Source organism: Vanessa tameamea, chromosome 9 (genome assembly GCF_037043105.1).
Source record: "Vanessa tameamea isolate UH-Manoa-2023 chromosome 9, ilVanTame1 primary haplotype, whole genome shotgun sequence".
In the NCBI taxonomy this organism is placed as follows: domain Eukaryota; kingdom Metazoa; phylum Arthropoda; class Insecta; order Lepidoptera; family Nymphalidae; genus Vanessa; species Vanessa tameamea.
Genome location: NC_087317.1, coordinates 7,327,181 through 7,588,587, shown reverse-complemented (window position 1 = coordinate 7,588,587; position 261,407 = coordinate 7,327,181). Strand labels below are relative to the sequence as shown.

The window sequence follows — 261,407 nt, the reverse complement described above, 5'->3', positions numbered from 1 at the left end:
AAATGTATGATTTACTGAATCAATTATATTCAGTGCTTTCTTTTGTTAAAAAATATTACAATATAACACATGCATCAATATATTCTTGGAACGAAATTCTTTTACGCTTCAAGGAAAGAGCGTTACACCCCCCCCCCTCCAGGTAAACTAACCCTCTTTTTCTTCCTATTCGTATGTAATAGAAAGAAAGAGCTCTTTCTATTACATACGGTTTTTCATAACATTATTTAAATTAATTTTGTTATTGTTTTAATTCACGTGAGATTTTTAATAAAACAATTATTTCTTATCATTTATATATTATTTAATACATAATATATAGCGATAGCAACTTCGTTCCAACCGGGTGTCCCACGACATTATTCTTTTTTATTAATGAAATGCCTATATCAGGTAAAACGGTAAGTGAGAAACGTGACGAAAGCTGTTAAAGCGAGTTGAAGATAGGCAAATTCTTTATTAATCATCAGCTTGGCCTGATGCCATCCAGTCACATGTGCTGCTATGTGTTCTACGTATGTGTATTATTGATAGACGTAAAATAGGTGTATTCGGGAAATTATATCATACAATAAATTTACAGTTATAGTTTAACATGCAAAATCTTTGTTTTAAAATTAATATAAAAATATGTACCTCTTATTGAAGTAATTAAAGCATGTTTAATTAAAATAATGTGTTAATAAACGTTATAGAAATATTGATTGTATTTTTTTTTCTGTATAGCAAAGTCGATAAGACCGCATGTTCAATTTTTTATACTCTTGGCGGTATTCCAGTTCTTCGCGTAACATTATTTTTGGTATGTGAGTATATAAGGTAATTTTCTATATGGATTTTAGCCAGAACTCAGGCTTGATCAATATTTATAACTTTTTTGGTTTGAATGTTGGAACGATTGAAGTGTGAAATAAAAGTTGTTGTTTTGTTTAAATATTTAATAGTTTGTGGCGGTTCATATGTACGAGTGAGGTGAGTCATGAATCAGATAGGCTGTAATGTCTCTACCGCGAGCGCAGTGTAGCGCTCCGTCGACCGAGCGATGAATTTCACTTGCTACTACTGTTGAATAATGAATGTAGCTAACCCGAAAACTACCACGGCCTTAGCGAGGTTGTATTTAAAACTTTACATCCGAAATATCGAACACCGGAAAGGATTATTAATAGATTATTTGTAACACGAGATGTAATACTTTATTTATGAAATTTTAATTGAAATCTATTTGTTATTTTAATTTTAATTATTATTTTCTTTATTAATAATTATAATGTTACTTAGTTGCTGATCTATGATATAGGTATACTTTATTCATTGTGGAAATGAAATAACGAAATGGTTTATTACTTGTCATATTAATAATCTAATGTATTTTTACAAGTTTTGCTTCATCCATTTAAACTTTTACGATAGTGCTTATAATAGTTAGATGAACTTTTAATAGTGTTGGAAGTTTCCGAACGAGTGTTACGTGACATTCTTTCGCTGCTATAAAAGGTTCCCTCGGTCACTATATTTATAGCTTATCGATTTATTCCATTTTTATAGCTGGCTTAGAATATACCGATATAGATCCTTTACCTTTCATCATGGCTAAATTAATAGTGAGTAGGAGCTTGTAAATATTTCAAAGCTTGTAAACCGCCTTTACGCGGTGAATAAAAAAAATAAGGGCCCCATTGCGCGTCTATGCATTCCTTAGAGTTTCTTTAGACGCAGATTTAACTTTTTTTTTCGCCGTGTCCGGCAGGTATTGTAAATATTGTTAAATAGATATATAATAAAAAACACACGCACTAGCTTCTATGACTATTTAAATTTTTTATAATTAAGGAACTGAATCAAGTAAAATTTCAACTATGAAGGATAAAATCAAGTGGTTCTAATTCAGTTTGCAAGATTTTACTAAACTAACTAATTAACATTGATAGTTTAAAAAAAATGTAACAATTTGTTATGATACCGCTTTGATATAATGAGGTAGCAGCATATTATATTGGCATTGTATTATCGTACATTTATAAAAAAAAGTAATTCTATTCGATTATTTATTTATTACAGCAACGTTAAAAATCGCTTACTTACCGCTCTACGCTCTCTATTCATCCGTCCTTAGAAAATTGCATTCGTAAATAAATTAATTCAGCTTTATATGCATCTTTGAGGGCGCTGTGTATCATTCAAAGCACCTGACTTCCATTGTTTTATACAGCCATGCAAACAATGGTTTTATACGCAAACGTGATATGAACTAACGACATAAGCGCAAGGAAATTCATTTGAATTCATAATATTAAAATAGATTTTTGTGGTGATGTAATTATTATTATATTTCTAAGCAAAGGAACATGTAATCTGATCTTCATTATGAAACAATGTTTTCTTAATGAAAGAATTTCTTGAAAAAAGCCAAACTAAAATCCTTTAAAACAAAAGAAAAAATCTGTTTCGGAATTGTGGTTGTGAACTCAACCCTGGTGTAAATTTGATAGCATTCATCAAGATTCATTTTCAAGATCATTATAATTGTTACGATTTTATTTTTAAAAGTTATATAATGTAAATTAGATTTATTTCGATGAGATGCAATCTACAAAATCTCTTATTAATTATTAATGACGCTAAGTATATTTTTATATTCAAGTGTATTTTCCCTAATTTATTTTACTTTGACTATAAAATGCTGTTACAAATTGCGTGGAGCTAAAAGGGTAAAAAAAAAATATGCGACGTATCACAGTATTTTTCTATTCAAACATTTGAATCGTCCATTCATTCAAATAAACATTGATATTTAATTCATATAGTGCTGCATAACAACGTTTATAAACGTCCAACTGTGATGATTCAGGATCAGTTACAGTTTTCCCACGAATTTTGCCACTAAAACGCCTGGATCAAAGGATTTAAATCAACTAACTACGTTTACTTACCTATACGTTATTATTACTAACGTTATAAATGTGAATGTTCTTCTGTTTGTGAAAATAAAATGTATGCGAAGATATATTATGTCATACAACAATATAATAAATATTATAAAAAAGAGACGTGTCTTGGGATGCATGGTTGGAATGAAGTCGTTTTCGCTCAATTATGTATTAAATAATAATAAAATAAATCATTACTAAGTAATCGGCAAGAACTGTTTGTTCTTAAAATCCCGTATGTTTTCAAACAATAAAAAAAATTGTTTAAATAATGTTATATAAATCCGTATATAATTGAAAAAAGACACAGATTGAGAGAGAGAAAGAAAGAGGGAAAGGTCGCCTGGAGGGAACATATTTTTTTCTTACGTGGCGATTTCTGCTAGATCACTCTACTATATGCCGCCTAAAAGAACTTCTTTCCAAAAGTGACGATGGTAATTTACACCTAATAAAGCAGACAAGTTATAGGTAGTAAAACTAAATCTTGTGAAATATATTGTATTAATACTAATATATAAAGCTGACATTTATTTTTTGTTTGAACACGCTAATCTCAGAGCTTATCAGTCCGATTTGAAAAGACAAATTTGCGTAAGATAGCCTAGATAGGGTGGAGCGGTAGCGCTTAGGGCGAGTAAGACCGCGTAGAGCAGCTAGTATTAACATATTGTAGAACTTAGATCGATATAAGCTACATTGGGTTTTACAACGAAACGACGCAACTGGAGTAAATATATAATAATAATAGATACACGTGTACAGATAAAATTCGTCGTTTAGATTTTAAAATACATTTTTCTAATAGATGTACTTAACGTATTTTTTTATTTTTGATATATATTTTAATTATAAACTAGATACATTTACGGTCTTAATGAAAATATCGAGCTTAGGTAACTTTTAATAAAAGTAATGCTACAATATTATCATATCACCTAAAATTGTGATATAAGTTAGACGATTCATAAATTAATTTATGATGTTGACCACACCTGATATATTGCTATGTTTGCAACTATAAAAAGTCCCGTATATCGTAAAATACGGCCTAAGCTATAAATGTTGTCACTGAAATACGTATAATTTTATATAAAATCATCATTTTATTAGTGGCTTCTTCAATTCGTCGCTTACATAAAATTGTTACATAATTTGCTAGTAAAAGTTTATTACAGTTCATTTTTCAGATAAAGCCGAGTGAATTTGAACCCATCAGCTTTTTGCTTTATCTGACACTTGAGGTTACCTTAAAATGTTTCAATGGAGCATCCGATTATGAACGGAATTGGAAAGGATATACCGAAATGAAACTAGTAGTAACATTTGGAATCTACCTATTCTATATACTATACAGGAAATTAGAAATACCACAGGCATATTTTAACGGTTATAGGTACATTAAAATGGCCGTAAAAGATTCTCCATGAATTTTGAAGATAACTCGATTGACATTCACGTATATAGAAGATACGGTCAGCAACGCTAGCGGCAATTTCCACAAAACTTAATTCAATGCTATTCGATTCTGTTTCCTATAGAGATTAGTGTTTCTCGTTACAAGCAATCTGCTTTTAAAGCAAAATGTTTCCCGTTACGGAAACCGAAATCACTAATTTCAATTGTGCAACGAATGAAAATTAAGGCGAACCAAAAGGAAATGATGTTGTTGTTGTAGTTTAGTCTAATCATTTGTTGTGATTGTTATGCAGAAACAGATTTTTCTAAGCACTTAGTAAAGCTAATCGAATATTAATTAACACTAATATTATAAATGCGAATATGAGTTTTTTTACTTGTTTGTTATTACGCTGTCACGCCTTAACTGCCCAATATCCCTAAATTCGGGCGAAGCCTTGGCCGGATACTTTATAGGATTCGGGATACAGAAACCGCTATAATTAATTATCTTTGCAACGTCTTTTTTAAATCGATTTTTTGATAAATTATCAATTTTTATTTAACTTCATAGAAACAACACAGCTACCGTTGCCGTTGATGCTAGGTATTTATTTTGATATAACTTGCATCCTATATCGGTATATATTTTACCTTTACAACGCACTGGGCCTGCTTTCGTCTTGGGCGCTTGTAAATGGCCCCTAAGGACCCAACGGAAGGATATACCAGAACCCGCTTAAAAAGATGTTACCATATATTTTAGTACAACAAAACTTAACAAATATTTACTTTAGAAAATCAAACTAGCCATTAGAAAATAAATTAATTTGAATAATAATTATATTTTTTTTTATTTCAACTTTAAGCACAATCAAACTGTAATTCATTTTTTTTACAATTTGTTTAATCTTACACAGCATTTCTTGAACATTTTCTATATTTTTTAAACTCTCTGTGCTTGCGAACTTAACTGTCAACGATCAGTCACTCGCTGATAGGGACGACAGTTCCATTCTGATCGACTGTAAATAACTAGCTTTTCTCAATCCATCGATAAGCATCTCAGCTCAGTACGTTCTAGATTTTTTAACATCTATGTTGAAGTAAATTATTGCTAATTTCAAAGTAATTAATGTACAAATGATGAAAAATGATAATAGATGGCAATAATGGCAACAATTTTACCACGTTAAATTGCAATTCCTATTCTGTGGTCATAAATAAATGAAAATAAGTTAAATTATTCAATATTTTCAAGTAGAATAAAACATATTATGTAAATAAGCGCATAGTTAAAATTCTTCAATTCGTGAAATTATTTCTGTGACTTGTTGGATCTCATCCAATTTGAAGATTTTCTAAGATCAATTTTTATTAGATACCGATTTCTTGTTTCAAGTCATATAAATTGAAAATATGTAAATATATATTTTTTAATGAATATGTTGAAATTCAATTCGTATAAAATATTCGGTTATTAAAATTTATTATATTTGCACTTCTCTTTTTTATTCTAGAATATTAAAAACGAATAATAAACAAGGTAAATGTTAAAATGTTTATGGAATGGTTAGTCGCTTTCTTTTATTTTAAATTCTCATTGACGCGTATTATATAGTCAGCAAAATTGAGGAACCATTTCTCTCAAATTATAATGGAATTATAATGGATCGATCAATGACACTCGAGTTATCAAAAAGAGTCTTAAGCTAAGCTTCTACCTAAGTTTCCTTAGAAGTTTAAAATGCAGACAAGGAAGTTCATAAATGTGTTAAGTTTGGATATATAAAATTTTAATAAACTCTCGATTTTACATTCGTACGAGTGTGTGTTTCGCGCAAAGAATCAGGGCGCTTAAATATTTATCGTTTACTGTGAGCTCGAGGGAAAAACAAACCTGCAGGTGTGTTGGAACGAAACGAGAGAAGATATCTCGGTAATGAGAAACGCAAAATCCCATTATATTTTTCAGTGGGACCGAAAATAGAAAATGTCAATATTGCGTGCGGACAGACAATTTGGCAAGACTAGTAGTGGACAAAAGAGTATTAGGTTTCCGAATTTGTTGCTAGTAAATAAATCCAATTTTAAATTCTTAGCTTTTGATAAATAAAAACAAAACAATAAATATAAAATTATTTACATTATTATTTGGGGCAATACTATAATGACACAAATGTAACACATAGAAAAAGAGTTTTTTATAGATACATTTCTTATTTTCCAACTTTAAACTTTGTATAAAAAACCTAGGTACATATTTTTTGTTCTTAGTCTTTGAATAAAACAGTAATTGTAATCCAATTTAAAAAAGATTGACATAGATTTTACTACAAAACCAATACTTACTTACCGAGACCTCAAACTGAATAAAGAATTTGCACTTTTTCCGTCTCTCTTGCAAATCTTGGCATCTTTCCAGCCAGACGTTACTTACACCGTGAGCTGTCAATAGGCATCCACAGCTTTATGAATTTTAGCTAAAAGATTTCCGCGGAGTTTTATTAAGTGCCTTATGCTAGCAATTATATATATGTACAGAGATGAAACAAAAGGTGTTTTAATGTATGTGCGAAACATTAATCTCTGGAACACTTGCTGTGTTCACTGATAGCGTTAATGTACTTGACATTTTCGAATAAAGTGTAATTTATATTTTCAGATGCTAACATTTTTAAGTTTCCCTTTTTCTCATTAATCTATTGCAGAGTATATATATCAAGTTATGTTCTGTGATAAAATTGAAATGTATTTTAATTAAAACTTTAAGCTTCAAATTATAAATAAATAATATTATTCTAAAAAAGGTTATATAATCCATACTTCCATACTAATATTATAAATGCGAAAGTAACTCTGTCTGTCTGTCTCGCTTTCACGCCAAAACTACTGGACCGATTTAAATTAAATTTGGTATACATATAGTCTAGAGCCTGAGAAAGGACATAGGCTACTTTTTATTTGGAAAAAAGTATTGTAAAGGGTTGAAAAGGGGGAAAGGTTGTAAGTAGTTCAAAGTGTTGTTATTTTTCGAACGAGAAGCATAAAACTTATATGTTAGGCTGTACATTTATAAACTAGCATATTATGACACCCACTAAGGAGCGAATTTTGGAGATTCTACCCCTAAATTTGTGTAGAAGTACGTAATTTTTTAAGTTAGAAACATGATACTTTATTTTTGGGATACTGATTAAAAAGGAGTAGATACTTATTTAAGTGTTTCTGCATATTATACCCCTACGGGGGTGAAATAAGGGATTAAAGATTTTTTGGAAGTCCATCATTTTTTAAATTAAAAACATGTTTTTTTTAGATACTGTTTAAAAATGAGTAGATATGTATTTAAGCGTTTCTGGATATTTTACGCCTAAGGGGAGAAATAGAGTTTGACATTTAGTATACAGGTTAGTCTGGAAGTCCGTTAATTTTGAAGTTAGAAGTATGAAACTTTATTTATGGGCTACCGATTAAAAATTAGTTGATTCGCATTTAAGCGTTTCTGGATATTCTACCCTAAGGACTGAAATACACATCAATGTGGTATACAAAGAGGTTTTATATTAACGTAATATTTGAAGTTAATTTGTAAATATATTCATATTCTACGCGAGCAAAGCCGCGGGTAATAGCTAGTAGATAATAATACAGGTAAGTACCATTAATAGGTATTCGTTGATGCTCATGCTGGATATATAAATTTAACTATGAATGATTACTTACCCCACTAGGCCTACTTTTCTTTTCAGGAGAAGGTTTGGAGTTATTTCACCACGCTGCTGCTATGCTGGTAAACAAGTGGCAAATTGCCAGCCGACACATGCAGGTTTCCGTTTTCATCAAGTTCAAGATCAATTATAAAAACGAATTAAGCACGTGATTATTCAGTAGTACTTGCCGACGTTTGAGTCCGCTTTTTCAGTTTGTATTCAATGCTATAACCACTGGACCCTCTCAATATTAGTATTATATATTAATTGGTAATATTTAGTATATACTTATTAATTGGTAAATGAAAAGTATTTACAAGATTTTATTAAGGAGTAGAATCTCTTGTCCCTGAAAGGAATGATTTTGCGAAATTAGTGTCTTGGTGATATATATATTTTTTTTTATCTTTATTTTTATGTGCATGGAATCTTTATTACTATTTCTAATAAAACAATTTCGTTAAGGTTATACATATACATATTTTTATAAGTACACTGTGACGTTTAACAATTAAAAATATCCTGAACAGTTAATTTATGAATGAATATAGTTTTTTTATCTGTAGCGTCACTCTAAAGAATTATACGGCAAGCATTTTCAGTTAATTGTATTTGTGACCGCGTATTTAACAGAACTGAGTCTACGGAGAAGAAATGAGAATTGCATAGAAGTATTTAAAGTATTTTCTAAAAATAATCATTTATCATTCTCCTAGTTACCGTCCAGAAGTCCGCCAGCAGATGATAGGCACCTTTTCTGGACACCTGACGAGTAGAAATTTCGTAATGAATGGTTGAGAAGTTTCGTTCCTTTCGCATTTATAATATTAGTTGATATGCTGAGAGATTTATTGTCTATCATACGCTCAAAATGTTTTTTTTTAACATTGGATAATGTACAAACAATGCATTTTTAAAATGAAATTAATGATTAATTATAAGCCAATGTACCTACGATAATATATCTCTGAAATCGTCATAATTAGTAATTTTCCTGTTATCTCAAAAAAGTAATGATGTACCCGGAGCAAATAATACAGTACCTATAACAAATACCGTTAACATAGAAAGGAAGATCAATTATTTGTATGGAAAATAGAAAAGGGTCCACTAATCCTTGTGTAATGGCAATTATGAGTTTTTTGTTTATGGTATAGTTAGGCAGTCGAGCAAATGGGCCACCTAATGGTAAGTGGTCATCAACGCTCATAGACAATAGCGTCGTAAGAGATCATTCCTTACGTCGCCAATGCGCCACCAACCTCGGGAAGATATTATATTCCTTGTGTATGTAGTTACACTGGCTCACTCATCCTTTAAACCGGAACACAACAATACTGTTTGGCGGCAGAATATTTGATGAGTACCCACGCAGACGACCTTGCACAAAGCCCTATAACCAGGTACAGTAATAGTTGGGAGCAAGTCTAGTGATAGATTTTATAGATTTATTGTGCAATAATAATTAGAGGAGTCGGATAGAATCTGTGCATTTACAGACACATAACGCCAATGTAATAAATTAAAGAAAGATAATAGAATAGAGGTAGTAGGTGTTTAATTCAGTTAAATATGAATATTCATCATTCCAACTTCGACTTCATATCTATGGGAATTTTATGAGGCGTGAATAAAAACTAGGTCACTTAGCAAAATATTTCGTATCATATGAAATTTTATTAAAGTAGAGACGGATACGTGATCCTCGTTATCATTTTCCTCTAAAAGCTTACGTTATTTTTACGACAAAAAAACAGTATAAAGTGACATATTTATATTTCAGATCAATAACATATTAAGTATAATACAAAAACTCTGATATAATATTGCGTAGGCTAAGAAATATTTAACCTAATATTTTTTCAATATGTTAAATCATAAAATCTTCTAGTATAAATTAACGTAACTATTTAAATATACGATGTTATTACACACATACTCAAAAAGGATGTATCTAAAAGAAGACGTGTTATATTTATGAGGGACCCTTTTAAATTTAGTGGCGTTTTTTTACATATTAAAGTAGGGGGAACTTGACTACCTTTAAAGAATTAAAGAATTTATTTTGAAGGTAGAGCTACAGTTCTAAATATGTACTTAAGCATGGCATAGAAATGACAGCACAAATTTGTGATACTGACAAATTTCCTACTTACATTTTTTTAATGTTACGTGAACGGACAAAAGGTAATAAGGGGTCACCTCGTATTCATAAATGTATTGGGACTGCGAGAGGCATTAGTTATATCATAAATTACTAATGCGCTGCTAACCATGAGATCTGTTGTTATGTCCCTCGTGCCTCTAATTACACTGACTCAGTCACCCTTCATATTAGACACATAATACGAAGCGATTTTGCTACTTGGCGATAAAATAACTAGTGATTAGGTGCCGTAGATAGTACGCACGTATTATAAAGCCACCTTTAGGACAGTATGAGATATTACAAAAACTTATTTTAGAAAAAGAGTATGAAATTTTATTTAAAAACTACTAGAAATCTAATTTTATAAATGATGTAGATATATACTCACTAAAAAAAATTAAGCACAAGCTTTGCCTCTGTTGCCGTTCAATAAAGTTCGGAAATTTAGTTGTATTCAAACGAGTAAATAATTATTATTCAAAAAAATGTTCCATCACAAAAAAGTATTGAATGTGTATTGCATATTTTTTAACTGTATGCTTCATTTAAGTTGACTTCATCAAAGTTAAATCATAAGGGTATAAATCACAATCACTTGGAATTATGGAAAAAGCTAAAATAATTTCCCTGTTGAATTGCAATTATCCTATCCCTACCCCAGGACGAAAGCCATTACTGGAAGCACAAAACGGTGGGTAAAATCGTTTAGAAAATTTGTTTGCAATTATACCAATATTCAAATATTTTTTATTCTTATGTTCATATATACATTCCGATTTTGTAATAAAGGGATAAAAGTTTTTTTAAAAGGATAAGTTGCTCAAGATGTGATAATAAACTTAATTGTTCTCGGACGAAGGTAATATTAATTAATTATATAATATTAAACGAAAACAGTCATGAGGAAATGATCCATGGCAGGCATTCTCAAAGAAGCATAGCTATCTGTGCACTGTGTGCACAGTCTATTATCTCACTCACATAATCCAATGAGACGGGACTGGAGAGAGTTCAAGAGTAGGGCAAACGGTTTTGCGTATTTTCCGAGGCACGGGAATGTAAGGACTACTAATTTCGAGACTCCGGGCAACTACAGAGATTTACTCGAAAGTTTAAACTTCGCATTATTTTAATTGGCCCGGTCTGAGACTCGAACAGGAAACCTCGAAGCCTATGGCCAGTCAAAAGCACCCTAGTAACATATTAATCATTTTATTTCACCAATTAATAGTGTTGACAATATTTTGACCAGATGAACTTTTGGAAATATGAAGCTACTAAAGAATCATGAATATTTATTGTTTTCTGAAAAGTCAAGAGAAGACCGTATTAGGAGCTTTGAACATGCTAAGCAAGAAGATAAGCGATAAACGATTTTTTTATATTCATAACATTATAAGATAGGAACGTCTATATGTAGTTTTCGGAAATGTTTCTAATTTGCTTAATTCCGTCGACGGCGAGCGCTTCAAGGGATTTTGTGTCGTCAATTACCCTTACCTTACGTCAAAGGCTAAACTTTTATAATTTTGTCAAATATCTGATAATACCAGGTTCAAATATCTGAGTTTACTTTTAAAAGTTTTTTTTTTTCATTTATACTTATTATAGGAATAAATTGGCTAAGAATGCTTGTATATCGGAACTAAAGCATTAACCTGAGGTGGTTGCGGTTAGCTTTTGAATGTTGTACAAATGACCAATAACTATGAACTGTTATATTTTTATCATTCATAGTTAATAATATCCTTAAGCGAGAATAACATAATATTTTAAGTCCAAAAAAATTATCACTCGTTCCTCGTTCCGTCTATTATAGTGCATCCAATGAATTATTTACTAAAAAATACTTAGTTTCCGCTTGGGGCTTCGCCCACGTGTGAGGGGGCGGCAGACAAAATATAAGATATATCAATACAATTCACTCAATTCCATCAGCCAATTCAACATGACCGATGTTATAAGTATGTTCATACATTTCAGCATTAGCTTGAAATAAAGACAAATAGAGAAGCCAAAGTTTTAATCTCAAACTGGGTTTAATTTCTATGAACGTTTCATCAATATTCATTTGCTGGTATTTGTACAAAATTCGAATCCACGATAACTTACAATTCAATGCTTAACTAAATAACAAATAGATTTTCTACGTAATAGAAGAATCACTATATTTTCGCAATGTTGCAAGTTCCGATCTAAATTAGGTCATTGATAATTAGTTTTATAAGGTTACATGTTCTCTTTAATTAGCTGATTCATCCACTTGATTATTGGAACAAAATCCAGGTCTATTAAGTTATATTGTCCTTCCTGTTTGAAGTAAAATATCTCATACGTTTATTAGCTGTATTTTATGTAAAAAAGCAGTTTATCTCATGTTAAATGATCGTTAGATCTTAATGTTACGGGTGCTACTGTATTTTAAAATACCTTCCTTAAGCTCGAGGGGCATTTCCATTTACCGACTTATAAGGAAAGACTTACGTCTGCTATTTACACATTTAGGTACTCGTTACTACGAGGTACATAACTATGTAAGATTGATATTGCTCGATTACCTTGATTACTTTTATAATACTCCTTCGGGGTAGCGCTCTGAATATTAAGACTCTATTTATTCTACAAAATGTGTTTGTGCTATTATATGTATATTTTATTTTAAATACAGACATGGTTTAATATACGTGTATTCCTCAGTTCATTTTGTAAATAATAAGTTTAAATGTTAATAAGCGATGAACCAAAACGAAAGAATAAGTATTTATAGACATAATCAATAAATTAGACGACCATGTCTTAAACGGCGAAGTACATTGTAGAAGGTTGCGTTGTGTCTCGTTGGTCAGGCGATGAATTCCACAAGTATCTCCACTGAATAATAAATGTACCCAGACCTTAAACTTACTCGATTCCAGTGATGTTTAACGTTTGTTTTATTCTTCGGTGCACATTTATGTATATGATAGCGTCAGGTATTTTAGTCTACTGAAGAACTTTCTTTATAAAATATTCCTTGATTAAAATTTGTAATGGGTAAGAATATATTAATGAACATTTACAGCATGTAACTAAAAGCTAAAAAAAATTAATAAGCCGTAAAGGAACTACATAATTATGTGAATTGGTATTCGTTGGATTTAGTCTAACGTACAAATGTATCAATTTTTATCTCAATCAGAATATTAAATTGTATGTGACAAATATTTTTATTAAGAGATATTGTTTGTTTGATGTTGAATATTGATCTACAGCCGACAGCACGAAATACCGAGAGAAGTAACGCAATGGTTATTCCCGAAGGAAATACGTGTTTTACCGTGATGAAAATCTACGCGAAAATATACGTTAATTCTATAATATACGTTAAGTACTACTATCAGATATCCTTATATTTTCATTTTTATTAATTTAGCAGAAGTTAAATAAAATAATATTTATATATTTTTTCCGAGATATCTTTCTAATTGATATTATAGTATTATAAATTATCTCTAAATATTATGGCTTTTACTAGTACTAGTCATATAGTATTAGTTTGAACAGTGTATGTAGCTATTTTTTGTGACCATCGACTATAGATTTCTGATATCGATACAATCATAAGTAGCTTTTATCGGTTTATCGTATCGGCAAGGGCTTTGTAGTGGATGATCTGGGTGAGTAGCACCCAATCAGATGTTCTACACAACAATAATTAGTTTTGCTTTCCGGCTTGCAACGTGAGTTATAAGCAAGGAATTAATTCCTTTGTCAGCTTAGATCTGATGGCTTGTGGCGAACTGACGGTATAAGGACAGGCTTAATTATTTCTTGCAGTGCCGGGTCAATGGTCCTTAAAAAAAAATTATTATGAAATTGTTTCTGTATTATTTATAATAAATACTACATATTGTGCAGTAGTGCATGTTACTATTTGTCAATATCATGAATTCATAAACATATTTGTTTTATCCTAACAGGTAAAAAGCAAATAAAAAGTGGTTTTATTAACTTATATTACGGCTTTCTAGTTTCGATGTTATTATTTATTGAGTTTTATATGGTAACGAAATTTTATAATAAAACTCACTTACTAACTACTAACCAACAGTCCGACAAATTTATTTTATTGTTTATTTTTGTAACATAACATTAATCTTATTCACAATAAATAATAATTTATTAATTCTAAACGTTTTCTACTCACAAAAGCCGTTGCACTATATAATTTGGACTAACTTTTAAAATTTGTCAAGCGTTTGGCACCGACTTCAAACAGTTTATACATATAACCTTAACCTAGCTTTTCATTAAAACCCAATTGTGCTATTTTTCAGTTCTTAGTGAATTTTCCGTTATTTCCGAAATGGTTTTATTTTTTATATTTATAATACCAACATGAAATCATTTTTATATTTAATACATGCTACATGTGATGTCATTGGAAATATTATTACAGGATCTATTTACAATTTAATAAAGATGATTTGAAGTTTATCATTTATGTTCAAATTAGTCAATGGGTCAATTGAATCATCTTATCTGCTGTCTAAAATAATGTTTCGTGCTCCTTCTAGATCCTTCAGAGCATCTACCACCTTTTGTCGAAGGTTTTGCTCATTCACGTTATGGTCGTCTATCCCCAATGAACAGATTAATTATTAACTACAACAGCATATATAAAATAGCAAATTCCTTACATTATAATAATAAGAACGAAAATAATTCAACGGTTTATCCAGACATTGACATTTTTAATGATAATATACGTTGTTTTAAGAAAAAAACAATAGTGTTTATAAATTATAATTAATAGCCTATAATAATCCAGTAACTCCAAATGGTTATCCTGGTTTTAAGATGTTACATACAAACTGATAATTAATATTCCTATGTATAATTCAAACTTTATATTTTCATTATGACATTTTACAAATTCTAACATTGTATTTAAACTCACAATCGATCATTTTGCTTAATTTAATTTATTTAATTTATTTTTAACATTTTGACATAAAACCGTATTTAGACTGTTTTCCTATTGTCTCTTTATTTTTATTAATTTTATAATGTTTTATTTTATCAATTAGCTTTTTACAATGTTGACGTATATTTCAATTTCCAAGTAATCTTAGAACACCTGTAAAAAAGTAGGCAATTACCCATTTACTTATTATGACTTTTGGTTTAACTGTGTATTTTTGTTGTACTACTTGTTGGTGTTGTCGAATAAATAAATAAAAAAAAATATATACTACTATCTCGACATGAAATCGTCGGTGCGTCTGGTATTGATTATGCATCTTCAATAATAAACTTCTAATAATATCAGTTTTCCGCTGTTGGAACAAATGTTACGTGACATTCAACTCAAGTTATAAAAGGCTCTATCATGTTAATAGTTCATCGGTTCAGGTCGTTTTATTGAGTAGCTACGAGCTAGATTAGATCTTCGACTTACCCCTTTCACCTTTCATAGTGAGTAGGAGTGAATGGCACGTTATATTTGTTATCGTGTTAGGGCACGCATCAAAAGGTGCTTTGCTTAAATATGTATCGTGAGCATGTTTCGCATATTTTTATCACGCACAGTAATGTATCAAGCTTTTCTTGGAATTTACTTTACAACGATAATTCTACCAGTAAGTAATGATTCAAGCCAAAAAATTACACAAACAAACTCTTATACATATACTCGTATACAAGCAAGTGGTAAAATCTCGCTGATTTTCAACACAAATTGGTTAATGCGAATGAAAAGTAAGCGGTACTTGCCCAAGGTTTTTTATTATTACAAATTTGTGTACGGTTTATATATGGTCTCTTAATGTTTACTTCGAATTTCAAACTATAAAACTAAACGATAATTATAACGTACACATTTACGTCGGCGAGCAGTACCGCTTCACCGAGCCGGGTGAAAACGCATAGGCTTCGGTTAAGATGTATGTGGTCCAACCGGGGCACTACAACTCTCTATCTCAATAAACATAGGAACTACATGAATATAGTTGTTTTATGTTTGTTTTTATTACACTTTTTTATGTATTGCATTTATATGACGACAGTATTATTTTGGAATACTGTCGTCATAACATAGCAATTAATATTTCAATAACTCCATATTGAACTCATTCGAAAAATGTCAAGCCTGTCAAGTATTTTTTTATATCCAATTAGGGCGCAAGCTTGGCTTTTGAGAGCGCTCGTTTATTCTGGTGCGCTGTTTCTATGCTGTCCTTTTATATGACAAGAGTGTCCTGCTAATGAGACGGTGTTTGCTTAACTTTCCTTTTACGCTTTAAGACCCGTAAATAAATCTGGTTGCCAAACGCATTATGTAAATTATTATTGCCATGCGTGTATGTGTGAGTGACGCATGTGCTCACAATGTCTTCGATTATGTAAATATTATATATTGTTAAGATTATTTTATTAAAAGAGAATTAGTTTACCATGAAAGGGCGCGAATTCATGCGTATAGATCTATTATGTATCTATAGTTGATTATATTTATTTTACTATAAAATAGACAACCTTTTCGACTAATTAAAGTTTAATTTATTTAAAGGCCTATAAATTTATGTAAAGTAATTTTCGGATATAATATTATTCAATGATGAATCATCCTCATCTTATGTATCTATTTTTTATTTTTGAAGTCATACTTTAATTAACTTATTTTGTTTCCAAAGTCCATACTTTATGTCTTTTGTAGATTGAATTCATTTGTTTTTTTAATATAGGCGAAATAAAGTTGAATAAACATATAATTAATAATGCAGTTACATCTTTGTATAACTAGTTTAAAATTTAAAGTGTAAACTAATTGATTGTATATGACAGTTCAGATTTCTGTGCAATATTTGTAAGATATTTATCAGCTACAAATAAATGTTATTTAGAGAGCTGTAATTGCAACTTACGAGCACTGTACCACAACAAAAAGGAAAATAAAGAGCAACATCTCAACGTCAAGGAGTTTGCCCCTTGATGGCCTAAGCCCGTAGGAGGGCCACCAAAGCTTTGACATCAAAATTAATGAGTTTTTGAAACAACAAGCACTTGAAAATGGCACGTTCTTCAGTGGTTTACAAAGACCTTTTGACATTGTTTTTAGGCAAAAAAAATTGGTTAAGCGTGAGTCCGACTTGAACACCAAACTATACATACTACATACATATATACTACATACATATGTCATACTAGAGATACGAATGTTTAAAAAACCGTATAGATTTTTCTATCTTTCTTTTATTGTTTGGAATTAAAGTAAAACACTTACTATGTAAAATAACAACCTGTAAATAATGACCTACTGCAGGACTCTAGTCTTAAGGAGATAGGGCTTAATCTACCACGCTGCTCTGCGTGCGGGTGAGTCAATATATACACATGTGTCAGAATTTCATGCAGTCTTTATGTGCATCTTACGAAGTTTCCTTCACTACCGAGCACGAGATAAATTAAAAAATACCAACTAAGCACATGGAAACTCAGTGGTGCTTATCCGAATTTGAACTAGTGACCTAAGGTTATATCAATGTGCTCTATCTACTGAAACATCACGGTTTATTCTGCAGAATGTTTTTTAATTGTCGATATATAATAATTTTACAGAATATTTAAAGTTACACTTACGTCGGTACATTTATGTCACGACAATAAAGCTTCATTGTTTTCAGCTCTGCGGCGAGCCTTTATTAAATGCAGTCGAGTATAGAAAATCTATTATGTAGGTATACACGAGTCAAATGGAAAGCCTTTCTGTGTCACCTTTCCACAGCGGAGCGCACCACGGCCTATTTCTTTCTATAGCAACAGTTTACTTTCTGAAGTCCCATTCAGCTTTTCATAGGAACCCATTTGTTAGCAAATGAAAAGTAAATACACTCATTTTAAAGTATTACATTTATTCGAATTATTCGTGACAAATGACATAGTATTAATCAATAACGTTACGTCATGTACACTAAGTATTATCTTGAGCTTAATTCTCTCAATTCCTAATTCAGGCAAGCTAGCCAATCGCCAGACATGATCAAACACGCTGGAAGTGGTTCATCAAATATTTACAATATTCACACAACACGATCGTATCTTGTTTCAGTGCACCACAAATTCATACATATATAACATAGACGTTTATTAAATACATACATAGTACATTATTCTATTATTTAAATTTTCTGATAATTAATCAAAGAGAACAAATGCATATTATTTATGTAAAAAAATGCTTAAAATTACAACATCCATCCGGTTCTATAAAATAAATGTATTCATCGAGTCTTAAATTAGATTCCTAAACCTTAAATGTAAACCATCGATTGATACACTATATGTTAGTACATACAAGATGTGAATTAATATAATTTTGACTATGTACTAGATCTATAAAACAAATAGAGTGTAGTTATGAGCAGGCACAGATAATAAAATGTTTATCTTAAATCACTAATCGACGAGTAAATTGTCTTCCTAAAGATACAATTATCTACTGCCTAACTTATCTATACAATTCATAAAAAATGTTGACTATTCAGTCGGTTTTCTTACATACTACATGAATATTCGACATACAACGTCAAACATACTGACATACGTGGACACCCAGTATTAATTTAATGTACTAATTATGTAATGGATAATACAACCGTGATTAATAGTTCTATCTCTCTCTCTCTCTCATTAATTCAATTTCTTGGGTAGTTTCGTAGTGACACTTGTGAAGGCTTCAAAACAAAGATGGTTTGAATTATTAATGATTGCTAGTATTGGTCCTCATTGAGAACTTATACTTACTGTCTTCCAAGTGTTAGCCACCCGTGCCCGGAGTGCAGGCGAGTCGTTCTAGCCGGTCGCCCAAATGACAAAATTGATCAAAAAACGTATTAATTAGTGTTAAATAAATTACATTTTTTAAAAGAAAATCAACTGTTAATATTATATTGACATGAGGACTATGTAAAGGTAAACAAAATGTTCTATTTATATGTATGTGTTCGATTTTATTTAAGAGCCATTATAGTTTTTTATACAATATAATTCGGTTTAAAACTTTACACGAAAAAATAACTATAAATTTAGTATCAACATCATGTTTGGCTTTCTCGTAACTCAGGGTGATAGATAGATAACTTAAGTAATGTATTTAACAATATTATATCTACCGAAGAAATTGATTATGTTTACAATATAAGGATAAAATAAAGATAAAAAATATGAAGCAAATTATCTCAAAAATCGGTATTTATGTAAATTGTATGCTTATACAATACGATATACTAAAATATATAAATATGATCATCTGACTTATATCAAAAGGCATAACAAAACTTATATTACAGACGTAGAATTGTAAAGCAATGCATATTTGTTTGTATCATATAAAACTATAAAAAAATATTTTTTTTAAAAGATTCGTAAAGTCGATTTTCTAGAAAGTTTTATTCGATTAATGTTGTTTAGAACTCATTGAACTGTAACGGTTGTCATAACTCGTATGCTTCGCTTTCAAACTATCTCAACTACCATCAGCATTGGATTAATGTCTAGGAACATACAGTTTAACAGCAGGTGTGCACATTCACATCACTATAAAGCAAGCGGTTTTCATTTCCCGTATTTGCACTGCAAATACGTGAATGTAAACGAATCATTATGGCGACGTTTGTATCCGGAGACACTTAACGTTTTTTTACATCAATTATTGTTCAATAAAATCGGCAAATACAGCTTGCTTTCATTTTATTGAACGTTAAAATGTAATACCTATTTGGTATTAAGCGTAAAACAATACATTGTTAGGTTTTATTAAACTGAATTCACACATACATAGAATTTAAACTTTATGTACATCTGGCTTAACAAATTAAGTTTTTTTTTTTAATATATCTATGGTAAATGTACACAATAACGGAATAATATGTTAGTAAAGATTTTATTTCAATTACAAAACAAGATAATTCAATATAATTTAAAATGTTAAATTTAAGCACCACTATAACTAGAACTAATTTAATAATAAAAAACGAGACTACATAATAAACCGAACGCTTTTATAAGTTGTGAAGCTTCGAAACAATTCGGTCATTCCGCTTCTGTCCGATTACTTCAAGTCTTTTACTTCGACCCAATAAAAAATTCTTCGCATGTTTTAACTCGTATCTTGCATATAACGTATCAACTTAAAGGAACGATTTTAACGGATCAATGCTGATCCGGTACTGGTGGACAAAAACGATTGCTTAAATGTAGGAAGCGGGCATTCATGCATATTATGTAGAGTTAGTGAACCTGAGATAACGAATCAGTATTTTATTTCTTAAACATTTCTTATTTTTAAATTGAGAAACTTTTAGATTATAGAAGAATTAGAGAAATAACAATTAACTGTTATGTATGTGTAATTAGAGCTGATAATAATTAATGAATTTAAATAAATAGAGAAAAAAGAAAAATGGATAAAGTAATTTTAAACTTTTACTTTAAATTTGGGTAAAAGATATTCAAGAAGTTTTGAAGAACTATCAATTATAGTGACCTAGTACAGGATACTTATTTATTTTGATTGTGTTTAATTATTTACAAACAGTACGAACATTTTTGTTTGAAAATGGTCAATGCATTCAGAATTAGCTATTCGTATCGACGTTCATTCAAATTCGTTTTTATTTGAAATTTGCTTCCATTGTTTATTTATATTATCTTCGAAAATCTATTTTATTTAAATTCTGAAATATTATCTAAAAATAAAATTCTTGCTTGTAGAAAGCTTAAACACATAAATTAAGTTGATTGATTAATAATTATAATTTTGATTTCCTATAATAATAATAACAATATTTAAAAAAAAAAATTAAATGAACTTCAATTTCAATAACAATTAATATTCCGTAATACGGTACATTTACCTTATACATGTATATGTATGTTATGAATATCATAATTTTTATAGTTTATTAGGTTTAATTAGGAACTAGTTTTTGACATCACTAGTCTGCTAACACCATTGACTATTATTTAGGTCTCATTCCTATGCCATTTCGCAGCTTGCAAAGTACCGCTATTGGCGCAGACTCGCTTAAACTTTTAAGTTAAACTTCTGGTAGTTTTAGTCTAGCATAGGATAGGAACATATATTAAAAAAAATAATAACACAATGACAAATAAATTTAAGTAATTAACTAAGTGACAATATTATTATACATATATGTACATATATAATATGAAGGCAGAAGTGATAATCCTATTGTTAAATGCTCACTTTTGCCCAGAAATATTGGCACTGTGATACACTGCCATTGCATTGCCAACTAAGATGTTGCGTCTCTTGTGCTTGTATTAATAACTGAATACAGTTGTGATGTGTTGTTGCTGGTTGGTCTCGTGTCATTACCAGATGGATTAAATTAAACTAATAACAAGATGAAATTAATATAAAATTTGTTAGTCCATCACTACTCCGATAAGAAACTTTCCATTAAGAAAATTTGTGAACGATGACTGCATAAAGAAAAATAATACTTTTGTTGGATCAAATATTAAAACGAGTTATTATATTAGCAGAGCCTAGAGCTTCTTTCGTGTTTTCTTATTAAATTGAAAACAAGGTGATAGACTACCAAGTAATCATATATTTCATTTTTCTTTTTAGCTTAATTATTCACCTGGCACGGAAGCAATAATTTATTCATTGACAATGAATATAAATTAAAAAATAACATGTCAAAAACAAATGCAGAGTATATTTGCAACAAGAGCTGAGAATTAAATGAAAACTATTAAGACCTGCACTAAAATTAACCGTATAACTTTTCTTCGTCTTTTATATCAACTTTTAAATGAAATGATTTTATTGTTACCGACAAAATAAATAAAGATTAACTACACATTCGATCTTTCAATCCCCTTTACTATCTCAAATCCATCATAAGTTATCGAATTGATGGTATTATTTAAATCGTAATACGGATTTTACAATGCATGTTTACAATTCCTTTGTAAAGGTAGGTATTTACAAACAGCCAAAAATTTATCAAAATTCTATATTAAGTGTAACCATGTCGTTGTTTCACAATTTTAATACTATACTATTACGATGATTTATTCATTAAATTTTAACCAATTGACGCTCATTTGAGAAAGACTTTGGTCCTAACTCACTTCCTTCTTCTTACTACGAGGAAATTATAATTGCGTCTTAATTTTATACGAATTAATAAACAAGGATATTTAAAAATTATTAAAATAATAATTGGGATGGTATGGCCTTCCTTTTGAGAATGCATATTTTTAAACCTATTGTTAATTACGTCCCTTACAAAGTCTATAGAACGGTAAAGGCACGGTAATGATGTGTATTGCACTTATCATACGGGAACTTCCATACAAACAGAGAGAAGAAATTCCATCTAAAGGGTTCAAAAACGCTCTATACTACAAGTCGAATCGAGGAAAGCATTTCAAGGCACATCCATTTAGAAGTAATAGTAAAGTGGTAAACGTTTAGTGATTAAAATCAGAGCGACCGCTAGAAGCGTAATCTACGACGAGAGAGATCTGTCATGAGATCCACAATGACACAAGAATATGTTAAATTCACAAATCCTCGCTAATCTTATTTATCTTTGCATGCTGATACACTTTTAACACACGTGGCTACCTACGTAGTTACGTACACAGTATGAATATATTGAAATATTAAACGAAGCTCATATGGTTCATCGAAAGTTAATTCGCACCTTGTCATTATTCTGTACCCAGAAAAATCTCCACTCGTGTAACAAATTGTATTTAAACGTCCGTAGCGCCTACTCAATATAGCACACTCCGCCGTTAGCTATGGTTGGAATATGGTTCCCATTAATTTTTTCATGCCGGCAAGAGTTTCGTGAAGGCTGCGGTCAAAAGGGAGGTGGCCGCCTTGTGTCACAGGGTAGGCGCAAACAGGCGCCGCGGCAGAGGTGTCGCGCGGCGTGCAAGAACGCGGGGCCACGCGCGGCGGGCGGCGCTGGTGGCGGCAGCACCGGCGACAGCGAACCCGCACCGGACGGGCTCTCGCGGTCCGCCGCGGAAGGCGGGCGCTACACGTGCGTGCAAGCGCCCGCCGCTACGGGTCAGCCGCCCGCCAGCACGTCTTCCGGCTCCGGCGACCAGCAGTTGTCGGATAGCCAACACCCTACCACTACTGTCACCACTCCTATCAGCAATGCTAGTACTATGTACACCTCCGCGTTTCCTGTGTCATGAGAGGATAAGTAATGTACAAAACGTTTATAAAATAAGCGTGTTAATAAATTTAGTTATATGATTAATTTTGAACTGAAAGGACTTTACGTATTAATTTGTGAATAACATAGTAGCCTGATATTGTATCTTAATTTTTTTAATGATTTATGGCCATTAGTCCAAACGAACATATGGGCCTTTTGAGGCGAAGTGGTCAACTTATATTGTTACTATTTCTATTTAAATTTCTGCTTAACAAATAATAAGTTCAATATTATTATATGTAAAAATATATATCATATAATCTCAACGGAAAACTTTGCTTGTACAAAAGTACTTATGCCATAGAATGTAGGATGGACATGGTCGTAATTAGGAAAGAAACAGTAATATTCATATATTTTTAGCGAACATTCTTATTAAAGTTTTATTAAGTTGAAAGTTGTATCGAAATACTTTAGTCGATAAGACGAATATAGCCTTAAGCCATACCGAGCTGTTTCCGAATGCCTAATGGTTGCCGGCTGCGCCAGAGTGAATTGATGAGCGTGGGATCGCCTCGGGTGCGCCAGTCGCGATAGCCTCGCCCTCTGGAATACTGACTGAATCTGCGTACAAATACATATATATTCAAGCACATGTACTCAAACGTAACGGAATATATAAAGGTATCGCCTCAAGTGATCTTTATCTGTAACAAACTTTAATCTGTATGGTACGTACGACAAATTCGCAATAATCTCTGGTAATTACACAATAAAACTGCCAGCCATTGGCGGCTGGAGTAATGCCAAATACTTCAACGCCGAAGCTATCAGACCATACAAATTGGAGTTTTTACTGATAGAAGCAAAAAAAGCGAAATTGAATTGTTAGCATTCCCGTTTTTAAGGATATTTCAATTGCGATTCGTGCAGGATGCCTAGCGTATGTAAACATGTGTTTCATGCGAATGCTATAAACTACCGTGAACTTTGCGAATATCTAAAGCTAACTTTCTGTTACGTTAAATTAATGCGCGAAACATTTGGAATCATATACAAGCTTCATTAAAGGAATAGAATAAAATGCAGTTTAGTTTAACAAAATATTTTTACGAGTATATACAAACATAGTTTCGATATTATATTACAAATAAAGTTAAACAAACAATTCAATTTCGCAGGACTTAAAATTTTATCTTCCACTTCCTAAAAAGTGTTTCTTACAATTTACGAATTGAAGTTGTAATGCTAAATACTATTAAAGTCATGGGGCGCCTTAAGTTTGATATACAAGTAAATATATTTAAGTAATTCTGTATGTATGTAGTATGCACTGACTGCTTCATACCTACTTGCGTTAAACTACAAATCAAACGTGCAGTTACGTATGTTGTTACCATGCAGTGGATCTATGCTTACATCAACCATCGGTAACAATCGATGATTTACAAGAGTTCTTCTAGAACTCTTATCTGCATTCTGGTACTCATTATTACAGAGGTTATGGTAAATGTATTTGTCAATGTAATAAATTACTTACATTATCTCGTCGGAGCCGTTTCGTTGCGGATGATAACATATAATATAAAACATAACTTACATATTTACGTCCACAATGAACTTTTAATGTTTCAACTCGTAATCATTTGAGTGATGTGCAACAAAAAGTTTATTGTGACTTTGTTTTGTTTATTCTGTGAACTTATAAAAATCGTCAAAATGTAATCTATTTTTTTGGATTTAAATCAATAGGGTTAAACTTTGTTAGTACTCATAATGACACTAACTTACGTCACTCTGAATCGACACACAGTTAACTAGACAGAAAACACACATTACTTAGCGTTATCGATATGAGAACTTGAACGTCAGAGAAAGTGTTTCCGTTATTACAGCATTATATTGAGCATTCAAAATCAAAATGTTCTATATTCCAGTAAACTCTAATGAGCCCTTTCGAATCACCAAGTTACAGTATTAAATTAAATGTAAAACAACCACCGTTTCGTAATGAAGATTTTGCCGAAGTTACTTTTTTCCACCAATTTACATAGCTTAATTAAATTATTATAAGATCTGGAATCACCCAATACTAATTCCAAGCTATTTCATAATCTATGTAGTGTTTAAACGATTAATAAAACCTTTTTATTTGTGTTTTTGCTGAGATTTATACTGTTTGATATATTAAGTTAAAAATTACATATTTAGTTTAAGCCTTATCTATAAATTAATTAAAATAACATTGTATCATAGCGTTATATTGAACATAGTTCTTATTTATTGTTCTCCCGCGAGTTTCGGTTGTAAGTCATTCTATAGTCTAGTCATTAAATAGAGCTATATTATAGAAACCTCCTTCAGCTTACCCCATAAATTCTCAGGCCCCTAAGTAATTTGTATGGATTATAGTGGACATTGTGATACGATGTAATTATATATTAAGTAAAAACTCTTGAGTAGGAGTGGAGTTAGGTAGGTTGAGTATTTAGAGTTTGTAATTTATTTGATATAATATTACATCATTGGGACGTTTTATTTTATTAGATAACAAATAAAATAAAATTGTATAGTTCGAAAATATTCCTTAGTCAAAGGAAACAAATAGCTTTGCTAATCTTTCATTATTACCGACTTTTATATTAAGTGAATGTGTTACACATAAATTTATCGGTCTCTAATATTTTGAGAGTAGCAAGTTCAAAAGATATATAAACTTTGTCGTAAACAGAGGAGTGTTGAGATTAGCAGCGTCTATACACTATACCTGCTGCACTTTGTAACATAGCGGAAACACGTCCTCAAGTTCGTGGAGAGATTCTATTTGTGCGGTGTACACACAGAGGGTAGTAAGTGTTGGTGGTGAGCGTACCTGCGGACGCCGCCGACGCCGGCGGGCGGCGCGGTGGAGTGCGACACAGCCGGCACCTGCGCGCCGCCCTGCACGCTGCCTTGCGGCGCGCACACACAACACCCTGCGGTCCCACAATAAAACTGCTTAAATATTTTTTATTATGTCGATGCTTGTTCTGTAACGAATTATGTGCTTTTTTATTTGACTAGTTTTCTTTAACATTCATAACATTTAAGCCAAAATTCTATTAACTTCAATAGATATATATTTATATAAAATGAGATAAGTAACAATTATATTGATAAAACAAGCAATAAGGATATTAGAAATACTGAATCATTTTTCAACAATATGTCACAACAAAAGAATGATTAAAGTACAAAATGGTAGGGAATATCACAATTTTTCTTAAAATTAATATAGAAAATATTTGACGGGTATAGCATGATATTACATTACATTTCATTTAAAGCATTAAGCCTCTGAATAGGTACCTTAATTGTTTTTATACTTCAATAGCTATTACTCAAAGCATAAAAAAATCCCTCACTATTTCTCGGGAAAGTTAATTAAGCGAAATTTCATCCCTTACACGCTGGCTTTGACGTTGGCGTTATTTGTTGCTATTATGACATGAACGAAATTAAACGAATTTTTAAGAGAGGCGATTTCTTTACTGTAGAAATAGGACAAGGAAATCTTCTGTGTCGACAAAGCTTTGTTGCATTGGATTACGTAGTATGCTAGAAAATGTTTTGCGCAAATGTTCAATCGTTTTTCACATAACTTTATGCGAACTAAACTGTTGAATAAAATAAATATTTATTTACGAAAACATTTTTACCATTAATTAATTTGTGGAACATTTGAAATAAAAATGCTGTCTGCATTTCGCTATCGGAATAAAGTACGCTTTTAAACGCATAAAAGCATATATTTCATATTTAATATAAACCTGTACCTACATTTTCACCGTTATTAAATGACTTGTAACAACAAATTAATTATTAATCGGTCAATACATAAGGATTAAACGAATAGAAAATTTAAAAAGAATTTGTGTATGTATTACTAGTATTTTTAACATATTATTAGTCAACCCACGCGCTTTGCTTGGCGTAAATTATAACTTATTAATTGCCGAGTTTACATTTAACAGAAATTAACTACTAGATGGGTTTTAATTAAAAATATTTTGAAACCCTTCTAGTAATTAATTAAATTACTTCTACGACCTTGAAATATAAATTTACTTTAAATATACCGCATTCTATAGCAAATAGATTATTTTTAAAACTCACCATTAAATGTGGGAATTACATATTATGTTGTATAGTTATCTCTTAAGAGTGGAGAATATGTCTAGTTAATAAAAAAACGTCCAATGTCTAATGTCAAAATTTACTTCGTAAAGTATTAAGTATGTAGCAGTAACTACAGAAAATGCTACAGACTAACTCCAATCGCCACTTTTCGGTATAGAAATTAGTCTCCGGTCCACCAACTACCTTTATGCAAAGAAAGATATGTCAAACAGTTGCTTTCAAGCTGTGAAGAGAATGGGAAATCAAGAAATCAACAAAGACTCTTTCGTTTTTTAAATATTTCTATCTGCTTTCCCAACTTCGTACGGGGGATTTTTTTCTTTTATTTCTTTTGGTACAAATAATGTTGGAATCCAATGGCACCGGCTACCGGGTCCAACCTAAAAATACATAATAAAGTCCTCAACAATGATACAGCCGTTTGGGAGGAGTTCAGTTTTATACATACGTAAAGAAAAATTATATATTTGACATTGGAGACCATCGTATCCAAATATTGTATGGAGGACAAAAGTTCAGCATGTATTGGAAAGATATTGTTATAATTTGGTTGTTTTGTGTCGCTGAATATTCAATTGAGTTTGGTATTCGTATTTAAATAGATACAAAATGTGGCTTCGTGATTATTCATTGTCGATTCTCTTTGTTGATTTATATTCGCACAATTAAGGAAAATCAAATAAAATTTCGATTCATTTTGATATACAAATAGCTACTAACCAAAAGCGTAAAAATATGTATCTTTGAAAGCCAAGATATCGACAGATAGATTTATATATCTTCAGAACACAGGTAGTATTCTTTCCTGTAATCTCACAAAATTTGTTGATAAAACTCTGGAATTCTTGTACTAAACATATCCTTTACTAAAACCAGCAGCTGTATTTTCAATTCAGGACATATTTTAAAGATAAGAACACTGATGCCGCTATCACGTCATTTTCAAGCGTTGCTGCTAGCCGCATAGTAAGTATCTCAACACAATATCTGCCTCGTTCATCAAATGAATCAAATGAAATGTTTAAAAATGTGCACCTTTATTATAATAAAGCAGAAGGTAAGCCGCTAATGGAAATATTAAAATAATTCTCATATAGACATTATCATTGTATTTGTCGCAGGTTAGAGTTAAAGGGTAAATAGAGTCGGCTTATTTGACCCAATTTAATAAAGAAACAAATGAGAGTTGAACCAGCCTTTTCTATGAACGATGAATTGGCTGACTAAACAATTCAGATACGCCATTGATTCTTAATAAATTAAATCAATTGAAGAACCTGATTCTTTAATAAATATTGTCGGAGGTAGCACACGATACCCTTTAAATCTTGGGACATTTAGATAACGAAAGTTTTCGCATAACAATAGATCTCTGGCTGGAATCACCGATTTGAACACAGGTGTCCGTATGGAAAGTAAGATGGACTCGTTTTGACTTTTGTCTTTCTTCCTCAAGGAGTTTCGGTTGTATTTTCCGTCACTTTTCCGTGATCCTAAATATTATTATAAATGTGAAAGTGAGTTTTGTTTATTTGTTTCTAACGTTCTAACTATTTACCAAATTTTTTATACCTATAGTCACTGGTACCCCCACTCCTCTTACACGCGGACGAAGTCATGAGAGGACACTAATGGTACAATAAAAGACTTCTGCGACTATCGACATTTTTGCTCTTATTATAATTATTGAACCGTGTAGTGATAGTGAGATACATAATGGCGTGACGTTGGTATCCCTGGGAACGGAGACTCCCGCTATTGTGAGAGTACACGTGACACGTCTCATGTCAGAGAAAAAGCATTAATCGGTTGAAAAATGCTAAAGCGAGCAAGCTTTGCAATTATTCATCATTAACTCCAAATTTTTTTTTTCAGCTGCATAATTAAAACACCTCGGGCCAATTAGACCTTAGTACAAAAAACTATACAACTTCGTCACTTCGTCGTAATTTTCTAAATTCTTTTAATTCTTTTAAATTACTTAAGAAAATATATCTTCAGCATCTACAGGTGAAAGGAGGGCCGGGTCATTTGTCGCCGAGGGAATTGAAAATGCAATTCAACGGGAAAATGCTACGAGTATTCTTACCTCCATTCCTCGTGGTCATGTTTTATACAGTCGTTATTTTTAGGTTTAATTATAATTCATTTGTATTAAAATAAATAATTCTTAAATAAATACTATTCCTATTTTTTTTCTTATCAATATCGTATTTAATATTCCGAAATAGTGAGTATGTATAATATATATAACAGTAATACATTGGTATCACAAGCAATATTAAAATTATACAACTTTAAAAAATCACTTGAAGCTGTTTTGACTTTCAAATTAATGTCTGTACTAAGTTGTAGACTAAAAATTGTAATAAAAAAGAACACGAAAATGGTGTTATAACATTATTATAATTCGGTAATTTATTGTTACTTTAAAATATAAAGTATGTACATTTTTAGCCGAGATGGCTCAGTGGCTAAAACGCACTTATCCGATGATTGCGGCTTCAAACCTAGGCAAGCATCACTGAATCTCGTGCTCGGCGCTGAAGGAAAATGTGTGTCTAATTTTAATGAAATTCTGCCAATTTTTTATATATTAACCTGCTTTAGAAGCGCGTGGTAAAATAAGTTCAAGTGTTTCTCCTCAAAAGGGAGCGGAGGCCTTAGAACAGCAGTCATTTTTTTTTTATTTCATTGGTTGGCGGACGAGCATATGGGCCACCTGATGGTAAGTGGTCACCACTGCTCATAATAGACAAAGGCGCTGTAAGAAATATTAACCATTCCTTACATCACCTATGCGCCACCAACCTTGAGAACTAAGATGTTATGTCCCTTGTGCCTGTACACTGGCTCACTCACCCTTCCAACCGGAACACAACAATACAGAGTACTGTTATTTGGCGGTAGAATATCTGATGAGTGGCTGGTACCTACCCAGACGGGCTTGCACAAAGCCCTACCACCAAGTAAAATTTGTTATTATTTGTTAAATAAAATAACGTTTCATAGGTATTGATTGACTCCAACGGTAATAAATTAAATATTTTTCTATGATACGGAAATAAAAAATAAATTCAGTCTTTTTTATTATAAAATTTTCAGCTTTTCTCTTAAAAGCGTTTGTAAAATTCAGCACTTTTAAGCTTTCGGATTTTAGTGCATGGTTTGAAACAAAACGATGGGAGGGTCGGCCACTGCGCTTCCCACCTCTCGACTACTTCGACGCTTTAGACAACCACTTTACTTTTATTCACTGAAGAATTTAAATTTTAAAACAGATGTTGACCATAGACGGACGGAATAAGCGGACGGAATAGTATTATGACATTTGCCTGTCTTCTCAATTCTTTCTCTAATATTATACGTTCTTCAGATTAGTAAATACATTATTTATCGTGGGATTAAAGAAATCCCGTTGGTTTGTGAAAAGAAAACAACGAAATAAATCGAATAACATTAATTAGGATAAGTGATGAAATTATATTTTAAGAATACGATACGTGAGACTTTTATTGGAAAAAATATTTTAAAATGTTTATCTTGAGGTCATACCTCAATTGCATAAGTAACATTTGTTAATATATGATTAAGATATATGTTTTAGCTAATTTAAATATACAAAATGTTTTCGCTTCGTAAAAAACTTTAATAGTGCCAAAATGTAAATTTAAAAAATACCGATTCCAAGAACGGAACACAGCACAAATTTCCAAAAGCAAATTTGTGTTGTCGCAGATTAAACGAGGGGCACTCACTTCTGAAACCGCGTAATATGATCACGTTTGTGATATGCTGAATGTAACTACTAGAGTGTAATCCTTTAATAATACTAGCTTTTACTGTAATGTTTATAATAAAAGCACGAACTTACAAGCACTTTTGAACATATCTAATGTTTTGCAAATATTAGTTTGGAATCTAAATTTAACTACGAAGATCCGACAAGATACCGAATCCTTCCTTTTTTCAATATTATTGTGTAATAATTATATGCAATTAAAATATATATCTTTTTTGAGGATATTATTATACGAACTCCAAAGTTTTATCACCTACATAATCTTATGCAGAATAATAATGCTTTATTTTTTAATTAAGTTTTTAACATGAGTTTGAAATTTAGTTATTGTTATATGTAGCATTTGTATAAAAATATTTTTGTGAGTTGGTAGTAAGTGACTCGTTAAAATTCTTAACTAGTTCAAACTTGAGGGGCTTATAACAAATAATTGTATCGCTAGCAACCCGCCCGGGTTCGCACATGCAATGTATTAATAAAAAAAAATGAAAAGTGCGTTTAGTTTATTTATTTATAAGTGTATAGTAAGTCTGTAGGTAAGTAAGGATATGAATAATCTAAAATTGGTATCAGTCGTAATTTTATTGTGACACATAGATCGAAATTGGTTTGGCTTGTAGATACAAATTTGGGTAATTTAAATAACAGATTTCCGACCACCCGTTTTGCGCCGATTTTTTCGTAGCCGATAAATTTGGAAACGGTTTTATCATTTAACGTATCCATTCAAATGTTTATGTGTATAAGACAACTTTAGTCTTTAAAAGTAAATGTCCAATGTCACTCACGTTGTTATCGCGTACCAAAATTTTTCTATTACATTGCTTAGATGTATCTCCTAAGCTTTAGGGTTGGGTTAGCCATGTAAGCGTACGAACAATTTCATTTTTATAAACTACCGTCATATAGCCATATTGATCAAAATAATTTAAAATAAGCTATACAAACATTTCTCGTTTATCGCTCTATCTTTTAATGAAAACCGTTTCAAAATCCGTTGAGTTGTTTAGATAAGCGACTTTGGTTTATAATATTTAGATCCGCATCCACATCCAAAATCCGCATTGTATATGTAATTAATGCTTTTTTATGTAATAGGTAGGCGGATTGGCAAATGGACCACCCGATGGTAAAATGTCATCACCGCGCATTGACACTAAGAAATAAAAACCATTCCTTCACTCCACACCAATGCGCCACCAACCCCGTGAGCTAAGATGTTATGTCCCTTGTGCATGTAGTTACATTAACTAACTCATTATAGTAATTATATATATATGTATAAATTTTTAATTTCACTTTATGAATGCTATTAATTAAGTTGACTCATTAGAACTTCGTAAAACAGTAAGCGGCAATTCGCATGTAAACTTATTAATTTCAATTACTTTTTTTTTATAAAACAAAACTTTTCAACTTGAAATCTTTTGCGGGTAAATTATATTGGTCAATAATAAAAATGAGACCAATTAAATATCAGCGTATATCCCTACGAACAAATAAAAGTGAAATCAATTGGAGTAAAATTGCAAATCGGTTCGTCATTGAATATCCATTAATTTCGAATGTTAGTTTTCGGTGACAATTTACAAAATCCGGTTGGTAATATCCAATGCTTCGTTAGTTTCTGAAGTGGCCTAGGCTATTTGTATGGTAGGTACATCGTTTGTCGCTTATGTAAATGGAATGCAATCAAAACTCACCATCGATATTGGTTCGCAAGCGACATTTGAGTCTTAATAAAATAGCTCTACGCTCAATATTTCTGCAATGAAGCAGATTTTCCTTCATAAAATCATATTGATTGTGGACTTCGAGTCTTCAGTATGTACGATGTTTACGTTCATACTTTGTGCACTGCATCTTCAATTTTAAACGTCGTATTGTGAAATAAAAGCGAAGCTATTTTCTACATTTTCATAGTGTAACTAATTATTATTGGGATAGGAACTGCGTTTTTGGTGACGTCATCTGAGTTGGTACACTTTTTTATTACTATTTTATCTTGGAACTCTTTTGTTTTGAAGATATATCTATAAAAAAAAAAAAATCTACTTTTTGTTAAATTGTCTACTTTTAATTCACTCGACCACATTCTTTGAAAATGTTAATAGATATCCATCCATAAAATCACACACTGCCATCTCATAAATGCAGGTGTACCTTATATCTTAACAATCAAACGAATTACAATAATAAACATTATTTTTATATTATGAAAGGATTGCAAAGAAATAAATGTGGTAATTGATTCTGTTCGCAGCGGCAATTAATAACGGAGAATTTCTGCTTGCGTAGGAGATATTATAGTACTCAAGTTTGTATACAAACACAGGTGCACTCTCTAATCCCTCACTTTCATAATTCGATGAGGCGATCTGACATCAACTGGAGACCTCAGGCGCCAGCCAACGGGTTTACGTGGTTTTCGAGGTACGATACATATTGATACAGCGAATGAGCTAATTTCTAAACTCGATTTTCTACTGGGAATTACTCGATAGAAAAATCTAATGCTTTTTTTATAGGAACGGATTTTTTTAACTAACATTAGTTAAAAAAAATAAAATAATAAAAACTTTCAATTTAAACATTCTAATAAAATAACATTCAATTCTGGTTTGTAAGAAAATAAATATTAAAATTCTGTTAAAGTTAAAATTTACTTTTAGATGTTTTGTTTTAATTTGTACTTTTAATTAGCCGAGTGGTCGTCTTCGCTCATTGACTCAATGGTATGGAGTGGACCAAAATTAAAAACAAAACAGGCTTTATACGAGTAGGCCCTTAAAACACGTTGCCTGTATTAAGTTAATCGGATTAATATTTTAAAAGGTTTTTTTATTGTTAGTTCTTTATTTGTCTCAATTATCACAGAGCGACAGCATATAGTTTCAGGCATAGACTGTAGATATATAATTTATTATGTCAATGTTCCGTATTTGAAAAGAAAATTGTTCACCCCGTCGAGTCTCTGGCGAACGCTGGCAAACTCTAACAGATAAAACATATTTCTGTACGTAAGATTTGTAGATCTTTAAACCGTCTTCAGAAAAGTTACGTCACAGTCGTAATAAATCGTATCTTTGGCTCCTTGAGCTCTTTTTCCATGATTTTTTTTATTTAAATAAATGATCTAGTTATTTTAAACATTTCTCGTAATACAAATTGCCGTTTACTTTTTGTAATTTGGATTATCACCCTGGATATATAAAAGTCGTTTGTGAAAACGCCTAAAAGAGGCGCTAAGCGTGCTTACGGACACCAAATACGGGCGGAGAGATCGCTTAGCGTGTTACCGACTGTATAAATAATACTTGTTTCTTCGTCATTGCTTGGTAAAATCTCGGTAATAAAACCTTCATTGTAGCGAGACTGCGATCATCTTACCGTATACGCGACATGATCTTGAACATTACAAATACACACATAAAAAACCTGATCAAAACAACGGTTTAATTGCCTTAATACGGCACGATAGAATATCATAATTCATTGCTTTCGGTGTAAATGTATTTCTGCCTTTCATATTAAATATTAATAACCTCTGAACCGACGGTAATAAAATGCTTTTTTACCGTCTGGATTTTACCAGACGCAAACTAAATAGGGTGGGTTCAGTAAATAGGGGTAAAAAGAAGCCTAGTTAAGATGCGTTGTTTACCTAAAAAATGTTTTAATGACATAGTATGATATACCGATACATTATAATATATAACAAAGTAATTAGAAAAAATTAAAATATCGATACATAAAAAATATATTACATGTCCGAATAAATTTCAAATAAATAGGACTCGTTTTGATGTTGACCGACACCAAGAACAAGTATCAACCTAGTTTTTACCAGGAAAGAAATTTACAGACCAGATTTACAGCCCATTTTATACCTTTTAAAGATACCAAGTTTACCCCTTTTCCCGAATTCTCCCTACCATTTTGGCATAATGTATGCTTTGTGGATTTTTAAACTAAGTGTGTGAAATCTTGTTGTTTGTCACATACATCAGGCGTGACAGGACTGTAGAAAAGGTTCTACGAGGTTGGCTTTCAATAATATTACAGGCTTAACGTGAAAAGGGTGAGCAACCACCCTGGGTGGTGTTTTATCTTGTGCGTTAAGTTTTGTCGGAAGATTTTTCGTTAAGGGTGCTAAAAACTACTGCTGCTAAAGTCGCACACAAATACAGATAAGTCGACTTATAACGTTGCAGATTGATGTTCAGTATTCTCTTCGACAAATGAAGCTAAGGCGTTTATGGATTGGCGTAATCGTGTTTTCTGTGATCCCCTTCCAATCAGGTTTGTTGCACCTACTACCGTATATACCACAAACTTTGTGTTTGGATGATTTTACGTGGCGTCAACTTAGGATATTGTATTAATTTTTAATGATTACAATATTATAATTATGATATTAATGAAACCTAGCAAAATGATTTAATCGTACCTTATATAAGCTGTATTTAGAATTATACAAAGTAATAAATTCACTTGTCTGTCTATTACAAACAAATTGTCATTTTCAAAGCTGTATAATCTCTTTCATTATTATTATTTCTAATCTGGTTCGAACATTTGTCATAACGGCTATTACACTTGAGACTATGATGAACTAATATTTACTCGTCCTTATAAGAATTCAGCAAGATTTTCTGAGTTTTATGAGCGCAGAGTCGTTTTAAAATAATATCTGCACACGAATGACCCAATCCAGTGAAGCGCATCTTAGCTCGCTTCGTAGTACTTATATTTGTGTAAGTATATAAATATTATTATGAGCTAGTTTGTTTTAAAATGTGTGCAGTTGCAATCAGTTAATCTTATATGCATTAACATTATGACTTCGTGGTCCTTCTATATCTTCTTTTACGATATGGATGTTTGATATAAATTATACTTTTAGTTGATTTCACTACGAAATGAGCACTTGATGCGTTTATGCAAAATAGTTCCATTACATTGTAATTCATAAAATTATTACGTATAATAAGGTTTCTTATTTTGGACAGAATTTGTAAACCAACCAAAGGTATTTTCTAAGGTAAGTGAATTGTCAGATTTCGGATAGGACAGGAAAGTGATTGATAAATTACTGGCAATTTTTCTCGCTGTCGGTATTTCATGCTGAAAATGCAAAAATCGAAGAGCAGGCTTTAAACAGTGGCCGGATTTGTTCAAAAATGTATTATTCACCGAATTGAATTGAAAAAAAATGCTTTTCAGAATGTAACCTAGTATATAAGCAAAATATGAATAATATCAGTTTGGAATTATTTGTAGTATTAAATGTAATGATTATAATACATATACATATCATATTTTGTACGGTAAGTTGTCTATAATGTCTGTAGAGGTCATTTTATATTCAGTTATTTTGAATATCGTTGAAAAAAAATAGGACATTTTTTAAGGTATAGTATATAATGTGACGTATCCAATGACCTGATTATATTAATAATAGAAAATGTGTGTAAAAAAATCGTAACATTATTAAAAAAGTAAAAGTATAAACATGTATAGATAAGAGCTTCTATTTTATTTTCCAATATGGCATAGCAACGTTATTAGTTAGAAGTCAACTGTTATTTGTTAAAGCCAATCCAAACATTACCCTATAAAACACATTGTGGTAATTGTGGCGAAAAGCTGCCAGAGTAATTAGCGTGGAACGGCTTGTTTTATGACAATGCGTGCTGCAACGTTATTGCAAACCCACATACTGCCTACACTGCTATACTAAAATATCCTTGCCGTAGAATTGTATAGGTTAATTATAAAAAAAATCGGTACCGGCGAGTGCTGTGAGAGCTGCCAGCGTAAGGAGGGCGGAGCGGCTGGGTGCCATGTCAGCAGGGCATGCCGCGCGCTGCACGCCGCGTCATCGCCGCCACATGCTGCAGACCCCACACCTGATGAATCCTTGCTACCGCAACCTACAACAATGATACAATAATGTTATTTTCATAATATTTATAATAGTAACCAAACGTAACCAATAGTAACAAGATTGAAACAATAAATTATTTCACTCACATTGTTAGGAAAAAATATCAAATGCATAATACAGTTATTGTATATCATACTTGGAGCCATATCTCCGATGTAATCGTTGTATCGTGAAACATAGTTAACCCACTCGCACCTTAGCACACATACAATAATTATATTCATTACGTTTCAGTGGATGTGTACGAGGCGCGTGTTAACATAAACCAATAAATGTCAAAATTTATAATTATATAAAAACATGATTATTATATTTATTAACTATGCTAAATTTGATTCATATTATAAATGTATGTCTTATATATTTATATGTCTCCAACAAACAATAATAAAATCAGTGAAGCCTTTACTTTAAATAGTAAAGGGAAGCACTTATAGTACAACCACCACCTATTGCTTTTAACAATTATTGTTAAACTATTTAAAAATAGAGCTCATGTCTAAGCACTACTAGTGTGAATTAATGATGTATAGAGCACAATTATACTGAGTAATCAGCCTTCACTCAGTTTAATTTACGCCAAACCGAGTACTCTACCGGTTACTCTACACATACTGGTTTAAACGCATGTTTGAGCGACGAAAACACATCAATATGTTTAAATTTATGAATGTAATACCACATCCTTGTTTTGTTTCCAAATACCTATTTATATTTTAATAAAAATCAAAACAAGAAGTTCTTCAAGTCGCCTTAAACATCATAAACATGAAATAAAAGCATTTTTTATGTAATTATTGTGTAACAAAAGTATAAAATATAAATGGGATGCATCGCAAAATAAAGTTTAAAGATACAGATAGTCAAAAAAACAGACGGACCGAGTATGGACAGTCTTTACTGCTATTATCACCCATCACTTATATATACGTATATGTATAACTGTTTCTTGTCAATCACTTCGAACATTATACATTTAATTTTGATAAGGAAACTGTCGCTTCCGATTTAATGGTACATCTATTGTCTTTTCTCGCCAAATATTATAAACATTATATTCCAAATCAAAGTTACGCAACACATTAACACGTTAAACCCAATATTTTACTAAGGACTGACATTCAAATGGGTATATTATGTACAAGAACGTGAACTTCACGCTTGTCACGTCAAAATTTTAAATTTAAAGCGGGTGAAACTGCAAAGTGCAGCTACTTATATAATAATATTACGTACTAAAACATTTTCCAAAACGCGCGGCATCTTCTGCTATAATTTTTATTTACGACGATGATTTTTCAGCTACAAAAACCGACTCCTCATATATTAGGTCATAAGATGTAAGATAGAGTCGTTTTAGGATGTTCTAGGTTGTTTTAATCTATAATAGTATAGATTGAAATCTATATCATTTTATATCGTATCATGTGATTTCTCTTCCTGTATCCATTCAACCTGGCATTCATTGCTAAAACAATTATATTCATTTTATTTTATTTTGTGTATCGTTTGTGCAAAAATAATTATAAATAGATATTTTAGCGATAATGTTATTGCGAGAGATAAATAAAGTAATTAATTTAAGCCTTTCATTAATTTGTGTCTTACATCAACGTAATGGTATTGCAGTTTGAAGTTCTCATTGGATTGAAACCTTGATTCAAAGAGACTGAAGGCAAAGCATCGAGATGCAAAACATACATTTGATGGAGAGATTACAGCTAAAAGATTGTTCATGCTTAGACGTAGAAATGTGGTGTGTAAACATGACTTTCCATGTTTTTTTTTAATTTTGATGGATACCGTTATTTATATTTTTAATATAATGTAGCTTAAAAAAGTAAGTTTTTGTTTTGTGATAATAAATACGAGTGAATTAAATACATTATTTTATAATTGATTCGTACTTTTTAATCCATATATTACAATTTTGAATATAGTTTTACTTAAATGGAAGATTAGTAGCAAATTAATTCGATTTCTTTATTTAATGTTAAACAAGAAGTAAACACTATCAAAAATATTTGATTTCATTCAATATATTAAAAAACTAAAGTGTGTTAGGTATAAAAAGTATCCTTCCTTCGAGTTCAAGCTTGTTTCATACCAAATTTGATAAAATTCGGTCAGTGGTTTGGCCGTGAAAGAGCAACAGACCGAGATGCAGAGTTACTTTCGCATTTTAAATATAAGTAAATAATAATAATACATTACATTTCAGAGAACAATATATTTCTATGTATAGGATTAAATCGAAGGAGTAGCTTTTAACCTAAAGCCATTCACAGAAGTTAATACAAACACAAACATCGATGTGAAGAGAATTTTTATTTCTTTAACGGGATGTTAAGAATTTTGTAATTTAACGCTTTGACGAGTAAGGGAAACTTAATAATTGGATCCCTGGATAATTTTACTCATAGGTATAGTATTTTTTATTGAGACAGTGAAAGCTAGTCTGTCACCTATCTGACTGTAGATGTCCCATTGTTGGGCTAAGGGTTTTTGAAGAGAAAGCTTAGAGCTTACTCCACCACACTAATAGAGTAAGGTATGATAGATAAACATGTAGAAGATTTACATCAGATACATGCAGGCTGAGCTAAATAAACAAAATTTTAGTTCTTCTGTAATAAATTGTTGCCACCTCCGATCTCTCTTGATATGTACTCAAGTAAATGTTATGTAGTAAAAAAGAAATGATATATGCAATGTAAAGCATATTTAAAAAAAAATGCATATTATACTTAGAAATGATACCGACAACGTTAAAAGAAAATTATTAATTTATTTAAGTCAATGATTTGTTTAGCGAAAACACCTCAGTTTGCAGGTCAAATCAAGACTCGTGGTAAGTACTCGTAATTTAATTTAATGAGCTCGTTAATCTAATTTAATAGTTCAGTATCCTGTTATAACTTGCGTAGATGATGTAATTCTTTGCCTTACATATCTGTCTCACGGATTTTATTTTGTTTCCAGAAAGATTTTGACCATCAAATCATCATAATCAAACAAGCAAACAATTTACTGCTTACCCTTTTTTTTACAATTCATATTGATCTTAGTTAGTCTTTAACCGAATTTCTAATAAGAAGCATATATATGAACGTGTTCCGTGAAATAAATTTACCTTTTTAGCTTTTCTAGAGGTTTTCCATAGGTTTTATCACTTTAATTTGTTTCAGATTCTCATTTAATGCTGAAGGTAGCACATCTTTAAAAATAACGGATGAAAAAATGGTATTGCGACATCATTATACTTTATGTCAAGCAAGCAACCTTGTTGAAAGCAAGCAACCCGTATTCAGCCTAAGTATTTTTTAAGGAATCGTACGTATCGACGGTACCACGACTAACGATTGTAAATTGTAAGACAAGAGAAGGTAAAAAAGACAGCAAGACAGTGTTGTTTTCCGTAGCTTTGGTAACTACTCCAACATTTAAAACCTAGTTGTGGTTGGCTTGTAGTAAAACGAGGCTTTCTTAAGTTCCATGGTCGGAGACTGAAACTGTCGGAAGAGAACTATAAATTAAACAAGCGTACAACTTCATCTGGCAAATATCTCAGTCTAAGAAAAACAAACATGAGCGGAAAGAGATTGCCTTATGCATTAATAGCGGAAGCTAGCGTCATGACAGAACTTACTCACATCTAGGTACAGTGTAATTCTTATCGATATTTGCCGTTTTCATTTATATTGTAAGTTCACTATAGCGAACATTGATATGAATGGAGCAACTCTTTAAAAAAGTTAGTCGTGCTAAATTACAAAGGTCGGCACAAAAATATTGCTTCTGCATATGCAAGTCTTCGATTCCACTTCGTAAAACTTTTGAACTAACTGGGTCCTGTTATATTATTTTCATGTCATGAGGGAGGTATATTTTGCGTCAATTTTAACAGCACATTGATATGCGAACATTTTGTTTTCTACTGGCTGCTTTCCAAAATGTTTGCAAATGTCAATAAGTATGAATATAACTTCTCTTCCGCTTTCTCTGTAAATACCATTCTAGGTTCTACATAGTCAACGGATGAGATTTCATTGTTCTTCTATATTTTATTTATCAAATGAAGCATGACACAAACAAAACGTGTTAGCTACCTCTCTAATAGTGATCTTATTTTCTATAACTTTTATGGCGGTTAACTCGTAAACTCTTTACATTACATTGCCCGTTGAAACTTTCTTTGGTAACTTTTTACTCTGAAAAGAGAGCTTCTTTTGCTCTTCTTGTAGAAACATAAATTTATATAGACTCGGCAAAAGGTCTTCCACAAGGCCTCGACTTGTATGCCTTTTGTCAAGTCAATATATTAGTGTTGATGTGCGGTAATTTGTGTCAAAAATTTAATTTAAACTTTATTTTAATAAAAATAAAATTTTAATGAATTACGACACCAGTTTTTTTATTACTTTTTTGTTCTTTTGTACACGTTAAATTTAATATATGTATACGTTAAAATATATGTATATTGTACAAATGATAGCAAGGAAATAGTACTTCTTTAAAAAGTAGTAGCAAAAGTAGATTGTAATATCTTCTTGCCCTTCTGCTATAAGGTCCATATGCGTATAAAATATTTAAAACAATATTTTTAAATCATATAACTTTTTTCTTTAAGATCTGACTGAAAATATAATTTATATATAGATAGGATTTATTAACAGGAAGACCGCAGCATACGCGGTTGGAAAAGTTAGACAACTAACTGATATTGATACCGCTTGTTTAGTATGTTTTTGGTTATTTTCATAGTATTATGTCATATGGCATATTACTTTGAAGTAATCCTGTAGATATTTAATCTGTTTTTATTTTACAAAAGAGAGTAGTCCGGTCTTTTTATAATCTTGGAGAGACTCCCTTCGGGATGTTTTTGACAAAGTTGAAATACTTACGCAACGGTAAGTATTCCAACTTTTCCACATTATATTTACAACAATATTATGTATATTCACAGTAACATTGATCACATTGATAGTATCAGCGAGAGTCATTGTATGAACACGAATAAGGATAAGCTTATAACGCCAAGTTTCCGACTCCGCAAAATCAATAAATTCTTTTTTGGGCAAGGTATTCTATAATAAAATTAAGCAGATATTTTTAACATTGTCAATGTATAAATTCGATTCGTTTCAAAAAAAGAAACATTATTAAATATGGCTTGCTATTCAACACAAGATTATATAGATGATAAAAAAGCGTTGAGCTAATACTAGTTGACTTTGAGACAGGATATATTATACATAAATGTATTTAACTGGCATAACTATGTATTTAATTTTTTTTTAAATAATAACTAAGTTTCTTGCCAGTTATTCTCGGTACAATTCTGTAAAAGGACGATTCAAAAGTGTTTGTGGAAGCCTACTTGAATAAAGTATATTTTATAGCAAATGTAGTGCCTAGCCTGTCACCCTTAAGGCCCCAACGTATTTAACGACGTCCAGTGCAATTCGTCCTTGACACTTTCCCCCCGCGTTAGTTCCTCATAATTTTAAAATATAGATCTGTGCGTCGCGGGAACTAAAAGGGAAAGGTCAACGTTGTTTGCTACCTCCACTCTTGCGCTCGTGGAGTGTAACGTTTTGTATTTTAGCTTTCCCTTTCTTGTATGTTTAAATTCCGTGTTTATTAGTTATGAATAAAAGTATGTTGAATAAGTAAAGTATTTAATTAAAACAATTGGCGCCCAACGTGGGGCCGAATCAAAGTGTCTTTGTAACAAGTACTTAGTGGATTAGTTTGTGAAAATAATAATTAATTAGTGTAAATATATAGTGAATTAACTTTTTAGTGTATAGTTTTGAGAATAATATGTACTGTTGCAATAATAGAATGGCTGTAGGTACCATGACTATGAACATTTTGCATGCCGCCATTTTGTACCCACGCCGAATTCCGTTACAGGCGTCGTGTTGCAAGAATTACGCGCCGAGTATAAAGTGAACTATGCGTGTTGTAAATATAAATTATTTTCTTAACTTCATGTGAACATTACGTATATTGTGCAGTGTACTTAGTATAAATAGTCGTTACGAACCTGATATCCAGATTTCGCGAAGTGTTTGATACTAGTTTTTTTTGTCAAAAGAAGTTGGCGTAACTAGAACATTCGGGTATCAGTTCGAACTATTTAATATTTTGTTTCGTAAGTTAGTTTTACTGCAACGTATAAGACCAATAAACACGTAGTTCGTACAGTATCATATAGTTTTAGGAATATACTGTATTATTTTGAACTATTTTTGCAGTGTTTTTCAAACTTTTAGTGTGTAAAAAAGAAATGTATAATAATAGACAATACTTTTTATTTAGTGGTTACATATTCGTTTTGGTACTTATATGACTTTTGAACTTTTTTCTTGTACGTTTGCGAGTTCAAATTTTGACTTTTTTGTGTATTTCGTGTTGATAATTCGGTATGGTGAATACGCGTTCATACCGTTCGTTTACAATAAGTGCTACTAGCGAGTCTGTGACGCCGCCCCAGGACGGGCAGGCCACAGGATTTGTATCTCCAGCTAGCGCCGAGCTTGGCGCGCTTACGAGCGCTGACGCAGCTGTATCTAACTTCACACGTGCCGTTCGCGTATGGTACGGATGCGCCCAATCACGGTGCGCCGAGAGTGATACCTACGACACCTACTCCTGTTATTATGACGGACCAACAGCTAAGTGCTATTTTACACTCTATACGTATGCCGCCGATGTCGTATATGCCGCCGCCTGTATACGGTACCTATGTGTCATCAAATTTTGCAAACTGCACAGCACGTTTTGACGGCTCAGGTGACGTCGAGCCGTTTATTGATGCAAATGTTATTTATAAAGATTGTGTTAGTATAGACGACGATATAGCTTTAAAGGGTCTACCTATGCTATTGACTGGGTTCGCTTCAACCTGGTACCTAGGAGTAAAACATAGCATTCTATTGTTATGGCAGACTTTTGGCATATGGATTGCGCCACATCAAATATATCGGAAGATATTTGAACACGAACAAGGTGATGAAACGGTAGACGTCTTCGTGTGCAAAATTCGAGCTTTGTTTGCACAATTACCCGCTAACAGGCTAAGTGACACTGTTCAACTCGATATGCTATATGGTTTGCTCCACAAAAGAGTTAGAGAAAAGCTTCCAAGGAATGCCTTTTCCACTTTTGCTCAGCTTTTGAGTGAGGCACGCCGGTTAGAGGAGCTATTTGAAGAGGGACGTGGTCACCGCAGAGCGCCGGCTGCAGCCGCGCTTTCTTTTTCGGAGACGTCCCGAGCTTCTGGCGTCGTATCAACAGCATCAAAACCAGTTAACTATAGGCCTCAATGTGTGTATTGCAAGCAATATGGACACACGAAAGATGATTGTAAGAGATTAAAGATAAAGGAGGACAAGACCAAGGAAGAGAAAGCTGAACTGCGTACCAACCGAGCTACGATTACATGTTTTGAATGCGGAGCACCTGGAGTGATCAGGTCGCGCTGCCCGACGTGCACGCGAAAGGCTACATCATCTTCTGAGTTTTTATCAGTGACCGCGAGCAGTGTTAATGTGAATCCGATTAGTAGACCAATTATTGATATATATGTGTACGGTAAACATGGTTGTACTATAATTGACACTAGTGCAAAACAATCATTAGCTAGTTATAGTTTTAAGAATTATTTAGTTAAGTGTGGTTTTAATATAATGAATATAGAGTTAAGTTTTGCCGACGGTTCAGAACGGACTGAGCCCGTGGAAACGGCGCTTGTTAAAATCGGCGTGAAAAGAGTCACCATCCCTACTTCATATTGCCAAACGCGAAACGAACTCTTTTAGGAATGGATTTTATTAATGACTCAGGCATGGTACTTAATATTAGAAATAGGTGCAGGTCGATTTCACAGCAACCAGGCAACTTTCCGCTAGAGTTTGAGGCGTCTGAAGGGAGTATACAATGCTCTGCGGTACAGCTCCAGCTGCGCGATGAGGAAGGTGGTAAATTAAGCCCACAGCAACGAGATGCGCTTGTACCCCTCTACACAAAAGCCAAGACATTTTCCAGCCAGGTCCTCCTGGCTGGCACCACCCAAGTTTGCGGTACATCGAATCGAGACAGGTGAGTCTGCTCCTATATCTATATAAGAAGGAAATTTTGCGAAAGGAGATTGATAAAATGCTGGAAGAAGGAGTAATAGAAGAAGCTGAGTCCAAATGGACTTCACCCGTAGTCCTGGTGCCCAAGAAAAATGGTGAGATCAGGTTCTGTGTAGACTACAGAGCCTTAAATTCTGTAAGACGGACAGACAAGTATCCTTTGCCGGTAATTGATGAACTTCTGCAGTCCACGACTTTAAATAGTGTAATGAGCACTATAGATTTAAAGTCTGGGTACTGGCAAATCGAAGTTGCTCCGCAAGACAGAGACAATACTTCTTTTGTCTCCCCTTTTGGAACTTTTAGATTTCGGCAGATGCCGTTTGGTCTGAAGAATTCGCCAGCCACCTTTCAGCGACTTATCGACCGTTTCCGCGCGGGCTTAAAAGACATCAAGGTAATAGCTTACCTAGATGATATACTTGTCATCTCAGATAGTTTCGACGCTAATATGGACGACCTGCAGATAGTCTTTGATCGTCTGAAATTGTTTGGGTTACGAGCAAATCGAAACAAATGTGTTTTCACGCGAGAAAAGGTAAATTATTTAGGTCACGTGATATCCGAAAAACGAATAGAGCCATATCCAGGCAAGGTGCAAGCGGTATTTGAAATGCGAGTTCCGATTAATCTCAAGGAACTGAGGACGTTCCTGCAAACTTGTTCTTGGTTTAGGAAATTTATTCCTCAATTCTCCGAGGTCGCAAGGCCACTTACTGACCTTACAAAAAAGAATCGACGTTGGCACTGGGGGAGAACGAAGCAAATGCTTTTCAGCTATTAAAGGTAAGGCTTACTTCTAATCCAATTCTGTGGCAGATTTCAATGACGAAATTTATTTTACGTACGGATGCAAGTGCTTATGCTCTCGGGGCGGTGTTAATGCAAGGTCTTAATCCTAAAGACGAACGCCCTATTGAATATGCCAGTAGGTTGATAACTGCTGCTGAAGGGAACTATCACACCACTGAGCGAGAAGCATTAGCAGTTGTGTGAGCATTGGAAAAGTTCCGTTGTTACTTGGAAGGTTCCCAAGTACGAGTGGCAACTGAACATCAACCCCTACGATGATTGTTATCAGTTAAAACGCCTAGTGGACGGTTGGCTCGATGGGCCATGAAAATTCAGGCATTTAACTTGGAAGTAGAGTATACGCCAGGTAAAGTGAACGTGGTTGCAGACACGTTAAGTCGACCTACCGGGTCTGATTCTCCGTGTGATATTTGTCCAGTGTTTGTGAATTTGCTTCAAAAGTCAAAGAAAGAGCTTCGTGCTGCCCAAGTAAACGATCTAGAGGTAAGCTGAATTATCAAAGATTTTGAAGAAGGAGATCCAAGTGCAGCAAAACAATGGACGAATCGTGTGTTTTAAATGGACCAAGGTATAGTATATAGAGAGAATATCTCAGACGAGATAGAGGAGCCTAAGTTAGTCGTGCCAGTATCCATGCGGGAAGGATACTTGGTGCACTACATGATGCACCGACGGCGGGACATCTAGGAATCGAGAGGACTTATTGTCGTGTTAACGAACGCTTTTATTTTCCTAGGATGAAGCGTTTCGTGGAGGAATATATAAAGATGTGTGAGATATGCCAAAGGTATAAGCCTCACAACCAAAAGCCTCCAGGGTTTCTGCAGGTTCCGGCTTTACACCAACGGTTCGAGGTAATAGCTATAGACTTATTCGGTCCTCTGCCACAGGGAGAACAAGATCGCGTACGACAGCAGCAGGAACGACGGAAGGTAGCAGCTGACAAACATCGCCGTGAAGGTCATCCGTACCAGGTAGGTGACCCGGTATTATTAGAGACCCATCGATTGAGTAGCAGTACCCAAGGGTACACCTCTAAATTTGGGCCTCGGCGAGATGGTCCGTATAGAATCAGGACAGTAATTAGTCCCAACTCTTTCGAGATTGAGGATAAGGACGGGGTATTGTTAGGGAAGTACCATGCCAGTGCTTTGACACCGTATCGCGCTAAAGGGGAACTCCTTTCAAGTCGTGCGAGGGGAAGACCAGCCAAGTCACGTCCGAGGCGTAGTCGTGACTTGGAGGGGGAGGCTATAGCAAATGTAGTGCCTAGCCTGCCACCCTTAAGGCCCCAACGTATTCGACGACGTTCAGTGCGATTCCTCCTTGACACTTTCCCACCGCGTTAGTTCCTCATCATTTTAAAATATAGATCAGTGCGTCGCGGGAATTAAAAGGGAAAGGTCAACGTTGTTTGCTACCTCCACTCCTGCGCTCGTGGAGTGTAACATTTTGTATTTTAACTTTACCTTCCTTGTATGTTTAAATTCCGTATTTATTAGTTATGAATAAAAGTATGTTGAATAAGTAAAGTATTTAATTGCAACAATTTTGAGTTTATGGCATTCGTTTTGTCATATTGTAAATAATCCACGGCTGGACTAATTCATCCTGTCCTTTTGAGAAAAAAGTTTGAAGCATATTCTAGGCTTCTAGCAAAATAAATTAATCTACACAAACTTAATTTATTCAATTTCGTCCCCTATTTTACGCCCATTGGTCCTTAATCTAAAAAACCTTGAAATCACTGTTAGTTATTTGTACCGTTCACATTTCTAACTTAAACGACGACAACCCCCATTTTCATCCTTTATTTCTGCTATTACTATAATGGTCAGAATCTCTAAAAACTATTTATAGTCATGTTTAGTGGTTTATCCATGAAAGCGTAACGCACAGTCAAACAGAGTGACTTTTGCATTTATAACATCAGTAAAGGCTGCTTAAAGTCTTTGTAGTATTACTTTCTCTTTTTGTTTATTTCAGTAAAACCGTATTTACAAAACTCAATGTCGTGCCGTAGGGGTAAGGCAGACTCGTCTGCCGTGACTTCTTAGATAACTATTATTATAATAACAAGAAAAATATTAATGATATGATTATATCTTCGTATTTATTCTACTCCATATTATTTATTGGTTCTCTATAATTATAATTATTTAAATAACCAAAGATTCTGATGTTTCATGGTGGTCAGATTGTTTTTTACCATGTCATTCTTTCAATCGTCAACATGTTTAAAAATTCATTTACGTTAATGCAATGCATATTAAATGAGGCTGGCAAGTTCATCTGGAATTTATTGCTCATTATATTTAAATTAAGATGAAATACGTTTCAGGGATTAAACAAATGAGATAGCTTTAGTTGTGCATTAGTAGTTGAGAGTCTACAAGCTTTGGATGAATCAGCTAATGATTTATAAATAATAGATATAGATATATGACCATCAAGTTATAGTGTTGCGACTTAAAAAAAAAGTAGGTCCATTTGTTGTTTGATCTGTATGTATGTTATTGAATACATTATAAATTATAATCATAAAGAATATTATTTGAATCGGCGTTAGCAAGGATGTTTCGATGTAAATATCGAGCAAAACGAAAACAAAGCTAACTGATTATGTAATGTTATTTTTAAGTGAAGGCAAATATTTGAAGTTACGGTTTTTGATGTGCTTTTGTTATTTATTTATTAACCTAAAAAATCTATTGTAATTTATTAATGCAAGCAATGTTGTATTAGTATTCGGCTTAAGAATACATAATACATTTGTTAGGCGATACATTTGGTTAGGTCAATTATATATATACTGAATGTGGTCTTCCCTAATTGATTAACGACCACAATTGTATATTGGTATAGAATATTACTAAGTGGAATAGGGATTAGATTTGAATGCATAAACATTCTCCCTAGAAATTACGAATTTGTATGTTTGTAATTACAGATTTTTTACACAAGTAAAATTACTTAAGTGGTAGGCTATTAGACTACAGATCCTAAGGTTCTGTGATCAAAACTCGACTCAGGTTAAAAAAAAACATTTAGTTCATTCTTTTAAGAAATTCTCAGTAGCGACCTTGAGTTAGAAATGACAGAGATACGCTCACCTCCGATTTAATATAATATTTAATAATTTTTTATTTTTGATTTCTGACTTTTTTTTTCTTTACCAAACAATGCCAATACTTAAAATATGGCTATCTAATACATAAGAAAAGAAAGCCTATGTGACCAAGAAAATAATAATAATAATAATATCACTACTCGTGACACGAGTCAGTTCATTATTTATCAAGCCACCATTTCAACACAAATTTTAATTTTGGTTCGTATTTGAAATCCAATTTATTAACGTAATTGAATAGTAATTAACGAGTGATTTTGAAATATTAGCTAATTCAGAATGCTTTGTAGAACTATGATGAAATTATTGAAATGCAAATTTTATTATACGCACTTCAACTTTGTATAAATTTATTTCAACTTTGAAAATATTTACCCGTAAAAAATTTTTTATTTCATTTGTAAGCACGCGTTTAATGAAAATAGTGCTTGGAAAACAAAGCATAACAGGTGGTCCATATTTAATGATCGTTGCTGAACAATTAAACTATCTATGTGAGATGGCTTTCGTAGAATGTATGTAAGTCGTTGAAGTATAGCAGAGCCAAGGATTAATGACGAGGGTCATGTTTACATATATTATAACTTGGTAGATTCCTGTTGTGACGTAGGGAAAATCGGCAAAGTTAATCAATGTTTGAACATTTATGTATCGTTTTATATTCAAATTAAGCAAATATAATTACTAGTAATTTTTGTCTGTTTTTCCAAACATCAATTTTTTTTGTTTAAAATGTGATATTATCGAGAATATTCTTACCTATGATCAAGAAAAAATCCGTCAAAGTGTTTAAAAAGGTCAGCTCTTTTCTGAGAAACTACTAATGATTTAAACGATTCAAATGTTATATACCGGTGACTTTAATGATATTGCAATAACAAGGTAACCCTGACCTGACACTGCAGCATCATGTGGAATCAGCAGGATATACAACTCCTCGTCAACTAACACCAGAGGTTTCTCATTCGAATTGTTGTAATGAATAAATCATAGATATATAATTGTATATACTTTTAGGAGGTTTATTGAGATGGGATAAATTACAGTAGGTATACTGTAATTTTATAGAATATTAACTTTATAAAGTCAGTATACATAATTATTGATTGATATAAAAAACGTTTTTAGAAAGGCTTAAAGAAACGTGTGTTTAAATGTACATTTATTGTAGATAGGTTCCAAGAAATTTTATCCTTAAAAAGATCATTTGCTCAGGAAGAGTAAGTGAGAGAGAAATAAAAAGTAAATTACAATAACATTATACCTTTTACGAATCACGTTAAAAGATTCTGTGCATAAATCAGACCCTCGATCGTGATTTCCGTTCAACCAGACATCGTTATAGCGACGACAAATAACATTAGAGCGTCGTCGTTAATCAACATTAGCATAATGGAGTCTACATTGAAGGCGATTGTGTGATGAACCGCTTTTGTTTTGCAAAAAAAAAAAACTAATAAAACTTAAGAATAAGAAATAGAATCGCGACGGTATGATGAACATCCGAGAGTGAAAATGAACAATAGATGTCACGCACTCGCTACCTCATAACCGTTGACTCCAATTTATAGACGACATATTCACAATCCCAAGAGATAAATAAACAGTAGTTATAGAACAAATAGTTTCTTACTCTAACATAAAACAGGAAAATAAATCTGAGTAAAAAGTTTCTATTTCAGATACGTTGTAAATGTATTAAACTTGTCCATTTCTGATTTTACATAATACAGTTTTTGTTGTCGTTCAATAAAGTATCTTTTCAATACTAATGACAGTCTACTCTTGACCTGAAAAAGTACTCAACGGATTTTGTATAGGTTTTTTGTTTTATGATTTTCTGGAACAATTTTTATTTCGAAGTGAAGCGAACTATTCCAACTATATGTCTAAGAGACTGACTTTTTTGTTAAAAACATTTTACAATATATAGATGACTGGAATGATACTTTTATGTTCAGAAGCTGTGCCGTGTGAAAATTAAAAAAAAGAAATTAAAATATTTTAGTATAAAATACTTTTATTTTATATTGGTCAATCGTATCAAAATTATCACATATTTTTCTACATATAAATGTCATAGTAAATACGGAAAATGTAAAATAAATTTATAATACATGATATAATACAATTAGTTAAAAAGAAATATAAATTACTCGCAATATTAAACAATGAAACGGTTGCTCATACCACTCATAGGATTTTTTATCTATTATATTTTTATATATTATCTATTATTCGTCCACAAGTAATAAATCACCGGGTCTTCTCAGGTCTGAGTTGATTTTTTCCGATAAGTAGGTAAGTGTAATGCTTTTATATTGAATAAAGAATTTTGACGTTGACTTTTAACTTTTTCATATATTTTTTATTGAAAGTTATAGAATATTAAATTATCGTTTTGTAACTTGAAACTTGAATGTTGATGGTAAGTGGTTACGTTCCCGGCATTGTACGTAATACAAACTAATTCTAAGATCCTTTGTTCCTATAATTCATAAAACAACACTGTATAAGTCATCTGAACGATGACCACAACATAGTAATAAAAAGTATTGATGTTGACGGTGGAATAACTTTTCAGTGAGTGTGTTGGCTCAAAGACCAACTTCCGGTAACACCATCCGATGCTACCAGCTGTTTCAGTTGCATAGATTAGGCATTTTCGCTGCATTTCTCCCATCGAAACTATTTATGTTCGTGTCATTTCGAAATTAAATGTCGCGAGTATATTATATAAGTACTAGATGAAAACCCGGCTTCGCTTGGATAAAATAAATAAATTTTATCCTTTACTTTTCTCTTTTTTGAAATTATTGTTTGGAACTTTTTTGAGATTATGGTTTGGTCTTTCTAAACGAACCCGTAAACGTCAAAATGGCCGCCCGTTGAACTATCATGTCATTGATTTTTATGGAATTACTATCGAAATATCTCGATTATACGAATTTTGCGGATATGTTGTCGACTAAAATATAATAATTTTTTAACGATCTCTAATTGTTAATTCTAATTTAGTTTCGATCGGGCCTATCGTAGAACTGCACAAAATTATTAAAATAGATTTGACAGGTATCTATTCTGTAGCAAGAAACTCGAATTTCACCGGAGAACACGAGTGTGAAATGTCAGAACGCGATTCTGACATTGCTTATAATAATTATAAAATTTATAGGATACACATATAAAAATGGCGTATTCTGTAAGTCGAGCGAATTCTTACAGAATCGCATTTAAAAACGCTTAAATAAATTCTTCACTTTCTGAATTGAATATTTAAAAAGATAATTAGAAAACAAATGTTCTGTAATATTATCTTTTTAAATATCAGTTACATAAATTGATATTGTATTTTTTTTTCTTGATTTATATATTCCCTCTACATTATTCGTATGCGAAAGGTTTGAGCAAGTAGCAAAAGACCAAAAGCCGAGTGTATTAGACCCAGGCAATTATAATTAAACAAGAATAATTATTAATTCAAAATAGTAATTATTATTATTTATAGTAGAATATAATTATTGGTCAAGTTAGGTTTATTAGTTAATCTTTCGAAAATTAGGAAATATAATTTGCTTTTTTCTTTGTAATTTGCTTTTTCGTGATAGTCTTTATAATATTTAGTTAATTCATTGTCATTTAACTTTACGTGAAATAGAGACAATAGAAAAATCTCAATGTACAAAAATAAAAACGGTAAAAAAACTAGACACTACTACTATAAAGAGTATGTCACTGTCATAATTTTCTACTATTTTCAGTGGGAAGCTAATTATTATTTTAAACATAGATCAAATGGTTAGCATCGGATTGCTTAGATCTCTTAAAACCAGATTGGAGAGCAAGCGAACGTTTCGTTTAGTATACTTATACACAACGATAGTAAGTAAAGCTTAAATCAATACGAAATTAATTTGGTAACTCATGACCTCTTTTGCATCTTGTTGTTGAGTTGGCTTCCTACCCACGAATAAATATTAGCAGAATTATTGATCACTTATTTGACTTTTTTCAATTCATGGATGTAAATGTATATAATTTAATTGATTCATTGATTTTTTCTCACAAAGTATTAAAATTATCTGCTTCTGGAATATCCATAAACTTGTCTTGTTTCTTCGATTTTTTAACATTTAACATCAATTTTAGTACCAGACATGAGCAAAGTCTATCTATGAATTGAACGTAGCGCAACCACGAAAAACGCCGTCCTTTTTCTATAGGTCTTATAGTTATTTTACTATAGCTAATAATAAGGTCATCCACATGAACAAATCATATAGAAAATTTATTAAGTTGCTTTTTCATCATAGCGGAGAGATTTAGGTTATGCATCTCGACAAAACGGTCACAATTATCAGTACAAATTATTATTTTTAAACACGCATATTATATATTTTGATACAATAACAATCTTGATATCAAACTTCTTTAATAAAATAAATTTTATAGAAATATACCACAATATTTCCTAAGTGTATCTTTAGTTTTTTTATTTCATAATTATGCTTTGAACATATCTCAACCGTAAACTGTTGCGTACGTTTATTTTATTTAAATAAGAAAAAATCTAAATGTAAAACAGCATAGCTAGATCATATTCAATTTAAGTATATTACGATGCTTTGAATTATTTATAATGAGGCCTGGAAATGGGTCGCTAGTTCACAATAAAATAAATAAATCATCATTAATTACATGCTTAGATTAAGACATTTTAATGTTTTTGATTATTTCAAATTATGTCATAACACATTGACATTATATAAGGTTAGGTAAGGTTTTAAATATTAAGATAACAATTAATTAAAAATTAAAACTTCTTAACAAGGCGTAGTATCAACAACAGCAACCAGCGTGTTGTTGCTGGATAAGAGCCTCTTTGGAGCTTTTCTTATGACGCTTTTTCACAAGGGATTGTTGGATTAGTAACAAATAAAACGTAGATATATATTGTACCTACAGAGAGCGATCCATAAAATCTTTATCGTACTTTATGAGCTTAATGTATAAAGGAAATAAAGCTTCGAAACGATGCGTTAAGACCGTTGCTTTTCTTAATACTTAGGAGCTTGGCCAATAATAACATTCATTGTCAGTGCCTTTAAAGTTATGTATATGAATTCCGTAGAAATAGAAATGTAGTTTTAGTTCTATACAATTCGTTTTCACACTTATTTAATTTAATCGAAACTTTTGATATTATTTAATTTCGAGCATCTTAACTTGCTTGTTTTATTTTTGTAAAACTGCAAAAGTTGCTTTTGTTGTGGCGATGTTTTATATTTATTAGGCCTTAAATATTGTATGCGCTTTCCACCATTGTTCGCCTCTCAATTTCCTTTCATTAGGTTTTCACAAGAACAAATTGCTCTCTGCCACTTGGGAACCTATTTACAGTTTTGTTTTGTATAATTTAAATTGATTTAAAATAGAAATGTTTACTCAGGTGTTGTATTATATTAAATGCAACGAGTAATAATAATCAAATTGATATGATTGATCGATGATTAAAAACGGAATATTTTTTCTGCCGCAATAGGGCTTTTTTTCGAAAGCTTGCTCACAATTACTGAACTGTGTTCGTTTTTTGTAATTCATTTCCCGTTTTTAGAAAGTATTGCATATTTTAATAATCTATATTTTATGTTAAATTGCTGAATTTCATGAAAATGAAGCATGCATACAAAATCGGACTGATATATTATAAATATTGTTATTGTATCAATAGCCAGTTTAAAATAATTAAACTTTAAATATATATATATAAATTATATCATGTTTCATCTTTATGCAGGCATATTATAAGAGAAAAAGGTACAAAATTATTTTAATAAGTCTTGTTTTTCTTTTCTTTGAGATGTTTTTGGAGCTAGCTCCACTTTGATCCAAAGTGGGTCACACGTGGCAGATTTTCATCCGCCACATAGTTTTGCAGTATGAGATGAAATATAATATACCCATGTTAAGCACAAGAAGATTTTGTAATCCTTACCCGGTTTGAGCTAAAAATCATCGGTTAAGATTCACGTCTTCTAACCACTGGGCAATCAGGTCACTTTTCTTTGATGGAATTTGGAAAAAAAATATTTAATTATTATATATGTATGTAAAATTAATGTTATGTTATTTTATTGATCATTATATTGTTTACAGATTACATTAGTGAGTAATAGCTCTACTTATTGTTCATCAAAATCTGTCTAATATTCGATCAATAGATATTAATACAGCCAGAGTGCTCCGACCATTATTACACCATATTATAATACTGAATACTCTATTCCAACCATAACAGGAAAAAAGCTAAATAAACAACATTTGACAGCAAATTGATTTCTTAGCACAACATAATTGAGTTATTAGCAAATCGCATGAAATACGTAATCTAAAAGTTTCTTTATATTTCTTCCTACGTCCATTCGAATAGGCTATAGATTATATAATTTAACGTGATAAAATAGGCGTAATAATAATAATGCTTTAGATGTTTTTTCATATATGTTGATCTATTGATCGTAAAAAGCTGAACCAATTTTGATGATTCAAACTGTATTACGGATAGATTCCTATGTTATCCCATGTTCATAGAATCAAGATCAACTGATTATTTAAGAAATAGTACTGGAAAACTGCTAAAGTTGGTGCCAAGCCTTAAATGTGAATCAGGTGCATCAAAATCGAACAACGTATTTGAAAGATATTGCGCTTTAAAATTTTAAATATATATAATTTTACAACCTCCGTGGTCGAGTTGTGTGTACACCGGTTTTCATGGGTACACCACTCCGAGGTCCCGGGTTCGATTCCCGGCCGAGTCGATGTAGAAAAAGTTCATTGTCTTGGGTCTGGGTGTTTGTGGTACCGTCGTTACTTCTGATTTTCCATAACACAAGTGCTTTAGCTACTTACATTGGGATCAGAGTAATGTATGTGATGTTGTCCAATATTTATATTTATTTATATTTATAATTATATATGTATCTGTTTTTCAAATAACTTGAAAATGTTGGCCTGATATTTTTGATATAATATTTTTTTTCAATTTCGAAAAATATAAACTGCTTCATTTATTAATAACGGAATATAAATATACTGTCAATATCGGAATACAAATCATATTGTTGAATAATGTGTATAAATGATACATAGCGTTCGTTTTCATGACTTTAAAGTTTGGAGACTTAACTGCCAACTTTGAGCAATAATAAAATAAATCTTTTTATAGAAGTTAAAGTACTTCAAGTGAATTAAATAAAAATAAATGTATTAACATAGAAGTGAATCAGTGCACACTGGATATAAAGAAACATTTCGCGAAAACTTTCAAGGGATGCTGACTGCATGCGGAGCTTACGGACGTAGGAATTTAAAAAGTTTCTTCAGGCATACGAGTAAACTGAATATTTAGGCGTACATGATGAATGAAACAGCAGATCTTGAGCCGGACTCGAGAGCTTGGAATATATTATTACGACGAGAATCGTGACCCATTGTGTGGTGTGTTTTGTCAACAGTACGCCCTGTTGCAACACAATCGACGAAACAAATGCAGCTCTACTCAACATTGTTCTATTTACATCTGCCTCGCTGCTTGGAACTAATTTAGAAGATGCTACAGTAATCTAAAAAAAATCAGACGATTCGTTTAAAAACAGTCAAGTGCATATTGAGTGTACGAACATGTCATTAATTAAACTATAAATATATCTTCTCATGCTTTTTCAAGTTCAAGAAACTTGTAATAATCACGAGTATTACCTACTCTCTTTTTGGTTGTACATATTTTATATATATTATATGTAATATGAAATAAAATAAACGTTTTTCGAACGTTACTGTTTCTGTGTAGATGTACCCGATGATTGCTTCGTTGATTTAGTGATTCGGTTATGAGCTTGTAAACATAAACGTCATCTCCGACGAGTTAGATAGTCTGATATAGTCTCATAAATTTTAAATGATGCTACGACACCGTATCAGTTCTAGTACGCTTAACCGTGGATATAGAAACGGGGTATGTGAGCAGGCTCACGTCCTCCGTCAGCATGGTGAAAGCGCTGTGGTAGCCTCATGTGTCTCCATATAGCCCTGAGATAGATGACAGCAAGGATGTCGTCGTGCTAATGTGCCCACTAGTGAGGAGCGACTGGGAAAGTGACATCACTGTCGCCCCATGTGAAGAATCAAAGTCGGATAAAAAGGCTAGGGGTTTCGAAGTTTGTAGTGTTTACACTCTTTGGAAAGACCAGGCACGGACTGCCGTGTTATCGATGACGAGTGGTTAAGAAAGTTAAAGAATAGCGATAAAAATAAATAATATATATATAAATATTAAGATTAATGGACCTTTGTTTTCACACTGACTTTTTGCATAACATTTCTTAGGCAGTTGGCTATTCTCTATTAAAATGGCTTGTCAATTGAGTTACTTTCCACCTAACACTCACTTGTGAAAAATTATTAAAGATTATAACAGAAAAATAGTAATCATAGTTTCAATCAAATACAATGACTTAATATATTCAAACCATGAACTAACCTATTTTACCAATTTGATATATTCATTTTTGTTACTAACAATTTTTTTTTCTGAAAAACTTATGTACGTTTTACGCGACTAAGCTGCGCATTTTCGTTCGCGCGAATAACAGGAAATGGGACTAGGTTGAATAAATCCTTTATTTAAGTACTATTTTTAAAGTTTTTTTTTTAATTTACATACATAAATATACAAGGGTTAAATATATTGTTGGAATAACATCTTAGCCGAGCGACATCTGCGTCATGTCAAACAAATACACTTTAAAAAAAAAAAAAAGGCGGGAGTTGTTTTTTGGCGGCAGACAGATTGGAGGGCAATTATCATATTGACTGTGTAGTGTTGATGGTTATTTGTCTTGTAGATTAAATGTTTTTTTTTCTTTTGTGGTAGATTGATTGTTATTGTAAATTAAAGGTCATTGTTGTAAAGGTTAGCCTATTTGTTTATTTTTTTCTTTTAGTGATTCCTATTTCTGGTTCTAAAATCAGAAGTGGGATTCGCCTGTGCCCACTTGGTACCAATATTAGCAAATAACCATCAATATATTTTGCTATGTCTAATACGTCGCGTTCGCGTAGTAATTCGGTCGAAGTACCTCGCGGTAGGTCGAAACGAGGGTCGCGTCGGCATCGTTCTCGTTCTCGGTCTCGTCATCATCGCTCTCGCCGTATTGAACGTGATAGTTCGGTGAAACAGGCGTTAAGTACAATCATAGCTAGGCTAAATGCGGTTGAGGAAAACACAACGAATATCTCGCAAACGCCTCCTCCGCGTAACGTGCCCAACACATCTCAGAATGATAGCGAATTACTTTCATCAGCGCATACTTTCGCTGACGCTTTGTTCTCGATTACCCGCAATAAGCAACGTGATTATTATGTGTCTAGTTTTGATCCGACTATCCATAATTTTGAGGTGTGGTGTGACGAAGTGGAACGTGCTAAATCTGCGAATTACTGGGGTGAGTCAGAATGTTTATCTCGAGTTGCGGGTTGCTTGAAGGGGGACGCGAGGGTTTGGCTTGACGAGTGGACAACAAATGATCGGTCGTGGTCGAACTTCAAGAGGGAGTTTAAGTCTCTTTGCCCACAAAGGATCAACAGGGCAAATATTCTCTTTGAGGTTATGACCACTACCTCTGATCAGTTTCCCACGTATGCCGAATACGCACGCCGCTCCTTGTTGCGACTGCGCATAGTTAATGGGTTGAGTGAGGACCTAAGGGTTGAAATCGTAATTCGTGGTATTACTGACGCACAAATTAGGGCGGCCGCCATGAACGCTAATCTGACGGTAGATACTTTAGTTTCATTCCTTGCTATTTATGTAAAACAATCGAATCACAACGTTAAAATAGATAGCCGTGGAGTTAGGCCTAGTGAGGTTAGGAAGCGTGACTCGAAGAATTCTAACATTAGGTGTTACATCTGTAACAACACGGGTCACACGCGGCATACCTGCCCTAAAAAGCGAAAACCGTCTGACGGTTACTCTAAAGTAACATGTACTTTTTGCAAGAAAGTCGGTCATGAAGAAAATAAGTGTTTCGCGAAGTCTAGGACCGAGAATAATAGCCAGAGGAAAGTTAATCTATGTAAGGAACTGTCTGTCGCTTCTCGTTGTAGCGACATTAGTGCCGCGGTTATACAGGGCATACCGGTTGATGTACTGATAGACAGCGGCGCCTTAAACGTGTCGCTTATATCGTCAGACGCCGTTAAGCATTTCGCGTGCAGACGTAAGCCGACTCACTGTATCTTGAAGGGTATCAGTAGCGATCAAATTATCGCACGCGAATTCGTTACGCTTACCTTAGAGTTTAGTCACATTTCGCTTGAGGTAGATTTAATCATCGTTCCGTCATCATGTATGAATACGCCGGTTATTATCGGAACCGATGTATTAAATAGGGATGGGGTCACGTTTGTCCGCACCAAAGATAAGCAGTTCCTGACTCGGTCTTTAGATCAGGCAGTACTAGGGGTCAATAAGGTAACGCGAAATTCCCTTGATGATATAAGCACACCACTGGCCGGTGAGGATTTTGACTCCCTTATAAGCGTACTAAAAGATTTCTTGCCGTTTTTAATTTCGGGTACTGCTACTACTACTGTAAAAACGGGTGAAATGAAAATACGCCTTACCAGTGAAATACCAGTCACTTACCATCCTTATCGGCTGTCTTATCCAGAAAAACTAAAAGTTAGAGAAATGATTGCGGACTTATTGCACAAGGGAATAATAAGGGAGTCAACATCTGAATACGCGAGTCCCATTATTCTAGTAAAAAAGAAAGACGGTACGGACAGAATGTGTGTGGACTTTCGCGCCCTTAATAGAATTACCATTAAAGACAGATACCCCCTACCGTTGATTGAAGATCACATAGACCGTCTTGGGAGCTCTAAATTCTTCTCGAGCCTCGATATGGCATCAGGGTTCCACCAGATTCTGATTAGCAAGGAGTCAAGGCACCTAACAGGGTTTGTTACACCCGAAGGGCACTACGAATATCGTAAAATGCCCTTTGGGTTGTGTAATGCTCCAACCGTGTACCAGAGAATCATCACAAAGACCCTCAAAAAGTTTATCGAAGCTGGTGATACCCTTATTTACATTGATGACGTGCTTTTTATGAGTTTAACGGTTCAGGACGGTATTAACTTACTAAAGGAAGTTTTGCAAACTCTCACTGAAGCGGGATTTTCGATAAACCTGAAAAAGTGTTCTTTTTTAACATCTGAGGTTGAGTACCTGGGGCGAATTATAGCACACGGTCAGGTTAGGCCGAGCCCCCGAAAGATTGAGGCACTGGTAAACACTTCGGTTCCAAGTAATGTTAAACAGGTTCGCCAGTTCCTCGGTCTAGCGGGATATTTTCGGCGGTACATTGAAGGGTATGCGACTAAGACGGCTAGTATCTCACGCTTAACAAAAAAAGACACTAAATTTAATTGGGGCCCCGAGCAGGAAGCGGCTCGCCAATATGTTATCAAAGCATTAACTAGTGAACCGATACTCGCAATATTTGATCCTCGTTTAGAGACTGAACTTCACACGGATGCCAGTAGCGCAGGCTACGGGGCCGTGCTGATGCAGGTCCAGGATGATGGCAGTAAGAGAGTCGTAGCTTATTTTAGTAAGGTGACACAGGGCGCTGAAAGCAGGTATCACTCGTATGAGCTAGAGACGCTGGCGGTCGTCAGGGCGTTGCAAAATTTTAGGCACCATTTAATTGGAATCCCGTTTAAAATTGTCACCGACTGCAACGCTCTGAAGGCCACCGAGCGAAAGAAGGACCTGCTTCCGCGCGTTGCTCGTTGGTGGATTTTTATGCAAGATTTTAACTTTACGATCCAGTATAGAAAAGGTGCAATGATGACGCACGCTGATTATTTAAGCAGGAATCCACCAGCAGTGCACATTAATCACATCGATAAACCAGCCAACTGGGCTCAGATGGCCCAGGCGGCTGATGACGAAACCCGTGACCTTCTTAGGAAGCTTAGCGAAGGTGAATTAGATTCACGACGCTATGAAAGCCGTAACGGTCTTCTTTACTATCGGTACTCACCACTCGGCGAGGAATCTCGACTTTTGTGCTACATTCCCAAAGGTCACCGGCTAAGTCTTTTACGCGTGTTCCATGACGAACATGGGCATATTGGCACTGATAAGACTCTAGACCTTATCAGGAAGCACTTTTGGTTCCCTGGCCTTAAGCAGTTTGTCGCGAAATATACCTCGCATTGTCTCATATGCATTTCCAAGAAACGGGTTCCTAGGGCCCCCAGACAACCTATCACATCGTGGCGTAAGCCCGATGTTCCTTTTGATACAATCCACGTTGACGTCCTGGGCCCGTTGCCTGAATCTAACGGGTATAAATTTGTGTTCGTTCTGGTGGACTCTTTTACAAAATTCTGCTTGCTTTATCCCATTTATCGCCAGGACACCAGTGAACTTAAACGCGTGCTCGACAATGCGATATCTCTGTTCGGAGTTCCGAAACTGGTTGTGTGTGACCGCGGACGTATGTTCGAAGCCGCTGACTTCACCGATTGGATATCTGCACTCGGGTGTGACATACATTATGTGACGCCCGGGATGCATCATTCGAATGGTCAAGCTGAGAGATACGTCCGTACAGTCCTGAACTTGATACGCGTCGGTAGTAGTACTAGTGATAAGTCTTGGTCAGAGTCTCTATCTAAAATTCAACTTGTGCTAAATATAACCAGGCAGAAATCTACACAATTGTCAGCCCTAAATCTGTTAGTTGGCATCGAAGCTACCACGCCCGTGATTAGAAGCTTGATTCGAGACGTCGCAATTGAAAACACATCCACTTCTCGGGAAGCTTGGCGAGAGATGCGCAGAAGCCGAGCTGGCGAACTGCTAGAGAAGAATCGAAATGATCAAGATTCTTACGTTAACAAAGACCGGCGACCTCCGAAGACGTTTAACGTCGGTGACTGTGCATTCGTCATAAAATATTCGCAGTCAACCGGAAAACTCGACGCGGGGATGCGAGGCCCATACCGTGTTATCAAAGTTTTACCAGGTGGCCGCTATGAATTAAAACTGCTAAGTGGTGCTCGTGGCAAGACCACTCAAGCGGCGGCCCAATACATGGTACCTTGGAAGGGTGAATGGTGCCCTGAAAGTTGCGCATCGTTCTTCGAGGGTGAGTTCAATCGCTTTTATTTACAGCTATGAGTTTATGTGTAATGCAAACGATGGCGAATCATGAAAGTCTGACTGGTAAAACAGTAATGTAAAGCGAAGTTCTCAAGTAAGCGACCTGATTGAAAGTGTGCCAAACGTTATCTCATCATGTCAAAATATGAGCACTGCGTAAACTGCCTCTGCTCGATGGATCTATATCGTGGGCATCGCGTAATACTGCCTCTGCCCAAAGGTAAAGTAAAGTGGGCATCGCGTAATACTGCCTCTGCCCAAAGGTAAAGTAAAGTGGGCATCGCGTAATACTGCCTCTGCCCAAAGGTAAAGTAAAATGGGCATCGCGTAATACTGCCTCTGCCCAAAGGTAAAGTAAAATGGGCATCGCGTAATACTGCCTCTGCCCAGGACTTGCATTTCTGTCCAATAAGTTTTATATTTGTGTGTTTACCACGTGCTTAATTAGTGTGATTGACGAAATAGATAATGGCTGAGTGAAAGAGGGCCGCATAAGTGTGATGAATGAAAGATTCGGCAAATATTTTTCTATTTCGTTTATTTTTAATAAATTCTTTTTGACAGATGCCTATGATGACGATGAGATCGTGGATGTCGCTATAGCCGGGCCTTCTGCGAATCTCATCAGCAATCAAGAGACAGTGTGGGTGCCCGAGGACGGCGCACCGTCAGGAAAGGCCGTGTTGGAATAACATCTTAGCCGAGCGACATCTGCGTCATGTCAAACAAATACACTTTAAAAAAAAAAAAAAGGCGGGAGTTGTTTTTTGGCGGCAGACAGATTGGAGGGCAATTATCATATTGACTGTGTAGTGTTGATGGTTATTTGTCTTGTAGATTAAATGTTTTTTTTTCTTTTGTGGTAGATTGATTGTTATTGTAAATTAAAGGTCATTGTTGTAAAGGTTAGCCTATTTGTTTATTTTTTTCTTTTAGTGATTCCTATTTCTGGTTCTAAAAATATATTTATGATGATTGATTCCTATCATTATTATGATTATATTCATAAGATGATTGTCTTTGCCAAAAACAAGTAAAAGTAAATAAAAAAATTAAAGGATAGGGTTTAAGTAAATCAATTAGAGGGTTAATTTATTTTTGCAGGCAATTTTTAATATTATATTTTTTGTTTATGGTTATAGACAAAAAAAAATTATGGATAAATCCATAGACAATAATTATTTTTAATTTAATTTATTATTATATTTAATTAATTGTAATAAATTCCATAAAATAACATAATCTTTATTGGATTATATAGACACGTTTTAGTTGTTTGTTTTAACGAACATTATGGTGATATTCCTTGGTCCACTCCTGAAGAGTCGTTTGTATTCATTAACTGTTACTGAAGTTATTAATTATTCAACGTTTTCGTAGTAAATTAGGTCTCAAATTGAATTAAATTACCTTATGTTTGTATCTGTTGTTGGTTAAAATGTTGATTTTGTTTTGACAGAAAACCTTTTCCATATAATTACATGAGAAGTTATGTTAATTAATTAATTATTTTTTAACTAATGTGCAGTATTCGTACGTTTTCCTTTTTGATTTCTAATTTGACTGAACAAGATAAAAATTATAAAACACAAGGACTTTGGAGTGTTTTGAAACTCTTTAATACTGGCTTCATGATAAAACAATGGGGAAATTGTGGCTTATTACAAAACGTGCAAACTAACTCGGTAGTTTTTATGCTTTTTTATAATTATCTCGGAAAGATGCTGCGCTCGACTCCATTTTCTCATAAACATTTATGATTTACTTAAAACATGCTTTGCTGCATGCGAGATTAGATGATTTACTTTAGTAAACTAGTTTAGCATCACGTGAAAAACTTGTAGTAATATAACTTTTATACAAACACATGTAAACAGACATACAATTAAATGAAGATATATAAGCAGGTAATGGCGTAAAACTAAATTCCCTAATATTATTCTAATAGCTAAGATTGTTGAACTTGAGGTTGATTCCGGAGCTAGTTGATTAAAATATATTGGATTTTTAATTAAAGAAAATCTCTTTCGCAGTAAGAAAATTGAAAGATGACTGTGTTTCACTTCCGTGTCTTGGAAAGCACGTTAAACTTGACGTTGTGTCAGATTGCCACTGTATTGGACTATTAAAGTCTCCCATCCTCGTAAATAGAGAGATGCCAGAAGAATATTATTTTATTTATATAAAAAAAAAATATAACATATCTGTAATATAACTATAATACAGGTTTTATACGTGTTGTTTTTCTCATTTGCCTTGTTAAAATTATATTAATCATTTTAAGTAATACTATTCACAATCTTATGTAACACAAGATAGCTTGTTAATTTTCCTCATAAAGTAAAATCGACAGTTTGCCAAAAATACTTTCACAACAAAAGCTTTACACCATGTTTCGCATCATCATGGTAAGTTTCCGGGCACAAATGTTTGGTCATGTTCGTCGCAGCGATGGGCAGACAGCCAATGATAGAAATATGTTATTCATAGTAAAAAAGTATTCGAATTTTAATTTATTTTCAAACTGCCTTTAAATTGCTTTTAAAAATGATACAGTGTAAATATATGCAAAAATGAAAGTGTTTTATTTTTAGTTGTTTTATTTTCAAAACTGTAATCTGTTTGCTGTGAAATCGTTTTAAAAAGTGACCCGACTTTTTATTTAGATCAGTTTTGACAATGAAATATTCCACCGATTTTTTTTCATCCTAATATTCATTTTACACAATGTTTGTTATATTTCTGATTTTTTATTTTTAGTAGAAAAACAGATAAAATTAGGGCACGAAGTGGTACCCTTAGTTTAGGGCACCTTTTACATTAACGTTGACATAGTAAGAATTATAAACAATTCCTGATATTATCAAATCGCTGCGCTCCGTCTGTTATTACACTGAATCACTCACCCTTCACAGTGGAACACACTAATACATAGAACAGATATTTAACAGTAGAATAATTGATAAATGGTTTGTAGCTCTCCTGACAAGTTTGCACAAGTCCCGTCTATGGTTAATAGATATTACAAAGTCATCGAAAGTAATCTTCCAATTACAAGTAATAAGTACGCAATGTTATTTTGAACTAATCTTTATCCTACATCAGTTGTACAACCGATAGTTTTTGATTTACAAAGAACGCAAAAAAGTAAAGAAAGTGTTTTTTTAAGTTACATACATGTGAATTCAATACATACGAATATTTTTAACAGTGAGGCTTTTTAATTACGCATCGTAAACAATCATACCATTCGTGGACAAAACGAATCATTTCTTGAATACAAAAACCGAGTATTATCGAGGAGTGTTCATTATAAATAAAAAAACAGGGTGCGATGCTGTTTGATATTAAATAATTATTTTAATGTTGATTCGTGGATAGTTTTTAAATATAATAATGCAGTTATGTGATAGCATTGAAATCTTTATCGTAACATCAAAGCTCTAGAAAAAATAATCGACCCATAATAGACTTGAAGATCCGTGTGATAGAGATAAGACCATGTCGTGAGAGGAAATCTTGATTGTCGTTTATGCTATTAACATATCAGAATTCTTATTAATAAGTATTAACTCAGTAATGCACTAAGCAAATATTGCCTTAATAACCTTTTTATTTATTTTTACTAATAATTTTATAATTGCTTTATCTATGTTTTACCTTATTAACAACAATATGACAAACAGATGTCACCTGTATGTTTGGTCATTGCACCTCAACAGGTTAAAAATGTTCATCGCCAAATTCGTACAGGCACTGAAAATTATGTTGTGTGTGAAATAGTTGCCAGTTGTTTGTGACAAATAGTTAGTTATTACAAGCTTATAGAGCTAATATGGCCGAATAGTTAGAACGCGTGTATCTTAACCGATAATCGCGTGTTCAAACCCAGGCAGGCACCATTTCATTTTGATGTGCTTATTTGTATTTGCAATTCCTGTGTCCAGTACATGTGTGTCCACCAACCCGCATCGGAGTAGCGTTATATTGTGGGACATTTACTGTCTGTTACTTTTTATAATGTCAGGACAATATATAGACAATAGGTAGAATTTTAATACGCATAGGTCATACACCTTTCACAATTGCTAAACACTATATTTGTTCAAAATTGTTAAACACTATATGTAATTGTATAAAATGTTAATATTATATTGAACGTGAAAAAAATACTATTTATCAAAAATATTTCAGTGTTATATTGAAAAAAAATATCTCTCATTTCACATGAAAACCCTCTTCCGTATAAAACTATGAAGCAACCACATGCCTTAGGCGATTTCATGTTTTTATCATACTGAAATGATAAAAAGCGTTGAAAATCAAAATAATATGCAAAAAAATGAGCACAACGTTCATTTTGTTGGAATGTAGATGATGATGATGGTGCGTCACTTAACGAGGCCGCACAATTTAATCAAATGAAAAACGAAAAATATAGAGGAAAAATTGTTGGAATGTATAAGTCCTTTTAAAAATGGCTGCACATTTAGATTATTAATTGCGTTAATTTATTTCGCGAACTAATGATGTTAGGGTTTGAAGAACAAAATGAGAACGATGTTCGCTCTTATATTTTATCTTTGGCTATGATCATGAATTGCTAATGACTTCGATTCTGTTGTGTGCGTCGAGCAAATCTTTTGGTTTGATTCATATTTTTTGTATTTTTATTATACGTTCGAGTAGAGTAGCAATCACTTGTTCTAGTTATTTTATTTTTTCTTTCTATTATAACGTTAAGATAGTTCAAGTTCTTCACAAATATTGTTATATTTGAAAAAATTTAGAGAACAAAAATGACAAGTTTTGCCTCCCAATTATATTAAAGAAATAAACTGTAACACACATTTAAAATCTTAATAATACTATTATTACTGTTTTACTAATAACAGTAATAAAAGTATTTTTACTGTTATACTAATAACAGTAATAAAAGTATTATTACTGTTATACATCTCTTCGAGTATCCGAGAATAAAGATCGCCTAAAACCAATGGCAGAGAAATGAAAATTGCATGACTTGTAATTATTTGGACTTTATCACAATCATTTCTACTGAAGCTTTGTGAATTTTAATATTTGCTCTTACAACGAGTTTCCACATCAAAAACGTTTATACAAAATATGAGAATTAAATGTGTGTTAATAGTTATTAAATAATTAACAAAATTCACAAAATAAAATACAAGATATAAATATTAGATTATATCATTTCAACTACGTTTATACTATTTTAGTTTTATGTATTAAATATTATGTATCTATTTAAAATTTAATTTTTTTTTCCGATATTTCAGCTTGTGCTTTAATTTTCTTTAGTAAATTATTGAACAAAATAATGAATATCACCTTGAAATAATAAAATGTCAATGACCAAATCAATTAATGATTAAAGTAATGAGTATTCATTTATTCGCATTACACTTTAAAGTTCTATTAAATAAAGTAGAGGTAAAACAGACCCGACGCTCCTTTAAACTGTTCGTTAAGTTTAATGAATACACATTTCTTTAGAAATAAAGTGAAAAAAACTGTACTTGAATACTTACAGTATTAAAGCGGATGTAATATTTTCAAATCCTTCAAATGTACGGTACCATTTTCAAATTTAACCAACCAGCAACATGCACTCATAAACTCTTAATTATAGTAAAATACAACTTGAAACAAATGTGTCACTGCACGGTAATTCCTAAACAAACCCAGTATTAAAGTTTCATGCAAGAGCCGGGCGTATAGACTGGGCCGGAGCGAGCTGAGCGCGCAGGCGACGGGCGTCGGCGCCGCTGTGCGCCACCTGTCGCGTTCGGTGCGGTGGGCAGCTGGCGGCTTGCGGAGACGCGGCCGGGAGCAGCTCTTTGGCGACGGCTCGCGAGCGACTGAGGCTGAGCGGAGGCTGGAGCGCTGCCGGCCCGGGCACGTGGGCTGCCGGGCGCCGCCCAGGTGCACCTGCACCCGCGCGCCCCCACACCGCTCGCTCGCGCCGCCGCCTCCGCTCCCGACGCACCCCGTTTGTACCCTCTTGCACTCTGTCTGCACGTTTCGTTAATACTCTAATTAAAATTGCACCCAATAAAAGCGTCATAACGCGTATTGTACCTCTCAGCTCTGTTAACTAATGATTAATTGTAATTAATTATATTGTGCAATATAGAAGTTTACAATGTTTCTAATATAAATCGAGATCAAGACATCGTATCTTAAATTAGTCCGACTATAAAAATACGTTTCTAGAAAGAAACTGATATTCAAATATTATTGCAGGTTCCAGGATTGGGCCACTCTTCAATTATATTAATATACGGACTACGGTACGAAAGTCTTGATTCCTATAGGAGCTGTACATAAATGCTGATAAAAAAATGTTTGAAGCTAGCTGTTGCAATCCATTCTTAAAACGCCGTTTCAAATCATAAATATTTATACATAATTTATAAGGAGTATAAGTAGACCTACATATATATGTACATTTTTGACTAAACTGTTAATATATGTATACTGTACAACGTGTTCAACATATGCCACAACCTAATAAAAGTTCGAAGTCTATTCAAACAATAACGAGCTGATATAAATTAACAAACTGCCTAATGTACTGAAATGTAATGTTGAATAGTTAGTACAGGCTTCGTCAAACATGACCGCTGTGGCGGCTCGCTGGATAGTTCATCATAATGAATGCGTTTGAATCATATAGAGCCACAAAAGGTCTCGTGAAAAATACCGTCTGAGTTCCTGTTTTGACAACGATAATTTAGCCGTCGTTGGAATCACGCCAAGCTCTTTCAGCTATTCAACGGCTCATAATATAAATAAGATCATGTTTAGATGGGTGACATGACAATAATTAAATTATGTATTGTATACATTCACTACTTATGTTGTATTTACAAATGTTCGTCATGTTAAATATTTATATTATCAATGGTTAATATTTATCTCTTATATTATTATATATATCTATATTACAAATGGTTGGTGAATTATATGTTTGAGATTAAAAGACTTCGACCGTTTAATTGATTATCATGTAAGTTGGCACAAATGTATATGGAGAATGTTTATACTATTAACTCTGTATGTGTGTTTATAATTTGATACTAGACGGCACTGCAGTATATCAACTTCATTACCACTCAACTGATTGCCATGACAATTGGTATATTATACACGAAGGCAGTTGTTATCCTCGTTTGCAAAGAAAACTGATTCCTTAAATTGAATTGAATTAATCTTCACTTCAGGAAATATAATCCGAAAATTCAGGAAATGTAATAAACTGTCAAATCATCATCACGCAAGCCTAAAAGGGATTTTGTAAGATGTGAAATATTGAATAGTTGTTTATACTTCCAAATCAGAGGCAGAGAATATATTATCACATCTAAAGAAAGTATGAAAATCAATATCACTTCTGTTCCTTTTTATACGTCAGCGAATCTTGATTGAGCATTGTTACTCATTGTTAACGGATCAAATTGTATTAATATATATTATTGTATTTATTAATTGTAACTTTAGAAAATCAAGATAGTGTACTCGACGAGCAATTTGATCACAAGTTTTTATATCTTTTATAACTAGAAAGACATAAAAACTAAAGTTGTGGCAACTTTTATGTTTACTCGACTTATACTTAAATGTTTGCTGTCGACGAAGACGGAGAGAAAATCGTTGGTCCGGCTGTTTTTTAGCCAACATTTAAGGCAAAGTTATATAGATGTACAAAAACTCAGCTACTAAGATATGTGGTATGTATCTCAAGGATGTCTATGGAAATATACATTGTACGTTTTTCTTACCTTATCGTATTTTATATTATTTATAAGATGGTGTCCGTGTCTCGGAAAGCATGTAAGGCTGTTGGCCAGAACTTTTGTCGGTCGTGTCAGATTATCGTCTCATCGGATTGTGAGACATCGGATGATGTACCGGTGTTTGTCCAAACACTTTTGCACTGTAGCATCTGGCTAGGCTCAATCGAAAATGGCAAGTAGACGCAATAGCGCATCAAATATTTTAAAAATACACATAGAAATTAAATCGAAGTAAGTTAGCTAAAATTAAATAAAAACAAATATTGTAATGAACGAATAATATTTGTATGAAAGAAAAATAATTTACAAAAACCTTTTTAAATAAATTTGTTCAACTAAAAACAGCCTTTTCTACACTATCAAGTGAAGCCGTTTTTTATGACTTCGTGGTTTCAGTAGGACAGCTTTATTGGACGACACGAAACGAATGGAACGAGAGAGATCGACAGGATTGTTTGAATCCCCTTATCTACGAACTTCTTTATTAAGTAAGAAGTTGCAAAAGTATCTTACAAATAAATGTAGATTTCAGATAGTTTTTTTTTCTATTTTATCTTGTCTGTATGCATAATACTATGAGAGCGGTTGTGTTAATTCAACAAGCAATGGAAACTATAGATTATATAGGATAAAAACTTATTTATTTGAGTTACAGAATTTCCAATTTATAAGAAATATTATGTTAAATGTTATAGAAAAATTTTAGTTATAAAATCTGTCCGACCGATTTCTATAACTTTTATGATAAAATTAATTTATATTTATTAAAAATACTTTCTAATTTTAAAATTTTGAAAGTAGACTTACTCGGATAGCTTGCCCATCTGCTAATCTGACTCTGAAAAAAAGCTAGCTTATTATGATTAACATTATATTTAACTAAGATTTAAAAAAGTTTTTATTTTATAATGCTTGCTACTCGATAGCACTCCAAAGTAAGAACGTATTGTAATAAAATTTATATTCGATTGTGTCATGAAATACGATATTGGGTACTTTTTAATTTATTCATAAATAAAGTTATTGCTTACTTATTATTACTAAACATTACTATATCAATTAGTTTTTATTGAAATCAATTTCGATACTAAAATACTATCATAATAAATGATTTATAATAACGAAATACGTACGCCATGTGCAAGTGTAGTATTTTACTCTCATATGTTGTGCAACCGATACTATAATTGCAGCGTTTTATATCATTTAATAATATATGAAGTTCTCTATTCATGTAACATGCATTCAGGCGCCCGCGAGCGTAATATCTAGCGCACTGCCTTATTTAACGACTAAAGGGGGAGCTTTTCTCGCCAGTAACGATCAAATATTCAGGGCGTTAATTAGACCCCTAATACTCATTGAGGAGCCGAATACCTAGTTGATTTCTTATTTGAAACTTAGACTACGGCGTCTTTAAACAAGCTATTGTCTAAAGACGCCGTCGAAGTTTCAAGCTATAGGTAAAATATCTAGTGACAAAATCGTTAGCAGTTACGTGCATTTAAATTTGTCGCTATTGTTGCTTACTGTAATCATAATAATGTTATACATGGTTCTTAGTCGTTAGGTACTCGTATTTCTGATGAATGTGTATTCGATTTATATAATATATAAAATATCTAAAATGTATATATGTAGTTTACTAAATGAATAACTTATAATAATATCAATCTTGCTTGACTAAACTAACAAGAAAGCTTTACACCGAATCTAAAGATACACATAAAAAGGATACGATTAAGAATCTTCATAACTCCAGTAGATTACATTTTTCAATTGAACATTTATGTATATTATACTAGTAGATGAACCTGGGGCTTTACCCGCACGAAATTTTTAAAATACGAACTTTCAAGCCCCGTTTTACCCTCTTAGGGGTGGATATTCGTAAAATCCGTTCTAAGAGGATGTCTACACCCTATAAGAAAACTACCTGCCAAATTTTAAGTTTATAGGTGTTATAGTTTCTGAGATTTCGTGATTAATCAGTGAGTGGTATCTCGGTTCTATATATAATAAACATAGAAGGTTAGAAGGATAAATAAAAAAAATACTGTATTAATAAGAATATGTTAAGTGGATAATGTTAAATGTAAAGTTAATTGCAATGTGAAATATGATTTTATTATTTTCACGTTATCTTATAACTTCCGATAAAATCGACATCACGCTTCGTAACTTTTACATCGTCGAGTATCAAATGAAAACCTTGAATATTATTTATTATTACTCGGAGACACGAGTCGATACAGACGAGAAACAACGACAACACAAAAGGAATGTTTTCAATACAATAAGCTCTTACAATATCTGACCTGATTCGCTGTTAGATATTTTTGTTCATTATGTTCCATTAATGAAAGATGTGGATTTATATTATATTATACAAGTATATATCACTCATTGATAAAATTAATAGTTTAGTCATGAAAATCGTAGGCTAAAATCTCGGAATATAAAATTAGAGATTCAAAAACTGAAAATTCTTGAATAAAAAATAACAAAATGACAACTTTAAACGGCTGAACTATAATAAAAACCAATGTATTGTTTATTTTTATATGATAAAGTTAATTTTTTTTTTAAGTCCCGTATAAGTTTTTCTTGGGTTGGCATACAATTAAATAGAACAATCAATTAATGTAGCGACATGTGAACAGCCGTATTAATTAAAATCTAGTTGTTAAAGTAGTAGTAGACTATTTAGTTCAAACTGCTTTAATGAGGATTGCCAGAATGATGGAGCGGCGCGGCTCGTTCAGAGTTCGCTAATTATCTTCCACGAGACGCTCTGTTACCGTCGGCATTTCTTATTACTACGGCTTAAAAATCATACTTTTGTTCTTAAACAAAGTTAAAATTTTAAATTAAAAATGTAATTAAGCTTTTTGGTGTTTTAATTTAAAGTAAATAGAACAAAAATATAATCTTTGTTGCTTGCAACACTTGCGTTTTGGAAAACGCAATCGGATTAATTATATAAGTAATTATTATTTTAATAAATACGAATCGTACATGGCAAAAATTTAATAATAATAAACTATAACAATAAATGTAATAAAAATTATGTAAAAATTATCGTGTTTTTTTTAAATTATTTATGATGAATCCCGTCATACCTCGGAAATTAAAACTAGAACAAAAAAAAGCAACTTATATACCATTCAAACATAAATAAAAATAAGATACATTACGCAACAATTTTCTTATATGACTTTTGTACAACGACTGTGCTTTTGAACCACAGCTAGTTGAAAATTGCCTCGAGGACCAGACAGTCAAAGTTCCAATCCCGACAATAAAGTTACACCCGGCCGGGATCCGTGCCAAGTCGTTCAACGGCTAGTAATATAAATGTGGTCAAACTCGACTGATTTTACGAATGGTGAATAACGTACTTACTAATTAACTTTAACCGTATATAAACCGCATGTTTATCAGATCAAAATAAAAAAACAAGTAACGGTCCGTAATTGTCTAACTGCTGGTTGGTGGATATAAGTAAACCTGATTCTCTTCCGACAGATGCTAGGTTTCCTCACGTCAATTTATTTTACCGCTGAATTGAATTATAAATACAAATTTAATGCATTTTAATTCAGCGTTGATTGGCCGCATTTGAATCGACGCTCTTCGGCATTTTAAGCCACGATTTATATCCAATGAGCTATGGCAGCTTTCAATTAAGAGCAGTACTATAATGCAATTATACCAAAGCTATAATAATAATAATTTTATAATGTGTAAATTTATCAATAAAGTAAACATCAATTTAACTGGTAATAATTAGTTCTAAATTTATGCAGTAACACATACTCATTTATAGTTATTTGAGCGTTAAGTATTAATAGGTATTTTATAATTCAATCAGTCGGTTCAATTACAGTTATAAGGGACATTTTAGATAATGGTGTAAGGAATACGTTTCCAACTTCTTTCCTTATCCCTTTTCGTGTCTCTGGGAAATCATTAAGATTAACATTTTAGCATTATATTCGAGTATGGGTATCATAAAGATTCAATAATGGTTGTTTTACTTTCAACCCGCCCCCTAATTGACAAATTCAAACCGCTTGGCAATCTTAGGCCAAGAGACCACAATCAATAAATATTAAAATAAATAGTGACATTTCTGATAGTTAAACTCATAAATGTTACGACAAAATATATTCACAAACAACCCGATACAATGCTTTTTTCTACGACGTAGCGATACGCTACGGAAACTTGGAGTTACAAAATATTTTATACCGATTTTGTGTAACAGTCGTGTATATGATCGAGATACATAATATGTTCAGATATTAAGTTAAAAACCAATATCTTGGGCAAAGAGGCCACCTGATGGTAAATAGTTACCACCATTTATACAACGATTATTAATTTCTGACAACACAATGAGCTTTCAACCTTGGAAGCTAAGATGTTAAGTGCTTGTAGTTAAGCTGGCTCACTCACCCTTAAACTTCAAACTGGAACACAGCAATACTGAGTATTACTGTTTGGCGGTAGAAAATGTGATTAGTGGTGTGTAGTGCCTACCCAGAAGAGCTTACACAAAACCCTACCGACAAGTGCAGTTATATAAAAAAAATATGAACAAAGGAAATATAGTTTATAAAAGTGTACATTATCGAGATTATTTTTAAATTAATTTATGTAGCTTTAATGCCGTGATATAATTGTTAACAGAGCGTATCTTTTCAAATCAAATGACCTCTTGTAATAATGCAACAACGTATCAAGCTCATTTCTAAAATATATTTTCTGTATATAACCTACCAAGACAGATTAGTAAACCGAAACATTATAATTTATATCAAACATAGCCTCGTGCCTTAAAGCCTCGTATATTTTGTGTGTGAACCGAGTTGCTCACTAATGATTACCTAAAAAATATATCTAACTTTCAACGATTTTATATTTTTACTTGCAACATTGGTTAATTAAATTGGAGCTATTTAAATATTGGAGATCAAACATTTGACGGGTTAATTAGTCCATGAATATAAACTCTGTCGAGAATTTTTTTTGCTTATTTAAACACTTTTATAAAAAATAACGAAAAAAATACTTCCTTTTCCATTTTTGAATAAGTTTTTTATTTATTAGGTTCTGAATCCAAGAAGACATACTTACTTAATCTTAACGTATACGCGAAGCAGTAATTTAATTAAATCTCATAATTAAAAGAAAAAATTAGGCTGTTTTCAATGAAGGATTTTTAGGTGAAATATATTCCGGCAAAGTCCGACGAGTGGAGTGTCATTGAAAGTGAAGTTTGAAAATGCAATCAACATGCCTTCAAAACGCAAAACTCTCCCTTTAATTTTCCAACCGTACATTAAAAAAAGTTCTCAACAAGTAGCAAAATTAAAAGCGATATATGTTCATAGGTTTATGACTTAAAATTCAAAGACCGGCTTACAGCTTCAATAAAAAGTAGGTTTCAATGTGCCAGATTTCGTTAGTACAAGTAAACATAACACATGTATGTAATTATGTATTAAACCTAGAGTTGTATCGAGAAATTAGTAGTTGGATTCGTTGAAATAAATGAACATTCTTAATCAAAGATACTTCTTTGGGCTTATACTTTTATGGGCTTTTAATATAAGCCCATAAAAGTCTAACAACTAAAACATTTAGGACTTCAATGTATTTTTTTAAATATTAATTGTTAAATTAAGTAAAAAAGCAACAACCTGTATATATTAACCTGTTGGGCTAAAGCGTCCTCAACTTTTATAGTGAATACTCAGTGCTTATTCAAAACACAAGCAGGTTTTCAATAAGGATACATATATTATGTATACTCGGGAATAAGTCCGTTATATTTAGTCGGAATTGCAAATTTTTAAGCAAATTCGATAGAATTATTATGAATGCCATAATATGGGAATTTAAATGGGAAGATCTGGTGATGAGTCCGGAGACAAACAGCGGAACTCTTGAATAATTACCAGCAAATCAAACGCTTTTAGTTTAACACTTATATAGTTATATTATATTATTGCTATTATATGCTATTGAGGGCGGTTTGTTTTGTTTAAACTCTTATCGTGTTCTTTTTCTTTATCACAGAGCTGATTTAAAAACAAAAATTAAATACATGAAAATGTAGTGGTGCTTGCTCAGATTTGAACTTGCACTCACCGCTAAATATCGATGTGTTCTATCCATTAGCTAGCTCAAAAAAATTCATTGAATAAGATTATTGCTCCCTTAAAAAAACGATGGATAAAATCCGCAATATATCGCATCTTAAATAATTAAATTGAAGCATAGTTTAAAGTCTAACTTTTAGTTAAAATATTAACGTATTTTGTTCTATAGCTATATTAAAATATCGTCAGCATGTATTGGCAACTTTGGCATAGCCTTAGGCAAAATAACGTTGACAAACAACGATATAATAACCTAACCTACAAGTATTATTTATGGTTCTTTATAACTAGCTTTTGATACCAGCTTCGTTCGCATGGATTTCGGTTTGAGGAAATCTTCATCTTGTTAACGTAAGTTTGTTGTCGCATGTGGATTAAAGATTAATGTTCAAAGTGTTTATAAGCAGTTTCCCTAGAAAACCAAATGACATTATATGTTTAGTAAGATCAACGTTTCTAAGTTTTACATCCAGCTAACAGAGACGTGTGACGTCGTATTATATAAAATAATATTATTTTCTTAAGCATTATGTACATGCTTAAGAATTATAAAAGTATCTAATTTACAGAAACTCTAACTGTTAAATTAAAGAACAGATTGGAATATAATATATATATATATATGTATATATAGATACTATTTATTACAATTTTGTTATATAATTTGTAAATTAATCTTTCTTCTAAATTAATTTTGTTTTAATACTGATAAGAAACTCCTTAAGTCTCTTTTAATTAAAGTAGGTATATCCCTCTCTTAATCCCCTAAAAGTAAATAAACTAGACTTTGCCAGAATTTTGTTGCTCGAACGTCAATACCTATACGTATACTATGTTGACACATATATAATTGTGATCGTATGTATGCTAATACATACCTGAAAGTTTCGAGTACCTTTAAAAAAATATCTCAAATACATAGCAAGGTCGGAAAAAAAAATAGTTAAATTTGTATTACTTAATAGTCATGCTATATACAATTTAAAATAATCTTTAATTGTATAAATCAAATTAAGATAAAACATTAAAATTGCTGACATTAGAACATGCTTAGCTAAAATTAGGAAGCTTAAGTTTTTGTTTGTTTATTTAAATGATAAAGAATAAAGAATTTACGAGTACGAGTTCTACTGAGGCACCAGTGCTGCAGAAACAGCTCAAAGGATTAATGATGTGTACAGCGCTGGTGTCGCAAAAGAAAGTTTTTGGTTTCAACGTTTTCGTTCTGGAAATTTCGACTTTCAGAACCAACTCCGTGGACGGCCGGAGACCAAAGTGGAAAATGAAGAACTAGTCAAATTATTCCGCATTGTATTTGAAGCGTTCATAATTCTTATTTTGATTTCTTGTCATAAACTAGGGATTTCATGTGACCCCAAATATAAATATAAATCAACCGGCGTTAATCAGGTTTTATCCGGTTTAAACCGGTGTATAATCGTTTTTATAGATCAGAAGAAAAAAATAGATTTTAATTGATCTTTTTTTTTAATAAATTTTAGAAATTGCATTTTTGACTTATTTTGACGTATATAACTCTCATATATTATTATTTAATTTATAACATTTTTTAATATAGAAGAGAAGTTTTAAAAAATCAAAGAGTCTAAGTGTCAAAATCGTTCTCTTATTACAGACTTACAACAAGATTCAACGAGCATGGTTTTTTTTTAATATACCTTTACATGGACTTTGTGCTTCAGTAATATTGACCTACAGCTATTCTGTAGGTCAATACGGTTCAAGCGCAGAGAAGCCTCGGGTGGACAGACAGACAAAGTTTCTCTCTCACCATCATAGTCACTGTCTTGGAACCATGCCAAATATTTCAGCCTATAAGCATGTTATACAAAATAAAAATATTTGTGACTTTTTCAAGGCTAGGTATGTAAACAGCAACGATTTAAATATAATATTCGCGATTACTTAATATTATTTTCAATACAAATATTCCAAAGTTAATAATAACTAACTACGCAACAAAAAAGGTTTTAATTTCGTTTTAGCAGCAGATATTACGACAGAATTTATTCGTATATTATTTATATTATTACAGAATAATAAGAGGACAACTAAATGTGATAACGGATCGTGTGGAAGCTCGCTGGAAACTAAATCACACAAAGTTTTTAATCATGAAAAGTAACACGAATCGAAAACTGTTAGAACTTTTTCAAATTTCGAAACCTATGACAGATTTTTTTTTATTTAATTTAATTGTAAACTGACGACGTTTGATCGCACGATTTACATTTGGCTTTTTTTATACAGTCAGAGCGCCGCTCTCTACGTGGCCAGTAATTTCTTCTGCTCTCTAAAATGAATGTTATGTTAAATCATAACAATTAATAAATTGCAATCAAGAATCCTCTTTATTTTTCTGCACATTACTGGAGCTCTTCAAAGTGAGACTATAACCGATTTTTTATGTGCGGCTATCGTCCCATAATCACTGGGACAAAAATCGGCTTACGCTATCAATAATATATTTAAGTAAATTTATATTCATGTACACAAACTTAATTAAAATGAATATTTTAATTACAAAATTCGTTAATGTTTATTTGAACGCCTACTGTACGTATGCATTATCTAATATTAAGCTTCGACTTAAGCGTTTCATAGAAGTTACCTAGATAGTTTATAAGCTAGAGACCAATTAAGGCAGCTTATTTATCGTGCCAAGTTTTATCGTTACATAAATAATGAACAAAATTATATTGTTAAATAGATTAATAATTTATTAAAACTTCTACATAGATTCTTTTTGAAAGCCATTTTCATTTTCATATTTAAAAATTTCGTATGCAATGTATTACGCCTCACCATCTTATTTTGGACCGTGACAGTGACACAGAGAAAGGTTAATCTCCTGTTATTACCAAATATTGGTAATAGAAAATGATTACTTTTATTATTTACATATATATAAACCGGGTAGTCATAATACTTTACTCCGCCCTATGGTAAGTGGTAGTGGAGTCCAAACGCGAAGACGGTCAGTATACTGGAGACAGCTCCGATGCAAACTTCTTCAAACCTATTGCTGGTATTTTATCAGTATAGCTTTCTGTACGTCGTGTGATTGTAGTTCTACACGCACATCACACTGCCTGATTTCAATGTCAGGCATTGTGTAGACATATGAAGGTATTATAATAATCATTGTAATATGTGTAAGCATATTACACAGCTGATCTGCCGAACGGAAGGTCCCCAAATAACCCTTGGAACCCCACCTTCCAGTCATCAACCGGCACAACGATCCACACCAAGATTATGCGTGGCATGTTGAGACAGCCTCGCAAGGTGGTTAGGCACGCTCCGGGCCTTATACTTTATCACTGGTGGCCAGCGGAAAAACCGTTTCTTTGGGTCTCAGGGATATTGACCTGCTGAACAAGGGTTCGCGACATATCTCGCTCAGGTACTAGCTATACGCTGGCTGAAATCGAAACCCGGCTGCATGCAGCCACTTCACGAGTTTTTCATCATGCGGTGGCAATAAGCCAGGCAGATGATTAACAGCCTACCAGTAAATAATTAATTAATTGTTTTAGGTATCAGCCAACTAATGATCTATTATTTTGTACTTCAATATAGAGTTTATTTTTTATTTGAATAATTTCGCACGATAGTTATATGTGTGTATATAATTTTAGAACTTATTTATCCACTGCTGATTATAGGGCCCCCTCTATGATGCTCCAGTTGTTACGGCAATGGCCTATTCATATCCATTGAGTATGGTTTGGTGAGTTTTATATTATAGATACATGTGTTTTGTTATACAAATTAATTCTCAACTATTCCGTCACTCGTTCGCACAATTAATAAACAATAAAATATCTTAATATCAAAGTAAACTAAAGTAGTTCAGAATATTATTAAGATGTCTTTTTTTCTTTTCTTTTTTTGTTATAGTTAGAATTCGTACTATTAACCTACTAAATAGTAGCTTTTAATATTATGTCTTGAAGTTAGAGACTTGTTTGACTTCTTCATTTAGTAGATTATATAGTATAAATATACTTATTATAATATTCGAAAAGTTTATTTTGGGGTATATTAGGTTCAAGTAATACCAATTGCCACTTGTTCTTTGTATAATACTCGATATCTGTATCTACCGGATTTTAAATGATTATTATTTTATTGAATAGAGTATTGCTTAAGAATTTAAAAGAAAGTTACCATATTTTATATAAAACTTGTTTTAACACAAAAAGTAAAAAAAAAACAATTAAATTTATTAAAAACGTGAATAAGTAACGGCAAAATTTTCTAGTAAATACTCTGATTTGAATTAAAAATACAATTATAAATATTCATTTTTAATGTTTTAACCGAGTTTTTATTATTAAAATTAAATATATCTTGTAAATAATATTTTAAACATAATAATATATAATTTATAGTTATTAGGTTAATTAAATTTAATTAGGTATATCTACGCATTATCCCTTATTAGACTCAAGCAGTGTTATTGTACAAAAATGCCTTACCTTACCTTCATTAAAAGTATGCCTTATACTATACTTGCCTTATTGCGTCCACTGGTGATAGGAGGGCTGGTTCATTTTTTGATCAGAGGGTCGAAATTGCGATTCAACAGAGAAATGCTGCTAGCATTTTTGCCACCATTCCACATGGTCATTAATTATTTTATTTTTAACTATTTTTTGCTCTTATTTTTATATAGTTGAGCCCTATATATGTACATATATATATGATACTATTAAATATATTGAACCAGTTTTATTAATAACGTTAATAAATGCGCTGAGATGTAAAATAAATTAAATACAAAATGCCTTAACGTATGACATTGTGCATTATGACACGATTTTATATCATGAGATGTTCACGCATATGAGAGGCCATTAGTTGAATTTCTAGTGTAGTGCTACGTCGACATCGTTCTTAAGTAAAATTTTAATTGACAGAAGATGGCAGACAAGTCATAAAAAAACACAATTTATATATTTTTTTATTCAAATGTTTACTTTGGATTATACGAAAATACAAGCAGCAAACCTCCTTTTCCTTTTTTGCTGTGTACAGAATATAATATAGTATAATTATTCAAAAATATGTTAAACTAATATTTTCGCTACACTAAGTTTGCAAAAAGATTACCCACGTCTTATTATTCTTCTTAATGATGCATGTTCTTTTTACATCATCGTCATTTGCTTGCCCTTTTTCCATTTATCTGGGTTCGTGTAGTTTTTTATAAATTATAACACTATATGAAAAGGGTCGTATCATTGTTTTTGTTTCACATAACATTTCATATAAAATATGTAGTAAATTTAAATTGAAAAGACAGTACGCAATAATAATATCTGACGCTACTAGACCTCGAAATTGTAAATATAAAATAGTATCGCCTTAGTAGTAGAACTTGGTCCTTACTCAGATATAAAACGATTTTTTGGATTTATTATATAATTTTATAATAATATACAAAAGCGAATCAAATGTCCCGTCAGAACGAGTATATGTTCATGTTGCCAGAATAAAAAGATAATGCTATAATGTTTAATTGAATATATATTTAGTGACAGATACTCGTCAGCGATATATACCTACATAAAAAAACGTACATTATTTACTATTAAGTATTACATTATACTTGTGTCTGCCAGTAGGTAAGACTCACTCATCAATTATTCGACCGCCAAAAAGGGATATTCTGTTTCTCGTGTTCCGGTTTGAAAGGTGTGCGAACCAGTCTTATTATAACCAAATTGAACATGATATTCTACTCGAAGATCTCCTGGTTGGCAACGCTTTGACAATGGAATGAAAGAAACCGGACTTAAGTTGATATATTTACAGTTCAAATATTAATACAAAGAGTGGCCACGAAAATATTTTTTCTTTGGTGACTGAGATCAAGAAAACTTTACAGTTGCGCCGAATTTCGAATAGAAACCACGCAAAATAGATAAACCAAAGCAAAAGTTCCTCTTTACCACGTTTCATATGGTTTAAAACGAATAAAAACAGAAATTGGCAGCTGTTACACTATCTAGCACTGTACGGAAATGTTTTTAAAGAGACAATTTATATGGGCATACATTAAGAAGCCTGATACATTTTATTACATTTAGATACGCCAAATGGCCATTTGTTTTAATCAAATATTATAAATACTTTCAGAACAGAGTAATGTTTATATATAAGATTTTATTTTATATTTTCGCTTCAAATTCACTTATAAAAGGCCGATAAATGAGCCATCTGCTAGTAAGTGGTCAGTAACGTCCACAAACATATGATCTGTGAGAAATAATACCAAATATTTCTTTATACGCCTAATTCCCCACCAACCTTGGGAGCTAAGATGTGATGTCCTTTGTGTCTCTAGTTACTCCTTTTCATGTATGAAATTCAATGAAATAACAAATATTGATATGTTATACTTTTCAATAATAAAAAAGAAACTTAATAATGTCTATTTATGTTTCTGCTGAGTATAATTTGTTTATTTGGAATATCTCTTTTCACTAATAAATAATTTAATGTTTTAATTAACATGAGGCTTTAATCCTTAAATAAACTGTTAATTATTCAGCGTGTTTAGATCTTGTAGCTACTCTGATTTTATGTAATCAATATATAATATTTAAAAATACCGTTTTTTTTTGCCATTGCGGTTTGATGGGCCTTAAAAATATTTGTTTTGCTTACAAATATGTTTCCATCTATCTATTGGTTTTTAAATGACCGATGTTGGACATACATTTAATTAATTTATATTATATATTTAATGGGATAGATACCTACATAATAACGTGACGCAAACTCTGAAATACTACACTCTCTGTATGACGAGAGGAATTCTTTGCCTAGCTATGAGGAATTAACGGCCTTACTGGTGCCATATTTTACTATAAGTATTCTGTATTCAACGGTACAACTTATCGTTAAAGTATTTGCGTCCAGGGCGTCAACTACCTTTTACATTCAAAGTTTAAACATTTGTTACTACACTATTTGACATTTTCGCCACGTTATGCTATTCAATATTTTTTAATCGCCGATTAAATATTATCAAATAGTAGAAAAAGAAATCAGACATGTGCCAGGATTTTAGAATATTTGCGCCGTCTTTTAGTACGTATTTTAAATGCACAAAATTTCACGATAGCTCGACGGTGCCATATCTGCAAAACGCAAATTTTATACAAGAGCAATTTTAAAATGAAAATGTTAATGTTACGTTTTGTTCAATTATACAGTAATAATTTAGAAGTATACTTAATAAATTAGCTCACTGTGTAACACACACGTCAGTCGGATCCAGTAGACATGAATTAGCACTGACGTCTGGCTTATGGAGTGATATCGACATTTGACAATTCCTAGTGACCGTCAGGCACTAGTAATATTTTACAAAGCATAGGTATGTACACGTTTTGTGTGGGATGAAATAGAAATTAGTAAGAGAAAATTTAGGACATTAAATGCGATATTGAGCACAAACAGTATTCAAAAAAAGTATTGAAAAGATAAAAGATACGTGGAACTCGCAAGAGATAGTTTAATTGATTTATGATTTTTTTCACATTTCGTGTACTTTGATATCGTTTTAATTTATAAGTAAGTAGCATAATACTTAAGTACTTACAGAAGTTGGGTCACAAAAAAATCCAATTATACAAATATATTTCAATCAATTTTATGCAAACACATCTAATCCCATGATATTCGGCTATTCGGCAGTCGTAATATCCTAATATATAACGGCTATAAATCTAAAACCCGCTATAGCAAAATGCTGTAATTTAAATGCAGATTTACTTTTTATACTATAAGCATTAAAAAGTAAATACATGTATTACACTATATATATATACCATATACATATGTAGTATATACATATATAATGTACTAACTAACCTAGACCTACACCCTAGACCTAACTTATCAAAAAAAAAATGTGATAAAATATAACTGAATTTAAAATAAGCATCAATAATTTAGGAAGCATTATTTATAAAATATACTTTGATACTGATATAGTTCGAGACCCGAGGAAAGACTTTGTTTTAATCCTTGAGAGGTCCAAGGGGGTAAAATGGAGATTTGTGTGGTATAGGTTTTATTAAACCACAGGTTCATCTAGTATTTAATAAAAACCAATATTTTGTGAAATTTACGCAATAACAGACGATTCTGACTTTTGATTCAGTAGACAGCATGTCGAAAGTGAAACAGTGTAAAAATACTATGTGATTCTTAACGTCAAAAGTGTAAAAGTGGCATAAAGGCAAGTATAAGAAACAAAATAGATCCGAGTTTGAATTTATTTAAGAAGCACCATAGTTTTGTTGCGAAATTACTTTATGATTTCAAAAGGGATTAAATAAAAGTCAATAAAATACCTCTTGCAAATCATTTTACTACCTAAAACAATATTTCACTTCTCTAGTCTTCTTCTTTAACCACATATATTTCAGTCAGTAAATAAAAAATATAGGACATCAGTCCTATATTTTTTATTTACGTAGTCTGATCACATAGACTATAAAGCAGGTCGTTAGGCAGCAGACGTTAAGGCGGGTTATGCATGACGGTTTTGACTGAGCATCAAACCAATGAAACATAATTATTGCGAATGACATTACGATAAACTGTCGATTGTCTTGGGCAATAATTATTTTCCTGTTACTCGTAATAAAAATAGAACAAAGAAAATATCTCTCTTAGCTAGATATCGATTTTATAAGAACTATTTAAAGATTGATGAAGGAACTTTTTTGAAACTTTTATCAGCCATGCGCGCTCGACCATACGTGAAACCGAACCGTGCAGGCGGGAACTGCAAGCAAATATATAAATGTCTCAACCTACAAATAGTTTGAGTTTTTTTTACCTAGAAGATTTTCGAATGTATAATATTTTATGAAATATAAGTGCCACATTATTTCTTGGAAATCGATAAACAGTGGGTTCCTACGCAAGCATTAGAAAGCAATTTTAAATGCTTTTACGGACTTACATTTTATATTTTTTACTATTAGTTTTGCTTGTATTCTAATTTAAAAACTACAGAAGTATGATAAATAATCAGGCAACGAAAAAAATTTGCTTTTAATATTGTATTCGCTTCTGTTACTTCACTATAATGTTGCGCGCGCTGCATCCACCTTTTTTATAATCTGAGATTGTTGTGTTGGTTTGAAGAATGAGTGAGCCGGGTAATAACAGACACAAGAACTGTTCGGAATTTGTGTAACTATTTAAAATGTTCATATGATCATCTTAATGTTTTTGATTAGATTGTTTGACAGTACGCCAGAACGAGTATAAAAACTATTAGGAGATATACAAGACTATAAGTCTTACTTACTAGTACTTAGTTCCCAAGGTTGGTGGAACATTGACGATTTAAGCTATAGTTACTATTTCTTACAGCGCCACAACGGACGGAGTTGATCGTTTTTTAACTCAAAAATATTTCTTTATCTTATTTTTTGAGCTTTCTAAGGTCAAAGCATAAAATTTTAATCGTTATTAAAAAGACGTGTAGTTAGATCATTTTTATTGATAAAAATGCATTATTATAATATTTATGAGCATAATTATTGTCGAATGGAATAATGAAAAAATAATGAATTACTGTAGATAGATTTGGATTTTTTTTTAAAAGGCTTAAAATTGTGTAGTTTTTATATAAAAAATTCATAGCATTTTACATAATTTTTATTTAATTTTTGGCGGTGATCTTTACATAATTTGCGAGTGTAATATTATATTATTATATATTATTGGAGTTTAAAAAAGATCTCAAAGTAAAAAAAAACTCAAAGTTACAAACACTTATTTGAAAATTTTCAAAGTGTGTAATTTTTTTAACCTATTTAATTTGATCCGGTGCTTCAAGCATACAATGTTGTTTTTTAAGTTGAAAAAAACAATTAATTACAAAATCAATCAGACCGAATATTTGAACTTATATGAAATAAACCTATTTTGTTTTTCGTTGTGCTTCCCAAACGGTCGAGCGATTGACTCCAAAATCTAAACAATTCTAAGTCTCGATGAATCGTACCGAATGCCGTTAACGTGGATTCCAATTTGTTCGTTCTTGATATAATATTGTTCAACAAAATTTTATTTAAATATTTATATACCCACGCCCCGACATCAAGCTATAAATAGTCAACTGCTTTAGGACCTCAAAACGTAGAAATCCAAAGAGAACTCGAGTTTTAAAAATCGATCTGACAACATTAACTACCCAATTTTCATTTTGAGTTTCAACGGTAATTAATATAGTAATCGTTGAAAGTAAATCAAAAAAATATAACAAGTGTAAAATTATTAATTTTGGCATAGATTATTAATAGTCATAGCTTTTCTCTTAATGGGAAAAACTGCGTTTGTAAAGCCGGAAAAATTTGCAGTTCAGTTGAGATTAATTTTCCCTGGCGGCTTGCCATAGGGAGAAAATTGAAAAGTTCCGATACGAACGCAATTTCTGACTCATCGCCCTCAAATAGAACGATTTCCTTGATTGGTTTGATTATCGAATCTTTAAGCTGTAAACCTACCAGTTACATTAATTACAACTAAGTACCTACTATAGTTTTTGTTGTTAATTTAAAAAATAGCTTTACTCATGTGAATTTTTCACAATTAATTGTGAATGTTTCAATTTAGCGTGAGCGGCCAAATCCTAAAGTATGATAAATAGCAAAAATCTCAGAACGAATTTCGATAAAAATAAAACTGCCTAATAGAATTTTTGAAAATTCAATATTCCTAACCAGAAATAGAACCAACGTGTGGATAACCAACTGATTTAGAAAAAAAAAACAAAAAAACATGTATATGATTAAAACGTTCTATAATGTCACTAATAAGGATCACATTCTGAGAAATAATTAATCTTAAAGTACCTAATATGTATTTATAATTTATAAACTACCCGTAACTTGTTCGAAATGATTCTCAATTTCATTCATTTCTACACATCCCTGCCGCGCAATAGTTTTCATAACAATATGTTTTAATTTAAAAAATTAAACTCCTTAATAATTTTGAAATTCTGAAAGAATTCACATCGTATCTCATTTGTAAAATTGTGCCAACCAGTTGTCAGTGATACGCTATTTTGATACGTGTATCCTATAAATTTTATAATTGTTATAGTCAATGTCGCATATCAATGAAGGGAAGATTGACTTTCATAGAATTATCAACATGATAAGCATGGCAATATTCATAATAACGACTCAGCTGTGGTTCGCGACCTATAATTTGGAAAATTTAACCCTGCAATTTCATTATACTAAAAACCTATTTAAATTCACAAAAAATGTTTTAAATTTTCATCATCAATAATAATAAAAAAGTATTTTACTTTTCTACAAAAGATCTACAGCCTTTTACTATCAAATAACAAAATATTGGAAAAGGTTCTCCTTTTATCAATTTCAGCTGGAAAACGGCGAGATTAACGATTTTCAGGCTACGTTCTCACTACGAAATATTTTTAATAAAATATATAAAATATACTCTATACGTAGCTTATTAAAATACTCTATATATAATTATATGGCTTATACATCTTGAAACCATAAGCATCATCACCATGTAAAAGTTCCATGTCAATCAACTGTTTAAATTATGTGTCATTTATCAAATACAAAATATTTTTTACTCAAGTAGGCTCTTAAAAAGTATTAATAGATTTATATTTTTTATTTTTTATTCCAGTATATTTTTCATTTATAATTTTAGCTACTTAAAGGAGCTCAAACACTGATTGACTGATTAGCAGACAAAGCGTATATAACTTGAAATTTTGCATACGAGCTTCTAAAGATGAATTCTGAAACTATGTCGATCGCGGAGAATAGCCAATTGCGCAGGAAATATTATAGTGTTTGTGTGCAAACGCAGGTGAACTTTCTATTCCTTTAATCTCATAAACTGATGCGATACGATCGAAAAGTCTAGACACAAGTCCAACGTCTTTTTCATTTTATTAATTCTTTAAGAAATAAATATTATTAATGAAAGAAAAAATACCGAATGTGGCGTTATTTTTTTATTTAAGAAACATGAAAGTACCGTGGTCTTAAGTCTTTATTTATTTACGCGAAGCTTTTTTCTAGCCGCGACTTTAGGAGAAGAAAAGAGAGCAGATGGCTCTACTAGAAACCTACAGTACTGAAAGTCTAAACAGTGCAATGTTTTATTTCGTTAACCACTAGACATAAAGATATATTTGCCAAACACAATAATATTACATGCATGGAAAATAAAAAAAATTAAATCCCAAAAATCATTTCCTGTTATCTTTTTAATAAAAATATTACGAGATAATAATGTCAATAAATAAAATTACTGATATCATAGGTCAAAGAACTAGGTATCTTGGCTTTTGGCAAATAATAAAAAATCCAATTTACTCGTTAACCTCTTTTGGAAAATGTCCAATGCAATGCGGTACTTGGTCGTGACCAGGAATAGAGTCTATTCAAATTAATTGAACGTATATTATTTATCATATTATTCAAAGTATTATACAATATTCAAGTAAGCGTAAAAAGAAGTGGATAGGTGACTATATAGGTCGTCCTAGTCTGCAGAGCTTTTTCAATAATTTAAATATTACAAAAATTCACTCTTTAGATATCTTGATGTAATATTTTTTTAACATTATGCCCCATGTGTGTTCCACTAACCTGCTTTGGAGCAGCGTGATGGATTAAGCTCCATACCTTCTCCTTAAAAAATTGTTAAACGACGGAGAAAAGTTTTTGTTTTTTTTTATATACATATAATAAAATATATGTAAAGACTATATATATAAGTAGCTATATGTAACGAATAATGTGCCGAAACGTTTCGTGGGACCCATCGACATAAATATCATATCAGGTATAATAATAATAATTTTACGAAAGATACAATTGTTTCAGCAAAATAAAGTTACACACCTTTACTACTATTTTAAAGGATCTTTAGAAAGCATAGAATCACGACATTTAAACAAAGTATAGGTATATGCTGTAAAGCTCTTCAAACAATAATTTACTCCCATTTTTATAACTTTAAAATTCTTTGCTACTGATGAAGATCTTATAAAACGTGAATGTAACCGGTGAAAACGTTATTATTTTATTGTATTTTATCGAATTACTATATAATATTTATTAATAAAACCTTTTTTATTATAAGATGTAATCAATACCTCAAGTAAAAGTATATTAAGTAGTTAGTTACTTAGCTGCGGCCAATGACCAACTATCTACGCATACAGGGCCGGATCTATCAAATGGCTTTTTGGGCTTCAGCCCAGGTCCCCGTGGATTCAAAGGGGCCTCAGCTAAGTCAAGTCAAAATTAAAATATGACGATAATGCAAATTAATCCATAACTTTATTAAATTAAGTAGATCGTATGGTTTACAGCCCTGCGAGTCCAGCAATTAATCAAACCCATTCAATTAATTTAATTCAAGTCTACGTTCAGATATGTCTTAGGTAAGCCCCCAAGTAGTGTTAACCCAGGGCCCCCTAAACTTACGGTCCGGCCCTGTACGCATAGATATTATAGTGCACAAATGTGTGTATAAACACAAGTGCACTTTCTATTCGCTTGCTCGTATAATCCGATAGGATGGTAATCCAACACTTTTGAAGAGACCCTTTTCTTAAGTGCTTTCCGAGGTCGATATAGTAACATTCATATATTATATATTACAGTCCAGTCAAAACAGACATTTCCAGAAACAATAATAATAATAATACATACACCTGTCTTATCATAAAAATATGTTAGAGTTTTTTTTTCATTTTTATTATAAACTGAGATATCACTAACTAAAAATTTCGAACATTGAACCATAATATGCTACCACATCCAATAGATAGCCGTATATACAGGTGACCTGTAAAAAAATGGTTTGTTTTGAATCTATGGTGTGTACTTGAAAAGAGGTCCTCAAATTAAACAGATTCTACAAATAAGTCTGGGTACATCACTTTAAAAAATATTACATTTGTTTCATATGCTCACATTATTGGGCACTATTACCGCTGCTTGAGAAAAAGTCAAAGGCTTATTTTTTTCAAACATCCTAAAAGGCATACCTATGACGCAATATGAATCCTGACTAGCTAAATTTGTTTTTTTTTTTAAGTTTACCTAAATATAAAAATCTAATATTCTGGTTTTTTTTTAAAAGTTAGCACCTCTGGTTAAAAATCAGTTCTTCACTTGTTGGCACTATAATTAACAAAATAATATGCGGAACTTTTTAACTTTATAACCGAGATTATATTCAAAATTCTTTAAAAGTTATATTTGTTTTATGATTTATAATAATAAAGCTATAACCGTAACTTAATTTAAAATAAATAACTTTGGTAAAGTGAAGTGAGTTATTGATTCTATCGACGTTATATTCATAAACTTAATGCGATTATTATTAAATCATTAAGTCCGTCACCGTACGTCTATATTCTATACTAGCTGTTACCCGCGGCTTTGCCCGCGTAGAATATGAATATATTTACAAATTAACTTAAAATATTACGTTAATGTAATATCTCTTTGTATACCGAATTGGTGTGTTTTTCAGCCCTTAGCGTAGAATATTCAGAAACGCTTAAATGCGAATCAACTCATTTTTAATCGGTAGCCCAAAAATAAAATTTCGAGCTATTAACTTCAAAATGACAGACTTCCAGACTAACCTGAATACGAAATGTTAACACCACTTTTTACCTTTAGGCCTAAAATATCAAGAAACGCTTAAATACTTAAAACGCTTAAAAATCTACTCATTTTTAATCAGTAGCCCAAAAATAAAATTTCATTCTTCTAACTTCTAAAATGACGGACTTCCAGACTAACCTATATCAGAAATATCAATCCCTATTAAACCCCTTAGAGATAGAATATCTAGAAACACTTAAATACGTATTTCCTCATTTAAAATCAGTTTCACAAAATTAAGCTTCATGTTTTTAACTTAAAACATGACTGACTCCCATAAAAACTTTCAACCCTTATTTCACCCCTTTAGTGGTAGATTATCTAGAAACGCTTAAATACGTATCTACTCATTTTTAATCAGTAGCTCAAAAATAAAGTTTCATGCTTCTAACTTAAAAAAATATGGACTTCCAGACTAATCTATATAAGAAATGTAAACCCCTATTAAACCACTTAGAGGTAGAATATCTAGAAACACTTAAATACGTATATAATAATTTTTAATCCGTTTCACAAAAATAAAGTTTCATGTTTTTATCTTAAAACATGACTGACTCCCATAAAAACTTTTTACCCTTATTTCAACCCCTTAGGGGTAGAATATGCAGAATCACTTAAATAAGTATGTACTCCTTTTTAATCAGTAGCCCAAAAATAAAATTTCATGTTTCTAACTTAAAAAATTACGGACTGCCATACAAACATTCAACCCCTTTTTAACCCATTTTGGGGTAGAATTTCAAAAACGCTCTTCAAGTGGGTGTCATGATATGTTAGTTTACAGCCTAAAATATAAGTTTTATGCTTCTAGTTCTAAAAATGACAATACTTTCAACAACTTACAACCTTTCATCGCCCTTTTTCAACCCTATACAGCACTTTTTTCAAAATAAAAAGTAGCCTATGTCCTTTCTCAGGCTTTAGACTATTTGTGTATCAAATTTCATTTAAATCGGTCCAGTAGTTTTGGCGTAAAAGCGAGAGAGACAGACAGACAGAGTTACTTTCGCATTTATAATATTAAGTATGGAAGTATGGATTATATTGACATTGACATATTTATTTGTGTTGAATTTTCAATTGTTGACATTTGTCATTTGACATCCCGATGATAAGTGATAACTTATTGTGATAACAATTTAGAAATGTAATATATTTAAAAAAAACACGTGTAGTTATACCTAATCAATATTACATAATAAGACAAGAAAATACATTTTACATTAAAGTTTATTTTATTTAAAGAACAATACATACTCTTTTCAGAAGCTTTCCTATTTATTTACAATTTTCATAAATTGCTTAGTGTTTTACCACATAAGAGTAGAATAATTTCCTTCTTGAAACATATTTCAGTGTGCAAAAAAAAATAAAAATGTCATCCAAAACATTCCAAGGTGTTGTGGATAGATATAATGGGGTAACCGTGGACTCTCACGAAGAACCATGTGATCCAAATCAATTTTTAAATCAGTTGTTAGGTGACTTTATTTACAATTTTATATACAAATAAAAGTAACACATTTAAATATATTTTATTTTATTCTTTTATTTTAGCTTCTATAAAGGAATGGGAAGAAGAAAATAGAAGATGCATTTGGTTTAAGATTTACATCAATGATGCAGCCCTAATACCAATTCTTGCAAATGTAAATATTTGTTATTCGACAAACGTAATATGTAAAAGGAAGTAGATTTATTTTAAAAAGCTAATGGAAATAATGTCTATTGATTTTTGTTCACTAGACAATGTATTTTAATCTTGTCGAATTAAACTTCCTTGGAAGCAGTTATATAAGATAAAGCAAGCAGAAACTAATACGTTTTTTATAATGATATAATTAAATATTTTCAGGAGGGCTTCAACTTCCATCACTCAAGAAATGATTTTGTTATGATGTACAAGTGGTTACCAAAAAACAGTACAGCTAACTTACCACCAGCTTGTCATACAAATCTAGGAGTTGGAGGTTTAGTTTTGAATGACAAGAACGAAATGCTTGTAGTGACAGAAAAGCATTTTGAATATCCCCATTGGAAACTCCCTGGAGGATATGTTGAAAGAGGTAATCTTTTTCTTATATAATATTTGCAATCCTTAGCATACTAATAATACAAGAATAAGTTAGATCTGTTATTAAATTCCTTTCCAAACACATATAATATATATTTTTCTTGCCATTATTATGTTGCTCGCACAAGGTATAATTTGTAGAACCTTACTATAGGTTATTTCAAATGATACCCACATATATGTGTATGTATTGACATGGTTTTTTAACTAATTTGAAAAATTGGTGTGTTAGGAAATGATGTGGAAAGTGCCCAGTGCTAGGATCTATATATACTTATGTAGATTAGATAGAATCTATATATATTTTAAACAGAATCATATTTATTTATTAAACTTAAATTATAATAACAAATGTCTCTTTATTATTTTCAGGTGAAGACATCAAGGATGCAGCCATACGAGAGGTGAAGGAAGAAACTGGTATTGATGCCATTTTTGAATCAATGGTCACCTTGAGACACACCCACAATGCAATGTTTGGCAATTCAGATATTTATGTTGTAGTTTTATTAACAGCTACCTCAACAACAATAACAAAATCAGAGTTGGAAATAAAAGATTGTAAATGGATGAGTGTAGATGAGTTTTTAAATCATCCACATGCTCATGAATTTAATAAATTTATTGTTAACCAAGCACTTGATTTAAAGGAAAGAGGAATTAAATTCAATCTTCAAAAGAGTAATATTACTGTTGGGACGTGGTCAAGAGCTATCACCTCACTTACCATAGAAAATATTTCAAAAATTTAAAACATTTTACAATTTTTATTAAACATACTAAGAAGAGTAATTTAAAATTTTAAGTAATTTGCTACCTCAATAAAAATATTCGCAATTATATTATATGAAATGTAAATGGTTACAAATATACAGTAATTTACTTTTATTTAAAATGTAAGTGTTGTAAATATCGTAAAATGTTAGAGGTGATTCTAATTATATAGTATCTTATTTAATAAAAATTAACAATTTGTTGGCTTCTAAAAGAATCGACAATGAACTGTGATCATATATTTGTAATAACTCCTGCTTGTTAATACTAGATGACTATAAAAATTAAAATATTTAATTGTCTTTTTTTTGTGACAACTATATCATTAGATAAAGCAAGAACTTAATAATCAGCAAAAAAATTGTTAATGTTGACATGTTATTAATTATTTATTTACAAAATGTACAATTCTAACACAGGACACATACCTATATTATTATTTTGTACTTTTGTAATTACTTAATACCAAATATGGGTAATTCTGTTTTTATGATGAAAAACAAAGTGAAATTTTAACATTTATTATAAAGGCAGCTATCAACCTGTAACTAGGCTATCTGATAGTAAATGGGCTGCTTATAGACATTGACATTGTAAGAATTGTTAAAAATTCCTTATATCACTAATGCACCAGTAACTTTGGAAACTAAGATATCATGTCTCTTGTGTCTGTAGTTACACTGGTTTACTCACCCTTCAAACTGGAACACAACCATACTAAGTATCTATTGTGTAGGTGGTATCTACTCAGACAGGCTTGCAAAATTCTACCTTTATTTATTACTTTTTTTAATGTATTTCTATTATTAAAACAATTAGTCGTTTTTTGCAATTAATGTGTTCTTGCAGAACTAAGATATACCTTTCAATGTTACAGTAATTTATTAAAAATAAGACATTTTGTCTAGGTTTTTAGATAGATGGTAGGAGCACATATACAGAAAAAATATTTAATATTGCCATTTAATAAATAAAAATTCAAATAGAACAAGTATAATAATAATGTTAATAATCTATATAATACAAATACAGTTTTAAACAGATGATTTCATTAAAACAATCCAGTATTATAAAAAGTGCTTTATAAGACTATAAGCTCTCTTTCTAACTAAATGGTTTCACTTAAAAAAAAATTTTAGAAGATGCAATTGGTTTAAAAATTAATAAATTTACTTGTCTGTTTTGAGACAGCAAATATTCTATATATTTTGCATCACATAAACCATTTCCTACTAAACAACTTTCACCCAATATACACATTGAATCAGCATATGCAGGTATGCAGATGTTTGTGATTAAAATTTATAAATAGCAAATTTTGCTTTAACCCTTCACAGCTAGTCTAAGTCAGGGATTGGTGCACTTTTTCTCAAACCATCCCCTTCTTCATCTGAAGTATCAACATCAACATCTCCTATAATAGATTTAAGAAGGCCACCAAATATAGAATTAGGATTTTTATCTTGCGGGATCTCAATACCAAACCAAATTCGTCCAATGGTATCTAAGTACACTGAATAATTTGGATCACGCTTTATACTAATAGCATAACAGCTTCTTAGGATTTTAAATTGAATGACATGTTTCCTGAAAATAAAAAAATAAATAAAATGTATAAGCATCTAATTAGTCAGTAAATATATTTTAAATACACAGAGAAATTATTGGTTTACTTACTGTTCAATAGCACGTAATAGAAACCATAGAAAATTTAATAATGGGAATAAGTATGGTGGGCCTTTGTCATTTTTTATAGTAGGGTGTGATCCTGTGTATTTGTTAAATGCTTCTGTAGCCATTTGAATATTACGCAAACAAAGACACTGTAGAACAGCTTGGGCAATAAACAAATCTATTTCTGATTTGAGTCCATTTGTTGTATGAAGCTCAATCAACATATTAGCATAAGCCGCTCCATCACTTGAGTGTAGAAAGTGTCTATGTGCCGATGTAAACTTCTTCTCCTGCCAATATATTTCAGCAATTTTCTATAAACAGAAAAAAAAATTGGTGAATTTGAAAAAATGAGTAATTAACACAACACCAATTCCAAAAAATACATACTATGTTGAGCTAATTTAGTAAAACTTTATTTGTATGATTTTAAAATTTTCATAGCAAATTAGAAAAGCTGGTTTATCATCAATATATAATTATACAATTATTTTGTTGTAAAAATTTAAGGTATTAATTACCTTAAATTACTATATATTCAAATGAAAGTATGAGATTTAACTTATATATTATATACACAGCATAGTCTGAGGTAGTTCAATAAAGTTATATATTAATTCTTATTTCCTTGTTTGTACAATTATTATGCCAAAATATATGTGTAATTGGATTTAGACAGTGCACTTGTATTTGCGCATAAATCTGAATATTGTATCACAAGGAGTTGGGCGGCTCTTCTTTGAGAATTGTTGTTGTTGCCAAAATCATCCAGGAGTTCATCGTCATATTCACATTGCAATAGTTCTTTTTAAATGGGTAATGATTTTGTATGAGGTAAAAAAAATATAAATTTTATTTCATTCCCAACATCTACCCATAATTATTATGACTATATTGTATTCAATACAAATTAGTTGCAACATAATCTGAACTGTTTAACTCACAAATAAATTTAATAAGCTTAATAAAAGAACAATGTTTACGCTAAATAATTTTAATTACTCTTATAATTGTATAATGAAACTGTTAATTTAGCAAAATATGATAATTTTGGGTAAATTAATAAGTCATACTCGAAGAGTAAGATTATCTGAGCAAAAAAGATTGATAATCTATTGTACTACAATTTATAGGCCAAGATTACTATTAACATTTTATAGGTTATGATGTTATGTCTTATTAGAGTTGTGGCATAGTAAATTTTATAAAATTACTTTATCCTTACCTTGTGAAGTAAAGGATGTCCTTTTTTATTATTATCCATGGACCATTTCACAGCATTTGTTAGAAAGGTTTCCCTTTCGGGAATACTTGAATTCATCTTTTCAAACAATTTTGATATTTTATCTATCCATTCGTGGCAAGGTTTTGTTTCTGATTTTGTTAAAACTTCGATTAACAGAATTGCCAGATCTGCTCCACTGCCTTGTTGATCGCGTTGTAGTAAAAGACTTGAACCTTTATACAATAATTGAAGCAAATCGGTATACTTCTTTTGACTTAGATACCTGAAAATATGTAAATTTAAATTGGTCAGATAGTGTTCAATTATATTAAAAATATGTTCTTATTTTATAGATTTACCTGAAATAAAGAGTCCTGTACATTTGATGTGCTTCATAATATTGACCCGAATTCACAGATGCTTCGAGCTTATCTAGAACTCGCGATACACCTCTTTCTCCTCTTCCAGCCATAATTTGTTTTCGAGATAATATTATTCCTGAGAAAATCTTTCACATCACTTATTTTAATTTACGTCTTCACAAAAAGTCACTTTACCACATGAAACTTATTCTTTCTAAAATTTATTTCATTGGTTAATAACCAAATAATTTTAAAATATCTATGTTTTATGAAAAAGCTACATCATATAAATGTCAAAAGTATTTAAATTTGTCTAGAGTAAAGGAGAAAGTAAACTGTTACAAAAGACACCTTGATAAGGCCGGTTAATACTCGTTTAGTAATAGATGAAATAATATATTTTTGTACATTACAATAATTTAATTCTAATATAATAAAACTAAAAATAATGTTCAGTTCAAATTATAACTTATTATTAATTAATTTAGAAATATAATATAAGTTCATTTAAAAAAGGACAGTAATTAATAATTGTATCATAAGTTTAATTATTATTTAATATTATGATTTATGACTAGATCTGTAATATTGTGTCCTTTTATTTAGAAGCACAGAATCATTATATTCTGTGATACAGAAGTGACACATCTAACTCAAATAGCTAATTTCCAAATTTCGTACAGTTTGAATTCTAAAATTAATAACAATTTATTATGTATCCGACTCAAGCTATGTACCCAAGACTAATAGATGTGCATTGTGCAACCATATTATGCAAGCCACTAGGCCGTCGGAAAAAGCAGTTTATTTAATAGCATGTGGTTTTTAATTGTTTAATGCAGGTTTTTGAATATAAATAATAACTTAATTGGAATATGAGAGAATTAAAAAGGTTTAAAATTTAATTTTATTTTATGGCAAGAAAACTTGTTTATTTTGCCAAAGTATATTATTTGTGGCTTTTTATTAGGAAATAAAAAAAAATTAAAATCAACATTTTGAAGTACTTTTTCAAACATAGTAGAATACCCTATTAGCCTAACGTTGGCGGCAACGTGTGAAGTTGTGAATAGTGTTGTGTAGTTCGCGAACGAACTATAGTAGCGGCACGCTATGATGGCCGTTTTGACGTTTGCCCGCTCATGAAGTTTCGTATTTAATAAATAATTACATCAAAGGAGCAAATTGTTGTTCTTTATTGTCAATAGTGACGTGCAGTTAGTCATAAAATTTATCGAATGTGATTGGAAAAGGTTGTAAATAGAACTATTAAATTAATAAAGGACGATTATGAAATAAATGTGAAAATAGATAATATTTTAGAAAATGAACTTATAATTAATGTGAGTGACGATAGCAGTGAGAGTGAAAGCAGCAGTATGGACGACTCCGATTAAATATAGCCACTAGTGTTTTTGGTTTATTTTTTTGTATCAATTTATTTCTTGTATGTAATGTGTTTATAAAGTCATTCATTCTAATTCCAATATTTGATTTAAATTGATTTCGTTCGAATATATTACTTAAACTTATTTTATATATCTTTTATTAAACCTTTTTAATCAGATACTACTTGCAACAAAAACTTGAATTAAATTACTTGCAAAAAAACAAAGATTTGAATATATTATATCGATAATAAATTTACATTTCACATCACTTTTTTAATGTGTCAAAACGGCCATCGTATCTTGCCGCTAGAATAGTTGATAGTTCGAAAGAGCGCTCCCACAGATGAACTACGCGAACTAGATCCCCGATTTTTCGTTCCATAGTTCGTTACTGAACGAGAAAAGGTAGCGCCAATAAACTAATATCATCTCGCTCGCTCGCGCGGTATTCTACCTGTCACTCGCTCACTGCTCAGTGAAGTAGTGAACTGCTTTTCGTTTCCGAGGCGACTTACGTATGCACTTGTAGCGGCACTGGTCCCTTGACATGCTTGTCAAGAAAGATAATATGTATAAGTTATCGTTGATTATTTTGAAATTTATTTTATATAGCTATAATTTTGAAACTTAATAAAAATATAAAAGCAGAATTACTAAAAGAGTATTTTAATTATTACCTAAATAATAAACCTATTTGTTTGCAATAAATAAAATCTATTTTACGAATATTCATTTCATTTATCTTTTATTAAAAGTCCAAATCTTTTTATGATTCTTGTCACAGTAAGTGCAGTATCAAAACGACCGAACGATCTGCCCTTTTTTTGAATCAATAAAAGTCAGATCGCTGTTTTAGTTCATTTGTTCGACAGCTCGCAGATGCTCGGTAGTCGATAAGCAGCTGGGAGCTGAAGAACTAAAAGAGCGAACTAGTTCGTTTAGGTTCGGCGACCTAAACCGAGCGATCTCAGTTGCGAACTATTATGCCCAACACTAGTTGTGAAAACTGAACAGACAGTGAAGGATGGCAGATGCCTTTGAAAAATTAATTCGATACAGCAACACACAACGTTGGCGCGAGCCGCGAGTGTTGATGCCAATGATAATTTCCCGATCCAGATCCGCACATTGAGCGAACAGTATTGGGACGAAAGTGTAGGCCGACGTAATGATTTAAAAAAAAACCAACATTATTGACATTGACAATTTTTGACAGTGTTTTTCTTTTTGACTTATTGATAAAAACTGTATCGCTAGTTTAGAGATAAGTTTTAATTTATTAATAAGTACTTTCGTTTAATTGTATCAATAGTAATTTAATTAGTGGACAAAGCAAGAGCACAATTTTTATAAGGAAATATTGCATTATTTTACATTTTATTAGAAATTTCTGTTAGATATTAATATGTTGAAAATAAAAAAATTAATCGTACATTTAAAAAACACAAGGTAAAAATAGGTACACTAGAAAGCTATTTCGACCACATATAGTTTTTAAAAAACAATTAATTATTTTTTTTTTATTCAATTTTAGAAATACTTCTTGTACTAGATGTCCACAGTGCAATTACTCATTACATCACAATGGAAAATTTACTGGAGAAAAAGATAGATTTAACGGCGTTACTGTTGATTCTACAAAGTTACAATGTAAAAAAGAAACATTTTCGAAAATTTTAGATGGTATGTAAACTACTATTGTCTTCCACATTTATAATTTTAAGTTTTGCCCTTATACCTGTTTATTTACGGTAACCTATTAAAGTTAGCAATAATTAAAGTATATTACAAAACCTAAATAACAAGCCTTTGTATAACATAGAAAATCAATTCTATTTGATGAAATCTAAATTTTTGGATCTTTATCATTTTATGATATATGATTGTGTACCAATTAAATTATTTTAATTTTTATGTTAAATTTATTATGTCTTTCTTAATCATGCTCAATATGATTTAGAATATATACAATTTCAATAATAAATTGATATAATCATTATGAAATTCAAAATAAATGACATTTTATTTTAGTAAAGATTCCTGCACCTCGAAAAAAATATAACTAACTAATATTATAAGATCGGAAAATTTAGGCTATTATTATATTTGTCCATAAATACATTTCAGAATCACTAAAAAGTTGGATTATTGAAGGCAGAAGATGCATATGGTTCAAGATCAACATAACTGATTCGGCATATGTTCCTATGTTAGCCCAAGTAAGTTAACATTATACTTTTATGGGTGTTGTATTGGTAGATAGATTTTTGTTAAATTATATTGGTATTCTTAGAAAGGTTTTAATTTTCACCATGCCAGAGATGATTTTGTGATGATGTACAAATGGTTGCCCGTTGATTCAGAGCCTAACTTGCCACCGGCTTGTCACACAAATCTGGGTGTAGGAGCATTAGTATTGAATGGAAGAAATCAGTTATTAGCTATATCCGAAAAGCACTATGATTACCCACATTGGAAACTTCCTGGTGGATATGTTGAAAGAGGTAATTATGATTTATTTATTTTGTATTTTATTGAAAGAATATGGTTTTGAGTATTTTAAAAGCATTCTAGGCAAATGGTGGTGCACCTAAAAAAGTTTACATAGATCAGTTATTATTAAGAATATTTTATTAAGAAATGAAAGTACATCATACATATGAAGCTTTTTAAAAATTGATTGTTTATAAATCTTCATAAAGTGGAAAAAATCTTTAATATTTTTAAATACTGAATAAACGCATCTGCAAGCCTCCCAGTGTTGTGTTAGACACTTTCCATCAGGTGATCTGCCTGCCCGTTTGCCACCTTATAGCATAAAAAAACAAAGATATACTCATGAGACTTCATTTGCTTTATGCCATTTAGTAACTTATATTTTAATTCATTTTTCATTAAACATAATATGTGTTTAATATTTATTACTTAGGTGAAGATATAGTAAAAGCTGCTCAAAGAGAAGTTAAAGAAGAGACAGGAATTGACTCAGAGTTCTTATCTTTAATAACGTTCAGACATACACACAATATGATGTTTGGCAATTCAGATATTTATATACTCCTGATGATGAAAGCTTTATCGGAGAAAATAACACTGTCCCTAAGAGAAGTACAAGATTGCAAATGGATGAATATCGACGAGTACAAAAATCATCCACATGTTCATGAGTTCAACAAATTGGTAATCAATCAAGCCTTGATGCATAAAAATGACAATTTAAAACTTGATATACAAAAAAGAACCGTGAAATGGTCGCAGTTTACGAGAGAGATGAGTTACTTAATCGTTGAAAATTATGACAAAAAATAGTATACTTTATTGTTTTATATATTATTTGTTATTTGAATAAATAATTTTTATTATATTGTTACTCCATTTTTTTTAATAAAATTAGTGAAGTTTTTTTTGTTGTTTTGACAGTATTAACTACATTTGATACCTATATATTAGTATGAGATTATGTGTACAAATATGCTTTATTATACACCATATGATTACAATTTTGGGTAGAGGACTTAAAGTTGCAGTGTAAAGGTGTGGAAGAGTTTACATAAATTAATTAAAATGAATTTACAATATAAAATATAAGTATATATATGATTATAATATACATACAAATTTATGTAATATTAGTAATCGTTAGAATATAGTTATATATTACATAAACAAAATAAAAAGTATGAGATAAACAAGTAACCACACATATTTCAAAGGGCTACAAATAAGCATCTACTTGATTTTTGAAGATATTAAAAGATTCATCGTGTCTAATGTTAACCAGTAAAGAGTTTCACAAATGTATGGCATGGGCAGTAATTAGTAAAGTATTTGTATATTTGGGTATGGTATATGGGTGACAATTACCGCCGATATTTCTTTAAGAAAATAAAAATACTGGAAAATTTGTAAATAGAGATGATTTTCAAGAGAGATAATTTAGAGATTACCAGTTGCTTTATAATTACAGATATTTAAAATCTAAAAGAGATTTTATATTAACGTTTCTCATATGCAGTTCGCTTTTCATTCATACTTTTAGGAGATAATAGAAGTTTTATATGTGCCAATTTATTCATGTACCTACTTGTATAAATTCGAAATGGCATGAGTTGAGATAAATAAACAACTTTGACCTTCAATTAGCGTGACTTCATTGGTTATAATCTAAAGGACCAATAGCGGATTCATCGTGGATTCTTGTAAAAATCATTTGAATGTCAGCTGAGTTGTTATCGGAACTTTTAAAGTAAAATTAAAGCTAATGTATGTATAATATGTATATGTTATAGTTGAGAGATCGAAAGAGCTCGGTGACTTTTATTGAGAGTAATCCTTTTAAAATCATATAGATGCGGAACAATTATATACAATAAGCGAAGTCTTACCCGTAAGAAAATAATATTTATCAAAACACCGTGTTAAAGAGTATATAAATATTTACCTTTTGACCCCATTTATTGTTTTTATAACTTTTTTCTGTTGTTTGTTATATGAAAACACTTATAGCTTTAACATATTGTTTTTGTATTGTTATTTTTTTGTTTTGTTATGGAGGAGCAAGTCTTTCTTGTACAAGTGTTTTCACACTTAAAAAAAGGACTTTCAAATTTAAACGTATTTTATGTACAATAAAACGTATGTAAAAGGAAATGAAGTTATTATAATAATTTCATGTGTTATATCTTACGGGTAACTTAAATAATGATATACCTATTACCTATTTTATTTAAGAACTGTTTCTAGTGCATAATATAGCAGATCTGTTAGCATGTATAGAATAGTTAGTTTATTCTACAGGAATATTCCGTAGCTAGTTCAAATGTGCATGTGCAAAACAAAAAAAAAGGACCAGGGCAGCACTTTTAATAAGTATTTAAATATATAATCTTAACTGGTAAATAAGGGATATAAAAGCAAAGACAGTAACAGTAAGTTATTGTTTAACAAAAAATCAATATAATTATCGTTTGTACAAATTGGAATTACCTAATTAAATTATTTATTTCTAAATATAGTTAAATAAAATATATATTTTCATAACAATTATTATAATATATAATCTTGAATGCATATAATTTCTTAAAGTAATTTACTATCTAAGTATAAATAAATATGATTATATCTATTGTAACGCATTATTAATTATTAAGCAAATTTTAAATATACATTCTATAATTTTAAACTATGATTGTTATTGGACGTCTCGGGGCAATACGATAATTTTCGTATAAAAATACGAGAGAAGCGTTTCCACGCGGATAATGATTGGTTTTTGTTCTGCTTTGTCTGCATATTGGCCTGTAACAGAAAATACGAAACACATAAATTGGCTATTGTGTAATGTGTACTTGAATATATAACGCAATCTTACAATAACTTTTACTTTGAATTGATTTTTACAAATACCCTATTAGCCATAATTTGTTAAGTTACAGTTCGCTTGAATGTAATATAACTGAATTTATAACTTGACAAGTTTATAGAAAAATATTTTTTTTGATGAAAATGTCTATGTATGAACTTATCTGTTTATTTATCACCTAGTCGTCAAAATTCGACTATAATCATTATTGAAAATTTGAGGAATCGATTATCGTTACTTGATGGTTATTTTAAAAGTAGATCTATTAAAAATCACCTAATAATTTAACCTTACCTACTTGTTTTTATCGTTTACCGTCATAGCTAAATAATCGGAAATGTTTAGTATTTTAACAAGTGCGTTTTATTAATTTAGCATGCTGACGTAGTTAATATAAGTGGGACCATGAAACGTAAAGATTTTGTGCTTACCTTAGCATCACTTTTGCTGTGTTTATACGTAACCACCAATGAAAAACCTAGAAACAATAACTTAAACGTGATAGCCACGGAAACAACTATCAAAAAAGCGTATGTCATGTTAAATGTTTTAAATAAATTTCAAAACAAGGTTAATGCACCGCTTCGAACCGCGAACAAAACAGACTGCTGGTTACAGTGATCAAACTGGCTGTACAGTTTCTAGGGTTCCGTAATAGAAGTATTGAAAGGAAATTAGTTTTTTAAATCTATTTAAGAAAGGTAAATCATTTTCCTTAAATAAATGTCCAATGGCTAATTAGTAGCGTAATAATAAAACTCGATAATGGATACACTGATTATTGAATAAGTAGTATTTATTGTACGGAACCTTTAACACGCGAATACCATTAGTTTGTTGCCGGTATTTTATCGAAACCATTATAGTCCTTCTAATGTATAGAAACGCCATGTTATATACAAGAGCTATTTTTTATATAAATTTTAAAACTACTATTAAGGTACATAATATAACGTAACATCACTTAGGGAATAGAGATTATTTTTAAACGTCCTAAAATAGAAATCGAAAGGTTTGTTTTGAATTTAACACAATGTAATATGTAGGTAGACACATATTCATATATATATATATTTTTATACGGAATCTCAAAACGCCTGTTAATGGTTCATAGCTAATGAGTTGATATAAAATCTTATAGATAGGTAAAGTATTGAGATTTTTATCATAATAAAACCGATAAATTAATAAATCCTATCGGTTATATTCATACATCGTTGTATGTTTGTGTTAGGTTGAATTGCCATCGTGGCCCCGAAATGACATTCACTCATTGTTCGCAAGGTTTCATTTCGTCCGTTGTTTCGTTCATCATTATCCGCGTTTAATTAACAAATGTTTTGAAAACGGCTTCAAATATTTTAAGCCAGTTTTAATGTAGACAAAGTTAGTAAGTATAATTTAAAATTTATTCTAATACGACGACGAATGAAGAAGAACGAAGACGAAGTTAGTTGTATTTACCTGAAATTTTTCAATAATTTGATTGGAATTTTTATTTGCTTGATAATTTAGCAGGTACCTACTTACTCGTATTCTACGTTTACTTAAATCCTATATTTATATACTAATAGCGTAAGCCGATTTTTGTCCCAGTGATTATTGGACGATAGCTGCACATAAAAAATCGGTTATGGTCTCATTTTAAATATAGAGCACCAGCCGTAAATGTGCAGAAAAGTAAACTGTTACGATTTAACAAATTATTGATTTTGATAAAAGTCACTGGCCGCTTATAGAGCGGCGCTACGGCTATATAAAAAAAAAAACAAATGAAAAACGTGCGAACCTATTACGACACAGGTTATGTTTGTGTTTTAATAAAAAAATATTTTACTGACTGACTGACTGCTAGGTTGCGAACTTGAATCGAATTCAATACCTTCTCAGCTTGGCCGCAGCGAGCCACCATGGGCAGAACCTTACTTTCTTCGTATCTGTGATGATCGAGAAGAAACACTGCCGAATTTTGAACTTATTAGTGTCCCTGAGCAGTTTATTGTATAAGATGTCATCGAAGCCACATTTCTGGTACTACATTTCTTGCTCAGCAGGCGCAGTAGAAAAGTCAGTGGCTGTGCCGTTCTTGTAGCTAAGAACTAAAAACGACCTATGAACGATCACTGCGACCAAATTAATTAACAGGTCAGGTATTAATTTAATACAAAGTGAAAGTTTATTCTACATAAAATTAAAATAAATTGTTATCAATAAACTCAAATTGAATTACTGGATACTATTTGACATTAAAAAATCATTAAAAAAGGTTTCATCGTTTTGGCGCCAAATTTAAATGAGTGATTTGCAATTTACAATGAACTGAAATCAAAACAAAACCAAAAAAATAGGTTTGAAAATTCAAAAAAAAATTATCACATAGATTCGCGTGGGACACACTAGTTGTAGATAAACGGAATAATATATAAATTTATTGATACTGTAGGCGATGTAGTAAATACAGTAAGCAAGTATTCTATTCGGGTATTTACAGTCTTGGAACTCGAGCCTCCCTTTGCGACGTTTTTGCCAAAACAGGAATAAGCACTTGGTGTGGCATCGCTTTACATGAATGATACGATTGATAACATTGATTATTTTGATAGAAAAAATGTCAAAAAATATTATTAAACGACTGAAATGAAAACAAAAAGATTTCTAATACGTAAAGTCCTGTGACAAGATACTCGAGTTTCACTTTTACAAGAATAATAAGTTTTAAGATTATATTATAAAATCTTTAAAGACTGATCATATGTTAAAAGTCTAAAAGGTGATGCTTGCCTGTGTTTGAACCTGTAATCTTGAGTTAAGATGTAAGTATATGTTGTATATAGGGAGTATATACGTTAGATTTTTAACTGTTGATTTCGGTTGTTCGCGTAGAATTTGCGATCCGGTCCAATGTAATTCTAGATTTTAATTCAGGACCGTTCAAGCATAAATCATTTCTGATTCAAATGTAATTAAGGGCCCAATTTAATAAAGTAGATACAAAACGAATACGATTTTAGTTACACCAAGAATAAACTAAATTTAATAATTGTAAGTCAGCTATCAACTTATTTTTAAAATTTAAGAAACTTCCTTTTTTTTTATTATTTTGTATTTTATTATTGTTATGGTATACTTTTAATTTCATATGTGTTGAAAAAAGAAACAATCGATGTACAGATAAATCCAATAGGGTTTTTGTTACATCGTTTTTAAAACAGTAGAACATAAAATGAAATGTATATTTAATGGATAAATAAATAAAAAAAAACACATATCAAGCATAACATTGATTGACATTGGCGCGTGTTTAAAATAAACTCGTTTTATATTTATAAATCATCATCATCGAAGTTTTTATTATCTAGGGTTGATTTTTTACGGTGGCCGAAGTAGCTTCTAGGGTACGGGCCAGATTTCATACATCTAGGTATGGTCGTCTAAGTCAGCAATATTGACATGCGTAGTGTAAGGTGTAAAGACATGTATACCTACGGTGTTTCAAGCACACAAGGAAGAGCACTTCGATTACTTTCCTCGGCTGATACGGATGCAAGGTTTTTGTCAAGGGTAGGATGAAACTGCGAAGACGGATATTAAGCCTTGTTTGCGCGACAACCATATATATTTTTTAATATAGGTACGGTAAACAATATTATTTCGACAAGCTGTTAACTTATTATGATAGTCAAATAACCCTCAAATTTTATTTTGAATGTCAAATCTAAAATTAGATCTTTGAGAAAATTGTTTCCTACAAAGGGTCTTATTATTGATACTAAATTGCAATAGGCCCCTTATATAAATGGATTAGCGTTAGTAGGCTTAGCTCTGCGACATTTGCGGTTACAAAGATGGGACTGTTTCCCGATATTGTACTATAACTTGCATAGTATATTTTTGCTACTGTATAATGTCTTACTGCATTATTTTTGGGGTAAAGCAACGATCGATCGATGGCCTTTTAATTCCATGTTTGTTCATTGTGGATGTTTTACATTGATGGTGCTCTGTAGATTGAGTCCATAAGGTATGCGTATGTTGATTAAATATTCTTAAATTTTGTCCACTATTGTTATATCCGGTCTATTGTATTGAATAGTCCGGTCTGCAGATTGCACTATGATTATAGATATTATTAATTTGTGATTAGTGATTAGATAATGATTATCTAGTAAAGTATCGGATGTATATTTAAAGAATGCTCTTTTGTTACGTATTGATTAGAATTAAAATTTCAGAGCTACCTTTGCAACCTGATTGTAACTGTGTTTTTAATTTAACTTATATAAGTCTGTGCTTAAGTTCGATATCTTTCTTATGTATTTTTGATACTACCTATAAGTATCTGTTAGAGTATCGAGCATCTATAACTTGATCCAGATGATCCTATTGAATGAACCCACCATTAGCAGGAAAAAATCGTCTTATCCACGCGTTTTTATGACGTTTTTTACTAAGTAACAATTATGATTATTAATAATTCGCTGCGTTTTGTATGAATACAAAATCAAATTTGTCTTTATAAGCCATCCATTGTAAATCCACCAGTATTATAAAATCCAATACACGATAAAAATATACAACATAGTATTTAGATAGCTAAGAAGTACAGAAAATCAGTCAGTGTCGTGCTAGCTTCCAATCGATAGTTATATATATGTATATAAATTTCATACAATAAAATAATAAAATGGGTTTTGATACCGTTTTTTTGGTAATTGCTTGTTCACTTTTTGTCCTTAATTTTGTGTTTATAATAGGATCAGTTGCTTTTACTGTACTAATTCAAGAAAAGGTATTTATTTTTTTTTATAGTTAGAAGTTGTAATCATGTAGTATATATATATGTATTTATTATATACATATATTGACGTTGATTGCGTCACATCGTGACTATTTTATAACTTAATCATTCGGTGATATTAAATGCTTTTTAATTAGAAGTTTCAATTACAAAATGATAAATGATAACGATGTAATTTAGCTGTAAAATGAATTACGTTTAGTGCAAAACATTTTCTTTTCTTTGATTCAAGAAACCATAGACCACTATAAGAAAAGTTGCACTTTATTTTAACTTATAGAAATTAAATAATTATATCATATCTATACATTATACATTTACAGGTCTAATTCTTAGTTCTAATTTTAAAAGAATTTACAGGAACCAATAAAAAATGGCATTAAACAAATACCATCAGTAAGTCACCTGAGCGCTCGACCTAGCCTTGTCCCTCCCTTGCCTCAAGTGATGATGTACAACGCCCTTATTCGAACCAGCAGTGCAAACAATGTCGCAAACAAAGCAGTTTTTAATTAGAGTTATGGAATTCTAAAACTAATAAAAGTTTACTTAAATTGACTTATTTGTTTGTATTGCTTAGAAGCAATTTAGTGGATATTTTATGTTTACTTAATCAATATAATTAGTCCTATGTTTAACCTGTTATATTTAATTAATATTAATTTTCAGACAACACCAAGACGTAAATTAATAAAAATGGCAGAGTATAATAATATAATAACATGTGATTTATCATTTATAATTTCAAATTAACCATCAAGGCGTGTTTTCGACAAAGTTTTTATTTTATCAGCTTTATCAATGCTATCGTTTTGTTTATAATTATCTAAATCATGCAGAATTAAGCGTGTTTCTGCGTATAAAGAATTAATATAGTATTCGTAGACGCCTCTTTTTTCATGTAATCATTTTCAAAATATGTATGTTTTTTTTGTTTGAAATTTGATTTAATTAGTGGATTAGTTAATAAGTTTGCAATTATTTAATGAAGTCATATTTTTTACTGAAGATGTTTATTTTATTTATTATTTCCTTATTATAGTAAAGTTCTATAATCGATACGGTAATCCGACAGAATCAACGGCTTAATGTTCTTTTCGACGTATGGTGGTGAGTGGTGTACCAAAAACCATCTATCCTTTTTATCTGCAACCATACAAAGAATCCACTAGCTATGTTGAGTTTGCAAATTAATTTAATATATGTGTATATATCTATATAAACGATTCTCTTTTACCCGAATCACTCAATAATACAAAATATAATGAATTACTTATTAAAATAATATGAACACTGACCTGCTCGTATAGAGAGGATATTTACGTACATACTGACAAACCTCGACATAGCAACCAGCACCAGTACTAGTAAATATGATAAAATATACTTTATGAATACCCTAATTAAGCTTATTTGATATTGATTTGAAACATACAATTCCATTTGTTAATTTCGGCATGATATCGATTAATATTACAATTTATGCGCTAAGACTGTTCCCACCTCGTAGGATATCATGCTATGTCTACTCTGCGACACTCTTCGCTGCGAATTTTGGATCTTTAGTCCTTCAGTGGCGGACGCTTGAAATTTGTGAACAAATAGTTCCGTTGAGCCGCCCTTTCATCGAACGCACGACGCTGGTATAGAGACGGCGAACTTCCTAATTCTGTTCTTCGAGGTTAGGCGGCAGACTACGCATAGCATCCACTACCTTCTCGATCTTGGGGACTAAGTGGTCTTCGACGCATCAGCGACCGTCCGATGAGATCCGATCAGAGGCCATATGATGATGATAGTTAAGTATATTTTTGTCTTTATGGGTAAGAAAATGTAGGGAGTTGAATTATGAATTTAAATAAGTGAAATTACAAAGCCGCTAATTGGACTTAGTTGGGAGGACTTTATTACTCTGCTGGACTATATTTAGACGTACACTTTACTAAGGCAGTACCCTATATCCATTGGGTATCTCTGTGTGCACCTCAGTTCTGGTCAGATGATGGATGAGATATTTGTAAATTTACAGAGATTTTCTCTGTCAATGTATTGGACTTGATCGACATTTCTGATGAGTAAGAGCGTGGGCTTGGATAATACGTAATATCAGCACGAAAGGCTACAAAGTGGTTTATTAGTTCTTTGTCAGTTATAAACTTTTTGCACAGTTTTTAATTACAATATATCCTAACTATTGTGACAGAGTCCCCTGGAATAGATCATATCCTAACATAGCTTTCTAGCGTAATGTCAAACATATAGACACTAACTAATCAAAGTCAACGTGATTTAGAACTTTGTCTATTTACTACTTTTTACTAATGATTATATTCCTAACAGAACCTTACGTTATTAACAACGTATTAGTAAAACAACTTACTAGTCCTCCTGACGGAATATAATAGTGAACAAGTGTGTGTATGCAATATAATATAAAAAATTGACATGACTCTTGTTTCGTTACCGCCCCAATTGAAGACTCCAGCACACTCCGGTGGGCTTCAGTGTCGTCACGTTGTGAATCTATGCACTAGTACCACTGTCTAGACCACCCGTGGCAATTACGTTAACAAGGCAAAACCAAATAATAAAACTGGAATAAGTATTTAGTTTTTTGTTATTATTAGTAATAGAAAAATGGTATCTTTATTAAAATTAAACTTGTCAATAGCTGTTAATCAAATTATTATTTTTTTCTTAAAATATATTAGGTGTAGCGAACAGTACTAAAAAGTGTTTATTTTTGTAAGCTGTTAACCTTGCTTCCGCATCCAGGGCTGATTGTATTATTAAGGTATGTATTATAGCGCATTACCCACGAAATTTTATTTTTACATATTTTGAAATTTCTGGTTTAAATTATAATTTAAACGTCATTTTTTACATGTGTTTGTAATTTCTATCACTGACTTCGCAATTCATGACCTTAAATAAATACAATTCAATTGGTACCCAAGCAATCTATCCATCTAATACTTAGAAAATATATGTACTCTTAATAATTAGTTATTTGTAAAACGTTTAAAATAATATGATATTTTTATAAGGATTCATAAATAAATGGTAACGTTTATATTTTTACCATTTTTTTGTATATATATTTACAATATATCCTAACGTTGCGTGCTACGTGCGTTTTACCTGTTGTGTCAACAGGTAAAACGCAAATAGTGTTAAAAAATCTAATATTTTAATTTAAAATTATCAATGATTTTTATAACAGTATTTTTTAAATGAGGGCAGTGAAATATCGTATGTTGAAATGCGGGCGAGCTGATAAATAAAATTTCTTTACCTTAGGTAGGTAGTCCAAATAAATAAAAAATATTTGATAATTATATTGCATTAGAAGTATTAGGATTAAATCAAAATGTGTCGTTTAATGTTTTTTTATTAATTGTGGCAAAAAAAATCGCCAATATATGTTAGGTTAGGTTAAGTTTCATTTGGTGTACATGTCAGTCACCTCCTCGTGGTGTATCCTGGGCAACGGGGCCGGCTTGAGCTTGCTCGTCGGCCGCGGCTAAGACTGGCGGGAGGGATGCCGCGGGGCCGCTCCTGGTACGTCCCTGATCGGCGTCAGGGCGGACCATGTGAGTGGCCTCGTTGGCTAGGAGGGAGTGGGAGGGCTCGCTACTCGAGCCTCCCAGGTGTTTTACACCGGCGGTCGGCGGCGGAGCCTACCATCTTATCCGCCGCAGGGCGTCAGCTTCGTTGACGCCCAGCCTCCAGTGGCGGACTCGGGGGAGTTCGTCACATTACAACGTGGAGGATGAGGGGGAAGGCACGCACTAGGCGCGCTTTCCATGAATATTCAGCCGCCTTACGGCGGCTGCCGCTGGTGGGGTCGCGGTTGCATGCCCTTGGCGATCCCGTTGCCTCACCACTCGGCGGCATGGTGGAAACCCGAGGATGGCTTTAGTGGGTAGGACAGGGCATTAGCATCAGCGTGCCCTGGCACGGGGCATTAGGTCCCGGTTGAGTCCCACATACCCGTCCCGGTCCCCCGACCGGGCGGCATGCGTAAATGCATTTCCTCCTCGTTAAACAAAAAAAAAAAAAAAGGTTAAGTTTCATTTGGGGTACATGTCATTCACCTTCTCGTGGTGTACCCTGGGCAACGGTGCCGACTTGAGCTTGCTCGTCGGCCACGGCTAAGACTCGCGGGAGATATGCCGCGGGGCTGCTCCTGGTACGTCCCTGATCGGCGTCAGGGCGGACCATGTGAGTGGCCTCGTTGGCTAGGAGGGAGTGGGAGGGCTCGCTACTCGAGCCTCCTAGGTGTTTTACACCGGCGGTCAGCGGCGGAGCCTACCATCTTTTCCACCGCAGGGCGTCAGCTTCGTTGACGCCTAGCCTCCAGTGGCAGACTCGTTGGAGTTCGTGGAGGATGAGGGGGAAGGCGCGCACTAGGCTCACTTACCATGAATATTCAGCCGCCTTACGGCGGCTGCCGCTGGTGGGGTCGCGGTTGCATGCCCTTGGCGATCTCGTGGCCTCACCACTCGGCGGCATGGTGGAAACCCGAGGATGGGTTTAGTGGGTAGGACAGGGCATTAGCATTAGCGTGCCCTGGCACGGGGCATTAGATCCCGGTTGAGTCCCACATACCCGTCCCGGTCCCCCGACCGGGCGTCATGCGTAAATGCATTTCCTCCTCGTAAAAGAAAAAAAAAAGGTTAAGTTTCATTTAATAATAAATCAATGTTTATTTATTTATTATATAATTATTGTAATATATAAAAATAAAACGCGATTGCGTTAAAACATAAGTACCGAAAGAATTTAAAAGTTCAATAGATATAACAGATAGTTCAATCATAACATACATATCTGTAATAGAGTATTTGCGGTGAAACATCCACAAACTCTGTGCGTAAACTAAAAATCAATAATATGTAGTAGAGGTAGTTTACGAAAAATGCCAACAGATGGCAACATATGTGCGAAAATACTGAAAATAAGAAATAAATATCTATCGCTATTAGCAGACAACGTAGTGTTATCAAACTTGTTCGAAACAGCTTTTTATCTGTTATAAAGAGCAAGAGTGAACGCGCCACTGGTATGAAAGTAGTAGGCGAAACACTTGTTGCTAATCTACGGGTATTGGAAGACTAGCGCAACAGGTCTAAGAACGAGCTTTAAGTATTTACTAAAGCGAGGAAATGTTTGAAAGTTAAAGCATCAAAAATATTACCTACTAATTTTAATTGGCAATTTCATTAGATTATTTGTTTTCAATATTTGTTATTCTGAAAATAAGTAAGTAGTAAACAGTTAAATAAAAAAGCAATATTTATTAAATATTTTTATATATTGCTAAATTTGGTATTTACGTTACTAAATGTATAATTTATTTAGGTGATTCATTCATTGTAACATTTAAATTCCCTTTTTATTAATTTGCGCCCAAGGCTAATTGCTAAATCGATATCAGGATGCTATATTTTTTATCTAAATTATGCATAATTTGATTCGGCCTTCAAAATATATAATTATAACTAAACACTAGTCTGTTTTTCTCCATAAAACCTTTATACTACATATTTACATTATGATAGGTATGCTATAAAAAATATATATTGCAATTTAGATTTGTGGACGCAGCATTTGGTGAAATTGCACATTATTTATCAATTAGTATAATCAAATCGTTGGCGCGATGAAGACGTCTATTGAGCTTTTCGATGCGATATGTGTTAAATGTAATATGGAAAAACGGGGATGAGGGTTGTTCGTGCTGAGTGCTGACGTAAGTCGAGCCTCGCGCAAGTTAGGTTTGCAAGCTCCAATCGCTCCGCAGCCGCACTTGCTCCAAGACTCCAATACGAGCCGAGTAGTCGCCGTGAATGCCTGTGCCGTACGGCGCTGTTACCGACACGTTTACTAATTCGCATCTCGCGCACCAATACGCGGAAACTATCACTTTCGCTAGTTAAATTCTTGTTTGAACCATGATGACGCAGTGAAATTTATCTTGTGCATTTCCCTGACATCTCTACCACGGCGGCATTGCAAGGTAAGTTCTGATCCCGAGTCAGACAAAAATTTAACCTACGTGTCAGTTCTGAATGCTAAGTGAAAGGCAAATTCTTTGTTAAATTACACGAATAGATTGACAAACAATATTTGTAACGCATCTCGTAAGAGTTCCAATTTAGTTACTTAATATATTCGTATAACTCGAGTTCTATAATATCGATGCACCGATTATTAACTTGATATACACGTTAACTGTTTATTTTTGACTTCCTCTTTGATAACTAAATTTGAATAAACTTAACATCCTCGTCAAATAAGTACGTTCACTTTCACAAATTATTCATTCGAAAAGAATGCGAAAAATCTTCGAAAAACAGTTCTTTTATATTATAAAAAGCTTCAAAGGATTGTTACGTTAAAACTGCAAAACATGTTATCTATGCATGCTGGTAACCATTATGTAAAATGAAGTACAGGAAAAAAGTACTGATAATGATTTATTGCTTGCGATTTTTAGTTTAAAGAGTTTTTAAACTTAAGACACGTCCTCCTGAACATTACCTATTTTTATACAAACTATTTATACTTTCTTACATAAGTTACGTACGTTACATAGAAACACTATAAAATTATATTATTTAACATTAAACCTTTAAATACTTTTAAAATAACAAAATGATTATAAACATTTATAAATGCAAAACAGACGTAACGAATGCACGATAACGATAAATAATATAAGTAATATTTTATCGTAACACTTTAAAGCTTGTCATAAATCAATATAATTAGTTTTAAACTAAAAACGTGAATTGAAAAACCTGTAAATTTGATCTAAAACATTTAGTGTTATAACATCGATTTTTTTGCATGTAGATAATATTTTTTAATTAGAGATAGTGATATTAACGTGACAATAATATTTTTAATTCAATATTTATATTATTTTTAATCTATTTATCTATGATTTTACAGTTACATTAAACATAAGTCCGCGACAATTTTTATCAAAATCTTGAGATAATGAGTAATCCCTATCGAAATAAACACAGGCAGTTAATATATTACCACTTTCATTTATCTAAGCATATAAAAACTAAAGATTAAAATGTATTGAGGAAGCACATTATTTACCTAAATATATCATCAAGTACCAGTAATAATTATGGACATCCCTAACTTGAAAAATAATTCCAAGAAAGTATTTTTATTTGAAATATGTTTAATTAAATTTATTTGTTGATTTGCAATTTAATTTCATTGTAGTATTCCTTGCAATATATTATTTTAAATCAATTAATAACGGTATTATTTCTATATAGTGTATTTTGTATTTTAGAATATCGAAAAATATTTTCTATTATATAAATACTAAGAGCAAAGATTAATCAAATGTTGTAGTAATTAACGATCAAATTTAACTTGTCTCTACCTTTTAACGTCAAAATAATTAAATTAATATGTTTCTTAATGTTACTGCTAGTAACACATTATATAAAATCGGTTCGTAAATTCTCTTAAAGTAGTACACCATTACTAGCGAAAGTCGAAATACTATCACTTTCAGTTCAAATCGACATAAATGTATGTATCAAACATTCTAAAAAACGATCTGAGAACATATTTCCATTTACTAAATGTACTATGTGGTTAAGTTATATGTATTGGCTGATATTTAAATAAAGAAATAAAAGCTGTATCGATTATTTTTATTGAAAGGATCAGTAGCTTCTACAACACTACTTGATTCAACAAGTTCGAAAGACTTGATCACCAAAGTTGAATGTGGGTAAATTATATACTAATAAAAAGTATTGGCAGTTGAAGTAAGTATTTTAATAGGTTGACCCAGTAAATAATACACGTTGTACGAGTATATCCGTTGTATAAAATTTCAAATTATTTATGAGAAAAGAAACAATTCGACGTTTAACATTAACATTCGATATATGCGCTATGCTAAGCTACTCCTAAATATTTAAAATAAAAAAAATTGGGCGCAATTCGAGTTTTCAAATCTGTCCATCTGAAATTCATCATCTGTCATCTGAAAACATCCCGAACTCGGCATGTCACATCTTATGGTATAGCTGCTACGTTCTCAATCTACTCTCTTGAGGTCGGCAAGAGTGTCAGCTCGATGGGTAAGGCTCAGTTTTCCCAGAGAAACCTAAATCCTAAAGAGACCTAGAAAACTCGTACTACACTCCAAATGTTTTTATATATATTTTCTAGATTGTTTTTGCAGTTACTCTTATAATTCTGTTCTCAAAATACGGCAATTTTGATTTTGGCCAATCTCAAAAATTACCTATCCTCCTAAAAGCACAAATGTCCTCTCTATTCTTTCATTCACTCAGATGAGCCGGAAATCCGAAACGATCTTGGAGAGCCCACAGGACCAACTGCTTTAATATGCTTTTAGACCATGGTAATGTAAAACTACCACTCATTTTTTATTGGACTGACTCGGGATTTTAAGCAAGGACCTAGATATCTTGAGATCTAATCAGTCATCGGACTAATAAAGCAATTTTTGCGTAAACATTAACTATTTCCCAATAAATTTACGATTTCTATTTTAGATGACACGATAATTTATAGTGGCAATATTATATTTAAAACAATCTTACAGCTGATACGATTACGACTTTCATTATATTACGGTTCTAATCTCGTGTTTTATTATTTATAGCATAAAATCAGCAAATTATTACGATTTACAGTTTAAACTCCTTATTAAAAATAGTTGATAACGGAGGTACGTGACTTCATGCTCACGAGTTAATGTGTTAATTTCACCATTTCTCATGTAACAGTTTTGTTATCCGGATAGCTGACGTATAATGGTTTGAGAATAGTTCTTTTTAAAATTCTAATCAAATGAAATATTGCAACAAAGTTTTCATACATATATAAATTTATTATGATCAATAATATAACAACGGTATGGAAGGTCTGATGATATCGTAGGTTCGATCCTGGTTTACTAATCTCTACTTAATACAAATTGACACTTATTTTATAATTGGAGGAGAAATGTGAATTGTGTAATTCTATAAAAAATAGTTTTTTATATAATTACACATATTCATATTTCTATTATTTCATTTATATTGAAAAATAATAACAAATTAAGTAATTTTCTTTTTAGTTTTTTAGGAGTATTTTATGGTAGTTAAATGCATAAATAAAATTATACATATTTGTTGCGTGTATAAAACGTAATACCCAATTGAGTAAAATTAACGCAATAAAAATAATAAAGAATTTTATTTAAAAGAAAATTATTTGTTTATAGTTTCTATAATATAATATAACATAAAAAAATGTTCTTGAATTTTCTTACATTAGCGAATACAATTCATTTATTTCATTTGTTCTTTATTTGATCAGCCGATTCCGTTGCAAACAATATTGATAAAGTTTGCGTGTAATTAATTACATTGATACACGTACTCTGAACACGGCTGAGACGTACGCTTGTACTATTTAAATAAACTCACGTATCAATAACATTCGGGGAAGATGTTATCATTTTATAAGTAGTTTCATAAGAGTGAAACGATAACTTAACACATCTCAATGTAAGTAATTTGAATTCTTCATTTCTACCTTAATTATCAACATGCTTTCTTCAGCATTGGTTCTTTAGTCCACACGTAGTAATAGTCGTGAATTTAAAACTACATATATTTTTTAAAAAATATATTGTGTAATCAATTATTATTTACATAATAATAACTTGACTTTCGTCAATGATAATACGAAATCATTTATTTGTATTATGAATGTACAATTTTTAAATTTTAATTGTAATAATCTGCAGAGATATTTTAATATCATTAATATAATTCATTACGAAAATAAAACAATATTATTTAATATTTTGAATCGCTAAGGGTAAAATAATAAATTTATTTTTAATCAAGATACAAGTTACGTCATATTACAAGTCGTGTGCTACAATTTTATGATTTATATGTAAGTATGTTTCTAATTTGTTGTATTAGGAAATACTGGTATTGCATTAGCGATTTTACACTTTAGTTAGGTACCTATGTAGTAAATTGCAATGTATATGATCGTATGTGAAAGGGTATAATATCTGAGAAAATCTTTTATTACAGCTTAATTTAATAGACTTTTTACTTATCCTATAATATTATGTATTTAATACTAATAGTTAAAGCACATAAATAAAAGTTAAATAAGGAAACGATCTGGAAATCTTGTACAAAAGTACAAAGCATAAATTAAGTAGATACTTTCAATAAAAATAGTATTTTTCTTTGATAATATGAAATACGAATTGTTTAATAAATAAATTATTTATTAATAATTAGAAAACAAGTCGGATATAAACTTTAATATACAGTGAACTCTACAAATATTAACGTCATAAATTTATAGTCCACTAGATATTTATAGCCGATATAATAGCGAAAATTGATATTAACGTTTTATATGTATTACTTATTACTTTTCTATTCTCTAATATGAGATAGATATTGCGGCTAACGGTGGTGGCAAGGCGAAAGTGTACGGCACGGCCAGTGAAGGTCGCCCGCCACGCTGCTCTCAATGACGTATTTATTAACTAGACATGAGATTCGATACGTCATTTCATTGGAAAAACTGTTGTATACTATAAGCTTTATAAGCTTATAGAGATATCTAGGTGTGTTATTGACTCTTATTGATTTTCTTTATATAAAGTTAAAAATGATTCTTGAGATCTCAGGAAAGAACTAACCACGTTGGCCTTACTGATTGTCCGTTGTTTTAAATGCTAAGCAAATGTCAACGATTGAACGCGTTCTTATACTACTTGTTTGAATTTATGTAATCATTATAAACGGGTTCAGGCTATAATTTATTTTATTTAAATATATATAAAACTAAAATAAAAATTACAGTAGCTAATAGGTTTGTTACGATTTACGAATATTTATCTTCTCCCATGTATAACATGGCAACACAATTAGGCAATTTGTTTGCAAGATATATGAAAATACATACCTACACATATAAACTTATAAATATGCCCTAAAAATTATCCGATTAATGATCGATAACCGGTAACCCTGACTTACATACATTTTAGACTATAATAAATAACTTTTATTTGTTTTTTATATAATTTTGAGTATTTTTTTGCATAATTCTAAATCCTACTCTTCTTTATCTCGGAACGATTTTGCTCATTAAAGAAATATGAAAGCGAAAAGTAACATTATCGTTACGAGGTTTTGATTATCTAGCAATATAAGTATGTACATTTTATTTGCTCTGATTTGTAAGAGTGATGTACTTGATGCTTTCGTTATTAGATCGTTATTCAGACTTTAAAATATAAGAAAAAAAAATAAGAAACTATATTTAAAATGTCATTTCTTTAATCATACTGTATATAAGTATATTACACGTGAAGAATTACAGCTTTTTAGCGAAATATGTTTATAATATAATTTATTGAAACAAGTGTTAACATCATGACGCAGATTGTCGTTATGTTACTTACATAAAATATTATGTTTTCTTTGACCTTAACAAAAAAACATTATTTGAAATAAGTAAGAATTACTGCAATATAAATAACTGTCACGTCTAAAATGTTTAATAAGTTTTTAAATCCTTTTTTTTTCGTTCGATACAATTCCACTTAACATAGTCTTACCATAAAGCTGTAGTCTGAGACTTGTATAGTAGGTTTTGCATTTTTTTAATCAATTTAGCCAAATACCGAATAAACTGTCGAAATACGCATATCTATTTAAAAATAAAAATTTCTCCAATAAAAAAACTGGTGACATAGTGGACCTGTCTCAAAATAAGGACTTGCTATACTGAATACAAATTCACTCTATGAATAATTTAGCTCATGTGGTTGTTACATTCACTTGTTAAGAGAGAGTTTTCTTTATTCCATCATCGTTAAATATTAATTTATTGTGACTTTGTTTTGGTTGCTATTATTTTTGAGTTGATTCTTTGCTTCAGTGTTATAACATGTAATTGAAAAAAAAAACTTTGAAATTAGAATCTCAATTCATTTCAGTTCTATTCTCTTTTTATTATTTGTTAGATATGTCTTAACTTTACTATATAAGAAATTCTAAATAAAAAAGTAGAGTTTTTTAAAATATTTTATATTATTGGATTTATAACACTTTTTTACGACATGGCCGTCACGTTAAGTCAGGAGACATCTTATCGTCTTGCATTTTTAATTCACGACTTTCATATATTTTAAAAATAATTTGTAGGTCACATTTCGTGGTTTACATCAATCACGATAACTGCAATGTTTAATTTTATAATAATGAAATAAAGTAATAGTTTCCTTATCGATATAATTTTTATCTATGTTTATCAACAAAGACGATGAAATTCCATTTAAATAATAAAACATATATTATTTAATGATTTCATTTTTTACGCTAATTTTGTGAATATAAAATACACAATTTTATAAATAAATGCCGCAGTTAGAATCCCATGGGATATTACGGTACCCATAAGCTGTCTGTCGACTAAAATGAGGGATGTTTGCAAGGAGATTTTTTAAATTATATATATGTATTTTGATATCTTGTTGACTTTTTTTTAATATGATAAATATTAATTGGATATTTTTATAGGCTTTTGATTTGTTATGCGTAAATAACTAAAACGACCTAGAGAATAATGTATGGAGTTTCCTTAAAAACTGATTTTATGATCCTGAGCTCGAGCCCCGAGTCGAATCGATAAAAAGTTGTTGGATTTTTTGCCAAAAAGATCTCAAAATCAGCTAGAACTGTGGAAATTGACAGTGTAACATTCTAGTACCAATGCCTCGGAAAGCACGTAATGCAATTATTAAATATTATTTTTTTATCGTTTCTCTACAAAATTATGCATGTATTATACATATAAACCCGCATCAAAAACCATTGCGAAATTTTAAAGAATTGAGATTACATAAGGACAGACAGACCGCGGGAAGAGATTTTGTTTTATATGATGTAGTGATATATGCTTCGCAGTTGACTAATATATCTTAAAAATAGCCGTTGTGGTTGAGATTTATATACATTTTATAATCCTTGTTATTACCACCAATAAGAAGCGATTTAGGTTTAAATTTAAAAAATATATCAATCGAGCTCTGCGACGTTGATCTAAACAAAAATCTCTTTGGATTAAAAGTTCCCTAAGAACCATATTAAAGACTCTGTTTACAAACATTGTAATACGACGCTTTACGATACTTAACTTTTTTTATTAGATATTTTTTATTAATTTTAACATTTATTTTCATTTATCTATTACTAATGTAGTATATTATTATACTATCTTAGTGAAATTATCGTCTTAGTAAGGATTTACAGACACATTCGTAGCGGCGTAGCACATTACCCGTAGAACTATTGACACGTGGCATGTATCTTTTTCGTTATAATCATGCTTGTTACATTCATTCGTTTGTTTTGTTTGCTATAATTGAGGATTCATTTTGAGATAGATTATTTGATTTGATATTCAATAATTTTACAAAAAATATATTTTTAATATTGATAGGATTTATATAGACTTATTTCAGGAAATAATTTTAGACTTTTCCTATTCCTATCTAGTAGTCACTTTATAACAATTATGTCCTCCAGCGTCACTCAAGTAAAGGAATGGATGTTAATGTCATTTGTCGTTGGCGCCACTGGGGCGCCGCGCCGGCGGTTGCTTAGCGACGGAGAGCCCCGCCCTCGCTTTAAACTTAGGATGAACGTGATGCTCTAAAAGCTTAAAACTACTAATACTCTTACAAAACAGTTTCATTACTATGAAAGACATGTTGTGGCTAGATTAGAAACACCTTAATTTTGATTTCAATCAATATAATATAGAGAAAGATGCAAAATACAATGTAACTATAGAAATTCTTCCTAGAATTTGTGTAGTGTCATGTTAGATAGCTTCTCTTTTTATCGATGTAGACGTTAATTCAACTCAGCTGCCTGTATAAAATTCATTTAGCATTATTTGTAAGTTGCGTAGGATGTGCAGGGTAAATTAGAACATCATTAATTACTAAGAGAATTAATTAATTAGATAACCTTGTAGATATCGAAAGTTTAGCTTTTCTAGTTAATAGAAAGTCGAATTTAACATTCGAACTTTATCGAAAATACCTAGTTCCTTTAATGGCCGGTTGGAAAAATGCTCAGTAGGCTCCGGTCGGGAAGTAGGAAGTGTGTGCATTTCCGTTCCTTGGAAAGCACGATAAGTCGTTGGTACGCCTAGGGCTGAACTCTTTCCAATTAAGTTGGATTAGCGTAAATAGTGCACATGTGTTTGCAAAAAACCATATTCGGTCATAACTGCGACGTCAAACAAAATGAAACGAAGTTTAAGGCGTAATTGAAGGAATTGTTACGTTTGCGCGAGAGCACAAAGGAAGAGGGTTACACTGAGTTACGCTGAACAGCTGCCTTTACCATTCACCAGTATAAATCAAAACAAAACAAATTCATACCTGCCTCTGATTATTATCTAATAAATGTAGCGTTAATTAAGAATATCTTCAGGAGACTAAGGACATATGTATATTCTGTAGCGAACTTCACGGAGTGACATCTAATCTTTGATTAAATGATTATAACTTTTATAAAATATTATAAATTACATTATTTTGAGTTATTATGTTTGATAAGTCGCAAGGTAACTTCTCTACTACTAAATCTAAACTACTAATCACCTATTTAGGTAGTCACCATAAATTAAAAAAAAAAAGTTATGGATTAGTAAACTTTCGGTTACGGCTTCGGCCACTAACCGACCTTTGATCGTATCAAATAAGGTTTAATAAATGTAGTTTATTCTTTCATTTTATTAAAACATAACGTTTACAACATTTAATAATTATAATGAAATTGTTGCAGTTTTGAGTTTCTTATAAAAAAAAAAATAATTAAAATATACTTACTGTGTATAATTATGTATACTGTATTAATCGCTGTAGTGAACGGTCATCAAAGAAATTGAATATTTAATCAATATACGAATTATATAAATAATACCGTGAATTTTTCATTAACTAACATATAAGTAAATTTTCCCTTTATTAATAACATTGTACATTTAACTTATAATTTTGTTATTAATTAATTTGTAGTTTACAAAAAAGATGTATTGTTACATACCTTCTATATGTACCTTCATCTCAGGGGGTGGCTAAACACTGCACTTGTGTATATGTAGGTCAATCATCGCTTTATGAAAATACTAGCTGTTACCCGCGGCTTTGCTCGCGTAGAATATGAATATATTCACAAATAAACTTAAAATATTACGTTACTGTAAGATCTCTTTGTATACCACATTGGTGTGTATTTCAGCCCTTAGGGTAGAATATCCAGAAACGCTTAAATGCGAATCAACTCATTTTTAATCTGTAGCCCAAAAATAAACTTTTGAGCTTCTAACTTCAAAATGACGGACTTCCAGACTAACCTGAATACGAAATATCAACACCTATTTTTCCCTTTAGGCCTAAAATATCAAGACACACTTAAATACGTATATACTCATTTTTAATCAGTAGCCCCAAAATAAAGTTTCATGCTTCTAACTTCAAAGATGACGGTTTTCCAGACTACGCTATATACGAAATGTCTTCCCTATGTCCCTTCTTAGGCGTACAATATTCAGAATCATTTAAATACGTATAAACTCATTTTTAATCGGTATCCCAAAAAAAAATTCTATCTTCTAATTTAAAAAATGACAAACTTCCAGACTAACCTGTATACGGAATGTCAACCCAATTTCTCTCCTTAGGCGTAAAATATCCAGAAACGTTTAAATACGTACCACCTCATTTTTAATCGGTTGCCCAAAAATAAAATTTCATGCTTCTAACTTTAAAAATAACGGACTTCCAGACTAACCTGCACACGAAATGTTAACCCCTATTTCTCCCTTTAGGCGTAAAATATCCAAAATCGTTTTAATACGTATCAACTCAATTTAATCAGTATCCCAATAATAAAGTTTCATGTTTATAACTTAAAAAATGACGGACTTCCAGACTATCCTATATATGAAATGTCTACTCAATTTCTCTCCTTAGGCGTAAAATATCCAAAAACGCTTAAATGCGAATCAACTCATTTTTAATAGGTAGACCAAAAATAGAATGTCATGCTTCTAACTTTAAAAATTAAGGACTTCCAGACTAACCTGTATACGAAATGTCAACACCTATTGCTCCCCTTAGGCGTAAAATATCCAGAAACAGTAAAATATGTATTTACTCATTTTTTATCAGTATCCCAAAAATAAAGTTTCCTGTTTTTAATTTAAAAAATGACTGACTCCCATAAAACTTTCAACCCTTAATTCACCCCCTTAGTGGTAGATTATCTAGAAACGCTTAAATACGTTTCTACTCATTTTTTATCACTATCACAAAAATAAAGTTACATGTTTCTATCTTAAAAAATGACGGACTTCTATACAAACTTTCAACCCTTATTACACCCCCGTGGGGGTAGAATATGCAGAAACACTTAAATACTCCTTTTTAATGAGTATCCCAAAAAGAAAAGTTTCATGTTTTTAACTTAAAAAATTACGGAGTTCCATACAAACGTTCAACCCCTATTTCACTCCTTTAGTGGTAGAATTTCCAAAATTCGCTTCTTAGTGGATGTCATGATATGTTAATTTATAAGTGTACAGCCTAAAATATAAGTTTTATGCTTCTAGTTCTAAAAATGACAATACTTTCAACAACTTACAACCTTCCATCCCCCTTTTCAACCCTTTACAACATTTTTTTCCAAATAAAATGTAGCCTATGTCCTTTCTCAAGCTCTAGACTATGTGTGTACCAAATTTCATTTAAATCGGTCCATTAGTTTTGGCGTGAAAGCGAGACAGACAGACAGAGATACTTTCGCATTTATAATATTAATTAATATGGATAATATGGATTTCTGAATGTCATTATTTTAAATACCGGTGTGTGACAGACTCGCGCACGCGAATTTCCCTACTACCTAAGTTTTTTAAATTGGCAATTTTTATTTAAATTTATTATATTGATTAATATTATTTTAAACGAATAATATAAACAACATTTATAAATTGCCAGCACTTACATGCTAACAATAGAAATAATATTGTCATATCAGTTTTTAAAAATTTGAATACTGTTTTTTTATAAATATTAATTTTATATTTAACTTTTAGTAATTAGTGTTATAGTTTTCATATGAAATATAGGTTCGCCCTTTTAAACGCCCTTCACAAATGAGCCGCGAAGAGAAACATAGTTTTTTTTTAACCTTCATGGTATTTTTTTATGTAATTTACACATAAACTCAGATAGTATAACCTACGCATTAATCGTTGAAGATATCGAGTTATATAATGTAACAACGAGTGACGAATTCTCTAAATTTCCATTCCTATTCCATGTGCGAGGCACGAGGCACGGGAATGTCAACTTACAAAATTCGGGCTGCTTTTAAGAAATTCTCATCAGATAAACCCAATAGCGAATCGGGGCTTGAACTCATAATCTCTGGACAAGACCGAATTATCCATTAACGATGTAGGGAACATCACACCAAATAAGGATCCCTATTGTAAATATAGATATATTATTATAAAGTATTCAAAACTATTGATAATGAAAGTTGAACGAATTTTTGACCTTATATTTATCTCCTATTTAAAATACGATATGGCATATTTTCGAAATATAGTAAAAAGCATCGTTATTATAAATATAAATACATTGTTATATAAAATACATCTTTTACGAAGTAAGAAAGTAGAAAAAGACCCCGAGACATGTCTTGCCTAGGAAAATGGATAATTCGGCCCTCTCTCGGGATCTGCGACCGTTTATACTGTTCACAAGACCAACGAGACAATTTACCTAATAATTATTTATATAATATATATTGTATATATAATATTGTATTCTTTGTTATTGCAGAGAAAAACATGCCTCAGTGGGCAAGCGCTGAAGGCGGTGGTTCAGAAGCGGCATCTCCCGATCAAATGATGCTGTGCTATGATAACGGCGGCTCCGAGTACTATGATAGTAAACAAAAGGAGGCGGATATAAAAATAGAGCAAGCTGGTGGTTAGTTATTTCTATGTACTGTAAATAGCAACGATAGAATATTAATTAAATTTAATAGCTGACCTTCATGCTAGGGTAAATGTTTAATGGCTTAATGTGTTTTTTTTTATTTTTAAATTGGCGAATATTTGAAGGTTAACCAGGAACCGAACTGTATATTACACATATTAAAAAAGTAGATATTCATCGAAGCGCATATTATATTCTATAATTATTATACTATCAACAAGGGGACAACGATGCATGTTTTTTTTTTTTAATTATATGTACCTATATCGTAATTTTAAATACTTAACGACCTATGCAAAAGCAAATCTAGTATTTTAACCGCAAAAAAGTTTTTTATGACAACGACGACATTCCACATAGTCCTTAACCGATCATATATTGTTTACTATGCGTGTAAAACCGGTGCAAATGACGAGGTTGATAAGAACATTACGAAAATCACCCGTAGCGGCGCGTTAAAATCGATTAGTCTGCTCTTACGCAAATACTTTATCAAGCGTGTAGTCGCGTCACGTAACACTCAAGTTTCGACCCGGTCACTTGCAACGTTGAAGTGCTCTCAAAATGTATTTCTTTAATTTCTATTTACTAATCGATAAATATTTGGACGATACTTTTCACCCGAGATATCCGTAAAAGTGTCGTTTCTTGCTTTTAGATATTTATTGAAGTAACTATTATGTTATGGAAATTATGAGATTATGGAATTATTAGTTGTGCATAAAAAAATGCGTTCAATAATCACAACGTTCTTTGTGAATATTAGAACAGCTAGTCATTTAAGTGCTTTCTTAAAGGTTTATTTTAAATAAGGCAGGTAATTAGGCAATTTTTGTTTCGAATAAATAATAATGGATAAGATAAATCCGGTATTATTTTGAAGTTAAACCATAAAGTACGATAATGACGATAAGGAATGAAAACAAATTACTTATAAATATTGTTTCTTTTATTACAACGTTTCCAAAGATAAAATAAACAGCGACGTATTGATTTAGATAATATCGATAGGACAAGTGGCGCTATTTAATGAAAACCCACGCTTTGATACTGATGGTTTTTCTTTTCACAATCTACATATACAGTATAACGGCACGACACGTAAGTTATTACGAACAACAGTTACATATGCTCGTATAATCTCGTCATTTTATTCCACGTCATCCGACAAACACTTTTTATTCAATTTATAAGATTCCAAATAGAATACTCCACATTATTACTTAATGGGTCTTATTATCTACAACGAACATTTGATGTAAGTGGATTGCCTTCCGCCGCTAAGTAACTTTCACTTCAACCGCAATAAACATTTTGAACAAATGTTTTAGATTTCTACGATAGTGGCAGTGGTAGTGATGAACAAGTTCCTCGTCGGGTATGCAGGCCTCGACGGACACCAGCGAGCTCTTCCTCTTCGGGAACAACAAGTGGTTCCAGCGGACCCGGTCGTCGACGCCGCTGCGGTATATCCGCTCGGGAACGTAATTTGCGTAGATTAGAAAGCAATGAACGGGAACGAATGCGGATGCATTCGCTAAATCGTGCGTTTGAGGTAATTACACAATTATTAAGATAAGCGAAAATTTCTTAAATAATACACTATTCCTTGTACACTAACAATATGTAAGATAGACGATAGATTATTATAGTGGCTTACGTTTTTTTATTTCAGGATCTTCGTCGTGTTATTCCTCATGTTAAAAAGGACAACCGGAGTCTGTCGAAGATAGAAACATTAACCCTTGCCAAAAATTATGTGAAAGCCCTGACAAATGCCATATGCACCATGAGGGGTGAAGTTCCTCGTTATTTGTAAGTAAAATTATTTTTAGTTGGATTTACTATTTTAAATAAAGAATATAACGAGTTGCAATCAGAGGATTCATTTTGAAATAATTTTGTATAGACATCCATTCAAGTATGAAACTTAATTTGTTAAATTGAGTATTTTTATATTGCTAGCCAACATGAAACGAATTGAATTATATCGCTTTAAATTCTTGATATTTCATGTTACACTTACTAATAAACCATCAAAAATTATTTAAATAAGTAAATATATGGTGTAGTTTTAAATTAAAATTAATTTTCTGTCATTAATATTTTGTCACTTTACAGATTTAACAGTGATGATGAGAATGTAGAGCCGGTTTTCGTTCTAAGTCGGGAGCAAGAACATAACAACAACTTGCCAAACGACCATGACAGGGAAGACCCCTCGCCGGTGCCAAGTGGGTGCCTTTGACGACGCAATGATTCCTAAGCTGCGGGCCCACAAACTATATCAGCATGCATGGACAGGAACTCGAATACACGAGGGCAGTTCAGCAAAGAAAAATATATAGAGATAACGTTAAATAATGTTAATTCTAAATATTTTTCCTTTCATGCTCCTAAAGTCAATCCTACGACTACCTGGCAATGTATGGACATCGAGACAGAACAAACATGCTATATTACCTAGTCGTAGATTAACTTGCATGAAAAGATTATTTATGACATTACAATTAATGACGCTATTTAAAAAAGAAAAAAAAAAGAAAAAGGAAAGTAATTGGTTACTATTGTACCTGCAATACCAAAAGTGAATTAAAGATAAAAAAACAACTTAAGGTTTCGTAGTTTAATTTAAAAAATAAAGATAATAGCATATTCAAATGGTAATAAATAGCAAAGTTATCGTTTTTGTACGTAAATTACAAACACAACAATATAATAAAACTGCGAAACCAACGTAAATGAAAACTAAATATATATATTTATTATACAAAATGAATGATAACCTTTATTTAATGTTTTAAATTCAATTTCATTTATATATTTTTTGTGTTGATTATAATACTATTTCGTTTTGAAAATATTATATTTATGTTATTTTCCAATATTTCTCAGTCTACAAAGCCTTTTCATTGAATTGTCTCTGTACTGATTACCTTTAACACTCTAAAATAAAATTATTCAAAGCTACAAAGATCTCTCTCTCGCGAGGTGCCAATTATATGTTTTAAGTGAGACTATATTTTAGTAAATTTATATTTCAGTACAGTTATTACAGGTGTATTGTCAATTCATTTTATTATAAATTTAAAAAAGTACGACTAATGACTATGTTCAACAATATATACTTGTTATAAAATGATGATAAAGGATAAATTGAAAATTATATTAAAAATATAAAGGCTCTATTTATAAAAAACATATTTATTATTAAAGTTATTGACATCAAGATTTAGTGTGATGGTACCTAGGTACTTATTTAATTTCAATTAAAGTAATCTCAATTTATAGTTACCGATTGTACAGTAAGTTCAAATATCTAAAGTAAATGCAAGCAATTTGCGATTCGCATTTTGTTTAATCATATTATTTATAATGTAATTAATATTAATATACTGTTTGTGATTTAGATTAGTATTAAGATCTTGAATATATTTCAAGATCTTATTATACAAATTTAAGGAACGACGTGGCAAAAATACTGAAAATATTTACTATGATAATAAAATTGATATGCAAAATGTTTTATTTTTATTGTTTTCGTATGGACCTATAGGGGATTTTCTTTAAAAAAAACACGCACTTAACCTGACATAGATATAATTAGTTTTAATTTATTAGTTCTACGACATTAATTTGTCGTCTCTGACCACTACCGTCTACCAGTTTCCCGGATTCGCCTACACACTCCATTAAAAACTGATACATGGGGTAGCCGGCGATTGTGACACCGACGCGAATAATATTGCATCGGTTAGGTATGCATTTATCTTATTTGCGAGACATTCCAAGAGCGAATTTAAATTTTGTTTGAATACGATTTTCCAGCAGCGTCCTTTGTGGTCATATTTTTCGGTTGCTTTGAAATAAGTTTCTAGTTGTTGTACATTTTTAGAGAGCTAAGAAAACGGTTATGTTTTTAAAATAATCTGCAAGACAAGTTTCATAATTATTTCTTTTTGTTTTTAAGGCATTGTGTAGATTTCCGTCTCGCATTTTTAAATTTGGACCGATAATCATTGTTTTAATATTGATAAATAACCATTGTTTAATCGTTTTTGTAATTCAGTAGAAAAAATTAGATATAAATTATTACTTTTTTAAATATATTTTTGAAGTTGCATTTTCGACTTATTATGAAAAAAAAGCTAAAAAACGTAATACGAGGAAATATGGTTCACATTTTCATATTGCATATTGCATATTGGGGGTCGATAATAGCAAATAATCACCCCTATCACCTTCTAACGGGAATACGTCGAATAATCAATAACCCTATAATTAATATAATAACAAAGTTTAGTTCGTTATGCTTATATTTAGATGTTACTATTATCGAAAATCATCCATACCTAGAAAACATTCCAAATGTCTGAGCGACATCAAATATCAATTGACAAACGCAGAGCTTTCGATCAGCTGTCACGGTGTCCGACCGAAAGTTCGCTTCGTTTCTTCGAAATTGAACAAATCGTTACGATTGCAAGAAGCGATGCGTGAGGGACGTGGATCACACTGACTATATTTTGATTATTAATTTTGTTTATAACTTGTTTAAATTTCCAAGAATGTGTATTTTATTAACCTAAGCTTAGAGTTTGAATGATTGATGTTATTCGGCATAAGCTTCGACCAAGAATCTACTTTCGATCGGACAGTTGTTGTGAAGTTCTTGTCCTGTCTTGTTACATTTTCCTTATAACGATATGCAATTCCTAACTAGTCTAGTGTGTTTTATACGCGATACTGTGTTGTCATTATATATTATATTTTTATATTATTATTAGAATAAATATTTGAAAGTAAACAATATTTAAATTATTTCACTGCTTCGATAGTCAAGTGATTAGCTTGTAACGCTTTAAATTTGACGGTAATAGTAACAAATCTAAGATCAGACTTATAAAAATCAATTACCTAGATTGTTTTGTCGACAAACTCTCAGTAGCAGTCCGGAAATTTGGCATTATAATTTTAGAGGAAATACTTAGTCGATTTGGTACTTTTAATGGGATGAAGACAAAGCCAAAAATTATATTGACAACTAGCTGTGCCCGCGGATTTATCAACAGTTATTTCATTTTGTAACTATAAGTCTTATTGTTACTGAAATAAAATAAAATGTTATTGCTGGATATTTGGTTCAACAGATTCAGATTTTATCTATTACGAATCCATAAATTTATTTTAAAATAGTCACTGAGCCAGCAAAAAGTTAAAATAATTTTGAATAAAAATTACAATATTATATGAACCTACTAAAATAAAAATACAGATTCAAAAATATTTTATTATATCTGTATTTTTCATTTAATTTGAATGCGTCAAGAACGAATGAATGGTTAATTAACTTTGTTATAATCTGTGAATGAGAAAACGCTAGAAAATGAGTATGAGATTGAGTTGAACGACTACTGGAGAAGTGAGATACAAAAATTCCTCGTAGGTGCGTGTATGTAAAAGTGAATAAGTTTGCTTTATATTATTTGTGAGAGAAATCTAACGTAAATTATATTTTGCTGTTAATAAACGATAAGCAATTAATTAATGTTGAGTTAAAGTTAAATGTATTTTTCCCTTGTTTAAAGAGTTCAATTTAATAAAGATCTGCGTCTATCGCAAATATGGCCGTCCTGTAATGAATCGGTCAGTGATATTATAGTAATTTCACATAATGCAAAATTTAAAAATGGAGCTTCGTGTCGGTAATAAATACCGACTGGGCCGTAAAATCGGATCAGGATCATTTGGAGACATTTATTTAGGTAAGTTGAAAATGAAATAGTTGTAAACAAAGAAAGATGGTTACTATTGTAGGCCAGCTGCACTTTTTTTGTTTCGAAATAGCTGCAACTCCTTTCATGCTACATGATCATTAGATGACAAGGGTTTTGCCTACGAAACGAGAATTTCATATAATTCACAGATATCGCTTATATTATTGTTTTTAATTTAATGATAACATGTGACTTGTTAAACCTCATCTCTATTACTATATGTCATTTATTATTGATTACGAATATGCATTATTGGATGTTATGTATTATAAAATATCCGACTAAATATTGGTATTTTAGTAGCGAAATCTTTTTAGGAATTATTCAAAATATATTAGATTCCCGACAAAAAGTAGCCATGACAGTAGAGACATAAATTTTAACCTAATTAAAAAAAATTGTTCTAAATGTTTCATGGAGAAACCACGTTCAAAACAGTATTTTTTTTTTACTTTAGCTTAAGTTGTGTTATGTGAATTGAATCTGACAGAATTATTTTGTTTATAGGAACAGATATCGTAACAAAAAAAGAAGTAGCCATCAAATTAGAATGCAAAAAGACAAGACATCCACAATTACACATAGAGAGTAAATTTTATAAACTTATGCAAGGAGGCAGTGAGTATATTATTATTTATACATTATTACATTGACATGAGATAACCTGTTCTATACTATAACTTAATAAATATTCTATTTTTCCAAACACATCACAAACAATGTCATTTATTTTCGAATTTATAATGAATATAATAAGCATTCAAAGACTTGAATCTTTTATACTCTCTAATTTTAGAATATACATTTGAAAATATGTATAGATAAAGATTTGTACATCAAAATAATATATTTTATGGTTAATTTAAAATCATTTCTTATTCATTTGACACAGTTGTGATGTTTATATTTAGTAAAAATAATTGATTTTGAATATGTATATACAACATGTAATTAAGTTACTTAAACAAACATTTCAATTTTTTTTTAATAGTTGGTATACCTGCAATAAAATGGTGTGGCTCAGAAGGAGACTACAATGTTATGGTAATGGAATTATTAGGTCCTTCCTTGGAAGATCTCTTCAACTTTTGTGCACGCCGTTTTTCCCTAAAGACTGTACTCTTTCTCGCTGATCAACTTATCAGTCGCATTGAGGACATTCATTATAGGAGCTTCATACATAGGTAATATTAACATATATTTCCCTATTGTGTAAATATTGTATGATTGGTTTTTAATAAATAAAAGGGCTTGGAAATGAAGCCCATAAGCCTTATATTATTTAGCAAGAGATAAGTTGATACTCATTTGTCTCTTTCTGTCATCATTGATTTGACCTTTGAAAGAAGATGAGCATTGTTTAACTAATCATTACTTAAACAAAATTTAGGTACAACCATTATTCTTCTTTAATGTTATACTTTAATTGTATTTTATATTGGTTTTTGGTTTATATTATTTTGAAAGCTTGTCTTAAAATAATTAATTATAAAAGTAATTTGTAAATTTCATTTCTACTTTTTATGATTTATATTATTTAATCAAATAATATGCAATTCAACCATATGCAATCTAGCTGCATCATCTATAACATTCAAACATCTATGAGTTGATAATAATGTTCATGGCAATTCATGTTTATACTTAATGCAGGTCATTCTACAGGTTAAAGATAACAACTACAATTATGTCTGTCAAGTTGGCAGCATTTAGTTCTACTGATTGTGCTTCATAGAAAGATTTTCTCAATTGATTAGATATCTATTTAACCATAATGTATAGTAAACATGAATAATGGCATACTGATACAATTTGTTTATTGTGAGATTTCTATGAAGATGTGAATGTTTATTTTTTTTTAATAATGAAATTAATTTGTATTTCAGAGATATTAAACCAGACAACTTTTTAATGGGTCTCGGGAAGAAAGGGAATATAGTATACATTATAGATTTTGGATTAGCAAAGAAGTACAAAGACTCTCGCACTAACCAACATATACCATATAGAGAAAATAAAAACTTGACTGGTGAGTTCAATAATAGGTTAAGCTATGATTGTTTTGGTTTGACGTTCCACCTGTTGGCATGTTTGTCTCAGTATACATTTCTTAACATTTGTTTCATATCCTTGCCATTTAAACCAGTTTTAATGTGATTTAATTATAATTAATAAATTAGTCATATTAGTTACTCATAAATTGAGAATGAGTATGTCAGGTCTGAACCTTATTACAATGTACTGATAGATATGAATACGAATATACACAAGTTTATCTTAAGTTATTCTATAGAACTATTGCTTTTTGAAAACATAATGGCAAAGTTTGCTGCTGGTGTTGCTGCGCTTGATATTTGACTTGTATTAGTTTGTGATTACATATTATTTAATAATTCATTTTTTGACTGAAAGTATTGTATATATAGACATAAGTTACTGCCATGGCGAGTTTCATAGGCAGTAGGTACCATTTTACAGCTTAAAAAGTTTTTTTTATCGATGTTTGTATTTATAAAATTTCCATATTTTATCATAAACTCATTAGGAAACAATATAATAATCAGTTGTTTATTTACTTGATGTTCATATGACACATTTTATACATGATGAGAGGAATAGACCACGGATTCAAATGTAGGTAATGACCAAGGAGTGTTCATGTACTTATTTTATAATTAATCTTATGCAAAAGGAATGAATGAAATCTGGGAAAGGAAAACATCACACAACTTCTTCTTAGGAAGAAGGTTGTTTCACTAATGAATAGTGGGATAAAACCTGTTACGTAACCTGTGTTACTATACTTTTATTTGATATTGGTTTTTGAAAAACATTAAATGGTACCACTAAAACTAACTCATCTCCATTTGTTCTAGGCACAGCAAGATATGCATCAATTAACACTCACTTAGGCATTGAACAATCTCGACGCGATGACTTGGAGTCTCTCGGATATGTCCTCATGTACTTCAATCGCGGTAGTTTGCCCTGGCAAGGTCTTAAAGCGGCAACTAAACGTCAGAAGTACGAAAGGATATCTGAGAAGAAATTATCGACACCATTTGACGAGTTATGCAAAGTAAGTTCTATATAATTTTGACTTTTGAAGATGACACATATGCAACTTTTGTTCAGGTGCTTATTTAGTTTTAAGAATGAATCTCGCACTCAGTGAAACAATAACACCGCTGTTTGTATAAGCCATTGGATTACATTTGTATATTAATTTATATATATTAAATAAGAAAATGATAAAATTGTGGTCGTGAAATATATTTGCATTATTTATGGATTTTCATAAATAATACATTTATCATTTACTTATAGTAATAAATAATATTATACATTATGGCTAATGGTAAAACTGCTTTTTTATAGGACTTTATCAAATTTTGGCTGTAATTATCTAAAATTATCTTCATACATTTAAAGATTAATAATGATGTCCTCCAGACCGAAATGGAGGCTTTTCTCAAGGGAGAGTACGCAATTGTGCACGAATGCAATTCTATATCTTCTTTCGACCGAAGAGAGTTTAGGCGCTTAACTATTGGCTTTACGTGTTTTTGAAGCGCGTGAGTGTAAACACTGAGCTTACGAACTCCGGGCTGCTATTGGAAAGATCCTCTCACTTCTATGGCTTGAGGCAGGACCTCGAAATCTACAGCAATGAACCTCGTTACTAAAGCAACCATGCATTTTGAACAAGATAAGGAATATCTAGATTAAATATAATCCACTTTTAAACTGATTACAATGGCAAATATGATATGTCGATGTCGTATGCATAATTATATTTCGCTTTCTAGAACCACCCGACCGAGTTCCAGCTGTACCTGAAGTACTGCCGGCGACTGCGCTTCGAAGAGCGACCCGACTACGGCCACTTACGCCAACTATTCCGCGCACTTTTCCACCGACAAAGATTCACTTACGATTTCGTTTACGACTGGAACATGCTAAAGTTTGGTACGTAGTCTTTGATATTTCATCACACTACTGGATTTCGCTTGCGGCTGAATTAACGCTTCAACATCAAGTGACGGAACTAGAGGCGAGAACGTGGTACTGCTTGACTCCTAAATTCTACAAATACTATAATTAATCTTAAACATTGTCCGATAGTAATGGTCGCAACATCAAAAAATATTTCCGAATACATCACTTGTAAACACAGGAGTAAACTGTGTATATTTTTAATAAATGTAAAAATGAATTCAAATAAACGATTAAATTTATATCACCTGTGGCTAACTAGAGTACTAATTTATTTTTTCAATTGTTTTTTGCGTTCATTTTAAATAGCTGTGCGTGTTAATGGGCAAATTATTCTTTTAATTAGTAAAACAGGCAATTTTGTGTCAAATGATGTAGTTAAGGTAGAGTTCAAGCATACAAATTACACAAAACGAATCAATTGATGTGGTGACTGATAGATGCGTGTTATCATACAGTTGTAAACAAAGCTTTGTTACGATAATGGATAAAATGATATTGACTAAACAGTTGAGTGTCGGTAAATTAATATATGAAAAGTAACGCTAGGTATTTAAAGTAGGGTATTAGATTTGACTTAAACCAAATTATCGCAAATAACCTATGCTATAGCAAAAGAGTCCTTTCATCGTCAATGCAATAATAAAAAACACCACTTTTTTATTTGTTAAAATTTAAAAATAACTTTGAAAGCCAATATTTTATAAATGATATTGACTTATAATAAAAACATTTGGGAAATGTCTCATTTAAAATGCAATTTAAAAACTTAAATTACCTAATTAAAAATAGACCTTAAAAAAAACAAGAAATAAGAACTAAATAATTAATTATAATACTGACAAAATATATGTATGCTAAAAATATTTTATATATTACTAAATTCTAGGATAATAAAAACCCAGTTTTTGGCATATAATAATTTGATATTAGGTTTTTTTTATTTATGTTTTACTCATTTATGTTTAAAACAGAAAACTGCATGTTCCTTTTATTTATTCAAATAGAAAACATGACATTTTGATATCTTCATTTGAAGTGTTTTCCATTACTTCACGCAGACTAATAAACTATAGAAATTATGAGGGTGTGACTGTAGGTATACGAATTTGTGAAAAGATACTAATTTGACCACGGAACCATAAAATGCTTATATTTTATAAAAAAAAAGTCTTAATAGTTTAAATTTTGAGTTCTGTGACAATTTATACGGAGTACGTTACAATTTTTGTTTTCTATTTGTAATTAAATTTTACAGGACTCCCGCGTGTATATGTACATCCAATCGACCGCAATCAGACAAGACGTCAGGATCAAAAACAGGAACCAGTAAGCAGTATGTATCCTGCACATTTGATGCAGAACGTTATTTATTAGTTTAGTTCAATGGGTTCCGTAGTCAAATTCGTTTAATGTCCGCCCGCGTAGCCGTCACGCCTTCATACTTTATAGATTATCATGTGTATCCTTTAAATGTAGATTTATTTATTTTTTTTTCAGTCTCCAGGTGCTGTTAATAGGTTTTTCAGTCTTCTGTCATTTGAGGTCGCTTAGGTGATTTATATATCCATGCTTAACTTATATTATTAAAATTATAAACCAAAAACTGAATCAAAACTCATTCGAAATTATTACGGCAAATGTATACCGTATAAGAGACGGTATACCGTCATCGTTCACTCGTGTACAAACAAAATCTTACAGTCGCCATACAAATATTATTGTTCTGTGTAATTTGTATTACGGAACCCCCTCTATTTTGCCTGTAATAGATTTGTCTGAATTATTTTAGTATATAATTGAAACGTAAAACGAAATAGTAGTGGTGGGAACGGTGAATTAACGCCTGCAAGTAACACATCTATTAAATATATTTTATTCGAAACCTTACATTAATGCGTATTAGCATTAATTCCGTTTCAGGCAATAACTACTAATGCCATTGATACTGATTTTTGATATTATAATAAATAAACATTCAGGGGTATAGTTTCAAGACATAAACTCTAGTATAGTATGCCATTCATTGAATCTTATAATTTTTGAGTTGATTATAAATGCTCATATAAGGCGCCTAAACTAAATCAAATAAAAAATAAAGTATGTACGATTTGTAAATCTCGCGAAAGCAATATTCAATCTTTTACATATATATATAAATATATACAGTAACAATTTATATATAAATGAAATAAACGCATATATTAATTTATTCAAATATAAAATTAAATAAACCAATATGTTTGAATAAACGCGGTAAGATTTTTTGCCATAATACGATCGGGATCACTTGGGTCCAATAGATTTGTATACTATCTGATCTCAATCTTTAGATCTCAATATTTATTTGTTAAAAACTTAACTTTACCCGTGTGAACTCGAACTAAGATCGGGAAGGATATCTACTATTAGGGTTTCGTACCCAAAGGTTAAAACGGGACCCTTTTACTGTTCGTCTGTCTGGTACCAGGCTGTATCTCGAATCGTGATAGTTAGACACTTGAAATTACTACAGATGATGTATTTCTAATGCCGCTATATTTATGTATTAACTTATAATTCTTATCTCCTTATATATATATATATATATGTTTTAATCAATCTTATCTTAGTAAATATAAACATAAGTAAACAAATGATATAAATTTATTGATTGCAATGAACCAAGTCCAATCAAGTTAATTCATAAGCTTTTGAATGGATTAGATATTAATATTAATGTTCTAAAATTGATAATCGATGGAATGCAACGTGAATAAATACTTGAATAACTATAATAGAATGTTCTCAACTCGTATCGAGTTGCGTCTGTTATAAACAAATAATAAGTATGTCTGTTATAAATATAAAGTACGCGAAAACATATTTACTTAAAATAACATATTTTTTATGCAAACGAACGTTCAAGAAAAAAGGAAACGGACCAATAAGTATTTAATAGGATAAACGTTGAATTTCCGCACAATTTTTTTTTTCGTAATTGGTATAATTTTTTATTAGGTCGTAAGTTCTACTTCTTCACAAATAATATTAAGTTTGTTTTATGGATTTTTTTTTTCTATAGGCCCGAGATATACAATATCGACCATAAAAAGTATTATACATACATAAAAAATAAATATTCGTTGTCTAATAATTTAATCGAGAAAATTGATCGCTGCTGTAATATTTTGCAATTTTGTTAACGTTTTGCCCATCATACGTACTACAGATCACATATTGTATACGCGTACGTCTACTTAAACTAAAAACAAAACAAATAAACAATAACAAATACATAGATTTATTTGCTATTAAAATATAAAGATAAAATTGCCCTCTATAGACATAAGCTTGGCTTTATAACAACAATTAACAAAAACGCTCAGTGGATGATGAATGTCCGTAGCGTATGTCCGTCAATGATTATACCTCTTATATATACGAAAATTGATCCAAAAGTAATGATAACAACATTGGCCTAAAAAAATTAAAAATATTTAATGTTAAAAATATATACATATAAATACACCGTCATATTTTAGAATTGAACTTAATATTCCTTCGAATACGACTAGTCAGGAGTTACCTCGAAGATGGAGAAAACCAAATCAGAGCTGTAATGATAAACCTGAAAAAATGTCCATGATCATGGTGGAAAAATAGTCGTAAATTTTTCTTGTTTATAAATTATACGGAAGATGCTGGGTCTGACCACCCACAGAGGACCAGTATCGTGAAAAACGACATTAAGGTCGAAGTTATAATGTTAAGTAACCGTAGAGATTACAGAGTTGACAGGGAAATGGGAGTTGTAAGGTTAGAACAACGGAAAAAAGCCACTATGACAGCGTCTCACAACCACTAAATAAGTACAACAAAACTCCTTATTTTCAGTTTTCTCTTGAATAAGAATTCCTTAAACAAGTGGGGAATACGGCCAATATGAATTAAATGACAAAATTTTAATAATAGATATTACCACATCCAGGCAGTACCTTCTAACTATTCATGTTGAAGGCACGTTCAGATGTTTGTGGAAACTTAAATGCAAACTAAGCATATACTTATTGCTATTCTAAGAAATATAGTTTACAAAGTTTGCTACATTAACATTTATTATAAGTACTGGCACTGTTAGCGCAAAGTTTGAGAACTTGCAATGGCTACGGGATCGTTTTCACTCAACAAGTAGACTCAGCCGAGTGGGCTCTGCCGATTCCGATTTGTCGCTGGCGGCAGTTTCTGTTATAAGAGGGCTCGTACGGTTCTCTCTGATAACGAAAAACCAGGAACATTCAAACATGTTATTTGTCATAGCCAACAAGCACTACGAAAAGTACCTACCGGCCAAGCCCAGGGCGTACCATGTGGAAGTGTTTGACTTGGAGTTTTATCTCAATAATACAACGCATACACAAGAGCTATGGTATAATGTTATTAAAATGTTGAATATCATTATCATTACTTTTGGATCACATGTACATTCAGCTCTATGAGTTTCACGACCGCAATGTTTCTATTTATCCTTGAAAAGTATAAAGCTTTATTGTACTCGCAGAGTTATGATAATATATACTTAAATCCGTAGGACAGACGCGCTTCGACTATATTTAGAGCTAAAGTGTTAGAATGTATATGCCGTATTAGCCGCTTTCACGAGACTTTTAAAGGATTGTGAGCCAAATATTTAACAAAATATACCTCTAAGAATCCTAAATGAACATTACTGATATTCCACAAATTATTTATTAAAAATGCATGTTTTTAACAATGTCTACGATTCAGTGTGATTTGAACACTGCTTTACGTATAAAAATGAGTTGTAAGTTATTTCTGTAAACACTACATAATAGAGAAGTTTGCCTTCTTTAGAATGTATTGATAAGAAAAACATATTCCTATATTATTTTTGTGAAAAAAAGGAATGAAAACTGAGCTAAATGCACAATATTAAGCTTCAAACTTCGTATTATTAAAACTACATCGTCAACCGAATACTTATGCAATTATAAATTTTAAGTCTTCGATTAAAAAAAATAATTATAATTTTAAATTAAAATTACGATTAATTATTATTTTAAATTATCTATCTACATTGCAACACAAAGCCCAATTTACGGTTACTATGAGTTCGGTGTTAAAATCGATTTTAATAATTTACTCAATTTAATAATTTTCTATACAATTGGAAATAAAACCCATAGAAAATATATACGGAATAAATAATGTAATAGCATCATGATGCTTATATCGATTGGCTTGGCTAGAGGTGATTATATACGCAAACGCAGTTATACGCACAACAAGCCTAAAAATGACAATTTGAAAAGCGGCAATTGGAATAAGTGCCCCAAAATTGATTTCTTTATTTTCTATTTTCAAATAGGTTTATTCAAGAGTAAATACATCATTTTAAATCATTTCTAGTCTATACATTTTAATGCGTAGGTTAGACGCATATTTTCTAAAATAATAAATCCAAGCAAATATTGTAACGTCATTTGCGCACACACCCGCCATGAGTTTGAGAGAATCTCAAACTCACGGCGAGGGCAAACAGAGGACATTGTTCCCGCCACGACAGACCTGGAAATCTTTTCTCGATTATTGATATGTTCGTTTTTATGATTCGGCCACTAAAAAGCGACACCTGCACGTAGACGGCCGCTCTCGGCCTGTGGTACAAGTTGTGTAACGGGATGCTCGGTCCGCAGCGCCGGCGGCGGGCGCGGCGAGCGCGGCGGGCGCGGCGGGCGCGGCGCCGGCGGGCGCGGCGGTGGCGGCGGTGTCGGAGCGGCGGTGAGCACGCCGCTCGCCGCGGACTCGCCATCCTCGCCTCTCGCGACGGCGCGCCCAGGCCGCGGCGCAGACGCCGCTCTCACAGGAATTGAAGCGATCGAGTCCCCGAATGCATGTTCAGTGTTAAACTAAGGATAAATTTTGTACGCATTCATTTTAACGTTCATATATTGTAAATTATTCTTAGACGAATCGACTGGCCGGACCCGTTTCCGCGACGTCTCGTTCCGATGTGACTCGTTTAAGCGTAGCTAGCTGTTAGGCCTATCCGTACGTCTATTGTACTTTATGCTCAGTTATATTTAGATGTTAAGGAACTTGAAATATATGAACGAGAGTAGCGTGTTTGTCGTCGATTCGACTAGTGTACTATAAAAGTGTAGCTCGAGAGAGTAGTTCGGACGCGTCGCGCGACGCACATGTGCTGTGACATGTGACTACCGACGAAAGCATTTATTGAGAAAATCTTGACTCTTAAAGTGGTCTTATCCGTTACTTTGCATCCGATAAATTATGATTGTTCTTAAAGCCAATTCAAGAAGTGCTGTATAATATTGCAAGAAAACATTTTAATTACTAAAATCATTCTCTTTATAAACGATCGGTCGTACGACTTAAAATTGCTACTCCTTAGTTATCTTCTGTTTTGAGATGGGAGTTCATGTGCAATATGGTTAATTTTCTTTAAATCTTGTCTTCCATTTTCTTATTGACGAATACTAATATAGTTCTCGAGTTGTCTAAATTTATGTTAACTTGAAAAAAAGCATGTAAATCATTTGACACGTCCAGCCACTGCCATAGGTTTAAATTAGGTAAGTTTTTGGAAAAAATAGTCATTTTCTTTTAGATTCATAATGGAGTTTGCTTTTATTTTGTGGAAGACAATGTTGTTTAGTACTCTTTGATTGGCTGTATTCTAGCTTAAACAGGAACACATTCCTAATACAAACCTCTACATCTTAACTAAATAACTTTGATCTCATGTGAATTACCAAAATCTTTCACTTATGTAACTTATTTCGTAAGCTGCATGCATAATATTAAGGGTAGATTATCAGACAAATACAATTACAAAGCAACCAAAATGTATGACAAATGTGTTGATGACATTTCAATTAATAATTACATTACGTTTGTCGACAATTATTATTATGACAAAGTGGTTATCATTAGATTTGTAGTTGTTTGTAAGATATTCACCCTCCATACATGCGTCGGTAATCCCAATACCATATCATAATATTTTATCTGAGGTGGATCTAAAGGTTTATTCCATCTTTTGATTTTAAGTACAATGTTTCGTTACAATTGGTAATAAGAATGAACCGTAAAATTACTTTTGCTACAATACTTTATCATTCTTTGTAATTATTTTTCTACAACTGTTCTATACAAACCAAATACTTCATTGAAAATTAAAATGTTTGATCAATTTCATTTATACCGAGTGACATAACTATGTCATATTTTTAATAACTTCTGACTGTTATTTATTGTATTACTAAAAATTTAATCATTTATCACATGTATATACATAGCAAATAAATGGTTAGATAAATTATATACGGTATTATTATCAGGATCATTTAAAATTAAAATAATATTTTATATATTCGGCATTGTTGTATAAGTTCAAAAGACGGTGTTTGTATATTGATGATTTACAAAATCTTTGCTTAATCTATTTAGTTAATTTCATGACGATATAATATATAGCTTAGGTTTTTGTATTATAAAGCGAAAAATGTAAAGAAAATATAATTTTCATTTTTATTAAGAAAGAGTTGTACTGGATTAATCCCAAATTGTGATCTATGATTTTTAACTTATTCCAAACACACTACTAATTGCCTTTACTCTTTTATAATCTGTGGCAATATGATTGTGTAATAATATAAGTCGACAGTTTCTCAGATTGGATGTGTGCAAAGAATCATAAGATTTAAATCATCCATCTCTAATATGACTGAGAATTAGGTTCAATTTTATGTAAATATAATATTAAAGTTAGTATTTTGTTAAATGATTGGATTTACGAAGCAGGATAATACGTCCTGTTTTTAAGATATTCCATAAGGTTTTAGTTGTTTAATAAAGTTCGCATATATAGTAATTTGTTTGAAATAGCACATCGAACGATTAATTGTGTTGTGAATCATATTCTAGCGAGCTATATCGTCTACTGTCGACGCTACGGAATATGTCTGCCACTTCTAACTTTGGTAATTGTAAGTTTAGTCATCAGTATTTTTAGCATTTTTTTGTTCTGAGTTTCCTAACTTGCGTTCGAATTTAAATCACATTAAATAATAAAAATCATTTTTTGTTTGTATCCATCCAGCCGGGCGCCAATTATTCAGTATTGGCATATTTAAGTGTGAGCGCTGTTTAATAAATAATAATTAGGATGTTATTAATACCCAAATATATTTTAATGATATTGTTTACTAATACTTATAGACACGTTTATTTAGACAGGTTAAGATTAAACATCCCATCGGGGGAAATGATATTTGTGCTGACGGCAAGGACTCTCATTGGTGATGAAGTCTCTTTGAGTTAGAGTTGGCGCGGCCACCAGCCACGTGGCGGGAGTACAGCGGGCGATCTCGCGTGTTAGTGAGTGCGTGTTCTCGATCTAGTGAGAAGTGCTGTACAGTGCATTTCAGCGAACGGTTCCCGACGCGACAAGGTCATGACTTTCACTAAGTGTCCGCTCGGATAGACAAAAGACTCTTATCGACTTAATTTTGTATATAATTATTGTAACACTGATGTCTAAGTAGTAAGGTACTTAGTTAAATCAGGTACACTGTTTTTTACAATATTCTAGATAAATAAATATTATATTAATATTACGTAACTGTTCTGTAATATCTTAATTGCTCCCGTTGTTTCCGTAGCTGAGCGTCGTGTACAGCTTTATACTGATTAACTCCTCAAATGGTCTTAGACATCAGTGATCCGGAGACTATTGCAAAAGGAGGGAACGAATCAGTAGACGTAGGATAAGAGAATTAGACAATGAAAGCTTTTAATGGATTTAATAAATTCTAAATTTAAGGGTAAGGGAAGTGTTCCCTCCATTTTGAATATATTATACTAATATGTGAAATGTAATAGATCTTGTATCTCAATGATGTTTGATTTACGTTATGTGGTCGTGTTTCTTTACGCAATCTGTATATGCTGGCCCATGTAGCTTAGCATATTAATATGCTTTTATTACATAAATTTATTATGCTTGCATTGTTTTCTACGTCCAGTATGTATTGATTCCTTTGGCACAATAAACTGAATAAAATAAACATTTGAAATTGTATTTATTTATTAAACTATTATGTTGCAAGAAAACCTCCATCCACAGGCAGTTGAACGCCAGTGATCATATTAGCTTTATCGCTGAGAAGAAACACGATTGCGTTCACCGCTTCTTGTACTTCACCGAATCTGTCAACATCGTAGGCATATCAATTAAGTATAGTGAGATGTAAATAAATTATAATTTGTGTACATATTTGTCTCACCTTCCCAAAGGTATTTTTGTAAGCATAGCTTGGGCTTTTTGGGGATCCGCCCATGCTCGTCTGCCCAGTTCCGTCAGGATTACCGTGGGGTTAATTGCATTAACTCTTATGCCGTATGATCCCAGCTCTAAAGCCATAACTTGTGTCATAGAATCTACGGCACCCTTAGATGCAGAATAAGCCAAGTGATCTTTTATTGCTGCCTGTTGATTATATTGTAGCATTATTTATTATTAAAAATATATATATATTCACTTTTAAGAGAATGCTTCATATTTACTTACGGGTTAATTTGTAAATTACATTCAGAACAATTCTAGTAAGATGATTATAACGGTGCGATTATATTATTAACAAACAAATATCGTTGATGATTGGATATGATGGACTTAATAAAATAGTAAGTAAATATAGTATAACAATGCTATAAGTTATTGTCTATAAGATTCATTTACTCAAATATTGCTTACTTTTGATGTTTGAGATGATACATTAACTATAGACCCCTTTATACCATTTTCTATCATCTTTTTTGATACAATTTGGCTGACGTTAAGAATAGCTTTGACATTAACAGTCATAGTTCTGGAATTAAGACAATTTCATTGTAATAATATTCTTTGATGCTTCATATCATACTTTATAAAATATATTTACTTACTCATCAAAAACATTTGGGGAGCATTCCAAAAATGGTTCATTGTTTATAAAACCTGCACAGTTAACTAAGGCGTGGAAAATGCCAAGGGAATCAACCAATTGTCGTGTTTTGTCCCAGTCTCGGAGGTCAACGCACGCTATTTCTATGGAAGGGTATTCGTTTTTCATTGCTTCTAAATTATCTGCTTGATGCGACAACGCGACAACTTTGGCACCTAATCGCCATAACTCTAAAACTGTTCCTTTTCCGATTCCTGTTTAATGATTAAATAAAAAGCTTATCAATAAAATAGTAGTAATTTTTATTGATGTATATGCAATTATATACAGGTTTGTGCAAAAAGCATTTATTTTATAATATGAGTGTTAAGAAATAAGTAGATTGAAAATCGTAAATTATAACCAACATGATGATGTACAGTTAGATACTATTTTAAATCTTACCTTGACATCCTCCAGTAACTAATATTCTTTTTCCTTCAAAATATTTGTTCATCTTTAATACTTTCCTTACAAAATAATATCATCTACTTATATCTATTTCTTTTATCTTCGTTTCGGTTAAATATACTTATCTGTAACCACTGACCTCAAACGTATATAAAAGTTAAGCTCCGGCGCGATAAGCATATATATATAGCGTAATAATGATTTAATAACATTCTCTCCTGCGCGTCATTATTATTCAAAACAAGACACACGTTGACGACGTAGGTAACGTATTATCAATGTTTCGTGGAATAATATTATATTATGTTCATATATTATTAATATATGAACATATGTACCTACTTGTGTTAAAAATAATACTTGAAAATGTAACTATAGATACATTGCTTTATTATTTAGTCTTTAATATATTTGAGTCAAAAATAAAACACTACCTTTGTAAACAAATTGTATTTTTTTTAAACAAAATATTTTAACATATCATGGCTTTTTATTTTAATGTTATCAAAAAAAAAATTAAAATAAAACATTCGTATATACCCAATAGTTTTTAAAATAAATTCAATAAAAATAATTGTGTCCTTAAAGTTTCTAGATTTTATTATATAGAAGGACCAAACAAAACGGAGTCACCAAAGCTTTAGTTTTTATATATAGCGCATAGATACTAGGTCAGACCCATCACAAATTGTTCTTCCTTCTGCCTTTTTTTCTAATTCTCTGTGAATATCGCAGCTTTTGCTTTACATGGGAGCATGCAGATCTACTACATTCCTTATTGCAGTATTAACAATAATGACAATTATGAAATTGTAATTATTTATTTTATATGAAATTAGTTAAATGAAAATTTCTTAAAATAATAATATCAAGTATCTTGAAAAACATTGCATACAAAAATTGTTAGTTAAAGGCACTAAGTATTAATGGCAATAAATGCATGTTATTGATTATTCCTTGAATGTATTTTTTTTTTCAATGAAAAAATCAAGACCAATATAACTTTCTTTGGTACTTACGTAACTATTAACAATAAAAGGTAATTAACAGATCTCACATAAATATACAAGACAAAAATAATGAATAAAAAATGTTTAAAGGAACATTTCGAGTCCCATATCTTTGGTTCTTAGATACTAAAAATTATGTTGCAAGAAAGCCACCATCAATAGGCAATTCTACACCATTTATCATGCTTGATTTTTCACTCAGTAGAAAAACAACTGCATTGACCACTTCAGATACTTCACCAAATCTGAAATAATTATAAGAGTAGCATTTTATAATTTCTAATAATATCAAATAACTATTTGGTAAATATGCAAATATTTGTAATATATACTACTTTTAGTGTAAGTACACGTAATAGTTTTTGTAAGTATGTATTACGTGTACTTACACTAAAAGTAGTATATATTATAAATATTTGCATATTTACCAAATAGTTATTTGGTATTATAGTTATTATATGTAGTAATTTAAGAAAATTAATTTGTTAGTATATTTTAAAATGGTAATAAGTTATTTGTCTTATCAGTATGTATGTCATACCATTAAATTTACCCATATATATTATAATTACTTGAACTAAATATAAGCCGTTTGAGAGAGCTACTAGTTGGTTAATAAATATATGTCTTACCTTCCAAGTGGTATTTTTGCCAGCATTTCAGAACTCTTTACAGGATCAGACCAACCTACTTTGGCCATGGCAGTCATAATCACAGTTGGATTAACAGAATTAACTCTAATTCCATAAGGACCCAATTCTAAGGCCATTGCACGAGTAAGGGCATCTAAGGCAGCTTTTGAAGCACTATAAAGGGCATGATCTTTTAAAGCAGCCTAGAAAAATTAGTAAATATAATAGTCATAATCACCGTTACAACAGCTACTTATTGATATTGAGATGCATACAAATAGTATTGGTGTATGTATAGAGTATTCATTATTTAGAAGTTTGACAAACCTAAATGAAAAAGTTTGAAAAATAATGCTGGATTTGATTATATTATGTAACTATTGAAATACGTTTTTTTATAAATAATGATAATACAAAAACGGGAGTGTTACATTAATGCTTATCAATATTGAGATATATCAATATGATTTTATCTAAACATGTGTAATTCTAGCTGTACAGGCAATATGAATGTAACAAATGTGTAGATAGTGGTAAGCTCTCAGATAACATTTATAATACCTTTGAGGCCTGCGAAGATATGTTTACTATAGTACCAGCAATCTTGTTTTCCACCATTTTTCTAGCAATTACTTGGCTTACATTTAACACAGCCTTTACATTGACATCAAATATCCTAAAATTAAAAGAAAAGGATTATTTATTTATGCCAAGTTTTACTTCAGTTTATCTAATAAATAATTTCTGAATTCATTGTTTTTTGTCATTATAATTTATTTAAGTTTAGATGTTTAAGTTCACTGATAAAAAAAAGGAATTCGATGATTGGGCATCAAACATACTTATTATAGTCAGCAGAAGAACAGGTTAAGAAGGGTTCACAAATGGCAACAGCAGCATTGTTCACTAATGCATCAAAATGTCCTAATGATTCAATCACTTCTCTGGTTGTATCCCAATCAGCAATATCTACATCCACAATGTCTATAGACGGATATTCACTTTGTAAACTTTCTAAGTGACTTCTTGTTCTGGATAATGCAACTATGTTGGCTCCAGCTCTCCACAGTTCGATAGCAATACCTCTGCCTATACCTTAAATTGGGAATTGTAACAAAAGATTTATCTAATGCATATATTTTCTATTTGATTTTTAATACCGTTTTTTTATAATATTTGAACGATAAATATTATTTTACAGCTATTGTTATAAAGTAATTTATATGAATTTGACTAACCTTGTCCAGCACCGGTAACAAGTATACGTTTTCCTTTAAATGAGATTTCCATCGTTATAATTAATTAGATTAAGAAATATTCTTACAAGATCTTCGATCAATACATGTATCCAACTTAAACCACTACTGAGCTCAACTCAACTCCACATTATGTGACGTGATGTTGGACGCTTAAAATATTAAGAGTAAAGATTGGTTTTTATAAATATGGAATCTTTTAAGGCGGACTAAACTTAAAAAAAAAAAGGTAATCTTCACACTTTTGACACTTTGAAAGTGAAACGAATATGCAGTATACCGACAGTCGACACTTGCTCGGGTCTTTGCTCTCTAAAGTCTAATCTCTATAGTCTATTCGTATTCTCTTGTGCTAGTCAAAGAGTCAGTGTTACCAACTCGAATTTTGTCATACATTACATATAATTTCAAAAGTTGGTAGTTTTTACCAATCATACTATGAAAACTAGGTAGATCCATTTTTTATGTTTTTAAAAGACTCCAGAAGAAGTATGGTGTTATTCCTAATAAACATTTCTAATTCAAAAAAAATTATGTTGTTTTAGGTTTGTTTTGTTTTACATTAAAAAGCTTAAGATATCCATCATAAATATTTAAAATAGAAATCAGAAATATTAAAAATGAAAAGATGAATCATAATGAATATATCATCTTATATTACACTTTATTTTACTTTTAGTGGTTCTTTAGTTTAATTAGGCTTAACAAATAAAAATAGAAGAAATAATTGTACCGAAGCACAATTTATGATATTTTCGAAAAAATATGTATCATCCTGGGTAGAATAATTGGAAATAATTAAAAATCTTTTTTTTGTTTCTAGAGTATAAGTTTTTTAATAACATTTCACACCGTTAGGTAACAGCATACATATAAAAAGTAAATAAAATTTCAGAACAGTAGGGCCCTGGTTATTCAGAGTCAAAAATTTTATTCAACATAGAATTAAATTTGTAAGTAAACTTTATTCAGTAAATAATAAGCAGTACACTTGCTTATTGACTGTCAATATTTTTTTTTACCATTATTAAATAAACTCAGGGACACTTGCAGGACAGTTGAATTTACAATGCAATTTTTCATATTTCTATTTGAAATGGTCTGGAAGCGATCGTTTAATTACCAAAGTTTTCATCATTTACATAAGAAATATATATATATAATTTTATTTAGAATTTAATAATTGAATATTTTTGAACGTTTTCTGGGATTCTATTGTAATAGCGTATACATTTCTTAACAAAAAAAATATTAACCCTGTGTAGTCGGGTACCATTTGTAACTAACTTATGCTTGCCACAACTATCTGCCTCCTATACCTTGGACATACATGTACTCCCAATCCATCATCTATATAAAATTAGGGTTAGAAATCACTCCTTGTGTGAATGTGGCCTAGACGAAGGTTCGTTATCACATAATATACTGGTTTCTTGCCCTAAATTCTCCATTCCATGTACGTTCTCTCTCCTAAAATTCCTCGCTCTATTAATGTTGAATGTTTGTTAATGTTTGTGTTTAGTCCACTTTGTAATTTTTTTATGTAAATACATTGAGCGTAATAAAATTAAGTTGTAAATAGGTTTGTGATTGTTCTTATATGTTATTTTAAAAACAATTTAGGTTTATCTTATTATTTATTATTGTGTTGTTTTAGGTTTTGTGTGTACAAAGAGTCTTCTACTATTATGCCTTCAAAATTAAATTGAACCTGTAATCTGGACCGTACCGTTAAATTTCCATCGTGTCTTCTCCATCACACGTGACATTGGCGAAATAATCTGTGCCCTATCAGCACGAATAAAAGCCACAAAAAAGGAATACTGAGTAAGCTAAGCAATAGAATTTTTAACCCATTTCAACGGTTCTCTATGAAAGAACAATTTTGATCATTATTTGTCAATAAGACAATTTTGGTTTCTGTTTTATTAAAAATTAATTAGATTTAATCATATACTCGTGCAATATATGCTATGCTATGCCCAGAAGTATCTGTGTCATTTTTTAAACCTTTAAGGATATAAGTCTACAAAAAACGGTGTTTTGGTCTAAACGGCTAATAATTATTCCATTGGAAACGAGCTATCGGTAACAAGAAACATCATATCATCATTATATCTTAATATTTGTTTGCTCTATGACATGTCAAAAGTCAAAGCATCGGTATTCTGATAGTATAAAAAAGCGTACCTATATAGTAATAATATAAGCCTTCGCATAAAAAAAATTAGTAAGATTAAAAAAAAAAGGCACAAGATGAACTAGTAGAGCAAACATATGATATGGTATAAAATAAAATAAATAAAACAGCTGATATACTCATGATATATTCATGATATACTCATGATATATATTATGTACAATTTTTTTTAAATAATAAAGAAACACTCATTAAATATTATCATGGAACTCGAATGATATCCTATTAATACATGCGATACGTTTAATATAGTAAGTCTGCTATGAAATATTAGTAATTAAAAAAATACGAAAATTATGCGTTTCTACTTTTATAAAATCATTCGTTACCAGGCTTTGTCTTATAGATTCTTTCACCTCTTCCGATCGTTAACAATATGATAATTCATACATCTTCATACAGCTCATACTTTAGCTATATCTAATTCTTAGATATATATAATAATAACTGATATAAGTTTAAAGAGAAAATACTGCGTATTAAATATTCAAAATTTAACAAAAAAAATATTTAGAAACTACGACGACTGAACTGACTGTTTTAAGAAAAAAGTTAAGTTTATTATTAAACTTAAAAATAATTGTTTTTTCAAATTAAAGCGGATCTTTATAATAGTTTTGTTACATAATTTTGTCGCCAAGAATCCTTCATCGACGGACGACGGACAATTCAACACCAATAATCATGCTTGCTTTATCGCTTAACAGGTACAGAACCACATCTGCTAGTTCCGTCACTTCTCTGAATCTCTAACAAATGAAGAGAAATTGAAATGGTATGATGTTATTTCACTTATTTAAAATTCGACGTATAAATATATATCCATTCTTCTCTTACCTCTTACCCTAACAAGCGGATTTCTTGACATCATCGCATTTGCTTTTTTTTAATCAGCCCAGCTTTGCCTGCCCATAGCTGCCAGAATAGCTGTTGTGTTCACAGCATTTACACTTATTCAATTTGGTCCAACTTCAAGAGCCAAAGCACGAGTAATCTGCATCTAGTGCTGCTTTAGTTCCACTATATATTGTAAGGTTCCGAACAGCATCCTGACTTATATTAATGACAGATTTAACGTTAATGTTAAAGAGCCTAAAAATCAGGAACTATATCATGTATAATAGCATAAATATAAACGGCTATTGCTAGAAAACCTAAGGGCAGAGAAGAATATAACAGTGATTAAAAAATAAATACTATACTTATACTCGTAACATGGCATTTGGACAGTTTTAATGACTGTTCAATTTGATTAATTATTTCAAAATAATTATCAAAGACATCTGGCGAACATTCGAGATACTAATGAGTCTAAGTTTCCTAGATTATCGACTTTTTCCCGTGTTTTATCCCAGTCACCAATATTTACAACCACAGTACTAATTGATGGATATTCGTTTTGTTGAATCTATACATGAGATCTTGTTCTTGAGATTGCGACAAGTTTGGCTGTAGCTCTCCATAAGTCTTTTGCTAGCTGGCGCCCTATTCCTATAAAACAATAAAAATAAACAAAAAAATGCCCTAACGATAATAAGGTCATAAGTAATTGATACTATTAATTAATACTAATACTTAAATTATGAGTTTTACCAACAATTCAATTATTTTAAACATATATTGATTTGACTAATCAAGTAGGTACACTATTAGATATAAGTATACTATAGGTTTATCTGAATCCAAAGTATACTTAATAGAATGATTAAAAATATGACTAAATTTATAAAAGGAAATTTCATAAAACACAATTAAATAATTAAATGAATGTTTGCCTGTATGTGGTATTTTTCCGTAGAATTCTTTTCAACTATTATATTTTTAAATTAAATTCAGGAAATATTTGATGGTATAAACATAATAACATAATCAGCCTGTAAATTTCCCACTGCTGGGCTAAGGCCTCCTCTCCCGTTGAGGAGAAGGTATGGAGCATATTCCACCACGCTGCTCCAATGCGGGTTGGTGGAATACACATATGGCAGAATTTCGTTGAAATTAGACACATGCAGGTTTCCTCACGAAGTTTTCCTTCACCGCCGAGCACGAGATGAATTATAAACACAAATTAAGCACATGAAAATTCAGTGGTGCCTGCCTGGGTTTGAACCCGAAATCATCGGTTAAGATGCACGCGTTCTAACCACTGGGCCATCTCGGCTCTTATATTGATTTGATGGTAATTCGTCGTAAATTTGACAAGAAAATTTAACCTTGTCCAGCATCGGTAACGTGTACTCTTTTTCTTTCAAATGAAATTTCCATCTTATGAAGGTTGCTGAAATAAAGTAGAAAGATTCCTCATTTGTAGTAATAGATTGTTTTTATTTATTGTTGACGGATGCATAAATAAACAATTAAAACATTAGAAAAAAAAATAACAATGATGTCTCTACGAATTATCATAAAAACATAAACAGAAATAGAGGTAGACTAACATGACATAACAAGCAACTCTAAGATGTCATATATCTGTCATAAAATTAAAATAAATTAATTTAAAATGAAACATTTTACCTCCACGTCGATACACCCTTCTAAAATATAATATTTAACAAGATGATAAGCTGTAATGGAAAAATATATAAATGATCACGACCAATCTTCAATCGCTTAGAATGCTATTTACGTCAATAACGATAACGAATCTTCAGGTTTTGTACATGAAATATTATTATAACTAATTTTTTAATGAAAGTTTTTTTGTCAATGTTAAGATATTTTATTTAATGAAAACTTAAGATATTTCTGGTTATATATTAATAAATTAGTTATTCAGTTCAAATGATATATTAACGATGTTTAAGTAGAAGCGGTAAAATGACAAAAAGTATACGACTTCGACGATAATATATAAAAACAGATTGAAGTTAATGTTTTTTTAAATAAAAAGTTCAAAAGGGATTGAAGTGCTTTCAATATTCGATTAGTTTGTATAAACGCAACATAACAAATAAATTATCATGCAAGAAAATATACGGCATGAAGGAACTTTTTAATATTATAAGAGTTGTTTTTGTAGGTGCGGAATTAAAGCTGAAGTTTATATGGGCCGGTTGAATATCTCTTAAATAAATAGCAACAAGACTTAGGTACGTAAAATACGTTTAATTAAAAAAAATACATTATTTGATTTTAATAAAATAAGTTAAATATTTAATAACATATAAAACATGGTAACTTATATTACAAAAATAAAAATATTCTTTGTTTATATAAATATTATTATTTTATAATGGTGTAATTACTTAGTCAGTTTTTTATCTCTTTTTTAGATATTTTTATAGTATAATTCATTAAAATTGTAAATTGTATATAATATTATTTATTGTCTCTGTATATAAATCACATATTTTGTGTCATATATTTTGAAGGTAAATAAAGAAAAGATTCAATCTTTGCAATTACAAGAATACTCTCAAACAATAATTTATCACCGAAGTTGATATTCGTTGATATTATTTATATATTTTTGTACTTCACACAATCGATTAATATTAATATAATCTTCAGTTTCTTACTTGTTTATTACATAAAGCCTTTCGTACTTATTATAAAGCAATTAACGTAATATATTATAATATCGTCGTCAATTTATATGCACGATACTTCTTACAAACATTCAATCTATATAATTTTACCAATTTTGTTAATCTAAAATGAACATAATATTATTTTTTTCACGTGAGATGTTGATAAATATCACTGACGACATATAAAGGCGCTCATAACAGTTTATAATGTATGAGTTGTTTCAGTGGTTTTTTTATCGTTTGTATGGAGCTTTTCGGTATCGACCCCGTTCTTCTTCGTCGCGAACATCTAGATAATGGCTGAATACAACTGCCCATAGATAGAGGTATATGCCTGAAACAATTATAATTCATTTATTAGTAATTGGACAAAGAGTTTCATTAAAAATATAGATCACGCCCTTTTTTAATTAGATTCATTAATTAATAGACAATTAAAAGACGTATTCGTTATTTGACCATAATGAGACGAACAAAATTTAATTTTATGCCTATTATCTTTCTAGCCCACGCTCCATTAATTTCGTTCTGAGTGTATTTCCTTGTAGGTATTTTCGGATATCGGCTTAGCTTAGCGGTTTGACTAGTTTTTGTGTGCTGTATTAACGAAATAAATGTAAATGGTAGGAACTTTATATAACAAAAGTTCACATGCAATTAGTCAAATAAGAAATCAAAAGTCATAGAATTAGATTTGGTCGATTTTCTTGCAGTATGTACAATTTTTTTTTTTCTGTTTTTAATAAATTCATAATAAAGAGTTCCTATTTATATAGATTATTAATATATTGTACAATCATGTCACCTTCACCATCATGTTCAATCACCTTAACCTTTAGGTGACTTATGTATGTATGCCTGGAGCGTCGCTTATATCGTCCGTAAAAGTTTGCATAATCCTATTCATTCAATGTTATAACATAATGCACTGACCTCAAAAATGAGTGAGAGAGAGAGAGAGAGAGAGAGAGAGAGAGAGAGAGAGAAGAGTGAATGAGCAATAAACGACAGACCTATAGATCATATTTCTATTTATAGTTGATAATTGTGCATACTACATTTAAACATATTGCTCACTTTGACTTGTTTTATAAATATTTGACATAAATATGTTTTTTTTATTCAATTTAATTTATCACATAAAAACTTATAAAAACCTTACCCAAATATATCAGTCCGCCAATTAGGATGCAAGTGGCTAAAATGACGTGGTCCTGTTCATCGAGGTAGTAGGTAATTGAAGTATGGAGGACGCTTATGAGTAATCCAATCGCCAGCACGATACCGAGCACCACCCACGGCAGCATCAACCACGAGCGTCTCTGGAAATTTGAATAACAGGTTAAGTTATATTTTAATATTATATGTTTGTTTAATTTATTCATTTCATAAAAAGAAACGCTAACAGAAGTATATATAAAAATACAAACTATTAGTTTAATATACACTGTTTCAAGATACTCCTACAATTATGGAAGAATACAACATGAGAATTAATAAAATATAAAACGCTAAAATGTATAAAAGTAACAAGTAAAAAAAGGCACGGGCAACTGTGAGCCCGTGGATGTTTTGAATTAAATAAAAAATAAAAAAACATGGCAAGTAAAATAGTATCGACAACATTACCTACTTTAAATTAAAAAAAACAAAAGTAAATTATGTATGTATCAAATTTAAAGTAACATTTAGATGGTATTTAAGAATTTTTGAATTATTTGAAAGATTCTTACCGTAAATGACGTCTGATAAGCATTAAAACCAAAGTTAACATTAAATTACTAATATAGGATGTAGAAATTAAATTCTTCTTTAAGGATGCTAAGAATTATTTCTTGCAGGGTACTGCTTATATAAGAAAGCTTTACAGCTTATGTTAACAGCTGATAACAATAGCCCGTGTGATTCCAACTCACCGTTGACTTACTGAGGGTCTAAATTTTTAGAAAAAATATATTAGGTAAATGTACCTTTAAAACTGCCACGATGAGTAGTGCGCATATTAAAATTGTGAAACACAAGTTGACCGTTAATATTATCCTGGGAACTGAAAAGAAAATAAGGTTATTTGATGTACATGTGTTATTAATATAAACATCAATTATATAATATAGTGGCAGGATCGCAATAACCGTGTCGGGGCACTTTACCGTTTTCTAACTTCCTAAAATATATTTTTTCTACCACAGCGCAATTTTATTAATAAGTACGTTTTTTACTGTGTTACGAAGATATGCAATCATCCTATTCAAATAAGAGAAATGTTTCGGCTTTAACAAATTCATTAGAAATGAATTTTTTAACCTTATTTCCCAATTTTTGGTCTGCCTAAGGCTCTACAGCTGCGCCCATTTCTACCTAATCAATACCTATGATTACGATAATCTGTCCCGGACGAATCTGAATGCTGTTCATCGAACCATAAGAATAAACCTGTGTTCTACGCTCTCACTTGTGCAGTTGCTCGTGCAATAGTCTTCGTTAATGACACAATTCAATATTATTCTTTATTTAGGAGACTAGTTTTTGTACTTAAGCAAGTTATACGATATCGTTATATTGTTAATTACTTGCATCGTATTTTAAAAAAAAGTAACAGACATTAAATGTTACATTTCTGGACAAAGACCTTCTCTCCTAATGAGCAAAAGATTTTGTGCTTATTCCAAAAGTATTATATTTCAAAAATAGAATGATTCAGAATTAAATTAACTGAAACTGAGCATTTTTAGATACTCACTATCCATATCTGATAACTTTTTATCGAAGTCCTCCGCGAAGATAAATGTCCTGTAGGAAACATTATGCTTGTTAGCAATCCACACGGTGATAATCGTGGCGATGGAGAGAATAATTCCTAATACGCCGGTGAAAATCGTCCCGGTCCGCGTCGACGCACAACAACAGCACTTCTGTAATCTTCTCATTTTGATCTTTGTTTTCGCTTAAAGTAAATTATAATAGCTGACAGTATTTCATCGGCTTCGTGAAAGCGTTTCACCGTTTCATGGTTTCTGGAATAGAGAACAGTATATTTTAAGGTCATTATGATAAGTCTGGACAAAGTGTTTTTTTTATTTATTTCATATTAAAGAAGGATGTGAAAACGATTTATAATTATAGTGTTGTTTTCAGTGTTTGTTAAAGCTAACCAATTCTTCATTAACGGTAGCCCTTATTCTACCGACAAAAACAATACGATTTGAATGGTGAGTGAGCCAGTCTAAGTGTGTTAAGTGTGTGTGTTGTGCCAGAGCACAAGGGACATAAAATCTTAGTTACTAAAGTGGGTGGCCCATTGGTGATATGATGTATGGTTAATATTTCTCACAGTAGGTACCAAAATCTATATCTTTAGACGGTGAGCACATACCATAGGCGGCCTATTTGCCATTCCAACTACCGATATGACATAAAAAAAAGTTGGTGGCGCAGTGGCGATATATGAATTTATAATTTTATACTGCCACTGTCTATAAGCGGTGGTGACCACTTACCACCAGACATATTAAAGCCTGCCAACCTACTACATTTAAATTAATTAAGAATTAAATTTAATAAAAAAAAACCGCGTATTCGTCACCTTAAATATTTTTCTACATCAATATCCAAGCCATTGACAACCACCATGTCAAATTTCATTATGATTACTCGTGATAAACTAACAAAGAGACATACAGAGGGACTAACGGAGTATAAACGACAATTTCATGCTGTAATATATTACGTTTTGTCATACAAATAGAATGTTAATGCAAATATCTTTACAATATTTCCTGAATACTTCACCGTTGAGCACGATATAAATTTTATAATCTACATATTTAATTATACCTATATACAAATTACGTACATGACTATTCAGTGCCGCTAGTCCGGATTTTGAAACTGATTTTATCCGTTAAGATTGACTTCGACAGAGTACAAAAGCCACGAAGAGCCGAACTGCAATTACATAACCTTTAAATATAAAATCCTGTTACCAATGGTTTCTATATTAAATATATATCAAATTTTCGTCCGCATAAACAACATGTATGTACAGTTTGTGTATTATAGTAAAATTAAGTCCTGTAGTCGTTGTAGATGTTCTATATTATATATATAAAAATAAATGTTTGTATGTTTGTTATCAATGCTATTAAACTATTGATGCGATTGTGATTATTTGATGATCTATTCTATATACGACCGGGAAGAATCTTGAAAGAAAAAGCCTAAAATAACCTAGAATATCTCTTTGTATATTTGTACTTTAAAATAAATGTTTTATGTAACCCTTGTGCGAAGTCGGGCCGAGTGTATAGTATTTTCTGTATATTTAGCTGGTTCTAAGTTAATATCTATTTTGAAAAACACACGCGTTCGTCTCATTAGAGGTGGCGCGCGACAAAAATCCACGTGGAAAGTTTTAAAAAAAAAAGTCTACTGTCAACGACTCCCGATGAATGTGTTGACATATTAAATTTGCTAAAAGGAGAAGATGTCTTAAAATGTCCACTGTGTGTATAAAATTTAGATTGCTTCGTATATTTACTTCCGTATAATTTACTGGAGCATTGATAGTTTTAGTTTCAGACTGAAATATCGTGATTCTAATAAGCAAATATGTCAATCAATTTGGCAAAGATAACATTGTATACGACCAACTCGATTCTTAAACTAGCTCATATGGATAAGTACCAATTAAATAATTGCTTTAAGAAATAATCGAAACAATAGAACGATTTCATATCCATAATAACACACCTTTATATAGGTAGTACATAATTATCGAATCCGTTGTTTAATTTTAGTTGAAATGTAAACATTATTAATAGCTTCGATACACAGCACCCGTATTGAATAGAGGTCGAGCAACGAGAGCGTATAATATTTTGTAACAAAAATGAACTCTATAATGGAATGGTTGATGCATCTAATTCTGGAACGAATAGCATTATTTGGGATGACTATTGCGAAATTTTCTGTTTCCTGTGATTCAAGATAGGATCGTTTTATTATTATTTTTCGTTGCATATAACTACGTTTCGTTACATGCATATGATGTGTGTATATAATGAATTGTTTTCATGGTATTCAACATTTCAATGATTTTCATTTTCAATACATCGTAATTATTCTTTTAAAACTTTTTAATTTATTGTTTATTACGAATGACTAAAATGATAAGTTTAGCATATTATCATTGTATCATTATTATATATAGATTATATATATTCGAGAAACAATCTAAAAAATAAACTTTACTATGTGACGTGTTCGCTTAAAATAAGTTTACTAAAAATAAAACATGTTGATCTTTTCTTGTATGTGAACGTCATAATCGTCTATTCACCGTTATATACATAGTTTGTATTATATATGTTCATTGGTGTAATAATGATATACACTATATATTCATGTTTAAATAACCGTTTTAATTTTAAAATGTTAATCAATAAATTATTGAGATTATATTATAAAATTATTAATTTTACGTTTGAAAATATAAATATCTATTAATTTTATTTCTAATAACCAGTTGTCATTTTTGGATATTTTATTAAATATCGTTGAAAAAATTGATAGCGGTAAAGGAAGATTTACTCGTATCAGAGTCCCAACATTTTAATTACTATTAAAATCTTAATTATATGTTGGTAGGTATAATAATCTTTCCGCGCGTCTGAGCCGCATGTTTAATAAATTGTACGTTTATATTGATTCTAATTAAATTTAATAAGTTGTTATACTCATCGTTATTATAAATACAAAAACAAAATATGCATAAATATTAGAGACATATAAATGTTAATAATATGTAGTTATAAAACGATTTTTGCAACAGGAAGGATATCTGATTTTCCAATGGGGGCGTCGCAAGTGGCACGATAACCCTCGCCTTTCCTGACATTGACCTGGCCTGGCCTAGATTGCAGATAGCCTAGCCTTAATGTTACAGTAAATATCAACCACCAACAGATATAATATACACAGTATTGCTTTACGCCACGCCTAACCTTTTACCAGCCATTAACTAATTTTGGATGTCTGGAATACATTTCGCAATAACAAAGAGTTCGATACGGATCATTGAACGAATATTGTATTTATTTCTATAGGAAATGATACAGGAATAAAGTTATTTAAATTATTATGCATATTTTAATTTAGCTCATTAGTAACAGCGGCAATTTATAAAGGAATTCCAAATAGTCTTTGAAGAAGGTAAAAATCCAGTTTTTTGATTTTATTTCTCATATAAATAAATATTTAAGTTGTAACAAGTTAATTATACAACTATCATAAAGATGTTTATATAGATATTGTAATGGTTCGTCAGAGTCTAATACCGTTTTACTAATTTGTTCCAAGCAGTATTAAAATTTAGATTAACTGGATCACATGTCAACGCGGAGCATGAAAATATACAAGCAGATTTTGTAAACAAATCTGTAAGACAGTTCAAACCATAAAGTATGTTAACGCTCAGCTAATAAATCAGCGCGTGGCTCCATTTCGGGCGTGGTATGTATAATGTTTATAGTACTACAACATACATTCAGCCTTTGTTTGTCGGATTATTGCGCAACACTTGATGACCATAATAGTCCCTGTGTTATTGCTACGCTTCTTATATACTCCAATTAATGCAACTGTAGTTGACGCACTAACATTTTTATTATTATTTCCTCCATCTAAGGTAGATTAAATACAAGCAAGTTTCTTTCATTGCAATAATCATTTATATTACATACATTTAAAAGTTAATTTATTATTACAGAGCAACAAAATTTATATTGTGTTTAATTGATTGCTTGTGGTACATGTTTTTTGTTAAAAATTTAAGACACTTCTCAAGTTAATCACATATTATTTAAAGAACTCACGTTACTAGTTTAGGAATAGCAATGTCCAATGCAATATCAGCAATGAAAACATATTCATTCCAACAATCGTGGCGATGAACACATATGGTAGCTACATAGTATATAATCTGTTTATTAACTAACGAGAGATAAACTATCCTTTAAATTGATAGAATAGATTTGGCATTGCAGTACCCAAACTATATTTTTTATAAATATTTGAAGGATTGATAATAAATATTGGTAATTTTGAGTAAATCTTTTCTACGTGTTTTATTTACAACAGAATTAATTATATCAATTTGTTGAATTGATACAATTGTTTTTTATTTTAACAAATAAATAAATAAAGATATTAGGGTTTTTCGTGAAGGAATTTTCAGTTGTAACCTAAAGTTAAGAAGTTAGCTGTGATACATTCCCATATCTAGAGAAACATGTAAAAGTGGTAGTTCTATACTTGATATAATTTTATCAGAATATGACGGCGAAGGAATCGAGAGTACACCTGTTGGTCTAGTACCAGAGTTCGAGTTCGCTAGACTTGCGACGTTGACTAGGCCGAAATTCTATCAGAACAATATTATAAGTATATTAATTAATACGAGTACATTTATATTAATAAAATATTAAAAGAAAACAGCGACGTTTTTATTCCGATCACAGCTTGAACGTTTGGCAGCGTTTGCGCAAATAAATGGAACATTAAACTCTACTCTATCATCTTTTAGATAAACGCTTGTCGAACTTTCTAATAAGCTAGTTCCTAATACATAACACGTATTTCCGAACTGAATATTTAATGATTGAATAATTCTACTGTGTTATATAAATATCACATTATTAGACATTTAAATTAAATATATAATTTGATTACTCAATGGCTTGTATGCTCAATAGTATATTTAGTTCAAAACGTACACGTAAAACAAGCAATATTTGTGAAAAAAAGAGTGATAATTTCTTAGCGGTTGTCTCTTAGAACTTACCTAATCTTATAAGGAGACTGAAAATATATAAAATAGGTAGCTTAAATTAACAAAATCAGCGCCGTGCGGACGCCATAGTTATATTCGCGCGTGTACCGACCACGACTCTCAGTCGTCCCGTTCACGGTAACGGGCCGGCATCGGCAGTTGGCACACGCGCCGCGTATATTTATAAATTAGGTTTTAGTAGCTTCGGTATTTTTTATTCATTTTTGGAATTTCTATGACTATGACTATAAATAATAAATTTCATAGTAAATATAGTGGGCAGGTATGCTAATTTTATTACCACCTGATTATGAAGCAAATGTAAGCATATATTAGAGATCGATTCAAAATGTATTATACAACAACATTTTGGTTCATCTGAAGATTGTTAGTCATTTACAATGAGATACATTTGTACTCAGTAACAAAACAAAAACTTTAGCGATCTTGGCAGAATAAAGTTGACTACGAACGCCTAATCTTGGCTCACCGATGAAGGTCAGAGTATGTTCGTGCCATTGCCATTATGAACGTAGACTAAAAAGTTTACTTTCACGCTTTTGATTTCCGAGTTCATTGATAGTTATCGCTATTTTCCAATGATATATATACATGTATAAATGAAATCGGATATGCCTTACTTTGTAACGCTGAATGTTGTACAAATAACATCTTCAGACCCAAAGTAAATAAATGTACTATTTATATAAAAGCAAATCGTCTTCAACAATATAAATATACATAAACTAATCTATATATAATACGTGAACATTGTAAAATATATGCCGTCTTATTTTAATCAATGATCAATGAGTATTATGCATCTATTATCAATACATTTTATAAAAAAACGATTATCAACCACAACTATACTTATATGCAAAACTTTGTTATATAAAGAGACTAGTTTAAATTCAAAACTATGTAACCCAGTTTAATCACACTTAAGACGTTTATTACGATCTTAAGTGGCTGTTCCCAGAGATTCAACCCTGTAATCGCATGCTTTAATTGTACGTATCTCACAAGTATCAAGTAACTTATAAGAATATAAGAACTTTGTTTGTGGTTTAAGTGTCAGAAATTGATCCACAATATCAAGACTTCAAAGGTTAGCCCTACATGTTATAACCTTTATATGAAAACGTATATTATCAACTATTCGTTAAACATTCGCTTCGCTGTAACTTTTTTCGATAGAAAAATGAAATTAAGTATTTAGTATATCATGTGTATACGAATTCTTGCTGCGTAGCCGTAACTAAAGTTCGATCAAAGAACGATCGTTTACATACGTTTATGTAATATTATTATTAAATACTTGTAAAATATCAATGATTATTGAAAATTTTGGAAATTGCTATAAATAAATTAAAATAAAATTTTGTTATAAAGGTCTAGAGAAAACTCTAAAATATTTATCGAGGATAGTTATTATAGACTACATTTAACTACATCTAATTTCAAACTACTAGTCTAAGCGTCAACCAATCTGGCAAAATGTAAGCTATTAATATACTTATCACGTGTATGAATGAAACATGCATTTATATTCCAAAATTGCGAGTGAAATTGCGGAACACAACTAGTGTTAGAAAAATATTCATAAAATTAGTTATATATTGTAGTAACACTACAGATGATAAAAAGCGTGGATGAAGTAGTTGCTTGTTAACTTTTAGGCCGGAGATACGTCGATTTTAAATTTATTTGCTTGACATTCACTTGACTTGACACTCGTGGAAAAGGGTTTCCTGGTCGTCGTACTGACGATAACTTTTCATTTAATAAACTTACATGAGTTTATTAAATGAAAAATCACGATTGAAAATTGCTTGTAAAACTATATCTGAATAAAGTAGGTAGTTTTTAATTTTAAATTTTCGTAATAGATAGAGTAGATTCTATCATAGCAAATGAAAAAAAAAACGCTTATATTTACGCCATTTTGCTGTTGTACATAATAATAATTGTTAGCAAAGGTTACGTGAAGAGAAGTAAACATTATTCATTAGCATTGACCTTGTATCGTTATTTACAGTTTCTCTACAAATAATGTAGTTGTGTGTGAAATATATGTATGTATTAAGTAGAGTGCAGATCCGCGTGTGTAAAACAAAATAACATTTTTTGAGTAGAATTTACGCATTATCTTTCAAACAATCAATAAATAATTATAACTAACAATTTTATATTGTTTTCGTTTAATTTATTTATAATGTGTATTTATGTTATCCTTTTATGTTGCCTTATTTTTGTAATCTATAATTAAGATTACAAAAATAAAGCAAAAAATAATTTTAGTGTCCTGATTTCATAATAAAAATATTAAATATTATGTCTCTGTGTAGGTATATCTTTTAAAAGTCTGAATGATTGTATTTTTTTTTAATGCTGACAGAGGGATAATACCAGTTATATCATAAATAAAATGGCCCTGCATAAGTTCCCAGTAAAAGTGACATAAGCTGCCGTCATCGCATGCCGGTTATTTTATTTTAGTGATACAACCACGAGAAGGCCGGCGCAACCGCGAGTGACGTCATCGTTCTGCTCGGCCAAATGCTCCTGTGTTCGTGTGTGTAACGCCAAAGGCGTGACATTCATTCATTAATATCTCGACTATTATGCGTAATGTAAGCATTGCGTTCTTAAAATTCACGAGTGCATTGGTAAGGTAATATGGTATTTTGCATAAAATTCGACAAAGACAAGGATTTCATTTGTTTCTCACAGTATAATTTGCCATTTGACTTATAACCTTTGAGTCAAATTCTTGTAAATTTGTATTTATTTAAACGATGACAATTTTTTTCACAATATGTTTTTTTTAATTTTAATTAATAACGTCTAAATAAAATTAATAATAATTAAAATTTAATTAAAGGTGGCAGAGTCGTGGAATTAGTTTCAAACCTTAAGTAGAGAGGCCCTCACTCAACATTGGGACATTTATACTTAAAATGACAATTTTATTCCTTTTACTTAGACAACATTTCAATATTAAAAAAAATAATTGAAATCATTTCTTATAAATATAACTAACTCGTGGTTGATAAATCATTACATTAAATTATAAAATTCTTAGTACCTGATTACATTTTGTTTTATGAATATGCTTCCTGACACGTCACCTTTATACAGATAACGTGATGACATTGAGCGTTCTGCGTTTCGTGTTACGTTATGTCTTATTTATGTTCGCAAAAACCGTGTATGGTCGTGGACCTCGTTGACTTAACATTGAGTAGATAACAAGGTCGACGACTAGTTACGTTCGATTACGCCTAAAGCCCTCTTTCCGACCGGTACTTATAATCGCCATTAATTGAGGAGGTCTGTTTCGATTAATATCAATTTTTCAATTGTGGTAGTAAATTTTTCCCGGTACGTGTCTACCTAACAATGTAACGAAATAACGTTAAAAGTATTCAAGATTATTGTTCTCAAGAATACTAGAATTCTTGTTGTGTTTTGAAATATTATAAATGATTTATAATAATCTTTTAACTATCGTAAGGTTATTATTTAACATGTCGCTAACTTATCATACAGTTTTGTGTTCTTTTGTTATAAGTACCTAATAGTATTAGTATTAAAAACGTATTGATTAAACATTTATTGTAACTTTAGCAGAACTGTTAAGTAATGAAAAGTGACATCATCTCGAACAGTAATATTGTTATGATGTGTAATCCAATATGCAAAAGAAATGAGTCATAATATGAAGAAAATTTAAAGTCACTCGAAATAAATCTGAAGGGCACAAAGAACCCGATTCATGCCTTAAACATATAAACTAAAACCAAAGGCAAGCGTTATATATTTGGAATTATAATGATTAATTTACCTATATTCTACATAGAGTGATTAATATTTTTTATAATGTCTTAGTATATAGGGAAGGAAGAGGCTACACTATCGATAATATATAAAAATGGGGATAAATATTTAGACATAGAGATATATATACATGTAAAGTTACAAATAATAATAATACGTGCTAAAAATGCAATATTTTTTCTATTCCTTAAAAAGTATCCGTGTTTTTAAATTCGATGCGTAATTTTATATTTAAGCTTTGGTAAAATGTTTTAGTTGTAACTTGTATTAAGTCGCTTTGTTATTTAATCGATTCAGAATATATATCTCTGACTTGTAGGCAAAAAATCCGCTACACGTTCAGTACAAGTTTTTGTGCTGTTAAAACAAGGTTAAATATTTAAAATTATCCAAAAAGTTTGATTTGATTTGTTAAAAATAAATCTAGAATCATTAAAACTCATAAAACTTCTTTCATCATTGATTCTCAATACTAATAATAATTAACAGATATTATTGGGAGGTTAATGACCGCTAATTAGAACTTTCATAGTTTTTCTCTTATCACTACAATGAGTCTTTTATTCGTTTCTGAGATACTCTAATTCATCTAACGAATACGCCAATTAGGAAACAAACTGCGATAAAAAGAGTAATATTTTGTAACTGGGTTAAATTGTTACCGTTTTCATTCCAGAGGTTAAATCATATATACATATATTAAATAATAATAACATATCATAATTCCATATAAAGTATACGACTATACTTGGAATTATGATAATATGTACGAAATGAAATGTTTATTTTGTTCAAATATATTCAATTGTTTTTAATTTAATGAATAAGAAAAATGTATGCAAATATTCGTAGAATGTTAGTTTCGATAAGTTATGACTTATGAGGGTGTATAATTAACTACTTCACACAAAAGGAGTCGTGATAGGCTTACAAAGGTAGAGAATTAGAAAGCTTGGGAAATCGTGGATAAACAGTCAGGTGTTACTGATGTTTGAACAGCCTTATCTGGACACACCGTTTAAGGAGACATGGGAAGACGTGTTCTCACGTATCTACGAGGAATCCAAAGTGCATATAATACCGTTGTAAGCCAACCCTCGACACGATTGCACAAAATAGAGCAACTTTGCGGTTTCAGAAATGTTACCTATATAAAACGTATGTCGGTATGTGGATATGTTTAGTGGTTTATAATGTAAGGTAATGTTTTTAATTTAAGGTAATGTAAAATTTCATTTATAAATAAAGAGAAATGTAAAGTTCATTGAACTCTCCACGACAGAAAACTTGACCTTGAAATTTTGCTCTAATCGCACCCAAAGAGAATTTAAAATATAACTTAGTCAAGTAGATAAGTAGGAGGAGTTGTATTGCATTGAAATACTCCAGTAGACATATACGGTGGTTTCCGATAATAAGGTAAGTATCTAATTGATAATTTAACGTATCATACGTAGCTTGTAAGTAATTTGTTAACAGTTTACGGTTAAGCGTGGGCAGTCGATCTCCCACATCGATGCTACTACGTCCCACAACCAAATATTTTCGACATATTGCACGGATGTTGGACGCGCATCCGTATCATCTTAATAACCGTTCGATAAAAGATACATCATAGTCTTAGTCGTACTTTCTAGTTGAATATGGATTATTTCAATACGTATACATATTTTCAATTTGTTAACAAATAGTGATGTTTATTATTACCTACTGTAGTTGTACAAGTAGTTTCTAATGGATGAATTTGTTTTGTTTACGTCAATCTAGTTTTTTCTATGTACTACCATTATTCACACAGCCAAAAATGGGAAAACGTAAGATAGTAATTAATATATATACTATTTTGGAATGTTTTTTTTTACGCTACCAGATATCTATTATGGTAGATCGTAGCTGATTTTTTTATGCGTCTGCAAATGTAAGTAATATTTTGCGAACGGTACTTTGTTTCACTTATATGCGACATATTCACGTAAAATAAAGTACACAATATATGAATGCAATTTATTACAATTATTATGCTCAAATGAAGGCTGACATTATATTAATTTTTAGATATTTGTTTCATTGTCGAGAACTTTGAATATAAAATAAAATCATTCGTATTTTATAAGATCAGATGACGTGGTTTTTATTTAGAGAAACAGTTGTTCACTTGACATTAAAACCTAAAAAAAATCTTAGTTATAAGTATTAATATATTCAATAAATTACATGAATTAGTAATAAACAAAATTCCCTCAAATTAATAACTTGTCTATTGTATATATGTTGTTTAGAACTCTGTTTGTGTTTGTTTAACATCAATGAATAAAGTTTGTTTATATTTCATTATTTCCGAAGATATAGCAATACACAAGTAAAAGTAATGTTCATAGATAAAATTGATTGATTTTATTAGCAACAAAAATGTTTCCAAAACGATAAAAGGTATAAACGCTGCGTATTTACAGAAAACCGAAATAACTCACGACTCACAAGTCTCAAGGTAAGGACGTAACCCACATTACATATTCTAAAACAAAATCAAGGTCTACTTAACGGACACATTTTCTTAATCGGCGTAACAATTAATGCTCCCGAGATATTGTGATTAAGATAGCATATTAATATTTACCTCAGCTTCTAAACCAAATCGTTGCACATACACTATTTGTTGAATCACAAAATGTTTTCCTTTTATGTAAAACTTCAATAAGGCACTGGATTAAAAGCACGAATGTTGGGAAGTCGGGAACGAAAGCGCGCGGCTGTCTCGCAAGTCGGAGATCATCTGACCGTAAGCGACTGACGAGTTTAGCGCGATACTGACGCATGATGATGACGACTGTACTGTCGTAGCTTTATGTGGTTAGTAAATAGTTGATAGAACGGTATATGGATAATAAAATGTGACTGTTCATCAAAGCAGTGTAAATCAGTTATATTAATTGATAACTAACATTTTTTGTGTCAATGTTTGACGTCAGAATAACGTCTGCTTTACTACTGCACGTCTGCGTACAGGTACACCTGGACTAGGGTAATTGGACTATATTGGATTTTTTCAATATTAATTTTATATTTTCTTAGTGGTACGGCTTGGTGGTACTGCCGAGCAAAAATACTTAGTATTGTTGTCTTCCGTGTGAGTGAGCCAGTACAGCTATAGGTACAAGGGATCTAACATCTTAATTTCCATAGGTAGGGGCGCATTGGTGAAGTAAGGAATAGTTAAAAAATCTTACGGTAGCAATTTCTATGGGCTGTGGTGATCACTTATCAACACATGGTCCATTTGCCTTTCCGCCTAACAATAATATAAAAAACAAACACGGAATTCCTTTATTATTAACTAATGATTAATTCATTAATTTTAATTAATTTAACTTCAGGTCATCTTTTCAAGCTATTTTGTATATACTTATATGAATAAATTACATGAAGGTATCAGAAATGAAGCTTATACCAAAACCCGACAGGGAATTGATTCGGTACGCTTTTTGCTCATTTGTTATACATACAACAAATTACAAATATAACTATCAACTAAATACAATTAAACAACGCTTTTTATTATTACATACATAATCATGGATAAAAAAATTGTCCATTAATTATTTTTGATTTAAAGCTATATATATATATATTAGTATTATTTGACAAACGTAAAAGACGTCGGGATTTTATTTTTAGAATATTATTTTTATATGTCTCAAAAAATAATGTTACCATAAATCAATCAAATACTTATTATGAAATCTTTAGAGCCATAGAATATAAAATGTACATAGGTATTATGTCAACTTTCAATTGAGTGACAATGGTGATCTCAAATCGAGAATAAATATTCAAAATTAAATAAGTAAAGTAAACGAAGATGAAATAAAAGAAAATGTTGATGAAATTGCAAAATATAATAGAAATAGTCAAACAATGATAAACATACTCACTTACATTGGAATGAGCCTACAGTCTGAAGTATGCCTGTGGACAGTTCTCGGCATTTTGCGAACAATTTTCGATGCAACGCTGTTCAAAGTGAACGCTAATCTTAAACAGGTGCCCAAACTATTGTAAAACTTTGAACCGCTGATAGATGCTGTTTGTTCATGAATATATACTTACTATTCTTTAAATTAACCGCTAATAGTATAAAAACAAAGTTGATAATCCCGTGGCAAATTTTATTCCGATGTTAGACAGACACGTGTTTATGCTTTGCCCTTTATGAAGCGAAAACTGCACTTCCTACGTGTAAAATGTTTATTTTCAATTCTTGTTAGAATCTTGGACGCTTTACAACAAGTTTCTCTATAAATTAAGAAAAATATTAAAGCGGCTTCAAATGTTTTTAATACTTTACGCAGTGGTTGACTTCACATCGCTCTTTACACTCAATTTTAGCCGCTGTGATAACTTGAAAGTTTTGAAATAATATATTTCAATTGTCATTTTGAATGCACCATAAAGATTATTTCTTTGTTATAGTATCTTGAATTCATTTCGAATAACATACATATGTAATTAGATGTCTTGAATTATAATTAATATCAAATCTTTGAGTAACATTTAAGTATTTTAATTATCACAAGAACTTTTATCCTTTAAAAAAACATATTAATACATTATACTTTAGGTATGGAACATGAAAATGCCAGAAGAGCTATCATTGCACGTGCAACGCGTTCTAAGGACGACAATATGTGGTGTGATGCTTGTGCAGTGTTTCACGGTATATGTCTATCTGGCCTCGTATATCGTCCTCCTATATCCAGTATTTTTGGTAAGAAAATTCTATATTATAATATTTATCGTCAAGTAAATCAGTTGATCCTATGTCTCATCGTCTATGTCCAATCGTTTGGACTTGCCGTCTCATCGGACTACAGCGAGAGATTCTCATTTATAAATACTTTTTTCTTCATAAAATATTTCGATGTATATTATTTTTTGTTAAAAAAATTACTAATTTAACCTTAGTGATATGACTGATTGATGATCGATATTAATTCTAAATATTTCTCTGGTTCTGTTTATAATCACTTCATTAAAAGGGCCATATTTACTATGGATTGAAGCACCAATCGATTTATTATGATCGCATTCCAATGAATTAGTCAGTGGCTCTGCGCCAATACGTTTACAAAACGTAATAAATTTTTTTCATGTTAAAATAAACATATCTATGAATATTTTTTTATTTGCGTTTTATTTTAAGGCGTTTGTATAGTTTTAATGTGAAATGCATATAAATATTCTTTATTATGATCTTATTTCTATGATAAAATAGCTGCTTGTCCTGAATTCTTTCGGGTGAGAAAATAATTTTATTTATCTTCTAATAGCTGCGTGACCTACCGAGACCAATGTAAAAAATTCACCCGCTCATATACACACAAAAATAAATTAGGAAGAGTAGCTGAACTCTTCCTAAACGGTATATAAAATGTATATGGATATCGAAATATATTAGCCTAAGACCATCTGGAAATTAAATTGTGAGAGTTTTTTTTTCAAATTGATGGCGTGGTTCCGGTGTTGACTCTCCGTTTAGTAACAAACTCACAAAATCTCTCTTTATAATATTAGTATAGATTAAATAAATTTGTCATATTTATTGTACTTACATAAATATTTTGGGTCCTAAAATATAGTTTGTGAAAATAATATCAACACCATATTTGCAATTATATTGCTTCAGGAGGAACGCCCAACTCTGGTGCTGCCTTGGCTTCTGCTTGCAGCAATAAGAAATTTTCTTTGTGAACTGACAAGCTTGGCTTTAGGCCTTGGAACATGCGTTCTTCTGGGACCAGCGAGACCTCCTTGCATAAAATTCCTAATTGGCAAACTCATCTCTATTATGCCAGCGTTTTATATGTGGATGCTTATATTTAGGCAAGTTATTTTAATTTAGAACCTTACGTTAAAGAAAATACACAACAGCCACTACAGTCATAATCACAAGACATTTCATATAAAAGTTATTTTTAGTGCAACTTTTGAAATTCAATTTATTAATCAAGTTAGTTAAAAAATGTTTTTTTCTCCAAATATAAGATTTAATTCATATTCGGTATCAAAAATTATTACAAGTATTACAATTCTATTATTTTATGATATGATTTTATTATTATATAACATAAAGTCTTAAGTGATCAGTAATATACTATGGCATCGTGTCATTTCAGTTACTATCATTATTTAAAAATGACATCGGCGTTTAAAACATTTCCTGCAGTATCGCCCACAAAAGATTACGACTATGGATTAGAACTGGCTGTTCGTAGACGTCGAACTAAATCATTACAAGGTGAAGATCAATTACGAAAAAAACTTATTGCCAACTTGTTAGTGACTCAATTCTTTTTATGACATATAAACTTGTTTAGACATTTTTTTCAATTATCACATTTTACCTACAGCTATGGTGAACGAGCCCCATCGATTGACAGAGTATTAACCCAATCAATAGTAAAACTAAGTGAAACATTTAAAAACTCATCAAGCAATGAAGACATTGAATCTGTTTGTATAGATAGGCCATATCCCTTGTCCGTTATTTCTAACAGAACAATATCTGATATAGGCACATACGAGGACTGGTTTGGCAGTGAAGTAGTTGTACCACGTGATACTGACCGCATTCTAGAACAATTTGTATTAATGTTACTACGTATAGGTGTTTTTAAGAAAAAAGATAATGTTGATCCTGTTAAGCTTTTTTCAAATTCTCAAGCATTTTTGCCACAGCGTATTGAGTGCCCTGCAATTTCCACTGAAGATTCAGATACTCCGCCTCTTGTGGGAAGTAACAAAGGCAAAGTCGCATCTTATCTGCGGGACTATCCGCAAATATTTATGAAAAAGCCCTCAGATTTATTTGGGTCATTAAATTCACCTGAAAGTAGACCTCAAAATAATACCGCTCAAAATGATAATATTAATAGCCAGAGTTCACAATGTGTCGAATCAACTAAAGAACATTCATTGGATACTGTTAGCTTTAATCAAGAAAACAAGGAAACAATTCCAAAAAATAATAGTAAAACTTTTATACATTCACACGAAGAAATTTTAGAATATTTTGATAAGGATGAGAAACACATAGAAAATATAGATAATCTCGAACCGGAAACTACTAAAATAAAAATGGAGTCAACTGAGAGTTTTCAAAGTGTGATAAATAGAATGAAGGTTCGAATAGCTCTCAATGAAGTATCTGATGATGAAATTATTGAAATGAATCCTTCAACTGACATTGGTAACAATAATCGTGTTAAAAGTGACACTTATGATAAATCTTCTATAAAGCCGAAAACACGGAAGAAAGAGGATTCTGACGCTAAGTAATAATTTGTATAAATCAAATATGTATAAAAAAAGAAAGGGAATTTTGAAATAAAACATCGTTGCATATTAAACTTTTTATTTACAATATTTATAAAAGGTATAAATATATTAAAATGGTTGACACACTGAATTTTCTACAGCAGTTTTTGGATCCATGTACATAATTCTGTAATTATACTCATTTGGATTAATTAAATTAAATTGATACATCGGTAACCTGTTCGTTATAATCCAAACAACTTGCGGCACTTCATGGTCAATCCGTAAATCATTAGGAAACACAATCGTCTCATTATTTTGTGCTACTATATCCAAATTTTTGTTTTTGTATTCTTTGCGTGTGTCCCAACACCCGATACTGTCAAGTGAAATAAGGTTAAAGAACATGACGCCGTTGCGGTCTATGGCTGCGGCGGAAACCTGTCCCCTCATACCACGACTCTCGCCAAGGAGTTTAAATTCACCTATAGCATTATTAACTCGTGAAGGATCTCGTATTACTGATGTTTTAACCGAAAATTCTAGAGAACTAGACATGGAGTGATAGTAAAGAGGACGATCACCAAGATGGTATTGTCCCAAGGACATACCAAATAAACCATCTGACCATTGATAATTTAATCCGTGGAGCGTGTAATTTGATAGCAAAGGTTCTGGGTAAAACGTATAATGGTTGAACCTCCAAAAAGACGAATCAGAATCTCTAAACACGATTAATCCAAATCGCCATGCATCGGCAATATAAACATGTAAGTCTCTACACTGGGCGTCTCTAGAGTCAACGACAATATTTGTAATGAGTGAATTTTGTAAAACATATTCGCTCGGAATAGGAAAACGGCCGAGAACAGTATCTGTTTCCAGGCTTATAGCGAATAGTGTTGGTGGACATAGTTGCCTCGGTGTTTCAAAGGCCTCGACTTGACCAGAGTCAAGAGCCCACATTACTCCGCAATGATCAATGCTCATTCTGAAAATTGATGTGAATCCTGTGCAGTTACCTATAAAAATACAAATTGAGTATTTAAAAAAAGTAAGTAAAATTTTTGTATTTATAAATTATATTAAATGCAATGTAAATAAATTTAACTAACTTTAAGTATATACCAAAGTTTTCTTAGAAAGTTAATACAGCTGCTTATTACTGTATCAGTATTAAACATTTCATAACTCAATATTTAAATACTTAATTTCTTAATATAAACATGTTTTTAACTAATGAATTGTAAATTATTAAAGTTTATTCTTATTGCAGGCCACACATACTTCAGGTTAGTCGACCATAATGAGCGAATAGTTTAAATATTTCTTAAGTGGTTACTTAACACCTATTTATTAAATAACCGAGGTTGATCATATTAAATTACTGATACTAGTTTTTAAATTATGTGTATGTAACATATACTAATATTATATTGGTTAATATATATCATTATTTAACATAATCAAAAACGTTGTCCATTAGAAAATATTTACGTAACATATTTAAAAGTGTGACATTTCTAAATATTGCAAAATTAATATACTACACTCGTGTGGGTATGAGTTGTTGTATCAATGTACCTGCATTGTGCCAGTCCCAACTTGGGAACGGACGGAGTAGTGGAGATTCTTCCTGGCCTGCAACAGGCAAAGCGGACAATGTTGCTGGAACACCTTTCTTCCATCTTGGTGTACTTATAAATACACGATTTTTCCATCGTTCCACTCCCAGGGGTATAACATTAATCTGATTGAATTGACTGCAAACAATTTAGTTAAGTAAATTTTATTTATGTTGGTACTTAAGTAGTTAATGTTTGATATCGAAATATGTAAATTGTAGAAATACTGTTTAAATAAGTTATTTTTAATACCCATTCTGAATAGCCAGTTCACGGTGTTGAGGAGTTGGAAAATCAAAGTCAATTTGCTTCCAGCGATACAGGGTACCTATAGACTTTTTTTGTACGTGAGAACTTGTACCGCATATTGCTAGAACCACGATTAAAAATGTTGCCTTGAGATTCATCTGAAAAGAAAGTATTTAGGCAAGTTAAGAGTTAAGATATTTGAATTCTGATTTGCAAATTGATGAAATATATTATTAAGAGCTTATTATTATTACATGGTTCGTTAATTTTTCACACATATTTTAGTTCCTTAGTTTCTTCTTTAGTACTTCGGTACTGTATGAAGTTTCACAGATTAGTAAATTTTGTTTATTAGATTTTAATAAGCTTCGGAATAATAATATATTACATTGGACATGAATCTACAATTTGATTCATTAAAATTTGGAATGCATTCTTACAATCTTAAAACTAGTATTGAAAGTCTATAAGGCCTTACCCATTCAAGTTATTAATCATAGGCGTTAAATTTGATTTATCAGTCACTTTAAAAATATAAAAAAAGAATATTTTAGTTTAAATAAATACGCCTAATAAATATTGCTGAATAACAATCACAGCGGCTTAATCACTCGCACTGTACGTTTCTAGAAATTCCTTTAATAATATATATATATAATGTCTTACCTTACTTTCGCGAGCACCACTATTTTTTTTATTTTTCGCCTATCCAAATCACGTCTTTCCTGCTGTGTACAAATAAATGATGTGAGGCTCGGTCGAAACGTAAACGCCTTGATAGTTATGTAAGGATGTATGTAGAGCAATACACAAACCAGTTTATCCTCGCTTTTTGCTTATAAATTATGTGGGGATACAAATTTAACCAAATAATTATAAGGCCATAGCATGTTTACTTCAGTAAGTTATAATATAATAATTTATAAATTCACTTTTATGTTCTAAATACAATATTCGAACTATTTACAGTTTTATATAAATTTACATTTTTGTATCGCAATTTTTTTGCTGGTGATGTGTATGTAGTCTATATATAGGATTTTGTTTGTTAATAAAATACATCTGAAATTTGTCCTATCCGGTCAAGTATAAACCATCCAGGAAACACTCAAACACTAAAAAAAATAACATCAAAATTATTCCATCCGCTACGGACACACGAATGAAGAATTTTGTATATAATTATAAAAACGAATACATATTCAGATTTACGGGTCATAGGTAATTTATTTATGAATTAGAGTATTTGAATTTGAATCTTAACCTCAAAAATTATTATATTATTAAAATTAAAATAATTAAAGAAAGGTAGCAGTGAAGTTTACAATTTCATTTTTTTTCATCTTCTTAATATATTAAGTGAAATCATTAATTGTTATTTTAAAAAAATGCTATAACATTTTTGAGATTAGTAGACTTATTATTTCTATTTCAATGCAAAAATACTTATTTAATGTAGGTAAGCTGTATTTAAAACGACACGTGATTATTTAAGTAGAAGTTGTTAACGCAACAGAAAAAATATTCGTGGAGGATTAAACCATTTTCTAAAGTTATCAAATTACTTAAGTTATTGTTAAATTAAAAGTTACAGCATTTCCCACTGCTAGGTTAAGGTTCAGAACTATTCCAATGCGCTTTGGTGATTACAAGTATTTTTTTTTGTTGTTTCCTCGCTATGTTCTCCTTCACCGAGTACGAGATGAATTAAACACGAATGAAGTAAATGAAGATTTGGTGGTGCATGACCGTGCTTAAAATCACGCGTTTTAGCTACTGAGCCATCACGGCTATTATAATACTACACCAGAATTCATGGAAATAAGTAACGCCTACATTAATATTTTAGCAATATGACAAATGATTAGTTGCTATATTTTTATTTGGTATCAAATTTAATTTTTAAAAAGCCAAAATTCTCCTAACATTATAATTTGTACAACATTATATTTACTATGTTAGTACTCATATATTTAATTTTGGAAATTTAATAAAACACGTTTATTCGATATTCCCATACTTATATTTTACTTAGACTGAATATGATTTTCTTATACTGCTTCTAATAATGAATAGAGTAGGACTAGTTTCATAAAAAAATAATGTTGTTTTTATCTTAATTTTCATACATAAGAGAATACAATTATTATTTTTATACATATTTATACCATTTACTGCGAGGTTGAAACACGGGATTACAAACTGTTCCCCGCACAGCTTCTTTTGTATCAGCGTACATAATACGATAATTATAATCATCAGCATCTAAAGCACTTGCTTGAAACATTGGTAGCCGATTAGTTATCACCCAAACGCTCTGTCGCTCCTCCTGATCAATTCTTATGTCGTTAGGAAAAACTAATGTCTCCTTATTCATTGCTACCACACCAAGGTTCTGTTTTAAATACGATTTCGCCGTATCCCAACAAGCAACAGTGTCCCTTGTCACTAGGCCATAGAACATTACCCCTTGTTTATCAATCGCCGATGCAGACGATTGACCAAACAATCCTCTACTTTCACCAAATATGGAAAATTCAGTAGCACTGTCGTTAACACGCGATGAATCACGAAGTACTGACGTTTTAACTAAAAATTCTCTGTAACTTGACATGGCGTGAAAATATAATATCCTTTCTTCATTTTGGTCGACAGGAGTGAGCGCAAGACCAAAGATTCCATCGGTCCATTGGAAGTTTAAGCCGTGTAGGGTATAATTAGATGCTATGGGATCAGGGAAAAATAGATGATGTGAAAATCTCCAGAAACTTTCATCGCTTTCGCGAAATACCAACAGTCCGAAGCGCCACGTATCTGCTATGTAAGCGTGAAGATCAGAGCAGTCTTTCCTTCTTGTATCCAAAATTATGTTCGAAAATAATGAATCTTGAAGAACGTACTCCTTAGGAATAATATACCTGGCAATAGGCATATCAGTTTTTAAATCGAATACTATTATACTTGGTGGACATATTTGTTTTGGGTTATCTTGAGTATCTATTTGTCCTGAATCGAGTACCCACAGTCTACCGCAATGGTCAATATTCATTCGAAAAACTGAAGTTAAGCCAGAACAGCCACTGCTTTTATCTGAAAAAAAAATCATTGCTTGTAATGTTCCAGGTTACATATTGTCATCATTTCTATTTTTATTTTGTTATGTTAAATATTATGACGACACGACTTCCACACTTTAGAATTGCATTTACGTTGATGCATCTTTTTAAAAAAAAACTTTATAAAATGAATGCTTACTGAATGCTCTATGGAAGCTCCAATCAGGGTAAGGCTTAAGACGTGGCGATGTCACTCCACCAGAGCGAGGAACGGTGGCTAGTGTGGCTGGAACTCCTCGTCGCCAACTTGGTATTGTCACCCAAACACGAGAACCCCACACCTCTAATCCTAGAGGTAGAATATTTTCTGGAATGAAGTCGCTAAAAGCATATAAAATTATTATTAGTAATTTAATAAATTGTGCGATCTTAAAATATAATTGAATTGCAAGATTTAAATTTCTGACTTCTTCAGGGCTGCTCATGGAATAGAAAACATTATAAAATTGTAGTATTTATTGTGAAATTAATGTTTTCGACTAATATATTAAAAAAATAAACAAAAAGAAATCTAGCCAGGTTTATGCTAATACGCACTAAGTGATACGGATGCGCCATGAATTCAAATGAAATTGCAATGTGTATATTGTATTTACTATTTTGTAAGAAAAGAAAAATTAAATTGTAGATTCATCTAAATATAAATATTTTTTTAAGTACAATTTGTGCATTAAACAAATTCAAAACAAAATTTAATGAAATTATTTTGGTTGTTAGGCTTAGTAGTCATAGTAAACTATACAAGATACGTATATTATTATATGACTAGTAATTGCTTGCCTTTACCTATTTTTATTATTAATATAAATAACATAAAATTATAATTAAATGACAATAAAATACATTTAATTGTTTGATAAGTATAAGTATATTAGTTAAAGTTAGTTGTTTTTAATTTTCGTATCACTTTATTTGCATTTGCACTTATGTGCCAATAAGTAGTAGTTATCAGTTCAGATTTTAAAATTGTAATATAATCTAATGGTAGCTTCCAAAATAATACTTACCCATTAGCAATAGCGTAGCGTCGATGGCTCTCTGAAGGGAACTCAAAGTCTAGGTGTTTCCATTTGTAAAGAGTGCTAAAGGGTGGAGTTTCAGTATCTGATGGCACAGACTGGGATCGCGTTATCCCCAACATCGTAAGCCATAACGCCATTCCAGCTAAACGCGTTCTATCTGGAAAGAGACGAAAAATATTAGGTATTTACTAAGCTATCAAAACTTTGTTTTTTATACTTACATTTTTGGGAAAAATTTAATATGTATAAATTAAGATCTGATTTCATAACTAGTAAAATTTGTGTTTAATAAAAAAAATGTTAACTAGTATAACAGTGAATAGCAGTGAATCTATTACTAGTAAAATTAGTTTACGACTGAATGTATTGTAGTTCCTGATCGCTGTCTTACCGTTGACCATTTTAACAAGGAAATAACAATATTTTTTGTGCTTAAAATAAATTGAACAGGTAAATTTTTACACAGAGACGATTATAAGACTTGCATTAAATTTTATCAAAAAATATATTATAAAACTACACGAAAATATAATTAATTTTTAATGTCCCGAAAGCACTATTTACACCTTTTTTTTAACTCTAAGATTCCAAGTGTAAAGGTGGCGTTCTTATACGTTCAATTATGATAATGCATGTTAAGCGGAAACTTAAATGAGAATATTTAAAATAAAACATTTGAATCAATAATAAAAAATGAGAAAGTTTACAAATTTTGTAAATTTATAACATAATACATGATTGTTCAAGAATTGTTTTCATAATAAGAACAAGTGATCTGTATTAAAGTGACTTATTCGTTTCTTTTTTTTAGTTAACCTCGTGTTAATAAATGTCCTTCTTGAGTTTACATTATATTATATTTAATATTATATATGTTTAATTTTATATATTTTGCATATATTTGAACTAGTACCTAATTAATTTTCATTGATTATAAATGTTAGCTTCAAACAAATTTAAGAAAAGTTCAAAAAACGTAATTCTCATTACATCGCGTCTGGTTTGATCACTTCACAGAGTTAAGATAATTTATAGCACATACACAACGCAATGTACAGCGCTATCGTCTATTTGATACATTATTCATCATACATAAACATATATGTACGGTATAAGTAACGCACACTACTATCAATCTTGTGAGTTAAGTGTGTGTTAACACTTTTATTGCATTCATTCAAAGTTGCAAAAGCAATGAAACAAGCAAGATTCACTTCATTGTAGTAGCCTGTAGTAATGATTAGACGAACACATCAATTTATAAAAATAAAAAAAATATTTGAAAAGAATCAATCAGTCTCCATAAGTGGGAACAGATCAAAGTCATTGCGTGTGTTGTATGTACTTCGCCGTCAGTTAGTAGTGATATTATACGGAACAGTAGTTTTGTTCTCAAACCGGACAAAAGAAACAAATCTTATCGCTTTATAATATTAGTGTAAGATTTGTTATGATTAGGCACGTATTAAAATACATATTGTCAAAAATAAATAAATGTACCAAATAATACCTACAGACTTTTTGTCGACTATAGCGATACACTTTTCTCAATCAAGGTCCGTGTTGCGAGACGAAATCCCTGTCATCAACGGTATTTGTGTCGAAGTACATTCTCGCAGAGATAAATTTCGCGGAAACAATTATTGTTACCATAGATAAATACAGAGAGCCAGATAGACTGTGGAAAAAGTCAGTAATAGACAAATATGGATATCATTAAAAATGATTCGCATTAAAAATGATAAGTGATAACTCACTAACTTTACATTTAGGACTCATTTATTACTAACGTAAAGGGTCCTAAATGAGTTGTTTCCAGTCTAATTTTGCTGCATTTTGATAATACAACAAAACATCTACATATGCTACATCAATATGAGTGAGTAAGAGTAGACTATATATATCTAAGAGTGTATATAGTCAACTCATTTTACACATACCAATAAGTTGATTTACATAAGTTATATTAAAGTTGTTATCAGTATGTTAATTATATAACAATTGGTAATACTTATTCCCATAACTAATCTCAAAGTAAAGAAGGGTAAGAAAAGACAAAATATATATAAATATACTTTAAGCCACTAATAAATAATTATTTTTAAAAGTATTTTTATTTTATGTTTTACGAGAGTGTGTCATCCGCATAAAGAATATAAACCAAAGAGTTTACGCTCTAGCGAGTATTGCATAAGTTTAATGAACTAATATTTAATGAGTAAATTTTGAATAGTAAGTACAAGACAAAATGGTACTAAATAAAGTTACTACGATTTTGTAGTAGTATCAGTTTTAATACAGTAGTAGAAGTTTAACTGTGTCGTTAATCTAGTAGATAGCTATGTCGGGCAAATTAAAATTTATTGACTTTTTTGTCGAGAAAACTAACATTTTCTTTGAGAATGGTCGCCTTGACAAAATCGCTCAGAAGGACATTACTTAGAATGCACAAGTGAGTGAGTGTACCTCTATGAGCATATCAGTTAATTTTCAACTTAAATTAAATATAACAACTTTGACCACATTTATGTTAATTAGGTGTCTACTATAAAAAATACAACATGCGCGCCCGTCGCCTACGGCTTCGCGCATGTTTTAAGGGTTGGTTGTTAGGCAATAAAGTAGGCTATGTCCTTCCTTGTAGTTTAACCTTGCTTTATATTAAATTTCATCAAATTCGGTTATGTGGTTTGGTCGTGAAAGAACAACAGACAAACAGAGTTACTTTCGAATTTACAATATTATTAGTATAGATTATAATGTTATTTAATACATCGTTCGTAACTACACTAGTCGATTTAAGTACTTAATAATAAAAATAATTATATATTTAACAAATTTTACTTGAGAAAAAAAAACAGTTATTAAAAATAATAACATGTTTTATAATTCTGTTTAAGTTCGGTTTTCTTGGAAGCGTCTTAGGAACACAGCCTCTCAAACTCGTAAGTTTGTTATTTTACCGGAGTCGGTCGATATTTCCGTGTGTGGCAAAACGATAGTTTTAATAGCCTTAACTTTCACCATTGCCCATTGCACCAACGGCTTACACTGTTGTATGGGCCATGAACATGAACGATAATTTCGTCACGACGTTTTAGTCATTGTATGCCAATTTTTACAGATCTATAAACAGACCATATCGTTTTTAAAGTTAAAAGAAAAATAACCAATTTATTTATTTATCAGCTTGTTAAAAAAGGGTGAAGTATTTAATATACTTTGATTAATGAAATTAAGCGTAAATGCATGTAATATCTAAAATTATGCCTCGTAAAATTAAAATTCGTCTACTATCGAAATCGAGCGTGTAAGTTTACACCGTTTGCGTACTTACTAGGGTACGCATACGGCACATTATTCCTAAATTAATATGTTCGACGTCTTCATTAAAAAGCAATGAACGGTACCAAAAAGCGACTTTCAAAAACGCTTCACTTCACTTGAGTGAAAACGAGAGATTATCGACAAAATCCATTAAAGCATAGTTAAAGAAAGCCTTTAAATAATATAAGTAGCATTTCAAAAATAAATCCATATCAATATAAATACTAAAGGTTGTGGTAAATTTGTGTATATTATATTATCTAGGTACAGTTTTATTAGACGACATAAATACAAATTAATAAATTAATGTTCTTATCTTTACTATTTTACAAAATTTTGTTTTCGCATATTTATTACTATTGCTTTTATATATATTATGATATATTTTCATAGTTATATTATAAGAAAGGCACTTAGGTTTTTTATCGCTAAACTACACATAAACTGCACATAACAGTATACCCTCACCTTTACGCGATATATGATCAACTATTATATTAAGTGATCACGACAGATGTTTTTTATATATTATAATTTTTCAACAGGCGTGCCGTTATTATATGATATTATTTATAATTGTTTAACAAAATATTGTGTTATTTAATGTGCCTGAATTTTCTTACCAGGCAACTATCGATAGAGATGTTTATATAGTAATATTTATAATAATAAAAAGTAATATTTATATAGTAGATAAGTACATTTACATTTTCTTTTAAACTCTAAATTCCAAAAATTAAAATCTGTATCGAGATGTTTATAAATAATACTTAACATGTATACATATACTTAAGCTACCCTTGCAAATATAAATGTAAATATATATGTTAAAAACATTTTACGTTAAATTTGAATTTAGAGTTTCAAAATTTGACTCTTCTATGTAATGATACTAGTTTTTTATAATACTCTTATATATTTTTTTTTATTGATTACTTTAAAACAGACAAATAATATCTAAAAAATAACGCAGTAAATTGCGAACTTACCGTTAGTTGGACGTTTATCAAAATCCAAATAATTAGTTTTTTCATATTTAGATGCACGGGTCGGCGATATATAATAACCACCAACGGTTCTAGAAGACGATAGCTCAAATGGATTTACGTAGTTATTCTTGTAATTGTTCCAACTAGGATTCACATTTTTAAAATCGTTACTAATACCTTCAAAGATCACTGAAGGCGTGGACCATTGTACAAACCACTGATGCGACACAGCCATATTTGCTTGTATTATATTTGAACACTGCCATTAATCGAACAATACACTTATATATGTATACTGTAGTATACGATAGTTTTATTTAAAATAATAGAGTGCTTAGTTGCATCGTCCGTGTGAACGTGAGTGCAACTCTGGGTCTAATCTCAGTCTGATACCGTACTGGTTGTCGCCCTTTCATAAATGACGAATCTCTCTACCTTTAATTTATATTAATTGCTTATTACTGTCAACATAAGTATATACATTTAAATACATATGTAACGTATTGGTACATTGAAGTTTAATAAATATATGTTGTAAAATAGTTTGGGTGAATTTATATAAATATTTATCAAAAAATAATTCCATAGTAATCTTTGCAATTACTACTTATTTTACTTAATATTTTTGGAATGATTACACCACTGAAATTAAATATATAAACCATTAATAAAAACATCACAATAAAAAAATAATTAAATGTATTAAAAAAAAATTATAAATTAAAATAATATGATAAAAAAAAATTATATAAATGTCACACTGCTTTTATAGAGAAGGTCTGTGGCAGATTTCTACCGACATAAATGCAGGTTCAGCATGTTTTTTTTTTTTTACTTTGAGTATTGAGTATTTTGATATATATAAAGATTTGATTTTTGGAAAATCAAAGTGAACAATGAATGCATTTTGTGGTATGGCTTTGTGCAAACCCGTAGCAACCGCTCTTTAGGTATTCTATTGCCAAAAAACAAAGCTTAGTATTGTTGTGTTCTGGTTTGAGCTATTGTAAAGAAATATATTTCTAAGGTTGATGGCACATCGGCGATCTAACGAATGATTAATATTTCAGTGTCTAAGGCAGTGGTGACCAGAATTTTCACTGATTCGCCTCATTTGCACAATTAATGTAAACGGCTGGAATTTATTTTATAACGTAAAGTTATTTCTCTTAAGATGTATTAAAATATAATTCCATCGTTCAAATTTAGTTTTCTTTGTTTATTTTTTTCGGATTCACACAAAAACTACTAACCAGACTGATAAATTGAACTATCACATTGTTTTAGTACGGATAAGATTTCAGTATACATATGGCTGTGTTGTTTGTTTATATACTGTATCATTTTTGAGATATAGCTTATCATGCCAACATATTCAAAAATAACATTGTCGCTCCCGGCACTTTTGCATAACAATAAGAGATACCAAAAATATTTTTGTATCAGATATTTGCAGGTATTTAAAATATCTTCAAAATGTATCTCTTTATAAATAACTAGCGGACCGACCTGGCTTCGCACTGGTGTAATTTATTAAAAAATAATATGATATAAATATAATTTATAGCAGTCAGGAATAATGGTACCTTTCTACTATTGAAAAAAAAACTTGTTTCAAAAAAAGGAAAAGTAACGAGAAATTTATACTTCAAATCTTTAGAAATGTAAAACTGTATTTTTGGAAGCAGTGTTAGATATTTTTTATATGTTTGTTTAGATATCGTATCATATTTATAATTTAAAAAAATACAGAATTTTGTTTGATAAAATCCATATGTATGTATCTAATGTACATACAATGTAGTAATATATTTTACTAGCTGCAAGTCGCGATGCTGATTACAGTGAAATAAGAAATTTACTAATTAAAGAATTAAAATCCTCTAAGAGGAGATCAGTGAACACACGTACAGAATTACATATATGTATTAAGATAATACAGGCAGAAAGAAAGTAAAATTAATATTTACATTTTTTGTTGAACTTGTCAATTATTCCAAACCAGTTTATCAAGTTTGTGTAAATAGTTGCCAGGGCCATTTTTTCCCTTTTTTTACATTTAATGATAAAATTATGCATTACTTTTATGAGCCTCAATATTCGACATTGAAAGTTAATCTGGTATCTTGTAATCATTTGTACCTTGACCTAATATAAGCCAATCTTTCTCCTAAGCTTTGCGTATGCAAAGTATGTTTAATTTTAGGGGTTATTTTCTTGGATCGCAAAACACATTCCTATAATAGTTGTTGTTAGCTTGTGAGAAAATTTCTTAGGATTTTATATTTAATTTTACGAATTCCTCCGTGACTCTATGTCAAACCAAAGCTTAACTTTAGTAACGAAACTGTTATATATCGAAATATAAAAAAAAATTATCTGTCATTTGTACAATATTATATATGTATATACCATAGATATCCCAGGAATTAGTGACATAGGTATACCTCAGTCAAAAGAGAACGCTATTTTTTGTCAATTGAGTTCTTAAACCATATACAGTTGTTTAAAATTATTCAACTTTGTTTCGAAAAAGTGTCAACTACCTTAAGGTGGTTGACTCTCATTCACGAGAGAAGCGTTAAATATGGTATTTTTAAAGTTGGTATTTTTAATTTGAGCTGTATCGAAAACTTTAACTCAATTGTTTTTATAAATGTTGGTTATGCGAAATTTGTAGATTTTTTAAATACACGATATAAATTCGGTGAAATACTTTCAAGGATATGAAATAAGAAAAAATCAATTCCTAACATTTTCCTAACACTGTCAATCCACAGTCGAGCAAGCGATCTAAGATACTAAATAATTATGGCTATCAGCCATGGTCACTCATCTTTCAAACTTGACGAAGCAAAAAATATTGATTTTTGAACTTAAAATAATAATTGATCCACGTAGTATGAACGGTGACTCAGTACAAATAAATGAAATACAAAGATGGTATCTTAGATCGCATTGGAATACAATAGATAGTTGTTTTTATTGAAACCATTCAGTATTAGCAAACCATATTATTATAATAGTACAATATATTCGTGTCCATTGGTTTTATAACAATAATTGTCATTTGCGAGTATTGTTATAGTCCTAAATAAATGTAACTTTAGTACAATTGACTGTCATTGACATCATCGTAAGATTGTGTGTTTTGGACTCGCTGGATTAAGTTCAAGTAGGTAACTAAGTGGTATTAGTTCTCGCAATTTTTCTTATGTAAAATAGTGAGTAGCTCATATATTATTTATAATTATGCATACTTTTAAACGTGTAACGCGTTTTTCATATTAAGACATTTTATTTCTCAATATTAACTGGTAATTATACTGGTAAAAGCATGTTAATTCGTTTTATATGAGATTTCGTCCAAATGAACAATTAAATGATTTTGTAACTTCATTTATTTACGCTAGAGTCTAGAACAAGCTACTGATAATTCGTATTTTTTTCAGGTTGGTAACCATTATTACTAATTCTTTTACTAGTATTTATTAATAATACTAAAAAAAAACCTTGAGTATCTAATTATTATAGATGATTATTTCTTTAAATAAAATAAGAAATTATCTGTTTAACGACACACAAAATATTGCATAAAATTGTTATACTTAAAAACTATTTTGCAAAAAAAGTATAATAAGTGTTCAAATACGAGTAGGTGAACGTCCTCCTGTGTCCTGTATCCATAAGTATAAGTTAGTAATAAGTATGCATTTGACTTAGTAATGTTATCAGTTAGGTATCACAAAGAAAAGTGTATTCGAAAAAAACATAAATCTTTCACCTTAGAAGGCATATACAGTCGGTGATCATGCACTTAATTTCTCTTAAGTCGTGTTGTACTGACTTTACTTCGAACTATGAGAGTAAGGGAATATAAATTGCATATGTCGTGTTTATAAATACACTTATTTGGGATTGGCCACAGTTCTTAAATTTGTTTAGAATAATTGATCGAAATAATATTATAAAATATACTTATTAAATATTATATTAAATAGCGTTAGGTACTATATTTTTATTTGTTTACTTATATAAAATCAATTTAAAATTTGTCACGTATAAATGAGAAATATTTTTGCGTATAACATATATCCATTTGAAATTACATAAAGATATACAGTTTATGTACAAATACTTGCGTTTAAAATTTCAGCACGTTTATAATAATATACAGCCGTTGTACAACTGCAATATTAAATGAATAGAATATGTATAGAATTACCATAATTATCTTAATATCTTATTACAAAAGATATAAGAGATTTGACGACATGTTAATCGAAATTAAAAAAATAATTTATGTCCATTTACATGAAATCTAGGTAGTGAAAATGCTAAAAATATGCAAAAAAAAATTCTATTTCTTAATAATGTTTTTAATTTACCCGTATTTTTAAAGTTTTTGATACGGTATATGAATCGTAACAAAAACTATTTATAACTTAGAATGACCAGCGAATACGTAACGACTTTATACGAGCCACTTTCTCGTTTTGTTACTTCAGATTCGCCTAATTGTGCTGCGTATACGATGGAAAGTTTATAGGCTGAACTACCAATCAATTGCTAACATGTAGTCTGAAAATGTTTTACAGCGATTTTACATTTAAAACGATTATACATTTTTATAACCCAAGCACCACCAGTACAATTCACAAAATGTACGGAAGGTGCAATGTTTTGTTGACTTTGTTTGGTACGATTTTTGCAATTTATCCGTATTTCGATACTCAAGACTTTATTTATAATGTTCCTAAAGTATATAGAATATCAATAACGTTAGACAAATTGCTAGAGCATTATGAAACAAAAATGTCAAAGGATCCGGAATGGTATATTGCGCTCAGAATGGCAAGAGGTATGATACATTATTATCAGGTTTTATTATATTAGTAAAATTATATAACAATAATATTATAAATAAAAAAATATATATTTAGTATATGTATTATTATAAACACAAAGTATATTACTAATTTGTTAGATTGTAAAAGATGAAGCTCGTGTATTATCAAAAGGCTTCATGTACATTATACTAACATTGTCGCGGCTATGACCGCTTTAATTATACAAAAACAAAGTTTTATTTATTAAAAAAATAAATATTATACTATGAACGAGTCAATTAGATGAAGGTGAAGATTGAAGAAATGCAGAGTCCATCTTAAAATTGTAATTTCACAATTTTTTTTTAAGTGCACGTCTTAATTACGAAACATAGGTTTTTCGTAAATTTGAAGTCTTAGGTTGGGCAATAGTTGGTCTTGTATTTCTATGTTTACTGACGTATAGTTTTTTTTTAACTCGTTATTTTTTCGTAACATGCTCAGGTTAAGTAATCTATTCGCCGACGAGTATTGAAGTACCCTGAAGGAATAAGTTCCAAACCTTTTCTCAAGTTTTAATAGAATGTACAATACTTCGTAGGTCAACTCGAATATACAATAAACGAGCTCGACAAATCGGTACCGGCCAAGTTAAAAGAAAATTTGCAGAATATTTCGAGGAGAATGGATCGTATTTGGAACAGTACTGATTTCACAACATTAGTATATCGCAGCAAAGACTATGAATATGGTACGTATATTTCGTGCTTGAGTATCTAGATAACCTTTAAAATAGCCATCATACCGCTCTACATTTACCTTACGAACGTAATATCGTGACCGTATCATTATTATATTACTCGATTAGCGCTGGTTCTGTGCATGTATTATGAAACGGAACGACAACGATGTGTTTAGAATAAAGGTGAGTTTCTTGCTGAGAATCGCTTAGCTGGTATAGAGCGTGCTTTCCATGCTTTAATTTTTAAACAGTCTTTACTTATATTATATAACATTACTTTTAGTTTAGTTGTAATTTGTTTGTTGTTGTTATGAGTCGAGATGGCTCAGTAGTTAGAACGCGTGCATCTTAACCGATGATTTCGGGTTCAAACCCAGGCAAGCACAACTGAATTTCTTGTGCCTAATTTGTGTTTATAATTCATCTCGTGCTCGGTTGTGAAGGAAAACATCGTGAGGAAACCTGCATGTGTCTAATTTCAACAAGTCTGCTACATGTGTATTCCATCAACCCGAATTGGATCAGCGTGGTAGAATATCCTCAAACCTTTTCCTCAAAGGGATAGGAGGCCTTAGCCCAGCAGTGGGAAATTTACAGGCTGTTAATGTAAATGTAAAAAAATTGTATATTATGATAAATTATTTATGAGACGCTTACAGCGTCACTCGGAGACGTTTACAGATACGCTTCTCGGTATAGATTTTAATGAGTTCCCATTCATTCAGTTAATAGATAATTAGCGTTCCTTAATGACTATTAAAGTTAAGTACATCAAAACCGTCTCACAGTTTTTTAATGATTGATTTCACATTTACGTTTATTGGCAGATAGATATGTTGGATAGAAAATATGTCGTGGTTACTTTATGTATATATGATATTTTATTTAATTAAAAAATAGCAGTTTTTTGTAAAGTAACGGAAAAGAAAAGAAACTTATATACATTTAAATTACTAAAAATGTGATTTTCACTATTAAATATCAACATTTTCATGTGAGGCTGTGTGGCACAAAGCTTTATGAATACAGTAATTGTACGATACTCCATCCTATTGATATTTTAAATTGATATAACTAATGAATACTTCAGTTATGTCTCTGGAATGTTTAATGTTCGTAATAGTATTTAATTACTTTAATACCCATTAGGGTTAATTTAATGAACATTACTGACTGTGGCTGCCAGAATATATAAATTGATTTAATATGTTTTAAATAAATTACTTGATAATAATTAAATTTAATAAATATGTTCTATTGATTCATAAAACCTCATTCATTTATATTTATTTGTTTTTTCAGCACAGATAATGCTATAATTAATGTGAACGTTACAATATTATTACATCGTAACCAGACTATTCCAGTTAGAGTACCTGATAACGAAAAGAAAATCTTTAGCGTAAGACTAACGCGACCGTTCCGGTTTTTTTTAAGTTTAATAAAAACGATTCGAAGCCTTACAGATTAATTAGTTGCGGTATTTATTTATGTCTCTATTTGCCGGTATTACATCATATACACGGACTTGACTATAGTTACTTCTGTTCCATAATAATTAGAGTCACTTATAATCTGTAATATAATCAATGTTTTGTTCCCATGAGACTTTCAAAAGCTAGACGCATGTCGTTCAAAAGTTTATTCACGTTGCAATGTAATTTATGACGCGTACATGATCGAAGCCTCTGCAATAAGATTTATACCGGCTAATTATATATGCCTTTCAAAATGTATCTGAATACGGATTCTTAATGATAATTTCCATAATGAAATGAAACTACTTGACTTGTAATCTAGAAACCAACTAACTAAAAAAAGAAAATACTTAAGACCTTATGATTAAATTATTTATTTCAGTTATTTTAATTATATTTACGTAAGTCTTAAGTCATCTTCAGTATAGTTTTATGAAGATTTTAAGACTGCTTGTAAATCATCAAGTATATTTGATTTATTATTAAGATATGAATTTTTAAATGGAAACAAAGTGACCTAAATAGATAAGAGTCGATTACAATTTTATTGTTTCACCGGTAGGCAACTTTTAAATTGGACTGTTATAATTAGGTCGTTTGCTAAAACTTAAAAAAATGAAAGTATAAAAATGAATCCTACAAAATCTTGAAGTATATTTGCAATATTTAAACCAGGTGAGGTGTTTTCTTTGATGACAAAACAAACAATGTATAGTATTATACCTCTTCTATTAAGTTATTTGAACCAACTATACTTCTAGTGTATACTATAAAGACATAATCATTAATCATAGGCATAATGTTTGTCAGCTTTCTCTTTACATAATTCAACATTAAGGAAGCCTTTGCTCAGATAGATTTAATTAATAAAAATAGGGTTAAGGAATTACATAATAATTATAAAATATTTTCTTATTTGATTTAATACTATTAGTTTAATATTAAGCATATCACAATGTAAAATAATTAAAACTTTATTTTATATAGATTTAAATTTACTTGAAATTCTAAATTATATTTTTATTTCTTTTATTTTTTACATTAAATGTATCCTGAATACGTATAAAATTAATATTTTCATTTTGATGAAAAAAGCGCCTGTTATATGTTTTGTGTAAAAGGTAAAATGTTTCTTTATGCAATATTGAATACTATGTAAATCAGTTTTATTTTATGATAGATTTTTAGTAGAGTAGAGTGACAGTATAATTCACTCGGAGCTGCTTTCCTATCTCGGCTCGTTATAAAAGAATCAAATAAAAACGATTGGTTAATTATATTACATGCTAGGTTTGTTTTCTAAACGTGACTCGCTTCTTTTACTGTATCCTTTAATAGACGTTACGTAAATAACATTTAAGTTGGTAAGACATGAAATACGAAGTCTACATTTATTCGGCAGGCTTTCGTAATCACATGCGACTCACGCATTGATCCAGTTGTCTTCCTGTCTGGTCTGTTATAGATGGAATCTTGTGTGGAAACGTTGTTTTATATTTATGGAGATAGAAATGTAACAGTTTTCTTCTGTTTACTATCAATATAATTGATCATGCTGTGTAAGGTTTTGAGATAAATCCGTGGCCTTCTACGTGTTTAAAATGTCAAATTCGCGTATAATGGTCAAGCAGTCGTAGTTGATACGGTGCACACAAATGCACTTTCAAATTTAAGTTTTCGTATTAGTAGTAAAGTTGGAATTCAATTTATTGTTCGCGTGAAGGTTATATCTATTTACGAACTTGGAGAAAAATTCAAATGACGACTTCCGCGTCAATAGCATTTTATGTTTTATCATATACCAGAATATCTTACCATTGGTTTAAGACAGCGAAGGGACTGGAAAGATTACCATGCATTGCGTAGGGAGCAGTAGTTGAAGCGTAGCTTGAAGCTCCCATAGTATACATTTTTGTAAAGTATAACTTTGTCGTTGTCATTCATATTGCAGTCATTTCCCACTGTTCGTTTATTCTTTTTTTGAAATTCTATTTTATGTAAGGTACAAACCTATTATTTTAAAAAGTACTGAGCGTTATGTTTTATTAAATTATAGTATAATATTATTTAAGAATAAGATAATGTAAAGATTCTGATTGTAGTGTGTTTGACTACAACATAATTTGAGGAATGAATTTACAGAAATGTAATGTTACGTATTATTGTAATAGAAAACTTCATAAAAATTATATACGTCATAGTTGGTTACATGTCGCTTACTTAAGTTAGTATAAGTCTATTGTTTATACTAACTAGGAAATTTATATCTATAAACGTGTTCCCTTATACTTGGAAGTAAAACAACCCCTGCTCATATATTAAAATTACTATTACGCTGTTACCGTGGGAACACGAATAATTTGAAACCAGTTCTTATAATAGCGCTTAACATCGATTTAAAAATTCGAATCCACTTGAATACAACGCAGCATTGTAACAATACAATGCTTGCCGGAAGAATTTCTAGAAGCCAGTGACGTAAGTTACTGATGTTAATATAATCAGAATAGAAGACTAGATATAATCGATTGATTCGAATATAATTTAAAATAAAGCGCTTCGTTATATGTTTGTAGCATGTTTCCGATTATCAACGATAATAACTAATAATTATAGACTCCAATTTACGCAACGACGCACCAAACATAAAAAACATAAGTGTTCTTTTTTGTTACAATTTTTCTCTTATTACGTTCGATAATTGCGGTAAAACTTTCACATAAATAACCATGCAGACGAGTTTTTTACTTAAAATTTTACGAATCGTTTGATTTTGTCTTATTTTGCAATAGATTAATTGCGTATATTTTTATTATAATAATATGTTTCATAAACATTGTATTTATGATTTCAGTGTAAGTTGCAAGTAGGTAACCGACACCTGTAAACTTTTTAAGTAGAAAAAAAATAAATGAAGACATTAAACTAAAAAATATAAGTATATCGTCATTTATTTTTCATTTGTACCTATAAAATTATTTTTCTATGCTATATCTATGTATATTATTGGGCTCAAGTCACAACAAAATTTACAAGCCAAAATTATGCTCGTGTGTGTTTAATTGCTATTATTTTACATGCGCGTTTTTTTTTATGTCAGAGGTTTCAAACGAGCAGAAGGCTCACCTGATGGAAAGTGACTACCACCGCCCATGGACATCTGCAACACCGGGGGCCTGCAGGTGCGTTGCCGGCCTTTCAGGAAAGAGTACGCTCTTTTCTTGAAGGTTCCCAAGTCGTATCGGTTCGGAAAAATCGCCGGTGAAAGCTGGTTCCACAGAGTGGTTGTGCGAGGCAGAAAATGTCTTAAAAATCGCGCTGTGGTGGATTTTCGGACATCTAGGTGGTGTGGGTGATATTTTGAATTTTGGCGAGATGTCCGAAGGTGAAATTCAGCAGCCGGGATTATTCCGAACAATTCATCGGAACATTCCCCGTGGAAGATTCAGTAGAAGATGCAGAGTGATCCAACATCTCTACGCAGAGCCAAAGGATCGAGCAGCTTTCTTCTCGCCGTCTGTACGTTTAGATATTTTAAACTACGCAACGTATTTCATAAATAAATAGAGTGATTCAAGAGGAGGTTTATATGTGTAACCCATGCATATTATAGTAGAGACAAGTCAAGAATTTCAAATATCCCATCCGGAAGAAAACGAGAGTTTTTCTTTTTATATTTTTTTTTAAATCTAAAGAATTGTATACAACATATTAAAAATTCAGCCTTCATGGATCATTTGCATTTCTCGGCCTGTTTTTTATATATAATGACTGGACTATACTATGGGCTTACCATTACAGCAAATTATTGAGTATCCCGTCTTAGAATGAAGAATAAGATTGTTATAATATAATCTTCAGAATTAAAATACTATTCAACAATTATTCATAACAATTGTAATTAACTACGATTATTTTAAAAAAATTGTAGGTAATTAACATTGTTACGACAATTTCAAAAATCATCAATCGATGATGATAATTATAGAATAATTTATTGATTTCAAAAATGTATAGGTTTACTTGTATTATAAGTTTTAGTTTATTTATATTGTAATTACTAGAATTATGTCGTAAAAGCTATTAAAACTTTGTGTTAATAGATGCATGGGTAATAAAATAATGCCAGTATATTTTAGTACCTATGGCGGTATAAATACCCATTACCTCATTGACTAATCATGGCAATTGAATGACAAAGAACTTTAAATAAAATTCTTTAAATACATATATTTTTTATTTTTCAGTTGCTAAGGCTATTTTTGAAAACATCGACGTGTTTTCGTCGCTCTTGGAGCCGATCACAATCGGCACGATGGGAACTCAGAAACCATTTCGTTTTAATTTTGAACAATATGTTCAAGAAGCTAAAACGAAAATGCCAAGCAGAAAAGCAGCAGGTAAGACGCTAACAGGACCAACACACTCTAACGATAGATACTCATAATCTATCATATATGGTAGTGAGGTATCGCTTGGTGGTAGGGTTTAACACCAAAACTTAGTAGTTAATTGTTGTGATCCGATTTAAAGGTAATACAATATATTTTTATATTATTTTTCTAAAAAATATTCGGCCCGATTTATAAGACGTGGTTACATATTTCAGACAAATTACTACGCAAATTTGCGTTAATCAGCAATTGAATAATTATACTAATTAAAAAGATTGGTCCCGTAACGAATTTATTAAGGAAATAACGCAATAATAACAACTAATTATAAAAATGCGAAACAGTAATATAATTATCGCTTATTCGCCTTAGACCGAAACCTAGCCCAAAATGTTTATTGCCGTGCAAAAACAATGATGCCTCGAATGTATATAGTGGCTAAAATGGAAAAATGAGGTAAAATCCCCTTAAGAAAAAAAAATAACAAACAAAATATTAAGAAGATCTTCAATTTCAAATTTATGTCTTTCTTTATACCAAGAGATTGGCCATATATTCAATTAATAAACTCTATAACTTAAGGAAAAAGAAGGCATTAGTTTTAAGCAAGCAATTCTTTTTAGAAGCAATTAATAGCTCAAAACTGTAACTCAAAATTAGTTAGATAAAATTTAAACTTCTGTTTACATTGTACCTACAGAAACATTTCAAGTTTAACCTCTACATCTCGTTTTTTTCGGGACTTATCGAAGTTTTAATGTGCCTTTATCTTTTAAACTCTATCTATGCTGCGATGCGTAATGGAAATTACACATGTATGTAATAATTTTGCAATTGTTAATTTGGACGTCTGAAAATATGTAGAGCCAATTAAATGAATTATGATATACTTAGTTATGTGAAGCAGACACTCACTATTTCCAATTATTTGATGCTGTCAAGAATAGGATGCAACGTAATTATATTAGTTAACATTGGTTGTATTTTTATTAACGGATCAAATCTTTATTATAACAGCTATTGTTGTTACTATTAAGAAATGTAAAAATTAAGTATTCGATGTTTCCATTGTGAGCCTGACACGGTTCAATATCTGAAGGCCGTTTTCTAGTTCAACAAATAACCACAATGTGGCGTTGTACGAAGTTTGCTTTATAAAAAAAGGTGAAAGCACCTTGACACAGTTCTAAACAAACATTAACTTTTAGCTGTGACATGTATTTTGCATTCTTTATTTATTTCGAGCAATCGGACAGACTGGTAAATGGGCCACCTGATGGTGGTCACCACCGCCCTTAGAAACTCGCCCTATAAGAAATATTAACTATTCCTTACATCGACGATGCGTCGGTACCCTTGGGAACTAAAATGTTATGTCTCCTGTGCCTTTACACTGGGTAACGCACTCTTCAAACCGGAACACAAAAATACTAAAATACAATTGCGGTTCACCAACCTACCACCGTCGAATATAATATGTGATGGGTTAGCGCCACTACGAAGGCGGGCTTGTATAAAGCCCTAGCTCATAATAAAATTCTAATAATATTTAAATAAAATATTCATTTGTTAATTCAGATGCATGTACGATGCAACTGCTGATATCTGCAATGGAAACGCAAACGACACAAGCTGATGGGACCTGCGAGCTTTCCCCGGAATGTCAAACACAATTGATGCAAGGATCTGGACTTGCTTTTCAACAAACCAGCCGAGTTCGTGCAATGATTTTATCGCGTGTCTTTGATTGCATGGAAGGTGTTGATCTCTCAGCATTAATTTATAAGCTTTGTATACAAATTTATAAAGAGACGAAATCATTGGAGGCTTGGGATCATCCGCCTGGCACAAGAACATTGTTTATGCAACAAAGTAAGATTATATCATAGATTTAGCGTAAGCTAAATACCGCATGTTCATTAGATTAAGTGAATACCGAGTATGTCATTTTTTTAATTACTAACATGACGTCACCAAAACCATACTGAATATGAACATCATAATATTACTTTAAAATTGTTAACAGCTATTGGAACTACAAAATTCCTTATCGATGGTGATAAAATAGTAGCGCGTCAAATTTGTGCATATTATTATATAATAAACTTCGGCCACGCTTAACCGGACGACTTGTGGTGTCTAGCCTAATCTATATTGGGCTATAGAACTTATTGACTCGTCCGATATCCTACAATTTTCCATCCCTCGTTCAAATAGTCGCCTGCCAAACTCTAAGACCTTTTGTCTTCCTACCTCTAGAAAAAATGTTCTTAGCCACTCGTCTTTACCTTATTTGTTTCTCTTACAAATAGTATTCGTTCTAATTATGATATTTTTACTAACCGTTCTATAGCTTAATTAAAATTTGTTTTAAAGAAAATCTTCACTAGTTATTTTAGTTAAATAAATTGAAAGCTTGGTCTCTGCGGTCGTACGCGGAACTTCCCGTTTATTCAACAGATTTTTAAAAATTTCGAAAACCTATGACAGGTTTTTTTTTTATTTAATTTCATTGTAAACTGACGACGTCTGATTGCACGATTTACATTTGTTTTTTTTTTTATACAGCCATAGCGCCGCTCACTACGGGGCCAGTAACTTTTTCCGCTCTCTAAAATTAATTATTTATTAATCATAACAATTTAATAAATTGCAATTAAGAATCCTCTTTATTTTTCCTCTTCAAAATGAGACTATAACCGATTTTTTATGTGCAGGTATCGTCCCATAATCACTGGAACAAAAATCGGTTTACGCTATTAATATACAAGATACATAATTAATTATTCTTTTCTTTTACTTTCGAAACTTCAAATATTGAAACTGGTGATGTCATTTTTAATTCAAATAGCCTGCACAAATTTGTAGTATACAAATAAGTAGCTAATAATAGGTAGATAGATGCCATAATACGTAATTATGGTTTAACTGAATAGTGATCGGGAAGTTATAGTTATTTTTAATATTTATATTAAGTAGTTAAACCTCTAAATATAATATTGTAACTTATAAATAAATTATTAATAACGTTCATCCTCTCCTGATCAAATATGTATAACTGAATAAATAGTATAAATAAATCTTACCTCTTTATATAAAATATAAAATTTGAATGATATAATTTCAGTATTATTATGTGCATCACAAGGCTACGGGGAATTTATAAAACCAAGATGGATGAATAAAGTTATATCATGGCAGGAACCTAAGGGATGTTACGCAGATGACAGACAACCGTTTTTAAAACTTACCGGTTTTGTAGGACCTGCTTCGTCACCGCCACCGAAAGATAGTGAGGTTTGTAATCAATAACAATTTAACCAGTAAAGCATTTACACTTTTTTTTAATATGTGTTAACAGCATTATTTATTTAATTTAATTATATCCACAGGAAGAGTATCGCGTCAAGAAAGCTGCGTCATCCGAAGGGGGTTCCTGCAACTCCTTAACGTCAGCAATGGCTTTGGGCTCTCTTGTAATGTATGTGAGAGTATTGTTAGAAACTGATCAAGCATTTCAATATGAAGTTCTTGTGTAAGATTTTTGTGAATTTAGTGCTTAATAAATAGTATAAAATTCAAATTAATTTTATTACCAAAGTATTTTAATTAAATATGCTTACTTTATTTAATTCAAAGATTTTACTCAATTAAAAATAATACAATATTCTATTTTAAAGATAATTTTATGATCCTATGACCTTTTTTATGATCCATTAAAAAGTTTATTTTTTCTATAAATGTCATTTATCAAATTTTTAATTAGAGCTAATTCACTCATCTTGTTTGAAATTTGTAATAGTCAAACATATATATCCGTATATTAAGCACTTAGAATAAAAACATATTAAAAATACATTTGTCGAAAGAATGTTGAAGATAGCAATTAGGTCTATGTGTTCACAAGTAAAGTCCACAAAGACACCTATACCAGTCTTTGGTAGGTTGAAATAATATTACTTTTATTTTTGTTATCTTTAAACGTTACAACAAATAATTATGTTTTCATAAAGGCATAGAAGGGCGGTACGTATCTGCGCTGTACAGCGCTGCAATCAAATTGAAACAAATAGATGAAGTAGAAAAACATATTCGGGGCTTACAAAAAGAACTGGTTAAACCTAAAGTAATCGAATTCCTAGAAACAAGTATGATTTCAGCTAAAGAAAAAGCAAAATTGCTAAAAGGAGTGGGTGAAACAACAGGTTACAACTATACTTAATAATAATTATTATTGATTTGTCAAGAAGTAGTAAAGTAGTAGTAGTACTTTTTCTTAATAATTTGTGAATATGCCGATGATCGAAAATCTATAAATAAATAAATACAAAACAAAAATCTGCAGGAATGCCTTCTGCAGCTGTGAATTTCTTGGTTGTCATTGCTGAAAATGGTCGTTTAAAATCATTGAGGCGAATTATCAGAACGTTCTTAGCAGTTATGGTTGCTCATAGAAATGAGGCTTTATGCGAAGTAATTACTGCTAAGCCTCTTGATGAAGGTTCACGCAAAGCATTAATTGACGCACTAAAGAAATTTGTGAAAGGGAAAAATATTCAATTAACGGAAAAGGTAGATCCAGAAATTTTGGGAGGCGTAATTGTTGGAGTTGAAGATAAACACATTGATTTGAGTATTGCTAGGAAGATACAAATGTATACCGATATTATAAAGCAATCAGTTTAATGATTTTAAATAATTATAATTTATTTAATCTTGTCGTTGGGTGTAAATGTTTCATTATCAATGTCTGTATCAATCTCAAATGTTTATGAAGTATCATGTAATATGTACGTTGACGTTTTAACTTATGCACTAGAAATAAAAATTCATCAATACATTGAAATAATTTATGTCCTTATAATTATAACAATCAATTAATGATAATTATGGCCAGTTATACCAAATAAATAAATATAAAGAATCTGGCATTTTATAATGTTTATAGGAACGCTACAGCACCATATTTAAACATATACTTTTTGATTTGAGGTGATATGCGATCGGCATGTTTACCAATATAGTCGCCTTTTGCAGGTTGTCTGCAAGCCGAGTTTTCTAACAAAAGTGGAATTTTTTCAGCATGTATTCTAAAATTGATTCTGTCTGAACTAATAGATCCTGTCATCACTCTTTGGAAACTCGACGTTAATAACCATAGTTCTTCTTCGCCTTTAAGATTTTTGACAACTTTAATACCACTAGAAAACTGTAATGTTTCTCTGTTGATAGCAATTTGGTGGAAATTATTTGTAGAGAATTCTGTACCTGAATTCCAGCACCAAATACCCGGAGGTTCCATAAGACCAAAATATAAAATGCCGTTGCTGTCCATAGCTTCCGCTGCTGATTGGTTTGGACGCTCTTGGGGAAATACCTGAAAAAATTAAGCCCATATATCAGTAATTCGTTACGTGTGAGGAATTTCATTTAAAATACTATTATTTTCAAATGAAAAATATATTTCAGTAATATTATATTCTAACTCTAATAATAATAAGCAATACTTATTATTGTTGTGTTCAGGTTTGAAGGGTGAGTGACCCAGTGTAACTGTTTGTTGTTTAAAATACATTATTTTAAATAAGATAAATAATTTAAAAAACTGTACTTACGTTTACGGAATAAGGATTCGCGTTAGAGTCTGCAATAAAGGAGTCGTTTCTAAGTACACTGGTGCGTACTACGTTCTCCGAGGTGGAAGCTAATGCATGGAAATACAGGTAACGGTCGAGACCCGGCTTGTATGGAGACAGCGCCATACCTAATACTCCATCCATAAGGTCGAAACTCTCCCCTTTTGAAAATAAACAAATATCAATTAATACGTCTAAAATTTACTTGAAAAGATGTATTATATATAGTATATTCTATAAGCTTATTTATATATACATCTATATATCATCAGTTATTGTATCGCCAAATAATAGTACTCAGTATTGCTCAGTGAGTGAGCCAGTATAACTACAGGCACAAGGGACATAACATCTTAGTTCCCAAGGTTGGTGGCGCATTGGTGATGTAAGGAATGGTTAATGTTTCTTACAGCGCCATTGTCTATGGGCGGTGGTGACCACTTATTTTCAGGTGGCCCATATATGCTCTTCCACCAATCTATAACATAAAAAAGCTTTAAATTAGAAATAAAATTTCCAAGGAAAATTAAGTTTCCGTTAGTATAATTATTATAATAATTATAACCCCGCCTGTAGTAATTATTGTACCACTTTTCTATTCTACTTTTATTTTTTTTATTTTTAAAGATTAAAGATACTTAGTAATTTCTATTATTATAGTGGAAGGGCGATACTATTTATTACTTATATATGAAAATCAGTGATATAATTTACATACATACATATATTGCCACTGATCATTTAATATATTTTTTTAATATAAATATATTTACCATCAATCGTAAAAGTTCCATGTGACGGGTAAGGGTACATTAATCGATGGGTGACTCTCCATGAGCGGTCATTGATAACATCGACCACTAACAATCCGAAGCCAGATACATCAGCCACATACACGAAGGTGTCTGAACAGTCGTGACCTCGAACGTCCACAACCTGTCCGATGTCAGGTACTTATTATACAAAAATATCAAAAGAATTTCATTAAACACGTAATAAAATTTAATTCCTTAGTCTTTAAAACTGCTTAGATATACTTATGTAGGAATTAGTTTTGGGTTATATTAATTACGAATTTATTTGTTAATATTAAACTAAAAGTAAATTTGTTTTTTAAATTCGATTTGCGAGTCTTAATATGATAGACTAGCAACCAGCAGTTACTTTGTGACCGCCGAGAACTGCTGCGAAAACTAATCACAGTAAATTACCTATCTCTGGCTACCATATGAAACCTTGAAAAGTCATAAATTCAGGTCAAGACCTTTCTAATGATACTAAACGAAAAAAACTTACTTCATGACATAAAAAAGCTGGAGACAAAATCTTCCTTAATCTTTTAATAATACAATTAAAACAAACAATCTATTATTCATTAGTTTTATGTCTCACCATTAATTGGTGTATAATTGTCTATTTGTAATATTTAATTATAGAAATATTTTAATATCGGCGAATAAATCTACTGAGTAGTTTTTTTTAAACATCTATTTTTCTAATCCAAGACAGGTCCATGATACTTACTGGAGTGATGAACAATGATGTTGCGATGTAACTCGAAGGGTTTGGTCGATGTTTGTAAACTAACTGGTCTGTCTTTAAATCAAAGGCTAGCAATTGAGGAGGACAAACAGCTTTTTCTCCAATTTTTCCTGAATCCATCACCCATAGTCGATCGCATTTGTCAATCTATAATTGAGACATACATCTAATTAAGTATTTTTTTATACCTTTTACAATTTATTTATTTTAAATATGGAAACAACTCCTTGTAATCTATTTTACATATCCTAAGATGCAGACACCGTGTCTTATTTTATTAAATTTACACGATTAAAAATGATGATACAAAATAATTTCCATTTTTAGATTTCTTAGAAAAACATATAGTTCTCACTGATGTCTTAATATATGCGTAAAGTAAACATGACGCAAGTTTTTGTTTCATCTAAAACACTTGAGGCACTCATACAAAAATGTTAAGCTAAGTTCAATGTTCTCGTTACAAATCGTTGTGTGTGTATAACTATACAATTATCAATATGTATGTAAATGTAACAAATATAAAGCTGCCATATTATAATTAGTAATAAAATGTTCTACTAGTCTAATGGTTCTTTTATAAGGCTGCAAAACAAGGGGTTAAATTAATTAAAATAGTTCTTGCTTTTTTTGGTCTTCTCAGCTTTGCTGTACGATAAGACTATTAGAGTGAGAAAATAGAAAGTGCACTTATATTTGCAGATCATAATTATATGTACAGCGCGTCTTGAGTATGGAGTATGGAGGCTCGGCTATAAACAGTCAATCATAACATTCAGAGCATGGTCATTAAGAAGGAGACGTACGTTTTGTACTGACATTAGACACACGTAACTTATTTTAAACGTACCAATATATATAAACATTATCAACTTCTTAAAATCAAGTTCAATTCGAGCGAAATTTATTCATGACTCATGGAAAATATTCTTAACAGAGTTAATATGGATTGGCTATAGTGATAATCCCGATCATTAAGTATAAGTTTTTATTACGGTGTCAACAATAACCTTAGAAAGTTTAATTATTATCAATGCTTCCTTATTTACAGAAAAATCTATCTTCATAATTTTTTTACCATCATAATTTGATATTTAATATTCATTCATTACTAATTATCATAAATATAAATTATTGTATGACTTTAATTAAAAAAAAACTCAAATTATAATGATTGGGTTATCATATGTAAACAGTGTAGAACTATTTTTTGTAGCTTTTTTCCTTATAAATTATTACATGTTACTATCGAAAAATTGTCTAATTCGTATCGTAAAGATATCGATAGTAGAACACCATTCGATAGTGGAGTGTGGTTACCATCATACTACAGTACCTACGTAGAATGAAGCACACCGGACGATTCTAAATAAACTCCTAATATGTATTACGACCGGAAATATATTAAAACTATGGAAAAGTTCGAGTTATGCAAATGACTGCAATATAATAATGACGTCATGATTATAAAAACAATAGTTTTAATAGTTCTGTTCTAATAACTGGTTTATTAGTTTCTATCCATAATGAAAAAAGCGTTTATATAATTAAACTCACAGCAACTCTAAACACGGACGTTAATCCATCGCAGTTGTTTCCTTGATTATCATGCCAAGAATAGTCTGGGTAGCCGCTGACTAGTCCTTCCTCATCAACAGTGCCCAGCGTCACCGGACGACCTTCATCGAACCTCGGTATCGTCACAAATATCCGTGACTTGGCTGGTCCTTGAATTAGAAGAAAATGTCATAGTTTAGCATTGTAAATTTTCTTTTGTTTGGATTATTATCCAAACAAAAGTTTTTTTTTTTTTTATTAAATGCATACTGGATGCATTTAATAAAAAAAACCTATACAAAAATATGAAAAATAGGTGAACTATACAACATACAAGTTTAACAGTGTTTTCTTCCAGGCCGATTTATGGTACCTTAATGGTAGATATATTTTAGAATTTAACTCTATGAAAAATCAAGTATGCTCGTTTATTTTGTACAGGCAAATGCGTAACATATATATATTTTTTTAGATTTTTAGGAATACTTTAATTACCAAACGGTAGGTCCGTTTCTAATCAATTTCCAGATCGGTTCATAAATTATTCAGTTCTAGGGAAACAACATAAAAAAATAATACCGATTTTTTTTACTCGGTTAATGAATTGTAGTTTATATGAATAAAATTACCTTTTCTATGATGAACATCGACGTCAATAGGAACTGAGTTGCCAGGTACATAGAAGCGATTGGCCAAAGCGGCCTGTTGAGCCTCCTCGTTAGGAAATACGAATTTCATCTCCGACCATTGTTTGACAATCCTGAGATTACTTTTTGCTCCTAATCCGGACCAGCAACAAGCTAGACAGTATGATAATAAAAAAAACCTATCTACCCCGTACCCCATTTCAGACTTATAAATGTCCAAAATATACGGATCTGAAACAAAAGACAAAAAGAAGCTACAGAAATTTATATTAATCAAGCAAAACCCAGTAGACGTTATCCTGCCTATGTTGTTGTGTATGTAAATACATACAAGTGGCAATATACCAATTGTCATGTCGTTTGGATAAATTGTATGGATGATGAATCGCTGCTGCACAATTGAGTAGCAAATTATAACAATGTGATTAGCATAAAAACTTTCTTCATGAAGAAATACATTGTCGAACAGTGACGGAGTCTATGTAATCTCAAACAGTATAACTCAATAATTCGAACATAACCAACATTCATTTCTACATATAAAATGTAGTAAAAGCACTATGATTTATGTCAGGAAATGTTTTCTATTGAAATAAATTATTTTTTAAATTCTATAAAACCTAAATATTATTTGAAGAACTTAATCATTTTTGCACATAGGTAGACTTCCTGTTGTTGAATTGACAATGAGAAATATAATGTGTCGATTGGGACAAAGTTATATTTTCACCATTTTTATTAATTTGATATGACCAAACAAGTGCGATGTATAAAAGCTATACTACAGATGATTACTTTTTGTAAAGCCTATTATATACATTATTACATTATATTATATTATATATATTATTATATTGTATACATTGTAACAATGAATGCCTCGATACACGATTTAATTTAAATAAACAACAAAAGCTTATTTTATTTAAGATTATATATAATAAGATTATTGAGAAGGCAGGCTATCAAATGGGCTAACTGGTGGTAAGTAATCACGTTCGCTCATAGCTACGGGCAGTATTAGTGGTTCTAGCTCTTATAGTAAACCATTTTTTACAACGTATAAGCACCGATAACCATAATTTTTAAGATTTTAAATCCCTTGCACCTTCAAAGCAATTAATACTGTTTGGTGGTGATTGAGGGACCCAGACGAAATAGCACAAATCCTTCCAACCAGTATTGTTTTTGTTAAGCATAGCCTTCTCCTTTTTATAAGTCACGAGTCAAATTTAAATATATGTATATACAGTCTGTTTCGTTTATGATTGCGTAAGGAGTTAATACAATACAAATTTGCCCGCCTATTTTTCTAAAAAAATTATGTATCATATTGTTTCGATACATAATTTATTTAAAAAAATACATTGATACAATATGTACAAATAAAAGACATTGTAAAATAACAATCACCCGTTTAAACATTCGTATTACTACCGAAATTATTAACTAATTTGCTATTTTTTCAATTTACAATATAATTAAATTATATATATATAAAAACAGATTTACCATATTGACTAAGAAGCGATCTGCATATCCGGTTTTGATGTGATGAAGTCATCTCGATTCACAAATTCAAATTAAATCTATTAATTTTAATTACACTTGCATCTTCATTATTAATAGATTTAATTTAACACGTATTGTTTTTAACACTACTTTTTATATAGAACCTTCTAATATAAGAAGATGTACACATTATTTTAATATTCGCGAACAGTTGTTAATATTTAATTATATTTTATAAATTTAAAATGATGTATATCGAATATTAATTAACGCTTAAAATACAGACTATCAAGGAACTTTGTTAAGTTCATCGAACTAAAAAGTAGTCATTTAAACGAAATCATTGTTAGTATTTCTCACTAAACTGTTCACAGAGCGATGTTTTTCACTGTTATTTTATACATGCTGTACCAAACTATAAGTAGAATATAATAATTATATTAATATGTACGCCCGAGAGTTTATTTAGGCACTTCGTAAGCGTATAATTAGAAGTTTCATTTGTTAACTCCGATAATATAACACAGTAATACAGAAAAGATTGAGCGACGCTTTTCACGGTTAAATGTTAAAGAATAAATGCAATTTAAGAGAAACGTGTAGGTAAGTCCGAATTTAGAATAAAACTAAGCGCCGGTATTGGACCTAGCAAAGAGATTTGGTAACCGTAACTTCTATTTCAATAATTTATTATGCAAAAATTTATAGCGTTCTTTATTTTAAACACTTATTTGTTCTTAGTTTGTTATTTCTATAAAAAAAATGTTATACCATGAAAAAACAGATAAATAAAATCAACCAAAACTTGTTTAATGCAATTTATCAAAAGTACCTTCAACATAAAAAGGTGCGGAGAATAAAACTTAAAAGTGCACTTGTCTTTTTGTTTCACAAAGAGGCAAACGAGCGATATTCTACACATATCATAATCGTATTAAAATAGTTTAATATTAATTACACAAGTTATTGTATCTTAATAGAATTACTCTTTGATAAACTTTGAGGTCGAGAAAATACTCGTAGCAGATACATGTTTATATTAATCATACATAATATATAAAGAAAATATATTTTCGAAAAACGGAAAATTAATATAAACTATTCAACACAATTTACATTATTTTTACTAACAAACCGTTTTGGTATTTTATTTAAATACGATTGAATACGATAAATTGTTAGTACTTCTTCTGCAATTATTATTCAATATTAATATATACGGTGTATTAACCGAATACACCGCATTACTCTTTTAGATAGTCCTTGCCTGCACCTTGCTCGTGATAAACACTGTCGGTATTATTTATGTAAAATAATTACTGATTACTGCCTTTAACTTGTAAAAGTCGGACTGAAACGTTTCGACGAGCGTACGTTGTAATATAGGTCGGGATACGAGGAAAATGTTTGTCAAAGTAGATGATAATTGTTCTTGCGAAACAAAAGCAAGAAAACAAATCATAATCACGTAAATGAGGTATCGTGACCGAAGATGGAATTGCTATTTTTATTGTTATTTCGATTGCGTTTCAATAATATTTCTATTAAGTACAAACCAATCGGGTGGCGGTGGTGTTCATAGTAGCATGGAATGTAACCACAAAACGACTCATCGTGACATTGAACTTGACTCGCGTATATTATTAACTACCTAACCACCCGTGTATGATCAGAGCGACCGCGATTTTTATGTTTAGTATTAATATATTACGCGTATATCCGGTTTCATTAATAGTATAGGGACTATAAATAGCTTATCTTTATTCATATATATTAATTACTCAAAAGTTTATACGTATTTTTGATGATATTTCATGATTTTATAATAAAATAAAAATCATAAAAAAATCTGTAGATAATTTACGTGGATAACAATGCAGTAACAAGTGGTCATAACAACCGGACTATCGTAATAAAAATACGTGACTGCAATCGAAACAAAAGACTTTTAATGACAATGTTATAATTTTAATTTTAATCAAGTAAAAACCAGATTGAATAAATAAAAATAGCACTTAAAAAACATTTTACTGTGGACGTTGAAGGGTTAAATCGTATCTCAATCGGAAAGGTTAAAAAAAATAATTATAGTATAATATTAACGCTCATTGTTAATATTGCTTTTTAGACGGTCAAACGAGATAATAATTAACAATCATATATGCGGATGTGGTCGAATAAGGTATTTATAGTTTTTATTATTATTTGATTTTAATAAAATTCAATTTTTTTATCATTGATAATATCAAGTTTGTATTTCGTTATAGATAACATTACAATTTGTTATAAATATATTTATATATATAAATATACTGTACGTGTGTGTGGATAAATGAACTAAACGGTTAGAACAATTTCGATGTATTTTTTGTGTGTATTTGAGTGGGTCATTGTTGGACCTGGTAAGTGCAATCACGAAGTAAATAAAACTCTTATTTTAAACCGACGAAGTCGACGCAGCTAATGAAATGTACATTATATATTACAAAAAAATACATACCTACATAGAAAATATAGAACAAAATTAAAGACTTCTGTGGGTATAAACTGTTTTTTAAAAAGATTAACATCCCCACTGCGAACAGTTTACAAATTAACTTGTATTATAGAACTAACAGGTTTGATCGCTGGGATATCTTATTGCTAGTATTTAAACGATCCTCAGCAATAGTTAAAGTTTTACAAACTAGCATTCGTAAAATACATCCAAATAGTCTACAACAAAAATTGAACATTAGAAAAACGATTACTAAATCTTTGAATACTTTTAAAAAAGTAAAAATACCAATCATGATAAAAAATCAATCTTTTAATTTTATATATTTACAATCATGCCATTAGGAATGATTGTAAAGAGGTCGTCCATTTATAATACTTATACACATCAATAAGATGATATAAGATGAAGCCCTTGTAATAATATGGTTGGGAAATTGGGAATAATAATAGTACATTAATAACAATAAATAAAATTGAAGTGTCTGTTTGCAATTTCTAAATAAAATTATATTTATAAATGCGTATAGATATTCGATGCGTATTATACGATATTCAAACAAATTAAAAAAATAAAATATTCTATTTATCTGTTTTTATGCTCCGAATAATCTTCGAAACGACTAAATCGATATTGGCAAGACTTTTAACGATAGTTGGCTAATATTTTAAGGAGTAAGTAAAAGCTTCCTTTCATTTAAAAAAAACGAATGAGTGTTCCACGGGATCCAAGAGGACATGGCAAAAAAATTTTGGGACAGGACAAAGTCTGCCGGTTCCCAAAATAGTTTTATTTAAATATACTCTAACAATATTTTTTTCTACGAAATGGTACTCAATACTTTCATGTATTTACGTCAGATATATTATTTAATCTCATTCTGGTGCATAGTAGTAAGATTATAAGATTTTTTTTAATAATAAGTTTGTAATAATATAAAAAATAAATAAATTTTAGTAATAATATTTTAGTTAAATAGATTTCGTTTTAGCTTCATTGAAATTACCAATATGTTCGTTATATTGTGATGCTGAACACGTTTATACAAACATGGATTGTCTCATCCTGACTGGGTTTTAACAGTAAACTTATGCAGGCAAGATTCCTTAATCCGATTTAAATAAGTAATTATTTAAATGATAAGTTGTTTAATAATGAAGTATGTTGTTACCTTAATTTTCATTATTTTTAATACAATGTATTTTATTATGCTTAAAATGTTGTAAACCCATACATAAACAACAATGGCGAAGTAATTGTTGCTGGAATTCTCAAGCGTACCTATACGAATGTCATAATTATAAAACATAAAATATTTTCATACGATTACTCAAATTATTTTCAGGGTCAGTGTAAGTCTGGAAGCATAATCAATTACTCCGCAAAATCAATTGATTTACATTTTTAATGTCTTACCAAATAAAGCTAAATGTTTAATTAATTGACACGTTGACGTAAGCTGTCAACTTCTCTATAATTAAAGAACATTGTTATCGTATCAGGTTTTCGACACTTATTAGTGAATTTTGATTCTCTATCCAAAGTATAACAGAAGCCCAAAAGTGAATAATCTGAGCGTCAAGCAATATTGTAGAATTTTTGTAGTTGTTTAATTGGAAGACGAACTATTGGATGTCGCGACATATGTACAAGGTCTTTTGTACACCTTGAATTAGTAAGACATCAACAACGTATTCATTTATGACACTAATATTAGAGATGAGGCTGTTCCTCGTGAATGGCAATAAATAAATAATTTAAAAAATACGTTACTATGTACCTAACACATCAAGTAATTGGCAAATAAAAAGGATTTTAAAATGGGTAGAACCACTTGCTATGACCATTCCACCAGGTCTCTGTTATAATTTATCATATAAACTTATATCATCACATCGAAAGCCGTCTTATAATTGTTATCAGAAATACTACATTGTAAATATAGTAAAATATTATATGATACATACATAGGGAGCAACCATACTCCGTGCATTCAATTTCAAAATGGACTTAATATTAATGAGAATTCAATTGAATTTTGACAAATTATGATCTAGAAAACCTCAAAATAAAATATGATTTGAAACTCTTGAAGACTTTAAGATACTATTGTTAATGAATTCAAACCTGAAATGATGATTTGAATTCATTGACACAACGCAAGAAGTTATGTCAACAATTGCTTGGGAGATCGCAATTGTTTTTTTGCTCAATTCATTCATATTAAAAAAAAAAACAATATTGTCTGTGATATTAAACGTGTCAGTTAAGTAAATTGTTACGTAATATGACTTTATATGAATCTCAATAGTTATGAATTGTATATAACGTTATTCTTAAAACATTTTTATTGAATCATAATGGTTGTAAATAAAGTATTTGTTTCTTATATTTTATTTTATGTTAATCGTAATTGAAATCTTATTTATATATAATTAATTTAAAAAAAAATAAGTTGCAAACATCAAATCTTAATATACATGCCGATTAGGTGTTAAGTCATTATTAATTTTACATCTTCATTTCTTCATTTTATGTACATTAGCCACACAAAGTAAATTAAATCTAACAGAAATCCTAAATGGTCAATTCTATTTAATTATTGAATATAATTATTAAAGATTATCTAATGATTAATACGTCTTTATTTATCGTGTTTATTAAGTAGTTTCCGCACGCGTTTAGCGGGGCGCAGTTGTTAAGTTAACTATGGAGGGTACTTAGTTAATCTAACAACTATTAGATAGATATAAATGTATACTACACGTTGGATTTTTTTTATTAAATTTCATAATGATTTAGTGATTAAGACGTGAAAACGTTACAAACAAATGTATAAACAAACCCACTTTTTGATTTATTATCTTAGCAAGGATGTTATTAGTAAAATAAGTACAGTAAATACCGTGAACTTAATGGAAAGTAGATCAATTACTGACATATTGCTCTAAAATTTTTTGTAGTCCTTACTTGTATTATTTGATATTTCTCAATAATAGGTAAACGTCACAGGCTTCTGTGTTCGAAGATAAGAATAAACCTTGAAGTCAACACCTTAGTGCTAATTATTTCAATAAGACAACGCTTCACCTTTTGATGGAAAGTCCAGATCTCTCTGAAGTATCTATTTGCTCAAAACCATGTAACACGTGGCAACACTTTGCGACAGATGATGCTTGTAACTCTTTATGTGACGGATTTTATTATAGAATTATAATTAATAAAATTACGCAATCATTAAAACTCATGTCATAGGTAGCAAACAAATACGGATGTATAAAGATTCGTGCATTCAACAAGATACAATGAATATGAGACATTTTTTTTTATAAATTGTAAATTAACGTACGTACGTACAAAATAATAACATAATAATGTTATTATTTTGTACGGGCACCTTTTACAACCAGTATATTTCAAATAAAGATTTCTCTATAAGTTAAAATTTAAATTGTAGTTGCGGTTCAGTTCGAAATTCGGTAGCATTTTCAACACAAAATATTAACCTAACCAGCTTACTGTTCGCAAATGCTAGGGTTACGTACGTATTACGTATTGTTATGGTTATTCCCTAAGGAACTACACATATTTTCCGAAGTAATCAGCTTATGCGTTAAACCAGGAAAAAGTGTTTTGTACGTGATCCAAGAAATGAATTTTTATTAAACATCCTAACATATGAATATATTAAAGTATGATATTACTGTTGCTTACAATATTTGTAAACTCATTTGAAGGACATCTCGGAATTGTCTAAGCTCTTATAATTGACAGCGTATTAACTAATGTACTCATACATGAAACACCGATGGGTCTTATGTTTCCAAAGTAGCAATTTGATCATTTTCTATAATTTAACAGTAATAGTATTTTTAAGCAGTAAAATCGCTTATGTATCACACTTTTAAACGTGTAATGGCCTAATGGAAGTTTAAAATTATACGCGGGGAGATTTCCAAGTGATGTAAAAGTCGGAATTTAATCAATTTAGCTATCATCAATTTAAAAGAGGAAAAATTATAAATAAAAAGATAAATATTTTATTATAATAAGCATTTAAAATAATAAGCTTTTACTATGTGATTCGTCCAAAGTGACACTGACCTTTTTACTAGTTATGGCCATATGTTAAAAAAATCGTTATATATGTATATATATATATATATATATATATATATTGACGATTTATTATATAATCGTTAGGTATATATTATAGGTAAGTAATTAAAAAAATATTATATATAGGTCATTATAGCTTATATCTCAGACCTAGGTGTCATAGTTAATATGCTAAGTTTCATAAACTTCAGTAAGTGAAAATATATATTAAAATGAAACTTTGAGAGTCTCTATTGTATTGTATAAAAGTAATGGATTTTTTTTTCATTTTGGCCCTTATATATAGATTTTCCCAATTCAATGTGGGAAATGGGAATTCTCTTCCTCCGAAGCCTCTTCTTATTACGATCTTTTAAAACTCCCCAGGTTATATCAAATGATTCAGATGCTCTTCGACCTTGTTGATATAAATGTAAAACGATTTAATAATTTAATTTTAATTAACATATACCTACTTAGTTCTAAAGTTTATTTAGTGTTTTATTACATATCTGAATATTTTTTTTAACATTTTTAAATCGTATAGGCCTAATGTTGTACAGCGATTCATATGTTCATATATTGAAAAAGTATGTCAAGCGGAAAATGTTTAACCGGGCAACTAGCACAAATAATCTTTTGTAATTCCAAGTAACATCTCAATACCTGTATGTTTTACAAATCATGACATTGAACGAAAAGAAAAAAATATAGTACCAAACATTTTATGGCCCCAACTTGTCGCAAGACAGGTAACATTTTTTGGCTACATCTTTATATATATAAATGTTCTGTGTGTGTGTACATATGTTACTGAATTCTTAAACGATTGGACCTATTTTAATGAAATTATTTTTGTATATTGGAGTGAGTCCCTGGGTGACTTAGATTGAACTCAGTAGATGGCGCTGTGATTGGGAAGTAAATAAATTTCATCCGGACGTAGCCGGGACTGGCAGCTAGTCTGTATACAAATAAGCAAATGCAACTCACTATCTTTTTCTCGTCTGTTTGTCGAGCAATATTCTTTTTGGTAGATTTACTGTTATCAATAAACATAAAAAGTGTTTTCGAATTTTAATGATTGGGTGAAAATTTTGTTTTATTTTCATAATAATAAATAATAAAATATTTTAAATACGACATTAGGTTATAAAAAGCAAAAACCGAATCACTAATAAATATTAAAGTATTTTGACCTTTTCAAATTAAATTTATTTTTTAAGTTAAAATAGCAATACGAATTTATGACACCTTCTACAATTTATAGATGTTAATTTTATGGTAATGAAGATTTTTTAAATTTAAAAATTTTCAATTATTTTTAGCCATAACTTCTTTTATGGATCAAATCTTTTTCAATAGATGAAATGATAAGTTAAAAACAAAGTAATTTTAATATATAAACGTTATAACATATATACTATGTAATAAAGTATAAAATAATGATAACAAGAAGCGTTAAGTATAAATAAATACAATAATAATATTTAAATTATTTCTATATAAGTATAAAGAATAATATTTAAACGAATATTTTAACAATTTAAGACAACTAACATACCTCGTTATTACAAAGATGTAACTTCCTGTTGTCGGTAATAAAGTTGAAAAAACCACTAAAACTATATTCCTATTAACGTTTTATATATGCGAGCGTCTCTGTCGAGGAACGAATGCCAACTGTTAGGAAACTTGTCTAAATAATTGTATTTTTAATCATCATTCGATATATATACGAACATTTGGAATATCGCTATGCCATTCGTAATTATTAATTATGGATAGGAGATAAAGCTCAGCCTTTTAAAAACTCTTCTAAGAAAAGGCCTACAATTATAATTTCAATCTCGTTAGATTTCATTTAAAAATAATTTATATTTATATACACGATATTAAATATATCCATTTATTTAATTTTGAGTATTTAAATTAATTTAATAGTTTCACATTTTGTAAATATATGTTTTTACTTATTGATTACCTTTTACGGACATACGTGTATTTATAAATAAGTTCTAAATTATCATCGCTGGTAATAAAAGGCACATTGTATCTTATCTATACATAATTAGCTGAACGTGCCGACTTTGTCTGGGATAAATAATAATTTTATTTACTTTCTGAACGTAGTGTCACCTACGTGGTCCAATCTAAGCCATCCGGGAAATCACGAGAACAAAACCGTTCAGGATTTCAGATATATACATACACGCGTACAGAAGATTTATATGTATGAATATAGATATAGATATATGGAAAACGATGTTATAAAAAAAATATTTCGCCATACAAAATTGGGATTCCAATCAATAATTTCTTTATCAAAAAAAAATGATCAAATCGAAACAAAAAAAAATTTCCAGTCAATAATCTTACAATGTCAAAACTATATTTTTAAACAACATAATTGATTAAAAGTTTTTTTTTATTATTAATTGACGTTTTACTCAAAAAACGTTTAGTCAATTTGATTGGACGACCTAAATATACCTATTTATTTGTGTAACAAGGAAATTGATAAAAGTGATTTAGTTAAAAAAAAAACAATGTTTTTAATTACTTCTTCTACTTTTACAACAAGAGAAGGTTATTTGAAAGAAAAAAATGCAACAAAAACAAACAATGCTATTAAATAGTAGTATTTCATATTCCGTTACTTATTTTTTTATAATATTCACTTACAAATCCTTTTTAATTATTTACTTCAAACTGTGAAAAATGGTGATGTAAATTTTGGAGCCCACAAAATTCATCTATTTCTATATTTTTCATTAATAGAAATAAAAAATGAGGACATAGAATTCCCTTGTGTTTTTTTTAATTTCACCGATAAAATACCTACTCGAAAACGGCTATTGTAAACATTGCCAACCAATGTTTACAATTTAAACTTTATAAAGTTAAGATTCTCACATATTTTTCGATGACTTCAGAAAATTATATAAATCCTTTGAATAAAAAACGCAATTGAGTTATCGATCGAGTTTAGTTTTAGGTTGTTTTAATCTTAAAACAAATATTTTGTTTTTATTTTATTAGTTGGAAGGTAGGAAGGCTACAAGGCTGCCTCTGGTATGATTGAACTATGATGTATCTGTTATAAAGTGTTATTCTCAATGCAATCGTAATGCAAAAAAAATGAGGTATAATATTTTTGTTATTAACATTAAACTTGTATATTCTCACATATGCGATATTTTTTAAGGGTAAAACTAATATATAAATCTAGGAAATATGAGTCATAGTGATATTTGGTACACTCATATTAGTCTTCCTAAAGCTTTATAAATTAACTTATGTGGTGGTTTGTTTAGTTACCTTAGTATTTATAAAAATACGTGTCACAAGTCATCCGAAACAATTTGCTTATAATTTCACTGCATGCCATATCATATGATAAAAGTGTAGGTCCAGTATATCATAGTTAGTCCAGTGGATAGATCGCATGGTCTCAACCAAATGTCGCGAGGTAAAATTCGAACAAGCACAACTGAGCATTATTAATTAGTATTATAAATCATAGCTAGGTCGGCAATTCATGTAACATCCTAAGGAAACATAGCATGTACATGTATCGGATAAAATTCTGCAACATGTGTATCCCCGCACTCGAAACTCGCACTATAGTAGTGTTGTGGAATAAGCTTCAAAACTTATCCTTAAGAGGATATTAGCGAATTGTTACTAATTTAAATTTTACAATTATAACTAATTATATGAAGTACAATAAAAGTAAAATTAGGTAATACTTCGATTGAGTCACTGACTTTCGAGGTTTTTTTGAGTGATGAGTGAAATGAGAATTATATACATATATCGACACCCTCATTTTTTTTATCGCTGGAATAACGTTCTTACGCGTTTCCCACACGCGACGTTTGCTGTACGAGTATGTCGGGCGCCGGAATACCCACTAAAAAACCAGCGGTACCCGCTCCGTCTTTTCAGGAGGTCATCACGGGACCGCTTGCGCATGCTACAGTGATATTATTGTACCTTCACTTTCCTCTATCACAAATATTTGACATAAACAGTATTATTAAAAATAATAATTACGATAGTAATTGTTATAACGGTAAACATTTCTTTTACCAGGTTCAATTCGAAATTAATGATTTCTTTAAAATGACGAAAGACTTTTTCTAAGAAACGAGGATGTGATTAGTAAATTATTTATTCGTGAATATTTTTAAACTTATATTCGTATTCATTATTTTTCTTAAAATTAATTCAAAGCTAAAATCATATCTCTCTGCTGTTGTTTTCGAATTTTTTCTAACATGATTATTGATATGGTTTCATTTTATATTTTTAAATAGAATATACAGTTTTAAATAACAAACAGCAATTAATTACTTAGAGTCATGATATATTTCAAAATCCTTTAAAAGCAACTGCCAAATAATTTATGAAATGTCAATTCTCCATTTTTTTTAAATAATCCGGTACATTGACTTAAGTGCTTACACGAGGAGCATTAAATATATCAGTGCCATTTATGTATTAATAGTTATAGGCATTATTTTTATGATTAACTTCTGAGTGTATAAATGTCACACTATATGAGTAGGTCACAACGGTCACAGCCAGCGTGTGTCACATTTAAAAGAAATCCTATAATCAAATTTGGTCAGGTGTATTTCAAAGAAATTATTTATGCTTTAGACGTAATTACGTCAATATCAACGTATAAACGGAGCATTTTTTATCATAAAATTATTATAAATATACATAAAATACGCGTAATGATTTATGTTTTAAAAGATTTTGTAGTATTCTTTTTTGGCTTTGGTTTTAGAACACATAAAAACACAAACAATTTAAACCAATTAAATTCAACACAACACTTTTTAAATGTTTTTTTTTTGTACAAACATAAACGGAGTATACTAGTTCTTCGATGAACCCGAAACAACTCACTGTTCACATTTTTTCCAATAAACAATAACAATTGACAATAGCCGGATAGCACCGAAAAGAGAAAATGTAATACAAGTATTTGAACTAAATATGAGCATGAAGTTAGTTACGAAAACAGTATTTATGTAAAAAGCGTGACACTATTCCGTGTTCATCTTTACGACAGTAAGTAATAAATGTTTTGGCTACCATCATAAAACGAAAAACTTCATTCTTGTTCAAAATTCTTGTTTTAAAACTGGTTAAGTGGGAGAATCGTTAAGTAATATATTTGTTTAAGTCTAAAAAGCAAAACCAAATAAGTCGTCTTTCAACTTTTTGCTTACACACAATACGAGGCAGTTAAATGCAGCCAAACTTAAAAGATTTTTAATATAGACAATTAAGTATCTATTAATATTATAGTATCATAAGTTATATTAAAGTGTAAATTTTTTTAAGATACATTTTAGTAAGTCTTGGGATCGTTAGCAAAATTGATGGAGACCCTAAACAAAAATATATTTTCAATCTAAGAATGTGTAGGCTAAAACCAGATTGGCCAAATACTCTTCTCAACTTTTCCGGTTAATACGTTTTTTGGTTATCTAAGTATTACTATGAAGAATTATAATATTTTAATTTAATTATAATTTGTAAGATCAACTACCTTATATTTAATATTTTTCGTATCCATTGGGTAATATTGGCTTTTAAACATATATTATATATATATGCTTAAAAGCCAATATTACCTAATAAATATATATATATATATATATATATATATTTGACTGTCTCGGTAGTGGATAGATATAGCACCGCTGATTGCAAGGTCGAAGATGTTTTGTTTTATGTTGTTTTTTTTTCAGAATCATCGGTAAAACAACAGTAATTATATTTCGTTATAAGAAATTTTAATATCTTTAAAAAATAATGACGTAAATTTTTATGTTTTAATTTTTTTCAAAACGCAAGTTCGACCAAGTTCATAGAATAACAATGGACAGTAAAAACAAAACTAAAATTGACAGTTAATCTATTATTAATTGTTCTGACCCTTAGCGTTTTTACGAGTTAATTATTGTAGGTAACAATCATCATTTTATAAACAGTTGAATAACAAGATTGAATAAATATTATGATATCCTGAAAAATTTACATTAGTTCGTAAAATATAGGTAAAGTATACAATGTTTGTTCAATATTAAATGATATAATTATATTTCATATCACCGAAAACAACATACGTATATATTTTGTTAATGTCGTTTTGGTCCATTACGGCCACGGCAACCACTATCGAAGGAGACTAACCAGCTGCGCGGATCATAATTGTTATAGTGTTATATTGTACAAGAGTCTACGCAAATCATAATCCGATGTGGAATCAAAGACAACGCAATCAGAAGGAGTTCAGCCACAGGACCAATGGGTTATCATGATATTCGAGGCACGGGAGTGTACACACTGTTAATTTCCAGACCTAGGGGCTGCTATTATTAGACCGAAAAACCTAAGAACTTTTTATGTATATTGTTGGACATTTCTTAGGTTAAGGGGTTATGTTGATGGTTGCTACATAAGCGGCTGAATACCGGCGCCTCTCGCCTCTTTTTCGGTTTGCATCCGTCGAGCGAGATAGACGTGGGTCATAATGTAGACTCTGTCATTTCTTTTAGATTGTTATTTGTTTTAATTTTGAAAGAATTTGTCTTATTTATTTCCAATAACGGTTTAAGTCATTGCAAATTTTAGTTTTAGGTAATAAATTGTACTTTTAAAAAAATTAAACCCGCTTCCGATTTCTAATAATATTATAACCCAGTATCCTCATGATCTGCTGATTTACAGATAGACAAACAGACAAGCTAAACTCACGAGGCAAATCAATTTAAGCTGTATAAATATTGGTCCTATTAAATTCGTGTCGCATGTCTGACTAAATATAATCGTCAAATTAGTATTGTTTGGATGATTGCCCTTCAATTATTTGTGATAATTGATTTAAAGGAAATGCATAGAAGCCAAATCATGGAATAGGACATAAGCTACTTTTTCAGATGTAAATTGAAAAATGGTACATTGTTCTTACACTTAGCAAAGAGGGTTGCTTGAGTATCTTTGTCGTAATCATGTTAAGATTAGCAGGACAGGTGCAGAATATATATAAAAACAATTACAAAAAATATATAGATTTTATCTTAGCTTTCTATATGCCATCTAAAATATGTACCACGCACTTAATGGCCATTCCACCGAAAAACAAAAATATAATGAATTGATGAGTCGGTTAAATGTTAAATGAACCAGACCATTTAGAAGCATATCATAATGGTGAAAATTTCTTACAGCGCCAATGTCTATGAGCGGTGGTGACCACTTATGAGGTGGCCCATTTGCCAGTCCGCCTACATGTATTATAGAAAACTTTTGAATCGTAATTCTACTAGATAAATTAAATATAAAGGTTCTTAGACAGTAAGTTGTGATTCGAAAAGGAATAATATTCTGAAAAGAACTGGCAAGAAACAGAATTTACATTTTCCGATTATTTTTCTCATTTTAATTAAACAGAACTATTTTAAAGAAACAGTAAAAATATTGTATAGTCACGAGAAGTAAAGGTTAACTTATAACAGCTAGTTTCTGACATCGCAAAGTCAATACATCCCGAGGCTCAGTTTAAGGCCCTATCTGGCAAAAACGATTTTTGTCGTTATCTTGTTTGGTGCGCTGTCTCTTCTCTGTGACTAGTAACGATTTTTTAGTCAATATTACCTCGAATTCCTTATTAGTGAATCGATTTTGATATTCCAAATGAAACTTTTAGGAACAGCAATTGATCAGCTTGGAATATTGTAGGTCGGACAATAGATTTTATAATTCGGGATATTTTGAAATTAAAGTCGATATTTAGAGTGCCTCAAACAAGACGACTACACTTGCCTTCCAACAATAAACCATTGATTACTTAGACATCTTTAAATATTTGTTTTTTTGTTTACAATGACCAAGTCTAACTCGGTCCTCGTCACCTTTACGGGATTGGGGTTTTTTTTGAAACAACGAATTCGTCAAACAAAGACCCTGCGCTTCAAAGAAGTTTACCAGCACTTGCCTTCTGTCATTTATACAGCCCAAAACGTAGGTTAAACATTCAATTCGCCGTTTACATATTACAGTAAGCCTTTGAGGTGTTGTTGACGGTCTTTGCGATCTCTTCGAATACGAGTTTTGTTACGACGAGGTCGACGAGGTCGACGCATATACATGTGCAATTTTCAGAAAGTGCCTGTTGAGCAATTTTAAGAACGCAACCCGGTTTGACACACACGTGATTTCCAAAAATACTAATAATCGAAATAAATTTTCGCCTGTACTTAGACCAATGCTGTTCAAAGGAGCCGACGATAAAATTAATTTATATTTAGCCGACAACGAGTAAGTGATTCATATAAAATGTTGTCTGTATTAAAAGAACATAGCTTTCCCATTTCTTGTATAGGAAAAATATTTTAACTTCTACCAGTTACACTTTTGAGATGTCTGGTGTGATAGATGATTATTGAATTGACTTAAGAAAAAGAGATAAAACACCTTGTAAAAAGAAAACGGATTAAAGATATTAAGCGCTTATTCGAATTAATATTAAATTATGGATAAAAAATCTAAGCGACATTAGGGTACGGATATAGGGTACAGGCTAAATGTTTTGAAGAGTGGCTTTCAGATGCAGGCAAAATTATTCAAACGCCAAATTCCGTAATTTGTATCAGGAAAAACCGATTAAGTCAAAATCACTTACTTTATTTGTGTAGTACTTTGTAGTGTAGTCCATCTCTTCTAAAATTGTATAAAATTTGCATCAATCCTATCGAATTCAAACTATACCAAGATAACCGAAGTTTTAAGCGACAAAAAAGTGCTCAGATCGTCACGAAGCAGAACTCTGGCGACGCAGAAAAATATATATCCAAATATGTATGTACATATATAATTCAATATCGGCCAGGATATCGCTTAATACAAATGGCCCGTGAATCCTCGATATGCAATTTAAATTCATATGAAAAATAAACTGTATAATCGTGTACAGAATCATATGAATATTTATTGATATTTTTAGAAAATTAGATTATAATTACAATTATTTTACATATGTGTATATCTTCTTATATGAAAACTAGACCTACGATTTGAGGAAAAATCTTGGGTTTTTAACACTTAATCAACTCACGACCGTTATTGAACCACACACGTTCGTTGCGGGAAATACCTTATGACCGAAGATAGTACGACAATAGATCACGGCGAGATGGATGTTATTGTTTGTTATCTTTTACAAAATATATGCAAGGTTTATTTTTAGAAGAGGTTAAGGGTTAATATTTCATATTATCAATCAATTAACTTTTTTTTTACACGACTGCTCGAAACAAAAATTTTTTTTTTTTTGTTCATGTGTATATATTGTAGCGTACTTGAAGATAGTATATTTTTGATTATAATTTTTATAATAACCAGATGAAATTTACAATTAATTTTATTGTATTAATCTATAATATAATAAATGTCTAAAGAAAATAAAAACAAAAAAAACATTTGGCTCTTTTATTGTATTATAAAAGTACAAAATGATTTTTACATATTAATAAATACATTCAAAAAAATTTGTATACTCGATCAAACATAAAATATTCATATTATACAAATCGCCATGAATTTATACTATGTGTTTACATTTATACATAAGTTAACTCACTATCTTACTTAAAATTAAGCAGCGGTAACTTAAACGGTACGTCTAAGGTAACTTGTCTTATTCCATACAATATAGATAAGATTATTTTGAAATTTAATAAAGATAGTAACTTTTATTTATTGTAAGATTATTATTTTTACGAAATTAAATGAAAACAGACAATTCATGTCAAAAAAAGTGTTAATAATTTGGTTTTCAATTGAAGAAGTGAGAATTTGTTATTGAGTAGATTTGGTTTTAAAAGATCAATATTCCAAAAAAGACTAGAACCTAAAAATATAATTTATGGCTTTCATATAATAGGCTAAAGACCACTACAGACTGCATAATTATAAATTTTAATTAAACTATGTTAAACTTAGTTACATTAAGCCTAGAAAACTTTTCTAAACACTGGCATTGTTTTGAATTATTCACAGCGACGAAACAAAAAAGTTTACTTATAATACATATTAAAAAAAAATCCTTCACACGTTTTTCGAATAGAATTAAATGGTGTATAAACGAGAAACAAAAAACTGCTTACGATGTTGTTCAGCAATAATACAAAATGTTTTTGTATTTCTGCACATTACATTACATTTACTCATACAGTTTACATTTACTCATACACGTATTGCATTTAATATTTGCAATAATATGTAATTAAATTCGAAAGATAAACAAGTTTCATGAATAATATTACAGTATCACAATTCAGAATCGATTCGTCATAGATTTTATTTAAATATAAAGAAAAAATACTGCATGTATACTGATGCCGTAAAATATCATTATATTTAATAATGCGCAGCTGTGAACATTTTATGTTATACAACATACATGTATATAAAAAATTACATCAGACTATTCAAAGAAATATTTAATAGTTTATTTGAAATGTACAACCTTTATATTGAATCTAAAATTATTTTCTCCCTATAGCAAATTTGCAGTCTGTAGCATTACAACTAGAGTACGAAAGACGCTCGGTTATTATTATATATACAAAATTATTGAATAAAAGCGGTTAATATTGAATTATTATTACTTAATGAACACATTTTATTTTACATAACAATATAGCAAGTGCATTTGCAAAGTAAAGTAACATCTCACAAACGTCCCTTGATGGATTAAAGTCTCCATTTGAGAAAAAAGTATGGTTCTGCTGCTTCAATGCAGATTCTTGGCAACGGATGTGGCAGAATCCCATTCGATATATGTAGGTTTCCTCACGATGTTTTCCCTCACCGCCAAGCACGAGACAAATTTTATAAATACAAATTATGCACATAAAATTAAATGGTGCTTGCATGGGTTAGATCCTGCAACCAACGGTTAAGATTCACGTATCTATTCACGGTTCTAACACCTGGGCCATCACAGGGCTATTGACTAACTGCTGATAGAAAGTCTAGCGTTAAAGCCCTACCTCGAAACTTTTCCAATTCAATGTGGCTATAATTGACTTAGTGCTCGGTGGGAAACGAATACTTAGTCTGTTAGAAAAAAATGTTCGACAACCCAACGACCCGATATGCAGCAAAACATATTTGTATACCTTTGGGACTCATACTGTTACTTGCACTATCAAACACATTTTCGCTATATGTTCTTTGCTTTCATGAATAACAACCGAACGCCTGAATATAAGAAATGAAGCCGTTTGCTAATTTATTGAATAAACCGAAATTTGAAATGAGTATTGGTTTTATTCATATATCAGTGTTCAGTAGAGCGAGGCAGTGAAGTTGGCAGATCGGCGAAGCGCGTGCGGTTGAATAGGTACGTAGCCACCGCCGTAACCTGCCTCCACGACACGAACTAAGCGTACATTGATCTGGAATTAAGCACAATGTATAATTATAGTAAGTATTATTACATTTTGCAAATAAGAGTTAATCTTAAAACATACTGCTAAATAATAACTTGGTAGGGCTTTATGCTAGCCCGGCAGGGTGGATGCCACCCACTCAACAGATATTCTACCGTCAAACAGTAATACTTACTATTGTTGTGTTCCGGTTTGTAAGGTGATATCATTTTAGCTTTCAAGGTTGGTATTGGCGTTATGAAAGGATTGGTTAATATTTCTTACAGCGGCTTGTCTACGGGCGGTGGTGACGACTTACCATCAAGTGGTCCATTTCCGCATCCGCCTACTTATTACATAAAAAACTAAGACAATAATAAAGTATATTTATTTTAGATATAGTCATCTCGACGGTTCCTGGATAGATGGTGCTGGTTGGAGAAGCGTCAAGCGAATTATTTTTGAGGAATGCTACATGCCAAGGTGTCTGATTGCGACTGAGAGATTTTTTTAGTGGTTGCCGTAACTTGTCTATAAGATATTAGCGTCTATATGTTGAAGACAAGGTTTATTATACGCTAACTGATTTTTGTAATCATTTTAAAAATCTACAAAACACTATGTCTCGTACAGAAACTGTTTATTTTTTTACACTCATTAGTTTTTTTACGAAACAGCCTTAAAATTATGGACAGTCGGTATAGATATTTATTTTCCAATTGAAGCAACTTTGCGTGTACAGAAAAAATAACGATAACGTTATATTTGCAATATTAACGCTACTGTCTGATAACATATTATACAAAGCTAAGAATCGATTATGTAATATATTAAAATTACAAAGAACAATATTTTAAATTGTGTCTTTATCACGCTACAATACAATACAATTCTACTTATACTACACGTTTCATCTCACATGTGTTAAAAAACACATTACACTAATTATAATTGATTGGCTTAATAACCATATAAAAGTTGATGACTTGATCCAAAATAAAAAATAACTGACTATTAATACTTCGCATATTCACGCCAGGAACTATAAATTTTATAAAATATTACATTTCGTTCTATCAGTTAAACAAAACTAGCCCTTTCCTCCCTATATAAAAATGTTCATCGCAGAGCATATTTAAATTATTGTTAATATGCAGATATCATTAAAAAGATAAAGAGTTATTGAATTCGTTCTCGAATTACCCGTGCGCTTAATACACACGAAGTTCATTTGATAACTAGTTGGTACCGTTTGAACGGAATTCCCAATAGACCTACATATCTAAATATATAAACCTCGTAGGTTGTAATACGATGGAATTTCATCCACAGAGTCTGATGCAAATAAAATAGGAAACATGTTACGTATAAACTGTCTCGTAACCATGACAATTAGAAGTAAATATGAAAATGATTCTGTATTAAATAACATTTTTTATGTTTTATGTATTATATAATAATTGAACAAACAAAATAGCGTAATAAAATTTTCGTTGATTATTATTCTTATCTATTTCACTTGTAAAAGTTTTAAGTTGTATAAATAACATAATTCCAGAGTTTTTATAAAAACATTCGAACTGATTTCTTCGTCTATTTAGTATCAACAGTGTATTTCATTCAATTTGTATGTTACAAACTGCCCATTTTTATAGTACAGTCATAGTAGAACTGAAATACAGTATGATATCGAGTAACACTATAAAAATGAATTACCTCATGCTTCGATACAGATCGTTTGAAGTACTTGTGGAAGCGCGTTGAAAGCGCCCATACAGCGCCATTGTCGCGCTCCACCCAGCGCACCTCCGCGCAGAACTGCAGTTTGTCTGCATCCTGAGCTAGCACTCTGCAAGCATACAAAAATACTCTCAGTCGATGCTATGGAGTTTGCTTGTTTTGTCTATACTAATGTTAAAATAGGTTTCTTTAAACGATACTGAATGTATTTTTTTATTAAGTATAGGAATGGCATGATATTTTGTCCCACATTTTATTTTATTTATAAAAAATATGTAACACTAGTCTGCGCTATAGGTACGGGCTATAGCGTTGGAGTAAGTTATTGAAGTATTATGAGTAAAGAGTTTTTAAGCAAATCCAACATTACTTTTGTCGATTGATAAAAAGTAAATATAACTAACGATATTTTTACGAAAATATTACACCTACATTTTCAGTTTTATTTATGTAGTTCTTCAAGTGGAACCACATACATTAATTTATTATATGGTATTTTTATAACAAAAAATAATCTATTATAAAACATATTTTAAAAGAAAAATCGTAATAGACATTTAATTGATTCAAATACCAATCATTCTTTTTTTATCCATCGACATATATGCGTCCGTATTTACGTAGGTTACACCCATGTATGTACAGTATGGATATAAATAACATAGTATCGATATAAAATTATGGTTATACATATAAATAACCTTCCGACCACTTAATTAAGAATTATCCGATATTAAGTTAATTCAAAAATATCATTGTTATAAAATAAACTACTTAATTATGGGAACGAGTCGATGAACCAAATCAGAATAATTTAGTAAATGTAAAACACCATTCTGTACCTGTGTGAGTTTGTAATAGGATTCCAGGCAGCTATTGCTGTTTCTGACATTGGACTGAAGATTATGGTGTCGTCCCTCGGATCCACGGCGAGACCAAGACCTTGGGAAGATTTACGTCCCACAAGATTAACCGGTAAGTCAGTTCCTTCTGCTGGGGGACCGGATGCAAGAACAGCTGTGGATACGCTGAATATTCTAGAAATAAATGTATAAATTTGAAAATAATGTTTTTATTTAATATGTAATTTAATTTCTTCAAGAGTATACAATTGAATAATTTAAAATGTATAATATTGAAACCGAGTATAAGTTGCGTGTTCTTATATGTAAATAATTGGTATACAAATTGTGAAAATGTACCTAGATTTATACAATTCCTAAAATAAACATATATGAAAGAGAATACCAACTATTTTGCCAATTTCCTATTTTGTTCATTTTGATATTTTCTTATGTACGTTTTTGTATCAATTAATAAGGTAAGTCTATTTACATATTAGTTCCAAAATTAATATGAATTCCTTGTGTAACATGCAAAGCACGATAGTTACACAAGGATTAACTTTTAGTTATAAAATATTACTAGAGTTATAACCTCAGCGTTTCGTTTGTCTTTGTTTACGTTATATTTCAATTTAACGTGGCATATTTTCACAATCTAAATCCAAAATACAATTAGGGTGAAAATAGCTCTGTATCACTAATTTTCATAATAACAGAAAGATCAGGCTGAAAGCTAAAAACTATACTATAATATATACGAAATACTTAGCTAAAAAATTTTTCTAAAAAATGTTTTTAATTAATATTATTAAGTTCACTCTACCGTTTGTCTAAAAATAAAGTACTTGTAATTACAAGCATAGCAACGCGTATCGCTTCTAAATTAATTATATGTATTTTGTTACGGGTTGTATATATATACCTTGTTTTATATTATTTACTTTTTCTTTTTATGGTATAGGTTGACGGACGAGCATCTGGGCCACTGATGATAAGTGGTCACCACCTCCCATAGACAATGGCGCTGTAAAAAATATTAACCATTCCTTACATCGCCATTGCGCCACCAACCTTGGGATCTAAGATGTTATGTCCCTTGTGCCTGTAGTTACACTGGCTCACTACCTCATAGATAATTATTTATGGAGTTAAAAGTTACCTGTCAGTAGCCAAAGGTTGGTAATAAAGTAATCCCTGGGCAGGAGAGTGGGCGAGACCGACAACGCCGTCCATGAGGGTGAACTTTTCACCGCCGATATCGTACTCTCCGAGGTCGGGGTCGGGGTACATAGATGCGTGGGTTACGCGCCAAGCATTGTCTCTTCTGCCATCATAGACGATAATACCTGAAATAATATAATGTCATGATAACTGCAATTTATATGATTCCCTTAACTGACCGACAAAATTTGAATTTAACATAAAAACCACTTGTTCTAAATTCATAGTAAGAAGTAAATCCTATAGACTGATTTCGACCACGGTGGTTCGAGGGGAACTGATACAATATGCAGAATATGGAGTATATTCCACCACGCTGCTCCAATGCGGGTTGGTGGAAAATGTAATGTATGTATGTGTCTGTGCAAAAACGGGTCCGATGAGTGGAAGGTGTTCCGGCGCTGGATTAACGGCTATGCTATGTTTTAAATGTCTCCACTATCAATGTCCAAACAGATAAATACTTAAAATAAACAAATCCTAATAATTGAGTACAGACTGACACTGAATTTGATTATTACCTAGAAACTAGACCTATGTAACGCTATATGCTAAACCAAGCCAAGCCTAGCCGAGCCAAGCCAAGCCAAGCCAAGCCAAGCCAAGCCAAGCCAAGCCTTAGAATTGAATAGCCGACCCAGTCTTTTCCGAACGTTACTCATTAACAATTATGCAAAAGGGATTGTCGCCCATGGCAACCAAAAACAAAAAAGAAAAGACGGGGTCGCTATAGCAACGAGGCGGTAAAAGATAACGGAGTGAAAAAAATATAAACGATTAATAATAAAAAATATATATAACATAGTTGTTGTTATTGCCTTTCGTTTCACTCAGAAGTGGGATATGAAACGTAATCGCCCTAACGAGTTTGTTGGCAATAAAATCCGTCCGCCTGGGTGGCATAGGCAAGAACGAAATGATTCTAGTGAAGATGAAGAATCACCGCCACCGCTCGCTAGAAAACTACTGAAATATTTACTAGAAAACGAAGTTGATAGGGCGATACGGGAACTCAATCAAGATTTCTTATCACTCAGTCATTTCGAAGGTCATCGTGCAGCGTCTCTTATTCCAGAATTTGATCCCGAAGGAGAAGATTGTACATTAACGGCTTGGATAAAAAAAATTGACCAGTCAGGAGATATTCACGGTTGGAGTGACAAAGTAAACGAGATAAACTTCGTGGTCAAGCCAGTAAGTGGTATAATCGTCTTGATGAATTATACCTACCTGGGACGAATGAAAGCGTATGTTGTTAGAGCTTTTCCCAAACAACGTGACTTCAGTGCATTATTTGATGAAATGATTACTAGGAAGAAACTGCCGAATGAAACAATGACTAAATATTATCAAGATTCAATCGCAATGTGCTTTCGTTGTAATTTATCTGACACCGCTAGCGTTTTATGCATAATAAGAGGCGGCTTAACATCTTCATTGTAATCTAACGCACGTGCATTTCAATGCCAGCGTCCGGATGAATTGTACGAGGGTTTCCTTTGTGCTCTCGCGATTACCGTTCACCTATATTCGAAGCAAAGGACAAGCCGAATAAGGATGCTAAGCAGTTGCCAAACCTGGACAAGAAGATAAACTCTGAATTTGATCCCTGTCCGCGTTGGAAGAAGACTTCGACACATCTTACGAAATTGCTCATTACCTGATCAACGGTTTTGTTTTAAGTGTGGTTTACAAGGTCATATCGCTGCCCTACCTCTTTAACTACCCAAAATAAACCATATGTCGATTCGAACAGTAACATTAAAGAAATCAAACTAGTGCAAAATTATAACGAGATTTACAAAAAGGTTGTGAGAGTAAACGGATTTTTTTGAAATCATATATGGATAAGGGAAACCAAGTGAATGATATAAACATTCAAATTGTTAATATACTGACGCTTAACGTTACACCATCAAGTATTTTTCTAAATTTTTCTAGAGACCTACTAAGAAGTCGCGGTGTCATAGAATTTACCTGAAAATCGATAGCAGTAAAGTAAAATGTAACGCACATATAACACAGATTGACAGGCGATTGAAGATGGCCAGAAATTTAGGGTGGTGACAACAAACAAATAATCCTTACCACCTGGTACCTCTATCATCAAAGTTCGGGTTCCAGGCAATTCCCAAGGAAATAATGTCTGCACAACAACGCGTCATTTTGAGCTGCAAGAAGTGTCCTACTCAGTACCAGCAACATTGCTTCGAGGCGATGAGGATTACTTGAAGATTATTAACACTGGTATTAAGAACGAAAATTGAGAAGCAGGCGAGTTTCTAGAAAGAGCAGATAGCTGTGTTGAATCTGCCAATTAGCCAAGCCGGGTAAGAACAGCCAAGCCATTACTATCTAAATTGCGTAATGTTTTGCCCAACCATAAGCCAAACTATTTAAGGACTAAAGTTTTAAATTCATATGGTTCTACATTTCCGTCTGCCTCCATCTTCCTCACGAATGACATAGATAATAATAGTATATAGTGGGTAGCTATAGTTGAAATCAGTATGGGGAAATCATCAAATAATCTTGAGTTGAAATATGCCTATAATAACTAGAGAGTTATTATAGTAAGGAAAAATAACGGTGATAGTCGGCTATGTGTTCATTATCGTGCTCTTAACGCTATTACTATAAAAGAAATATATATTTTGCCAAATATTGACGATCAGATTTCAAAGTTAGCCGGTAAAATATATTTTACGAGCCTTGATATGACTCTTAAGTTATCATCAACTGTTAATTGAAGACACTCATAAGACTGCTTTTATTACACCACAGTGTTGTTATGAATATCTGCGTGTGCCGTTTGGTTTAGCGAATGCACCTTCAGTCTTAAGCGAACGATCAATAAAATAGTTAATTCGATACGCTGTACACAAATGTCACAATCTTTATAAAGTGACGTTTCAGCAAATAAGATTCTTACCTTCTTAGATGATTAGTTAGTAATCACTAACTTCTACAAATTTTACTTCCGGTATAAAAATGTAAGCATCTGTAGTGCAAAATTTAATTTCAAAATTTAAAATTAAATATAAATACTGTTTTTTTTGCAAAACTAAGTGACTAAGGCCATGAAATTTCACATGACGGTTTGCAACCAGCAAAGCCAAAGTTAAAGGCAGTTTCAAAATTTCCTGAACCTAGGAATATACATGAAGTACGTCGGTTTATACGTCTTTGTAGTTACTTCCGAAAATTTATATATAAATTTGCAGTTATAGCTCACCTTTAGCGGAATTAACTAAGAAAAATGTGCCGTGGGCATGGAGTGGTAAGCAAGTAAGTTAAAGAAACATTTGTGCTCCAAGCCAGTTTTAGCTTTGTATGATCCAAATTTAAATATAGAAATACATACCGATGCATGCAAACTAGGAGTAGCAGGTATATTGTTACAACACTAGTTCGATAGTACCTTGCGTTCCGTTATGTATATTAGCCGAGTGGCGTCTAAGGAAGAAGCTATGTATCATAGTTATGAGCTTGAAACACAAGCCGTTGTTGAATCCTTGTGTAAGTTTCGGGTATATACTGTGGGCAAACATGTAAAGGTGGTCGCAGACTGTACCACTGTCCGTGCCACTCTTACAAAACGCGACATGATTCCCCGCATCGCAAGATGGTGGTTGTAAATATGATATTAGCTTAGAATATTGACCCGGCGAACGCATGAAACATGTAGACGCGTTTAGTAGGAATCCAATTGACGCTGTAAATATTAATCGCTTAGAAGTTACTAATTGGTTTTATACTGTTCAATATCAGGATGATAAATTGAAAAATATTATCGATCAACTGAAAACCGGATCAGCAGGACCCGATATTGTTAATAATTATGTGCTGTTAGACGATATGTTATATCGGAAGGCGTTCACTGGTAATAGACTCGTAGTGCCTGGAGAAGCTAGGTGGAAAATTGTACAAATGCATCATGATGATATAGGACAGGTAGGGTTTAAGGGGGTTACAAAAACTTTACTGGGCTGGTGTCTGCAGATTCACTCTGACCCTATCGTAGTGTAGCTTCTGTATCTGACAGTGCAAGCAGCTATGGTGACCAACTAGAGACAGAAGATCAAGATTGATTTACTAGAAAGCTAATCAACATTGTGTGCCCCATTGCGGGAGCAATTGTTACAGGATGGCCGATTGTAACGCTATATGCTAAACCAAGCCAAGCCTAGCCGAGCCAAGCCAAGCCAAGCCAAGCCAAGCCTTAGAATTGAATAGCCGACCCAGTCTTTTCCGAACGTTACTCATTAACAATTATGCAAAAGGGATTGTCGCCCATGGCAACCGATAACAGAAAAGAAAAGACGGGGTCGCTATAGCAACGAGGCGGTAAAAGATAACGGAGTGAAAAAAATATAAACGATTAATAATAAAAAATATATATAACATAGTTGTTGTTATTGCCTTTCGTTTCACCTACGAGGAAATAACTAATACTATTGATGAGGAACGTTGTTTTTGCTATTAATTTAATCATTTTGACTCAAAAGTTAAAAAAAATTGTGTGTGACATAGTCAAGATTGAATTAAATATTTAATTGCATATTGATTTACTCTTAGATTATTTATATATCTAGATGTGTGAAGTCGTAGTCTAGTAGAGTGTCACACTACAAAAGAACTAAAATGAGTTTAATTCATTATCATGGCGTCCGTGACAGCTATGCTTAACATTCGCCAAAAGTCAAACTACTTTAATAATATGCGTGAACTTAGTGGCCAAATGTTGGCCTTTTTTTCGCCACGTTTTCCGCTTCGACATGTAAATAATCAAAGCGTTTACTATATCCAATACGTTTGCTGACTATTGATATGTATTAATTCTGAGATAAAGCCCGTCTGCGTCGATTACGTATTGACATGAACACAAAATATAAGTAATATTTTCCATAGAATATTAAAACTTCAAAATTTACGAGTGCCATTTCCCAGCAGATTTTTTTTTCTTCGACACAAACATAGAAGCGTTTCCAAACTAACTTAATTCTTAAAAATGATCGCCAGTCCAAGTATTTTATCATTTGACTCGCTCGCTTGTTATAATTTATAATAGACGTTTACAATTGGTTCTGTACAAACAAATTGTATCATTCTGTAACATGAACTATTTCATAACGAAATATTAAATACTAATAATTCATTTTAATTGACTATCTACTAACCAAGTTTTTAAATCAAGCAGCTATTGATGTAACACTTACATGCATATTTGTGGGGAATTAATAAAAAATAATTAAGTACACTGCAAACAATCTTTAGTATTTTTTTAAATAATTATGACATATATAATAAAAGACAAACAACATAAAAACATAGTGCTACTTATTTATGATATAGTATTAAATAATAATAGTCAATTCTAACTTTCATGTTAACTTTATAAACTCAAACAATAGGTAATTAAACTATATAACTAACAAAAAGTAATAAACATTGTGTTTTACATGGTGATAATGTTCAAAATCACAAGAATGTTTTTGTTTTGGAACGTATACAGTTAATCTTACTAATATTATAAATTCGAATATTTTGATGGACGGATGTTTGTGACAGATCTGGACGAAATTTTGCATGGAGATAGATTTTATCGTTTGGAATATCATATAGGGTACTTTTTATTCCTAACACTAGCAAACCTTCACACTCAGTAGAACCCGCGGACGGAAACTATTTAGGTACAATGTTTAATTTATTTTATTTATATTAATAAGCGAATTTACATATTAATAAGAAAATTTAAAAAGATTTAATATCAATATTAAAAAATCACTAGTATGAATGTAGTAAGTAATATGTTTATTGTATACACTTGTTGTTAAAAACAGAAGCAAACTCCCAATCAACGTTAAAACTCAAGAGTACAATCTTCGGTTATTATATTTTCTTGTATAAACAATACTGTAATTGCTTAGTAATCAAATGTGTCAACGCATAATTTATGACTGCCCTCATATTTCAGTATGCTCGATTTCTGACCTCGTCACTCTGTTAAGTGAATTAACTACCACACGGCCGTTGCTGTTACAATTTTCAGTTACGCAATTATTTCGGAGAAAGCAGACTTTCGATACACGTCGCTGACTTAAACAGTGAAACATACGCATTAAAGTGAAGTTAATTGTTGCTAGTCTTGAATTTTAGTTTTAAAACTACAAAATAAGTATATTTAACTTCTTGTATACACTAGAATCAATCAAAAATTAGGAAATATGTCATCCACGGCTTTATTAACACGAATTTCTATAACAGTAGAAAATAAGGCCATCGTGGTCCAATATAATTTATCCATATCTAATCAGTGTGACAGATTTGGCGATCTTTGTGGCATCAGAAGTTATTTCTCTATTAGTTTTGAAATGATTTTATTAACATGCCTTATATATTGCAGTACATTGAAATGACTATTGCAACTGTCGCAATGTTTGTGGTTATAGAATTAGGTCAGTTGGACGTACGCTTACTTATACTTTTAAGCTAAGAATCAAACCATTTACTGCCCTTTTTCCATTGCCTTTTTGAATTTATTGTTTTGCTTAAACGTAATCGCATTGAAAGACTTTCATCATTTTCGAAAAAAGTTATCGATTAACAGAGACCCTTCTTTTGTTTCGATTATCAAAAAATTACCATCAATATATGAATGGTTCATTAAAATAACGAGAGTATTTACTCATAAAACCAAACAAAATAAAATTTAATTATGGTCTATTTTTACAGAAGCATTGCTAAAGAACGGCCTTACTCATTTAAGTGTGTTACGAAAAATAGTCTTTTGTAACGATAAATTTTAAGGAAATCACTGAAGAGACGCCTATTAAAATAAAATGTAAGCTAATAACATCTTACGCATACATATATTTTGCCTAAATAATAGAAATACAAGTGTGGTTTAATTTAGTTTTAAAACATATAATGAAGTAAAATACTAATTGAGTAAAAATGTAATTGTTCTTAAGCTATGAAATAAATAAAATGCAATGATGGTGTATAGATCTCATTCCCTGGTTTTGATAGTAACAAGTTGGATTGTAGTTGCTATCATTCTTCATTCTTACTACTCGTATATACTACTGTTACAAAACTACGAAAATAAGTTGAATTAAAGTAATCTAAATTCTACATTTATACACGAATGTAAGTAAAACATTTAATACATCTTGTTGATTTAGTGGTTAGACTGCTGATTCAGGAATACAACCGACAATAGATAACACGACAAAAAATCCAATAGCATGTTTTTTTCTGTCAATGATTTCTTTTGTAGTGGCTTGGATTTGTAAATTGGTAGTACACTACTAGCCCTTGGAAAACATGTAACGTGCCCAACGCCTTATATCAATATAATCTCCGACTTTGTCGGATTGCTGTCCCATCGAATTATTAACGTGAGTGAATAGAAAGTGCACATGTGTTTACGCAATACGAACAATTATGCACTATTATATCTCATGCGTAGTTGGGCAGGCTTTGATATTTTAGCGGGTCTTTCACGGTCCTACATACAGGTCTTGCGAATCAACTGAATTCCAAAGTAGTAGGGAGTGACTCCGCCCTTGAAAACAAGTCATGCGTGACTATCGACATCGTTGTCGAACCGGGTATTCCTTGGCGCGTTAAGAGGCCCTCGTCGAAAACCAGAATTGAGGAGCTGTAAGTAATACCGGAACAGAGTGTTTAAAAAAAAACATCTAGAGTCTATGTGGTTAATTACGATACCATTACATTTTGATATAACTTTATTTTGGCTACTTAAAAAACGGCAATAAAAAAAGTAATTAAAACACGTGCAATTTTAACAATAACAAAAAAGAAACACACTAATTGACATCCTCTATATTTATGATAAAGTATTTATGGCACGTCAATTTTGTTTTGAGTTTTGTCACTTTTAACTAGACCCGGATGTTAATGCGAGTGTAATAGATACTAGTCTCCGGTTCCCATGCGAAATTTCGTGATACCATTTCTAATCCAGCTCCGCTCTGCTCCAGCTATGAGGGAATTATATAAACGATAATTCTACAATAATTGTTACGCTACAATCACCTGGGAATAGTTTGCGTACAACGACGCACGTAAACAAATTTTCCACTTGCATTAACAATAAGTATTTCACTCATCAACAATTGTCTGGTCACGACTTTATATTTTATCACAGTTAAGACGCAGATATAAATGCATACAACTCATATGAGTGATACATACACAAAATGATGCATTATGTAAGATTTTGTATGTATTAAACAATTCAGAATGACCATAACATTAAAGACAAAAGTTAGACATGATTATGCCGCCTCAAAATGTGACGGTTGAAATTGTTATTTTTTGTGCTCTTTTATGCAATACGTGAGCGGTACTTGACGGTATGAAACACGCGATACAATTAAATAGTTCCGCTAAACTGAGTATGTATTGAACATATTCATTATTGGTTTTAGTAATCCCTATGATACTGTATCATTATCCAACCAAAATAGGCTCGACTGTATAGTCATAACTACTTTGTATTATTCAGATTTATATACGATTATGAACCATTTAAAATTACAAAAAAAATAATTGTTTAAATATTTCAAAAGAATAGTACTAAATACTGTTATAAAAAAAATTACGTTTTCTGTCTTGCGATGGTTCTGCATTTGACATTCATAAACTACAAAACTCAAACACAAATATCCAACAAACATTAGTGAGGCAGTCAGTTGCAATGACCGCAGCTTCAAATGGCCACTTAAGGAAATTCATTTTGATTCGTCTTGTACTACGGAACAGTCAACACGGTTGCGTTTCAAGCGTGATGATTTTTAACTAGTCAAATCGGAGAGCATGGCCCACAAAATAATCGTCGCGGTCTGGTTTTTTTTTTACGAAACTATATCTGTGCCTGACAATGGTTATACATAATTTGTTTTTTTCTTATCATTAAAAGGCATATTTTACATGGACACTTTAAATGTTATTGTTAAATATTATTTATTCGTATGTTTATCGACCAACATACTTACTAAATTTGATTGAGTAAAAAGTTGTAAGTTGTAACCCACATGTCAACATATCGGTAGCAACATAACAATACTGATTAAACACATTACATATTAATAAATACTACTTACTCGATTACAATCATAATAAATTCTAAATGAGGAGTTTGATATATTAACTTCTAATAAATAATAAATAATTATAATATTTATTGATGACTTACCCGGGGCGACGGTGTCAGTAATGTAAGCGAATAGATTATCACACGTCGAGGAATGACGGGAGGCGGATGACCTGCTGTCATCTAGCACGATGTTTGTGAGGAGAGACGCAGGACGCAGCAGTTCTCGCGGGAAGTATACACTTCTCACCTGAAATATTGATATTTCTTAGAAATTGCTTTTTATATATCTATAACTAAAGTAGGTATACTCCTATCTTTGTTTGTTTAGATATTAATTTATTTTAGATAGGCGGACGGTCAAATGTGTCACCTGATGGTCACCACCGCCTATAGATATTGGCTCTGTATGAAATATTAATCACTCCTTGCATCGCCAATGCGCCACCAACCATGAAGTGGAAAGTAAGATGTTTTATCCCTTGCGCCTTCAGTTACACTGAATCCCTCGCCTTTCAAACCGGACAGCAATACCAAAGCTGTTTGGCGGTAGAATATCTGATGAGTGGGTGATACTCGTATAAAGCCCTACCACCAACTATAGTATAGTATATATTGGATGAAGTTACGTAACAATTGAATGTTAATAAAAAAAAAACTCACTATTTTATCTTGGCGTATGTACCTATTTGTTATAGATAGGATTATAATTAAAGTATGTGCAAATATGCTTAAGAACTATTGGACCATAAAAAAATTACACAAACTTGAATAATGACCTTGTTGTTGTAAAAAAAAACAACAAGAACTCGAGAAAAAATATATAATAGATACTCTTATATACAACATTCATTAATCCTATTTACAAACCCTAATTATTGTAATATGTATTTCAAGGTAATAAATAAGTCGTTCAACACTTTTCCAAAGTTAATACTAAATGATTATTTCATCGTTAAATATGTATCAAATAAAGTAGTCAATAGAGGTTACAATTTCTATTTTAGGTTATTGTTGTTTTTAATAAACAAAAATGTATAAGATATAGTTTCACAAACCTTATTCAGATATTAAATATCGATTGAATTGTACTAACATATCACTGCACAGTGCAGTCAATTAACCGAAGCATGAACGTGTAAATTTTAGGCACGGCCTGAGTTTTTATTGCAATATTATTAAAACGACCTTTTGTACAACATATGCTTTCGTAATTTTAATCTTATTACAATGGGCATAAAGTAATTTAATTTATACTATAAGATTTAAAAGTAAAAGAAACGATAAAAGTTAAAGGAACCGTCTGTAAATGTTTTCGGCCTTTTAATTGTGGAATATTTACGAGAGGTCTATGCCTCCTCGTTTTAAAGCATTGAACATATATGGATACACTTAAAATCAATTATTTAAGTAATTGATCGATAGTTACAGATGTCCCATACTAAATTATAACGAACATCATGCTTTGTACATTTATAGCTATTGATTTTATTATTATAGATATAAATCTTTACAACATGAATCAGTAGCATGGTATTCATTTACATAAAAAAAAAATATAGTCACATTATAAATTATGTATCCGTTATTACTCATACATCACTAAATATACATAAACATTCTCACAAGCATAGTTTGTATAAAATAAAGTGAATATTAAATAACTGATACAGTTTCGTGTAAGTATATATGTATATTTTACGTTATTAATTTACGAACATTATTACGTTTTTATAGACAATTTTTGAATATGAAAATTTTCGATCAGGAAATAAAATGTCACGGGCAGTAAGTGTGAACATTTTATTTTTGCTTCACAGGTGACCTCCGAGGACGTTTATATTGGAAAGGGTGTGCTGTATCCGTGCGATTGTTAGCCTACAATACGACAGTATCATTGAACTGCTGCGTTAGATCACATTCCATAATGTTAACTCGCTATTATAATACTCAAGCTAACGCGATTACTTCAAAACGTAAACAGTTCGTAGCCAAGTGTACGTACGAGTAGCTAAATTCAAAATTTATTAAACTATTAGCAATGTAAGAATTAATATTATAACTTATCTACGCCTTCAGAAGGTATCATGTTTTTATAAAGACAATAGAAAATATGATAGAAGTTGAATGGCTAGTAGGCTTAGCGTAAGTACTCCTATAAAGTTGAGTCAGTAGTATGACCTTGACATGAAAAGAAATTACAATCCTTTTTATCAAGGATATGTAATTATATTATATTACTGTTCTTCATTTAAACAGATAGTTCTTAAATACGAATAAATAACAAAAACACAATCACGATAATTATCTCGAACCGTATAAAAAATTATAATCAGATCCGGATATACAATTTAAATATTTATTGTATATTGAGTTGTTAAAATTAAAAGTTAATAAAATTTATATTTTTATTTATTTTAAATAAACCGAAGCAATATAAAGTATTGATATTTTGAAGTATGAATGTAATAACCATCGTGTGAGACGAAACCAGATAGACTTGCTTATGTAAATTCAGAGCCTATCCAATGATATAAAACACACAGAAGTCAGTTGGAAATCGAAGACAAATGAATTGTTTTATTAATACGTCTAATGGTAATCCATAATTCCAATCGGATGTACAAATCAATTATGAACGTTTATTACGGAAACATCGATGTATTAATAACAATCGGTAATCGCTATTTAACATGTTTAATTGCTGGTTTTCATAACCGAATCATAATGAGGTCGATATAAAAAAATATCGATTACTGTTTAATATTCACAAAAGAATCGCTGAATGAAAACTAAGACTCTAGTCTCGATATTCTAGACAACTGTATTTAACATTAGGTATGTCCATCCCGCATGGATCTAATATATTGATACTAACTTGTCATAATAATCATAGACAATGTATTATTCATTGTATTCATTACGAGTAATAAATACGTCAAACAAACCTTAACAGATATTAAATTATTTTTAAATAAAAAAAGTCTTCAAAAACACCCACAAACTAAAAAGTATCAATAACAAAATATATCATTACATTTACATTTGATTTCCTAACCGAACAAATAAATCAATTTTATTTTACAATGGCAATACAAAAATCAACTAGATTAAACAACCAATTATAAAATAAACAGTGGTTTTAAGCAATATACGATAAACTTATTTAATACCATAAAGTTAGGAAGTTGAGTGTAATTGTATATTCTTTATAATTACATTCAATTTAACACCTTCATTTTTTTAACCATTTGTCGGTTGAAAACACACGCATTAACGAAGCTAACAAAACTATACATACAATCACCTTACTTTTCTTTATTTTTCTTCATTTATATTTGAAAATAATATATATTTATAAATAGGTTTATATATACTTATTAAGGCCTGGAGTATTGTATTAGAAATCAACTAGACCAAAACATGTAGTTTAAACTGGATTAACTCGATGGAATTATCGTTTAATTATGCTTTTTCGAACAGCCACAGACAAGAATTAATCGCTTCACGCCCAATCGATACCAATAGTGCTCCACTGCATTTACAATTACCCATTTTACGGTATTGAGAACACGGGCATAAGGTTATTTCACGTTTCAATCGGAGGTATTCATATCAATAAGATACAACAGATATAAATGATAGAAATTCTATAAGAATCTAAAATAGAAAATGTCATTGATCATTACAGAGATATATAAGTTAAAACAACTTTTAAATTCAATAAAAAAAATGCACACAATCATACTATTAATTGATCGTGTCTGTACGTGGATATTTTTCAAAGATATAAAAGTTAAGGAAATATTATCAAAATATCAAAAACATGGTTCCGCCAGAGCTGAATAGTGCACGTCTAAGTGAAGGTATTAGTCAACTAAAGATTGATTTGTTTAACTTAGTAATCGACCGCGATAGTACCTTAACCACCTACATCACCATACGGTGGCGAATAAGCAAACAAGCCACCAGCAAAAGGAATAAGGCAGTCGAAAGTTGGCGTTAGGCAGATTGACCGTATAAGTAATCAAGCCTTCTTTCGTGCAGTATACAAACTGCGCCGAACACAAATAAATGGGTTCAGGGTAAGCAGGTGCTGAAGGAGACATAATATACTATTACTCATATATCCGTCTAGTAATTGAAATATTATCTTCTCTTTTTTATAAAAAATAGTTGGGCCACTTGATGGTAACGACCGCCCATAGCCATTGGCGCTCTAAGAAATATTGACCATGGCCAATGCGTCGCCGAATTTGGGAACTAAGATGTTACGTCCCTTGTGCCTTGTTTTTATGTTTGTTACACTGAAAACACAACAATACTAAGTATAGATAGTGCCTACGCAGGCGGGCTTGCACAAAGTATAGTTCTCTAGAGTTCGAATGAACATAAATAGTGCTTAAGAAGTTTTGTTTTATTTTCATCATATATTCTACATGGATTTAATTGATACATGTAAGCTTCAGTTATGTATCCATTTGTTAGACACGTATTACTTAACAAAATTCCAAATCTTTCGTTTTGAACAACAAACATTAAATTAATTTGTTGTTTTAAAAAACCTAAGCGTAGTGATGTTAAAACCATAGTTACCCAAAGATATTGAGTTACAAAAGCTGTAACTCCATATCTAAAATGCAAAGCGTAAACTAGTTAGAAATATTCTAAAACAACATAATTAGTAAAATAATATTAATCAAGGCATATATAAATAATTAATTAAGTATTTATACTTTTAGGAAATACCAAAACAAAAGAACCAAACTATTGCGATAGCTACTATTATCAAAATAAGAATTTAATTATACAACTAAATACTCAATTAAATATTTAATTCACAATTATTTCAAAATCTTGACGATATCCTTGTCCATTGTTTTTGAAACTATATATGGCGTATGTGAAGACGTTTGCTGTTATATACGGTTAACGAATTTAATGTTGTTAAGTTACTAGTATCTGCTAATAATATAAATTTATGATTAAAAATAGTTTGTATTACCTATTGAATTATTGTTGTATTGTATATTATGTAAGCCTTATATTTATTAACTAGACTTCTCATAATGTCTGGGGGATTTTATTATAATGCTAGAATTTCGTCCCAAAATGTAATACGTATGTTTATAGAATGTATTATTTTTTAATACAAATAGATATCGTTCACTTGTTATTGATAAAATATGCCCAGCATCAAACAAAAAAAAATGTAAAATTTTAACGTCTTTTAACCGTGACCAATTTTAAGGTGAACGCCTCGTTTGCGAATCGTATTAATTAGAATAATTTGATGAAGTAAGCCTACCAGCCATTAATTCCAGGCCAAACATACCCACAGTACAGTGAATTATTCTCACAGTCCACAAACTGTAACGATGGAATAACATATCTATAAAAAGTCGCCATTATTCTAGTGTATCGAGAAACGAATTCCATACACTTGTAAAGTTGAATAATTGTTTCGTATTTTCACAGCCATTTAAAATCTAGATAATTAATAAATAATTGTTAATAACTTCCTTGTAATGGTTTAATTTCAATAAGCGTAAAACTTTAAATTGAAACAGGCTAGTTTACCCAGTGAACCTGTATTTGAGATATCGCGTTATGGAGGTCACTTTATATAATGCGTTAAAACAAGGTCGTATTGCATATTTAAAACAATAATAACGTTCACACTCTTCGGTTATTTAACAAAATATAACAATAGATATATTTGTTATGCATTAAAACAAATATTCAAATTAATAATCAAAGTATTTCGTATTTAATTTATACTTGGAATTTAGTATAATATCGGTAGTGTATAGTTTTTTTATTAAATACTTATAATTTATTATATTTCCATTAAAGATTGTGACCCAATTGAAATCAAATAGTTTTGTTTTGCTTTATTGATACATTTTGCTACAACGTTCACTCGATTAGGTACCTTAATTATTTTTAGTATAATTTAAGTCAATTATTGAATTCTTTTTTTCTATTTAACTTGCTACTATCACACTGTGTCCCCAATGTGTAGTGTTAATGTTATTGGTAAACAATTCACTCAGTAAATTTTGATCATTCGGGTAGGTATATGTTAATTATTGTTATAATATTGACATCACAGAGACATTACAAACGAGATCTAGACCTACAAATAACATTAAATAAAATGTATTCCAATATATCTTAAAAAAATAAACAATGTATACAGAAGTAAACAATATTTTAACTTACCAAACGGTCGGTAGCCATATCAAAAATAAGGATCTTTGGTGGGCAAACACGACGGAAGTCGTCAAGGCTGGTAAGAACGCCGGCATCCAACACCCAAAGCCTGTTACAACGATCAGCACGCACGCGATACACAGATATTAAGCCTGTGCAGTTGATGTCCCCACGTCCAGCTGTGTGCCATGACCAGTCCGGATACGCCTGATGGAAAATTATTTCAAAATTATTAAAATTTTCTATAACTTATAACTGATATGCTTTTTTGACGTTCTATGATTAATTGCATTGTTTAAAGTATAAATCTTAATTATTACGGTATAATTATACATTATGTGTTCAAGTTATTTTTAACAATAAAAATAAAATAAGACGACTTCCAAAAATTAATAATTATAATCGATGAAATACTAAATATCACAAAATTAAATTTAATTGTTTTATTTCTTAAAATATGTAGATCAGATACTTGAGAAAAATAAATGTACACACACAATATACATATACATATATACATACAATAAGTACATGTATAACCTCAATATCCCATTCTAGTAATGGCCACATTTAGCCTTAAACAGTTTACAGAAAATCTAAAGATTTATCGTCGTATTTGTTTTGAACACTGATAAATTGAATTATTACCACAAATAAATAAATAAAAACGGCGTATGAATTATTTACAAACAGTTGATTTTTCACGTAGAATACTAATCAATGAACGAGACAAAGAAATATATCAATGGAAAGAATTTCAATAGCCGTGTGAATTGTTAACATAAGACCAGACTATTTTAAATCGAGTTACAAGAATAATTGCGAAGTGTATTTGAATGGAATATCGTTAAATAATTTCACGTTTATATCTGACTTTCAATTTCAAGTAAACATTGCGTACATACAAATTATCTGCGACAAATAAAAAATACACGTACAAAACTTTTCTGTTCACGGTATTTGAAAGAACATTTTGAATCGGTCTTATGACGGTCTTTTGAATATATAAGTACATAGATATGAAAACAATCTTAAGGACTCACATTTTTGACTTGAATTTTACTAATTGAATATTTTACAATTCTAAACAACAAAATGAATAGAACTGCGTGGAATTTATTCAAATTCGATACTTACACTTTAGATAATCAAACATACATAATATGATTGGCATATGTGGTGAAAATGGTTACAACTCAATAATCCGAATGAAGGTCGTGTCATAATTACTTGATTTGTGTACTTAATCATCGCATGCACCAGCGTTATAGAAAATCATTGTGAGGAAACATGCACGATCGGATGAAAGCTTACCATACGCGTATAAACCGAGAGCATATCTGGAGCAGCGTGGATAGATGAGCTCCAAAACGTTCTCACAAAGAAAAGAGGCCCTAGCCCAAGAGTGGGATATTTATATGCTAATTCCTTTGTTTTGTACTATTAAGTCGAAATAGTGTCATATAAAATTTGATTTATTTTAAAATAATGACTTTAGTTGTACGGCTTTATTGAACATAAAAACAACCTTTAAATAGCTTTGATTGACAGAACTTCCTTATCGGCGTAATAAATTAAGTTTCTTACTCGTGTTATATCATAATGCTACAAGATATTCATACCGAGGCTCGTTTATTAGAAAATGTAGATACATAAACTAACTCTTCAAATAACTATTTGCCCTAAAATTTTTATCAATCATATTTTTGAATGACTTGTTGGTAATATTAGTTATTTATTTTAATAATATATTTTAATCTTATTAATAATAAGGAAAAGCTTGCATTGGTTTATTGTTACATAGGAAGATAAGGATTCGTTTAAAAAGCAATTTACAGGAAAAGCTTATAAGACACTACTTGTTTAAATTTGTGACATTACAGGTTATCTAATTGTTGTTTAACTTCTTCGAAGGAAAACCCTTAACATTATTATAGTAAACAAAAATGACCCCATGACCGATTTCGTCCACGGCGGGCAATCTCAAGGGAGACTAGACAACTGCGCAGGACCCTATATAAGTATATAGAGTACAGGTCCGTGCGCAAACGCAAGTGCACTCTATATTACTGTCATAATCCGAGAGGACGATAATTCGAATCCGACTGACGCGAACGTCTATGTCGGATGCTACTAAATATTATTCGACAGATAATCCTAGTAACATTTTATCAGCCCGAACCGTTTGAACCCATGACTGAAGTAGCGAGGCGAATAGAATAAAACGTTAATAACAAAATTCAAACAATGAAGTTTTCAAATTTCTTAAGAAGGACAGCAGATTATTTAGTACACTATAAAGTGGATTACCGAAGATACTAAATTAATACCACTATATCTTGAACTGTTGATGTTTTATTGAACTTTAATTAAATAATATACAATTACTTAGCTTAAATTTGGTGAAATGCAAATGTAAACCCGATTTAAATTACAAGTAATACATCTTTTATCACATCTATAATAATATTATATGGCAACATAAAAAGTTTGAATTCAAATATCGAACAGATTGTATTCCTTGTTCACGTGTATTATTGTTTTTGTATGTATAATGCAATATCCTAAAACAATAGTAAGTCTTAAATTTATCGAGAGGCGTTTGTTTTGTAATGTAATGTCCTTAACCTTTATCTAACCAAAATGTAAAAAAATATAGTTGTTAAGCGCACAAAAACGATAAATATGGTAACCTACATCTACCACATTGAAAACAAACTCACATATATTTTCTTAACTTTCTACGGTAGGATCTGTAAAGATTACTGTTAGTTTAATACAAAATAATAAAATTATTCTCCACAATAAACCATATTTCCTAGGGTTTGGGTTTATAACGAAGGCAAAACTGGAGTAAGGAAGGTTGGTCAATTTATAAAATCTAACTGAATGGCATAATATTAAAAATAGGTTTAACGACGTTTTTCGTTCGAGTAAAGAGTTCAATACTCTATTATCACGACAAAAACATAAAAGTTACTCAGTCACCGGTTACAAGATTAATTGTTATTTCCAAAATTATTTACTTCCACTTTATTAATTTGTCGTAACATATTTGTTATTTTACATTTAATACATAAAGTACATATATAACATAATAATTAAGATGGGGCCAAAGTTTTTTTTTTTTAAATAAAATGTTTGTAAACTTAAAGTTATAAATAGGTATACCTTTCTTTATCTACATTCAGATGCTTATGGTATGATTTTTTTTCTTGTGATAAAACTGCTATCAAATTGTCATTTTTTTAAAACTTGGATTAGTGGAATTACTTGGAGTTTCGAGACTCTTGTTAACTATATAAATCACAAAGCTTATAGTTAATGTTCAATATCACTGCACAAAATGGCGAATGCTCTTTGCTGCTAATTTAATCACCAATGGAGCTCGCCAAGGCCATGCCTTAGTTCCTGCCCTTCACGCTTTCTCGTGACAATTCTGAGCTGCCTGCTTCGTGTGTAAGACAAGCATGCGCCCACGCAGCGAGGTCGCACACTGACAGTAATTGTGTAACCTACCCATAGCTATGATACGAGTTTTTTTGTCGAAAACACTAAATTTTAATAAATTGACGCTAAGAAAAAAAAATGAAAAATTGAACAAACTTCACAAATGGAATTTTTTTTAATTATATGTATAATAATTTGGTTTTTATAATTATACAAATATTCATTAAAATTTGTGCATAAATGTTGTACGGTCAATTTGCCTGGACTGCTATTAGTAAAAAATGCTTGTTATAGCGATCAAGGGTCAAGTTTTTATTTAACTAAGTGTTAATAGTAAATACCAACAAAAAAATACGGCGGCATTTTTATAGTGGGCCTATATAGTTTAGCAATTTAACAATATATCTTTAAGTTAATGAAAGTTTTGTACATCGATACATTTATGTTGTATGACATTTAAGTATATGAACATACTAGTTTTCGGGTCCGTCTTCGCGAGAGACGAGACGAGAGAGTCGATTTTGGTACAAAAAACCAGTTTCCTTGGGGTTCAAGTTAGCTCCATGACAAATTTCATCTAATTCGGTTCAGTTGTTCATTCGTGAAAGCGTAACAGACGGGCATACAGCGTTATTTTCGCATTTATACTATTAATAAAAATTATAATATACTTACAATTACATATTTTAAAATTAGTTCGTAAATAGTGAATAATTGAATGTAATATATACATACCCTGGTACTAGATACCATTAAACCTTTGAAGTTGAAAGTGCGCGAAAGTAAAATACCTAACATAAAAATCATATACATAGCGTTTGTAACATATAGACATCATTAACACCATTAGAGTTTTATCAATTTTAACTCATAACAATTTACTTCAACGTAAAATAACGGTAATAACTTAAATCACTAACAATGTAAATGCCTCCGAGTGGCCGCATTATTGAAAGTAAAGTGGTGCAATATTGATCCTGTTTACTTGTAACTATAGACATTTTACTTAAGGATTATTTTCACAGCTTATACCTAAACGATGCCACGAAGTTCGTGTTTTCGCTGTTCGTTAAATGATTGTTATGATAAAAGATAAGAAACCGATCATATTTGTCACGTCAATAAGGTTCTACGTTAATTCTTTTAGGCGTGCAATTACGAAAACCAAAATCTAAATGAAATAAATATAAAATATTATTCATAATGTTGACTTTTCGACGTACGTTTTCTGATCATACATAAACATTAATAACGAAACTTCGGTGACATAACGCAATCCTCAATGAGGAGCAACTTTCGAATCTCTCTCAATTTACATAATCCTTAACAGTTCAGAAAAAATACTTATAAAAGACCAAAGGAGCAGTTCCAACTCATACAAGTTTTGTGAGTAGGTAACGAAACATCGATCATTATTAAACCTTGTTCTAGAATAATAATAATTTAATGCTCTGACCATTCAGTATAGGTATTTATATAGAAACGATTTTAAGACAATACGTTATATAACAAATTCCACGGCTGGATAAACTTTACCATTACAGTACTATTATTATTTTATTTTCATAATATTACACTTTTTTATATAATTAGTGTTTTATTGGCAAGTATAATGTTATACTAGTACAAAGTTATATTATACCGACAAACGTCCAATTCTTGAATAATTTTACGCACTATTTACGTGTTTATATATCTACGACGTGATTATTAAAGTATATTTTCAAACTGAGAAAATATTAAAATTACCTGAAGAACCGGACTGACACCGGGTGGTAGAGAACGGGGCACCCATGCCAGAGTCGCCGGTACACCTGCACGAAGACGTGGTATTCCCAAGTATAGCCTGTCCCATCCAACTTCTAAGCCCGTCGGGACAGTGTTTTCAGGTTGGAACTTTTCAAGCAAGACCGGGTCTGGTGGAAAATCGAACTGCAGCAAACTCCATTGATTCACAACCTCTAAGGTTGCACTTACCGCTGCGAGGCAGCCGCACAGTATAAATGTTCTTAGCCCCATCTAAAAAAAAAGAGTCTCATTATTACATTTCTAGTTACCACTTAGATATTTAATCATTTTAATTATTGTAGCAAAATTTTACTAAAACGGCTTATGTGTACGCAAAGTTTTCAAAGAATAGAATACAGACGCTGTCTCTGTTCTAGTTATGTTAAGAATAATTATGTACAATTTCTAATACATTTTCCAGGATTTATTTATATATATATTTAGTTATATTATGTTAGTATTGAACACTTGTCGTACAACGTTATACGTAATTTAAATAATGTAATTATCTTGTAATTCCTCTGCCATTTCTCAGAAAACAGTTTTGTAAACTTTCGCTAAAACATAACAATTTTACCATATGATAAAAAGTTATAAGTACGAAAATTCAAGAAGAATACATATATTAATAAGGTAACTTTACTCCATAAGGATTCAATGTTTGCATTATAACTTCGAAGTTATTCTACAAAACATTTCGCCACCCTGAAAACATAATGGAGGTCAGATAGCAATCGCTTTGCAATAACTATAAAAAACATTCTACAATAATAAGGAGATTGCTACTTCCATAACATGAATGGAATATATTTAATGATATCTGACTAAAAAATAAATATCTAATTTAGTTACTTAGAAGGAACCGCAAACATTAATCAAAATCAAACAAATGTATCGTTATTATTTTCATGCATTTAGTGATCACTTTTTAATTTTATAGCTGTAAAGTTTTAAATTTAATAAACAATGACAATGACCAAATTAAAACCATAATTTGATTGATAAGAGGTCAGTTGCCAAGTGCTATTATTCATTTTATGAGATGTGAGAGTATGTAACTCGAATCACCCTTACCTAAAGTGTGCATTTCCAATACAAAAAAAACTGAACTTGTATCTACCTACTGATATATTTTAATATTGTTTGCATAGAATGATACTAAGCCTTAAATATTATAAAGAAATAAATACAAACTTTAATCTACATCGTTATTTCCTTAAAAAAGTTAAAACACCAGAGACCTATAAAATAACAATTGAAAGTGCTTTTACTATGTAATCAAATTTATTATTAAATTATGAATATGCAAAAAGTAGCACAGACACTATATATATATATTCAATATACATACGTGACGTACTTATCAACGAAATAATATTACATAGTCAAATAATTTATCCAAAATGCACATTCTTGATGAATTGTTCTATAATGTTGCAATTTACTTGACTTTAATTTCATTATAAACAATGCCGCTGTTGTAGTTGAGAACAATTTGTATGTCACCAAGCCATTCGAGCCGTCAGTCATCTTGTGCAACTGTCAGTTGCAGTTTTGTTTTAATATAATCCCTAAATATATATAAATAAGATCCTTGATCTATTCAAGGAGAAGAAGGATCTGAAACACAATTTTTCGCATTTATTGTTTAGATAATTGGTTTATTGTAAGTGTTGGTTGGAACGAATAAATTAAAAGAGAATTAATTTTAATTGTTCGATTGCGCTGCACTGCGCCGCGCCGCGCTATAATATTGATATGGATATGGATAAACTGTTTCACGGTTCATTTGTAACGTTATGAACTGATTACTTTCGCATTACGCGTTAATAACATTTCAATTAAAATTTTAAATCTTTCGTACCAACTACAAGCTATAATTCAAGCAGGAAATATATGTTTTAATGAGTGTTATTATAACGCTTCCTTTTTTAAATATTATTTTAATGTTTATATCAGTAGGGACTTATCAAATATTTGTTTGGTTACTAGTATTTTATAATAGAAGTAAATTTCAGATTACCTGATAACCTTTTGACAAATTGTTTTTTACATCTAATATATATTTAATCGATGTTTTCAAAAAAAGATGATTAATTGATGTTATGCAATTTAATTTATTTTTAAGTAATAATTCTTTTTGTATTACTCTTATATAGTAAGCTATAAAATTATATAAGTACGTTAATATGAAAAGTATTTACTGTTTCGTTTATTTAATTGTAATTTATTGTATAATAGAAGGTATAGTAAAGACAGTGGGCTCGGCAAGGCCAAGTAGCAATCACCGATTGCTCCGGGAACTTGATTAAGCAAAATTTAATTTAAACATTATTTAGTCATAAATATTCAGATTATATTTCTATTTAAATATATCATCACAAATATATAAATAGACACATTAAAAAAATAAGTAATTGGAAATTAGATAGTCACTTATATTAAATAATAACTAATTAGTTGGTTTAATAAATAGGATTATATATGTAATAGCTTTTATGCTAATGAAATAAATAAAAAATATATCAAGACCATAGCATTTAATTTAATTTAAAATAATAAGATTTAGTTAATTTTGACAATTTTTTTTAACTTTACTAGATTTTATAACATTATAATAACAGTTTAATTACCAAAAGTTGTTACATATTCATTATTATTATTAGTATTCATTAATTTCTTTCTAATTAATCGTATTCACATTCCATTTTTTGCGTAAATAAATTGCCTAAATTAATGTACTTAATGAAATAATTACTCGTAGAGAATACTAGGTTACCAAGATAAGACTGTTTCATAAAAAGTAATATAATCTTTTATGCATAATTGTATACGAATATTATGCATCATATGTGTAAACAATTCACATTATCCGCTATTTTCCGAATTGATTTAATAATAATAACCTCATATTATATGAAATGAACATATAATGCTTTGATTCGTCTAGATATGGCGTATTTGAAATAAAAAAAATCAGCCAACTGGTGTCATAAACGTCCCAGTCCCTCAGCGCCAAAACGGTATAAATTAAATACGCCTTCCGTGGTTAAATTTTAGGTGCCTAAAATTGATGAACTACAGAAGTGTGCATTTTATTTTATTTATTTAATATAGACACTCAGATCACCAAGCATAAGTGGTCATAGACATGGCCAATCTAAGACATATCTGATAATCCTGCCCCACCAAAGTTGGGAAATTATATTATATCCCTTGTGCCTGCATTTACAATCGCTCACAAACCGGAAAACAACAACATATGTCAAGTATAGGCTGTAGCTGTATATGGTATAATTAAAAAAAATACCACGTGCAAGTATAACTATCAATTTAATTAGTTGTATAATTATCTAAAGTGTGTATATGTCATAATTATGACGATATGTTCACATTGGCCGTTTTTGTATTAAAAATTCTCCATGTGAACGTGTAATAGTAATAATAGCTGGTATCAACAAATATTAGTGGGAGATTTTAATCTATATATGTGTGACAGTGTTATAAATAATAATTTAAGCGTTAACACATCAATATCGATTTCCAAAACTGTAAACGGGTAACAATTAAAACAGAACAACGGCGCATAAACATCACATCCTATTAACTCTATAAAATGCTGTACAACTGACGCTACCGCTATTAGATATTCTTGTAATACAAAATTATCGAATGTTTAATTAGTTCTTATTAGGAAATGTTCTAAATGCAATTCTTAAGTTTAAACGGGAAATCTATACCAGTATAAAAACGTTGCGTAAAGAGAAAAGTGCAACTCGACAGGTTTTCCTGACCCAGGCAAAGGCAGTATAAATGAATGCCTTGACGCTGGTTTCATAATATTATCGTGTAATTTCTTAAATCACGACTTTATATATGATATATACATGAAACGAAACTTTTCTCTTGTCTAAAATCCTTAAAAATTATGTTTAATTTTCTTGGCGAACTGGACATTATAAACAGACATTTCCGATGAAGTATGATAAGATGATATACAATATAATATATCATCAAATGAATCGACTTCTTTAAATTAACATGTTTTCACCCCAATATTGGGATAAAATTAGGCGATAACTAATTTATATGTCACGCTAGATAATTCATTATCAAAATAAAAAACAAAACAACAATGATGCCTTTGGTGTACAATCGCCGCTTGTAGTTAAAAATTTGATCTAATACTTTTATTAGTATTAGACATATTATGAGCTATGTGAATAAACGAATTATTCATTACAAATAAACAAACTTAAAAGATAAAAATATACCCTTTAAAAAAAGGTTGTATTAATGTTTTAGCAGTTCATACTAGAGTGTCAACAGCACTAAATTTATGTAAAAAAATCCGAAAGAATATTGTTTATCAAATGAATTTACAAACCAAAAGCTTGGAAGAAAAATATTACGTATAACGTATAAATATCACATTACTAGGCACACATCGCTTGGATCCATAACAGTATTGTAATATTTGTAGCAAGTATTTTTTTTAAATATTTGTTAATACCATGCCTTTTGCGAAGACAGGTTAATTAATCGTTCTGTAAATGTCTTTCTGTTGTAAATGATTGTATCTTAAGAACTATGTAGTTGTTGAATTTTTCTGTTACATCTAGATTGTAGAAAGTGTTTAGATTTGTTGATTCAAAATTATAATTTATTAAGTTTCAACAAGAGGTTTGTTTATTAATTGGTTTAATACAAGAGATATTTTAGGTAATTCAGTTAATATTTATTATAATAGAACAATTAAAGAAATCACTTTATTTACTGCGGAATCTAAATTTCGATATGAATATTGTTACTGTTAATAAGCTTTCGTCAGAGACGCGTGACATTCGAAGAACTGTCAGTGGCAATTATCAACAACAACCAATTGAGGGGTGCATGTCGCTAATAATCTACTCAACTGTGACCATGTCTCCTGGACCATTTAATAGCACGAGTGTTAAACCTAAGCGATCGACTTGTCAGAAGATTAATTATAATGGGGCAGGTACAAATTTAGCTTTAAAATATTGAATATAAACTGCTTTCTATTCCAGAATCTAGACGGGCTGTCACATAATTAATGACTCTGTTTTTCATTTCATTAAGTCTAAATAATGATAATATTTCAAAATCGTATTACGACTTATAATACAGATAGCATCGCACTATTAGACAGATACAAATAGTATGGTTACATACAAAAAGGTAACTAGTTCTCAGTTATCATTAAAATATTTAGATTATATAATTTACATTTAAATGCTTTTAAATACTATATAAAGTAACAGTTTTTCTAACAATTATACGTTATAGTCTTTTAAATTTAATCGTTATATCTACGTAATTTAATGCTTCGTAATATAATTACTAGCGATGTTCTACAAAAATATAATAATATAGCAAAATCTCAAACAATGTTGTGTACATGTGTATGAGCGTATGCATAAATTAATTTGTTTAGTGTTGATAATTCGCGTGTAGTTAATGCACAATAACATTATCCTGACTTTAAACATTTTAAGTAATTGTTAGTTACTAAGTAATTATGTTATGAAACGTGATCAATTTCGATATTCATATATTCGATGAAATAATGCCGATTTGATTTTATTTCCGATGATCCGAAACACATGTAAATATGTATTATATAAAAGATAGCGTTAATATTACCAACATAGCACTGTATTTTAAACTCTCCTATGTAAATTCTAAACAATGGATATCTAACGTTAGTATTCAGTATGTTGCTAATAGGCCATTCTAAACAATAGACAATAAGTCAACATAATGTGTTACGACTATCGATCATGGTTTACTACAACAACGATTTGTCTTTATTAAAGTCTTGTTGTAACCATTTATTATAATATGACATGCATGTTACATGTATAACATCATACTCAGTGTCAAAATTGTACTCAAGATTATAAATAACTTTTATATTAATAGGACGAAAGTTAAATGATGATATTTAATTTTTGATTCAAAGCTCAGATGGAATTTTCATTTATTGTCCCTTACAGGTAAACCTAGCTCAGCAGATGCGTTTAAGAAAGTTTGACAACTAACTAGCATTGAGGCCGCTCGTTTGGGCCGTTTTTAATATTTTCATCGTATCATATGGTATATCAGTTTGGAGAAGAGTCTGTGACAGATATTCACTATTCAAAAACGAGAAGCTAGTGCTGTTTGTAATCTTAAGCGTCACAATATATTTACAATAACGTGTATCCATAACAACATCGATGATTTTGATAGAAACAGACAAACATTGTAAAAACACGAGAATTAAAGACAAAATTTAATACCAAGCTTTCTATTTCACAAAGGCTCCATTCGATTCTATAATAAAAATATGCATATCTTAAAAATATATTTTAATGTTAATTTAAATTCTTAATATTTTCTCGCTAAATATATACAAGACATTGAGACTTTTTTTTTTAATTCCACCGAACGTTTAATGTCCTGTTTTTTGTACTCCATTGATAAAATGGCTGACTGTGCTAATACAACAGTAACTTGTTTACTAGTAATTTGTATGAAACTGAAAGTGATTCCGTTTCGCGGTACAAGTGACATACGTGTACTACACCTTAACAAATAAGTCGTGAAAAGTCCGATAAATGTATAGACTCGTATTGTCTGCGTGTTTAAGGTTACAATGCAACATCAGTGATGCTCAGCCGACGAATATCTTGACACGACTAGATATATTCGTAAGCATGTCACTCGCAACTTTCAACTTTTTACCGTAAACATTTTAGAAAAAGTATATTATGCATTTTAATTTTTATTTTACACCTATATGATAGCAAAAAAAAATATAAATAAAGAAGTTGTGAATTCGAATGTTTAATTTTATCAGACCTCAGAGTAATTTATGAACAAATTTGGATTTTTTTATTGGAAATTCAAATAAAACCTGACGCGAAATATAACCTTACTTCCCATTTAATATCATTAAAATGTCGAGAAAAAATTTCAAGTCAGTTATGTTTTTGTTAAATTCTTATATTATCATCATCACGCATCGATTACCCGAATGAATTTGTATACACACTTGTTGTTGGTACTGGCGTGTCTGTCATTGTACCAGTAACGAATACAATAGGTGGCGCGGTAGTGTTATCGGATCATTGCTTATAAACTTTAGAGATTTTGCAACATGGCTAGTATATTATGAAATAATTAGGTTATAAAAAATAATAGGCTAAGTTAAAAAAGCATGAAGTCTGTCATGTTATTATTATATTCAACAGTTATATTTCTTCTATAAGTAATATAACGCATACTCTATTCAAACTATAACAGGAGAAAACCCAAATAAGCAACATTTGACAGCAAATTGACGCGATATCATTGGTCGAGATCTTACTTATTAATCTATAATATTCACTATGGATATGCGAAAAAATGGCGTTTTAAACTTCGGTGAAACTGTTATCGGAATTTTAGAAGTAAAATTAAAGTGGATAAAAGTAAAGTATAATAGTGTTATTAAAGTATAATAAATAAAGATATATTAATCATAAACTCTTAGTAGTGCACAATATACCCGAGTTATTAACAAATCGCATGAAATACGTAGATCTATACGTAGATCGTACGTATAAGTGATAGATACTTTAATCTAAGGTTTGTTTATAATTTTTCCTACTTCGATTGCAAGACCGCGCAAGCAAGATTACCAAAGCACCGCGCAAAGTCATGCAAACATACAATGTCGGGACTGTTCTCTCCTTATGTAGATCTTTATTTAGGTACATACATAGGTGAGTTTAAGTTTATAGCCTCCTTAATTCTGATGAATTACTGAAGAAACAAATATTCATGCTTGAAAATTAACGACTAATATTTCCGTGCTTTTTTATCATCTTTGCAATCATGTATACAGTAAAATGTTTTTCTTGGAGGATGTATTAGTGTGCGGAGTAGGAAACGTGCTATTATTAGTTAATTTATTATTGTTTAAATTTAAATTATTAGTATTTTTTGAATATACCTACGTAAAATATATTTAGAACACAATTTCAACTGCTATTAGGTATGTATTGCTTCTTTGTTGTAAACATCTTGAGCATCTCGAACTCGAGACATTTAATTTTGAAAATTCAATTAGTAATAACCAAAATATATTAATCGAGCAATCATTAATCAACAATCAAATAGTTGAATAACCCATTAAAGCGTACGGTGCATGCAGGCCTAATCCTTGTTTGTCTGAATCTGTTAATACTGTAGTATCGGTTACATTAAGATCAATATTGATTAAAACTAAAATTGTGATTATATATTAAGTAAGGTTTCCACTAGACTTTGCATTTTTTGCGTTTAATTCAAATGAATCAAAATATGCTGTATTCAAGTAAGCAGTAATTTTACAAAATAAACTATTATACTACTCCTCGGAACTCAGTAGGTAATAATTTTAGACAATCAAAATAAACGAATACTAATTTCTCACTTTTTTACTATCTATACAATGATATAATCATTTATCGAGTTTATTAATCACGTTTTCGCGACATATTAATTATAAATATTTTAGTTTATTAATTGGCAAAGTTTATATTCGGTATAGATTTTTCATCATTGCTGCGCGATAATAATTCAAATTGTTGCTTCCAAATCGTATCGTTTCTCGCTGCCATTCTTTTTTTGTCATCAGCTAATAACTGATTATTATTTAGCAATTCTTACATTACACAAATAAAAAATACATATTAAGAATTTAACATCGCTACTGAAACATTGTATGCAATATTAAAGACTGTCGTATTGCTTACTAGTTTTCTTTTTTTTTAAGTTTCGCGTTTGAATCTGAATTATTATGATCGTGACAGGCCAAGGGACCTAAATGTTAATGAGGCATTCTAAAAATGTTTTAATATTTTTTATATTATATATAATGTTCAATTGTTATACGTATCAAATATATTTAGGTATCGTTTCCGTTTATATTCTTCTAGAATCAGTGTATCTGTGTTATAATATAAGTACATAAAAATATTTCAAATGGTAAATAGAAACAACAAGCACTATCTTTAACAACTATTTAGAAGAAATTCTAGCAAATTAAACACTTGTTTATTTTTGCTTATTAGAATATACATTATTCCGCTTTTCTCGATAATGACTAAAATAAAAGTAAAATCGAACGGACGTGGTAAACAATCTCTTTGTTTAAAATACTATGCCTGTCCGCCTTATTATTATTCCGTAACAGCAACACTAAACCTATCTAGCGGGCTATTTATTTTACGATCTTGAACAAGAATTAAAATCTTTATCGACGTCTTTTATTTATTAAAGAAATGTTGGAGATTTTTCACATTGCAATATGTTTGATTTGTATTACTTTTTTAAATTATTCGCTACATCATATTTTACTTACACTAATTACGACATAAATTTATTAATAAATTTGTTACATAATTGAGCTCTGAAATAACTCACGAACATCAATTCATTGTCTCCGTTGTTAGTAAACATCGGAGTTCAAAACTTGATTATATTTTTTTATATTATTTTAAGTAAATAATCCTTGACTTTGTTTTATTCAAGTCATAAATAATAAAAGGGGAAAATAATAATCCCGAAATCTTATGTGAAGGCTTTTCACTATTATTTTTCATTTTATTTAAATGAAAAATAATAGTAGTAAGCCCCATTTATCAATATATTATCAATAAAAGCTTTTCTACTGTAATTTTTAAGACTACATAGTAAAATTATTTTTAACTTACTAAATATATTTAACAATTTCGTGACAAAATTGCGATCCGTACATTTTCACATTTATAATAATAATATACAGGGTTATTGGTAATTCGACGTATTCCCGTTAGGAGGTAATAGGGGTGATTATTTGCGATAATTTTAAGCCCCCCCCCCCCATATGCAAAAATATAATGCAAAAGTGAACCATTTTTGAGTTAACACGTTTTCTTAGATTTTTTCGAAGAAGTCAAAAATGCAACTTCAAAAATGTATTTAAAAAAAGTATGAATTTAAATCCGAATTAATCAAATAATTTGACTACTTCGGTAGTTAAGTTCTATATTTTATTTTAATTTTTTTTTTTTAATATTGACAAGTAACCAGTGATTATACTTTTTTTTAAATACATTTTTGAAGTTGCATTTTTGACTTCTTCGAAAAAATCTAAGAAAACGTGATAACTCAAAAATGGTTCACTTTTGCATTATGCATATGGGGGTTAAAATTGTCGCAAATAATCACCCCTATTACCTCCTAACGGGAATACGTCGAATTACCAATAATCCTGTATACACATAGAATTGTAGATCGAAGTAAATAAAAAAAAATTACATACTGAATCAAAACGATCATAATACTTATATTTTAAATAATTACCTCTATAAAAGAATATCCAATTCGATTGACGAGTCGGGCGCACTTCAAATCGACGCACGTGTTAACCGAGAAAATGCTCAAAGAGACGCGAGTTTGCGTTGCGACCGAACACAACACTAAAGGAACACCACTATACGTACACTGAATTCATTCGCCCCTCTACGAAAAATTTAAAAAGTAAAAGTGGTCCTGAAGGCGCGGCCAACAGCCCTGACTCGCTGCCTCCGATACCAACGACATCTTATCATTATATCATTGTTCTTACATGAAGTGCGACACGTTTATTTCGTTACGGTCTCATAAAATCAAGGTCATTTTATGGTCAAAATTTCTTCATACATATTCAAAATATATTATTTGATTTATTTAGATATCGCTGATTTCAATAGTTTAGTATAATATTTTATAAATAATTATATCACATGGTCAACTAATTTCATAATCAATAATTATGATTTCCTGTAAAAATTTTATGTAAAGAAGTATATTTTATTTCACACAGTAATTTGTATCCATATTAATTTATTATGATAAAATAAAACTTTATTCTTAAATTTATATATAATTAGTACTATTTGTTTATGATGGCAGAGTGCATAGTAGAGTGCAGTTTTATTGAACATTTTATGAGGTATTCATTTTTATAATTATAAATATAACTATCCTAATATAATATAACTTTAAGAAAAATAAATAAAATTAATTTTGCAGTATAAATAACCAATTAATTGTTACTTTCCGAACGTACTCATGAACTGTTCAAATAAAGAGATAATCCATTTAAATTTAGATTTGTAAATTATCGGCTACAATTAATCACTTGACAGTTAATAACTTTAAAAAAACTAGATGTTTTAAATCAAGAATAGCAGTAATATCGAAGTTATATCCATGCTAACAATAAAATATTCTACTTCTAAACTCT

At 30.9% G+C, this 261,407-nt stretch overlaps 15 protein-coding genes and 2 long non-coding RNA genes across 23 annotated transcripts; 8 read left to right on the top strand and 9 right to left on the bottom strand.

Moving 5' to 3' along the window:
- Positions 1-22,055: 22,055 nt before the first annotated feature.
- On the bottom strand, positions 22,056-68,527 carry LOC113395068 (uncharacterized). The gene is made up of 5 exons (XM_026632613.2): positions 68,209-68,527; positions 37,161-37,303; positions 26,259-26,361; positions 23,895-24,010; positions 22,056-23,412 (listed from the first exon to the last, which is right to left on the bottom strand). Exons 2-5 carry the CDS (start codon positions 37,213-37,215, stop codon positions 23,291-23,293), a joined length of 396 nt encoding a protein of 131 aa, XP_026488398.1. The 5' UTR covers positions 37,216-37,303; positions 68,209-68,527; the 3' UTR covers positions 22,056-23,290.
- Positions 68,528-92,431: 23,904 nt separating this feature from the next.
- Positions 92,432-95,024, top strand: LOC113395074 (uncharacterized). The gene is made up of 5 exons (XM_064215767.1): positions 92,432-92,540; positions 92,750-92,874; positions 92,951-93,042; positions 93,249-93,459; positions 93,840-95,024. Exons 2-5 carry the CDS (start codon positions 92,769-92,771, stop codon positions 94,217-94,219), a joined length of 789 nt encoding a protein of 262 aa, XP_064071837.1. The 5' UTR covers positions 92,432-92,540; positions 92,750-92,768; the 3' UTR covers positions 94,220-95,024.
- Positions 95,025-95,188: 164 nt separating this feature from the next.
- Positions 95,189-97,768, bottom strand: LOC113395072 (uncharacterized protein). The gene is made up of 4 exons (XM_026632618.2): positions 97,500-97,768; positions 97,141-97,423; positions 95,919-96,229; positions 95,189-95,828 (listed from the first exon to the last, which is right to left on the bottom strand). The coding sequence occupies exons 1-4, from the start codon at positions 97,610-97,612 to the stop codon at positions 95,579-95,581; spliced, it is 957 nt and encodes a 318-aa protein (XP_026488403.1). The 5' UTR covers positions 97,613-97,768; the 3' UTR covers positions 95,189-95,578.
- A 2,297-nt stretch (positions 97,769-100,065) lies between these two features.
- LOC113395073 (uncharacterized) lies at positions 100,066-102,263 on the top strand. Its single transcript, XM_026632619.2, has 5 exons — positions 100,066-100,342; positions 100,428-100,576; positions 101,021-101,112; positions 101,187-101,397; positions 101,823-102,263. Exons 1-5 carry the CDS (start codon positions 100,299-100,301, stop codon positions 102,200-102,202), a joined length of 876 nt encoding a protein of 291 aa, XP_026488404.2. The 5' UTR covers positions 100,066-100,298; the 3' UTR covers positions 102,203-102,263.
- Positions 102,264-103,838: 1,575 nt separating this feature from the next.
- LOC135193417 (uncharacterized) lies at positions 103,839-104,932 on the bottom strand. Its single transcript, XR_010309224.1, has 2 exons — positions 104,687-104,932; positions 103,839-104,191 (listed from the first exon to the last, which is right to left on the bottom strand). It is a non-coding gene; the product is annotated as an uncharacterized LOC135193417 (long non-coding RNA).
- A 3,777-nt stretch (positions 104,933-108,709) lies between these two features.
- LOC113395078 (uncharacterized) lies at positions 108,710-109,615 on the top strand. The gene is made up of 2 exons (XR_003368627.2): positions 108,710-109,044; positions 109,414-109,615. It is a non-coding gene; the product is annotated as an uncharacterized LOC113395078 (long non-coding RNA).
- Positions 109,616-114,718: 5,103 nt separating this feature from the next.
- Positions 114,719-130,714, top strand: LOC113395077 (protein dimmed-like). Of its 2 annotated transcripts, none has more exons than XM_026632626.2 (5): positions 114,719-115,075; positions 127,031-127,180; positions 128,521-128,744; positions 128,865-129,004; positions 129,311-130,714. In XM_026632626.2, exons 2-5 carry the CDS (start codon positions 127,039-127,041, stop codon positions 129,435-129,437), a joined length of 633 nt encoding a protein of 210 aa, XP_026488411.1. In that variant the 5' UTR covers positions 114,719-115,075; positions 127,031-127,038; the 3' UTR covers positions 129,438-130,714. The 2 variants fall into 2 exon arrangements, with proteins under 2 accessions (XP_026488411.1, XP_026488412.1); XM_026632627.2 differs by lacking the exon at positions 114,719-115,075 and adding an exon at positions 118,480-118,625.
- Positions 130,715-132,551: 1,837 nt separating this feature from the next.
- On the top strand, positions 132,552-146,056 carry LOC113395076 (casein kinase I). Of its 5 annotated transcripts, none has more exons than XM_064215872.1 (9): positions 132,552-132,635; positions 132,778-132,954; positions 133,474-133,584; positions 133,958-134,150; positions 134,853-134,995; positions 135,843-136,045; positions 136,776-136,935; positions 138,221-138,298; positions 142,659-146,056. In XM_064215872.1, the coding sequence occupies exons 2-9, from the start codon at positions 132,864-132,866 to the stop codon at positions 142,745-142,747; spliced, it is 1,068 nt and encodes a 355-aa protein (XP_064071942.1). In that variant the 5' UTR covers positions 132,552-132,635; positions 132,778-132,863; the 3' UTR covers positions 142,748-146,056. The 5 variants fall into 5 exon arrangements, 4 of the variants coding, with proteins under 4 accessions (XP_064071942.1, XP_064071941.1, XP_064071943.1 ...); XR_010309232.1 differs by having other exon boundaries at positions 132,594-132,954; positions 142,659-144,974; positions 145,221-146,056; XM_064215871.1 differs by having other exon boundaries at positions 132,594-132,954.
- Positions 146,053-147,555, bottom strand: LOC113400518 (L-xylulose reductase-like). Its single transcript, XM_026640106.2, has 5 exons — positions 147,378-147,555; positions 146,935-147,187; positions 146,744-146,858; positions 146,274-146,476; positions 146,053-146,196 (listed from the first exon to the last, which is right to left on the bottom strand). Exons 1-5 carry the CDS (start codon positions 147,427-147,429, stop codon positions 146,085-146,087), a joined length of 735 nt encoding a protein of 244 aa, XP_026495891.1. The 5' UTR covers positions 147,430-147,555; the 3' UTR covers positions 146,053-146,084.
- Positions 147,556-147,818: 263 nt separating this feature from the next.
- Positions 147,819-150,594, bottom strand: LOC113400509 (D-erythrulose reductase-like). The gene is made up of 5 exons (XM_026640096.2): positions 150,264-150,594; positions 149,868-150,120; positions 149,587-149,701; positions 149,026-149,228; positions 147,819-148,638 (listed from the first exon to the last, which is right to left on the bottom strand). Exons 1-5 carry the CDS (start codon positions 150,313-150,315, stop codon positions 148,527-148,529), a joined length of 735 nt encoding a protein of 244 aa, XP_026495881.1. The 5' UTR covers positions 150,316-150,594; the 3' UTR covers positions 147,819-148,526.
- A 4,975-nt stretch (positions 150,595-155,569) lies between these two features.
- Positions 155,570-170,550, bottom strand: LOC113400522 (uncharacterized). Its single transcript, XM_026640122.2, has 5 exons — positions 170,303-170,550; positions 158,755-159,028; positions 157,985-158,061; positions 157,177-157,336; positions 155,570-156,348 (listed from the first exon to the last, which is right to left on the bottom strand). The coding sequence occupies exons 2-5, from the start codon at positions 158,939-158,941 to the stop codon at positions 156,248-156,250; spliced, it is 525 nt and encodes a 174-aa protein (XP_026495907.1). The 5' UTR covers positions 158,942-159,028; positions 170,303-170,550; the 3' UTR covers positions 155,570-156,247.
- A 923-nt stretch (positions 170,551-171,473) lies between these two features.
- LOC113400528 (uncharacterized) lies at positions 171,474-175,161 on the top strand. The gene is made up of 5 exons (XM_026640134.2): positions 171,474-171,726; positions 172,304-172,450; positions 173,369-173,565; positions 173,859-174,017; positions 174,093-175,161. Exons 1-5 carry the CDS (start codon positions 171,601-171,603, stop codon positions 175,018-175,020), a joined length of 1,557 nt encoding a protein of 518 aa, XP_026495919.2. The 5' UTR covers positions 171,474-171,600; the 3' UTR covers positions 175,021-175,161.
- Positions 175,096-185,753, bottom strand: LOC113400486 (uncharacterized). Its single transcript, XM_026640072.2, is given in 7 exon segments — positions 175,096-176,021; positions 176,584-176,762; positions 176,877-177,031; positions 179,029-179,963; positions 180,129-180,310; positions 180,997-181,168; positions 185,328-185,753. Coding segments are annotated over 7 exon segments (2,784 nt in total). The 5' UTR covers positions 185,563-185,753.
- A 4,204-nt stretch (positions 185,754-189,957) lies between these two features.
- LOC113403590 (uncharacterized) lies at positions 189,958-200,436 on the top strand. The gene is made up of 6 exons (XM_064215764.1): positions 189,958-190,188; positions 190,758-190,907; positions 196,624-196,776; positions 198,349-198,642; positions 199,898-200,067; positions 200,163-200,436. The coding sequence occupies exons 1-6, from the start codon at positions 189,990-189,992 to the stop codon at positions 200,307-200,309; spliced, it is 1,113 nt and encodes a 370-aa protein (XP_064071834.1). The 5' UTR covers positions 189,958-189,989; the 3' UTR covers positions 200,310-200,436.
- Positions 200,437-200,561: 125 nt separating this feature from the next.
- On the top strand, positions 200,562-201,462 carry LOC135193408 (ATP synthase subunit O, mitochondrial-like). The gene is made up of 3 exons (XM_064215769.1): positions 200,562-200,710; positions 200,784-200,975; positions 201,116-201,462. The coding sequence occupies exons 1-3, from the start codon at positions 200,641-200,643 to the stop codon at positions 201,454-201,456; spliced, it is 603 nt and encodes a 200-aa protein (XP_064071839.1). The 5' UTR covers positions 200,562-200,640; the 3' UTR covers positions 201,457-201,462.
- A 144-nt stretch (positions 201,463-201,606) lies between these two features.
- Positions 201,607-215,984, bottom strand: LOC113395124 (major royal jelly protein 1-like). Of its 2 annotated transcripts, none has more exons than XM_064215763.1 (7): positions 215,824-215,984; positions 206,135-206,383; positions 205,506-205,675; positions 203,931-204,095; positions 203,180-203,342; positions 202,386-202,567; positions 201,607-202,147 (listed from the first exon to the last, which is right to left on the bottom strand). In XM_064215763.1, the coding sequence occupies exons 2-7, from the start codon at positions 206,349-206,351 to the stop codon at positions 201,713-201,715; spliced, it is 1,332 nt and encodes a 443-aa protein (XP_064071833.1). In that variant the 5' UTR covers positions 206,352-206,383; positions 215,824-215,984; the 3' UTR covers positions 201,607-201,712. The 2 variants fall into 2 exon arrangements, with proteins under 2 accessions (XP_064071833.1, XP_064071832.1); XM_064215762.1 differs by lacking the exon at positions 215,824-215,984 and adding an exon at positions 207,665-207,822.
- A 7,777-nt stretch (positions 215,985-223,761) lies between these two features.
- LOC113395071 (protein yellow-like) lies at positions 223,762-260,684 on the bottom strand. Its single transcript, XM_026632617.2, has 8 exons — positions 260,483-260,684; positions 250,067-250,336; positions 244,877-245,074; positions 238,754-238,901; positions 229,466-229,652; positions 228,304-228,498; positions 227,438-227,570; positions 223,762-225,748 (listed from the first exon to the last, which is right to left on the bottom strand). The coding sequence occupies exons 2-8, from the start codon at positions 250,334-250,336 to the stop codon at positions 225,638-225,640; spliced, it is 1,242 nt and encodes a 413-aa protein (XP_026488402.2). The 5' UTR covers positions 260,483-260,684; the 3' UTR covers positions 223,762-225,637.
- Positions 260,685-261,407: the final 723 nt, after the last annotated feature.

Excerpts from the sequence above, each read along its gene's own strand:
- LOC113400522 (XM_026640122.2), bottom strand. The coding sequence starts at position 158,941 with ATGAGAAGATTACAGAAGTGCTGTTGTTGTGCGTCGACGCGGACCGGG. Across the intron at positions 157,337-157,984 it reads TCATCGTGGCAGTTTTAAAG|AGACGCTCGTGGTTGATGCT; the intron begins GTACATTTACCT and ends TCAAATTTCCAG. Across the intron at positions 156,349-157,176 it reads TGGCGGACTGATATATTTGG|GCATATACCTCTATCTATGG; the intron begins GTAAGGTTTTTA and ends TAATTGTTTCAG.
- LOC113395074 (XM_064215767.1), top strand. The coding sequence starts at position 92,769 with ATGTCATCCAAAACATTCCAAGGTGTTGTGGATAGATATAATGGGGTA. Across the intron at positions 92,875-92,950 it reads ATTTTTAAATCAGTTGTTAG|CTTCTATAAAGGAATGGGAA; the intron begins GTGACTTTATTT and ends CTTTTATTTTAG. Across the intron at positions 93,043-93,248 it reads TAATACCAATTCTTGCAAAT|GAGGGCTTCAACTTCCATCA; the intron begins GTAAATATTTGT and ends AAATATTTTCAG.
- LOC113395068 (XM_026632613.2), bottom strand. The coding sequence starts at position 37,215 with ATGGCACCCAGCCGCTCCGCCCTCCTTACGCTGGCAGCTCTCACAGCA. Across the intron at positions 24,011-26,258 it reads GGCGTCGGCGGCGTCCGCAG|ATTCAGTCAGTATTCCAGAG; the intron begins GTACGCTCACCA and ends ATTTGTACGCAG. Across the intron at positions 23,413-23,894 it reads AGGCATTCGGAAACAGCTCG|GAAACGCGGAGGTGTACATA; the intron begins GTATGGCTTAAG and ends CTCATGACACAG.
- LOC135193408 (XM_064215769.1), top strand. The coding sequence starts at position 200,641 with ATGTTGAAGATAGCAATTAGGTCTATGTGTTCACAAGTAAAGTCCACA. Across the intron at positions 200,711-200,783 it reads GACACCTATACCAGTCTTTG|GCATAGAAGGGCGGTACGTA; the intron begins GTAGGTTGAAAT and ends GTTTTCATAAAG. Across the intron at positions 200,976-201,115 it reads AGGAGTGGGTGAAACAACAG|GAATGCCTTCTGCAGCTGTG; the intron begins GTTACAACTATA and ends AAAAATCTGCAG.
- LOC113395073 (XM_026632619.2), top strand. The coding sequence starts at position 100,299 with ATGTTGAAAATAAAAAAATTAATCGTACATTTAAAAAACACAAG. Across the intron at positions 100,343-100,427 it reads GTACATTTAAAAAACACAAG|AAATACTTCTTGTACTAGAT; the intron begins GTAAAAATAGGT and ends ATTCAATTTTAG. Across the intron at positions 101,398-101,822 it reads TGGTGGATATGTTGAAAGAG|GTGAAGATATAGTAAAAGCT; the intron begins GTAATTATGATT and ends TTTATTACTTAG.
- LOC113403590 (XM_064215764.1), top strand. The coding sequence starts at position 189,990 with ATGTACGGAAGGTGCAATGTTTTGTTGACTTTGTTTGGTACGATTTTT. Across the intron at positions 190,189-190,757 it reads TGCGCTCAGAATGGCAAGAG|GTCAACTCGAATATACAATA; the intron begins GTATGATACATT and ends AATACTTCGTAG. Across the intron at positions 198,643-199,897 it reads AACATTGTTTATGCAACAAA|TATTATTATGTGCATCACAA; the intron begins GTAAGATTATAT and ends ATATAATTTCAG.
- LOC113395077 (XM_026632626.2), top strand. The coding sequence starts at position 127,039 with ATGCCTCAGTGGGCAAGCGCTGAAGGCGGTGGTTCAGAAGCGGCATCT. Across the intron at positions 128,745-128,864 it reads CGCTAAATCGTGCGTTTGAG|GATCTTCGTCGTGTTATTCC; the intron begins GTAATTACACAA and ends TTTTTATTTCAG. Across the intron at positions 129,005-129,310 it reads GGTGAAGTTCCTCGTTATTT|ATTTAACAGTGATGATGAGA; the intron begins GTAAGTAAAATT and ends GTCACTTTACAG.
- LOC113400509 (XM_026640096.2), bottom strand. The coding sequence starts at position 150,315 with ATGGAAATCTCATTTAAAGGAAAACGTATACTTGTTACCGGTGCTGGA. Across the intron at positions 150,121-150,263 it reads TGTTACCGGTGCTGGACAAG|GTATAGGCAGAGGTATTGCT; the intron begins GTTAGTCAAATT and ends TCCCAATTTAAG. Across the intron at positions 148,639-149,025 it reads GCAAAAATACCACTTGGAAG|ATTTGGTGAAGTATCTGAAG; the intron begins GTAAGACATATA and ends TAATTATTTCAG.
- LOC113395076 (XM_064215872.1), top strand. The coding sequence starts at position 132,864 with ATGCAAAATTTAAAAATGGAGCTTCGTGTCGGTAATAAATACCGACTG. Across the intron at positions 132,955-133,473 it reads ATTTGGAGACATTTATTTAG|GAACAGATATCGTAACAAAA; the intron begins GTAAGTTGAAAA and ends TTTTGTTTATAG. Across the intron at positions 134,151-134,852 it reads TATAGGAGCTTCATACATAG|AGATATTAAACCAGACAACT; the intron begins GTAATATTAACA and ends TTTGTATTTCAG.
- LOC113395071 (XM_026632617.2), bottom strand. The coding sequence starts at position 250,336 with ATGGGGCTAAGAACATTTATACTGTGCGGCTGCCTCGCAGCGGTAAGT. Across the intron at positions 245,075-250,066 it reads GTGTCAGTCCGGTTCTTCAG|GCGTATCCGGACTGGTCATG; the intron begins GTAATTTTAATA and ends ATTTTCCATCAG. Across the intron at positions 228,499-229,465 it reads CAACCTTTGGCTACTGACAG|AATATTCAGCGTATCCACAG; the intron begins GTAACTTTTAAC and ends ATTTATTTCTAG.
- LOC113395072 (XM_026632618.2), bottom strand. The coding sequence starts at position 97,612 with ATGGCTGGAAGAGGAGAAAGAGGTGTATCGCGAGTTCTAGATAAGCTC. Across the intron at positions 96,230-97,140 it reads GACATCCTTTACTTCACAAG|AAAATTGCTGAAATATATTG; the intron begins GTAAGGATAAAG and ends TTCTGTTTATAG. Across the intron at positions 95,829-95,918 it reads CTATTACGTGCTATTGAACA|GAAACATGTCATTCAATTTA; the intron begins GTAAGTAAACCA and ends TTTTATTTTCAG.
- LOC113395124 (XM_064215762.1), bottom strand. The coding sequence starts at position 207,716 with ATGACTTCATCACATCAAAACCGGATATGCAGATCGCTTCTTAGTCAA. Across the intron at positions 202,568-203,179 it reads TGGAACTTTTACGATTGATG|GGGAGAGTTTCGACCTTATG; the intron begins GTAAATATATTT and ends TATTTTCAAAAG. Across the intron at positions 202,148-202,385 it reads CGAATCCTTATTCCGTAAAC|GTATTTCCCCAAGAGCGTCC; the intron begins GTAAGTACAGTT and ends TAATTTTTTCAG.
- LOC113400528 (XM_026640134.2), top strand. The coding sequence starts at position 171,601 with ATGATAAACATACTCACTTACATTGGAATGAGCCTACAGTCTGAAGTA. Across the intron at positions 171,727-172,303 it reads TGAACGCTAATCTTAAACAG|GTATGGAACATGAAAATGCC; the intron begins GTGCCCAAACTA and ends ATTATACTTTAG. Across the intron at positions 173,566-173,858 it reads ATGTGGATGCTTATATTTAG|TTACTATCATTATTTAAAAA; the intron begins GCAAGTTATTTT and ends GTGTCATTTCAG.
- LOC113400518 (XM_026640106.2), bottom strand. The coding sequence starts at position 147,429 with ATGAACAAATATTTTGAAGGAAAAAGAATATTAGTTACTGGAGGATGT. Across the intron at positions 146,477-146,743 it reads TATCATCTCAAACATCAAAA|GCAGCAATAAAAGATCACTT; the intron begins GTAAGCAATATT and ends TATAATCAACAG. Across the intron at positions 146,197-146,273 it reads ACAAAAATACCTTTGGGAAG|ATTCGGTGAAGTACAAGAAG; the intron begins GTGAGACAAATA and ends CGATGTTGACAG.